This window comes from Eublepharis macularius, chromosome 3 (genome assembly GCF_028583425.1).
Source record: "Eublepharis macularius isolate TG4126 chromosome 3, MPM_Emac_v1.0, whole genome shotgun sequence".
NCBI lineage: Eukaryota > Metazoa > Chordata > Lepidosauria > Squamata > Eublepharidae > Eublepharis > Eublepharis macularius.
In genome coordinates this window covers 64,783,618-65,025,471 of record NC_072792.1, presented here as the reverse complement: position 1 = coordinate 65,025,471, position 241,854 = coordinate 64,783,618, and the positions used below count along the sequence as shown (strand labels likewise).

Below are 241,854 nucleotides of genomic sequence, written 5' to 3'. Positions count from 1 at the left end.
GAGCTTTGGGGTTTTTTTAACAGGTCGACTTCAGTTCGGATTTCTTGTAAAGAACACCCGGGTTTCTTCATATCTTCGTTCATGTTGATAGTGGCTAAAAGAAACCGTCTCTTTGTGGTTCCCTGACAAAGAAGCCCGTACATCTTCACACAGCCACGTGTGAAGCCTCCAAGTAGCCCGATGTTTCTGTCTTGCAGGCGCCCAGCCTGTTGCTAGGAAGTGTGGTTCTCAACCTTTTGTTTCTTCAGGCCCCGCCAATTACTTTATAAAAGAATCTGGAATACAGAAACATGAAACCCACTTTTTCCTAGAAGGACATTTATATGCTTACAGGTATTCTATTATTACAGTTATAATTTACTGTAAGTTTTAGGATACAAAAAGTTTACTTCTAGTTGAAAGGTCACCGAGGGTATAGGGTTGCCAGGTCTCACTGGTGATCAGCAGGAAGGTGACAGGAGGCCTGGTATGCGCACACTGCCATTTGTGCACAAGGACATCACTTCCAGAAGAATTAGCCCCAAACAGACCAGTTCTTAAAGAACTGGCCCTGCACAAAGCACAGAAGCATTCCTACGGTCAGTGCAATGACATCACTTCCAGAAGTAATGTTACCACACACTGACAGAGAGTGTGCACACTGCCCATTTGCCTGGGTTGCTTGCCAGTCAGTGTGAGTGATGGCCAGGTGGCTTGCTTCCTCGGCAGGCAGAGGAACAAACCACCAGGAGTCACCTGGCAAGCATACAAGAGGGATAACCCCTGGCAAGTCCTTGATGGAAGGACTGAAAAAGAGCAAATTCATAGTCATTGTTATGAAACCCCTGTGTCCAACCAGTTGAGAACTATGGCTGTTGTGGGTTTTCCGGGCTGTATTGCCGTGATCTTGGCATTGTAGTTCCTGACGTTTCGCCAGCAGCTGTGGCTGGCATCTTCAGAGGTGTAGCACACTGAGAGATCTCTGTCTTTTGGTGCTACACCTCTGAAGATGCCAGCCACAGCTGCTGCCGAAACGTCAGGAACTACAATGCCAAGACCACGGCAATACAGCCCGGAAAACCCACAACAGCCATCGTTCTCCGGCCGTGAAAGCCTCCGACAATACATCAGTTGAGAACTACTACTGTGTGACTTTCAGAAGTGGGACCTGCTTCTAAAACCATTCTACTTCTAGGGACAGCTCTTGGCAGCTTAGGCCCAACTAGGTTTGGGAGTGAGATGACATTCCAAATGTCCTAGGACCCAGGGAGCTGTGCAGGTCATGTGATTTGTTTGGACTGGGTCTGGGCAGTGTGAAGGGGACAAAGATGGAATCATCTGGTGGCTCATGCAGGTTCTTGGCAATCTTGGACCCAGCTGCTGCTGCTGAGGAGTGAACAGGCATACACTACAGAGCTGCTCTTTGGTTACCAAACTGCAGCACTTGAAAGGGGGAAGATCCCCATGAAGTTGTAGTCTAATTGTGTTCCAGTCAGCCTTTCCTCATCTTCAGTATGCCCTTTCTCAAACCTGGTTTTCACTGATCTTTTGGAGAAGAATGCAGGCCAAGCACATTGGCAGGATGGGAAGGTGCACAGTACCCAGCTCAGGCATTGAGCCACAAAATCCAATAGCTAGACAACTGTGACCCACTTTGGGGTCCTATTGCTTTAAACTAATTCAAGACCAAAAAAATGAACATAAAATCTTGATATATTATAAAGTCCTATATTTAGTAGATACTTCTCCATACAATTGTATATCTTGGTGATGTCTAACTTGCAGTACAGTCCTAAGAACACTTTCTTGGCACCAACCCTATTGTATGCCCTTGAGTTGGTGTCTGAGCAGACCTGTTGTCTTTGAAAATTTGCAACCCAGTCCTCAGTGTATTTATTTGCAAGTCAGTTTAGTGTAACTTTCTCCCAAGCAAGCGTGCATATGATGGTACTTAAAAATCAAGCTTTCTTATCCTACTTCATTAACCACAATATTTTCATGTGAAAGAAAAGATAGTTGAGTCATATTTGATCAAAGATTGGAGAAGCCACAAAATATAACCACTGTATCACTGCAGCGTCTGTGAAGAGAATGTATTTGTAAATCAAGAAAAGCAGACAATCGTGGTTAATTCACATGTTCTCTTTTACTATTTCTCCACACCAATAAAGAACAAACTCTTGGCTTTGGAGGGATGGTTTTTATGAAACCTTCCTCCCTCCAAAGCCCATTTCATGCTGAAAAGGATGCATGATCTCATTTCAAAGTTTGGCAATCTCATACAATTTCACTTTGGAGCTGGGGGAGTTTTCTGGTCTTCTATATATCCACAGTCCTTGTGGGCCTCCAGTGTATATAAGTTGTGATGGTCAGCATAGGGAAGTGAAACCACTCATGGACAAGAGAGAGGTAGCAGTATACACAGGATTTCCTTACCATGCAGGAAAAAAATTAGATTGGGGTAGGTAGACCTTGGCATGTATGTTGACCAGCAGAATGTCAGACCATTTTGGTTGACATACAAGGCCCATAACACAATGACAGCACCACCGGGGACAGCAGCGTGAAAGAAGGCAGCTGAATTCAAGGCAAACCCCCACTGGCAGAATCAACATTAATATCTTTTACTGATGGGTGATATGCTTTTTCTGGCATGTGGGTCAAAAAGATTGCCTACCCCTATATTGCATTGCATTTGTATTTAACTTGCTTAAGGCTTTGAACTCTTAGCTTTTAAGCCGGGGATCTATTAGGATCAGAGCTAATAATTCCTCAGCTCTAATAAATTATTCCCCTTTTTCGAGTGCAAAGGAGCTAATTTTAAAGTTTACATTATCATAGAATAGGATTTGAAAATGGGTCATGATATGGGGTTCACATCCCAAAATACAGACCTGCAAAAACAGTATAAGTAAAGGAGCTACAAAAAAAGTTTTCCGTTCACCTAGCTTCAAATCTTCCTGTTGTTATCAAGGAAATGCAGGATAACTTTTTTTTTAATAGAAATTTTATTGAATGGGTTAACATATTACATAATACACAATACATACTCATTTACCCTTATAATTACAGTATATGCCCCCCATCCCTTCCCCCTCCCCATTTTCCCTTTTTGACTTCCAACAGCACTAAAACCCCTTAATTTCTTATCGTTATCTTTAATTACTATGTAGCCCGTATTTAAGGTAAAGTTCGTGTTCATTCTCATGGCTCATATTACTTAATAACTATCTAGAGTCCACAGTTGTCCTCTGACATCCCATTTATTTTCCACATAGTCCTTAAACTTCTTCCAATCAGTTAAAAATTCACTCGGATTCTGCTCTCTCAATTTCCTTGTCAATTTGTCCATTTCCGCCATGTGCAACAGCTTTTGGGTCCATTCCTCGACTTCTGGTATGTCTTCTTGTTTCCAGTATTGTGCATACAAGATTCTTTCTGCAACAGTCATATAATATAACAAAGTTCTGTCCCTCATGTTAACTTCTTGCATATTCAATCCTAGCAACAGCATTTCCGGGCTCTTCAACAAATTACATTTCATAAATAACAGCATTTCTCCATAAATCTTAGACCAAAACATTTTGGCCTTTTCACAGGTCCACCACATATGGTAAAAGGAGCCCTCATGTTTTTTTACATTTCCAACATTTATTTGACATTGCACTATTTGCATTTGCTAATTTTTTCGGTGTTAAATACCATCTATAAATCATCTTATATTCATTCTCTTTCAAGTTGTTACATGTGGATATCTTCAAAGTATTCTTCCATAGAAATTCCCAGCTTTCCATTGTCACTTCTTTGTTAAAATTTATTGCCCATTTCACCATCTGTATTTTAACAGCCTCATCCTGTGTATACCATGTCAGCAAAATTTTATATATTTTAGAAATCATTTTCACTTCTTCTCCAAACAAAATCTCTTCTAGTTCTGTATTTTTTATTCTAAAACCTACATTTCTTTTGTCAGTTTTAAATATATCCTTAATTTGCCTATATTGTAACCAACCATACTCAAATGGTAACTCATCTTTACCTTTTATCTTGAGGGTGTCTTTCTCTCCGCTCAATAATTCCTTATAGGTTAACCAATCTTCCCCTCTATAATACATATTTGGGTTCACCACTTCCGCTGGTACAATCCACATAGGTCTTTTTTCACCCAGAAACCTCTTATATTTTTGCCAAATCATGAAAATATTCCTTCTCACAAAATGATGCTGAAACATACCATCCATTTTATATTTCTCATACCATAAATACGCATGCCAACCAAACAAGTTATTGAACCCTTCCAAAGCTAATAATTTTAGATTAGATAATTTCACCCATTCTTTCAGCCAGACCAAGCAAATTGCTTCATAATACAATCTCAAATTTGGTAACTGCAAGCCTCCCCTTTCTTTTGCATCACACAGTACCTTCATCTTAATTCTCGGTTTTCTCCCAGCCCAAATAAAATCTAAGATTCTTCTTTGCCATTTATCAAAATGCTTCATTTCTTTAACAATTGGAATCGTTTGCAACAGAAACATCATTCTTGGTAATACATTCATTTTAACAACTGAGGCACGTCCTAACAATGACAGATTCAATTTGTTCCATTTCAACAGATCTCTCTCTATCTGCGACCACAATTTTTCATAATTATTTTTAAATAGATCTATATTCTTAGCTGATACTTCTATCCCCAGGTATTTTGTTTTCTGAACCACTTCACACTTTGAAACATTCATTAATTGTTCTTGTTTCTTTTTTGCCATATTTTTACAGAGCAATTTCGACTTCGATCTATTAATAAAAAATCCTGCCAGATCTCCGAACTCTTTAATTTTATCTAAAAATATTAGTAATGTCTGGATTGGATCTTCTACTATAAACATTACATAGTCTGCAAATGCTCTGAACGTATAAGAAAACCCTTTGAGTTTTATACCTTTGATATTGTCATCATCTCTTAATTTGCCTCAAAAGTATTTCCAACACCATAACAAATAGTAACGGTGAAAGTGGACATCCTTGTCTTGTACTTTTTCTTACTTCAAATTTTTCTGTCAAATCACTATTTACCACTAATGACGCATTTTGTTCAAAATATATAGCTTTCACTGCATTAATGAAATCTTGCCCCATATCCATCTTTTCCATCGTCAAAAACATAAAATCCCAATTCAAATTGTCAAAGGCTTTCTCAGCATCAGCAAAAAACAGGCCTACTTCCTTTTCTGGATGCTTATCATAATATTCAATGGCTTCCAATCCCACTCTCAGATTATCCCTAATTTCCCATTAGGGAAATGCAGGATAACTTGATTGACACACAAGAGACACTGGCCCAGATAGATAGTCCTCTCTCCTTGGAATGAAGCTATTAGGTCCTCAGATTTCAAGATGAGAGGAGATTATTACCTTTTATGGAGACTAATGGACAGGATGCCCATTTGCCAGGAAGAAGCAAGATCTCTTTTGGGATATCCTGAGTCAGGGCCATAAAAGTTGAGGACGTGAACCTTAGTATGGTTTGATAAAGGTGCAGGGGAGCAAATGTGGGAATTTAAACCCCAATAATACAGTTGCTAACATCTACTGTGTTGAAGGCAACATGTAAATTATGTGGGAGCAACAAAGAGGCATGACATTTGTCTAAATTCAGATGGAGATCATCAATGAAAGCCACCAGTGTTGTCTCTATCTCATAGCTTAGCCTGAAGCCAGACTGAAAAGGGTACAGAATTCATGAGTTCTCTCCAAAGGCCTGGAGTTAATCCACCATTGCTCCCTCAATTACTTTTCCCAGAAAGGGAAAATTAGATACATGGTGATAACTGGTCACATTGCTTTTCTATATAGAGATGTTTTTAAAGTAGGGGACAGATGACCACCTCTATGAAATGCCTAGGGAAGATGCCCTAAGTTAGTGATTGATTTATGATAGACATAAATGACTTATGTGATCCTTACATGACCTCACCAACAAGTATGGACAAGGATCAAGAGCACAAGTGGTAGCCTTCACAAATCCTAGGATCCTGTCAACATCTATTATGGTAGCTGTGTCAAGATAATCCATAAACAGGCCAGACAATGTGTTAGATATTTCTTCTCTCTGATCCATGTTACAACTGGCATCCAAGTCAGTGTATTCAGGAGATTTTGTCAGCAAAAAACCTAGCTAAAGTACTACAACTAATTTCTTCTTCCCAAGACACTCTGTTAGATTCCGTATGAGTCTTCCGTTAGCATCATTCTAGAGATCTCCTGGCCCTCTTTAGGTTGCCCATCTCCATGGTAAACCAGGAGGCTAGGTTCTGCACCAAGGACAGGAGAAATTGACGAGGGCAACCTTGTCAATGACATCGGAGAGCTTCATGTTCCAAACTCCCATTGCAGCCTCAACAGAGCATTTGTTTAGAATCCTAAAATCCCCCAGAGCATTATTAAATCCAATAAGATCCATGAGCCTTTGTGAACAGACCATTTTAGTGGGCCCCCTCTCTTTCAGGATGTCTGAGCCACATTCACCTTTGTTTTGAGTAGATAGTGGTCAGACCATGGTTCAGGCTGAATCTCCAGTCCCAAAATGAAACCTTCCTTCAAGGCTCAATACAAAGTATTAAATCCAGGGTGTGATCTCTTGTATGTGTGAGACTTGTCACAATTTGAGAGAGGCCTAGGGCAGCTGAAGAAGCTACCATATAATAAACTAGGCCTCAGCATAAGTGTTGAAGTCCCCCAGAAAAGTTAGTCTATGTGTCTCCAGCATCACGCCCAAGAGCATCTCTGCTAACTCAGACAAGGTGCCCATTGAGGAACTAGGTGGCTGATAAACAAGCAGTATGCCAAACTTATCCTTAGAATCCAATGTGATGAACAGTGATATTTTGCACCAGGAGTCTGTGAAAAAGGAAAGGACCGTGGAGGATGGTATCCATCCCTCCTCTCTGCCCTTCCATCTGGGATTGATGAAGGACCACATAACCAAGTGAAATTAAGTGGGACAGACTTGTTTCTTGTCAGACTGATGTTCAGGAAGAAAAGGTAAAAATCTTGCCTTGTATCACTCAGGTTCAGAATTAGATGAGCAGGAAGGGTACATTCCTTCATTTTTCTGAGTTCTTCCTATATGAGGAAACAGCAAACATTGACCTATGCTGAGAGGAATATTAGCTCAGGTTTATGAGCAGAACAGTCCCCTTGTTAGTACTGTCTGCTTGTTAGTACAGCTGGTATATAAGCTGGTTTCCAGGATCCCCACCTTTACAATCAGATGTGAGTTGTGGGTTCTTTTCTGTTCCCGTGCACATGCTGCCCACACACATTTTGGATCATAACTGCGGCATCTGGGGAGGCTGAATCTGCTTCTCTACATGTGCCAGTCACAACCCAAATCAAGCACACTATACCGGTGTACTCCATAATGTGTAAATCAACAGTCACATGCCATGCTCCAGTGCAGAAAATCAGCTGGGTTAAGAGGTGTGGGAGGGTATATAGGAATGCTTCAACATATCATGGAGGATAATTCTTTTTTTTTTAACATATGCTCGAAGATTAATCCAGTTTGTGAAGTGATGGGGCTTTATTAAGACACTTCAGATATAGATTGTGGATGAAATACATTCACCGTTACATGTTAAAACGATGCCATTTTATGCAGAATCTGTAGTACATTCTTTAAAATCTCTTGCGTTGAGTCTTTACCTCAGGTACTTAAGGTCAAATCAGACATGGCATGGGTAGGGTTGCCAGGTCCCTGTCCCCTCCCGCCAAGATGGTAGGGAACTTGGCACTTACCTCATATCAGGCACGAGGTCCTTCTTTGCATGCACTCGCCCCAGGGAAATTTAAAAAACAATAAGCCTCTAGGTCCTGATGGCATACAGCAGAGGCAAGAATGATTGAATGCTGCCAATGTCATTCCATATCATTTTCAGAATATGTCTTCATAATGAAATGCAGTGTAGCAAAGGCTCTGAATGTACACTATCTGAAAAGTTACCCCACAGATAATATAGCTGAAACATCAGTCTGACAAGAAACAACAGCAAGTCCTCTCTCAAGGGTTTCTTTAACAAAATAATTTAACATGAGAAAATTATTTCATTATGTATAATATTTTCTATGAGATAAATGTAGCTTAAACCCTTATCAGTCATTGAAAGTCAATTACAAACTTACCTCATCAATCATTGTTAACACTGATTCTGCTAAGAGAGAGATTACCATCACACACAAATGCATCCTTTTTAAATATAGTTTCAGTTTTTTCTATTTAAATCCATGCTTCCTCCAGACTGTTTAAAATACTTGCTTTTCTCCCCAAGGATTACTTAAGATATATTTTTGTCCTGATAAGAGGTTTTCACACCCTATTTCACTCCCATAGCATAAAGAAGGTACGTTTTACATCAGGCGTTGTTCAAGATCAGAGCTTGTCATAACATGTCAAATAACAACATTGCAATATCTATTTATTCAGATTTCTAAAACATAACAATAGAAATCTAGTATGTGGATGAACCAGTCTAGTCAGTAAAACCACTACTGTGGCTCCTTAGGAACTTGGGAGTGTAGGAATTTAGCATCTGGCTATTTCTGCTGCTTGCTCCCTTCATTTCTCATCTTTTTAAAAGGTTTGTGAAGATTTTTTTAAAACTTGAGTGAACCTAATACATATAATTCTCTGAGGATTTTGTTGTTGTTGAGAAAAAACGGCCACTAAAAATAATAACTGATAGGAAAACCAGTACGATGTGTTAGATGAACTTAGACTGGGAAGATGGAAGATTAATCTGCCCTCAGTTATGGTATTGAACGGCCACAGGCAAGTTACTGTGCCTCAGCCTGGCCTTCTTTACGTTATTATTGTTTGGGTAAAATTGGGTGAAGTCCACACTCCAACATCTGGGAAGATGCACAAAGTAGAGAGCAGCAGCAGCAGCCCCACAGGTGCAGCTAGCGACCAGCTGATGCAAGACCTTCTGTCGAGGAAGCGCTCTGCCTTGAGGTGATTTTACCTTTAAGGGAGAAAGTCAACAGGTAGTTACAAACACCCAGTCAAGAGTAGTTTTCTGGGCAACTGTCTTTGGAGTAGACAGGGGCTGCTGCCACCATCCCCTTCCCTGCCGAATCTCACCTGAAGAGGATAGCTTTCAGGCGAGTTCAGATGATGGGGCATCCAGCACAAATCAGCGAACTGGGTTAGCTGCCACCTCATCTCCTTCTTACCCGTAAGTGCTCCCTCATTCCTTACCAAGCTGGAACTTCAGAGTCAGATAACCTGCAAGGAGGCTAGAGTGGTTACTGTTAGTTAGCCAGACATTCTGGACTTTGCCCTTCTTCCCTTGAGCGAGTGCAGAGTTCTCCCAGTTTTCCTGCTAAGTCCGCCAGTGCTCTCAGTGCCCGCCACCGTGAGCACCCTCTCTCCCGCCTTGTGCACAAAGTACCCACAGCAGAAGGCAGACGGGCAGAGCCTTCAGCCATGTGCTCACCTACCTGAGGTCATGAGCAGTGCAGCCTGACATTTTGTAGGGTGTGTGAGAAGATGATTGGGTGCAGGGAGGGTGGCTAGCCCACCCTGGAAGCGCACGCAGATTGGCCCCCATGGTAGTTCCCATCCTATGCTCCTTCAGGCCTATGCTCCTTCAGGCCTTCAGGCTCCTTCATGGCGGGGCACCAAGAGAGGGGCTCAAGTTTTCCCGTTCAATGGGCATCTATGGGCTACGCCACCTTTTTTCCTGGCATAACTTTCTGCTTCTGCAGGGGGCATTCCCAGGGCTGGAGTGGCTTTGGAAGTGGACTAACTTGCGCCCCGCCCCCTTCCATGCCAGCAAGGGGACTTGTGCCAGACCTGCGCCTCTGCATGTCCGCCAAGCATGACCGCTGGCGGTGACCCATCTACTGTACTGTGCCTCGGGCAGGCGCCAGCGGAGAGGGGTTTATTTCGACATAAATGCCATTTACACCTGTGCAAAACTGACTAATTGTTTGAACTTTGAATGAGAGACTGCACTTCCATCACTGAGAAACTTGGTAGAGGGAATGCAGTCTGGTGTGGACATAATGATGTATCACCTTTCACTGTATGAATTTATTTATTGAACTATTCATTGTTGTATGCTATTTACATTGTTTATGTGGGCATTGACTGTATTGTGCATTTAACACATTTAAAGTTGTACAAATTGAACTATTCAGTTGATTTTGTAGGTTTCCTTGCTGTTTCAGCTCCTTTCGTCCTCCAAGTAAATTTCATGGCAAGTGGGGGTTTGAACCTGGGTTTCCCAGTTTCAAATAGTCCCAGTTTTGTCCAGAAGCCATCACTAAACTAGAATAGCTAAGAAATGTTCCTGTCACAACATAATTCCAGTAAATACTAAGTTTCAAATTTTGGACATGGTGTATAGATAAATATGGTACCTACTTTGATTAATAAAATATAATTACTAGAATATAATTTATTACAGCAGTATGTTATGCATTCTATGTATAAATAGTAAGATAAATGTAATAGATAAATAAAGTGTATAAATATGTTACTTCATTTGATTATTAGCTAATGCTAAATAATTTTTTTATCTAAGTCAGATATCTTTATTACGGTCATAGACCACACAATAATAGCATACCACCTACAGTCAGGGTAAGTCATATTATTTACAAATCTATTCACTAAAATTTCAGGGTACATTTATCTAAGTCAATTTGACTTACATAGTTTACTAATTATTGGTTCATTTAATAATAAGATTTTGTTTGTGTTGTATATCTGAAAACTATATTTTAAATGTTATATGGTCATTGAATTATGATAAGTCCTTGTAATACATAATCTTCAACTTTCTTTTTTTAATTTTTGTTTCCCATTCTCTGTTTCTTTCTGAACCTTGGTCTAATAATAAAAATAATAATTCCAGTGAACATTTCTGTGCACAGTTTCCACTTTCTACCAGTTATCATTTATTTATTAAAACAATTATATGCTGCCTTTCTACCCAAATAAGGTCCTCAGGGCGGTGAACAGTCGTGAGAGAATATTTAAAACATTAAAACAGTATTTAATGTATGTGCATTTTATTCTCTCTCTCTCTCTCTCTCTCTCTGTATGTATGTATGTGTGTGTGTGTATGTGTGTGTATATATATACACACATACATATATATACACATATATACACACACACATATGTGTATATATATATATAAAAGAAAGACATATCTGGACTAACTCATCATCACTCAGCCCAAACCTCTGGACCTAGAAATTTGGGGAAATTTGGGGAGAGCATTCCTTTCATGATATAAACACCAACTAAGAAGGGATTTTAAGAAATTTGCCCCCTAAGGGGGTAAAAAGGGGTAAAATGTGTTTTCCCATAGCGATACAGCTTCCCTGTGTGTCTGGCAGGCTATTGCCTGCTCCCCCCCCCCCGCCCACTTCCAGCTTGGCCATTCTTCCTTGATTGGGCCAGCCTTTCAAGGTCATTTGCATATGCAGCCTAACTGGTCCTCACCCCAACATTCTAAAGAGTATGCAGTTGCTGTTGGGAGTCATTGAACGTGTCCGGAGGTAAAATGCACCTCCCAGTCTTCCCCTAAAAGTTCATTAGGGCCTCCAATCTCCCTGTGGGCCTGGCTTTCCTGTGTGGCTGGCAGGCTGCTGCCTGCTTGCACCCCCCTCTCTCTGATTGGTCAGCTGTGGAACTCTGTGTTCTAAGGTAAAAATCAGGTAAAGGAAACTGTAGACAGTTGAAGAAAGATGGTACAAGACTCCTGAATCGAGATTTTATATAAAAGTCAGTATGGCAACTGAATTTTTAAATGTTCATGGGGAGATGGTGCACGACCTTTCTAGGGACCATTTCAATGCAAACCTCTCACATGAACCTGCCAAAGTGTCCACCACACCACCCCTCCCTCAGTCCAACTCCACCTCACACCTCTCACAGCCATCACCTCTTACTGCCTCCAAGAAGCCTCCTGGCAGATGTCGTACAAGATACACCAACACTCAAAGGATGAAGCAACTTAGAGATGCAGCAAAAAAATATGCACATCCTGTTCCTGCGGTGCACCAAGCAGCAGTGGCCAAGTACCAGCAAGATCACCCCGAGGTGCACAGAGTGGCAGAGTCTCTCTATGAGCAAAGCAATCCTGGAAGACAAGTAGGTGCTCACTTCCATGGAAAGTCAAGGCTCACTCAGGCATGAGTATGTTTAGATATGTATGTTTTGGTCATAATTTGTTTTTAATGATGTATTTTATAGTGTTTGTTAGCCACCTTGAGGACCCTGATGGTCAGAAAGGTAAGGGTGAATTTTGTAAATAAATATTAGCTCTCCCTGATCAAAACTATCTATCCTAGAGAAACTAGATGGATGTAGAGCTTGTCTAAAGCATATATGCTTGGTCAGGATACTGGATTACTTAAAGAAAGTAAGATTTTACTTCCTGCAATTTATCTTTTAGATTATTATTTCTCTTCAGTCAAATAAACTCTCAGTGGTCTTTAAAAGGGTTGTTTTACTATTTATTTAGCGTACAAGTAGTTACAAATGAGAAACTACTATATAAGATCAGACTTACTTATTAACAGTTTCTCAGTATGGGACATAATGAAACAATCCATGTGTTTATTTTCTAATTGGAAAAAATCTGTGCACATTGACAACCATCTTATTTTTATGTGGAGAGAAATCTGCCAGAAAAAACCCTCATATAAAAATATCCAGAATGACCACATCACAGAAAAGCCCTTCAAAACTACCAGGGCTTGTGGTAATTTTAGCCTTTTGTACAGGGATTAGCACTTTCAAAGAAACATCTCCTGATGTGAAAACGAAGTTGTAAATTCATCATACGCCAACTTTATCAATTTTAAATAATGTTTGACTGGAACTTCAGGTCTCATTCTCACATATCTGCAACATAATCACTACTTGAAAATGCAACTGTGTGGAGATGTTTCAAATGCAAGTAGTTTTGCCAATATCATGCTATCATAAATCTTTTTTTAAGGTGCATGGTTGTATAGTGCAAATTGCTTGAGAGGTACTAATGAACCTTTTCTGCAGTCAGTGCAAAGCCCAACTGTAGCTCCTATTTATCGATTTTATTTTTATCCATCCTCTAAGAAATTTGAGAATGGAGGAGTTCCTTGCATTAATATTGTGAAGGGGGTTATTGGTCCAAATTCCAAAGTCACCTAGTAGTGTCTATGGTTAAACAGGTGTTTGAACCTGTCTCTCTGTGATGAGAAGGTTTCTTTGCACCCATTTCAATATGACTTCTGACCTACTTTTGGGATGGCAACTGCTTTGGTTGCCCTAGTGGAAAACTTCCACTGGGAAATAGACAGGAGATATGCAGCTCTGATGCTTCTCCTGAACCTCCAACCGGCTGTGGTGGTACTATTTGATGATGTACCCAATCAATGATGTGTCTGTTCTAGATGGTGTTGCAGTCTCCCTTGTTCACAGCTGGTGGATACTACTGGATTTCCAAGGGAAGACACAAATCTCAGTCTACCCTGAGGCATGCAGCCCCTTCTGGTTTGTCCACCAAGCACAGCCTTTCTTTGAGAAACTAGATGAGGCCACAGCACTCTGTGCTCTGATCAGAACCATGTTAAATTATTGTAATATGCACTACATGGAATTGCATTTGTTCAGAAGGTACAAAATGAGGGGGTGAGAGTGATAAGTGGTGAAATTTATATAAAAATTCTAATTTAAAACAACTGACATTGATAGCCAGTTCATTTCTGGATATAATTCAAGGTGCTGGTCCTTAACTTTAAAGCCCTAAATAGTCTCAGATCAGATACACAATGCATTACCTACTTCTGTATGAGCCTGCCAGCAAGATCAGCATAAGAGGTGAAGTATGTGTATAGTGGTATCTTGGCTGCAGAATGCCCTTCCACTGTGGTTTTTCAATCCACCTGCCTTATTTATACATGGATGAAAACTTTTTTATTCATCCAAACACTTGATTAATTTGTTCTATATGCCTGTTCACTAACTGTTTTTATTGCTTTTTTTAGTTTTGATGTTGCTTTGTAAGCATTTCAAATACTGTTTTACGTTCTTTTATCATGGGTATTGGAGGGTTTTTTTATAAATAATTTTATTTGTTCTTGAGCCACCTCGAACCTTTTAATGGAGAAGTAACCACTATATCATTTAAATCAAGAAATGATTATTTAAATAAATAAAACATTCCAGCTCAAACAGCTTCAATCTCAACATTCTAACCCCTAAATCAAAATGGCTGATGTGCTGATTCTCTACAATCTTCACTATAAAGGACAATCAATTCAGTAACAGCACTAGCAGTGAATGCTGTATTACTGACTTTCTGCCACAAACAAGAGAAAAATGATACCTTCTTTAATGGACTCTTTTCATACTTCTGGCTGAATGTAAGCGCTGTCAGCAGAAGAAACCTTAGGATGAAGCTTTTCTCTTTGCCTGGTGCAAAGATGTCCAACTTTGGTGTTCTTCTTAGGAGGGAGGCACTTTGTTTTGAAGACAGTGATCCAGGAGATGGAAGACAGAGTGCCACAACAATAAACACCTTCATGAGTGGCTCAACTCCATGACAAACTTGGTGTCATCTAGTTGGTGTTCAAAGTTGTGGGACACATGCCCAGATATGTCACTGCATAATATGTATACTTTCAATATTACATGATGCTAAGTGCAAAATCCAGAACAAAGATAAGATTAAGTGTAAAACATTCTATTTCCTATTAGATAGAAACAGTTTTTCTTTCTTTCACAAGTGAAAGCATTAGCAACTCTTTTATCATGTCACAGAAGGGTCACTGGTGCTGTCCAATGCATTTAGTGGAACGTTATTTTTCTGGTAGTGTCTATTTTCTTCCTCTTCCAAAATTTTGACCTTTTTATACTGCTCATATGATGGTGAAACAATTGTCCTATTAGACCCCCACCAAATGTACACATTTTGGGGGAAATGGTAATGCTATGTCTTACAGATAGAGTGGCAGGTTTTAGTATTTGGCAGGAAGATTTTATCTGATCACAGATCTGTCAAAATCAATTCTGGAATAAGAAAATATTTTCCTGTCACGTGAGATATTTTTATATGACAGGATATGCACAAATTAAAGAAATACTATCTAAATTGCCTATACTCGTCATTACTCTATTGGGAATATCATTTTACTTCATGTATAACAAATTGATGTGTTTTTTCCATTTCTTTAGTATTGCTCCACAGAGTAGGAGTCATCATTTATGTTTTGTTTTTTAAAAAATATCCTATTGAGCATCTGGAAATAATTTTGGGGCATAGGAAATCAAGAAGCCCCAACATGAAATTCAGTCTTTGTCAACTATATTTGCTCTTCTGCCAAAGAACAGCTTGCTAAATAGGGATGGAATTTTAATGTGTCTAAAACATATTTTAAAAGTAACACGTTAGGGGAAATGTATGGAGAAAATGTTAAAAGGATTATAGGGATAAATAGTATCTTTGCAACAATTGTTTCTAGAAACTGCAGGGATAAAAACATATACAAATGTAATCTTCTGTTACCAATACTTGCCAACTTGTATTACAACTTCTCCTGATACAGTGAAAAAATTCTCTGTCCCATTCTTCGTTGTTCCTTAGATTAAAACTCACATTCATGCTCTGATCTTATTTACTTTAACTATTGCACTCTTCCTTGCTCGAGCCTTCCTCTTTCACAATTTATTAATCTCACATATCGATTCTCTTGAGCTGATTTTATACATTTTGACTGACATCTCACATATCAGATGCTTGCTGGAACCCAATTACTATGTATGTGTGTCTTAAGGAGGAACAGGAATAACACCACACAGTCCTAGTTGATGTTTGATGCGCTGCTCATGTATTCGGTATGCAGGTATTTACATCCAGCTGAGAGCATTGTGTAGTGGTTAGAATGTTAGACTAGTGCCTGTGACAACTAGGTTTGAATTCCCACTCTATCATGGATACCTGTTGAGTGCGCTTAGGCCTGTTACAGTCTCTAAGCCTAATCTACCTCACAAGGTTCCTATTTGGGGATAGAGGAGGAAACCATGTAATGCACAACTTTGGATCCACACAATGGAGAAAATCAGGATATAAGTAAAAAAAAAATAAGCACATTCAGGGACAAACAGTCATGTAAGATCTGGGCCTGACCATGTGAGGAAATAAAACGAAGCTTACCCAGGGGCACTTGGTGGTTCTGGGGCTCCAGAATCACTGGGAGGAGATGTTTCCTCACTGCTGCATAGCCTTGCAAATGGGGTGGGGGCTGCATTCACAGGGGCTATTTCCTCACCCTGCTCCACCCAAGGACCCCTAATAGCACACTCAGTCTATCTGTTCCCTGTCTCTTCAGCTTGGGTTGCATCTCTCTAGTGCAACTATGGTTGGCTAAGCAGTATTGGCTGGACTTTGAACCATGAAATGAGCTCAAAAAGATGGCTGATAGCACAGTCCTAAGCACCCTTCTGAGTCCATTGACTTCAGTGAAGGGTGTAATACCATTTAAAATGACAGTTTCAGGTTCTTCAGATTGTTGTGATCTGTATTTATTTCCCTTCTACCCTTCCCACAAAAGAACGTGGAGTGGCACTAAGTGTGAGACACTAGTTGTGGATCATTTTAAAAAAATCATCTGTGCTTCCTCATTGCAGGTTAATATTTCAGCTCTTTGTTACACTTTTCATTTGCGCTCTTCATTTCAGCATAGAGCGGAGAGGAGTGAGTTGTTAAAGTTTTAGCTTTACACACTAGCAAGTGGATATGATTCTTGGAACGTTATCTCCAAGTTAAGGAAAACATATGTACTGACTAATAAATATATATTATATAGTTTATATAGTTAAGGAGTGTTAACTGCACAAGAAAACAACTGGAAAATCCTTGGAAATGAATTGCAAAAAACGATAAGAATAGTTGAATATTTAAAAGCATTACTCATCTTATCTCACTAAGTCAGTAGGTCACATTAATGGATGGCCTGGCTGCTTCTTCAGAAAATGTGTTTGAACAGTTACATATCACGTTAGTTTGACAGATAGATTTTTTTTACATAGGTTTAACTCTGATTGGTCCCACAGCTTTCATCTGATTTATCATACAGATAATGAAAACTCCACTTATGAAGAATAAGATAGCTGACATAAATCCCACTGTGATTGCACCTCCATTTTTTTGTGCAATTGGCCCTGCAGGCAAACGGAAAGAAGCAGGAAAAGGGATGCTTTTATTGTGCGCTACTGAGTAAACATTCCAGCTAACAGGAATAAGGACACAGGCACTGGAGATCACAAGAAGGAATCCTCCCGTGAAAAGCAGTGCTGCCCCTTTTAAGGAAAGATTTCCCAAATAAAATTTCCAGGGAGTAAAGAATGCAAAAAGTAATCCAAAAAACCCAAAGATGGTGGTAACAGCCAGGAGGACTTGCCCAAGCTTCATTTCCACTGGGAAGAACTCCTCTTGAAATGAAAAACGATGACAACAAAATAGGCTATAGTTATCAGCCAAGTTTAAGGTTGGAGGAAAGCAGATCTTCCATATGCCCACTCGGGTGACGCCGAGCATATCTGTATCTATAAGCCACAACCTCCAGTCAGGATTCCTCATGATGACAAGCATTAGAAGCCAGCCTGTACATCCCATTGATAATCCAAGTAGGTGCATAAAAGAGGCTGTCTGCTGGTTGAGCATCTGTTCAAAATTTTCAGCCTTTGACCGATGTATAGAATACTGAAACAAAAATGATTAATTATTATCAGTTGTCATTGTTTCTGCCATCGCCTTCCTAATCAAGTGTATGTGGTTCTTGCTATCCCGCCAGTGGCAACCAAGGATATGGAGTGGGGTCAAAAAATATACAGTGATGTAACCTCAGGACATAAGAAGGTCTTACTGAATCTTGCAGAGATATAGAGTAGATATGCAACTGCTGTCATTAACTGCAGCCATAGGTTTAGTTCTGGTCTCAGGTGACTAGGCCAATCTCATGATTAAGTCTCAGATAACCTGCCCCACTTATACATACAAGGAATCAATACAGAGAAAAATAAGCAGTTTATCCATATTTATTTGAAATGTATTTATTTGTTTGAAATGTATTTATTTGAAATTGTTTGTTTGTTTATTCACTGTATAAACCTTGGGTGCAGCCGCCACACCCAAGGTTTATATGGCCAGAGGCTGTTTAGCAGGAAGGGGGAAGAACATAAGAAGAGCCCTGCTGGATCTGCCCTGCTGCATAATTTTATAAATCTTTATGATGTCTCCCCTTAATCATCTCTTTTATAAGCCGCTGTGTTCCAGACTCTTTGACCTTTCCTCATAGGAAAGGTGCTCCAGCCCTCTTAATTGTCTTAGTTGCCCTCTTCTGTAGTTTTTTTACAGCTCTGCAATGTCCTTTTTGAGACATAGTGACCAGAACTGAATACAGCATTCCAAATGAAACTCGCCATAAATCTATACAGGGACATTAAACATTGGGGTATTATATACTAATAGCAAAGTGGCCCTGATCTGTGAATACTTAAATCTGCAGACTGGAATCATGAAAGTACAAGACTTTCCTATATACATCTTCCTATACACATGAAAAATGCCCCGGGGTTTGCAGAAAAATCTGAAATCTAAAAAAAAATAAAGAATTTTTAAAAATCCAAAATAATGAAAGGAGTTCCTGTAACTTTAACCAGAAGCCCTCAGTGGCTGTTGCTAGACAACCAAGTAACAGGTCAGTATTCCAGGCTTGGTTTCTGTAAGAAAAAGCAGGTGGAGGGGGCAGGGCCCTTTCCAGGGCTGCTTTGACCTATGAGGGAGGGATCTTTGGGGCCAGACCCAGCAGCAACCACTTGATGCCGCGTGACTTGCATGTCTCACCCAGACCTGACTGGTTGCTACTGTTCAACAGCAGACCTCCCCACCCCACCACTGAAATATAGTGGTTAGAGTTTCAGAGTAGGTTGTGGAAGATCCGGGTTCAAACCACCACTCTGCTGTGGAAGATCAATTGGTTAATTTGATCCAGTCACACACTCTTGAGTTTAACCTACCTTTCAAGGGAATGTGAGAATAATATGGAAGATAATATGGAGGCAAGAAGCATGATTTGGGTCCCCACGGTGGAGAAAGGCGGTATATAAATGAAGTAAGTTAGTAAATATAGATGAAGACGGAGAACAGATAAAAGGCAAGTTGTTGAATGCGTTTGAAGAGGGAAGGACATAGGAAAGGTGCGAGCATACAGAGACTGCCAGGAGGAGAGAAAGAGGAAATAGTGTGCGGAAGGGGATACTCCCCCTTGTTTTGTTTACTTGTACTGTATTGTTTACTTGGGTACTTGCTTTGTTTTTGTTTGATGTGCATTGGTCTATTTATGTATGCTTCTTGTAAACTGTTTTGGGTCCTTTTTGGAGAAAAATGGTATATATATATATAAATAAGAAAAAGATTATATATAAAAGTTTTTTTTAAAATTATTGTTTATTTTTCATTACCATAACTTGTATTTCGGTCTAAGCTGTTCCCCTCTTTTTCTTGATTGCAAATGTGAAAAAAATAGTCTTCCTTTCATGTAAACTGGGTATACATTTTTAAATAGAAAAAAGAAATCAATTTCTGTCCCTTGAAGTTTTGCTCCTTAATGACTGCCTAGTTTGTCTACTGGGTTAAGGCTGCAGGCACGTCCTGTGTCTGGCTGGCTTCATCTGCCATTAGAAATAGCATGTGGAGCTAGTCTAGTTTACACCTGATCCTGTAGCCTGTTACTGAGTTGAGTACTCGCTTATTATCAGGGCTTTTTTTCTGGGAAAAGAGGTGGTGGAACTCAGTGGGTAGCCTTTGACGAAAATGATCACATGGCTGGTGGCACCGCCCCCTGATCTCCAGACAGAGGGGAGTTTAGATTGCCTTCCATGCAATGGAAGCGGCGTGGAGGGCAATCTAAACTCCCCTCTGTCTGGAGATCAGGGGGCAGGGCCACAGGCCATATGACCATTTTCAAGAGGTTCCGGAACTCCGTTCCACCGCATTCCAGCTGGAAAAAAACCCTGCTTATTATTATTACTATTATTTACTTCATTTAGAGTTTGCTTTTCTTGTTGAGACTCAAGGCAGATTACAGAATTTGAAAATACATACAACAAACACTGGATCACAAAACAAGAGAACATTGAAATAAAAACTGTAAAATATATCCAATAAACAATACAAAGGAGAACTGTTTTATTTTTCATATGTTAAAACTACAATATTATTCCTTCTATTAAAAAAGACCTCTTGAACATTTTAACAAACATTTCTCTTTTGACTATATCCTATTCCCTTTACAGAAATGTGCCCCTGAAAATCCCCCTTCTACACTTTTTGCTGAACAATAAATGGACAAGACTTTCCTAAAATGATAATTCTATTCTTTTTATAAAAACAGCTGTCTTGATCATTTCCATTTTACTACCACCTTATTCCCTTTATTAAAAAAGCCCTTCTGAATAATAAGGATTCCCCCCCTTTTTTTTCAGAACAATAAAAGTGTAAACTATCTGACCTTGTTAGGCAGGCCATGCTACAAGGTAGGGGAATAATATACATGAACAGTCCCTACTTCCTTTATATTGAAGTTAGTACCCCATTAAAACAGGACTGACTTTCCTAATTTTTATATCTTAAAATTTCATAATCCAACTACCTGCCCTGCCCTTTTCCTTATTAAGGAGTGATATATCTCAATTTTGAGCAAAATGCCTCTTCATTCATTGCTTCGCCATCCATCTGATTAATTTCTTCAATCAACCTGTGTCTCTTTGCACAGACACCACATCAAAACAAGCTGCATGTGTAGGGTTGAACAGTTATAATTCTACAAATTTCTCTTACATGCATAAGAAACGTACAGATTAGCAATGGAATAACATTGGGATAGCCTGAAATGGATGAAAAGCAACATATAATATCATATATATGCATGCTAGGGCATGCTGAAGGGCAAGAGAGCATCTTGGAATTTGCTAACATTATCTGAGATCCTCAGTAGTGAGAACATACATAATCATTCCACATTTAATGTGAATAATTATAATCTTACCTCTGGCAGCAAGCCAGTGAATGTGTCCAGGAACATAGATCAGCCTGCTACTACGTCCTGGACTGATTTTGTTATATATCTAATTCTCAACATGGTTCATCTGTGGATACTTAAATACAGAGTTTAGAACCATGAACCGACAATGCAAATCTTTCTACAAACTTGAGGAAAGCCTCAGGTTTGCAGAAAAATCTGAAATCTTAAAAAAAAAAGGGGGGGGGGGAGGTTAAGTCTCCAAAATAAGAAAAGCAACCCTTCTGAAATTTCAGTGGCTATTGTGTGGATTGCTAGAAACCCACAATAACACCAGCCTTTAAACCTTGGTTTCTCTCAGTAAAAGCCAGGGAGGAGGGCCCTTTCCAAAACAGCCTCTCAGTCCACCTCTGGAGGTGCCCTGGAGGGAAGACAGACCAGGACCAAGCCAAGCAACTTGTTACCATGCAAGTTGTGCACCTCACCCAGGTGCAGCCAGGGTGAGGGAAGGCAGGAACACTGAGAACCACTGTGGTGTAGTGATTAGAGAGTCAGACTACAATTTGGAGACCCAAATACAAATCCATCTGCCATGGAAGAATGCTAGGTGACCTTGGGCTAGTCTCTCTCTCTCTCTGCCTAATCTACCTGACAATATTGTTATGAGATAAAAAAGAGAAGAGAATTATGTAAGTGGCTTCGGGTTCCCAGTGGGGAGAAAGGTGAGATATAAATGAAATTTTTTAAAAAGCCAAAGATTGTAAAGGTGATAAATGAAAGGTTGCTTGGTGAATGGAAAGAAAAAGAAGCAGAGGAGGAAAGGATATGAGGTCTGCCTGGAGGAGGGAAAAGAATATAGTGTGGGAGGGGGGATAAAGAGGAAAATTAAGTGACCCCTGCATGTCCTTGTGGGTTCCTGCTTGTACATCATATCTTTATGTTTTTCTTGCAAAACTTCTGTCAATATCTTCCAACAAAAAATATAGGTACAGGATCCCAAAAGGGAGGCAGAAATTCTGGCTTGATATCAGATTGTGATGCTGCACTAGCATAGCAATTGTTTGTGACTCATTATTTCAAACACTGGCATATCTTATGACTGCAACAGTAAGATGAATTTTGCAACATACAGGGTGATCACCATGCTCAGCTAGCAGATGAGGACTAACATCCTGCTCCAGTGATCTGTTGTGACCATGAAACTGCAGCAATACACATAGTTCACAGATCGCAATAACTTGTAATTAGACAGAGATCACAGCTGGTTGCTGTGCTCACCTGTTTCCCTTGCTCCTCCCACCTTCCTCTCTTCACACATGGAGCTTGATTTGACACTTCTTTGGTTTCTCAAACTCCAACTTTCATGATATCCAAGCCTTAGCAAATTGGGGTTTGTTTACACTCTACACATAGGGATTCAAAACTGAGGACTGGATCTGCTAATAGAAGAGGGGCAATTTTTGCCATCTCTCCCTCCCACTGCAGATCTCTGACTCCCCCATATTATTTTCCTAGTGCCCCATTCCCAAGAAACAATATTTTGGGGATAATTTTGGGCTGTAGGAGGGACCAAGAGGTAAGGGAGTCTCATTCCACTGACAACCCCCCTTTAACCCATACAGATTTACTGTGTAATCCAAAACTCTGATTTAAACTTTTATTCACAATGTCGTTTGTGGGAGTAAACCCCACAGAGCCTCCCTAACACAATCAGACCATTAGATTCCTACTACCTAATCTAAATATAGAAATTTCAACTCCAGTTGGCCTTTGGGTTCTGTGTATGAAGACATTAAAATAACAGGAAAAATTATACATGAAAGAAAGCAATAATACCTTTTAAAATTAAACAGTTTCTACCTGATCAAGGTTCAGCCAAAGCAGTTATTCTGAAATGATGGATTCTTTAATAGAACCAGAGGCTTTGTTCTACGGCAAGTTCAGAAATGCAGATTCTGGACAGTTCGCTTTTAAATAAAACATTCTCAAACAATTGAGACTCTGTAGCTACCGTTGCTGTCCCTGATTGGCTGTTTGTTTGTTCTATAACAGAAGGTTCTTGGGGAAATGTCACAAGGCATTGTCAGAGATCCTTCTTTTGGGTTTAGTTGGGGGAAATCCTACTACCTTAGTTTCACTGCAAAAATGTTTAGACCATTCATTTTAAAAAGTTAAAAGAAATTTTAGAAACACGTTTGTGTTAGTATTTGTAATATTAATACCAGAGGAGTTCCAACTTGGTCCCAAGTACTTTTGCAAACCTTACTGTCACACAGCTCTATGAGGTACATAACAACTTCAGACGAGCCCTGCTGGATCAGACCAATGGTCCATCTAGTCCTGCATCCTATTTCATACAATGGCCAACCAGTTATTACTCTGGAAGTCCAACAACAGGGCAAAGGGGCCAAGGCCTTCCCCTGATGGTGCCTCCTGGTCCTGATATTCAGAGGTGCACTGCCTCTGAATGTGGAGGTTCCCCTTTAGTCACCATGGCTAGGAGCCACTGAGAGACCTATACTTCATTAGGTAGATTTTATTTATTTCAATTTTTATGTTTCGATATAGTTGTCAATACGATATTATTGTAAGAACTAAAGACTATAAATAGCAATAATTTTCTCTCTTTCATTACGTAATGTGCATCATATTTAGATTAGGGGCAACATCATATTTAGATACGGGTCAAAAACAACTGCCCCAAAGAGCCTGGAAGCCTTCATGGGGCCGAAACACACGATAATGAACAGAACACAAAAGGACCAGTAACGCTTCCCCTGGGGAAAAAACAGTAATATTACAAAGTTAGTTCAGGAACCCAAGATTTGAAACTGAAATGGAATTTTTTCCCCCAGAGCATACCTCTGGTGGTGATATGGAAATGCTTTCCAAGAGAGAAAGTCATACTTTCCACTATTAAAAATGAAGATAGTTGGAATTTTGTTATTAATATGTATATGGAGGGTTTAATAGTATACCACATGAATATGAATAGAAAGAGGGGATTGGGGATAAGGTAAAGGATCAGATAGGACAGGGCCAATACAAGCTTAGTTGGTAGCAAATAGTGTAAGTTGTACAATATTCCATGCCCCACAGGCCTTGCTTAATTTAAAATATGATCCCTATTGAAAATTAATTGCCAAACTGTGATTTGGTGGAACTAGTTTCTCTAAATAGGTTCAGTGCATGTACTCCTAAAGCTAATAGTAGGGTTGCCAGGTGTCTGGTTTTCACCTGGACAGTCTGGTATATTTGTGGACAGTCTGGGGGAAATGTGAAAATACCAAAAATAGAAATGTCTTGTATTTTTGTGTTGGGGAGGAACTGCTGGCCACTGGTGTACATGAACGAGCAGCAGCTCCAGCAGGCCTTCGCTTCCTCACCTGCCAGGGCTGGCCATCCAGCCTCCTGTGCAGCACTGGCCAGGAGTGGCTGGCCGGCCAGCCTAGCCTCCAGAGCGGCACCAACCTGGAGCGGGCAGCCTGCTCAGCCACCCAGAAGTGGGGTAACACAATGATGCCATTTCTGGTAGTGACATCATCATGCCAGGCCTGGGAGGGTGTGCACTCGAAGGTCATTGTTCAGGTGAGTGCTGGTCCCCACCCCTGCTCTCAGGATTCCATCTGGCAAACCTAGCTAAAGTTCATTAGACAAACTGTGGAAAAGATGGAACAGCAGGATTTAAGTCCAGTGGCACATTAGAGATGAATAAGATTTCCATGGTATTATCTTTTGATAGTCAAAGCTCCCTTCTTGTTGATCTCTAAGGTGTCTCTGGATTCAAAAGCTGCTTTTCCACTGCAGACCAACCTGACCACCTACCTGCGACTGTGGAAAAGGTGCCATCATATCCAATCAGAATTGGATATGGAATCTATTGTGTATTTAATGCTTTTTCAAAGTGTTTAGATTTATTATATATGCCATCTCTTCACTCAACTTATGATCCTGAAGGTGGCAAACAAAACCATTAGAACAGCTTTTAAAAATACATGTTATAAACGAATTAAAAATAACACAAACAAAACTCATAAACAGATTTGGTATCTAGCTGGTAATACAAATACATAATGAATCCTATATAGAATACTCATGGGGGCAGACCACAGATTTTTGCTTTGAAAATATATACATGTAGTGCTTGGAAAGGATCTGCTTGGTATATTTTAAGATACAAAGCTGTGATTTATTCAAGTGTGCACTTTTTGTATCTGCCGTGATAGGTATTTAGATGTTAGAACCTGAATACAAAATCAAATCATGGGTTTTCTATTCCATTTCAGATTGTAATTAAGAGCTAAATGATGACATTTTAACAGGTACTACACATTCTAGGGGCAACTGTTGTTTCTGGGGTGGGGGTGGCTAGAAGGAAGGGCAGGGAAGTGAAATTGCTTGGAAGATGGAGGTAAAGGAGAGTCTACTGAAGGGTGGGATTATAGCAAGAAGCAGTTGTTGAGGAGGATCAGAGTCCAGCAGTGGATTCAAATTCAGCAGTTGGGGAGAAATTCCCTTCACTTCCCCTGAACTCACTGCCAGACCACTGGAAAATGTAAAATGAATGGAATTCATTGATTGGTTATTCCCATTCTTATTATTATTTTATTAATGAATGCCTACTGACTGGCCTTGTGATCATTTTACTTTGAGGAGGGTATTTGAATCTTTGTAACAGGAATATAATGAAATACAGAGAAGGATTAATGGTTTCAGGTGCTTTACTCATAAGAATATTGGGATATAGGAGCTAGAAAGAACCTTCCGTCAGAGAGCTGCTTTTAGGACAAGGGTCCTCTCATTCCTCACCTTATGTGCAAACTGCTGACAGCAGTGGCAGGCTGCAACATTGTGGGTCTTGTCTAGACACTACAGACATGGGTCCTGTTAGTCTGTATGTGTTATCTTCATCCCACACTGGGAACATTTCTTGAACAAAAGACTCAGAGATATGCTGGACACAGAGAAAACTTTGGAGGAAAAAAATCCTCTCTGATAATGCATAAAGTCTCACAGAAAAATGACTTCAACTGACTGTCTAAAGTGCTATAGAAGAAAGTTCCTCTTGTCATGATGGCTAAGACAGAACTGAAGGAGCAGAGCTGAGGAGAGGCTGCTGCAGACGGAGGGATCCTTCATCCATGAGGAGTGAGTCAGCTTGAAGCCAGTCACCAAAAGACAGCTAGGAACAGCCTAAACGCGTTAAGGTGTTTTATTTTGTTTGTTCGCCAACCTTTACTATTCTCTTTATTCTACAAAGTTTTGAATACCTACTAAACCTATTAAATAAAGTTATTTATTACACTGTCAGGGTCCTCAAGCCTCATTCAGTCACATATAAATAAAACCTTCTGGGAAAGAAAGGACAAAAGGGCTCAGTTGGATGCTCTGGGCCCTTCCAAGGAAACCTGTACCAGAGTGGTGGCACCCTTAGAGAGCTTCCCTGGCCCCCTGCCTGCTGCCACAACAGGTGCATAGCCTTCAACAGGGATGAAGAGCTTCTGCAGTCTTGGAAGTCACTCTATTATCTAGACACTGTCCGTGGGCTTGAAGAAGCCAACCTCTCAGGCTATCTGTAGCAATAAGGATGTCTCAGATACACAGCTGATGTATCTGAATAGTATGAAATGATTGGTTGAGGAAGGATGGGGGTTGAGGAACAAATATGCTTTGTGAACAATCCTGTCATGTTATGCTGCAACGTCTCTCCAGTTTCAATTCCAACAGTTGCTATATTAATCTCTTTTCTATCATCCTATACATCACAACAGTTTTCACTTCTTCTCTTTGGTATTCCCCTTCCTATTCCAGTACAGCTTCTTGCTATGTTTCAGCACATGCTTTAATCCTCTTCCCATCATGGACAGAGTGCAATAAAAATCTTTCTGATTTGGGAAGCCTTCAGTTAAGTTCTAATTTGACTTCCAACTGTGGGTGGTTGGGTAAACTAAAATACCCCGCTCATACACACAATCTGGGACTTGAAACCTGGTTTCTGAGCATTTGAGTCCAGTGGCACCCTAGAGACCAACAAGATTTTTGAGGTGTAAGCTTTCAAGAGTGTCTGAAGAAGGGAGCTCTGACTCTCAAAAGCTCATACCCTGAAAATCGCGTTGGTCTCTGAGATGCCACTAGACTCAAATCCTGTTGTTCTACTGCAGATCAATACTGCTACCCATCGAAAACTGGTTTCTGGGGGGGAAAGAATTCCAGTTTGCCTAGGTGCCTGCATTCAGATGTACTGGGCAAATGGTAGTTTTATTCAAGGTATCCCAAACAAAGATGTCTTCAATTGCTTGCCATGTGCAAAGACAAAAACCATCTATGTTTTTGCCCTGCCTGGACAAACTTTTGTCTTGTCATCTGATTGCAATCACAATAATCTTTGCACTGATCTCATTAAAAGAGGAAATGCAAGCAACATTTTTTACCATGATTTTATTAAAAAAATAGCTGGATACCACTACTGGCTAGGGAAAAAAAGATGTTGCATGGCCAATGTAGTTTCGTGGATGGAATGCCAGACTAGGAGCGGAACTACAAGTGACAAAAGGCACAGGTTGGACACTTGTCAGCTTCCCTCAAGTTTTGATGGGAAATGTAGGCAGCTTGGCGGAATGTTGGACAAGTGACAGTTGAAAAGTCCATTGGACAGCAGTTGGAGAGCCAAGCTGCAAGAAAAGAACGCCTACATTTCTCATCAAAACTTGAGGGAAGCTGACAAGTGTCCAACCTGTGACTTTTGTCACTTGTAGTTCCGCTGTAGGATCTGGGGGAACCATGGTCATGGTCAACTGTCCCGTCAAATGGAAACTTGCTGAGTGATACCCTCTCTGACCTCACAGCATTGTTATGGAGGAAGGGAGGATAACGTAGATTGCCCTGAGTTCCTCAGAGAACAGGATTAAAAAAAAAAAAGCTAATAAAGAACTGCCTGCAGGAATCAGATGGCCATCTCTGAGCTAATCGTTCCATTTATTTGGCATTATAGTGTTGTCAGCTTGCGACTGATTCACATATTCCTTTGGCTTTAAAAGCCGAACAGACACATATTAAGCATAATTTTCCAGGTATCCAGTAACATAACCAATCAGTAGCTTATTTTCTTATTTCTTTCCTAAAATAATCTACCACTAAATTATTTCATGACAACCAGTGGTTAACCTACAGACAGAAGAAAAAGCTAAGGCTCCTCCTATCTGACACAAACAAAAATGCTGGGGGAGAACTGTTTATTATTGTCAGTCATTGCTCAATAGTACCAACATTTATACCTTTTAATAACAATTTTTATGAACAGGCATTATCATTTACTTGATTCGTACTCCCTCTAGTGTTTCTTCAACAGCACAACAAAAAATACGACAGTTCCAAAGGAAGATCCCCCCCTCCCCCAGTCAGTGGATATATAAAACATTTCTATCATTTAAAAATAATCTCTGAACGGTTCAATCAGACAGACCATTTGTGACGTTGAATAACTTGTTTCCTGCATTAGAGTGGAATTGAAATGAAGGTTACACATGGCAGTATATTCCCCTTACAAATCTGAAATTTGCCTTCAGAGGTAAGATTCTGCTATAGTTAATTTAGAAATAAATTTCCGGCAAAGTTACTGCACCCTTTGCATTTTAGTTTTTGTTCCTTTGATTTTAGCTAGGCTGTTGTAAACAACTACATATTTTGTTATCTTCATCTCCTATTAGGGTTGCCAGTAGGCTTACAATCTCCCACTGAAGCCACAACCCAAAAGTGACAATGGGTAGTTCTAAGAATCCTTGCAACTCTTATTGTAAATTCTTAAAGCTACCCATGGTCACTAAACAATAAAGTTGGTTAGTCTTAAAGGTGCTACTGGACTTTTTACTATTTTGTGACTACAGATTAACACGGCTAACTCTTCTGGATCATTGTCACTTCTGCGTTCTACATGGAAGTGATGTTTCAAGTTGTTGGGGTGATTGCCACTGTCACATGCCCCCCATGTCTTCACCCCCACTCTTCCTGCTGATTGTCAGGCCACAGCCAGCAACCGCTGGAGGAATTAAGGATTGGGCCTGGAATCCCAGCATTGCATGGGGACTCTAACATCACTTCTGATACCTTAGAGATTTTGTAAAATGCTAGTGTGTCCACATTTTACTTCCATTTTTATGCTGGAAGTGATATAAGTGTGCTGGCCCAAAAGTGGCTGTCCTCAAACAGAGAAGCTTCAAGGGGATAAGATTGCTGAACTTGAGCTCATTTACCAGTGGAGATGTTGCAGGCTACCCCTGCCCCCACGCCCATTGCCCCCACGCAGCCAACTGTCAACGGCCAAGGACCAATAGGCATCTTGCAGGGTTGGGATGGGAAGGGTGAACTGAACTGCACTGTTGTTTATCTGGTTCCAATGCACAGCTTGCTCCCCCTCTTGAAAGTCTTTTAAGGGCCTCTTGCTCCTACAGACAGCTGCCACCCGCCCACTAGTGCAGCTTCCATACCTCCTCACAGAGGTCCGGCTTCCTCCATTGGTGGAGTTCCTAATTATGGAATGCAATCCCGATGTGCAATGGAGACCTGCTGATGCCTGGCTGTCCACATCTGCCGTCGCCCAATTTTGGTCTGTTCCCCACAAAATCCTCACTTTCATCTTCCTTTCCACATCTGTCCCCTTAAGATGTCTGCCCCCCATGAATCCTTCTGTCTTTTAGTCTCCTCATGTCCAGGTCTGCCTCCTCATGATGATTGTTCTTCCTCCCACAGATGGCACTTCCAGCCTTCCCTTGGACAGCCTGATGGAGAGATTTCTATTCCCCCAAGGAGATTCTCCTTCCCCCCAGGAATGCTTCTGTCCTTTCCTGTACAGGGATATTCCTGTCTCCCCAAAGAACATCCACTCCCTCCCCCCAAATTTAACCTCTTCTCATAGATTGTCTCTGTCCTCGTGTCCTTTAAAAGAATATTCCTCCTGTCTCCCCAAAACATCTCGATTGTCCCTTCAATGAGTACCTCTTTCTCTCCCCATTCCAGCCCCAGAGCAGGTTTTCTGCTCCCAGGAACCGTCATTCCACTCTGGGGGCTGCCATTCTGTTCTCAGAAAAAGATACTCCAACTCCATCCCACGTTTTCATTGCAACTTTTTTGTCCAGCAAGCCAATGCAAGTTAATTGGCATTTGTGGCTCCTATTCTATCTACTGGAAGTTTCCTGGTGGTGGGGGCTCTGGGGGTCTGTAACTCAGACCTCCAAAATGCAATCTTGGCCAAACTTGGAGGGTGGTTGGATGAAAGCCTGCTGACGATTTGCTGTGAGTTTGGCATCTGTGAGTGCAAAGGGGGCAGTCCTAAGGCCCCCAGAAGTGACGGACCATGGACCGATGAACTGGTCCATGAACCAGGGTGGGTCCATGAATAGTCTCTGGTCCATGAAACATGACAGACCACAGATCAATGGTCCATGTTTTTTTCCTGGCCCATGTCCATGTCTAATTAAATAAAAATTAAAGAAGACACATTCAAGTATGAGAGACTATAATAGTAAATAGGTAAAGAATAAATAGTCATTTATACTATTTCATACATTTACTAGAAATACTGAACATCTTCTGAGAGATCCTAAAAGCTTAAGAACACATACGCATCTCATAGTATCAAACCCTTTATTTCATTATTTCTGTTTCAAATACTAGATGCTTATGTTCATAACAAGCAGATCTTACAGCCACTGAATCTGCCAAAGGTACAGACTTTTCCACCCAAAGTGCATCCCAGTTAAAGTACTGTGATTTAAGCATTTCTGTGCAATACAAATTGCTTCTATTTATTTTCAGCCTATCTGGTGCTTCCTCTGGTGGAAGCAAAACATAGGAAAGGCTTGAACATATTTGTTCTCAAGTTTACAGGTTCCTGTGCGTGTGTGTGTGTATGTACACACACACACACACACACACACAGAGGAACCTGTAAACTTGGGAACAAATGTCTTTAAAATATATTCCCTATCAGCTGTATTTATCTTGTTTTGATCCAAATCTGATTCAGGCTAGTGTAAATTTAAATTGGCATCTGTCCTCTTTAAAAATAAGCAGCTTCCTCAGTGGCCCTTGAGGTCTTGGTGTCAGTATGTGCAATTCTCTGATCTGGAATAGGTCCCATAGGGATTTGAAATTTTACTTCTGATTTTGCACATAATTTCTTATTTTTGCTGGATTCACAAAATCTCATGGAAGTAACATTTAGGGAAGAACCACAGTGTGGACAGTTTTCAGAGTCTTTTCTGTTGGAAAGTTCATGTCGTTTTTCGGAACCTAAAGGGTATGTTTTTTTGTGTATCAACAAGCATTTATTGTTAAGAAAAAGCAATCCACTCAGTATCTGTAAAATGGCAGAAGCAAATCCAAGGTGAATAGCAGCTCCGATGTGCTGTTTCTTTGGATGCGAAGGCATACCAAATGATGCTGGGAAGTTAATATTCTGGTTGTTCATGACAGAAAGCATATTCCAAGTAACAGGAATTAAGATCACTATTCCTGAGGTTAAGCTCAGTAAGCCTCCAATAGTAAAAAAAGTAAAACTAATATTCTTTTCATTTTCATTCTTGATAATATTCCAGTAGGCAAAGAAGAAAAAACCCAAAGCCAGTGTCTCCACAACAGCACATAATGACATCAAGTCTTGAGCAATAAAAATTTCCGTGGGGAGGAAGATGTGTTCTGCATCAAATGACATACAGGGACTTCCTTCTTCATCATCACTATTAACAGGGATGTCAGGCTTGTAACAGACTGCCCAGATTCCAACCCACATAACACCAGACTGAAATTGGGTGCTGTTGTCAACTTCCCATTGCCTCCATTGTCCAACCAATGTGGCAGAAATGCACAAGCACCAGCCTGTAAATGCAAGCAAAGATGCGCATAACTGGAAGGAAGAAGTTTGGGCCAGGAAGCTTGAAAACTGGGAATCTTCATCACTTATGCCCATGTAGCCAATTGCAAGTTTACTGAAAGACAAAACATATTTATGTACTTACGCATATGCATTCATGTACGAATATCCATCATAGCTTGGACAAGTAGTGACTAGAGGGGCAAAATTTCAGGGCACAGGCCTGTCTAGATTTTTGTTTATATATATAAAGACAGCTTGTATATATACATTTACTATATACATTTACTAGCCATTCAAACGGCATGTTTGTTTTCTAAGGACTCACACCCATGTTTTAAGATATGTTAAAACATTGTCAGAAGAGATGTAGAAACTATGTTCAGCATTTTGCCCTATATGTCTATGAAACAAATATGGACAAATTAATTTGACTGGTTGAAACATTCTTTTAGTGGCTCCTGGTTAGACATGGGCACGAACAGAAAAAAAACCCAAACATGGTGTTCGTTGATCATTGCCATCCACGAACAACGAACACTGACGGACATGATCCTGTCATGAACATGTTCATTGTTCATGGGGGGCAGCAGGCTCTCCTCCAGCCATCAAGATCCCTATTGCACCACTCCCAAAAACCCTACCTGAGTAGGCAGCAGGAAATGTACCAGTAATAAATAATAGCTTGGCCCCAGAGCCTGGCAGCAGCCCTGGAACCTGAAGGGGTAGATCCCTATCCCACCACACACAAAGAAAATTCAAGCTCTAGTGCACTCACCCTGTCTCTCTAACAGCAGCTGTCTCTCCCTGAAAGCCACAGCTGGGAGCCCCCCTCCCCCCTTGTCTTTTCCTCTTGTAACAAATTTGGAGCTCCAGTCTACACTTGGAAGGAAGACCTGCCTATCAAGCTAAATTGGTCTTAGATTAGGGTTTCCAGGGCAACAGCAGGAGTTCAGACAGAGTTCAGACAATCCCTGCCTGAGTTGCCATGGGAATTGATTGCAGTTGCCAGACTGTTTGGCTTGACAAACAGGAACGAACAGCAATGAATGAGGTTTGCAATGAACACGTTCGTTTAGAATAGGGCCTCATGAACAGCTTGTTCGCGAACAGTAGATTGGGCTGTTTGCAGGTTTTTTTAGTTCGTATTGCTGTTTGTGCCCATCTCTACTCCTGGTCAAGTCTTCACATAGCTGAGAAATGCCTGCATAGCCTTTCCAATGGGTGTGCTTCACTGCATGGACATGGTTTTAATAGCTTGTTTTTAGTATTGTGGCGATTTTAATTGTAAACTGTATTGAATAGGACTGTGAAGAAGATGCTCAGAAATATCCTAAATAATTTGGTTAAATAATTAAATATTCTACCTGCAACCTACCTCCCCAAGTGCTAGCAAAACTACCAAGGGAAGTTTTCATGCCACCTGACAGATTCAGATGGCATCCAAGCATTCCTATAGGTAAATGGATTCCAAACCTTGCAGAAATTTCAGAGACAGCCACGGGATTAATAGAATGTTTGAATCTTATTCTTCCAGCATTATATTTTCACATATTTTATATCAGTGAGACTCAAAAGAGTGCAGTCATATCTTTCAAAAGACATAGTAAACAGTACTTAGGAAGACTTTTTCATAGACGTGAGAAGGTCCTCATCCTCTTTTTGAGGTCTTATTATATCCCAGTCATTAAGCTGTCCTAAAGCTTTATGGCTCACTTAAAAGACTCTGTCAATTCTCTGTTGCTATCCCTATCCTGGTACTCCATCCTAGAACAACAACAAAGCATTATTATCTGTTTTTTATTCAAAGCTCTCCTTTTTTTAAATAAAAAAGCTCTTTCCTACAAGTTTGACTTACACTATAGGTCTTCATCCCCCAAAATACAAAATATAAGCCACTGCAATGACTTACATTACGTCTCCTCCCTAGCTACCCTGTTAATTCCCCTCTTCATTTGCTACATCTTTTCCCACCTTCTCTCCTCACTGGCAAAATGTTAAGACATGATCCAGCCAAAGTTAAGCACTTTCAAATCCGATTGATTTCAGTGCAAGCTTTCTTGCTGGTCTCCTGTGGGCGGAGTATAGTGTAATCACCACCCTGGTTTTTCCACTGGTTGGACTACTGCTGCTCTTTCATAGAATGTTCTGATTGGGGTTGAGTAATATGGGCTGCCATCTAGAGTTTTTATTACTGAATTGTATGTTTATCTATGGTTTTAATGCAAAATTTAATGTAAATTATAATACTGATGTTATCCACTCTGAGCCTGTACACAGGGAGAGCAGATTATAAATCCAATCAATCTATTAAAGTTAAGCAAGTAACTGAACTGAAGAACATGCTTTTATCTTCCCCAGTGAAACTGAAAACAGTTTACCTTTGGGCCTTTAAAAGTTTCTCAGGAAAGGGACCTTTTTTTTTTGCTTATGTCATTCTTGTAGCGTGCTACATACATAGATGGTACAATGAATGAACAAATGAACCAAACAGCAATAGGGAAACAGAAGAGTTGGATCTTCTAAACTACAACACCGAGTGGGCAGCGAATTCAAAATAAAATCGCGGTATTTCCGCAGGAAGAAACGTCGGAGAAAACACACACCTGCTGCGGAACGGTGTCCCATGACTACCCTTGTAATGTGAAAAGTCTGCAAGCATGGGATGCGAGTCAGGTGCGGATATGCTGTAAAAAGCGAGTGTGAAATGTCTCTGAATCTTGCATGCATGTTTAGAAATTCCCTGGCTAGGAAATCTGGTAAGGCACTATCACAAAACCTCACTGACTGAAATCATTTTCCCCAGGTCTGTAGCAATTACGAAGGATCTGGAAAAAGATTTAACTATTAGGGGATATAAAAACCCTTAGCAGAAATTGTAACAGGCTATTACCACCAGAAAACTGTCCATGATTACTAAAGATGAAGCCTGATTAAAAATGCCTTTATTAAATGTGTTTTAACAATAACATTGTAAATAAGATATTGCCTTCTTTTTGTTAAAATATGGCTGTTTAACTGAAACTCAGCAGTGCTGATTAAGGAATATATTTGGAAGGCCCAGGTTCTGCCATAGAAGCTCAGTGGGTGTCCTTGGATATATCACTCTTTGGGAGAATGGGGAGAACTTACTAATATATACTTACAAATAATAGATTACCAACCAGAATACAGCAGACAAAGGCTATCATATGAAAGAACAGGCGTAGATGATCTGAGATGGTGCCATGGCAACTACTCCACAAAGTTCTGAGCCAGTTAGAAACCTGCCAACATCAAACGAAAATGCCTGGAAACCTCTTTGGTGGATTCTAGACTTTCCACAATATCTAGAAGAGATTTCATGGTAAACATTGAAAAGGAAGTGGTAAAAAAATAAGTGATCAGGACTGAGCCCCATTTAAGTACAGTAAGTAAATTATTCATTTTCTTAGACCATGCTCTGAAAAATAATTTCTATAGTGCAAGTTGTTCCTTTTCATTTACTCATGTTGCTTTTTTCTCTTATAGGGAAAGGTTGTTAAGCTCAGAGACATTGAAAGCGTCAGTGCTTTTACTAGTCAGTCAGCTGGTAGGTAGCAACCTGAAACTCCTTTTCCCCCTGTTCCATTCAAGAGCCTTTGAGTTTTATGCCCAAGACTGAAGGAAGCAAATATGTTTCAGGAATCTCATAGGCAGTCAACCATGGTGTCCTCTGGTGTCACGCTGGTAATTACTTATGTAATGTCTACATACTTACGGGATACTTTCATTTTTTTAAAAAAAGGAAAATACAAAACCTACTCCAAATACAGGAATACTAAATGCCTGCATACTACCACCGAACTCTGGCAGTATGTGGGGCAAAGCACACACTAAAGTGGTCAGTAAGTACGACAGCCATTAGACTGAAGAAACGGGAGGCAGCTGACAACTATCTGCTATCAGCCTAGGGTCTAAAGGATAAAGGCAAATTGGGATGGATCATGCACATCCAATCCCAGTTTCCTGGATTCCTTAAACTGGCATATGGATCCTCTGCAATTTAAAAGGCCTTTTTAGAATGGTAAATGGGATTAAAGTGAAAAGCATATCCTACACTCTAAATTAAATTAATGATGTGAAAGCGCAGACCTCTCTCACCCCAACAGCTGAAATGATTAGATGCAAAAATCTGACTATTAGACATGTAATAGCCAACTCCAAATTTACCCTAATTCCCCTATAGAATGTGGGGCGGGCATTATATTTGTCTAGAGCACCTCAAACTGTGTGGAAAGAGGAAAGCTTCAAATCAGGAATTCTTAATTGCTTTTATCCCAAGGAGAGGGGTCAGGCGGGCATAAGAAACAAGCCCGTTTTACCCATCATAGTAAACTGTAATTTAGCACGATGTCTCAATGCAGCTTATTTGCTGTTGTGGAAAAAAACGTATTTCGTTCCTCTAAGACTACAACTACCAAACAAAGAGGCATCACAGTTTACTAACAGAAGTCCTGAATTGTTTGCTATTTTAACACAATTATATTTTAATTTAAAAGATTTTTCATATATTTAAATGTTTGCATTGCGATGCATATTCAAAACACCAAGTCTTGGATCCTTTGAACTGTCACAAAAATATGCAGCTCCCATAACACTGGGGAGGTGGCGGGGGGGGGGGGAACAGATGATGACAATTTGCTGACCCTCAATAAGGAACTAGCTTTTTAAAAACTTTCTATTCCTAATACGTATGGATGGAAATGGGGTGAAATTGACCAGCCTGCCCTTCTTAGCTAGGTGAAATTGATGAATGTCAGTCAATTTCAGTTGTATGGTCTCTCTGCAAAAAGAATGCTTTCAAACCAGTGATTCATCAATCCTGCGCTGGACTTGACATTAAAAAAAAAGAGAAAACAGAGGATGGGAAAGGAGATGGAAAGGAGAAGAGAGGGAGTGGATGGATAGATGAGAGTAGCCAATCATAGTGGGCTGGCAGGGGATGGGAGAGGGGGGAAGAGGGTGGAACACTCAAAAATGGAATAGTGTGCACAGGGAAACAGCATATTACAAAGTGTTTTTTTTTAAAAGTTGTGATATAAGTCCTCTCAGGAAAGCCATGGAAAAACCATATAATGACTGGAATGACTATTTATGGTGGCAAATCTGGTGCAGACAATCAGGAAAAAAACTGCTGCAGTATGGGAACTGAACTGGCGAAACAGACCTGTGCAGACTCAGTTTGAGTTAACAGAAAAACAAGACTGCACTTACTAGTAACTGTTGTTTGTTGACTGGTCTTTTGTGCAGGCACACACTGGAACTCACATGCGTAGGCCAGTCAGGGAAAGATTTTCAGAGCTTTCTAGTAGACTATGAGTGCTCCTTCTCCCTTTGGCACTTTCCCACCAAAATCATTACATGACCACATGGAGTGCTACTCCCTCAGTTCTCTCCATGCTAGGGATCCCCCAGAAACTAAGGTTCTTGAGGGTTCACAGTGGGGCAGAAGGGAGGGATGTACGCCTGAATAGAAGACCTCTCGATGAACAACAGTTACAGGTAAATGCAAGCCTATTTTCATTGTGATTTCTGTGCAGTCCCACATAGGGACAGTAGTAAGCTCACTTAGTGAAGGAGGTGGGTGTGAAGCTCTCAAAGTAAGAGACTGTGGAAGGCCACCTTTGCAACAGTTGCTAAGCATCCCATATTGGCATTCACCCAGATGTGTTTATAAAGGAGTAGGGAGCTCTCTACAACAATACTTGCAAAAGAGTGGCAAGGAAAAACAGTGCACTGATGGAGAGTCATGCTAAAAAAAGGACATTGAACAGTCACACATTCAAGACAGAGTGTGATAACCTCTACCAACCCACAAGGATAGACTGTGAGGATACTGTCTGATCCTTCTTGGGGCCTGGAAGACTAAACAAAAGTAGTATTGGGTTCCTAGTAGACAAAAAGAATCCAGGAAAACTCGTATCCAAAGAATCAAAAGACTGCCATGGGACAAATACAGCGCTGAGAGTGTGAGAATGGTACACATAAGCTCCATCTAGAAAAAAAGAAAACAAATCTAGGATCTCTTGAAGTGTGAAAACGAAGACCAAGTTCTGCCAAGGTCTCACATATAAGTATGTAAGAGCACAGAAACGGCAATTGTGAAAATTTAAAAGCTCCACAATCTTAGAAAAATGTGGATCAACTAAGAATGAAAAGGCACAGGAAAACACTTTTTCAACTAGTATAACAAAAAAGGCGTTGCCCTGGAATGGGTCAATAACCAACCATCTACAGAACAGGAAAAAAATGATATTGTAGCCTCATGTGGGATGTGTTTATAAAGGAGCAGGGAGCTACAGCTAACTCCAAACAAAAAGGGGGCATTATAATTCTGCCACTAGAAGTTTGCACCTCCAACAGCAGAGGGGCTCTATGCGGGAAGGGTAGAGAGATGTATGAATAAGGCGGCCAAGCAAAACTATAAAGACAATGCACAAAATTAAATGACCTGGACCTAAAATAAGCTTTTTCATCTGTTCTCCTTAACAAGGAAGGAACACTCAAAATAACACCCTGTTTTCTATCTCAGGGGTTCAATTAATGGGAGGACAGGTGATCTCCCTGAGAGGTGAGGAAGACCTTGGGTCTTCTGAGCCGACAAAGCAACACAGATGTGTAAAAGAATTATTGAAAACCTGTGTGTGGTGGATAAAGCAGCGAGTCACTGGATTTTTTACTTGTAGAGTATAGACAAATGAATTTAAAGAAATTTCACCAATCAGCTACTAGAGATTCTTAAAGTAAGAGATGCTGGAGACAGACTACCCCAAGCCACCAAATTATTTGGAGGAAGGGAAGAAAAGGTGGCTCTTAAGGATTCAACAGTCAGCCTGTTCCTCCCCAAAGAGCAATCTGTTTGTGCTGAAGAATTCAGTCTGTGTGTGGAGCTGTAGTAATAACAGCTTTCTTAAATTAAAAAAAACCCACTAAGTCCTAGCATGGACTAGGGCAGTCAAACATTGGCTCAGGTTAAAGGAACAGACTTGTCACATATAGTACAATTGCAGGCTGTAAAACACAGATATCTGAAGAAATAAGCTGAAGTTACAAAAGCTAATATAGATTAAGAAGTCTTATAGAGTAGTCATATAGAGTAGGGTAGTCTTACTATACCCAGAGACTATCTGTCATTGGAGATAGAGCATTTCAAGCAGAATGGCATTTGAACCTGAATTTTCCAGATCCCAGCCCAATGCTCCAACCATTATACTGAGACGGGCTGAAGTGAAATAAAAATTCTCTCCCAGCAGTAGCAGTTGTAATGCTGAGGAGTCTGTTTTATGTTTGTTCCAGGATACTAGAATCTGGAGTAGTTCCAGCCCAGATTTTACACATGTCTCAGTAAGCTGGCAGAAGAACTGCTAGGGAAGGACTCTGTTGGGCTTTGTGTTCTTTTCTTTCTTTATGCTGAATAAAGTTACTCATGTTGGCTAAAAGAGACCCTCTGCATTTTCCTGAATCACTGCAGAATCTTACAGCTACGAGACTGAGAATTCTGGGGAGTGTCAGTGCCATTCTCTGGTAGGAAGAATGGAGTGTGGGCATACCTAACACCAACAGGAAAAACTTATTTCAAAAGGATTGGCCCTTAAGAGGTGCAGGTTTATCATCGCTATTAAAAACAGAAGCAGCCAAGAAGCCCCAATCATTACATTAATGGTCTGAAGATTACCATTGGAACTGAAGCCAGCATGTCACTCTGTTAGTGCTTAGAATTAGGCTTCAGCAAGAGGACTTGGAGCCAAGATCAAGAATCAGTTTTGACCTTGGAGCTGAGTGATTAACGCCTTTCACAAGGAGCCACCTGGAATTGCAAGGTCCTACTAATCCATGTCACCTCAGATCAGAAGACAGCCTGGGAGAAGGAAGGATTCCTTGAATCAGGAAGGCATATAGCCAAAACTTTTGAGAAAGAAATTTCTCAGCTCAAGCCACACTTCCAGGTATCTCTCCCCTTGGAGCTGGCACAGCCAAGGAGAGGGAGGATGCCTTTATTCAGAGTAGCATGCAGTCAAAGTCTTTTTTTGGGGGGGGGGAATGTCTGAGCTCCACACCCAGGGCTCCTGGTTTCTTACCTCAGAACTGAGGGGGGCTGGGTGGGGATTTTAATCAAACCGGTGCATACAGCCTTTGCAAAAGAGTTCTATCAGGCCACACCTCCAAACTTCTTCCCTTTGGAACAAAGAGGGTGAAGGAAAGCGCTGGTACATTCAGCCAGGCTGGTATAAGTCAAAGCCTTTGTAAAACCAGCCATTTGTGAATCGAAAGCTCTATTTTATCATGCCTTCAGGGTAAACTGGTGACAGAAAGAACAGACAGTTCTGTTGTGTGCTCCTCCAGGCAGAAAAGGCACAGAGAATGGGTATTTTATCTCTGCCATTTTAAAGCCTCAGATGGCACAATCCTGAAGAGGTCCCTAATGAGCCATAATGACAAAGTGGAAAACCAGAAACTTTTCTTCTTTAAATGTAGTTTATTCCTCACTAGAATAACTGGTGATGCCAAAACAAAACAAAACAACCCAACCCTTTAAGAGAAACAAGTCTTCTTAAGTTTCAAGAATGAAGAGAAAAATGTGTATGCCATTAAAGGTATTTGAATTGAAAAAACTGAAGAGAAAAATGGAGAACAGCAATAAAGATCCTCTTTTTGCATTAGCATTAGCAAAAAGAGTTCAGTTCTCTAGTAGTGCTCTCTTCCTGGCCACCTGATAATTTTTGGTAGGAAAGCATCAAAGGGTGGAGGAGCACTCCTACTAAAAAGCTCTGGAAATCCAATGTGGGAGTGCACAGAAGCCGTGATGATGAACCACAATGAAGCGGTTAATCCTTACCATATGTACAAAATTATGTAACCTTTTAACAATGGTGTTGTAAAACTTGCACCAATGCACATCATTTAACCAGGCAGTGTGTGTCAGATTTGATTTACACAGAACTTTAAGGGAGGTAACGTTCTATTTTAAGACGACTGCTTCATACATTCTGGTTTGTAAGAGAAACAATATAATCCCAAAACATGAAGGTATATAGTCTTTGCCATTCAATTAGCCCATGTCCCCATCATACTTTCAATTTACTGAATATATTTACAAAACCTTTTCCAAAGCAGCACAATGTCTTGACGTTCACACAAAAGGTGCCTTGAGGAAGATACAAAAATCAGTTATTTTTTATTTAAACTCTGTACTTACGGGACTTCTCAGTTAGATAATGTTATCTTTGTCTCTTTACCCATACACTGCAGGTATTCGCTTTCTCAGAAAACTGTAGAAACATTAACAAATATACCTCAAAGGGGTTTCCTGTCACTGGCTTCCATTCTAAACAGATATTCAAAAGAATCAAATAATTTAGACCCTACAGATCTCATATGTACAGTCAGAAGAACCTCTTCCACCAAGTGACTTTGTGCTTTTCTTACTTTAGTTCTGTAGCAGAATTTGATAATGAATCTAAATGTATTTGACAGTATGCTCTTTTTTCTCTAAAATCAATGTAGATTATTCCTTGTGTGTAGGAAGATTATGCAGGTCATGATACACAAGAAAGAAAATTAACTATCACTCAGAACATTGAAACACAATACTCAGTTTATTTCCCTTGGCCAAGCAAGGTAGTTTTATCAGTAGGTAAGTACTTAAGCAACAAGCAAGAAGCGAATATATGCTTTTCCTCAACGTTGCAAATTCCAAAGATACAACTGGGGGGGGGGAATCTGAAAGTTATTTTTCACTATACAAAAAGAGTCTAAAAATTGCAATGACACATAAAAGAGAATAAGAAATAAGCCACTGCCTATGGATGCCAAAGGCAAGAAGTTAGCACCAGAGTCTCTCTCTTGCAAAGCAACAATGGAACTATTTATAGAATTATGTACAGGAAGAGGAGGAATCCATATGATGGTCCCTCCAGTGAACCAACTGACAAATTAATGTTTTAAAAGGGAAAGTCAGAGAGGCAGGCAGGCAGGCAAAGGTAGTGACTAATATCACATTGTGAAAAGGATAATATATAATTATATATCAATCCCATATTGCTATCTTCATAAGAATTGTATGTCTTAACTCAAAGCAATGTGTACACACATACTGAAATTATATTTGGAGTCCACATACACAATCAGAATCACTAAAACAATCATTTGTTTTAAAAAAAATGGAAAAAGCTTACTGACAGAAATTAAAATAAGCACTTATTTTAGCTTGGCCATACTTAAAGATCAGTAAAAGAATTCCCAAACAAAGTGAGCATCAGTTCAGAGAGACACAGCAGCATCTGGTAATGGCAAGAATCTTCTGAGATGATAAAAAACCAAACTAGAACTGGGATATGAACATTTGAAAGAATGCCATTCACGTAGGTGAGTGGAGGAGGCTAGGATGCATCAATAAACACTGATCACTAGGGGAGAAAGCCCCACTGAGGACTGGTCTGCTGCTTGTGAAATATTTAATTAGAGAAGCAATTAATGCAGGAAAGTGCACAGCAAACAGATTTTTTTTATTGGAATGAGAGGAATTGAATGCAAAACCTTTGCCCACTCTCAAGTCACAAGGCAAGAGTTACTAGAGAAAGGTTTTTCACTTTTCTGTAACGTTTAAATTTATCTCATTTCTGAAAGAAAAGATTATGGCAGCTGGGTCCAGAAGTGAAGTGCAGAGTAAATTAATTCCTAAGAACTTAAAACAGCCTCTAGGATTTCCATCTATCCAATGGGTACATAAGACAACAGCACTTATGTATAGAACACTTCATTAGCATTTGCTATCATGTCCTCCTTATTTTCTATGGGAGAGTTTAATCGGACTTCTTATTGATACAGTGTTATCAGATGGTATGGTTAATAATATGTTCCATATGATCTGAGATACGAAACAAAGTCCCTTTAAAGATATAGTTGGTAGTATGCAAAACGGAAATACATTACATTCCCTGTAATGTAAGAGGTATGCAACTGTGAAGTAATTAAGTAAAAGACAGCATAATGCTTATTGGGGTGGACAGAGAAATATGGTGAAAACAGTACTGGAGCAGCAAAGACATGGACACAAAAAAATATGAGCGTTGTATAAATGAGGGGGGGAAGGAAGATGTGCAGCAAATTTTGCGGATAAATTAAAGTACAGACCATTGAGTCTCTGGCAGACAGTACCTAGTGTGGCCTAGCAGTTCTGCCTCACAGTATAGATTCGGCATATGTCAAATACACGGGACCTCAATTTCAAACCAATTTCAAACAAGTCAGCTAAAACGAATGAAATATTCCCCTTCTCTCTCCTAGCTATCCCCTCTACACACACACTAGTAAAGCAGTTAATGCAATGGTGACAATGTTTCTCTCCTCATCAGGGCATTAAAAAACAACAGCCACACAAATATAACATTCCTCAAAATGTTTGGAGGTAACTATGACAAATGGCTAAGCTTTACTTGTACAAATGGTTTTGATAATTTTTTGAAAGACGTTCCTTATGACATACTTTAACATATCATCAAATGTACAAGAATGAAAATGTCACTACATCTCACCAATCTGAATGCAATACTAGTGTGCAGAAAGTTATGTTCTCTGCCTGATATGGCTGTATTAAAAGAAAGTCTCTAAATTCAACAGCGCTGAATATTGCTTATTTTGGAGGTTTGCAATTATCTGTATGGCATCTGAAGAGAACAGAAACCATCCATGTATTTCTAAAAAACAAATCCAAAAATTGCTTTCATGCATAACTGCAGGAGAAGATTCCTCAATGTACAAAACCTGAAGCGCAGAATCTAATGTCTACAGAATTTTTAAAAAATGACTGTATGATAAGAACAACCGGAGAAGATTAAATATGATCCCAGAAATGTAAATACATCCAACACAGAAACAAACTTCCGACATTATTGCTATAATGACATTTTCTTGCCTTTTCAATGGCTCCCCCTAGAGATCAGAGGTGCTGCATACATGGAATGCGATCCAAATTACCCTAAGTTTATGTCATTTGGGCCTTTCGGGCTGAAGGCTGTCAGTCAGACACTTGAGCTGCTCTTCCCCAAGTTTGATTTTGTCCTCTAGCTCTCGCTGCTCAATAATGAGGGCGGATTTCATTTTGACAAAGTGCTCATAATCTGCAAGGCTTTCGTCACTCAGGTAGTTGGCCAGAATGTCAAAGACGATGCGTTCCCTTCGGTCCAGGTTTTCCTTCAGCTCCTTTGCATCTTCATGCTGTTGCGTGAGTAGCTTCTGCTTCTCCACCAGAACTCTCTTGAAAGGAAGAAACAAAAACCATTTGTTTTGACAGGGAAGACTACCACTTAGGAGACTATTCTAATCTTTATGTGGACATGCATTCAGCAATGTGTTTGATTACTGAAAAACTACTGAAGATTACAAACTTTAAATCCAATTGAGAATTCTTTAGCTGAGCAGACTTCCGGTTCGGGGTAATGGAGAGACTGATGTGATTCGGAGCTCCGGATCATCCAAGGTGCTCTTTTTTGGGCTGGTGGGGCTTTCAGATCACCCACAGACCCCGGATTTTAGTCAGAAATCCGGCAAGAACGCTTTTAGCCCTGAGAGTGAAGGGTCTTGGCGGGTGGGAGGTTCTGAATTAAGGGCTTCTCCCCCAAGCCTTGAGATCCTCCTCGGAGAAGGGCGGCCAAAATCTCTGCAGCAGCTTTGGGAGTCATTAAATTGACATAGGCTCTTTGTTCCCTGAGCCTCGGGAACGGATTTGAACAGATTTGGACGTTTGAAGCAGTGAGTACATCCCAAGAAGTCTGTATTAAGTTAAGATTACTATCTCCCCCAACGGACCGTTTTACTGAATAAAGACTTAAATTTTAAAAGAATTAAAGACAGAGTTACCAAGCTGAAAAAGCATATTAAAAGACTGAGCAATTTAATTTGAGTTTTGAGAACGAGAAAAAGTTAAAAAGAGCTAAGAAGAATATTGTTTTGCATACCTGTGGTTGGGGAGATAGCGACGCGGTGGGCGGATCGTGGGAACTGGAAGGCGTGCCGCGAGACAGGAAGTGGAGAACAATAGACGGAGAGGAGATAGAGAGAAAGAGCGGCGAGGGAGGTCAGGAAGAGGAGGACCCAGAAGAAAAACAAAGCTGGAAGAGGAAGTGAAGTACCCACCATTGAAACTAAGGGAAAGGAAACGGAAGTAGAGGATTCACCATTGAAAGTAAGGGAAGATCATCGGTGTGACTGTATTACCACAGAGAAAGATCGCCCGACATTTTGAACCATATAAAAACATCGCCCGACATTTTAAGGGTAAGGGAAGCCTCAATTGCCATTTTAACTGAGGGCAAACGTCAAAATTTTTTGATATATAAAAATAGAGATTTGAATTAAAAAGAAGACGGAGCTAAGAAAGAGAGCTGATTCGTGGGGACCTAAGGCAAGTCCGATGGCCTCCAAAAAAGAAAAGGACTGGCAGGCTGCCATTGAAAATTTGGATAAGAAAATAACAGATGGACATAAAGAGATTCGGGAGATGATACAAAAATTACAGCAAAATTTAATGACGGAAATGAAAAAAGCAATCAAATCGGAAATTATGGAAGTTAAAAAGGAGATGGAGGCAATAAAAACAGATTTACAGAATACCCAACAAAAGGTGCAAGAAATGCAGCAGTTGGTGCAGGATGGGGAGAAAAAAACAGAGGCTATACAGAATGAGACTATGGGTATGGGCGAAAGAATAGTGATGATGGAATGCAAAGCAATGGACAGACAGATTCGCATGAGGGCAGTTCCGGAAAAAATGGATGGATCTGCCCTTAAACAAGTAGCTGAAATATTGGCAAAATTTTGGGGGCAAACAGAGGAGGAAATGATGACCCATTTGGATATCGCGTATAGAGTCAATTCAAAATATGCGGAACAAAAGAACTTACCAAGAGATATTATTGTCCAATTGACCACAAGGAGAATGAAGGAGGAAATTATTAGAAGACATTTTGAAACTCCACTGGAGGTATCTGGGACACGGATTCGAATTATGAAAGAAGTACCACGTAAAGTACTCCAGGATCGGAAAAAGTACAGAGACTTAACACAAAAGCTAAGGGCAGTGGAAATTAGATATAGATGGGAGCTACCGCAAGGAGTGACTTTTGAATTTCAATCAGGGAGACAAGTGATCAAATCGAAATATGCAATGGATGTCTTTCTGATGGAAAATGGAAAAGACTTTCCTAGCTCATCCAGATTACAACTATGGAGTACAAATTAATTTCATGGAATGTTAATGGACTTAACGTAATGGCTCTAAACGTAAAGCTGTGTTACATTGGTTAGCTAAACAAAGAAGTAATTTGATTTGTCTACAAGAAACTCATATTAGGGATCAAGATGTTAAATATCTGATTAACAAAAAGTTAGGAAAACAATTTGTTTCGGCAACAAAGCAAAAAAAGAGGGGAATTGTTATATATATAAAAGAAGAAGTACAACCTAAATTAATTGTGTCTGATAAAAGTGGAAGATACCTGGCTGTGGAATGTTTATGTAATGCAAAGAAAACTATGGTACTTGGACTATATGCGGCAAATGGCTCCAAAGATATATTTTTCAAGGATTTACGAGAACAAATGGAGCAGTGGACTTATGACCAGGTAATTATAGCTGGAGACTTTAATGGAGTGGTAGATTTGCAATTGGATAAAAGTCTATCAACAAGTAAAGTAAGGACGGGGAAATTACCGAAGTCTTTTTTTGAAATTCAGGAACAAGAAAATTTAGAAGATGTTTGGAGAAAATATAATCCTAAATTGAAGCAGTATACTTTTTTTTCATCTAGTCACCAATCTTTTTCGAGAATAGGTATGATCTGGGCGTCTAAAGAACTGGTAGTGTTTACAAAAGAGACTGATATATTACCAAAAGTTAGCTCAGATCATAATCCAGTGATGTGGAGATTTGGAATGAAACACAAGAAATGGAGATGGAGAATTAATGAGGATCTTTTGAGTGACCCAGAATATGTTGAGGTGTTGAGAAGAGAAACGAAGTTTTTTATTCAGTCTAACGTGGATAAAGAGGTGCCAACGCACATGGTCTGGGACACATATAAAGCCGTAATTAGAGGTGTTTTGATGGACTTAAATGGCAGAGAGAGGAGGAAAAAAGCAGCAAAATTAAAAGAGATACAGGAAAAAATTATTCAAGTTGAACAGCAATTGAAAAAGAGACCAGGTAAAAAGAAATTGCTGTATGAAATAAAGTTACTGCAAGATCAGATTAGAGCCATGGAAAATAAAGAACTAGAGTGGGAGCTGAAGAAAATGAAGCAAAGATCATTTGAAGGAGCTAATAAACCAGGGAGATATTTGGCGTGGCAATTAAAGAAAGAGAGAGAGAAAGGAGTAATAAGTAAGATTACAGAAGAGGGAAAGGAATTATATGATCAAGGATTGATTGAGAGAGCATTCTACAAATATTATGCCAAGTTATATCAGAAAAAAATAGTGGATCATGAAAAGATAAAGAGACTACTTTGACAGGATTGACTTACCAAAGGTACCGGAGAAGTTGAAAGAGAAGCTTAGTGCTGAGATACCAATAATGGAAGTGTTACAAGCAATACAAGCTACTACAGTTGGTAAAGCTCCGGGACCAGATGGAATTACTGCAAAATTTTACAAAGTGATGGCAGAGGACTTGAAACAACTGATGCAAAAAATGATGAATGGAATATTGGAAGGGGTCGAGATGCCAGATACATGGAATGAGGCTAATATTACATTGATACCGAAGGAGACATTAGACTTAAGTAATGTTAAGAATTATAGACCAATATCTCTAACTAATAATGACTATAAAATATTTGCAAAGATACTAGCGGAAAGACTTAAGACTTGGCTAGTGGAATTTATTGATGAAGATCAAGCCGGCTTTTTACTGGAAAGACAAATAAAAGATAACTTACGAGTGTTGTTGAATGCTATTGAGTACTATGATAAAAATCCAGGGAAGCAGGTTGGTTTCTTCTTTGTGGATGCGGAGAAAGCGTTTGACAATTTGAACTGGGATTTTATGTTTGCAACAATGGAGAAGATGCAGTTGGGAGAGAAATTTATACAAGCAATAAAGGCAATATATAAAAACCAATCTTCAAATATAATTGTTAACTCGGATGTAACCAAAAAGTTGGAAATAAGAAAAGGAACAAGACAAGGGTGTCCGCTTTCCCCACTTCTGTTTGTAATGGTACTGGAGATTTTACTTAGGCAAATAAGAGAAGACAATTCAATAAGAGGATTGAGGACTAAAGGATTTGAATACAAAGTAAGAGCTTTTGCTGATGACATAATGGTGATAGTGGAAGATCCAATAGAGGGCATGCCAAAATTGATGAAGAAAATGAAGGATTTTGGAGACGTAGCGGGTTTTGTAATTAATAAGGTGAAGTCCAAAATATTGTGCAAAAATATGACTAAACAACAACAAAAGGAGTTGATGGACAAGGTGGAATGTGAAGTAGTGAACAAGGTTAAGTATTTGGGAGTGGAAGTGACAGTGAAGAATATTGACTTATATAAGAATAACTATGACAAGTTATGGCAACAAATAGATAAAGATATGATTAGATGGAATAAAATGAACTTGTCATGGTTAGGTCGTATTGCAGTAATTAAGATTAATGTTCTTCCAAGAATGATGTTTCTACTACAGACAATACCTATTGTTAAAGACAGTAAACAATTTGAGAAGTGGCAGAGAACGATGTTAAACTTTGTTTGGGCTGGAAAGAAACCCAGAGTTAAAATGAAAGTACTCTACGATGCGAAAGATAGAGGAGGACTACAATTACCAAATTTTAAATTATACCATGAAGCGATATGTCTGGACTGGATAAAGGAATGGATGACATTGAAGAATTTGAAGTTGTTAGCACTGGAAGGATATAATAAACTCTTTGGATGGCATGCATATCTATGGTATGACAAAGTAAAAGCAGACTCTTTGTTTTTACATCATTATGTAAGAAGAAGCTTGTTTGCTGTATGGACTAAATATAAGAAATATATAGAAGAGACTATACCAATGTGGATTATCCCTGCGGAAGTAGTAAATCCAAGAACAGAATATGCAGGGGAAGACTGGTTGACATATAAAGAAATTCTTGAGATACAACAGAATAACTATATGCTTAAAGGTAATGAAGAATTGCCATTCCAATATGGATGGTTTCAATATATGCAGATAAAAGACCTATATGAGAAAGACAAAAGGAAAAATGGTTTTAGACTACAAAACTCTGAGATTGAGAATTGTTTGCTTCAGGGGGGGAAGAAAATAATTTCTAAAATATATAAGATATTACTGAAATGGTTTACACAGGAGGAAGTTGTTAAAGTTCAGATGGTCAAATGGGCAATAAACTGTAATAAGGAAATTTCAATGGAAGCTTGGGAAAAGGTATGGAAAAATGTAGTTAAGATTTCAGCATGTACCACTGTGCGTGAAAATGTATACAAAATGTTGTATAGATGGTATTTAACACCGAAGAAGTTGGCCAATGGTAATAGCCAGATGTCTGATAAATGTTGGAAATGTAAACCGCATGAAGGTTCATTCTATCATATGTGGTGGACTTGTGATAAGGCTAAGCAGTTCTGGGGGGATATAGTTAAAGTTATGTCAGATATTTTACAAAGGAATATAAATAAAACCCCGGAATTGCTGTTATTATGTATGAACTTAGAAGATTTTGATAAAATGGACAGAGTTATGGTGTTTTATATGATTACGGCGGCCAGAATGTGTTATGCACAGATGTGGAAGACTCAGGAGATACCATCTATGGAAGACTGGATTCTGAAAGTCTTGAATATGGCAGAAATGGACAAATTAACAAGGAAATTGAAAGAACAAGAAGAATTGGACTATACATTAAGCTGGGAAAAATTTAAGAAATATGTGGAGAAAAAGTGGGACATGAAGGGGAAACTGTGGTCTTTGGAGAAGTAGGGGAGATAGAAACTTACTTAAGGTTAAAAAGGGGTATATTTTACTGTATTTTATTGGATTAGTATAGTATATTTACAGGGGAGTATAATTATGAGTAATAAGGTTATAGGGAGTATATGTGAAATATAGATAATATAGTTAATTGGTATGTAAGGAATAGTATGTTACATATATATATGTAGGGTTTTTTTAGTTAGTATATGTACCTATTATTACATATAATTTTTATATTTTTAACTAAGATAAGCAATATAGTTAGTGTAGATTGTTAAGATAATTAAAGAGATTTGATAGGTATAATATAGATATATATTATATTATTATTATAGACTTTAAGAATTTATATGATATACTTTTTAGATTAAGTTGGGTATGGAAAACTGCGGGGAGTCACCAGAAAAGGGGGAGGGGGAAGGATGGGGAAAATGCAGTGGGGTGAATAATGATAATGATTTCTATATGTATCTTTGTAAACCCATCCAATAAAAAATTCTTTAAAAAAAAAAGAGAGAATTCTTTAGTTGAGCATGATCTCACTCATCTACAGTTTGGTTCAAGAGAAAGCGTATTTATTATATTAACTGAGCAAAGTAATCTGTAAAGAAGGTTTTCTTTTGTGATTTCAGCTATGAATATTGATATGATTACAGGTTCAAATGTGTGAAGAAGATCCAGCCAAAGTAGGATCCCATTGGAAACCAAAGCAGTTTACATCATTCTGCTGTCCTCCACTTTATCCTCACAAGCCTGTGAGGTAGGTTAAACTGAGAGTGTGTGGCGAGCCCAAAGTTACCCAGTGAGCTTCCATGTCAGAGTAAGGATTTGCATCTGGGTCTCCTTGATCCTATTTTGTAACTGTAACCACTACATTACACTGGCTTTCATAGGGTGGCTGCTGTTGAACAGACTGGCCTGCGTAAGTCATGCAAGTTGCCTTGTGGTTGCTGCTGGGCCTGACCCTGATGAGTCTCCCCTCAAAAGACAAAATAACCCTGGAAAGAGCCTGAGCCCTATTCCTGCCTTTAACTAACAGAAGCCAAGGCTGGAGGGCTGATGTGGTTACCTAGCAATGGCCAATGAGGGTATTCATTTCTTAAAACTATAGGAGCGGCTTATACCACTTTGGTGGAGTCTTAACTCCCATTTTTTAAAGATTTCAGATTTTTTGCAACCCTGGGGCTTTTCGAAAGCTTGTAGGAAGATCTGTCTTGTCTGTCCATGGCCCCAATCTGTGAATTTAAGTATCTACAGATGAAGCCACATTGAGAATTAGATATATTGACAGAAGTGAACTGTTTCTAGTAATCCATGCACAGATTTATGCCAGTGCACTAAAACAAATAATCATACAGGGTGCTTCTGTGTATTTTTATTATTTATTGTGAGACTTTGTGTGTGCACTTCCTAATAAAGGCTCTGCAACAACCAATGGTTTGATCTGTGGAAACAATTATGGATTACTGATCAATGTGTCAATTATCAGTAAAGTTGTATCTCTTCAGTTACGCCCTTTGTTGATCTCTTGCTCTGAATTTTGACATCATTTGGCTCTTTAATTGTAAAAGGTTGCTGGCCCCTGATCTAGCTTTTCTTTAGGCTAATTCTCAGAACGTTCTCTTTATTGTTCCTGAAAACTTTTGATCAACTATATTGTTGGGGAAATAAAGGGTAAAAACCAGATGGTGGCTTTTCAAAACAGAACTAACACAGCATGCTGCCTTACTTGTTCTTCAGGAGAAGCATTTTCATCCAAATTGTTTAAGGCATTTTCCACCCGGGCCAGACGACCAGAAAGTGACAGCAGGAGGTTGACCACTTTGTCTAAGTCTCCGATGAACATCCGGAACTTGTCAAACTCATTTGGTTTGCAGACCTCTTTCACAATAGCTTCCACTTCATCTCCAAGCAGATTGTTCGCCTGAATGTCTTCCAAGAGAGTCTCCCGAGCTTCTCGCAGCACCTGCAGTTTTCGACTTATGCTATCTATAAGCTCTTGCTAATTTTTTTTAAAAGGGAGGAAGGGAGGACAAATTATTACAAATGATACAACCACAACATAATAACACCTCTCCCTGCACATATTTTCAAAATATTCTACAATTTAGATAGGGAAGGGGATAAGCACTCTGTCACAACTACGGATGTGCATACGGGAGTGTTTCCCAGGGAACTGTCCATGGCTTGCCACATTCAATTCCAAAGTGCCATCCTAAGCAGAGTTTCACCCTACTAAGCTAACTGACTTCAATTGAGCTAGAAGCAGGGCTTTTTTTCAGCAGGAACGCAGTGGAACCGAGTTCCAGAACCTCTTGAAAATAGTCACGAGTTTGACATGTGACCATTTTCTCCGAGTGCAACCCACTGAGTTCCACCACCTCTTTTCCCAGAAAAAAATCTTTGGCTAGAAGGATGTAGTACTGCTGAAGATGGCACCGTAAGAGTGTCATGGCTGTAAGAAGGAACAGAGAGACGAGGAAAGGCTGGGCAGAGCCCAACTGATAGGGTTTTTCAATGCAGGTCTGTCATTTTTATTTGTAACTCTACTTAATATCATTTGCAAATATAGATAAAACAATCACAAATTTTATTCACGGAGAGAACTAATCATGACTGCTTACAATTCCATTCTGTTCCATTTGTATATGGTGAGTGAAGACTTCTCAGTAAGGAGCAAATTATGGTTTGTTACGTTATTTCCAAATCAGATAAAATGACACTTTAATCCTGGTTAAGAATCCTCATTTGTAAGCAAAAGGACAAGCCATAGTTCCCCGTGTTGCCCAATTCCAGTGTCACAGCAAAGCACACTTTGTTCCAAATCAGGGAATTTCAATCTTCTCGTCACACGTGAGAGAAAGAGACGACTTCCTGGCTTGGACCCAGGGACTTCTTAGGTTGCTCTTGTGATATTTAATTAAATGCAACCATAGTAACAAATCTGTTAGTTTGTTACTGGAAACAAACAAATGGATGAGGTGAAAATATGGAGGAAAGGAAAAGGAAGGATAAGAGGACTCCTCCCTCACTCCAACCCCCCTACAACTGTTTTGTAGTGTCTTCTATATTACTGATAATCATGTCACAATGTCAGAATTATTTATTTATGTTATTTACAATCCGCCTTTCTCAGTGAGGCTCAAGGCAGAGTACATAGCATTATGAACATTGTCTGGGGTGTTCTATAAACAATACAATAGAGTAGGATAGCAGAAGTTTGAAAACAAGTAGAAATCCAATACAGAGAGGAAGAACAAACAACAAAATATGCTGAAACAAGACATAATACAGGGCTGTTGAACCTTAGCCAGCCCTTGTGTATCTTGAGTGAGGGGGAGGACTTATGACACAAAACAGTGTGCAAGCTTTCAAGGTTGCAAGAAGTCTTTGTTAGGCTGCATGTTAAAAGATAAATACATCCTTATGTCAAACATTTCTTTGAAACTGAACTCAAAGGTTACAAAGAGGATACTATGTGGGAACTGCCTGTAAACCACAACCCCCACTAGGCAATAGCCTTTGCCCGCTTTCCTGGAACACTGGGTTGATGCCACATTGAGGAATGGTACTCAGAAGTGCCACAGGTAGCATGTCGAAGAGGCACATGTGGCTCCTGAGCCACTGAGTATCATTATTCTACATGTTTTGTATTTAAGGGGTCCTATGGAACAATCTCAGAACCTCTGGTTCCTATAGTGAGAAAGTTATTTATTTCTACATCCAGAGAGTTCCTATCACATATGTACACAGAACTGGAATGCTGAATAAAAGCTAAAGTTCCAGAATGCAAAGATACAACAATGTACTAGGCACAGTAAAAGTCAGAGATAAACTGAATATATTTTCTTGCCAGTAAAGACTGTGAACCATATTTCTGCTATTTGAGGATAAAATGGTCGTTGTCTGATTTATTAAAGACCAAATGAACCAGTTCTTCAGTTTCATGGCCACATTCAAAGTATAGAATAGCACAGGATGAACTTCTGAGTCTCTCTCAAGCCCCCTTTATATGAAGCTGCAGCTATGCAGAAATAGTTTTTCCTCAAGGCCGTCCTGCATAGCTGAATGATCAACCAAACGAGTGGATGTAGTAGCTCCACGCCACATGGGATTACCTTATGGGACAAAATGGCTTCCACATGGCACAACAACATCAAAAAGATCCCTCTGTTCATCATGTTATCTCTGAGCAAAACTGAGCAAAGACAGTTGACACTTGTGCCACATCTCCAGGTTACTCTTTATCAGGTTAAAAGGGTATAACAGCCAAACTGTGTTAAGAACAGGACCACAGATTTGTTTGACAAACTTAGCTTTTGGACCTATGTATCTAAATAAACGTTAGTTTACACAAATCAGTTATTCCGGGACAACAATCCCTGAAGTCACTTCTATGGCTAATTTATTATTTATGTCATTTATAGTCCTCCTTTCTCACTGAGACTCAAGGCAGATTACATAGTGTGAGATTAGTACAATCAGAAGCAAGGATAAGGGCAGGCATTTCCATAGAGTGTCAAGGACATTTCCATAAACAATGTCATAGGGTATATAAATACAAGTTTACGAAGATATAGCATTAGCAAGGATCCAGTATGGGGTTGAGGAATTGCTGAAACAGAACATAATCAATTCTAGGACTTACACTGAACAACATAAAGCACAGGTAGGATATAGGAGTACATATTTAAAGCAACAGCTAATATGTAAGGCAACATAATGGTGAAATCTATGGTTTCTAACTCATTAGTGAAACATCTGGGATCCCTTTCCTACAATACCACCCTCTTGCATTCAAAGTTTTGCATTGTTTGTGGAAAACCAGGAGGGTAAGGGCTCTCCTGACCTCCTCAGGCAGGCCGTTCCATAGGGTAGGGGCCACCACAGAGAAAGCCCTTGTACGGGCTGCTGCTGATTTCGCCCATGTGCAGGCTGGCACCTGCAAGAGACCCTGTTCGGATGAGCAAAGCTGCCGTGGAATGACATAGAGAGGGAGGCCTTCCTGTAGGTATGCTGGGCCACGACCATGAAGAGCTTTGTATGTAATAACCATACAATAATTTGGCTATGTGTTGAAATGCTGAATCACAGATGGAAGGGAACCGAGATTAAGTCAACAAATCCTGGGGGAAAAAAATCAGGATTCTGATTCATTTCTAGAATCAGTGATTGTGTGAACAGAAAGCTGGCTTGTTAGGCATTCAATAAGTATATCGTGCCTGAAACACCACAGTTGATCCCCAGGCAACAAACAGACTGAGTTTTCCGCAGCACTCAAAATGCTTAGTAAATAAACTGAGTAGTCAAAGTTTACATTTCAAAATCTTGGTTAAAAGCTGGTTAGGTAGAGATTTTCCAGATCAAAAGATAAAAGTCAGCTTCAGATGACAAACTGCTAGTTCAACAACAGACAACACTCAGAGTCCTGTCCCACCTTTACTTTGGGCCAGGAAGAATGGGGCTCTTCATCATTGTCTGGTGTTTCTTTGGCCAAATGCTGAAGCCCTACCAAGATCCCGGAAGCCTATGTGTTGCCTGCTCAAAAAGGCATTCCTTCTGGCAAGTGGAATAGGTATTTTCTGACCCTGTTCACTCCCCTGTGCTCCCCCCGTCCCTTGTCCTGGCTCTGCTTCCCCTGGGTGCACAGTTGCAGGCACTGGCAGTGTATGGCTGTACTGGGAATGTGGCACAGCCAAAGGTACAGAAAGACAAAGACCTCATTGCGTGTTTTTTGGTACCCATCAAAATCCGGCACCCTCAGTGACCACCTAAGTCATCTATAGTGTTATTCTGGCCCTGTATGCTACAAGCCTGGCTGTGGCTAACACAGCTGTCACCAACACAGCCCCTCCAGTAGATTTTTAAAAACTGCAAATGTAAAGGTATGCTTACCTTTTTCTCAGACAAATCATGGTCTAGCTCATCCTCAGAATCCTCTTCACTTTGCTGCTGAAGTTGCTGCTGCTGCATGTCCTTCATTTTGATCAGGAGTTCTGCTTTGGGTGCTGATGTGCTGTAGTAAGTGGAATTGGTCGTCAGGGGGATGGCCACAGGCAGAGTCTGCTCCTCTTTCCTAAGAGAATTTTTTTAGAGAAAACACAGCCACATTCAATTACGTTTGTGACACCTGTCTACACTGTAGTAGTTAACAGCATTTGTAACAAGTCTGCTCTGAAATACTGTTTGCAGCCAGTAAATTGTAGGCTTGGAAGAAACGTGCTTAACTATGGAGACTTTGCAAGCCCTGGTGTCTTGAATGAAACAGCTATGCCACTTGGAACTCAGCACGGAGGTGAGCTATTAAAAGACTCTACCCAAATGTCCACTTAAAAGTGCTGGTTTTGCTTCTTAATTGTTATTCTGTCAGTAAGTTGATCACCACATGCTATCCTTGATTATAAAGGTGTCAGGCAAAAGGCAATGCTTAGGCTTTGGGGGGAGCTTTCATCAGCTTTGACTATATAATCCCATAAACACACCTGTGAGTGAAAATATAGTTGCTTGTGTTTCATTATCCACAGAGTGAAGGCTTACAAGCTCTTATTACTGAAGTCAACCTTCACTCAATCTCTGGAAAAGCCATTAGACTGAAATGTTAAAAACTGATATGGAAGACATATAATAAAAGCAAAAGTACTATCAATTATTTGATGCTACCACACCTGTGGTATTAACGTTTGCTACATGCCTATTGAGATAAGGTGAGTTTCTCCCGCTTTTCCTCAAAAGGCATGTGTGTAAAATAGCCCCAAATGGCAGGCCAAGAGTTGCTACTGTCCAAGAAAAGATTGAATCATATTCAGCAAAACCATTACAACCAATATCAGATAAACGACTATGTTGCCTGGTCACACCACCTTAACAAAGCCATTCACCAGTGGATGAAGCATGAGGTGAGCAAGGAGACACCTCCTCTCTTTCTAGAAAACGTAAGATATCCAGAAATACCTACTTAAAAATTAATTTCAAGGTTTGGTTAGAATCCCATGCCCCCATGGGCCATTGTTTAAACAGGAAATGTCTGGGCAACATAGCTGCATCTTGATTTCTCATAAATTCTAATACAGTGTTTCTAAATTCAAGTAGTGTTCTCATCTAACTCTTCTAAAAAGATTAATATAAAAATTGTTTCCAAGTGAATCTCATCACATTGCTACAATCAAAATACTGGACAAACTGAAATACATGGTTGTTGTGGGTTTTCCGGGCTGTATTGCCGTGGTCTTGGCACTGTAGTTCCTGATGTTCCGCCAGCAGCTGTGGCTGGCATCTTCAGAGGTGTAGCACCAAAAGAGAGTTCTCTCTTTTGGTGCTACACCTCTGAAGATGCCAGCCACAGCTGCTGGCGAAACGTCAGGAACTACAATGCCAAGACCACGGCAATACAGCCCGGAAAACCCACAACAACCATTGTTCTCCGGCCGTGAAAGCCTTCGACAATACATCAAACTGAAATACACTTTCCCTACATACTCCCTTACTTCATGTAGGGGAGTGAGGGCACGCTTGCAATCTCCACTCATAATGATGAGCATACCCTAACTCTGAACATCCTCTTGAAGTCAGAACACTCAAATAAAACATACCATTGACTGCATAGAACACAGCATTGATTCCTGGATTTTATTTAAGAGATCAACCATAACCATAATTTGGGCATACGTACTTTACAGCATATGCCTAATTTGACAAGCAAGGAAAACAGGCAGGCAGAGCAGGCCTGTTTATGCAAGCAATCAAGGAATGTATTGCCATCCAGCAGAGTATGTGAATATAACAAAAATTCCCAGTAATTATAATTGTTTATTATTTTTGTTATATTTTAAAGAAAGATTTCACACAGGCTTTTAAATTTGCTGATGGAATATCAACTTAATAGATAGTTATTACCAGATGCGTTATTTCCTATATTTTCATATGACAAAACAACCATGTGAATTGGCCAAGAGGTTCTCAATAAGGACAGTGGTGACATGACTTTTTTTCCTCACATAGCTGACCATGGAGTTTTCTATCTGCGTGAAACTCAGAGCAAAATTTCATCATGTGAAAAAGTTTTCATACATAAAAAGTGTTCTGAGTCATCTCTGTCTCTGTGAGTCACTGACAAACAAGCTAGTGCATACTGTTGATTTATTTTGTAACTAAATAACAATACAAAGAACATTAATTTGAACATATTAAGATACATTTAAATAAATGTGTGTTTTGGTAAAATAAAACTACTGATGAAGAATCCATGGAGTTGAACATTTTTCACTCTCCTGAGCAGTAGAAAAAGCTACCAGTTCTCTTTGGACTTGCTATTCCTCAGGAAACATAACTGCCACACTTGAACACTTTCAAAATCATGTCCTACTTGCTTGAATGACTATATCTACACTTCGGTTAGGGCTAAGGGCCAGCTGTACAGATCCCACATTACTGTTAAGAAAGTGTTTTTGGAGTTGAAGTCACAAACATGAGTGCATGATAAATCTTTCATTAAAACTGAGTGTCCACATGCATTCTTCAGAGAAGAGGTCAAGCTCTTATCAGTTTCAGTGAAAGAAAGAAGCCAACTGCCATAAAAAGTTCCTCATGTAACTGCTGTCACTAACACACTAACTTCTATGTCATACTGACAGACTGTTCCACATTGATCTACGATTTTTATACATATGCCTCCAAAAGAAAAGGGTAGCACCATCAGGGGTGAGGTACATTGTTCAGTGTATGCCACAATAATGAATGAGTACCAAGACGTCACTATTTCCAGATACATAGGTTCCAATCACTTTTTCAAAGTACCCAATCCTCAGAACATAGAATCCAGAACGTAACAAATGAAATGACTCAATTACTTGTGTGCAGCATCTCATCATCATGCTTTTATGAGTGAAGTTAATATTTCAAGAGCAAAATCCATGTAACTTTGGATGGATCTACGAACATCTGGTTTTGTTTTCTGTTCTCTATACATTCTCTCCTATGCAACTTATAGTTAAACTGAATCACTACTTTAACCTCCATGAACGTTGAGTTACAAAAATGTGTTTTGCTTTTTCTGAGATAGCTTGCAAATATTTTCCAAGGTAATAACTTTGCATATTGTCTAAGTTTCTGATTTGGTTGAATAGTACTCTTTTTCATTTATGACTGTGTGTGTTCTAGACTTTTTTTTTAAAGAAAAATTCAAAGACGACAGATGGCTTATAGTAAATGGAACTTCCATGTTCAGGAAGAGTATCTTTCTCAACAGCAGATGCTGGGCAAAGAGCCCTTCATGCCTAAGGTTAGGTTTTCTGGAGACATGTGGCTGGACACTTAGAAATATTGTGTGGGACTGGATTCACAGGCTATCCGATGTTCTTTTACTACAAGATCTCTTCAACAGAAAAAGTTGAACATAAATAGATTTGTGCATGGGAGGGACAAAATAAGGGGGATTACCACTGGTTTGCAGGAAAGAACTCTCTACTTACTTGTCTTCAGTGGCTTTTGGTGAAGGAACTTTTAAAAGAAGCTTCCTGCGTTGTTGAGCTTCTTCCAAGAGATGTTCATCTTTAGGAAAGATTCCCACCATCAGGTCCATTGTTGTTCTGATTTTCACATTAGGATCCAAAATATCTGCTAATGATTTATCCTTGCCCACAATCTCTCTGGCTAACTCCTCTGACTTCCAGTCATCGATTGTCTTTTCTTTGGCCCTCACATAGCTAACTGCATGGGCAGGAACATCACTGTCCTTCAAGTTGGTCCCAAGCCCTTCAGTAGGCTGCAAATAAGGCAATCTGGTTTTTTTCTCCGGCTCTGATTCCACACTCTGCCTTGTATAAGCACAGAAACGTGAGTAGGACTGTTCAGAAGTGCTGAGTGTCTTTAGCTGATCTTTTTCCAACCCACTTGGCAAAGCAGGAGGATCTATTGTGCTTGCTAGATTCTGCCTGCTTTCCTTCTCCGCATGGCTCTCGGAATGTACTATCTTGATAGGAACCATTTTTACCATTGTGTTGTTATCCATCACTCTTTCGATTCTTGAGGGGAAAAAACAACAATTACTACATGAGTGCAAATATTACATTAGATGTTTATGGAAGAAAAGCAACTCAATTTGTCCAAGTCCAGCAAATGAGAATTTGAAGGAACTCTTTCCAAAACTGGAAGCTTTCAGTCATAGTCTTAATGGGATGTAAGGACAGAGGACAATATGGGAGCATTATGACAAACTACATTATGCCAGTTACAAATAGAGGTTTGACATGGTGTCTGCGTGCAACCTATCTCTTTACTCAGAATCAACCACACTTTGTTCAAAGGGACTTATATCCAAATAACAAGATTTGTGATGCAAAAGTTAACCTTTGATAAGTTACAGCCACCTTTGCTTAACAGAGGTGCATTCCTGTCATGTATAACAAAAACTGAAATGCAGTGCAGATCAAGATGGGTAGCCGTGTTAGTTTGTCTGTAGCATTAGAAAAGAGCGAGAGTTCAGTAGCACCTATAAGTCTAACAACATTTGTGGTAGGGTATGAGCTTTCGTGAGCCACAGCTCACTTCAAATACATACCCTATCACAAAAGCTCACACCCTACCACAAATTTTGTTAGTCTTATAGGTGCAACTGGACCCTTGTCTTTTCTACTGAAATACAATGTAGTACATTTACTTTCTTACATTGATAGATTGGAGTATCTAATATAAATAGGCCACAGTTGCCTACTTGCTTATATGTTACAATGAATGCCCGACATACATCAACAACATGTGAAAACTAACAGCCCTAAACAAATCTGTGAATGTCTAAGAACTCAGAAATGTGCCACTGAAGGCTGACAGTCATCTAAATGATCACTCACATTTGTTGATTTATAACTGAAAAATAAGAAAGTTAATTTGGCTCACAAAATCCACTTAGAATGCTAATGTTTACTAGGATACTCCCTGTACCATATAAATGTGGCTTACTTCTATTTTGTGTTTTATTTCTTTAATGCATTTACATGGTATAAAAAGCCAGGAATGGAAAAATACGTTTTCTAGTACTTCTGGAAAACTGAAAACATGCTTTGTTGCAAGCCTTCTCTATATCTTTTCCCGCACAGAAAACCCCAGCTGAAAAAAAAAATCAGTGGATCTGCCTGGCTGTCTGTCTTTCGGAGCACACTGGCACAAGTCCACTGATTTTATTGGCATTCTGCTGACACAGGCGTGCCTAATGTCATAGAACTTGCGTGCCACAGAGTCCAGTTATGCAGCACGCATGTTGCAACATGAAGTGGATTCAGTGAAATCAATGATGGGAAAGCTGCTAAGAGGGCCTCCAGAAATTCCAGTGTCTGGCATATTGGCACACATTTCCCTCATCAAATTGCACTCAGCCTGGGAAGCAGTTTGGAGACTGAATCAGGGTATTTTGACTGTGGACCAAGCTACAAGTGACGAATGACACTTGAACGGCAAGTGGATTGAGTGGAGCGCAAGTGAACAGGGAGAAATACACTTGCCATTCAAGTGTCATTTGTCACTTGTAGCTTCGCCCTGTGTATGCAGAACTCTGGGAGAAATTAATGAAGTATGGGACCAGAATCAATGAAAAAGCCTTGAGTGGAAAAGACCCTAGTCTGAGTCCTATAAGACAACAAATATTATGTACCTTTACATGCCTGTGTATCCTACATGTATATCATTATATATAACATAATGTAAAATTAGCAACATTTCATTAGCATAAACTGAGAATTGTACAACTGAATTTGTATCATGGGAAACTGAAAATGAGAGCCAGTTTGGTGTAGTAGTTAAGAGCATGGGACTCTAATGTGGAGAACCAGGTTTGATTTCCCACTCCTCCACTTGGAAGCCAGCTGGGTGACATTGTGCCAGCCACAGCTTCTAGGAGCTCTCTCAGCCCTACTCACCTCACAGGGTGATTATTGTTGTGGGAATAATAATGACATACTTTGTAAACTGCTCTGAGTGGGCGTTAAGTTGTCCTAAAGGGCAGTATATAAATCAAATGTTATTATTATCTGGGAACAGAAATGTAATAGTCTGGTGGCTTGGACACATTCAAATATTTGGATAATTGTATATTTGCCATTGGATAAATAAGAGCTCTGTTCTAGTGTTTTAAGTAACACTTAGCTATCTATACATGGGAAAGGAACACAACTAATTCTAACTTGAGATTAGTAAGATTTGAATCCAGTAGCACCTTAAAGACTAATGTAATTTTCAAGCTATAAGCTTTTGAAAGACCAACTCCTTTTATCAGATGATACACATTTTTAACTAAGAGATAAAAGCACTACAACAAAATAAGAGGGCAAAATATGTACAAAAAGAAACAAAAAGGTTCAAACATAATATCTACACAGGAGAAAAAATTCTTTGGGGGTGTTTGGTTTAATTTCATCATGTATTACCCTTGCACTCATAGAAGATGGTTTTCCACTATAAGGGAACACAAAGTTCTGCTATGTTTCTGCTTTAACATGTTTCTAAGATTAACTGTAAAACAAAAGCATAAAAGAAAGTATTTCCCAGTGCAGCTGGCATAATGATGATTATTTCTATCTGGCATCCACAATTATAATGTCAAAAGAAGAGTTTAATCAAAACTACCAATAGAAGCCTCAGAAATACATCCTATGATTCAATATAAATATAGATACACAATTGCATACGAACATAAAACTATGTATTTATATGCATACTGAAGCACATCATTTTGTTTGCCATTTTCTATATAATTTCCAATTATACATTCTTTTTGAGACACATTGACCAACATTTTATACAGTATTCCAAATGCAATCACATCACAGATTCATTTAAAGGCATTGTAACTGCTATAATTTTATCGTCAATCCTTTTTCTAATAATCCCATACATATTTTTCACTGTCATTACAGAGATGATGATTTTGGAGTTATCCTGAGACCTCTTGTCTAGTCACTGCCAATCTAGATAGTCAATTTACATGAAAAGATAGGATTTTTAAAATCTTAATTTGGATCACTCTGGACTTACGCATACTGAACTTAATTTGCTATGTTGTTACCTGTTCACAATTGTTTTTAGAACTCTTTGGATACTGCTTGGATTTTGATCATTCTGAATAAATTAGTGTCATCTATAAACTTGTCTATCTGAACTACTCACCTTCGCGACCAGAGGATTTCAGAGCAAATTAAATAGCACTGATCCTAATACTTACTATTGGGATATCCCAATGCTTTACTCCTTCCATTGTAAAAACTGTTTATTTACACCTACCCTCTACTTTCTTTTCTTTGACAAGTTATTGATCTAAAATATAACCCATCCATGACCACTAAGTTGGAAAGAACTCTGTCAAACAGCTATTTAAAAACTGAGGAAATTATGCTGAAGGCTTTGATTAAAAAAAAACCCTAAATTGTTTAAAAGAAACAACAACTAAGTGGTTCAGAATTTACAGTCAGACAAATGATGTTCTTCTGTAATGAGAAGGATTAAAAGAATCTTATCTTCACATATAACTGATGATCTAACTATATAAAACATTCACCTTGAGGATCCTGTTTGGGTGGAAAGGCAGCATACAAATGTTTTAAATAAATAAATTTTAAAGTGGAATTCCAGCATTCATTTTTAGTTCTGTTTCACGCAAAAGCTAATTTTCAACTATTGCTTTTTAATAAAATATAGGAAGAAATGAGCAAGAACTTTTATGGACTCATGGAACTGGCTGGATCCATCACTGTTACCAAATTCCTTATTGTAGAGGAGTAAAAAAATGAGACTAGCCTATGAAATGTGCCCCACCATTTCTAAATCACACCGGAAAATATATTAGACAGACTGGTGGGTGGGGGAAGATCATTAATCTAGCTTTAGAAATGCGAAGACCTGGGAGAAAACTTTGGGAAAAACTTTTTCTGGAGGTTTTTTGAGGGGAATTTAGGGGGGCACTGGGGAAAAAAAGCTCCTATGAAACATTCTCTCTTTTTGAGTGAGATAAAGCTTGTCTTAAAAGCATGGAACGTATAGCATGAAACAGTCTTAGGAAAAATTGACGACATTTGAGAAATTTTGGGGAACACTGAAAAAAACTCTTTTTGGTTGTTTTTGGAATCAGTGAAATGAAAAGTAAGCAACTTTTACTCAAAATGTGCAGTATGAAAAATTATAAGTAAGTCTGTCTGCAGCATTAGATATTAATTCTTAAGTACACTGCATATGAAAAAATGAAATCCTGCCCTCAAGTCGTAGTTGACTTATGGCGACCCCAGGCAGGGTTTTCATGGCAAGAGACTAACAGAGGTGGTTTGCCATTGCCTGCCTCTGCAACCCTGGTCTTCATTGATATGTTGTGATCGAAATAACCCAGGCAAGACTGATCTCTCAGAACCTAAGCAGTGTTGGCCTTGGTTAGAAACTGGATGGGTGACTACCAAAGAAGTCCAGGATTGTTACGCAGAGGCAGGCAGTGGTAAATCACCTCTGTTAGTATCTTGCCTTGAGAAATCCAGCAGAGGTCACCAAAAACTGGCTACGACTTGACAGCACTTTCAACCACCATACTGCACATACCACATTTTCAAGAATACATTTTTGTTTCAATGTTTGGCAACAATTAATATGCTATATGATGTTTAACTTGGTATCTAAATATGCTGGTTGTCATACCTATTTTGACTATTTGAGAGTGTTTCTATCCAAATAATATAAATAATATATATTCTTTTGTTTACTATAGAATTGGTTTTCTTCCTTCAACTCTTTTCTAAGATGGCAAAAATTAAGATCCATGTAGTATGGTAGCATAATGTGCAACAGTTTGCAACTCTTTCTCATGTATTAGGTATACTTGCAATTTTACTGACAGAAAATGAAGACATTTATATTTTTAAATTTAAAAAATGCCAAATAATACACTTTCATATACTGACTAGGTTATAAATGATGCATTTTATGTTAAATCAGTAAAAGGAGTTTTGGTTTGATTTCAGTTTTCCGCCCAATATATTTCCCCTTATGTCTTTGGAATTTTACTTCTCTACTTAATATAGAAAAAGGTTAGTGATTTGAATAATGCTACAATACCTTGTGGGATTCTCATCCTGGACAGCTACGGGAGGTTTGTCAGTTAACTTCTGTGGAGCAAACTGTGGAGAAGGGGACCTTGACGTCTCCATTCCAGGTTTTTGTAGGTAGCGAAATGCTGAAGATAGTACAGGTTCAGATTTGAGATGTGTTTTTTCTTCTAAGTGCTGACAAACTTTCTCTATGGATACCAGCTGTGGAGCCTCTGGCAGCTCAGTGCTTGCTAATTTTCCAGAAACCTTCGCTGTGTGAGGAGAGAAGTAATCAGCAACCACACTGGAAGAAATGGGAGGCACTGACTGAACTGACTGACTGGCTGCTGTCAGTAAAGACTCTGAGGAGGCAGAAAGTGATGCTGAAGAATTGTCCTGCTGTCTGTGTTTATTATCTCGCTTCGGTGGGGGAGGCCTTTGAGGTAGAGGACCATGTTTCTTATTCAGAAGCCCCTGTTCCGCTTGTAGGCTCTCCTCTCCTTTGACTTGTGATTGACATAAGTGGTTTTCATCTGTTATTTGTAGCTCAGAAACAGTCAGAGGCAGCACACTGTACTCTTTGCTTTTTTCGCTCACATTTTCCTGGGAATATCTGTAGTCGCTGGGCAATGTCCCAGATCTACTTCGGCTTCCCTGAGGTAAACCAGAGAGCCTGCTTGATGCCTTCCACTTATTCCCTACACCATAATCTGGCTGAGATGCTGGTCCTCCAGGATGGCCTTCTGGGTATCCTATATCAAGTGGCCTAGAAAAAGAAGGAAAATCACTACATCATTAGGAAACTCTGAGACTGATAATACTGTATATCCAACTAGTGTGAGCAGCATCAAGTACTCACCCAATAGCAACAGGAAAGATGCCTTGTATGTCTCATGAAATGTGATTAAATTAAAACAGTATCAATAGATTAAGATTATACAGTGCTATATACTGTGACATTACATTTAATTAAGTAAGGTAGTACGCAACAAATAAAAACAGTGTTATTGGCCTGCATCCTCTGGCTAAAGAGCCTCCCTTCCCCCAATTTAAAGTGGCTCTTCCATTGTAGGAACAGCTACATAAATTGAATGACAGCTTCATAGGTTGAAGGAACTTCATGCAGCCTGAGGTAGGACACCACCCTATGACTCTTGTGTGCAAATTAAGAGTGGACTGATTGAACTGAGTTCTTTACAAACTCACTCTATGTAATTATAAACATTACCAAAATATGCACAGATAATTCACACAAATTATCCCTTTGTCTTTCCTTAAGCACTACATAATATCACTTAATATATATTTATTTAGATGTAGATAACAAGATTAGGTTTAATTTTGAGGTGCAAGACAGCTACAGTGTAATATCAATAAACATCCAGATTTTTGTGCAGTCAAGACGAATGGATAGATGAGGTTAGATGAAAAGAAGATATTTTGCAGGAAAAAAGGCAAGATACGGCAACATTTAGGACTGACGCTTCTTTTACCCTGAACTGAATACTACTAACCAAGAGATCAAAGCTGATCCAGCAACTCCAGGGTGCACTCTGGGCTCTAATGCATACATCAGAGGAGGAAGTTCTGTAACCGCAGGAAGTGGCCAACCCATGACAGAACATTTTGCTACACTGAAGCAAATGTGCCAGCCCCCATGGGTTATTAGATGGCAGTGCTCATGCTAGCCATGCGCTTACCTTCATTTCCCCCTACTCCAAGTATATCCTTCAGAAATTCCTTTTTCGAATAAATGTGCAGGAAACAGATCACACAAACTTTCCTATGAAAGTAATTCTATCGCAAACCATAAGCAGGGGTTATGTGCACATTTTGTACTTAAAACAAACATTAAATAACATACATAAATTCCATAGCACAAAAGGTAATTCTGTGAACTGAATGAATTCTGCAAATTTTCATAGTGGTCTGATTTTGCATAATTTATTCAGGGCTTGCTAATGATAGAGAGAAGCAAGAAACTATCAGCTAAGAACCACTAGAAACCTCAGATAGTCACACTCTAGCTCCTGAATTTCTGCTAATAACATTCAAGCATATTGCACACATTCAAGCATATTGCAAATGTAATGGCAGGAACTCTTAAAGATGAAAGCTATGCCCTATATGGTGTTTTGTATTGCCCTAAAACTGCACTGCACAGTACAGCCCAACCATGGATCAAACTGCACTCTTTAGGCAAAACTTCTGCAACTAGCATCACTTTTTAGAAAACAAATTAGCAGCTTGGCACCTGTTTGAAGACTTTAGGGATGAGTTGCTGTTGGGAAGGGGGATTAGACCATTTCATCTCATTCCTTTTCCATTGTTTATATAGCCCCTTTAAAGCTAAAGTTAGCTATTCAGGCAAAAGAGACCAGTTAAAATGCCCAACATCATGGCACCTCTACATGCCCACGTGGGCTCTGTCACTGTACTCAGGAGCATTAGAAAGGCAGCGTTCCCCATCACAGGGATGGAATCTACATGTGTACAAGTACACAAAGGTGTGCAAAGTAGGGAAGGGGCCTAGTACTCTTGTTTCTGCCCTCTCTGTACCCATCTTGGTCTAGTACACAATATCACACGGACACGGCTTATTAAAGAAACAGTAGATGTTTAAAAGGACTTCTGGATAAGCTGATATGAAATAAATGTAGTACTATCAGCTGAAGTGGAATCCTAACTTAACAGAGCTAGAAAGAAACAGGAGAGGGAGGAGGGCCGAGATGGATGTGTAATTTTAAAAGTTGAAGGAAGGGATTTGAGGACTTAAATATATTCAAGGACTAGTAGAATTATTTGTGAGTTTTTCATCTTTTCATTAAAAATATCAATATTTAGTACATTTTCAAAGTATGTAAAAAACCAACATAGAAATTATTCCTTTAAAAAATAATTCCAGAAGAAAGAAGACGCAACACACAATATGGTCAAATGGTATATTCGTAAGAAAAGAATTAAAAGCAAGTAGAAGTACCTCTGAGACTCAGAAAGAAGGCAGGTTTGCTCTCTGCTTAGAGGAGGCTGGAGAGACACCGTGAACTTAGAAAAAAAGCTGAAATGGAAAAGCAAGAGTCATAGAAATTCTGCTTGATCCTCAATTACTGATGGGGCAAATGTCATAGACTAGACACTTTTTAAAACTAACTTCATTTGATGAATGAAGCAGAGATGTTAAAATCCTAGCTCCAAGCATGCCACAATTTATATTCTGGTCAAAGTCAAGGACGCTATCACGCCAATTAAATCTGCCAACTATTAATAAGATACACATTATATGTATACAGAACTCAATGTATAATCTGATAGCACCCTGACTGAAATGGTGTTGTAACTATTACTGTGATAAGGGAATTAGCACCAAGAACACGTGGATAAGCGAGCACTTACCAAGAACAAGATGGGAGGAAGAAAAAGGAGGGAATGAAGGACAGGATGAAGGAAATTAATTTGAAGCTTCCCATTCACTGGTCTCTCCTGTTGTTTCTTCACTCTTCTCCTGGTGGCTCCCTTTCACTTTCTCCATCCATTGCATTTGGGCTGGGCAGCAAAAAGTGCCCCAACCATTTGAACCGTTTCCGCAGCAGGAAATCTGACTGGAATGACTCATCACAGTGAGCTAGGTGCCAGGCAACAGGGTGCCGAACAGGTTGCTATGCTTTCCAAAAACTCTCTGGAAGCAGCACCTTCCTCCCTAGTAGGCAATAGTTCCGAGAAACTGTCCGCGAATGCTGGGGAATCAGAACTTGAAAGGCTTGTTCTTCCCTCTCCAAGATCCTTTATTCTGCTAGGGTGGGAAGAGTTCCTTCAGTGGAAAATATTTATGAAAGGAAAGCATTTTCTCTACCTACCTGACCCCTTACAGTTTGAACAGACAGGCCCTCGATCCCCTTACAAGATTTTGGAAACCCTTTTAGGATGCTTTGGGCCTTTGAGGGAGGACTCATTGGGCCCAAACCTGACAGCAACCACTGGGTGACTTGCTACCACATTACTTCCATGGCTCACTCAAGCCTGGCATGAAAGATAGTGTGGTGTACTAATCAGAGTTTCTGACTAAGAACTGGAGACCCATGTTCAAACCCCCACGCTGCCATGGAAACTCACTGGGTGCCCTTTGGCCAGTTACATACTCCCAGCCTAAGCTACCTCACAGGGTTGTTGAGGATAAAATGGAAGAGTGGAGAATTATGTCATTTATTTTGAGTCCCCACTGTGGAGAAAGCTGAGGTATAAATGAAGCAATGAAGTAAAGCTGAGGTAATAAATATCGCTGAAAATGGGACACAGATAAAAGATAAGTTGGTTGGTGAATGAGGAAAGAGGCAAGCAGGGAAAGGGGAGAAGATATGACGGTTGCCAGGAGAAGAGAAAGAGGACATAGTGTAGGGAAAGGGATATGTGGAAAGTGAGGTGCCATTGTGGGTGTCACCAAACAACTGGGCCCAGCAGCTGGCACCACACAATGCATCAGTTTTCCCAGGGAGAGGCTGCCAGGGGTAGAGAAGAATGGAAAATGGAAAACGAGGCAGATAAAGGTAGGCTGGCTGGTGGCTGAGAAGGAGACAGGAAAAAGAGACTATGAGAACTTTCAGGGAAGGGAAAAAGAAAATAGAGGGAAAGTAGAAAATTTGCTGCTTGCTCACAAGTGCTTGCAGAACCCCTACTTAGATCCATCTATTACATGAGTAATTTTCATCAGTCTTAAGAGTTAGGTTGGATGAAATTAATCAGTTTAAATATTGCACTATATAGGTCGGACTGTACAGTATATATTTCAGGTTTTGGGGTCCTGTGAGCAGACAGCTCTCATGGCCCTTCTGCCGATCACCATCCCTACTCAAGATTACCTTGCATCTCCTCCCACCTGACTGAGCATCCGTCCCCCACTCACAAGCCCTTCCCACTGCATATGCTCACAGCTCTCTTCACCATGTCCTTTCCCTAACAGCACTGGGCTGGTGTGTTCAGTTAGTAGAGTTGTGGTGCAGCTGTCAGGAGAGCTGCCACTCTGCATCACCTGCATGCACTTCCCCATCAATACTGGGAGGTGGAAGCATTGCTGGTTGAGCACTTGCAAATGAATGGGCAGGGGGCAGGGGAGCACATGGGTGGGGGGAAAGTGCAGAGGTGGGTGGGGGGAATTAATGACAGTGGGCAGTGCCAGCAATTCTGTGCCCTGACACTGCTTCATCTCATGGTATGCTGACTCCAGCCCTTTTCTTTCATGTCTGCTGAAATGAATGTATAATTTTGTTTAACTTCAGATGGTTACACCATTTATCCATCAAAGTATCTTACCTTTAACACAGAGAGTGGTATTCCTTCAGCCTAAGGAGACTTCCCTGAACTTAAATCACTTATGTTGAAAGGAAGACTTCTTCAGTTGCAGAAAGGCTTCAAACTTTACTTAGTGGACTGGCAAGATACAGACCATGCTTTTTTCATGCAGTCTCTCTCAAAAACTTGCCACTAGCAAATATAAAACCATATTCTCCTAAGACTTTTCTTGAGCAGGATGCTGAACCAAAGTTTCTTTTGCCCCATGGAAATGAATGAAACTCCTTGTGGCGCAACCAATCTGGTGCATGCCGAGTGGCCTTTCGCAGAAGTCAGAAGAGCCCTCACTCTCCTGGCTTTTCATAAACTATGCAAAATCGAACTATTCAAAAAGGGTTTTTACTCAAATGGGAGGGCTGTATTGTAGGGATGGAGTCTCAGATGCTTTGCTAGTGAGATAGGGACCATAGACTTCATAACTATATTGCCTTACATATTATCTGCTGCTTTAAATATGTACTCCTATGTACCACCACTGCTCCATATTGTCTAATATTAGTCCTAGAATTGAGTATGTTCTGCTTCAGTATTTTTTCTACTCTGTATTGGATTCTTGCTATTACTATGTCTTTTAAACTTGTATCTATTTACCCTATGGCATTGTTTATGGAAATGTTCTTGATACTGTACTGAAATGTACTTGATACTGATTGTACTAATCTCATACTGTGTAATCCGCCTTGACTCTAAGTGAGAAAGGGGGACCATAAATGGCATACATACATACATACATACATACATACATACATACATACATACATACATACATACATACATACATACATACATACATAAGTGAGTTTCCCACTCCGCATGCACCTCCTCCATCCCACCACAGTCTATTACATCCTCAATCATGAACAGACCCACACGGCACTCAGCAGTGGGAAATCAGTGAAATCAGTGGGGGAAATCAACAAAAACGGAACTCTCTTTCCTACTGAGCAGCATCTTCCATCAGTATAAAATATAAAACTGATGTCTCAGAAGTCTAATTGTATTGGTTTTTCAGGTAGCGTGAAAGCAGCACCTCAGTAGGCAAGGCACCCTTCCCCATTGTTATCAACAGCTGTAGATGCTGTTTTAACAGAAAGACATCATTTTCAGAACTAAAACCCACATATCTATCCACTCAGATAGGGCATTTTTATCCTGCCCTCCTTCTAAGGAATTCTGGGTGGTGCATATAGTTTAACCGTCCCCATTTTATTATCACAACAACCCTGTGAAGTAAGTGAGGCTGAGATAGAAGAAACTGCCCAAGGACACCCAGTGAAAAAAAAGAGTGGGATTACTAGCCTCAGCAGGTGTCACAATGCCAAGCTAATACTGCAGGTAATATGGGCTGGTTTAACAAGATGCTGGGCCATACAAAGTCACATGGGCAAGTTAGCAGGTAGTGTCATATTTAATCCAAGTCTCCATCTCACTGTGGTGTAATGGAACACTGGAACTGGCTATTATTATACATTAGCTCCTGGCAGGGAAAAAATGTGTCTCAGAGTTTCTTTGGTTGGTTACATTAAAGACTGCCAAACATTAGTTTGCATGAGCAAAGGGTCTTGGAATTTTTTGGTAGCATCCTGTACATACTATCTTGAGGTATTCTCATGCCTACATGATCTCCACATCCTGTTGCATCAAAGGACTAACAGTATCATACTACTGTTCATTCACCAATCACATCCTGGTTTTAGCAGAAGTGAGGCCAAATCTCTTAATGAATCTCTTGCTTTCAAGCTTGCTGAACCAATCCATAACTGGGCAAACAGAAAACTGCATTGCAAACAAGCTTGCTCTTCAACTGCCCATGTTATGTCTACATTTTAAAATGCAGTGTGAGTGGGACATTGAAGAAAATAACAAAAGTGGGACTGGTGAGAATTTCTTTTCTATTGTAATGAATTAGTTTTAAAAGTTGTTAAAAAGCAACAGTATACATTTCTTTAAAAGACCTGAAGACAAACAGATTCTAAGAATTTCTGATGCACATTCAGATGTGTGCTCATGCAAGGAAAATGGGAACAGGGAATCTGAGAAACATTTCAAACAATTGAAAACGGAAATATTTGGGAGCTGAATTTGGCATGCAAATTTGAGAAGGGCCTGTAAAGCAGCCAAAAGTACAAAGTGTACTTTCAACAATGCATGCTTGAACAAGTGCTTCCCTCTCACCATCTCAAATACAATCTTGTTAAACAGCCTTCAATCACAAAAACAAATGCAATAATGTTACAATTCGGATAGTTTAGGTATCCTCTGCTTGGTAGCAGAAGGATATATATTCAGGAGAATTCGTAGTACCAAATTCCTTCAACAAAAACCTGATTACACTGATACACAAGATGGTTATTAGGAAATATGGCTGAATTTGACACTGAAGGTGTTTACATTCCAGGTGGTGATTTCTCATGCAACACATGCCAGTCATATTACCCCTGAAGAGACTGGATCTTACTGTTCAGAAAGGAGAAAAGAAAGCAAGCTTCAAGCACCAGAAGAACCCAGAGGCAAAACCTGTAAAGTGTTACAGCAGTGTTAAGTACCACAAAGTCCACTTTGAGGCCAGCTATTTGACTTTGTAGAATAAAGTCATGCATTAAATATAGTTCAGAAAGGTTTATTTTGAGGTCACATCCCCCCCAAAAGCCAATTCCCACAAAAGAACATCCAGTTCTACATATATTTTAAACAAGAGACTGCCTTATTGTAATGAGAAAATAAAATACAGACTTGGAGGAATGCTGCAATTTCATCTATCGTTACTATGACAACTGAATGTATCATAAATGATCGTGTTTTAGTGGCATTACTATTTCTTGTATATATTTGAACAACAGTACTTTAACTGCTTTCATCCTACATACAAATTTGCCCTAAATACAAAGCCACCTGTATTTTGATGTGCAGTAAATTCTGAGTCGCTCTCTAGGGCAGGCAGGCTTTTCCTTGCAAGTAAAGCTGGAACTATATGTTATGGCTCTGCATCTTCTTCTTTCAGTAAAGTGCTGTAATGCAAAACATGTGATCTAACACCATCAAATAGTGAGTTTCACTATTTGCTTGCTACTGCTGGGTGCTGGAAAACTTTTGACAGTTTCATGACACACATTTTGCTAAGGACAACTTCAGAGATGCAGGATTTACCTTTAGTTCTGAAGTGTCTTCCTGAAAATGTCCACTGCCTTTCTGCTAACTCACACATCCAACCAAAACCAAACAGCAGAATTCATATTGCTTTCATTTAAGCTTCTTCCCATACTTCCAGTACTGGAAAAACACATTTTGGTACATGGCTTAGAAACTGTGGCACACCCTTATTTGTACTGTTGTAAAATACAACTTCAAAGATGCTTTGAAAGATGCTATACAGTTGTGTCCCATGCAGTAACAGACAGCCTTTATATGCCTGCATCTATATTGTGCATTGTTTTCTCGCCTGTCCCCTTCTCCCATTTTATTTCATTGCTGGGAAAGCTCGTCAGAATTCCATCTGGCACCAACTCTTTTCTTTTTAATATTATTGTTTGGTCACAACTACAGGCTCAACCTATTTCATTTATTTGTGTTAATTATTTCTAATAATAGGTAGACAAAGTTAAACTATTTAATGTTTCATATTGAGTAGTGATAACTTATTTTTCGGGGCCCAGTTTTCAAAACTTTTTTGTGTTTCCTCTGGTGTTCCCTCACTGACTCCTCCTTCTTGCCCTCTGTTTCAGGTGCCATATCTGTATCTTTACATATGTATCTTAGTTTTAGTCTTTTTTTAAAAAAATTATTTAGTTAATATAATTGAATAACAGTTAACATTTCAACTTTCAAACAATGTAAAACAAATCAACAAACCAACATAATACATGTAATTCTCAGGTATTAGAACAATGTCTGAACATTAACTTAGGGCAACCAAAAAAAAGATAAATGTTTAGGAGGATGTATATCATTGATAATTAGAAATTCAAAGAACGGAAACCATTTAGTTACAAAGTTAGATTCTTTTGAATGGAGTTGTGATTGACTAGTAAGGTTCGCAATTTTTTCTTGGATAAAGAAATCCCATAACTTAATTAACCAATTCTCAATAGAGGGGATTTTAGATTATTAGTTTTAGTCTTATGATCTATTTTATAATGCTCTGCTGTAATTGTTAGTCACCTTGGTGGCCTTGACTGGGTAGAAAGGAAAGATATAGATTTTGTAAATAAACCAACATCTTTAAACCGTTCTCTGCAGCAAACCATGTGTGCGTGCACATATACGCACATGCACAATGGCTTGCCATGCATATCAGAGGGTCTCTTCTCCCTGTCCATGGCATAAGGGGAGAGGAAGGAGCATGGAAAGCTGCACATTGAAATAGTCATGTTTGTACTAGCTTTGCTACACAAACATAGCTCTATCTCTACGTCTGTAGTATAAATGAAACATGAGAGTTAATGTAACCATTAGAAAATTGTTCCAAGGGAAATGAAATGATGGCGAACAGCTCACAGTCTGAATCTGGTAAAGATGAGTACTCATTAACAGGACATTCACTGATGAAAATAGATCAGGATTGCAATCTGAATGTCTCCACACGTGATTTTTGTTTTACAATCTGCACAATGTTTTTTTTATAGCAAAATCAAAAAACTGAGCTCGAAGCAGCAGTTTACATTATAATTATGACAGCTAATGACCAGATTTTGTTTAAACTTGTTTGAATAATGGCTGCAGCCACACAGAGAAACAGAAGCAGCACAGATACCCAGCCTCAGAGTTGTCTTTGAATTCTGTGTCTGTATCATTGTTTCAGCACGTCAATGGTCCCAGGGACGATCTATCTACGTTCTTTTACATTTACCAGTTTTAACCATAATAGATTTCAAAGGAATTCCGATAGCCAATATCCAGTCATCTGAATTATCTGTAAATTCACCATGGTGAGAATAGATGCAATAGAAAAAGAAGGATTTCAGCACATTCTTCAGCTGCGCTGAAAGCCCAATTAGACAACTAAACTGACAAATTACCACAGACACAAATAAAATACTGGTTCAAGCAGTTAGTCTGGTTTCTCCCTACCTATTCCCTTCCTTGCTGCTGTGACTCAGGTGGGGGGAAATTAACACTCCATCCTGGAGTTGGGTGCCCGAGGGAGAAGCTTGCCATTTAAGGCACCAGCCTGGGCATTCAAGCTGCACAGGATCTGAAAAGGTCTCTGTGCAATTACACCATGTACCTAGGGTTGATCCCTACACATCCAATTAAAGAATCTCAGAGGCAAACTGGATGAAAGACTGGGGGTTCTATCTTTAGAGTTTCCAAACATTTATTCTTTATAAACAGCAGTTTCATGAGGAGTTCATATCAGGATGGAAGCGTATTGGGGAAGGAGGGGGTTCAACCCTGACCCTTTCTCCTGACTGCAATGTGCCCTTGTTGGGGCAAATATACAGATGCTCTTTATCTTGCTTGTTTCTTTGCACAAAGAGGGCAAATAGCATTTCCCTGGAGCTGTTTCAGGTTGGCTAACCAATGGAACAGGGAAGTTAATCTCCTTTTCTATGCAACTTTGTTCCATGCAGGGGCCGTACATGGCTACTGTTCACAAAGAAAAAATATGTGGGTGCTCCCAGTATGTCATCTAACTTGACCCTTAGAAAGCAAGGTCTGTTGCCTTGGAGATGCTAGTAGAATAGGTACTCCTCAACTGTATAGCCCAAAGGTCTGATCCAGTATAAAGCAGCTTCATGTATGTTTATATGCAATGGACATATCTATTCTTCACACATTGTATGATCTCTGTGAGGAATCTTGGGATATTCTATTAATAGTTAATATTTTTTCACATATTGGAAACAAAAATGCAAGAAATAGGAAACTAAGCAAGCACACATCTGATTATTGCACAGTAGCACAGTTGTAATAACCCAGGGTTGTGGGTTCAATTTCTATTTTCCCTCATTTTTTGAACACATGCTCACTGTAAGGCAGATGCATAAAATCCCAGTTTGTTCTCCAGCAATTTCAGTCAAAGGATCTCAGGTAGTAAAGCTGGGAAATACCCTTGGCTCAGACCATGGAGATTCACAGCCAGAGAAAACAATGCTGGGATAGAGATGACATGTGAGCCATTATAAAGTAGTTCATATGTTCATATCTACACCTGGTGAGAGTACACATTTTAGGCTAGGGAAAATATTAATAAAACAGACATGTGGTCCTTTTTATCTGGAAGTAATGGGAGGAAACAAGCGTGATGCTTCTGTTCATGTCTAGACACACAAAGATCTACTCTCCCTGTAAAATTCACTGAACCTCACTCTGCTCACGTTCTTTGAAAATCCTATCCATAGAAATAAGAAGTGCAATACTGCACTTCTAAATGACAAAATATAAATGGAAAGTGCACTTTGTCCCCAAGTCTGAGGTTTCCCATTTCTGCTATTAAATTTGAGGCAAAACAACGCGAACCTAAATTGCCTTTAGTTCATGCTGTAATGATGCCTTTACTTACACCACACGATAATCAGAACAGTAGACTGTAATCAGACTTTTCCTATCTTGGGAGATGTCATTTCTCTTAGACAGGAACTGATGTAAATCACTTTGAGTCCCATTGATCAGCAGAAAAGTAAGATATAAATCTTTCAAATAAATCATAAACAGCCTGGAAAACAACTTTACAGGCTCTAGTCCACTCTCCCAAAGCCACTGAACCATGTTGTGCATTTTTTTTGTTCTCAAAGCTTCAACTATGGAATCATCAATCCAGCTTCCTTTGTGCTGAGTTTTAAAGTCTGATCCACAGAATGTGGAGCACAGAAAATGTACAACCATTGAAAAAAGCAGGGAGGCACATCGTGTAGCTCTTTGTTGGCATGTACTATCTCAGAAGAGCAGGGGAAAGAAGAGAGGAGTTGTATTTAAAAGCAGCCCCATGTCATCACTGCCCTCCATAAGGAACACTGATATGGTAGCTAACACCCATTTCCTTAGTATGTTAGCTTTCCACATGAAAATTGAGTTAAACGTGGTTCTTCAAACAAATAAGAGCCTGTTTGAATCAAGCCATCTGCACATAGCTTTAAGTGGCACAAAAACTGGTGATGCTACCAAACCATATGCAAAGGAGACTGTAAAGATATGCAGGCAAGTTTATTCAATAAAGCAATCAAAGATTCAAATAAGTTTCTGGTTTCAGAGCCTTTTTGCTCCAGAACACCCTGACCGGAGCTTTGCTGGAATGAGATGTAAAAACTGCCTCTAGTCCTGAACAACATCATGGCCAAACAGAATGTTCACATCCGCCTTGCTTAAGAGACATGCAAGTTGTCTCCATGTCAAAATCTTGCACGTACCCTGGGTGGAAAAGACCAAAGATCATTGGGCCTTAATGCATTTACCATTGTCACTGGTGTCAAAGCTTTCATCCCTATCTAACAAAGCAGCTCCCCACCCAATCAAGCAAGGTTTATATCTGGTTGCAACATCAGGGCAGAGGGCTCTCTTCAGTCACATAGCTCCAAGCACTACCACACCCAAATAATATGTCCATGGGGGGAATTTGTTCAGGACACGTTTGCACATTCTCTTAACAAGTCTAATTGACCTCACCTGCAATGATAAGTCAGTTGACATTAAAACCTAGGAAGTAGGTGTGATTATGAAGATTTGCTTAAATCAACACAAAGCTGAATGTGGATCTACAAAATACTATTTGAGGTGCACTCATACTCACCCACACACAACAAAGAAACCACACAAATGAATTTCACAGCCACACTACTTCATACTGATTATTTGAGGAGGCATGCCTTAATGAATGACATATTCACTTCAGTAGAAGTGACAGATCTTTCTCCCCTTCCCTTATAAGCAGTGCCCTGAAGTCATGGATTTCAGACATGCATAAACAAACACAAAGCATGTAGAATAAAGCATGTGCTTCAAATCAAGAAAAAAAAGCATTTTAGTAAATAAGGAATGTCTGAAAAAAGTATCAAAGTACTTCTTAAGACAGGTATGTAAAATACTAGTCAACACAACAGTGCAATCCTAAGCAGAGTTATGTTCTTGGCCCATTGTCTTCAATAGGCTTAGAAGGGTTTAGGATTTCACTGAGACTTATGGGCTTTCTACAGCATTAGACATGCCTATTCAGACTTATATGAAGAAAAGGGGTCAAAAATGCCATAAATAAAATAAAATATATACAGAATACCACTAAAAATCCAAGAAACAGACATCATGCCATCAAAAATGGTTTCTCAGCCATGCAGTATTTAATGTACTAAAAAAAATTACGATACTTCAATATGCCTTATTTAAAACAATGAGTTTATTCTCACTGTGCATGGTAATGGGTTACAATATTATCAAGCATACAGCTGATGTCTGTCCCATCAAGTTCAGTAGGATTTATACTCAAATAAGTGTGCGTAAACTGCAAACAAGTTGACCTGGAAGTATGTCTCAGTAAACTCAATGAGATTACTTCCAAATAAATGGTTGCTGGTCAAGCCTCTTTCATTAAAGTCTCTCATCAGTGATTCACTTGCATGCCACCATGCACAGCTAGCTATTATGTCAATACCTGAAAACAATTAAAAGTACTCCTTTTTTTTTGCAGAAGTAGGTCCTTGGATTCTTAAAAAAAAAGTAACTAAAACCAAGTACCATCTACAAACCAGACAATCTTTTTGTGTGTTACTCAATGATAAAATCCAGCAATTATGACAAATAGCTTGTTCGCCTTTCTTTATGACATTTCTGCTTAAGGGGATTCTCCTACATGCATGGGTGCCAAAGGGTTTTATGCAAGTGAGGAAAAAATGCTCACTTAAATGGGTACAGTCGCACACTATAAATGGCAACTGCTATGAGGACAAATGGAACGCCACTTATAAGGAAAGGCTGGCCAGAACTGTCAATTGCACTCCCACCTCCTACTGCTTGTGTGTTAATCTCCAAGCCCCAAGATTAAAGACTGAATGCCCTGTTTATTAGTCCCCCATTTTCACTGAATCCAAAAGCACAGTACACAAGCATGTAACCATTACACATTAAAAAAACAACAACAAAACACAAGTAAATAATGCAAGACAAAAAAGGGGGAAAGTATTTTTATTGGAAGCTTATCCCCCCCCCCCGGAGGCTATCAATCAAGAAACAAAAAAAAATGTTCCATTTCCCTCTACCCCATGACCTATTTTCATCAAACAAAAACAACCACACCTTTCAATATCAATTTTTCATTCAGATTTGGCTTTTCACTCACCATTTGATTCCAGCAACCTCAGCCAAGGCTTTGGCATTCTAATCCTTGCATCTCCCATTGCTTCAGAAAAATAAATACAAATCTCCACCTGAACCTATACCCGCAGTAACAATTGTGCTTGGAAAAGCTGCAGGTATGGAAATCGCGCATCACCCAACTGCTATAAACAGGCTTATAGTCACGTAAAAGAAGAGGAAAAACACACTGCAGACTTCACGCCAGCAAACAAACGTTTTTGGAAAGCGCTGCTTCTAATTCAGTGTGCATTATGCTAACTGCGAAAACAAAAGCAGCTAAAAGCAGCGCAGGCAGTCTGATGTGTCTAACTGGAATGAGAGAGAGATCACCAGGCATTGTGTTTGTTCAACCCCTCCCCCCCCCAAAAAAACCCCAGGAACCAAAAGATCTATTTAAAATAAAGTGCTATATCATATAATGCCTCACCCACTGTAATATTTTATAGCAACTTTCACAGGCAGGGACGTGCTAACACACCTTGCACGTACAGACAAGGGCTGCAATCCTGCCCACAGTTAGCTAAAGATAAGTCCTATTGGTTTCAGCAGGATTTACCTGCATATAATTGCAGGCAGGACTGCAGTATAGGAGAACAAAAGAAATGTTGTATGAATGAGTACTGCCCCCTCCCCATCAACTATGACTTTACAGGAATTAATGGGCTACGTCAGGACTCCTACAAAACTAAGTCAAGGTTTTAAACTTACCAGGATTTGCTCATATCCACTTGGGTTCAGGAAAGCTGCATCTTTGCAAATGCACTGCAGGGAGTCAGAGAGAACAGACTCTGCTCCAGCCTCTGTTTCATTTACTGTCATACGGATGGCTTTGAAAACCATGCCTCACAACAGCTGGCTTGTTTTGGCCTTCTCATGTGACTGGCAAGTTCATACAAGCGCTGTCAACTTTAACCTCAGTGACAGAAGGCCCAGCTTGTACTATATATTATGTCATCAGAGATTCTTGACCTTGGGGAGAAAAGGTTGCAGACTTCAAAGATTCGGCTTCTTTGCTAACCTCCTCAAAAACGAATTTTGTAAATGCATTGTTCAGTGCTTCAAAAGAAGCATCACGTGCCTCCTATTTTAAGGAAACGGACTACATATCTAATCTAAAACTGGATCAAGAAACTGTAGGGTTTGCTCTTCTGTTAGCTGATTTGAGTTTGTGGGAGACACAGCAGAGTATAAAAATGTTTTAAAGAATGTACATTTATAGTTACCTCAAGATCTTAAAGGCTAACATGTGATTCCCCCTCCACACATACATGCGTGTACAAACACATGTGGGTTCTGTCAAGGATGGCTATCTTCTTCATAGTCTGGCTTGGATCCAATGATACACAAGCAGAAACAGACATAGTAGAGTTCTGCTTGTGCAAGATCTTATGCAACACTTCCATCCTTTATATATATTACAGTGCCCAGAAATTGGTTGCACAAGAACATGCACAAGCAAAAACATAAGTGGCAATACAAGTCTGATTTAATGCAAGTGGCTACCAAAGTCTTTTCCTTGCATTTCTGCTTGCACTCGATCTAGCCCACATTCTACACTATCACAGTATGACAGAACACCCCTTCTTCAATATATGTATTGCAGGGAATAATGGTTGCACCTTGCTATCTTTATATGCCTGGAAACATTATCACTTCCAGATGCTTGCCTGTATCCTACCACTCTACTGAGTAAAGCCATCCTCCAGTCTAAGGAGAATTCTTCCTACTTAAGTGGCTAATCTTCCAACAGAAGAGCTAGAGGAGGGCTCCTTTGGTTGCAGGAACTTCCTCCAGCCTTGGGTAGGATACTGTTTATTCCACATTAATTCTTCCAACTCTGAAGGCTTAAAAGCGTTGACATCCTTGGTGGTGGTGGAGACTGTGATGAAGTCAGAGTTGACTTACGGCGACCTCTGGTGGAGTTTTCATGGCAAGAGACTAACAAAGGTGGTTTGCCATCGCTTGCCCCTGCAACCCTGGTCTTCTTTGGAGCCCCCCCCCCATCTAATTACTAACTAAGGGTGACCATGCTTACCTTCTGAGATCTGACAAAATCGGGCTTGCCTGGGGTTGGCATCTTTACAGGTATTTAAATATTTATTTATGTTTGTGTTTAGGGATTCAAACCAGTTTTAGCTGTTATCTGGAGGGAAATCATCATAGTAGCCAAGAAAATTAGCTGTAATACAGGATGTCCTTGGTTAAATATCTAGGTGGCAGTATTAAGCAAACCATGCTCAGCTAAAGCCCCCCTCCATGGGCGGGGGTAATAATAACCCTTACAGAGTATTGTTACAACAACACATGTGAACTGTTCTGTACATGGAATCATGCACTATATAAATCTTATTGCAATGTTATTACATCAAGTGACACCATACCAAGTGATACATGATAAAAATGTAACGTGTGAAGGAGGACAGCTATCACATGCAACAACAGATACAGTGTGCCAACTATTCCGGGAGCAGTATAGTAAATGGCTTTACTGAAGCCTAGTTTATATATTACTATAATTTTCAGTTTCATGATTCAGAGTGTTCATTTATACATAATATGTTTGGCCAATGTTTTGACATTGTAGAAACCTCCGATTATCATAAGTTCTCTGTTCTGCCACATTCACTCTGCCCGGCTCTGACTCCCTAGGCTGCCATGCTATCCAGTGTCCTTTTGAGGTGGACCATAGGAAATGCCTCAATCACTGGTGAAGGAGAAAGGTTTTGATCCAACGCCTACACTTCTTTCCTGCCTGTGAGGTAGAGGACCCCCCAAACACAATATTTGCCCAGATGGGCACATACATTACTGTTTGGCCAAGCATAAACTGATGGGAAGAGAAAACTGATGGAGGCACTCTCCAGTAAGACTCTCCTGGAAGAGAGATACGTGGTAGTTACACTTTAGTTGGATGCAAGAGAGTAGCCAGATATCCCAATTTAAGTAGCAGTTACATATAGTATGGCAACAGCAGTATTCGTAAACTTTTCTCACATGAAAAATACAAGTTACCAAATTTTCTTGCCGGGGAGTTTTTGAAATATACCAAGAGTAATTAAAAATGTTTCATTGGCTGTTGGCAAGACAAAGCAATGGTTTGTTGAAATTGATAACTCTGCATCCAATCAACCTGGCTGATCAAGAACATTAAAAACATCACATATATTTGAAAGAACATTTATTATGTAATCTGCAGTATTTATTCAGGTCTTGTCTTTAGACTTGGCAAAAACAGGTGCTATGTGAGCCACTGTCCCATTTGTCACATGCTTGGATGACTCAAAGCCTGTGCATCCACACTTTATTCAAAAAAGCTACCATAGGAGCATTTGCTGCTAAAACAACCTAATGGAGTATCGACATGTGATTGTAATTCTGAAACCTTAGAAAACTTGGGTAGTCAGGGCCACACTGACATGCTGAGATATGCCAAGTTTGAGGCCTCATAGTATTACCAAATATGATATTTTTTAAACTTAGCTTGTGTATGAGTCCAGCTGTGTGGGTAGTTCACATTCTGTCTCTGAAGAGAATACATGCACTAGATAAATTAGTCTACCAAGTTTATTTGCCACAATGAAAATGATGTACATTGGTGATGTGAGGAGATGGCTGTTCACAAAGAAATAACTTCAAAACAAGACTAAGCTTCTATGAAGACTGAAATCCTAAGGAATGCACCAGAAGCAATTCAATGATATCAACGTATTTACCAATGTAACAAATTCCTATCAGCTTCAGATTTTGGATTCAAATTTATTGTATACACATTTACTTTATTTTTTGAACCAAAAAAAAATCCTTACATAACACGGCACTCTGATGTAACAGTATCTTTCATCTGATACCATGCAAACTATATTGGGTGTGACTAGTATAATAAAACATGTCATTTAACTGAATCACTGGTTGCCATTTTTAACAAACAAACAGCTCTTGGCCAAGAACATGAGCGATCCACAATCAAAAGTTGTAATCTGCATGCTCTAATTAACAAATTGACAGCCCTCCCATGCTTGTATCAGTAATGGTCTTACAAGACACATCTTTTTCTACACTTGCTAACAACGCCAGAAGCAACAACTTATAAAAATAATGTTGCAGTCAAGAATACCGGGTTAGAGGGGGGCTTCCGGCGTCGTGCAAAGATGGCGGACGCTTAGTTTTCTCACTCCGAACCCCGACTAGCTACCACGGCCTACTACAAGCGCTTATGCCGGGGTAAGCAGACCAAAATATGGGTGAAACTGGAGGAGGGAAAATCAAGCCTTCTGAACAAAGCAGCTCTACTCTAAAAGCTTTTTTGGAGCAAGCAGAAGCAAAACAAGCCCCGTCGAGAAGCAGACAAGCGCCGTCCAAAATGGCGGCAGCAAAGCTTGTAAAAGAACCTGAGGGAGCACAAGCTTTAGAAAGCGAAATACAACTTGCACTTGAAAAATTAGAAAACAAGATAGTCACAAGACTGGAAGGTATAATTAAGAACCAAACTTGCGAACTTAAGGAATCAATCAATCAGGCAGCACAGATTGCAGAAAGTGCCAAACACCTAGCTACTGATAATCAAAGAGAAATCCGAGCACTACAGGATAAGGACAAGCAGCTCCAAGAAAAAATGATGGACCTGGACAACAAAATAAAATCCAATAACATAAAGATTACGGGTTTTGATGAATATGATGAAAACAATACTGAACTGGGGGCATTCATTGCAGAGTGGCTAAGGAAAGAATTGAAACTCGAAGATGGCATCACCCCTATAATTAGCCATGCATACACAATCGGACCATATAATAAAACAAGAGCAAGACAGCAACCAAGGGACATTATAATAAACCTTCCTGACTACAGGTCAAAAGAGAAAATCATGAGAGAAGCTAAAGCAAGAGGCCACTTCTCATACTTGAATAAAAAAATATACATATTCCAAGACCTCTCCAATGAGACATTAGCAAGAAGAAGAGATCTAAAACCAATCATCATTAAATTAAACGAGGCTGATATAAGGTACTGCTGGGTCTCATCAGCAAGAATAATGGTGCATCGGCAAGGGAAAACCTATCAAGCCCATGGCACAGAGTCAGGCATCATGATGCTTAAAGATCTTTAGCTAGACAGCCAAGACATCTCTACAAGCAAAACTAGCCTATTTAGAGCAAGATCGTCCCTAAATAACTGGAGCAAGATACCAATAAAAAAAGACGACAAAGGACTACAAAGGGAATCACCATGATTTATTCTGGAGAAGGCAACAAAGGAGAACTAAATTTTCCAGACACTGACTCTTCCAGTGAAGAAGCAGTAGGAAGAAGTTACTTGAAAGATATCTGTAGTTTAATACTTAATGTAACCCAATGCTTTATTTTTTCTTACCCATACTGTGTTAAGCATAAATCAAAGGCTACATCAGGCCGGGGTGGTGGTGGTGGTTGTGAGGTCTAATTAGCTCTCTAGTTCATTTTAAACCCCAGATACTGGGCTTCTTTACTTTAAGTTCAAGCCCAGTAATAGAGTATTGTCTAATTAATACACTGTTTAAAATTCATTCTTTCCCATTAGGAAAGGATTCTGGTGGTTTCCTCCTTGGTGGTACTAAAGGAGGATTGTGATTTTGTATATAGTTAAGTGTTTTTCTATATAGCTCTATAAATATAGGTATATTTAAATATCTATATAAATATTAAAAATACAAGTTATATACTTATTTTACTTTTTTCTCCCTTTTTCTCTTTTCCCCTTTTTACCCCTTATTCTATTTTTCTTTACTTTCAACCCTCCGCTAGTAGCCAACGGAGTTTTCTAGGCATATAGTTATATCTATTAAAAATAAATAAATAAATAAAAATAATAAAATACAAAAATATTAAAAATATATATATATATACATACACACACATCAAAATAGTAACAAAAAAAGAAACAAAAAATAGGAAAGTTTGGTATAAATTACAGATATAAGTATAAGTATACAAGAGTGTATGTGTATGTATGATAACTATTATTGAACAACTGAGAAATCAAGATTGTACTGAAAGTTCTGTTAACGATACACAAAATTTGGTATTTCAACTTATCTTTTTATTTCACAGGAAATGGAGTTTAAAGTACTTTCTTTGAACTGTAGAGGTCTTAATAATGTTATCAAAAGAGTCCAGACAATGCTGATGAAACAACGTCCAGATTTTCTGTTCTTGCAAGAAACACACCTATCCACAACGGTGGAACAGGTATTTAAAACTAAATGGTGGGATCACCAATATTTAGCACATGGAAACTCAAAATCCAGAGGGGTGGCAGTTCTCATTTCAAAGAAGGTTAGATCTGAAGGAATAGTTACAGAAAAAAGAGAAGGATGGCAGATTTGTATTTGGAATCACCTTTGATTCCAAAAAACTGACACTAGCGTCAGTTTACGCCCCAAACAATAATCAAAACTGGGTTTTGAAAGAAACTTTGTCCAAATTAAAAACTTTCCAAGAAGGGGATGTCTTATTTTGGGGGGGGGGGGAGACCTGAATTTAATAGTTAACTCAAAATTAGACCATTCTAAACCCAAACAAAAGAATTCCAAATTAAAAGGGGCCAACCCTACAAGAATTGGGCAACTTGACAATATCTTAAAACAATTTGATTTAATTGATGTTTGGGGAACTCATCATCCAAACGAAAACCTAGTGCAAAGAATTTCAAATTCAAAAATTGGCCCAATATTGTGGTCTGACCATGCGTAGGTCGAATGTTTTCTAAACCTCTCAGAACAAACAACCAGGACACCAAATTGGAGTCTAAACAAATTCCTTTAATTCGATCTGGCAGCTCAAAAGAGTATATCAGAAGAAATATAAAACTATTTCAAGCAAAACTCAAACTGTGAGGTCTCTGATGAAATAGTTTGGGATGCAATGAAAGCAGTAGTGCGGGGTAAATGCATTGCTATTGCCTCAGCCTATAAAAAAAGAAAGATCAAAATTGGAACTATTGGAAAAAATAAAGCATTTAGAACAGGTCCACAAAAAAACATGCAGTAAGAAAATTTATAAAAAACTCTCCATTGAAAGGAAAAAATTGGAAGCCCTGGAAACTACTGGCATTCAGACAAAATTACTTTTTTTAAAACAAAAATTCTGGCAAAATAACCCTAAAAGCTTGAAAATGCTATCATGGAAGGTGGGAAAAAAGAAGGCTACAAGGTTAATAAATCACATCAGAGATGAGAATGGACAACTCCAGGTGAAACCAGAACCCATCCTTAGTGTTTTTCATAACTTTTATAAAAAATTATACAAATCAGATTCCCCAAACTTGAAAACAATTAATACCTACCTAGGACAGGGAGGGATTTATAAACGAATATCTGAAGCTCATAAACAATTAATAGACCGACAAATTACGGTTCAGGAAATTCAAGAAACAATTGAAAATTTAAAAAACAACAAATCCCCAGGAAATGATGGATTTCCTGCGGAATATTAAAAGAAATTTTCATATCAGCTGGCCCCCCACCTTACTAACGTTTGTAATGAAGTTCTAGAGCATGGGAAAATGCCCCCTTCCTGGACTGAATCGAACATGGTGATTCTTTTAAAGATGCTACTAACCCTTCTTCATACCGACCAATAACATTGTTAAATCAGGACATGAAAATTTTCACAGCCACTCTGACAGCCAGATTTAATAAAATTATTTCTAATTACATAGATATTGATCAATCAGGATTCATAACAAATAGACAGTTAACTGACAATATAAGGAAAACCCTGAATATCATCAATTTTGGAAAACTGAATCAATTCACTTATTTTGGCATTAGATGTGGGAAAAGCCTTTGATCGTGTGGAAATCCCCTACCTCAAAGAGCTTTTAAGGAAGATGGATTTTGGGGACAAATTTATAAGGGCAATTCAAAAGCTATACGATAACCCCACCACCCAAATTAAAATTAATGGATACAAATCAGAGAAAATTAATTTACTTCAAGGAACTAGACAGGGATGTCCGCTTTCCCCACTTCTTTTTGCGCTGGCAATCGAAGCATTTGCAAATCATATTCGAAAATCTCCCCATATAAAAGGCATCAACATCAACAATAAGGAATTCAAACTCTCATTGTTTGCTGATGACATGGCACTATATATTTCTGACCCTATCTCTTCGATTAATGAACTAGAAAAAATCACGACGGAATTCACAAATGCCTCAGGCCTCACTATTAATAGCAATAAGAGTGAAATCTACCCAATACAACTACAACCAGACCTAACTAAGCTACTTAAAAGTAACTATAACTATAAATGGGTTAAAAAAAGCTGGAAATATTTAGGAATCAGGATTCCTGTTAATTTAAATGACTTGCTGACCACTAATTCCTTTGAAATCAACCAGTCCATTAACTCCTTATTGGTGGAATGGGAAAAACAGGACTAATTGAAAGGATCAATGTAATTAAATCTTTTATTTTCCCAAAATTTCTTTTTCTGTTTAGAGCAATCCCCATTACCATACCAGAAAAAATCTTGGACCAGTGGCAATCCAAGATTAGCAAATTCATATGGAACAACAAAAAGGCTAGACTATCCATGGGAACATTAAAAAGGACAACTAACAGAGGTGGATTAAACTTACCAGACCTTAAAACGTACTATGAGGCTTCCCATCTTAAGAACATCGTAGTGATAGCTAATAATAAGTCAGAGCCTGATTGGAAAATCATAGAACAAAACTACCTACAAGGAAGACCCATAAATAAGTGTATATGGAACAGGAATACTGAGCGCCCGCCCACTTTAAGAAGCAATCCCTTCTTACTCAGTGATATAAAAATATGGGATAAAATTTAGAAGCAAGATAACGCAAACATGTTCCCTAGTATCGCCCTTTGTGGGGCAACACTGGTTCTTACCAGCCCTTAATACTCACTCATACAAATGGTGGAGGCTCAACAATAAAACCCGATTAATAGACATACTTGAGAAAGGGAAACTTCAAGACAAGATAAATCTGGAAAGCAGCGCTACGTCACGCATTCCGTGGCTCGAATACCTACAGGTCAAACACCTTATTGAATCGCCAAGCATTAAAGAATCATTGACTAAGCCGATAACATATTTTGAAAGGATACTAAAAGAAAGCCCAGGGAAACAGAGGGGCATATTGTCAAAAATTTACTCAATTTTGTTAGAAAGTAAACAGAAGCACAAAACTTTGTCTTATCAAAAAATGTGGTACAAAGACTGTAACTTTGACCTTTCAAACAATAGTTGGAACAAGATATGGAAATTGTATACTTTTAGAACAAATATTGTAAATATAAAAATGCAAACCCTGAAATTGATTTCCCACTGGTATACAACCCACTGGTATTCTTTCTAAATTTGGATTACAAGTAAACAAAGAACTTCATATTGGCATTAAGCTTACTCCAGCAATATTCATTATATTGACATATATCTTAAACTTAGCCCTGTGGTTCAACTCTTTTTTTTAAAAAAAAAAATAATTCTGCAATTGAATTGGAACCTAAAATTTCTCTATTATCTGGATGGGCATTAAATAGAATGCTATAGAATCACCACAGCAAAAGTGGGCATTTTGTGATGTGGAACACAAATGCGCTTCACATGTGTAAAACAGGAATACAAGGTCAGGATCTTTCAGCAGTTAAGGCAGAACTACACTGTATTAAGTGACCTTAAGTGTTTTCTCTTGCTTATGAACGTAAAAATTACCTTGCTGGATAAGATTCAAGAACCACCTAGACAAGTTTTTTTCTTCTTTTTTGTAAACGTTCCAGAAACAAAGTGGTCTCCAAAAAATTGAACAGTAATTCACAGAAGGACTGCTATCTACTTTCTGCCTTTATCTGCATCGTATGCTGACAACGCCGCCAGCAAAGAATGCTTTCCCTACAATTATTTTTCTTAATGGCAAAGTTTCAAAACTGTATTAATTAAACAATTATTATTAAAAGTTGTAAATTTTGTTGGTTTAAAAAAATGGAAGGGACACCCCTGTTGCAGCCAAAAATTCTGGAGGACAGTCACTTTTCTAGACACATCTTTCACTAATAATAGTAACATGCACATTGAATTACTTCTCTTCTGTTGCTATTAAGGGCATAATTACATTTGGAGCTGAAGTCTGGAAAACTCGTTGCTCTTAATCTCACACAGATAACATATACGCAAGAATATTTCAGAAGAGTTTTACTGTGTTCCAGAAAACCACACTTTGGTAGCATTTATATATTCTAGAAACATGAGTTCCATGTTTAATATTTGAAGTTTTCTTTGAAAAACAAATTTCCCATGAAGAATGTTAAAGCAAACTAGTTTAAAAGCTATTTTTATGCAGAGTTTATCCCAACCATTGTTCTGCTGAACAATCGAAACAGTTGAAAATGAACAACTGAAAAGGGAAGAGCACAAATTTTCTGCAAGTTGAATGTAATCATCATTACTCTTGTTGGACAAAATATTAGACTAATCTTTAGCTAAAGAATATGCGGGGAAGCCAAGAGCAAGATTGTTTACCTCGAGCTGCAGCTCCTTTCATCAGTTCTCGCTGGAGAAGAATTATGTTCTTCAGTTTCCCTTGGATTTTCTGTTTGCCTCCTTACTTCAGTGGATACTTCCTGCAAAAGGTTTTATAACATGGTAAAGTACCAAATCATCAAATTTCAGTCTCCAGAAAAAATATATTATTACACACCCCCTCATTTGTGGGTTTGTTTAAAGTCCATAATGTATCTGGTCTTATGCTGATTTGGCTTAAAGCACTGTAGTATTCCATGCGGCCCTGATGGCTTTGCAATTCTTGTGCTCAAGTTACTAATTCGTCTGACTGGTCTAGGAGGAAAGAACTACAAGCCCTGGCAATTTCTGTTTGGCAATAACCTAAGTTACTTGCAAGCAATTTAGGACACTCAAGAACTGACTGACTATGGGTGTGGGTGGGTGGGAAAGCTTTCAAAAACAGTTAAGAGGAAGAACCAAGTAGAACTTAAGATTTTTAAAAAAGTTCTACTTGGTTCTTCCTCTTAACGGTTTTTGATTTTAAGATTTTAAAAAAATCAACTACACCCCAAACCATGGGAATGTTAGCAGTGCAATCCTAAACAGAATTACTCCAGTCTAAATCCATTTATTTCAGTGGGTCTAGATTGGAGCAACTCAGTTTAGGATTGCACTGTAAATCCCTTAACTGAAGTCAAGGAAATACATCCAGTAAAAGGGAATGACTTTTGAAGCTATGTTGCAGTTATCGCAAAACTAAGGCCCTAGATGTACGTGCAGAAAGGAAATAGAAAACTGATCCAAGAAGGAAATGGCTTCAAGTAGCACAATGTAACTGGGACATACTCTTTTAAAACTTGCTATATATTATTTAACTTTTGAGAAAGGCTCCTCAAAAGAACACTGCCAGATCAGCGTTCAATTGCTGTCAGCTCATCTGGTCCAGCATCTCATTTCCAGCAGTGGTCAGCTACATATTTACAGAAAGCCCATAAGCAAATCTTGAAATGTGCCTTCTGCAATGTCAGTTCATAGCAACTGGCATATAGTACTGAACGGCCCTTCACGTGGATCAAAAATCCAAAAGGGGGCAGTCACACAGGGCTAAATGCAAGAGGGAACAGAATTCTCCCTCTTCACAGAATGCAAAGGTGGGAATAGTCATCTTAAGATATCCTTTGTAACATTGGGGGGCTGTGTGTGTTATGTGCTGTCAAGTTGCCTCTGACCTATGGCGACCCTATGAAGGAAAGATCTCCAAAAGTCCTATTATTAACCGACTTGCTCAGATCCTGCAAACGGAAGGATGTGGCTTCCTTTATTGAGTCAAGCCAGTTCGTTTTAAGTCTTTCTCTTTTCCTCCTGCCTTTCACTTTCCCCAGCATTATTGACTTTTCCAGAGAATCTTGTCTTCTTATGATGTGACCAAAGTACGATAGCCTTAGTTTTGTCATTTTAGCTTCTAGGGAGAATTTGGGGCTGGTCCTCACATAATTGAATAGCCACATACACCACTCCCCTGCAGATCAAAATTTATGTGAGGGGAGTACATGGGATTAAATTATATTTCTGAAACCCGAGGGGAAAATCATGTCTGTAGAAAAATATGAAACGTTTAAGAAATGTTGGCAACTAAATATCCCCCAAGCAATAGCAAAACATGTGTGGCATTTGATAACACCTGACCATGAAAAGAAATGAGACAGGAGGAAAGCAAGCGTAGGAGTAGAAAGAGAAGTAAAATATAGAAGGAATAGATCTGAGTCTGGCAAAAACTGTAAACATCTGAAACAATATCTGAAACTGGCAAAGACTATAAATATCTGTAAACATCTGAAACAACCATTGTGAATTTAGATATGGAACTGGAAAAAGGGACAGGATGTGGGGAGACGAAGCACTGTGAGAAGAGGGCAGGAGAGAAGGAGAAATGGAGGCCATTTTATTTCCACCACTTTCTTAATAATTCGTACCACAAAATTCATATTCCTCCCTTCTGCCATACATTGGGTTACCACTGCCATTGAGAAATCCTGCCAACATTTCTTTGTGGAGAGTAATAACTAATTAAGGTTAGAGATGGGCATGAACTGGGAAAATTCTGAACTGTGCAGTTCGTGGTTCGCTGCATTTCACGAACCACAAACTTTCACGAACTTGCCCTGGTTTTGTTCAGTTTGTGAAAACATCATTTCCAGGTCAGCAGAAGGTCTGGAGAGAGCAGACCTAGGAAACTGATTGATTGGTGAACTGAACTGCAGCTATGAACTGAAATACGAACCAAACCGGGCTAAAATTTGCCATGGTTCGTGAGAAATAAGCTCCCATGAACCAGCAGTTCATGAACCACGAACTGGCCTGGTTTGTGACGAACGTTGGTTTGTATTTTGGTTCATGCCCGCCTCTAGTTAAGACCTAACTGGCGTATATGTAAAATAAGGGTGGGTGTTAAAACCATTTTTGTGTGGCAATGGTAGCCAGAGGTGCTTTTTACCAGCTTCAGCTGGTAAGCCTGATGCAACTTTTCCTGGGCAAAAAAGATCCTGCCCTGGTTACATCTAAATTAGACTACAGAAATGCTATCTATATGGGGGGGTGCCCTTGAGGAGTGTTTGGAAACTAAAACTGTTACCTAATCCCGTATGAACCTACTTAACCCCACAGGGGTTCTTTTTTGGATGCCCTTACCATCTGATGGTAAATGGGTCACAAAAAGTCTTCTTGGTTGTTGTGACAACAAAATTAAGGAATTCCATCTGCAGGAATATTCATCTGTTTCAACGGGTGAAGATTTATCTGTTTCATTTGGCAATCCCTCACTGATACTACTTTCTGTTTATGTGTTCAATATTTTTAATTGTTTGTAAAAGCTTATTTTAATAGTTTTGATTGTTTGTCACCTTGGCATTCTGAGCTGAGTGGAAAGATGGCATAAATATGTTTTAAATAAATAAAATAAAAAATTGTTTCCCATTCACCTACCTTGCAATAGGTCCTTTTACAGGTCTTTGGTTTTCACCATTCAAATAATCCACAATCATTACTTAATTGTTTACCCCTAAATCCAGATTCTTTATGAATAAACAGCTGTGATCCCAAAACTTATCTTTGGAGGACATCACTGTTTGATTCTGTTCATTTACTGGATTCCTATTCTTTCCACTCTGTAAGAAGACCATCATATTTCTCCCAAGATTAACTCCTTTATTCAGGAGCTTTTGTTGAAGGAGCATTGTCAAAAGGTATTTGGAACTCCATATACGTAATGGATAATTTCTATCTACATTCTTATTGACCCTCTCAATGAATTCAAATAGATCCATGAAGCAAGAGACATCGAATCATCACTTCCAAATAGTAACTAAACATCTGTATTTATGTTGCTGAAAAACTAAAATGAATAACCTATTGAAATTGAAAAAGGAAGCATGGCTACACTGATTTTCAAAGAGTACAAGATCAAAAGGAAATTTCATTATGACCACAACATTGCTATTCTGCCCAAACCATCTCACAATTACAACAGCTTTGAGGTAGTATGGCAAAAGTGGGGTGAACAGCAGATTGTGCCTATGGTGGACTAGTTTAGTACCCCAAATGAATTCACAAATGCATATTCATTAGTCTACAACTGCATTATCATGTGATGACTTTTGTACGTGAAAGTCGTCACAGACCAAATATTACAAACAGGTTTCATATCACCTCAAAACACTATATTATCTAATTGAGGCAGTTCTCACATCTTGTAATAAGTTATAGAATTCTGCATATGTGAATCAGCTCTCCATTCAAATCAACCTGTCTTCTTACTTACTGCACAAAACTGAATGCTAGATGGAGTACATCTTTGATATGGTATTCACTTCTCAGTAACAAAAGTGCAAACTGCACCACTAATCCAGGCCTTTTAGGAAGTATACTAGGAACAGACTTGATGGTAGAGAAACTACTGAGGGCACAAAAGAAATTGGGAATTTGGAAGGGCTGGACAGTGACACTCAGGAGGACTGAGAAAAGGCTTAGGATGAACGATAGTGGCTGTCAGTCAAGTAAAAATATTTGCATTTTGTCCTTTGGCCTGTACTTTTTACATATGTTTTCTAAGGTTAATAGAGTTAGGAACAAAAATAGCTCCTACCTGTTTATGGAAATCAGTAGAAGGGGATGACCTAGACCGCTCATGTGCATACTGCGGTTTCTCAAGCTGTTCATGGCCAGCATCAAGGATGTTGTCAGCTGAATGGTATCTTCCTGAACTCCGAGTCTCTAAAGGTTTCCTCTGTTCTTTCCATGACGCTTGATACTCTGCAAAAGTTTCTAACCTCTGAGGCTGTCCAGATTTTGTTTTGTGGCCAATGTAAGAGACACTGTCTTTGGATTTGTTATGAGCACCAAGCGTACTTTCAATTCCAAAAGAAGCTGCCCGCATTCTTCTTACATACCACGACCCCTCAGTCTCGCCCTCATGAGAATTTCTGCGATGATTACCAGGCTGTCCTTCAGGTCGACCATAGGGTATATTTGTTTGTGAAGATTTTTGATAGGCAGGCTTACTTGTTTCTTCAAAGAACTTCCACCTATCTGCAAAAGAACCTAAGGCTTCCTCAGACGTAGTTGGACGACGGTGTGGGTGGTAGTCATTGTCAGATACCCCCACTTCATTTATCTTTTCAGGCTCAGAATAAGATTTCAACTTCTGTTCTGCTGTGAACCTCTTTCTACCGCCAATGCGAGAAATGTGGTGGTTGCTAGCAGGTGAACTCTGTTTAGAAGACTGCATACCTGCATGGAAGCCAGATTCATCCTCAGAAACTAGAGCCAACAACGTAGAGTTATAATTATTTGTCTTCCGGTCTGGAAAATAATCTGTAGAATTGGGTTCCAAGTCTCTGCGCTGGAAAGAGGTTGCCTTCAATACTCTGGCCTGGGCCTCTTTAAGATTATCCTTGTACTCATTAGTAAAAGTATTTTCTGATGAAGGGTGCACCTTCTCTGCAGAATCAGGTTTCCAGTTCTCGATGAACTCTTCTGCCTCAGTTGATTCTGCTAAGGTTGCTGTGCTTTTACTTTTCTGCAATTTTGCTCTCCTCATCTGGATCTCATTTCTCAGTGTGGTAGCAAAACGATCACTCCTTCGTGCATTTTTATTCAGATGAGCATCAAATGCAGGCTGTCTATTAATTCCAGTTTCAGCACCTTTATCAGGCTGTTTTTTTCCTTCCTGAGCTAAGGAATGCAACATTGGGGTCTTCTGAGGAGAAATTTTGTTCTTCTCTTCCTGACTGCATTTGAAATCTTTTGGGCCAGTTTTATTCTCTGACATTAGAGGACATGCCTGAGCATATTCTTGCTCATTGTAGCTATTGTGGTTCTCAAAATTCTTAGTCTGTCCTGATTTGTCAGGGTAGCTAAACTTTTTGGAATCTTCCATCACACCAGTTCTAACATCTTCTCCTTTATTCCCCACATAATGACTGCTTTTTTCACATACATCCAGAGAAGGCTCAACAAGTTGTAGAGGTAGATAATATTTTGGGCTTTGGGTCATCATAGCTACAGCAGGAGTCTCATGTGGTCTAGCAGAGACATAAGCACCTGTTCCAGAATTCCAACATTCATCTTTGAGCTGTAGTGGTCTTGAGTTTCCCTGAGCAGGTTGTTTTATTGCCGCACAATAGTAGCGATTTAGCCCAGTGCTGTCCATTTTCTCCTCAGAACTGATGTCAGAAGAAGCAGCAGTAGTACTGAATGTCCTAACAGGGTTGGAATGGAGGTTGTGTTTGTCGGCAGGTCTTTCCTGAATGCCAACATAAGAGGAGAGGTGCCGCTGCTCTTTAGGCAATGCAGAATTTTTTGAATTGTGGAAGAAAGTGCTTTCATCACTGTACTGGCGCTGATGGTGATGGCAATTATGCCCATAAATGGACTGTGCAAATCGAACGTCAGTACTGGACAGAGACGAATGCAGTCTATTGGCATTTCCTGCGTTATTGTTGACTCTGTCACCTGCAAAAGACAAATTATAATCCAGACTGAGATCAGACCTATATATTGGATTGCCACTTTGCTTCCCATCTGAGGTCTTCTCAATTACCCTAGCAGCTCGTTTTTGCTGTTCTGCAGCTTCAGTATTCCAGTCATTCCTGGCCTGGGGTCTATGCAGGACTTCAAAGTGCTGGGTGCTTTGAATACCTTCTGAATAAAGAGAGACATGGGTTCTCTCATGACCTTTGGTGGCAGCAAAACTATCACTACGGAGAGGAGGAGGTGGTGGTGGAGGAGAGGGTGACTTTTTTTTCTCTGGGACATACCAAACAGGTCCAAAATTTGATCTTCCAGACCCAGAATACTTTGGATCAGAATGATCTTCCACTCGGGGGATCTTATTGTTGTTCTCATATTGAGCTGGAGATGGAAAGCAGGCAGACTTCTCTTCAAACCCTCCATTATCACTTGGGAATGAGGCAATCTTGCCATTCCCCTGTTTCGGGCTATCCCAGTGACTCATTTTGTACTGCACATTCTCGGCCGAGGCAACATCTACACTGGACAGTGTGTGGTCGGGAGTACTGGAGCTGGTGGAAAAAGAGCCATAGGCTGAATCCCTTTTGCTGGGATTCCCCAGATGATCGATGCTGCTGTTGGATTTTGCTGATGAAATCTGTCCATATGGATACATTTGCGGTGTGTAATCCCAGCTGTCCATGCTTCCAGCAGAGCTGAATTGATCTGAAGTGCGATGGAGATTTGACTGATCCCATGAGCTTGATAGGTCATGGGAAGAGGAGCTGTAGCAAAAGAATAAAAACTTTTATACTACACCCATGCAAGAATTCTATTCATTCAACAACCATATTAAGTCAAATCGGTAATATAAAACTTGCAATATTGCAAAATCAATTATAATTTGCTTATACTACCAATTGTACAGGTACTAGAGAAGAATGTACATAGGAGCACTGTGGAAAGCACACTATCAGCTGAGCTAATAGTGGTAGTTTCCTCAGCTGTCTGCTTGACTGAAGAGATTAAAAAAATTTCCAGGGAGGGCTTCATTGTCTACAATCCATGTGCCCAATATCCTTTGGTGCTCCTCTTTTTCAGAGGAAGTTCTTCTGTACTTCCAGATTATCACTTAGCCAAAAGGGAAGAAACTTCCACGCCGGGGGTGGAGGGTGGGGGACATTGACAGGTTTTCCTTTTTAAAATCCATGTCCATGAAGGCATTAGCTGACTGAATAGGAAAATGATTGACAATGATAAAACAAGCAAAAAAAAGAGAGTAGTTTCTGGAGGAGGAGAGGATAACGGATTGGTCTATTAATAATGGTCTAAACCAATAAAATGTTTATGAGAGCATGGAGGAAAGGGTTCAAAATGACACACAGAGAAGAGCTTAATTTTAAAGCTCAGTATTCTACTAAAGATAACGGTAACAGGCTAAACATGTTTTTATTTTAATAAGCATAGCATGAAGCATCTAATATTGTCTTACCTAATAGTGTCAAAAAACTAAATAATCCTTTAATGCTATGGATAGGAAATATAAAATGATTATGCTACATGCTTTGTAAATTGGGAGTTGTTGCACATTTTAAAATATATTCAACATGCAACAGAAATACAGATAATTTCAGAAAAGCTGTTGATAAAGCAACAGTTTTTGAGAGACTTACAACTAGATCATGGTATCCTTGAATGAGGCCAAAATTTTTTTTTACGGCCTGAACAAAGGTGCAATGTTTTTCTTTTTTAAAGTCCTGAAGGAGTTCTCACACAAGTAGTAATTACTGAGGAAGCTTCAATGATTGAAATGGTAATTACATGCCCTACCCATATCTTATTAATTGCTACACAGCAAGCACAGATAAAATTAATTAAAAGTAATTGTATGACAGTTCCTCTGATGTACACAGGACAGTGCATGCATGTATTACTGATAAGAACCTGCCTTGAAATAGGTGCTGCCTTTATGTTACTGAAGAAGAAGGTATATTTGGTTGAAACATCCCCTTGACTTCAAAAAGATTTTACACTTGAAATCTGATACCTACAGACAGGTCTAGGAGAGGAAAGGAGAAATACCTGCCAGCAGAATCTACAGAGATAATCCTATTTGCATAATAAAGAATGCTGCATACTAAGGACTGCCAAGCACATGATATACTGATTGCTCATTATTACACACAGATTACCTCACACACAAAAAACCCAAAACATATTGTACGCTGTTGGCAGTTTAAAGATAAGAACAAAACAAGGCAAATTGTTTTCTTACCACTGCAGCACTCAACAGGAACTCACCTTGCATGATACCGGGAGTGCCATGAAGCACAGATGTTGGTCGAAGACAGCCGTGCTGTGGCTGTGTCAGGATGATTCTCAGTAAATTTGGTCGCATGCCAGGAGTGGGGCCTGCAGGCTAGGTCATTTTTTCTGTAATGAGAAAAGCAAACCATAAACATTTTTGTCCATAACATTCTAACTGATACGAAGCAAAAACAAATCAACCTCTGATCTAATTCACAGTTGCAAGAAGAATACAGGTCTATGCCACTCTTACAAATCACCTTTGGAGTGAAAAAAAAATACAATTTTTAAAAAGGGTTTGAAATACAGACAATTAACTGACATAACCAGACAAGGCCTGGAGTCCCTTTAAAACTTAAAATAAATAATAAAAAACACAGGATGACTTTTCTGAAGTTCCTGAAATATACTGAACATTTCATTAAACAAAATAAGGTATAAATACATGCACGGAGGCACGGAAATTCAAAACTTTGTATTTGTAGAGATATTATGACTAATCTGATTTTCAAACTCCAATGATGTAGATATAGTTTGGTGGTTAACATATGACATTCTGACTCACCTCACATTCTTCAGCTGAACCAATAACCTAATTTGCCAACTAAAAGATAAAGCAAGCCAAAGAGACATTAGCCCAAGCCTATTACTCTTGGTCATCCCGTGACTGCCTGCTTATTCACAACCACTACCTCCTTCACCCTTGGCTGTGGCAAGATAACAAATTTCCCCACAGACAGGTGTCTCGGATACAGCACAGCCTCCTCTTATCCCAGCAGGTACATGGCTAGGACTATATTGAGAATCTCCACAATTGGAAAACAAGTAGGCGGAGGCAGCAGTTGAAAACAAGCGACTGAGAAGGGTAGCAGGGAGGACAAAACTGTTGGGCTGTTATGATTGTTCAACAGTTTGTTTGTAAAATGGGGTTCAGAGCATTGTGAATCTTGCTTTTATTCATCTTCAGCCTAGCTAACGTTCTGCCTGCTATACGCTAAAACAAGAGTCTTCAATATTTTCCGGACACAAGATTCAGCTATAACTCCATAACAGAAACTTGAGAACCATTTTTAATTATTTACCACAATATCAGCAGTCCCTTCTCCATTTTATTCTTTTAGCCTTTTCTCTTTTAGCAGCTTTGTTTGAAAAGAGAATGGTGTTAGTACCACTGAAGTGCTATGCCCTTCATAAGTAAAGCTATTATCTTCCTGGCATCCTATTTGTATTGCTTTTATATGGTTTTAGATACAGTATGTACATGGTTTTTAATGTTTAATGTATGTTGTTAGCCACTCTGAGCCAGTTTGTGGGGAGAGCAGGGTATAAATTTGATAAAATAAAATAAAACAGTTGAAGACCAATATGTTACAATGTGGTTTTCTTCACTGGTACTTCCTAATTTCTTTGTAAGACCTGAGTCAATATGAAGACCAAAAGCTCTTCAGTGAGTTAATGTAAGGCTTGGAAGAAAAGATTTCTGCAAACCAATTATGTTTACAACTTCCAAATAGAAAAAAATAAGAAGACCTTTCAATTCTGTCCACTACTACTCTCTTGGACAGGTTCCAGCAGTAGTTTTATTGTACAAACCTAGAGAAGTACTATTTCTAATACCTTTTCTCTCTCATTGGAGAAACAAAGCACTGAGCCTGCTGGTGCGGGGAGGGCAGAATAGAAATTGAAGATAAATAACAAATAAATAAATAAATACTGGTAGCTCGTTGTGGTAAGTTTTTCACAGCCCAGAGTGTAGAATGATAGCTAGAATACTGTAGACTACCGCATAAAATGTATGAAATTAAATAGTGGTATTGGTAGATTACTTTACAAGATCATACCCACTTCCCTCCAAGTCCCAAAGCCATCATAAATCATCTTTTGTGATGCTACTCTCTTCATGTTACAACAGACTTCTTCACATGCAAATTTAATTTACACAGATTTGCAGCTGTCTCCACAATCATCAGGTGGACAAAATGATTGTCTCGCAGTAAAAGTGGATGGTACAAACCATAACATTAATCTGGTTTTACCACCATTTTGTATGGTATAGTCAACTGGTCTTAGTAAGTATACATGATACAAGCAGAGAAAACTACTGAATTCATGAATACTACTACTGAAATACAAGACTAAGGGAACTTCAGGATGGAAGACATTCATCACAAAAAAAAATGAAGATGGAAAGGACAAATTCCTGGCTTATTGACAAGAGGTATGAAGTTTTTATTTCAAAGGAAAAGTATAGGGAACTGTAAAACCAATTCCATACCTCATGGAGCTTCTCAAGATCTTCGTAAGATAGCTCCTGGCCACATGAACATCATTTTCAGACGGCATTTCCTGTGTTACAACATCCACCACCAAATTCATCTTCCTGAGCAGTCAAGCAAGCAGAGGAACAGAGTAGACCAGGGTTCTTAGAATGTGCTATAACAAGTCCCCAAGTCAGGAAAAAGAGCGATATATGAATCCTCGACTGCAGATAGGATTACCAAAGCGAAAGGCAGGAAACAAGATTTTGTCAATTTTATAGGAACGCTGGTAGCTTAAAGCCCACTAAAAAGAAGAAATTACCAAAACATATTGGGAAGAAATGATTGTATCAAATCCAATCAAACACAATTCCGTTTGAGGATAACATATTGGGGATCCTCTTCTAGCCGTACTCCTATTTCTCTCTAGGGAGTCTTTGACAATCAGAGATTAGACAAAAGGCCAAACACATATTATGTGTTTGCTTCTATCTATGGATAAATTTGGATAATTTGGATAGATATCTATGGATAAAAATGTCTCAAATAATACTTAAATATAAAATACATTCCATTTTTGAATAACAATATTATGGGTCATTTTGTGGAAGAAGCCTGGCTTGGTTTTTGTTGCATCATGTAAACAATGAATATGATTGTTAGGCACAAAGAATCCAAAAGAGGTTTTTCTGTTTGGATAGGAGGCTGGAAATAATAAAAGCCTCTGTGGTCATTATTTCCTGTTTCTCATACTTTAGGTTATTATAGATTAACTGCACATAAATAAATCCAAAATCTCTTGAACATAGAAAAAAGTCTGAAAAGAAAATAATAAAGCAAGAGGTTAAAATTTTCAGTGCAAGATGGAAATATTTTACAGGCAGCCCAAGTTGTTAGTACTTAGCAGTAGTTAGCTGTATTAATTGTGAGTGACAGAAGACAACCACTAGAACCTACAACATCTTTGTCATTACTGTGTTTCACTTACTGTGAAAACAGTAAGTACACAATCTAAACAAAGCCTACTATTCTTTTTTTCCCCAAACTTTATTTTCCATTTTTTCTCTTTAGTTTTTTCATAAACACCCCACCCTTAACAGTACAGAGTAACATTCACAACTGTATTATAATATATGACAACGCTAATAATTAACAACAGGGTATTAAGGGTGTATACTAAACAAAAGAACCTACTACAGCAATATATAATAGATAACAACTGCAGGCATAGACAAGTCAAAGAGTGGACAAAATCGTATAAATCATGGTTTTGGGGATCTGCGATTGGTCTGTGACAGTGATGTAGCCAAGGTATGGGAGCCACATATTGGCAAAAGTAGATTGAAAACGCGGGTTATCTAACGTTTGAAGATGGTCAGCAAGCTTTTCCATTATGAAAAGGTCCCATACTTTATCGTACCATTTAGTTAGAGAGGGTAAAATAGCTTTGTTCCAGGAGGATGCTATAGACAATTTGGCAGCTACTGGCATAAACAAAATCAAATCCCTTCTAATTTTGGGAATACTGTCATCCTCCCATAGGCCTAAGAGAACTAGCTCAGGTGAAGGTGGGATTGTATATCCTGTGATTTTCTTAATGTGAAAGAAAATCTTCCCCCAATAAGTTTGGACAACTGGGCAACACCAACAATGGATAAAGCTACCCGGTTGACCACATCGTCTCCAGCACAGTGGACTGTATCTTCGGTTGATCTTATGAAGTTGGCACGGGTAAGTATACTATCTAGCTAGTATTTTATAAGAGAGGGTTTGGACCCTAAGAGCTCTAGAATTCAGTGTTTTAGTTTTCCAAAAGCCTACTATTCTTGACAGAGCAAACAGAGCTTCTAACATCTATTAAGTTTACTGGAAATGGAAAAGGTAAGAATCAAAATATCAGGATCCAAACAAATATATTTCTGCATATTTATTACACTGAGCAGACTACAACACCAACATCACACAGAAACATGTTATCTTAGCTAAGTGAAATCAACTTTGTTAACGTTAAACAAAATTGTAAACAGAAAAGAAAGTTAAAACTGCAGAAATGTTGGGTACCCTTAAAATGACTTTAGTGGGTTCTATACAGATCAAATGCACACAGATCACCATCTGGCATGACCTCTTACTTAAAACCCGCAGCTAAAATTTGCAGATAGTAGAATTCTACAAGTTCCACTATCTGGAGAAAGAACTGTGTTTTTTCTCAGCAACGATATATTGTGGTTTGAATTCAAGTGCGTCCTTTAGCAAAGGATTCTGGATGACAAGCAAACCAATGAGCAAGAACTGTGAATCTGGTATAGAGGTGGGCACGAACAGCAATACGAACAAAAAAAAGCCACGAACAGCCCAATCAGCTGTTCACGAGCAAGCTGTTTGTGAGGCCCCGTTCCAGGCCCCGTTCCTGACGAACATGTATTTGTTCCAAGCCCTGTTCGAGGTGTTCATCAGCCGTTCGTCAAGCCAGATATTCTGGCGCCTTTCAATGAATCCCCTTGGCAACAGTAGCCACGGACTTTCTGAACTCTGTCTGAACTCCTGTTGCCCTGGAAACCCCAATCTAAGCCCAGGGGCACTTCACCCCTGACTCAGCTGCTTGACAGGGAAACCTCTGACAAGCGGCCGACTGCAGCCTACCGGGGTGAAATGTCCTTCTCCCTGCTGCTGCAGGGAGAGGGGCACTTCACTCCCGACTCAGCCGCTTGTCAGGGGTTTCCTGACAAAGTCTCCCCCCTCCCTCCAGTTGGCTGGAAGGAGGGAGACTTTGAAAGGAAGGAGGTTCCCTACACCATTTGCAAACGGCATGGGGAACCTTCTTCCCTTCAGAGTCTCCCCTCTCTTCCTCCAGCCGGCTGGAAGGAGGGAGACTTTGAAGGGAAGGAGGTTCTCCACGCCATTTGCAAACAGCACAAGGAACTTTCTTCCCTTCCAAGTCTCCCCCCTCCCTCCCATGAACAGCCAACCATGAACATGTTCGTGAACAGGGTCATGTTCGTGGTTGTTCGTGATTTCCTGTTCGTGGATGGCAATGAACAACAAACATCTTGTTCGGTTTTGCCCACCTCTAATCTAGTAAGATAAAACTCTTCACCTGAAAAATTTCTGAACCAGTGAAGCATCAACTGAAAACCTAAACAAGGTTTCACAGTAGGAGAGATTTCACAAATGAACACAAGTGTGTATATTTTTCTTAGTCATGGCAAAAGATATAACAACTCCAAAACATTTTACTTACAGTATCTATTTTAAAAATGCTTGGTTATTGTTGTAATTGTGTGTGTGTGTGTATGTGGTGTGTGTCCACTAGGAATGAGATGGCTGTATATAATAAATCCTCCTTGCTTTCAATGAGACTTTGCTACTGAAATATGGCAGCTGACATTTACACTTTTTGGTAGATTATTTAATGATACTTCAATGGAACTTATCAGCCTTACAGCCCATATTTACTAACACAACATTAAAGTGATATATTAGACATACAATTTTCAGTGGGAAATCTTATCAAATTAGAAAACCAAGAGCTGACAAATGTTAGGCAAGAGGAATATTCAGCAATTTATTCCTTAAAAACACTACCATTTTCTTTTTAAAGACAGCACTTGCTTGTCATCAGCATTTGAAGTGAAATTTCTCCCTCTACTGGCCAATTCAAAAATTATTTTCACTGTTTTCTAAGAAATAAGTGAAAGTAAATTATACGCTTAAAAAAAGGAATGGCTGTTCTTTGAATAATTAACAGACAGCATTCTGAAGAGTACTGTATATACACATAGTGCACTGCAGCCACAAAATGGATAAACTCCAGTTAAGCCAGATACAAAAATGGTAATATGATGAGAACAGATCAGCAGAAATTTTTCAACATTCAATTTTAATGCATTTGGGCTGTTCTCAGAACAGCAGCATCTTTTTTCCTAAAGCTATGTTCAAATTTTGCAGCCTCATCTTGTTTATTTTTGCTTCAGCCTCCTTGACCCAACCTTTATATCTCCAATATTTTTCTTTTCCTTGCAGTGCCCCTCTTAAGCAATACTTCTGCAAGATCAGGAGAGATACCACAGCCTGGTCTGGATAACTACACCTAGGGGCACAAGTACTATGTCTCAGAATAAACAAAACAAGTTAAAAATGATTCCAGATGAACTAACCAGGCTGTTTTAAGCACTGAAGTCCATGGAGAGAGGAGCCCCCCTAAAACATCAAGTTTCTTCTAAAGCTGGAGATGATGCATTAAGAGCCTTTGGCAAACATTGTTGCCACAGATTTGGCTAGTTTGTTAAATAATGAATACCGTTGCTATGGTTCAACAAGTTATCATCATAAACTTTACTGCATTCGCTCATAGCCTTAGCAAACAACACCAGGAAAAAACTGCAATACAAACAATCTCAATACCAATTAAAACCCTTAAAATGTTCGTTTAAAATTAAAATACATAATAATTGAAATCATAGCAATAAAAAATAAAGTAAGAGACTTAGTGTTCCTATGTTAACACATCAAATCCAGCATAGCACTTACATTATCCATCAACCATCTTAGCAAGAGATGGTTTTGACAGTCTTTATCACCCATGAGATAAATTTCTTAATCAGCAAGCAATACTATGTGTCTGTTCTCGTCCAATCTCCCAGGATATCCTGATATTTCCAAGATATTGTTCACATTCTATTACAAATCAAAAAACCACATGGACTAAATCCTCAATAGATTTCTGGTCACAGGGGAAGACCTGTTCATTATATGGGGTCCCATTATAACAACCTCTTAACATGGCCAGTTGTAAAATATCCAGGCGTGCTTTGGTTAATGCTTCCTATGTTCAAAATTTAATTGATCAGTAAAGTAAGATGGAAGGATTAAAGGAGAGAATGCAAGCTGCCTACAGAGAAGCAGTTCTCAGGGTACCTAATAATGTAGCATCCATCTGAACACTTATATCCAACGGTCTTTATTTTATTAATTGTTTTGCCTCAAAAAAGTCAAGTCTCCTTAAATAATTTTCTGAAAATTTAAGTTTGGTTACTCGATTTAGTATATGACTCCGCCATGAGTTAGTTTTCACTTTCTCATAAGCCAAAGTTAAGAAACCTGAACTTGGACCAAACAGAATTTTTAACGAAAAGTTAATAGCTATATGAACTGAGGACAATATTGGAAGCAAAGCCAGCTCAGATCTAGCTATAACTGCTGGTCTTGAGTTAGGAACTGTAATAACATGCAAGCAAATTTATTTTGAATAACTTCTAATGTTTGTATATTTCCAAACCTCCAAATCGGGGCTTCATATAATATATGTGGTAATATCTTTGTCTATAAATTTCTAGTACTGGAGGCACCAAACAGCCTCCCCTTGTTCTGTAAAATCTAAGGATGCCAAACACAACCTTTTCAAAATTCTGCTTTGCATGTTCAAAATGTGCTGACCAGGAACCAGAATTATGAAAGACTACCCCAAGATATTTAAAAGAAGTCACTTGCTCTAATGAATACCCATCCATTGTTCACTTATGAGTGCGTGGGTCCTTTTACTGAAAACTATAATCTTTGTTTTACCATACTTAATGTTTAGTAAATTATTTTTACAATAAAAACTAAACTATTTTAAAAGCCTTCGAAGGGCAGCTTGTGTATGGGATATAAGTAATGTATCATCAGCACTAGGAAGTATTGGGATGGCCTTCCCTCCCAGCCTAACTGGAAAAAATTGTGCTCCTGACAAATATTCAGCCATATTGTTTATATGCAGGTTGAAAAGCAAAGGAGGCAAAATACAACCCTGACACACACTTTTTGAAGTTGCAGCTGGGTTGGACAATTGACCATAAATACTTAGTCTAACCTTAAGAGTGGTATTAGTATAAAGAGCTTTAAATTCGATCCAATAGCCTACTATTAATATTCAATTAATTTATCCATAGGTGCTGCCTTAGGATAGTGTCAAAAGCAGCTTTAAGATTGATGAATGCAACATACAATTGCCTAGATAACCCGTTCAGATATTTATTAATAAAATGCTGTAATAAGAAGCAGAGATCTAAAGTTGAATGACCTGACCTAAATCTAATTTGTTCTGGGAGCTGCAAATCATTTTCAAACACCCACTCTTGGGGGTGCCATTACCCTGCCCGGGGCAGGAGATCCCCTGCTCCCACCCTTCCCCCCTGTACCCACTTACTTGGCCTGTGGGGGAGCATGCTCCCTGGGGCGCTCCCCGGGTGGCATGGCGTGCCCTTGGGCACACCCCCACACCCACAGCAGCCCGCAGTGGGCCTTGGTGAGCGGGGGAGCGCTCCCAGCCGCCCTTTGACCCGCATGATGATGTCATTTCCCAGAAGTGGCATCATCACGCAAGCCAGGAGTGTGCACTCACACACAGTGAGGTAGCTGCCAGGCTCCCAATCTCCCACCAGAGGAGTCAAGGGACCTGGCTACCCTACTCACTCTTCTAACTTCAATAAAAGGTGTCTTGCATACAAGTTTACAGACTTATTGGTCTGTAACTGGAGGGATCTTTTTGTTTCCTATTTCTGTAAATAGGTACAACAATGGAAGAAGGCCACTCCTGGGGAATTTACCAGTTCTATCTATATGAGTGAATGGCTAGAACTGGTGCTCAGTTCTTTCGGGGGAGGGGGAAGATAAAATTTTCATCAAGGGCCTTGTTATTCTTAATTACAGATATTAAGGATGCTGTTTCACAAGAAGTCACAGGAGACCAAAGACAGGATAAAGCTTGACGGGTTTGTTATAATAGTTCCAACTATATTTGTCCTTTGTTCAGGATCACTGAATAACTGGGAACAGTGCTCTTCTCAGCTGTCCTAAATATATAGGAGTCTAAATAGCAACAAATTCTTCCATCCAAATTTGCGAGGAAGTGCCAAAACTTTGACATATCATTCAGAGCCAATGCCAAGGCAAGTTCCTGCTTTTTCCTCCTAAGAAGTTGTTTATAATTATTCCAAAGTTTAAAAAAGATTTTGTTAAACAATTATTTGGAGCCTGCTTATACATTCTAAGAATGCGCCTAAGCTCCTTTTTCTTATTTAGGCATTTATTGCTGAACCATGTATTGTAAGTTTGTCGCCTTTCATTTAATATTCTTATATTCTTAACCAAGAAAGGCTTCAAGAATCTAACCAAGTTATTATATAAGCCTAAGGCAGTATTGATACCTTCAGCTGCAAGGATTCCATCCCTAAGTATGACAAATAATTCACTATTCAGCACCTGTTGTATTTCAGATCGGAGAATGGGAGACCATTTCAATCAGATATCTGCAGTGATTTCAATTTGAGATATTGGAAGGATACCAGTTATCCTGCCATTCAAAATAATTTTCACAAATGCAGATATGAAACATGAGCGGCTGATGGTTCCTTTCTGGGAGACAACCCACTGAAAACTGACATACCATCCAAAAGAGCATGTGATACTGGTAAGTAATCAATCACACTTGAATCTCAGACTAAAATAAGTGAATTCACCATACTTACCTCCTTCCATATTACCATTTACTATTACTAAGTCAAATTTATTAATCAATAAATTTCCCCCCAGTTTTATTAATCTTTTGTTCTTCTTTTCTCATTATAAAGATCCATGGCATAAAAATCAACCTTATCTCTTGAAGTGCTATACATGAATTAAAATCTCCCCGTAACATAATCTTTGCCTTAGGAAATTTAGTCTCGAATTCCAAGTCCAGCCAACAGTGTTCCTAGTAAAAAGGAAAGGAATAGGGAGGACTATAAACATCAATTACTAAAATTGCCTGGTTTGTAAATATCAGAAGGCAGGCCATTGCCAAGGACCCTAGAGGTGGCAACAAAGTTACAGTACATTTAACAGATGTGAATATCAAACATTCCAATCTACTAGTAGGGCATCCTCTATTATTTGAAGGAATTGTATTAAGAGTACTAGATATCCATTTAACACCAAATCTGTTGTTAGTCGATTCCTGAGTACAAATTATATCATATCTAATGAATTGTATGAATGAGGGAAATCTGAGCTATATTTTGCAGAGATTCACAGCATATTGCCCTCAGCTGCTGTAGCACAGTGGTTAAGTGGTTTGGCTGCAAATCAGCACTCTACTGGTTTGAATTCCACTACTGCCATGAGCTCAATAGGTGGCCTTGGGTAAGCCACTCCCCTCAGCCCCAGCTCCCCAGCTGTATTGTAGGGATAATAACAACACTAACTTATTCACCGCTCTGGGTGAGGCAATCTGTTTAGCAGAGCGGTATATAAGCGCAGTTATTATTATATCTACCAGAATTATGATTAACATTAATAGCATTAGTTTTTACAGAAGGAAAGCTTTCTTGGTCTGACTGTAAAACAAAGTTTGTTCTCATATCTGTTTCATTAGTTTCAAAGGGTTGGTATATCTCAGCAAGAACCACAGTATTTGATTTACCAGCAGTTAATTTAACTGAAAACAGACGGGTGGTATCAAACTTGCAGCTACCGGACTCAAAATGATTAGGTAAATTAAGTAAATCATCAACTTGAGTTGAAGTAGACTGAGGAAAGAGAGTTGTTAGTCAATTCAGAATAATCTAAATTTATATTTGCCCTATCTACACCATTATTGGTCTGTTCAGAGGCAAATTTATATCATTCATTATAATTAAATCAGCACTCAGCTCGTCCCCATGTTTCTCATCAACCTGGTACTGTGTCCTATTCTTACTATGTAAATCAATATTTACATTACTATCTACCTGTTTATCATTAAATCTATAGCTCTTTACACCCAATAAAGGGGTTGTATTTAAATCAGCAGACTCTCCAGTAACAGTTTGCAACTTTTTGTTCCTGTTCAAATCACAAACATCATAACCATATGACTGACTCCATGAAAATCTATTAATTTTATCTATAGTATACCCTTTGCAGTGCTTTCTGTTTTGAAGCAGTTGTAAGTATATCCTGTATAACAGTCATTTTAGATTTAATCTCATCCAAAATTACATTAATCTCTGATAAACTCTGAAATAACATTGCAGCCAGTTTATTAGTTAGCAAACACTGTGCGCCCACAAAGTCAAGATCAATGAGGTTTTTTCACTGACACATTGAGGCAATCTAAAAGAAGAACTGTGACCATTACCTATGAGGAGTTCCTCTACAAAAGATAAGTCGCTGATGCTTTGCTGTGGTGATTTTAAATTATCTTCCTCAATAAGAGGTGCATAAGGGTTTGAAGTTGGATTAGAGCTACAAAGCCCTCAACATCCACTTTGTGTGCAATATGCTGATGCAGATAATTATCCAACTTAGACTGCTTTAGAGGAGGACAGCTGCCATTAGGAGGGTCATTAAATGATCTAGATCTCTTCTTCAGTTTGTGAGGAATATTGGTAACCAATTATACAAACATAAATCAATTACAAGATGTCTTGTTAACAGAGTTTTATCTCGCACAACTCTCCAAACCAGTTGCTTCTTCACTATATAAAGCTCAAGTATGGTAGAATTCAGATGTTCCAGTGTGTATCAGTTGCAATTCCAAAAACTCCTCAAAGGTTACTCTTGAGCTCATGAATAGCAAGACCAGCCCAAGGAATTCTTCATTATATAGTTCCTGTCTCATTTCTTTCTTGAATAGAGGAGTCAAGGAAACAGCAAGTTGTACACAATTCAGTCTACACAACAATCCTTCAGAATGAAGCAAGTTATTAAACTTATTTTGTTTGGCTAAACCAACAGTTGTTTCAGTTGCTCACACTGAAGAGAGCTTTGTAGTATGCCAAAGTTCCAATAGATAAGATAGATTTGCTTTTTCAGCTGAGGCACCTCCAGCTGACACTTATCTTTTAGCTGTATCTTTTTCTCATTCAACAGTTGGTTCTGCAGACTTAATTATTCCTGAAAGAAGAAATCTAAGCTTAAGCACTCGCCATCTTCAAGACAGAACCCAAAATTCCCAGCAATGGCAGCAATAATGCTCTTAAATTCTTCAGTGTATTCTGCAAAATTCAGTTAAGGCTTCCTCACAGCAAGCAGGCAGGTAAAGTTTAGGCAAGTATCTTTATGTGTTACCAGATATCCAATCCTACATAACATTCAGTTCAATTAAATTTCCACAGAAGCTCCAGAGATAAGAAGTTAAAAACAAAGCATAATAAATTAAAAACAGAGCATAAAAACCCTACTGACTTCCAGACACTGGCTCTTGCTTGTTCAGGGAGGAAACTTATTGTTCTAACAGATTTAAAAGAAACAAATTAAAACAAATAAAAAGAAGCAAGGTTACAAAGCATCTGCAGCAGTCGACGTCTTGGACTCTTACCAACAAGCTGTATTACAGATCAGTCTAGAAATATTTCTAGCATGAAATGATTGAAATATATTGATTCCGCCGTAATCTAAATCTGTATTTATGATCAGAAGCAGGCACAACATTTCATAAATGCTTAGGTGACAGACAGGATTATGTTATAACATCTATTCCTCTCTGATAAATTTCACATTGACAGATATTTGCATGCTACATCCATACTATCACTTTATGCTCTTCTCACTATGAGAAACACGTATTTCTCAAAATCAGAAAAACAACATCAGGCATACTGACAATACTATTCTTCTTTGTCATGTTTTACGAGCCCAATTGTTCTAAGAAAAAAACACAACACTGTTTCCAAACTAATCAAAAGAAAACAGTGATACCTAAGCCACGCACAGATGCATAAACAAAGTACGTATGAAATGACTTATTCCAGATACTTCTGATGTATTATAAACACTGCAGATTTAAATACATTATGGGGGAGTAGGGAGATGGCAAACAAGGATTGTTGGAATTAATAAGAGTGTATGGATATAAATAACTTTGTGTTTGCGGCAGCTAATCAGTGTGAAAACAGGGTTGTGCTTACTTGTAACAGTTGTCCATTGAGGTCTTCTGTGCAGGCACACATGGGACTGCACATGCGCAGGCTGGCCGATTGGTAGGTTCTATAACTAAAATTCTTCTAGGGGGCGTCTGCTCCTTCTCAGATCACAGGATTATTTCCCACCAAAACACTCCGCTCTCTGGAAGGAGCGACGCCCCCAGCACTCAGTTTCTCCTTAGCTACTGGACTATTTAAGTAAGTCTTGAAGAGCTAGGGTTACCAGCCTCCAGGTAGTAGCTAGAGATCCCCCAGAATTACAACTGGTCTCCAGGCCACAGAGATCAGTTCACCTGGAGAAAAAGGCTACTTTGGGGGATGAACTCTATAGAATTATGCCATGCCAAGGTCCTTTCCCTCCCCAAACCCCTCTTTCTCCAGGTTTCTCCAGGTTTCATCCCCTAGATCTCCAGGAATTTCCCAACTTGGAGCTGGCAACCCTATGAAGAGCACACAGTAGGGAAGGAGGAAGTGTATGTGTGGACTGGAGCCATGCATGCCTCTGAAAAACTATTGCTGATGCTAGAGCCCTAGTGGAGGAACATACCACATGCCTTCTGGCATTTATCTGATGCTTTGAAAGCCTGATCACCTCCTCTTGGATCACTTTGACTAGAAACTTCTGGTCCTTTGGCAGATGCTCGTTATATGAACTGAAAAGCAGTTATATGCCACCACCTTATTCCAAAAGAATATTTGGTGACCTCCCATAATAGCAGCGTAATTTTTATGTTGAGGGCTGCAGATGTATAGACCTTTCTTCCCAGGCTATCCAGCTTCTTTCCCCTCTCTGTCACCAGACAAAGAATGGTGACCTTGCCTGTGTCTTGATGGGTAAACAAAAGAGGGTGGGTAAACAGAAGGGGGCATTTGTCTTCCTTGGTCTTATAAAGCCCTTCAACCTTCTTAGATGAAGGGGGAATAGAACTTGGCTTCTGGCATAGTGTACACATCATATTTATGAACCCCTTGATGATGGTGAATGCAATGTTGGCCGGGTTCCCAGAATAGAGGAGTTGCAGTATTTTGTCCTTGGATCTTAGCTCAGAAGAGGCCACATCTATATCTAAAGATTTTGTCATTTGGAGCATCTGCTTGGCATAGAGTCAAAAGTAATCCATGGGAGAAACCTCACCCTTCCCCGACTCTCTACCTCCCATCCTCCTGCTGCTCTGACATGCCTTCCCACCCTCCCATCCCCAAGCTCCCCTGAACAGATCCTGAGCAGATCCACTCTGCTTGGCTTTTCCTTCAAGAACTTGGAGGTGGGGGGAGATGTCAAAGCAGCAGGAGGACAGGAAGGAAAAGTCAGCAAAGAGAACCTGAAGAGAGGAAAACCCAAGCAGATCTGCTCCGCTTGACTTTTCTTCCAGCAATGGCAGAAAGCAGGAGGACAGGAGGACAGGAGAGAAAAGTCAGCAGAGAGAGCCTGAAGAGAGCTACTTGGAGGGTGGCTGGAGGAGAGCCTGCTGAAGTCTCCCTGTGAGTTTAGCATCTCTGGGTATAAAGGGGGCCATTGTAGGGCCCCAGGATCTGACGAATCACAAACCTAATGTATTGTTTCGTGAAATGGGACAATTTCGTGAAAGTTCGTGTTTTGTGGAATGCAACAAACCACGCAACTCAGGGCTCATTTTTTCCCCATTTCATGTCCATCTCTAGACAGCAGTATCACTTATCATATTATTAACGGGTAGGGTATGTGCACCTGAAGAAGTGAGCTGTAACTTATGAAAGCTCATACCCTACCACAAATTTGCTTAGTCTTATAGGTATTACTGGACTCTTGCTCTTTTCTACTGCTGCAGACAGACTAACACAGCTACCCATCTTGTTTTATCTCAATGGGTAGGATATAAGCTGACAAACAATGGTTTGCTTCTGACTGTACTGTGAGTTTAATCATAAGACTTCCAGGGGAAAACTCATGCAATACAAAAGCAGTTTTTCATTCACGTTAAAATAAAAATGTTGTATTATAAAGCTACATGAATTCAGGTAACCTAAAATACAGCGATTGATTGAAATAAAAAAAAAATTGTGTGCCTTCTTAACTTGATTTTCTCTTCTGGAGAAGGATCCATCAATCAGGACATATTGATCCCCAACCTAGTTCTAGAAAAAGCATAACCATACATCAACAAAAATACTAGTCATAGGTTTTAACACTTTTATCTGCTAAACACTATTACAATATAGAGGGGGCTCTGACAAAATAGAACTCTTAGGATAGCTCAAAACATATCCTTTCCTTGACTGATGGAAGCTGGGGGGAAAATCAAGCATTTAATTCAGTGAAACTCAGCTGCAAACAATTATTTTAACTAATTTAATGTTAGATACTTGATCTGCAACTGCTCAGAGTTTCTTTCCTTCTTTGCTTAATTGAGTGCAAGGGCAAAATGCAGTCAACCTGTTATTGGTCTCCAAGGTGCTTTTAACAGCAACGGAGCTATACCCTTACTGCACAATGTCTTTATAAGGTAATAAAACACCTTGACAGATGGGCAGCCTATTAGTGCCTCATGTTTATCTTCATGTGATACAGAAAATGAGATTCATGGTTCTGTTCAGCAGAGCAGGCACAACCTTTTAGCCATCATCAAGTGTGGAAGAATATGCCAGTATTTTTATAGTCAATTTTTCTTCCTATAAACTATTCAATCTGTCAGTCATTCAAATGGTTTAAATCCATGCTATTTTTTGAAGCTCTCCTCAGAAAGTGGGGCTCAACTTTTCACAGATCCCTTAGCTTCTGCCTAAATGAGAGGGAATCCAAAGCATCATGACAAAAGCTACTGCTCTGAGATGACTGGCTCTTTGAGCCTCCTGTGGGGCTTGCATTTCAGCAAGGTACTAACTTTTACAAGAAAAAAATCCCATGAAGTGCTAAAACATATCACAGGCCCATAGTCTCTTCTCAAGCTCTAACCAATTAAATAATTTGGTTAAACTTCCCTGCCCCAACCAAGTATAGTACAGACATGTGTGTGTGTGTGTGTGGTGCCCTGAAGTCATAGCTGACTTATGGTGACCCCTAGTAGGGTTTTCATGGCAACAGACTATCAGAGGTGGTTTGCCATTGCCTGCCTCTGTAGTCTTGGTCTTCACTGAAGGTCTCCCATCCAGTTACTAGCCAAGGCCAACCCTGCTTAGCTTCTGAGATCTGACAAGTTCAGGCTCACCTGGGCTGTCCAAGTCAGGGCATAGTACAGGCATAAAATTGAGTTTTGGGTTTATTTCAGTTGCTCTAAGACTAAAATTTCATTACATCAGTGCTGCAAATAAAGTAATCAGACCATTTTGTGCCAGTTAATTTGCAAGTCCAGAACTAAAGTGCAGTGTTTCTCTTCCAACTGATGTGATTAGGGATTAGCACCACATATTAAGATGAAGTAGGTGGTGGGAGCAGGAGAGTGATTTCATCTTTCAAAAATGAATGTGTGAAGCAACTGGGAAGAAAGCTGTGGCTTTCGTTATGGGAAAGCAGTACTCCAACAGACAGTTCAAATTAAGGGAAATATGACTGGGAAATAGACATACAAACATTCTGTACTCAGAATGTAGAACAGGAAAATGCAGGTAGGTAAAAGCACAAAAGGAGGAACATGCCAGCGGATTAACAGCAACTATCAATATACATTCCCGATACATAGCAATTAGGGGACACTTCTGTATTAACACGAAACCATGAAGCATGTTGTCAAGAACTTTGTCACATGTGATAAGACCACATGTATGTATATTTCTGAGCATGTCCTCACACCAGGAGACCATGTCTACTCATGATTTTCCAGCACAGATATGACATGGGTGCATATAGTGAAACAGATATGTGAAATTACAACGTTTTTCTTAACACCAAAGCTTGCAATATCTGAAGTAGCCCACATATATTAGGCCCTAACATAAAATGTAATAGTAGTAATTTATATTTTTTACAATCATAACTTGCTGTTTGCTGCTCTATACTATAGCGATTTCTCACAGCTGCAGGTCTTTAGATATAAAATTAAGAGAGAGACAGACTTTTAAAAACCCCTTTAATTCCTGGTTTAAATTACTCTGGTAAAGTAGCAATTAGCAGTAACCTCCTGCTAGCTTCCCAGCTTATTGTTTTGTTTTAATCCCCCGGAGTCATTGTATAACACTTGGATCTACAAGGATCACGTCAATGAATCATTTGCCATACAAAAACACTCCTTTCTTAAACAACCTGCTATCAAGATAGCAGTGAGAGTGGCTTGTTTCAGGGACTTTGGCGTTTGGACTTCATAACTTAATCATTCTTCTCTTTTTCACATGAAGCTTCTGAAACATCATGTATAACGCACACCACACAAAGAGAATGGCAGCAGGCATCCTAGAAAGCCAACTAGCGGGAGTTTCTTCTGAACTCAGCATGCTTCAATCCCATCAAGTGCTCGTTCCCTTTGGCTACAAGAGTTGCAACAGCCCACATGCACGTAAACTGAGAAGCATTTTTGTAGGCAAGTAAAAAAGTCTTCACTTCTGCTGTGGATTATTTTGGAAAGTAAATATCTAATGTTGCTGTAGACATTAAACAAAAGGCATTAAATCAAATAGGACAACTCTGAAAACTGTTTTTAAAAATAAATTTAGGAATACATACCATTCGCTTAGAAACTACTGCACAATTTATAACAGTTTCATCTCTTCCTTAGCTCTTAATATTTCCCACAATAAAAACTTCCATAGATATCATGTATATATACATACCCTTCATCAGTATCAGGATCAGCTCATCTAAAGGTGTTTAAATGAAAATAGATGCCATATTAGAGGCATTTCCCTTAAGTTACTGACAAAAATATGAAACACTTTGATTAAAGATTTAACTGAGCTCTCTCAAACATCTGCACTAATCATTGTCGTCGGCTTGGTGACTACCTTGTCAATGGACTATTCCAAAAGAGACTGCTCTGGAGGGGAGCAGGTGTATAGCAGCCCGATGCTTAAACAAACGGCATTCACTTTTGAAACAAGGGAGACTGAAAAAAATTCAAATATATATTGTTTTCATAGCTTGAATCATAATGGCCAATTGTGCAGTGATACTAAACCTTGTTTTGTGCAGCAGCAAAAAGAGGCTGCAACCCAGCAAGAGAGAACACAATCCTTGCAGCCCCCATTTAATCTGTGTTCTGCCTGCAAGTGAGCTTAGAGGATATAATTAGATTCACACAGAAGTCTTATGGCTGCATTACGAGAAAGGGGCAGCAATGACATTAGATGTCATTAGATGGCAGTAGATGTTTCTGCTGAGCAAGCACTTGGTAAATAATGCCAGCTGTACTCAGTCAAGAAAACTGGTGGGCCTGGAAAACAGGATTCAAAATATTTCTACGGTCAGGAGGGCTTCCACACACCTTTATCATTATGCAGACCATGCAAATAGGCTAGAACTGTAACAATATGGAATAGCCCAGGGGGATCCCTTTACAACAGAACAAGCAGGAACCCCAGGAGACTTGAGGGGAGGGGGAGAATCCCATCTTTTTATCATGCTTCTCCTGCCCCCCCCCAGCAGGCACTGTCCCCTCCCTTCCCCGCTTTTCTTCCCCCCACTGCCACCTCCTTTCCCTCCTGAGCTCATGTCTCTTCTGTCACTCTCTCACTGCCTTGCCCCCCTGCTTACTAGCTGGCTGGACCATCTGCTCTCCAGGCTGCCCTCCTGCTTATTCTCTGGACAGCCAGCCTACCTGCAGTGCCACGGCCACTGCCTGCCTGGCTCACAAAGCTGCAGCTCCTCCTTTACTGATCCACACAAGGGCCAGGGCCAGAATTAGATATAATGATAAGTTTGTAGTCTATTGCTATTGTTATTTGATGTATCATCTTGCTCCTACTGTCTTTGTAACACCCTCTGCATTGTTTAGAGTACACCCTGACTTAGGCAGTTGGTAGTTTGTGTTGTCTTCTAATTTTGAAATCCATGCCCTATTGCAATGGATGTCTTATGATGTATTACTGAATTGTGCTTTTTCTTTTCTTATTTTGTAATCTGCATTGTCTTCTAGTTCTGCAATCCTGGTCCTAAAGCATTATGCACTGGATGGCTTATGCTGAGTGATTGCATTTTTTGAATTCTGTAACTCACTGAGTCTCAGTAAAAAAACTAGGCTATAACAAATAACTAAAATATAATAAAATATGAAAGTATACCTCACTAAAAATGACATCTGCATAGATGTGCAGCGCCAACTCCTCCTACCGCCTTGTAAACTAAGCACATGTTAGAAATAGTTTACTTCTTCCCTACTTCATTCCTTTCTCTGTACTGCTAACCTAGTCAAAACATCATATAATGGCAGATGAGAAATCTTTATTTCTTAGGCTGATTGTCTGGTAACAGTTGCAGGGTCAGTTGTTTTGCTTCACAACTGCAATGGGACCTTTCTGGATGAATACAAAAGAATTCTGGCATGCTATAGAAGCTCTCTTAATTCATGCAGTTCAAAGGCTTTTAAAATTACAAGCCCATTTGTTACATGGCTCTTTCAAGCCCATTTTCTCTCTCTTTCTTTTGGGATGTAATGGCATATTTTTACAATTTTTTTCTGTTTAGAAGTTCTCACATAGGAAGTTCAAAGAGCAGGACTGCGGTGATATCTTTAAAGAGCTGGACTGTGGTGATCGCTTTAAAATAGTGACTGAACTTCTCCTTTTCAAGAGTTCTTCTATTGTGCTTCCCTTTCCCACTATGAACATTTCATTTAAAAAATTATAACTGATAGAAGGCTACACAAATCTTCTTTGGAAATGAACTTTTTTTTCATGTGGTGGATTCACATAAAGCAATAAAAATGGCAGAATCCACAATACATTGTTCATTTGATGCTAGTCACAGAACATAAGGGAAAGGTGCTAACAGGAAAAATGTTCTATTGGTCTCAGTACTTTCCCCCTCCCCAACCCTGCCCAATTGCCTGCAGCCAACCCACAGTTTTTTGCACGGTGCTATTCAGTGTGGATTCACTGCAAAGCATAGGAGATACACTAAGTATGGCAGGTCAAACTGTATTGTATTGCATGTAAATTACATTTGGGAAAGTTTGGAAGACCTTATTGGAACAACAGTGGGAGAAGAATAAAAAAGGCCATCAGGTCAATGGCATGATGTCACTTCCAGGGATAATGCAGGAGTCAAAACTCTACAGTAAAACTCTACAGTAAATCTACAGCAATTCTGGCAATTCCTAGAAGGGGATACGGTCACTTCCAGTTTATGCCAAGAGTGGCATTACACTGTTGCTGCTGGCCCAGTGCCACCCCCATCTCCTCCTGGTTGCTACTCTGATAAGGAGCAGGGAAATGTAGGGAAAATGCAAAGACAGAAGAGACAACAGTGGGCTGCTGGTGACTGTGAAGTACTGCCAGAACTTGCCTTTAGAACCAGCTCAGAACATCTGAATGTAGCCTTGGAACTTTTCACACTGAAGTAGGAGTGTGCAATCTGGATCCAGGAGAAAAAGCCAGTTTTTTGCCAATCTGGCTATATCCAGCTTTCCTGAATCAAATAAGAGAATCTGGGATCTCTCTCTCTCTCTCTCTCTCTGAGCAGAACCACAAGTGACAAAAGGCACAGATTGGACACTTGTCAGCTTCCCTCAAGTTTTGATGGGAAATGTAGGCAGCTTGGCGGAATGTTGGACAAGTGACAGTTGAAAAGTCCATTGGACAGCAGTCAGAGAGCGAAGCTGCAAGACCAGGATGCCTACATTTCCCATCAAAACTTGAGGGAAGCTGACAAGTGTCCAATCTGTGCCTTTTGTCACTTGTGGTTCTGCTCTCTCTCTCTCTCTCTCTCTCACACACACACACACAAACGCGCGCGCGCACGCGCGCGCGCGCACACACACACACACACACACACACACACACACACACAGGTAAAGCTGGGAAACATGGCCTTAGCCTTTGGCTCCTTCCTGGGCTTCTCCTGGTTTTTTTTAAGAGGGGAGGGGGGGAGGAGTGAGGGGCAGTGCCAATCCATGCAGGAGCTCTTCTTGCCTGCTGGGCTTCTGTGAGTGAAACTTGATCAGTTGGGCTAAATTGCAACAGTGTCCCTTGCTTCAGTTTGGTTTGGGTGGAATTCTGTTTTCAAATGATTCTCTGGTCTGAAGTTTGTCCCCTTGATTCACTTTTGGTTTGGGTGGAATTCTTTGTTTTGACAAGATTCTATGGTTTGATATTGGTCTCCTTGATACACTTTGGTTCTGTTGGGCTTCCTCTTGGATTTGGGACTGTGCCTTTGGCCACTCACAGCCTTGTCCCTGTGTGTTTCTGCCAGAGAGCCTGCTTGGAAATGTTTCCCCCATAGGAAACAATGGAAAGGGGCTAGGGGAGTTTTTCTTCAGGGGCCCCTAGAATTGGATCCTGGGTCAGATCTTTCTGAAGCTTGGGGAGTCTTGAGGACAGTCAAGAGTAGGTTCTCTGCAAATTGGGTGGAGTTTACTTGAAAAATGCCACCTAGCCCTCCAGATAGTTTTCTCCGTAATCGCTAAATCAATCTGGGATTCTCTGATCTGTCTTACCTGTATGAGAGAATCTTTCCTGGATTTCAGGAATCCTGGATTGTTTGAGGATCCCTGAACATAAATCCAGATTCCCCAGATTTTTTGTGTGCGGTGTTTATCCCTATACTGAAGAGTAGACCACTTGCCTTGTCTTTCTGATGGAGAAGTAAGATTGCCTTGTCTAAACAGAGTCAGGAGTGATAGATTCCTATAAATCAACTGAGATGATCCTCACAGCCTCTTAAGATTTTGGGGAATCAGGTTCTTTTAAAATAAAAGCTTCCTGCAGTTATATGGTATAGCTGGGAAAGTGAATATAAAGGCTACTGGTTTGCTGCTGCGTGGTAAGTCTTGTGATGAGTAAGAAGGACATGGAGATCACTAAGGCAGGAGTTGTATAAAAATGACACAGAAGATTTATCTGTGTCAAGGTAGTTTGAATGAACAGAATAGCAGCCCAGGTTTCCAGATAATCACAGGAGAAGCCTGGCTGAGGTACTTAAACTTAAGCCAGTTATGGCATAAGGTTGTGATTTAAATTCCTTTCAATGTTACAGTTACAAACAGGTTTTCACTTCCTAACCCCGAACCTGGATCGTCTCACACACAGGACTCCACATAAACCAGCATGCCCTTTCTGATTAAAAGGGTACCAGGTGTGCTCATCACCAGAGGAAGGTCTCACGGCTGGTATTCTGTCCCCTCCTAGAAGTAGAGCTAAACCACCCTGCTGCAGAGCTACCCTAACACTGTCCGCTCTTTTGCTGAGGCAGACACCAACTAACTCCCACTGTGTTGCCCTCCAACATATCCATCACTCTCTGAAAGATGCCTGGATGCAGAGGCAGCACTCCTAGGCTTGGGGATGAAACAGCTGAGCAGCTGTTTTACCTTTCAGAGGCAGGATAGCCTTCTGTCTGTCACATCAAGCCTTGGGGGTAGTTCACTGCCTGTACAAATATCCCTGTTCTTATCTAGTTCTCTAGGAAAAAACGCTACCATGAATTTTTCTGATGAACTACGGTGAATTCAGTCTTGATGTAATTTTTTTGTCAAATGTGGCACATAATTTAAACAAAAAGTATCATCAGCTAGGTCAGCAGAAAACTCATTCACTGGACAGCACTTGGATTGTGCTTTCAGAGGCAGGATTTAACAGTCCATCTCTATACAACAGACTTATTACAACTGAAAGACATTAAACCTTGGCCAAGCAGGTATGCTTTACTAATTCTGTGTGGAGTTGAATAGATAATTTAGTTGGTCTTAGAAATCATTACCAACAACCACCTTGGAGGACTGCATTGACCAGGATATCAGCTACAAAGATGAAAAAGGTAACCTTTTACTGTTTTCCCTGTTAATAGTAAAGGAGTAGGATAGGAGCAAAGACAACCAGGAGAAAATATAATTTGTAAATTACACTGATAGATTAGGTTTCCCTTCCAATGCAATTTGGGTAAAAATTACTACTAAACTGGAATATATATTGTAATTTACCAAAAAAAGAAAAGAAACCCAACAAAATGGAGCAGATAAAATACCACAAGTCAACCAGCCTAATCATGGCTGATGAAATCAAGAAGTGTAGAGATGATATTTCTCTCTTAGTCAATTTAACTCCAATATTTGGTTAATGGCTATGAATATTCTTTGCACATCACTTGGCAATTTGGTCTGTGTGGTTTACATCGAATGGAAAACCTTTAATATTAAACAAATGCAGAAAATGGGAGGAGGATACAAACTGTATAAATCAGAAGCAAATGTGGATATGAAATCTTTCCTACATCAGGATTATAACCATAATTATTATTTGAGGGATGATACTAGTGAACAAAAACTGCAATATAAAAACAATATTTAATCAGAGAAGCTTTTAGAATCATCCAGAAACTGGATCCCCGAGAGTTTCCTTAGACAGACAGAGGAACCCTTTCTTACACAAATTGTTATCTGTGCAGGGGCGATAACATACAAAGCATCCTTTATCCATGCAAGCCCAAACATGCATCATCAACTGGGCAACTAATGCTGGAGTCTTTTGCCTATGTATACCAGGGTCCAAAAGAATGAGGAAGAAAATAGCTCTTAAATAGTAAGAAACATCTTTATTCGCCTAACAAGATACAGTATGGGAATATGGAATGATAAGAATAGCAAAACAAGACAGTAAAACAGCTGTATACAATAAACAAATGCAAAACCTTTGTATCAATCTACCTGCCTATGAGCTATTGTCTACTGCAGAAAAACCTGGGGGAAAAGAGACTGGTTAACAATAAAGCAAGGGGGGGAATAAAGAAGAGGAAAAAAATTTAACAAGTCTGATGTTGAAGAGAAACATGGTGTAAAGGATAAGTGTAGGGATCTAGGAAGTGGACCAACTGTAAAGTTGGGGAAGCAGGCTTGGGTCCAAAACCAGCAAGCAATGGTCCTTTCCGCATGCAAACTGACACCAGGGTTTCTGGGGATTCAATTCGTGACGATTGGATCCACTTTGGGCCTCCCTAATTCTGCAGTTGGGGAAGTCAAACCTAAGTGATGTCTGGGGTTTTTTTTCCTCCCCTGCACTAAAAAAAATCCTGTTTCTGCTGCAGGCTTTCTGGGGAAAGAGGACATGCCAGTTTCGTCAGCTGATTGGCTGAGGACACATCTTTAAAAAGTATCAATATTGCAATGTTATTTAACTAAATAAATAATTAAAAAGCAAAAAGCAAAAAAGAAAGGACTAAAAAGTACAAGAAACGGAGAGACTTCTGTACAAAATATCATCCTGTATATCTTGTTTTGGTCAGAAGACAATTTACTTCTTAATGCAGAGGTTAGTAGGCACACACAACACATAATAAACAATAATGATATTTCTGTGTGTTGATTGGCTGAGGTGTTTTGGAGGGAAACTTTAAAATATTAAGGATTCAGGGCACTGTGCAGAGCTTTTGATGTTAGTCATATTGAAGTCCTCAAATTAGTGACAGCAGTCTGAGAGCGGAACTACAAGCTGCCTACAAGCGGAACTACAAGTGACAAAAGGCACAGGTTGGACACCTGTCAGCTTCCCTCAAGTTTTGATGGGAAATGTAGGCAGCTTGGCGGAATGTTGGACAAGTGATTTGATTTCCCATCAAAACTTGAGGGAAGCTGACAAGTGTCCAATCTGTGCCTTTTGTCACTTGTGGTTCTGCTCTCTCTCTCTCTCTCTCTCTCTCTCTCTCTTTTAGAAAGATGTATCCACATATGTAACTCAGAGTCACCGCAAACCAAGAAAGGCTTCTGAAAGGAAGCATATTGATGGATTCTGAAAGATCACAACAGCTAGGAAGATGTAACTCCAGCAAAAGAGCGACCTTAAATGCAAGACAGAGAGAATGAACATGTGTGGATGCCCATAACGCCGGGAATACGCAGCACCAGTCTTGTTCTCTCCTATTGGAAGGCCATCCAAGACAAAAGCACCACAATAGGTATTTGCAACAGGCAATAGCGGCATGTATCAAGGAAGGCCAAAGTGTTCATTGTGTAGCAATGTTTCCATTATCTGCAATATTTTGTTCTTCTCAAAAGAACAACTACAACTTCTAAGTAGCTTGATAGTCAAACAGTTGGTAGTCCCTGAGTAGTCACAGGCAAGCTTCATTGACACACCACCAATCCACTATTAACAATTCTGATCCACCTTACATGTTTAAGGATTAGTGATGTAATGTAGATGAAGTAATTTGAGCTCCAAGGAAAACAGCTAGCTAAAAGTTTTCAAATAGCAGTAATTGCACATCAGATTAAGCTCACTGCATCAGCTCCTTCATGTCCATCCCAATTGTTTCTTGACATCTTTTGACGCATAATTCTGAACTTTTACTGGTAGGGGTGTGCACCAAGCAAGTTTCCATTTCAGTTCCATGATGTGTATGTTTGGAATAATTCTGTTCCATTAACAATAATAATAACAACATTCGATTTATATACTGCCCTTCAGAGTGGTTTACAAAGTATGCTATCATTATCCCCACAACAAACAACACCCTGTGAGGTGGGTGGGGCTGAGAGAGTTCCTATATGCTGTGACTGACTTAAGGTCACCCAGCTGGCTTCAAGTGGAGGAGTGGGGAATCAAACCCAGTTCTCCAGATCAGAGTCCTGTGCTCTTAATCACTACACCAAACTGGCTCTCAGCCAGTGCTAGCTTGGAACTGATCTGTTGGGGTTTTTTTTTCCATTTTGGTCCACTGCGCACACCTTGGCTGCACATGCACAAACACACAATGTTCTTTTCAAGAGGGGGTGGAGAAACCAGGCTCTAGGGCAGCTGTTTCCCTACTTAACCAAAAACAGCATCAACCATTACTCCCCCTCCTAGTCTAAAACATGGATCCACTGAATTTTCCCTCAAGCACAATTATACACACACACAACCACAGATCTGTAGAAGGTGAGTGTTGGTGGATGGAGTAGTGGAGCATTCCCAAGTAGGAGAGCACTCCAATAATCCTGCTTCATGTTCACTTTTTTCTCAAATTTAGGTACGTTTGGCATTTAACTCCGAAAGAGAGAGCCCTGAAAGGCTATGGAAGCATGTCTACTCAGATGCAAGTCCAATGTTATTCAATAGTGCTTACTCTGAGGGAAGTGTCTTTCAAATTGCAGCCTATAATTGAAGACTTCCTTCTAAACATTTCCAAAGCTGATGGAGGGGAGAAGGGGTCTCCCTTTCTGAGGACTGGAATGGCAGGGAGGGAAAGAATGCCATTTCCAAGGTAGTTACGGGATGGGAAGATACACTCACGCTGTGCGCATTGGTCTCTTTCCCCCTTTCTGCCAACAGAATTAATAATGTAAGGTCTCTCTCTCCTTTGGATCTGACTGGCACTGCCCTGTGAGCTACAATCTTTTTGGTAGGAGGGACTCGTTACAATTTAGTTTTCTGGATTTAGTTCAGCTTTAACAAGCTGAACCAGTGAGTACTGTGTGTAATTTTGGCTTGTTTTTTCCATTATGCACACTTCCATTCACGGGCTCAAAGACAATTAACTGTGATACTTTAGCCAATTATTGCCCAGTCACTAATCTGCCCTTTCTGGGCAAAATGGTTGAAAGAACAGTAGCTGACCAACTCCAGGCATTCCTGGACAACTCTGGTGGTTTGAATCCTATTCAGTCTGGTTTCAGACCAGGCTATGGGATGGAGATGGCTCTAGTTGGTCACTATGATTTCAGCAAATACCTCAGACGTGATTACTTCATACCAAGGTATTATCCACAGTTGGACAGCATTTGGAAAAATCATTCATAGCTATCTAAATGGATGCCATCAATATACAGATGATACCCAGCTCCCTATCTCGCTATCCAAATACCGTGGTGATGCAGAAGAGGTACTGAGTTGCTGCTTGACAGCTACTGTCAAATAGCTGAAAGTATACAAATAGAAATTGAACTAAAACAAGATGGAAGTGATGCTGGTGGAAAAACAGACATCTTGAAGGACACTGTGCTTCTGACTTTTGATGGGTTCAGTTGACCCGGGCTGACTCAGTTAAGACCCTAGGGGTTATACTGGATCCAGTACTGCTGCTAGAGAAGCAAGTAAATGCAGCTACAATAAAGGCCTTTTCCCAATTCAGACGGCCCCCTAGCTTGACATGGCTGATCTGGCCACTTGGATTCATGCCACAGTAACATCATGAGTAGATCTCTCCTCAGTCAACACAGAGACTCCAGCTGGTGCAGAACACCACAGCTCATTTACTTTCAGAAGCTAGGAGGAGTATGCACCTCTCTCCCATTCTGCAGACACTCCAATGGCTTCCCATCAATTACTGGGCTCAATTCAAGGTCATTGCTATCACATTTAAAGCCGTTCATGGCCCTGGCCCGTCAAACCAGAGAAACTTCCTCTCTTCCTATGTTTTCCCATGGCAGCTTTGCTCACCTGACGATATCATCATGCAGTTGGGCAAAATCAACAGCTGCCTATAAACACGCTTTCTCTGTGGTAGCCCCATCTTATGGAATGGCCTGCCTGAGGGGGTCAGGAAAGCTCTCGTTTTCCTGGATTTCTGCAAACTGGGCAAAACAAAATTATTCAGGAGGGTTTTTCAGTTAGATTATAGGGCTGTGTTGTAAGAAACAGCTCAAAGAGATGTCTTATAAGGGACAGGAACTACTGACTATGCTATTGGGTACTTTCTGCTGATGAAGATATGTTCCTACCGACTACTTTCCAAATTGTTAAAAATGTCATGTTAATTAGTTTTATCTCTGTGTTCAGATTTATGCTTGTTTTGAAATGTTCTGCAACCATAGCCTATTGTATCTGTTCACTGAATGTTCTAACTGCTGACCATATTGTATTTTGCTCAGTGAATGTCCAAGCTCTTGGTTATATTGTGATTATATTGTATTGACATGCACAGTGTAATCCACCCTAGGTCTCAGTGAGAAAGACAGACTATAAATAAATAATGAATAATAATAAATAATTGCACAAACTAAGAATGTAGTCTTCCTAAGTATAGTTACTAGAAAGAATTTTTCCACTCAATTGCTTGATAAGAATGCTTACATAATAGCTGCCAGATGTATTATAATTGACCAAAGGAAGAAAGACCACTGCTGCTATTTCTCTGCCAGTTAAATTTGCTGGTTTGGACTTATCTGAGCTCAGTTGGAAATGAATCTGAAGTTGCTACTAAAATGTTTATTGCATAAGTTCAACACTCTTTAAATCATCCAGATTCTTCAACAAAGAAATTTCTACTAAATTTTTCATTCACAAAGGGATTAATTTGGTTTTTTAAAAAATAAAAAAATTAGTCACAATGTTTGCAAATTAAAAATGTTTTATTCTTTTTAGAAAGACAAAGGGTTAAACTTTGGATGAAAACCATCAGCTTTCTTCCTTTTTTTCCATTAGTGCTCAAGGTAGCATTTTAATGCGTGTGAAACCACAGAATTCTCTTTCTATGGAAATACATAGATACTATGTATGGAAATACATACATGATTAAGCACAGACTTTTGTCTGCTTTTCATTATCTAGTTTTAAGTGGGAAAATCAGAGGAGAAGACTGGGACACTTTTAAAAGTCTTAAAAGGCTTTCACTACATTGAAAGGAGACAAAAATATAAAAAGATTCTAATTCTAAACCAGTGAAACAGTATTCCTGAAATAAAGCAGAATGATGATACTGGGATTGCATAAACAAACAAATCAATGGATAGAGAAGACAACACAGATCAATTCTGATATAATGCACAATAGATCTTTTGGACTGTGCCACTGAGGTGGGAAGACATGACATTGGTTCTCTCAGGATATTCTAGGCCCCTATGTAGACTTCTAAGAAAAAAGAACTTTGGACTTATGGTGAAGGTTCATTCTATTTGCCGTAGAGGAGGACATCCTGGTGTGTCGGTACTCCTACTCCCATAAACCCTGGAGGCAGAATAGGAGGCCATTTTCTTCCCACCTCTGGTAGAGGGAGTACCCCTCCTTTCTTCAGTTCAGAGGCTACCAGAGCTGTCCGTAGAAAACCACCAAGTGTGCCATTGTTCATTGCTGATAACCTGTAGATTAAAACAACCAAGTGGCAAAGCCAAAGGGCTAACCTCATTTCAGCAGAATTTTTTAAAACAGTAACAGTAACAGCAGAGGGAAGGGTTAAGACAAGTGAGAAAAGAGGGCTATTATCCCACAAGAGTGATCAGAATCCCCTAAACAATAGCGAGTCCAGGATATCTTCCTCTACCTTAAACAAAAAGAACCTTCATGGTAAGTCTAAAGTTCCTTTCTCATTTGAAGAGAGGAGGACATCCTGATGTGTGGGATGTTACAAAGCTTCCCCCCAAGATGGGTGGGCAGTGGCTGAGATACTTACAGTACAGCTCTTCTATCTGAGTAAAAAATCCTCTTGAATAATTCTGTTTTGCATAGTTTGTGGAAAGCCAGGAAAAAAGGAGCTTTCCCAACCTCTTCAGGTAGGCTGTTCCATAAGAGGGGGGCCACCAGAAAGAATGCATGTGTATGGGCAACTGTTGATTTTGCCCATATACAAGGTGGCACCTACAGAAGGCCCTGTTCAGATGAGCAGAGCTGCCATGGTGGAACAGAGAGAGAGAGGTGATCCCATAAATATGACGGACCAAGGCCATGAAGTGCTTTGTATGTGACAGTCAATACCTTGAATTGAGCCCAGTAACTGACAGATAGCCAATGGAGCGTCTGCAGAACAAGAGTAATATTCATGTTCCTCCTAGCTCCTGATAATAACTGAGCTGCAGCATTCTGAATCAACTGGAGTCTCCAAATTAACTTAGAGGGGAGACCTACATGTACTAGTCAAGTATCAACATTACCATGACAGCCTCTTAATATTTTGTTCCTTTAAAATAATACCTGTGAAGGCTACTTAAAGCCTGCAATGCTCATAGAAGCCTAATATATCTGTTTTGTGTTAATGCCATCTTTTGATTTATGATGTTATATCTGCTTTTTGATTTATAAATATAAAACTAGCTAACATTTGTGGATACTTTTTATCATTACAATATGACAAGCCATCAAATAAGGTGATGTAATGCAAAATGCATTCCATGTGTATTAGCCAGATAGTAGGACTTAATTAGTTCTGGTAAAAGCTCATCTTATCCGGGTAAAGTACTACATTTTTACCACCAGGAGACACTCTGGATATTAAAGCAGATGATTTTGCTCCTCTTTCCCCTGCTTCAAAGTCAGAACAGACAAAACAGTGCAGTCCTAAAGTTGCACTAATCCAAGTCCACTGAAGTCAACAGACTAAGAAGGGTGTATCTTGTCTTAGAATTGCACCAAAAAAAGCCCAATAAGGTTAGGAATATTGGGCACTTTCTGTTCCATATGATTTTGACATCTGTTGTTAGGAGCCATTGTACCCTACTGTACTAGAACTTCAATAAGTACAAACAATTCCCAATATCACAAATATGGATGAGGGATTCAGAACATACCACAAGATTGCATTCTGAGAGTTTGTACAGAGCAATGTAATAATGCTTAATGCTAACACTCTCTTCCATTGTACCCAGCGGCTGAGAAGAAATAAAGAGCTAGGGGGAAAGGGCATGATCATAAAGACTGTGTTAAGCCTGGCATTGTGTAATCAAATACTTCGAAGCAGCATTTCTGCATAGATCGGGGAAGCATGTTCACAGCTCAAAAATGCTGTTTGGGAAAAGACAAAAATATGTTAGTTTCTTATAACCCTGTGAAGCAGTATGCTTTCAATCATATAAGCCTTGACATCAGTGGATGGAGCATTCCTGAGGAAATCTGCATTTTCTGAGTGAGGCTGGCGGGTACTCACAGGAGAGACTTCTCAACTGCTGTCCCCCGATTTATAGAAATTCTTTCCTCAAGCGGTGAGACACTATGTATTCAAGTCTTCCAGAGAAAGACCATTTTTATTCTGGAAGGTGATGTTTCATAATTACTTTTCTCTCAGTCAGCATCTCTTTATAGATGTGATTTTACTTCTGCTTTTAGGATTTGTTTTTGCAATTAATTTTTAAATTAATATGTCATTTTATCAGGTTTGATTGTTGATCAACTTAATTTTCTCCAGTGAGCAGAAATGGAGTCACATAAATGATCTATGTGAATACTCTATAATTACAAATACATCTCACAAATGGAAAATGAACAAATAAGGATTTAAGTCAGCTTTCTCTCTAGCATGCTAATTTTCCCAATGCCAGAGGAACAGTGAAACATCACAAGTAGCGACAGAATTGTGGATTGTTGTAGCTTAGTGAAGAGAACTGCAAGAAGAAAACTACAACTCAGCATCTGGGAACTTTCAAATAACATCTGGTTGCTAAGAAAATCCTAACATTCATCATGAGCCAACAGGTTCAGGGGAACATCTTCAATACGGTATGGATAGAGATCTATCACCCCTATAACATGTTGTTTCACCAAACAAAATGAAGAAAATAGTGTTTTGGTTGTAGAAATTTTACACTGACTTACCGTATAAACTTATGTTTGCAGGCAAACTTAACTGCTGCTTTGCCAAATACTAGTTCAAAACTTGTAGTCGGTTTTATAAATCATTAGTTCCCTAAGCTACAGCATTTCTCAGAAGCACATGGGAATGTTTTATAAAATCTGTAATATGTAGGAATGTATCATATATATTTAAAGTCTGGCAGTGATTTTTAAGACTCTGGGAATTTAACCTAAATTGTCCAGGGTGGAAAAAAGTTTTACTACAGCTGACCGACAATATTTTCCCAAGGCTACATGAGAACTGTTAACACCACATCATTAAGTGCCCATTATGATGCAGAACATCCCATACTTCTAACTTCACTTCATTACATGTAGTAAAGTTAGGTTCACTTGTAAATTTTTAGAATGCAGTATCAATTAATGCCTTGGGAAAGCAGTTATCACAAATAAAACACCACAAAGTTGTTCTGTCACTCTCCAAAACACAGATAATGCAAAATTTCAAGGAATTATCTTGTGGAGTTCCACAAAGCACAATCTTATCCTCAATGTTATTTAACCTCTATATAGAGCCTTTAGGAGAAATCATTTGTACCTATGGAATCGGATGACATCAATATGCGGTTGCCACCCAGCTCTACATTTCACTATCCAAATTCCCTGGCAGAGAGGTACTGAGTTGCTGCTTGACAGCTGTTGTCAAATGGCTGAAAGCAAACAAAATGAAATTGAACCCAGATAAGAAGTGTGCTTCCAACCTTTGTTAGGGTCCAACTGACCCTGGCTGATTTAGTGAAAAGCCTAGGGATTATAGTGCTGCTAGAGAAACAAGTAAATGCAGCAGCAAAAAAGGCCTCCTCCTAACTCAGACTAGCCTAGAAGATGGCCTCCTATCTCTACACAGCTGATCTAGCAAGCTGGATTCATGTCATAGTAATTTCAAGACTAGACTACTATAATTCACTCTCAACAGATCTCCTTTCAAAGTCAACTCAGAGACTTGGTGCAAAATGCTGCAGCTCGTTTACTTTCAGAAACTAGATGGAACATGCATATATCTCCCATTTTGCAGTCAATCTATTTGTTACCCATCAGTTACCGGGCTCAATTCAAAGTCATGACTATTACATTCAAAGCCCTTCATGGCCTTGGCCCCCTCATATCTGCAAAGCACCTCTCTTCCTAAGTTCCGCCATGGCAGTGTCCCTCATCGGAACAGGGCCTTCTGCAGACACTATCCTGGAATTGGGAAAAATCAACAGTGTTCTCACCTTGTGGAATGGCCTGCCCGAGGAGGTCAGGAAAGCCTCCATTCTCATGGCTTTCCCCGACCTATGCAAGACTGAATTATTCAGGAGAGCTTTCGACTCAGATTATATGGCTATGTCATAAGAAATAGCACAAAGAGATTCCCTGGTGAGGTTAATGGACTGTAGACTAGGCTGCTGGGTGCTGTCTGCTGATGTAGATAAGCTCCTACTGGGTAGTTCGATGTTGCTACAGATGTCATGTTAATTACTTTATTTCAGAAAGGTTTCATCTATGTATTTGACTTTATGCTAGTTATTAAATTTGGGGCTACCATACCCTATTGTATCTGTTTTCACTGAATGTTCCAACTGTTGATCATATTGTATTTTTGCTCTGTGAATGTCCTAGCTATTGATTATGATATATTCACTTGCAGTATGTAATCCACCTTGGAGCTCAGTGAGAAAGGCAGAGTACAAATAACAATATAGAAGTACATACATGATTTGGCCTAAGACATATTGGGCTGGATTGTGCATGGATTCACACAGAGTAGTAATTTTCACTGACCCTCCCTGCCCGCAGCAGTCCAAATCACCCCCCCACACACACACACAAATAGTGGGATTTATCCAATTGTCACTAACGCAATGTTCCAGCTTTTCTATTGATGAAAAAGGGAAGAAGGGTCCCTTTTTTGACCACTCAAAAAAATTGTGCTGGGGATCATGGGGCCTCAATGGATAAAAGCCACAGGGGACAAGGGCTGTACTAAGGGGAGAATTGGGAAAGACTATGTGAAAAAGTTGGCGGGATCCACCTCACTATTTCTGGGGGACAGGAGAACCCCAGGAATGGCTTGGGGGCAATTGGAGGGGAATAGACAAAAATTGTCCTCCTCCTTGAACTCACAAACATCTAATGATGTTTGAAATCTAATGAGATCTAAGCCAATAGCAAGCAGGAATTTGCTGTAGTAGCAAATGAAGAAAACTACAGTTTCAATATGAAGACTATACAGGATTTTCTTCAAATATGAACAGCAATCTACTGAGACCTAAACAACAATCTACTGAAACCTAAAGTTTTTATCCAAAACAATTAAAGCAAAAGCAGCAAACTATTTTTTTTGGTGTCCATTTATTTTTCCCAGAAGCCTGACACCCACAGACAGACCCCACATGTCATTCAGTGCGTATATAGATTTGAACTCAGGTCTCCCAGAACCAAGTCCAAAATGCTAACCATTACGCAAGAACTAAATGTACTTTATTGGGAACTTTTAATAGAAAAACAATGGCCCCTTCCAACAGTCACACACAAATGGAGGTGAGAAATCCACGAGGGTGCCCAACTTTGCAAACTCCTTGCTGTGACATCTTGTTCTGGTTCTGAAGTCCTCATAGCTGTCTTTAGTGTCTTTGTTCCACAAAGGTGTACTCTGCAGCAATGTACTCTGTACATTCTGAAGGTATATTTGGAGGTTACCTTCACCCTGTTTTTGCACATCTATAATTTCAAATCTATTTAAGCTCTAGGATGTACAAAGTTGTCTATTATAGCTAGTTAGTCTGATTCTAAACCAGTTGTGTGTACAGAGGCATGCAGTATCCTTTTAAATTTAAAAACCATTAAGATAATCAATTCAGCCTGCAGGCTTACATATATCAAAGCACTGAAGTATTTTGGTGAAATCATGAAAAACTGTCAGTGGAGATGGGGCCTAGAATACTTTCCTACTGAGAAATTTCTACAAATACCAAATGCGATTTGATGTAAATGTCTAAATGTGATTAATATTCATACTGTGTGTGTCTAGATTCTTAAGGAAAGCTTACCTTGAAACAAAAGGTTACACAGCAATGAGTTATGATGTTATGTCTAAATTTAAAGGGCTGTAAATAAGCAGGTCAAGAAGACTTCTCCGTTATTTAGAACGTTGCTGGATGCATTAAGTCTTTTTTTTTCCTAAGCAGAAGCCAGAACAGGATCAAACTGATATGAATTATAATACAGCCCAGATGTGTTTTTGTTATAATTTATTGGTTCTTCTGCCCTATAACTCTTGGTAAAACTCACTGAAGCTATTAATAATATGTTTTTAGTGCCGTCTGTTTGGGTAATCAGCTTTTTTTCCACTGATCCTCCTATTTACACAAAACAATTTTTTAAACTTTGTTTAAAAGTTGCTTCGGTACATTTTCTCTAAAAATAAAAGGAGGCTAGCATCTTCAGTACTTTGAAATAAACATGCCACACCAACTAAGCAGAACTGATATGTTTTTGGAACAAAATCCACCTCATTACCAAGTAACTCACAATCTGTACACCCAACCAGCTTTCAAACACTCTTGTGGATAATGTAAAGGGACCTCACTTAAATTATAAACAAGTCAGCTCCACACTCTTAAACTAATATTCAGTTGGAAATTTTAGAACCCACAGTCCAGTGGTCCTCTTGCTGCTTCCGTTGGCATCTTGCAATTTTTCAACGGCCTCTTAACTGAGCCTCATCTTTACAGCCTGTATTTGTAGCAAACTGGACTACAGTGGAAGAAGCCCAGGCAAACATGGAGACTGTTACATGTTCATTCAGGCCTGTGGCACACTGAGACAAAACCAGCCTTTGCTGACCTCCAGATAAATCACACAGCAAAGTAAGTTGTGAGAAATCCTACATAATATTCAGGACTGAGATGCTATACACCTCTGCACTTAAAACACATTTGGAGGGTGGAGGTATGACCAAATTGGATGCATGCATAAGGCATGAGGGGCCTGCCACAAGACAGGGGAAAGGGTGGAGATCATTCCTCCTCTTTTCGAGCCAGCAGAAAGCTTACCAGGCTTGCTCTATCAGCAGAAGAAGGAGCAGTGATTTTGTCCCATTTCCTCTCTTCACTGCAGCCTTCTATGCTTCATGGATTTTTTTTTTCCTGTGAGGTTTCCCTGACTTTTTGGGAAGTCCTGGGGACCAGTGAAGGGGATGGCAAGGAAAAAGCAGAACTCCGTGAGCATCTTTTACTCATGCTTGTAGGACCCAAAACAATGTTACCATTGAAAATCTCCAAGTAACACTGATTAACTTTGCTAAAAGATCTTAGAACTCTTCCAAGAAATAAAACAAATCAGTAAAGGAAGGAAAGGAAGAGACAGCTTGCGACTCAACTATATATAGTATCTCAACCAGACCGCCCTATTTCAGTTTTGTTCGTTGTGATTCATATGACCATACCTTTTCACGACAAGCTTTAGTGTCTTGTGCGAACCTTTCACCAGACAGATCGCCTCTTGTCTGAACCCAGAGAGACCCACGTCGTTAATGCTGATGATTTCATCACCAGCTAACAACTTGTCAACAGCTGCAGCTTTGCTGCCTTCTTCAATCTATGAAACAAAAATAAAATTGTAAAGGTCATTACCTTATTCTGTTATATACTTGTCCCAATATGGCAGTTAACTGAGATATGAGAGGTAAGTTTTTAGGCATACTCCTAGGATTTTTTCAGAGTTACGGATGTTTTCTCATCCAAGTTTTGGACAGCCAAGAAGATGCAAGCAGTGATTAATATCTCTTTGAAAGACATTCAGGGTAATACCGTAAGCTGTGAGTTGCTATAGCAAGAACGAACCATACGTTATTAAAGACTGAAAAGGGGAATATTTATTTCTTCAAACTAATATTTCAATGCATCTGGATAACCTCTGAAAAGACCTGAAGCAGAGGGCTGCAATCTATAATAAAAACACAAACAACATTAATGAAAAGCAGCCCTTACATACAGTTGTAGTGAGTAACAGCTTCCAACCATTTTAAAAATACAAAGAGGATTTTATACCCCACATTTCTTCCCTGCTGGGGATGTAAAGCAGCTCACAACATCATTCTTCTTTCTTCTGTTTTATCCTCATAACAACAACCCAATGAGGTAGGTTAGGCTGAGAGAGATCCAAGGTCACCCTGCAAGCTTCCAGGGCAGAGAAGCAATCCAAACCTGAGTGTCCCAGATCCAATATGACCCTCTAAAACATACCCCATAGACTGACTGTCTTATCAAAGCCTCAGTATTCAACACACATACGTGTGCTGATTTGCAATGCAGCTGTAAAGTCTGGACAAATATATTAGCAGGCTATCATTACTATAGAAAGCAAAGACTTCAAAAACTTTGGACACTGTTAGTTTAAGAAATAGACCTTCTCATCGGATTTCAAAGAATGTTCATTGTTACCCATGAGATTACTTGTTTTGTTTTTTCTTTCATGTTGGAAATGTGGTGGCCACAGAGCAGAGAGCGTTCAGTGACCCCCTTTGAGTGTTTTACTTTCACAGGGGGCATGGCACATTCCACGCAGCGCTCACTTCCCAAAGAGACTGATTACAGGCATCCAAAACACTTCTCAGCACAACTGAAGGAAATGGCCAAGCCTGCTGGAAACCAAGAGCACTTGTTTTTATTTTGATTTTTATTTAAAAAGGACTGCAATAGATGCTGGAAAATCCAAATCCAGCTGGGTAGAAAAAAACACAATCCCCTTTTAACTACAAAAGTATTCTCTCAGGATTCAGGAAATATTCACAGCAAGGAAAGAATGCAAGAAAGATAATAGATTTATTACATGTTTGTACTGAGTCTACAGATATATATACATACCCTCTGCCATGTCAGATTACTGTTTATAAGTACACACTTTGCCCCAGAGAAAGAGGGGGGAGGGAAACATAAATCTTGCTTTCTGTTGACAAATACCATTATTGCAACAACTGCTTTAGGGGTACTGAAAGAAAAAAATATCTCCAAAGAAGAAAAATATTTTTCTCATATCTTAGTATTTACTAAAAACATAGTCTGAAAGGGGGAAAGTTGGGGGAGGGGGAGGACAGCAAGTTCAGAACAGAACCTGCTTTTGATTTATCGCATAGAACAGAATGTGGAGTTACTGTTAGAAAGCTTAATAGTTACAGGTGAACTAGTCATGTTACCATTAGACCAAATCCATCATGCAGAAATCCATTTTTTTCTTTCATATTAGCTGTTCCATCAGAATTTCCCCAAAGCACGAACGCCCGACTTACCGGGCGGGGAAGTTTGCTGCCGATGGGGAAAGGAGAGCCGGCATGGCTGGCTGCCTGCGAGGCCGGCTGGCCCAGCATGCAACGGGCCGGCCGGCAGCCAATAGTTTTAAACCCAGGTGGCCAATCAGGGGGCCGCCTGGGGGGGGCGGGGCCTCTGCCGGACCTGGAGGAGGTAGGCTTCTCTCAGGTCCGGCAGTGGGGCATAAATATCGGCGCCGCCCCCTCACCCCCGCATTCGGGCTCGGCGACGACAAGGAGAGGATCGACGGCCGGCAAGTCGGAGGAGCGGAGCACGTGGCGCAGAAGACCGGAGGAACGCGAAGAGGGAGAGGTTTAGCTGAGCCTCTCCCTTGCGTCCTCCGCAGCGCGGCTCCCCGGCCCGTTTCGGACTGAGCCGGGTGGGAGCGAGGAACGCCGGCGCGTCGAGGGACTCCCACGGGGGGGGCAAGGTTCAGCCCCCGGGCTCCTGCTCGCGCGTGACTGCTGCGCCTTCCCCACACACACGAAAAGGGGGCAGGTGGCTTGTTCCCTGAGGGAAGGAGGGCAGGAGCCGTTTTTTCCTATCCCCCCCCCACGGGTCGGCAGGGGCAGATGGCTCCCAAAAAGGGGCCGCAGCGGGCCTCCTCGGCAGCCAAAAAGGCCGCGTCCGCCACCACGGGGCCGGCGCGGGGGCCCAAAACACCAGGCGCCGGTAGGCGCAAGACACCGCAACCCCCCAAGGGAGGGCAGCCAAAGGCCAGCAAGGCCACCCAGGGAAGGCGTGGGCCGGGCCAGAGCGGCAAGGGCACGAGGCACCCTGCCTCAGCAAGGGGGGGCAAGGGCCAGCCAGCAGCCCCTGTGCCAACCACCGGAGGAGTCAAGGCAGCGGGGGGAAGGAGGCGGGCCCGCTCTGCTTCCAGGGAGAGGGGCGCTAGGAGCAGGCAGCCCAGCAGGGGCCGGGAGGCCTCCCCCAGCTCCCTCCACAGCATCGCCAGAGCACTAGAAGTGCTGACGGCCCGGGTGGATCGCCTGGGGAACTCCGGGTCCGGGGGGTCACCGCCTTCCTTGGAGGCTGTAGAGGTCCCCAGGCAATCCCGCGCCCAGAGGAGGGGCGCTAAGGCACCCAGAAGACAGCGGGGCACGCGGTCCCCGTCCTCCAGCAGCTCCAGCGAGGAGAGGCGGCCCAAGCGCAGGAGGACCTCGCGGAGGAAGGGTCGGCGGCACCGAAGGGATGAGGATTCAAGCAGCGAAGGATCCTCAGGTGAGTCCTCGTCAGAGGATGGGGACCCTTGTGAGGACTATTGGGGGGCGGCGGCCCACGTTCCAGGCATCCCAGGGTGGGCCCAGAGGCGCAGGGGGGCCCAGGCCAGGAAAGGGGACCCCCGGGGCGTGTGGGACTCAGATCTGGGGGAGGGCCCCCCTCCAATGGAGGACCCTAGGGACAACGAGGACCCCCCGGGGATCCACCTGGCCCGTAAGGTTCGGGAACGGATTTTAGATGGGTTCTATGTCGACATCTTCACCCTACTCAGGCCGGAGGCGGAGGATGGCAGGTGCGCCCCCCCCCAGGAAGGATAAAAAGGGGAGCAAGAAAGATGTTGCTGACCGCTCCTTCAGCAACTGGCTGGAGGGTTTCACCGTCTACATGGGGGTGGTCCAGATAGCCTATCCTGATAGGGGGTGGCACCTCTCCAACCACTTGAGCAACGTGCTGAGGGCCAGGGCGCTGGCGGGGGAAGGGGCTGCGTTAGATTATGACGAGGCCTTCCGTAAAAGGGCCTCCCACAGCCCCAAGGTTCGGTGGGACCTTATTAGCCAGAAACTCTGGCTGCTCCTGGTTGGCCCTCACATGCGCAGCAAGGGGGAAACCCCCAGAGCGGGGCGCTGGCTGGGCCGTCGCGATAAAGCACGCGGCCTGTGCTGGGAATTCAACCTGGGCAGGTGTCAGCGCCCCAAGTGCCGTTACGAGCACAACTGTGATGTGTGCGGGGGCCCCCATCCCCGCCAGTCATGCACCCGCGGGACGCAGGCCACGGCGCCCTTTCGGGGGGGCCGGGCCTCCAACAGCGGGGCGCACAAAGATGGGGGGTCCGGTCCCAGTACTGCCCCATCTGCCGCCGGCGGGAAGTAGCGCGGATAGCACGCGGTTGGGCCTCGCCTACACCCCGGTGCGGGTCCCCGGTCTCCGCCCCCTTCTCGCCAAATACCCCAATAAGCTTGCTGCGGCCTTCCTACTGGAGGGGTTCACCAAGGGCTTCCGCATCCCTTTCACCGGCCCGCGGGTGCCCACCTCCGCTGGGAACCTTAAGTCCACAAAAGAGTTGCCGCACGTAGTCTCAGCCAAAATAGCCAAGGAGGTCGCACTGGGCCGGGTGGCGGGCCCCTTTCCCTCTCCCCCTATTCCCAACTTGAGGGTATCCCCACTGGGCATTGTCCCCAAGAAGGCCCCGGGGGAATACAGGCTAATTCACCATCTCTCTTACCCCCGGGGGTTGTCGGTTAATGACTTCATTCCCCACGAGCTATGCACCGTGAAGTATGCCTCATTCGACCAGGCAGTCCGCCTGGTGCGGTCCTGCGGGCCCGGGGCCCTTATGGCCAAATGTGACGTGGAGTCCGCCTTTAGATTACTGCCGGTTTACCCGGCAGACTTCTGCTTACTGGGGTTTAAATTCGAGGGACAATGGTATGTGGACCGGGCCATGCCTATGGGGTGCTCCGTGGCATGCGCCGCCTTTGAAACATTTAGTACTTTCATCGAATGGGCAGCCAAGGGCCGCATGGGGTCCCCACACATTAGCCACTACCTTGATGATTTCTTGATAATGGCGCCCCCTGGTGGCGATGTTTGCGCGTCCCGGCTGCAGGCATTCCAGTCCCTGGCCGCCGAACTGGGGGTTCCCCTCGCGCAGGAAAAGACAGAGGGTCCCACCACACGGCTCACCTACCTCGGCATCGAGCTGGACTCCGAGGCAGGGCTTTCCCGCCTTCCCCTTGACAAGCTGGGCCGCTTACAAGACGTTATCTCAGGCGCCCTGACCCGGGAGAAGTGCACTCTAAGGGAGCTTCAGGCCATCATTGGGCACCTTAATTTCGCCTGCAGGGTGGTCGCCCCGGGGCGCGCCTTCTGCGCCCGCCTTTCCAGGGCTTGCAGGGGGGCGTCTGCGCCCTATCATCATATCCGCTTAACGGCCGGAATCAAAGAGGACCTCAGGGTGTGGCTCGATTTTTTGTCCCAATACAACGGGGTTTCCCTGTGGCAGACCTCCCTATCCCCGGGTCCTGGCCTGCAGGTTCAATCTGACGCGGCCGGCAGCCTGGGGTTTGGCGTTTATTTCGAGGGGAGGTGGTGTGCCCAGCATTGGCCGCCCTCCTGGGCTGGCTCGGGATCCTCAGGGACCTCACCTTCTTGGAATTCTTTCCTATTCTGGTGGCAGTGACCATCTGGCGGGAGCAGTTTAGAGACAAGCGCGTTCTCTTTTGGTGCGACAATCAGGCCACGGTCCACGTTGTCAACAAGCAGTCCTCTCGCTCTGAGCGGGTCATGCGTCTTGTCCGCCGGTTCGTCCTATGCTGCCTGGCATTTAACATTTCCTTTTCCGCCCGCCATGTAGCAGGTCTGGATAACGGCATCGCGGATGCACTATCTCGCTTCCAGATGGAGAGGTTCTTCAGCCTGGCTTCCGAGGCCAGCCGCACACCCGACCCTTTTCCAGCAGCTCTGTGGGCAACTGGCGAAGCACCGTGATGGAGGGGATCCTGAATTCAGTGGCACCATCAACCCGGCAAGCTTACACCAAGGCCGTGACGCGCTTCCTGGCCTTCGCCGTGGGCAACAGCAGGCGGGCCCCCTGGCCAGCATCTCAAACGTCGGTGCTGCGGTACCTCGCACACATGCGGGACCAGGGTCTCGCGCCCAGGACCATGCGGGCGGCCCTGGCAGGCATCTCCTTCTTTAGCAAGGCGGAAGGGCTCCCAGACCCCTGCGATTGTTTCGAGGCCCGCAGGGCCATAGAGGGGTGGGGGCGACTTTCCCCCCGCCCCCCGACCAGCGGAGGCCTATTACCCTCCCCATCCTGGGGGCAATCCTCAGGGCGGTCCCCAGCATGTGCTGGTCCACCTATGAGGCCCTGCTCTTCAGGGCGGCCTTCACGATGGCCTTCTTCGGGGCCTTCCGGGTCAGCGAGCTGGTGGCAGGTTCTCGCTGGGACACCTCGGGTCGGGCAGTTGCCCTCAGGGACGTTTCTGCTTCCAGGCACATGGTGGCCATCACCGTGCGGAGGTCAAAGACGGATCAACAGGGCCGGGGGGTTACGGTTCGCCTACGGGCCCTGCGAGGCCAGGCCCTGTGCCCCGTGGCGGCGGTCCGGGCCTACTTGGCAGTCCGCCCCCCCGTCCCCGGCCCATTCCTGGTTCACAGCGACAGTGCCCCGGTCACCCGGTTCCAGTTCGTCTCCATCCTGCGCGCAGGACTCCAGGCCTCTGGCTTTCCCCCCGCAGAATTCGCCTCTCACTCCTTCCGGATTGGGGCCGCCACGGCAGCGGCGGGCCTGGGTCTCCCTGATCAGATTGTCCGGCGGCTCGGGCGCTGGAGGTCGAGGGCCTTCCTTTCCTACATCCGCCCCGCGCGGGTCCTTACTTGCTGACCTTATTTTCGTGTTCCTCCCGTCTCCAGGTCACCGAAGGAAGGTGTGGATTTGCGGCCACAGCATCGTTCACTGGGCCGGGAAGTACGCGGCGACGTCCGGATGGGGGGCCCACCTTGGGCTGGACGATGCCGTTGAGATCCGCTGGATGGGAGCCCGCGGCATGCGGTGGGAGGCACTGGTACCCACCTTGGTTCACCAGGCCCGCCGCCTGGGGCCACCTGACGCACTCATCATCCAGTTGGGCGAAAATGACCTCGGACGGCGGGAAGGACCAGAGCTCCAGCGGGCGATGTGCAGAGACTTGGACTACTTGCGGGGCCTGCTCCCGGGGACTTTCTTCCTCTGGTCGGACTTGCTCCAGAGGCGGGTGTGGCGCTTCGCACAGCATCCAGAGAAGGTCGACGGAATCTGCCAGAGGGTGGCCCGCGCCATGACGCGATACATCACGGAGGGGCAGGGCCTGCTGATCGGGCACCCGGACATTTCTTTTCGGTTGGAGGCGCTCTTTCGCCCAGATGGGGTTCACTTGTCTTCCTGGGGGCAGGACATTTGGCTTCAGGACCTGAGGGATGGCCTGTTGGAATGGTTGAGGTTATAGGAGCGTTGGCGGGAGCCCCTGGGGCGGCTCTGGTGGCGATGGTCATAGGATCGGATCTCTTTGCGGGGATCAGGGCATGCCCTGGTCCCCTGGAAGGGGATCCCCTTATGGGATCTTGGGAGTGGGCCGGTGGTGCATGCCCAGCTCGGGGGCTGTCAGGGCGGCCCCACTCCCAGGTGGCAGGGGGGATCATACAGGGGTGTACACCCAGATGATCTCCCCTCCGAATGCCACTCCTGGTTTACCCCCCCTTCAGCACGGGTCTGAAGGGGGGAGGGGTCATCGGCTGGCAGGCGGGCCAGCCGATGCTTTTGCGGGATCCGATCCTCATGACTGCCAATGCTCCTGTGTGCTGTTTTGTTTCCTGTCAATAAAGTTTGGCCATTTTTTCCCCATATGTACGGTGTCTGGGGTGGTTCTTGCCGCGCCGCGGCACTCCTTGAACCCTTGCAATAGGCTGCAAATGCTTTTCAGCTTACTAGACAGTAGGCCAACTCACCCATTATGAAACTTATTGTCTTTGCCTGTATATGTAGGAACATGGAAGAACACTCACAGAAGATCAAAGACTGAGCTGAGGGTAGCCATTCGCATCACATAATTAAAATATGCAGGTTTCAGTCAGGTCAATATATTGACAGGAGACACAAATAACCCACTGCAGGTTTCATGAAGGATGACAGTGATACATTACTGTATAAATAAAACCAAATGACAACTTCCATGAGCAGGACATGCTGGAGATGTGGAAATTTCTGATGTGCATATAAGACCTTAGTTGGAGAAGATATTTTAATGCAACAAACTAAAGTGGTTTGAAGGAAAGGTGGTGGTGGGGGGAATCCTTTCAATGCTTGTTCAGAAGTTCATATTGGCATTCACATCTTAAATTTGCTTCTATGCCCACCTTTTAAAGGTGTTTATTAGCACTCTCTGGATGACTATATGTGTGCGTGCGTGCGCGTGTGTGTGTGTGTGAGAGAGAGAATCTTTGCATATACTTATACACAAACACAGCTAAAAATCTGAATCATGATACTTGATTGTCTTTAAGAACTGGACAGCACTGGAATTAGAAAAGGTCAAGTTTATATGCACCATTATTGCAAAAATGTTAATTGGAGAAGTCAATAAGCTGAGGTTCTTACAAAAATTTACTTCACTTACCACAACAATCACTTTCTGATCCTTATTAAGTTCCCTCTATTGCCATGTAGCATCAGAGATGACACTCCAATGAGCCATTGGTTCAGCAGCACTGAACACAAGACCAAGGGCTGTTCAGAGGTTCATCAATGGTCCAGAACACCCATCATACGCTACATAAATTATTAATCCACAGAATTAGAAAGCTAATGACGTTTTCCCCTAATGGGGAAAAGCGGGCTGTTATTACTGTCTCTCTTCCCCTGCTCCCTACATTAGCAGTAGAGCTGACAATAACAGTGTGATCCTATAGACAGTTATTACAGCCTTAGCTCACTGATTTCTACTCTTAAGACTGCAGTACTCTTCCTAGGACTGAACGGGAATACTATAAATAAAACCAGATTGCATCAGGGATTCAGAAATGAACTTCCAATTTTTCATACTTTAGTATTTAATGGCAGTGGAATTAAAGATCTGGTATTCAATTTCAAATTTGGGTGAAAGTTATGGAGTAATTGCTGAGTGTAATTATGGTTTAATTTGCTCTCCAACACATTTGACATTTGGTAATTGGTTTAACCTGGGGTTTTTTTCTGCAAAAAGAGGTGGTGGAACTCTCAAAAGGAAAATGAGGAAGAAACACATGGGATTCATTGAAATCATATTATTTTCAAGCACTATTGCCGAGTATTTTCAAGAGGTGCCAGAACTCTGTTCCCCCACGTTCCCCCTGAAAAAAAGCCCTGGGTTTAACCATTTTTCCACATGCAGTACATAATGCACTTCCAACATAGAATAAACCTACTCAGCCTATGGGAAACAGGATAGTTCCCTAAAAACTTCTGTTCCAATTTCTACTTTTTAACAGCACAAAAGTTCCTCCTGTTAAACCCAAACCTGTTTCCCATGTTTTAATTACTACATTATCTTCTGACCTCAATGGACAGGCTTAACAATTGTTTTTATCTCATCTATTATATATATATATATATATATATATATATATATATATATATATATATATATATATTAATTGTCAGCTATTCCCCCTAATATTGTCAGCGATTCCCTCTAATAAACAATTGAGCGTATCTCAATTCCTAACTCATTTTAAACTCATTCTTTTATTTTAAAAACTGTCAGATTTATATAATTGAATATAAAACTGTCAAATTATATATTTCTTGTGTTAAAGAGGCTTTTGTTTCTGAAAGTCACTGAGTTAAACACTGTTTTCATCATGGGCTGAACTCAGTCTATTAAATATTGTAGCAAGCATAGATATTAGGCTTCAAAGTTACCATTATAATTAAGTAGAAGTGAAATTTTTCATTAATCTATAGATTACTGTGGATGTAGTCTGGCTTGAAAGCTTCATCTCTTGCATGTCATACCACACTAAATATTTTATATGGTCAAAGGAAAAGGCTGCTCACCATAAAAGGGAGAATAGCTTAATCCAAAAGTGGTAGCATTCCAAGAATAGTTACAAACGTATTTTCTAGCACTGATAACACACAGGGGACTGGGGTAAAGGGGATCATATCTGCAGATTTAAAGAGATGGAGGCCGATAGAGCAGCATCCAAAAAAAGAGAAAGAGAGAGCCATTAGCTTATCAGCTTTCATTGGGTAAGCCCAAACGCCAGCATTCTTCTATAGACACCTGTATAAACAACCAGGGGGCGGGGAGGGGGGGCTAGATGCGGAAGAGCAATGTCACAGAATATCTGGTTTCATGATGACTTTGTATCAGGTTCTTGTCCTTGGAGTTTTTTACTTGTTTCTTTAACTTACGCAGGAAAAAATAGTTTCAGTTATCAGCAGTTCTTTGTTATCAGCTATGACCTCACACAAAACAAAGCAGAATCTTTCAGCAGCCAAAAATAGATTTGGGACATCTGGCCTGCACATTTTTTTTTGTACATGCAAAACCATTTGATGATCACAAGTTTGTATTTTTATTCAGTATTTGCTTGAATGGGTAGCTTACACACTTTACTGCCCACTTTACTTAGACTTAACACATCTCTCTGCCAAGGTCGGCAGCACAGAATTACTGTATCCAACTTGTTACCTTTCTAGATGCTGTTTTGTAATCAAGAGGGGCACAACAGAACCCCAACATTGTGGGTGATGCTAGCAAGGATGGCTCTGCTAAGGCCTCATTATAGGATGAGGACATCACAGTGGCTGATTCCTTGGAGATCAAAATTGAAACTCTGGCAGACCCTGCAGTCCTCCTGTCCTTAGCCCTCTGACTCCCAGGGGCTGTCAAAGGAAACGCAACTGAATGTAGCTGCCAGGCTGAAGCCCAAGTGGACCATGAGCAGAAATCGGAGGCAGAGTCTGGGACTGCTAAAGATCCCACAGAAAGGGGTTGCCTGTTGCCAGGATCACCACTGGAGCTCTAAGAATGGAGGAGGAGGAGGAGGAACTTGGGCAGGTGTCCAGTTTAGACAGCAAAATGCACAAAGTGCAAAGGAGTCTCCTCTTCAGTGCAGCTGCATGGCTTTTCATCTCAAAGGCTGCTACCAATGTTACTTTTTTGTTGTTGGAAGAAAGAAGACATGAAAAATCTGTCTCTCTTCAGAATCCTCTGTCGGTTTTGCAGAGAAATCCAGTCTCTAAAATCTGGCAGCTACTTGAAAGAATCTCTGTGACTGAGACAAAAAAATGTAGTAAAATAAAATCTAGAACTAAGCTTTGGTTAATGGACTAGAAGTATGGACATAAGAAATTATATCCCAATTAGCTGAAAACAAAATATGTGTGAACTGAGCAACATTAGCTGTAACAGCTTGGCATAACAGTGCCTCAAAACGTTTTGCTTCACAGTTCCTGTGAAGGCCGATATCCAGTTTGGTTTCTGAAACTAGGATGATGGTGAAGTTGGCAAACAACAGTTCTGAAGTGTTCTTTACTCCTCTTTTTATTTAAACTTGGGTTTCCTTACTCTATGGAGGTATTGTTCCATTCATAAGCAATATATAAGCATCCGAAAATATCTTACATAGATTCAGACTAGAACAGCACTGACTACTTTGACAAGCAGTGACCTCTGGCAGAGAAATGTGTTTCTCTGACACCTATTATCTGAGATTTTTATTGTCAAGGATGATTAAACCAGGAACCTTCTGCATGTAAAGGATGTGTTCTACCCTACTACTGAGGGTCAAGCTAGAAGTGACAAGTTACACTTGAATGGCAAGTGAACAGACTCACATGTATTCCTCCCTGTTCACTTGCACTCCACTTGATCACTTCTAGCTTGGCCCTTAGTCACAGGTCGTCCAATGAGGCTATTTCATTGATGGTCTGCTTTTTGTATCTTCCTGTTGGCATTAATTAGACCAGATAGACAAAACTGGTAGCTGCTAGTGGTGCGGGACTTGGCCTTCATAAGAAACATGTGCAATAATAAATCAATTCAGAGCTGAAAAATGCAGTCTTTTTTCAAATCATTTCTAAAGAAGCATGTAATTAGCAATTCAAATTAGAAGCATATACGGGAGAGACTTGCCCATCACTTGATATATACAACACGGTGCTTCTATGCACACCATAGCTAACTAGGGTTGCTAGGTCTTCTTACTCTCCCATTGGGAGGGTAGGGTGGTGCTCACCTTGTCTTGGATCCTCACAGGAGCAGGAGCAAGCGCGCTTTGCAGTGGGCCAATTTGAGCCCCAAATGGGCCTTATTTGGGGCTCAAATCGGCCCACTGAGAAGTGCAGGAGCACTCTGATGACGTTACTCCTGGGGAGTGATGTTGTCATGCTGCCCTGAGTGTGCCCGGGAGGCTCATTCCTGCACTCTTTCCCCCACTGGTCAGATGAGTGGGGGGGGGCCGCCAAAGGTGAGAATGGGAGATCCCCTGCCCCCACTGGAGAACCTAGGATCCTTACAGCTGACCCTGCCTTGAAATTAGTTAAATTATATTGCAATATATTTTATGGGGATGAACATTGTTTTCACTTTGCAGAGATCTTTAGGAGGGGCAGGTTACTCTTGGGGGAACAGCTATGCTTACTTTCTTCCTGTGTATACAAACTTGGACACAGGATCCAAATTTAGAGACAAATATATTCAAATTCTACTTTTATGAAAATCATATCCATAAGAAGAGTAGGGTAGGTCTGGGCAAATGAAGCTGTGAAAAAATGAATTCTTGGTATTAAAAAAATGTAATAGGCCTCAAGGGAAAGAAAAATGAAAAACTGATTACTTCCTAGGGCTGGAACCAGCAGCTCCATTCTGTTAACAGCAGCACTCTCCTCCAGTGGGAGAGCCCTCTGCTGATGAAAGAAGCTTGGGAGTGGCAGACCGACTCCGGGCTCCAATTCCTAGCTTTGACGATAAGCAGTAGCCTAACTCTGTGCTATGAGATAATGCATCAAAATAGTAAGACAGTTATAAAGGATCTCAATACCAGTTTCCATAATCTGGTCACAAACTGCACACCATAAATAAGATTAAAATTGTGAATCATTAACATCTGTAAATAACGTCATAGTAGAGAGCCAATTGTTTCCTTTCTATATTAGCTGCTTGAATTTTAGTACAAGCTATGTTTTTATCACCCTTCCATGTGACTGTTGTTCAGCTTGCTTTCTAAACTTGCTTAATCTTTCAGAATCTCTGTGTTTCAAATGCATGGCTAAGTATCATATTAAAGATATAGCTATCGAGGGAAAACAACAACCTATTTTGTTATTTCCTTTCTTTCCTACATTTAAAATATCATAACCATCAACCTACTCGGTGCTTAAGGCATTTTTGGCTGCTGACTTTGTGTTTTGAAATATCTAGCATTAGTGACACAAGCATGCCAATAAAGTTAATTATTTCCAGACAATATATGCTAATAAATAAGTAGTGATATATGACATTGGATAATATTGTCCGTTGCCTCTAGGAGCAGACCAAATGAGCCTGCTCCACCATACCCTCCTTCATGGGAACAGGTCAGGCTTAGGTGAGTTGCACATGGTGCCCAGCTTGGTTGTAGTTGTGCTGCAGTGGGCACTTTGCCTGGGCAAGCTGCATGGCAATACTGCAGCTGGGTGTTGCTATGCAAGTCATTTGGCCAAGCAGGTACGGCAGCCGTTGTTGAGTGGCCAAGCCAGGCAGGTATGGTGCCACTCATCCAGAACACACAGTCCCTTCAAACGGAGGCACAGTGCTGATGAAGCAGCAATGAAGAGGCACAAGTCAGAAGAGTGTGCACATGTCACTATGGGGAGGCATCAGGTGCTCAAAGTAGACTTGCCAGGTCCAGAATGGGAAATTCCTGGAGATTTGGCCTCAGTGGGGTATAATGCCATAAAGTCTACCCTCCAAAGCAGCCATTTTCTCCAGGGGAACTGATCTCTGTGGCCTGGAGATCGATTGTAATTCCAGGAGATCTCCAGACACCACCTGGAGGCTGGCAACCCTAGCTCAAAGCTAGCCAAATTACATGGTTGGGCCTTGAACCACAAATGTGAAATGGTGAAACACAAATCTGTGGATGTTGAGGATCTACTATATTCAGGCATTCCTTCAAGTGAATCTCAAAGACTGAGGCGGCAACACACAAACCTCTCATCTTCTGTGTCCCCTATGTCCTACCATGGAACCAGAACAAAAGACTGGCTGTAATAGGAAGTTAGCAAGCAAGCAGCCTTGATGTTCAGCCTCCTCAGGGCTCAAGATGAGCTAAAGATCTTCTGTTAAAAAAAAAATCGTCTGTTTTTAGTTATTCCTATGCCCCTCTCTTATTCCAGGAGCTTACATTTGAGCTGCTTGGGGACATGTATTGTTTAGGAACCAGTTTACCTACTGAGGCTGTGTATTGTTAAAATCAATTTTTTAAAAAACTTTTAATCGGGTTACTTTAAAAAAATATAGAGTATGAATCCAACTATGACCATTAGATCATTAATATAGTTATGCACTAAGAATGCTGTTGTCATTTCTCTTAAAATGTTCTCCAAAAAAGCTGCCTTCCACAATCTGCAACTCAAAACAACAGAATTCCTAAGTGGGCTACTGAGTTTTACACAAGCAAATTATGAAATCATTCAACTCTGTAGTAGCCATGTAGTAATATTCTGGAACAATATTAAGATACTGCAAATGTAATATTTAATGTTAGATGATTTTAATAACTACTCAGTAATACTAAACTTTGTTTCTCTTGGAATCTACCTAACATACACCTACTGTTATATGCCGAACTTCAAGCAAGGCTCACAATTTTGTTTTTTCTAACTTTCAGGCTACCATAATTCATTACCTTTATGAGGCTGGCTAGATAAAGAAGCCATTACAATATCAGCTATACTTCCACATGTTGACTGTTATGAGTGCAACTTTCCTTCTAAGACAGACTAAGCACTCATTCTTCAGCCATTTATGGCTTGATTGCACCTTCTCAGAAATCACCATTGCCTCTTCTGAACTGACCATTTTTCAGACCCTCCCATGTTTTAAAGAATGTTCATCAACTTTACTTCCAAGTAACATTAAAATCCTTCTGGTTAGAGATCAAGTTTGCCACCCAGGTTGTAAAAACCCACAGCTTTTGATTATCCATTTATGATGTCCAGTATTTAGTTCATCTTCTGAGCTGAAAAGCACTGAGCCAAACACAGTTTTTATTGCGGTTATTTCTGAGATCTGTATTTTAACCACAACATTTTAACTTGTACTAAGTTTGTATATCATGGAGATTTGTGTTCCTTTCAATCCACTGTAAGAAAACCACCGTTACCTTATAACAAAAGTTAAATAAAGTTACGAGATTCTACTACTGATAAAAATGTATTATAAATAGATGAAGTGGTTTGGCTCACATGGACTAGATTTCAACAGAAATTTGTTAAAGAGTTGGAAAAAGAAGTGAACCAAACAAAGTTATTAAAAAAGGGCTGCCAAGCTACATGCTTCTGTAAAAGGTCCCAGAGAGCCCCAGTCTCTGTGGTATGTTACTTGCTGTCAAATCATTTCCAACTTATTGGTGACCCTTAAAAGTTAATGACCTCCAAAATGTCCTGTCACGGACAGCCTTGCTCTCAGGTCTTGCAAACTGAAAGCTGTGGTCTTCTTTATTGAGTCAATCCATCTCATATTAGGGCTTTCTCTGTTCTTATTGCCTCTTTTCCTACCACTACTAAAGGAACACATGTAGAAAGCACCGGAAAAAAAAAAGAATGTGCATCTATTATACAAAAAATCTTTTACCATAGTCCTGAACTCACTAACTTGGAAGTGTTTCATCTAAATCAATGGGGGCTCTTTCTAAGAAAAACAAACAGAACAAGCAGTTTGACTGTGACAAAACAAAAAGTGATGAATCACATTTGGGATTCTAAAAAATAAAAGCTGTCTTTGATTTTTGGTAAGTTTTGCTTCAATTCCTTGTTTAAAAATACTGTTTTAAGAACTAAATCTAATTCTCCAGACTGAACTGATTAAAAAGCAACTGTTTGGGCTTCTTCCAGTTTAGAAACCAAACCTACTCCAGAACACACACGTACATACACACAGAGACACACAAACAACCGAAACATAACCACATGTTCCTTGAACTGAATACAAAAGAAAAGTGAAGTAAAACTGCTACCACAAATTATGCTTAGCGTACTTTCTTTGGGGGAGTGCATGAGAAGACCCAAAAGCTTGCAAAACCTTGTATAAATTCTCTACTGACAAGCAACAGACAGCTTCTTCAGAACTTCAGCAACAGAATGCTATGCCTGATAAATTAGTTTAGACAAATTTATAATCCTGTTTGCAAAGCCAATACTTCTAACTGGACTTCTGCAAATATTGTTGTTGCTGCTATTTCTTAAGCTTTAGCTGATCTCACTAAACTGATTTTCTACATTCTGCTACAATATGAGATAATTTTATGTCCCAATCCTATTTTTAAAGGTGTTTTAAAACTTTATCTTAACTGAGATTGTTTTGAGGAGCTATACTCCTAGTCATTTCAACTATCTCCTTCCTCATAAAGCCATTGTACAAATATGATTTACATTTTACTGGGGTATTCAACATTGCAAGAATTAATGATTGAATTTACAAGTGCAATCCTAAAGAGAGTTTCAGACTTCTAAATCCAGTGAAGTCATTAGGCTTAGAACAGTGTAGCTCTGCATTGTTGGAAGGGAGGCTATACTTAATGTTATTTGTATATTTTTATATCATCTAACAAGTTTTGAAACCATTTTCTATTTATGTCTTTAACTTCAAGTAAAACAAAACAAGAGAATAACTTTTTCAAGAGTCGTTTTTTAAAGAGGTGTGTGAGTGTGTGCGTTGTGAATTCCAAAAGCCAATCTACCCATAACATATTACTGTCATAAATATGGCAAAAACACTCACATACTTGTGCTTTTCTTAAGTATTTAAATTTTTTTTAAAAAATCAGGAAGGTTGTTCTGGAATCTTTCAGTTGCTATTAGAACTTTAAAACGTTATCCATTTTTGACAAGTGATCGATATTTTTTTTAAACTATTGGGCAAACATGATTGAAGCTGAACAGGTTTGGGGGTTCATTTTAAAACGGTAGTTTTTATATGTGATTCTTCCTTGAATTACCACGACAGTGTCCAGACTTAAAAACACTAGATCCAAAAGCGTCAGGCCATAGGCCAAATGATAGCCTTGCAATTGGTGGAAGAAATCACAACTGCTCATAGTCAAGAACTACAAGTGTGACCACCTTGTTCTAGGCTTGGGCAGAGACAACATGTGGACTATTGACTATCCTGCAGCCCACATGTACATAGAATTTACGGGAGACTTGCTGTACACCTGGCAGAGAGAAGTAGCTGCTTACAACTCACATCTCAAACTCTAGTTCTCTCAATGATATGAACACATGCAGCATTCTGTAGCTACTTACTCTCTTGATGACATTTTTTGCACATGTAGCTAAAATAAACAGCTAGAATCCAAGTTATTACCCAAAACTCAACTTCCATACAACGGTTACAAGTGCTGTGTGTAGTAGTTCAGTTTAACAGTAAGTGCCATACCTGTTCAGTTGAGATAACCAGATATATTGTCGAAGGCTTTCACGGCCGGAGAACGATGGTTGTTGTGGGTTTTCCGGGCTGTATTGCCGTGGTCTTGGCATTGTAGTTCCTGACGTTTCGCCAGCAGCTGTGGCTGGCATCTTCAGAGGTGTAGCACCAAAAGTCAGAGATCTCTCACTGAGAGATCTCTGACTTTTGGTGCTACACCTCTGAAGATGCCAGCCACAGCTGCTGGCGAAACGTCAGGAACTACAATGCCAAGACCACGGCAATACAGCCCGGAAAACCCACAACAACCATCTAACCAGATATACTCAGAATTTGCATCCAATAAAGGAAAATGGTTCAAATGAATAAAGAGTATTGCTGGTATATATGCTGTGTCATGCTATTACAGGGATGGGAGGTCTGTGTTTCCCCCACAATATTCTATGCCCTCTCTGCCCAGAGAAGGAATTCATATGAGTCCATCTGCACAACAAAACAAGAAGTGGGAAAAACAGGACTCTGACAGTCAAGAACTACAAGTGGAGAAGCATCTCAAATTTGTGCTGTGCTCACATTGGACTAGATCATGTAATATATTTGCATGCTGAATTTACAGGCCCTTAACCCACAGCAGGGAACTTCCCTTCTTCAAATCAAGGAGTAGTTATTCAGTTAAATAAATTATTAGGACTGGCGAAGTGCAAGAAAGGTAAGATTACTTTTTAAAACTTAAACATAACTGCATTGCATTGTGTTGATTAGAGATTTTTTTTAAAAAAAAAGCAAGAAGGAAAGGATTTTATACTCTTCAAAGGCAGCATAAAATCACAAACATAGCTCTGGACTTACTTTTTATGTGACCTGAGAAATATCTTTTATTTATGTGTAGTCATAGATGTCCAAGTTTCTCTCATTATTTAGGAAATAAATTGTTATCATGGGCAGGAAGTGTGTTGAGTCTTCCAGATAAGTCTCATACCATTTTCAACACCATCTTCTGTTTCTGAACTGGCAGAGATATATGTATTATTGTATACTCTAAGACAACACTTGTAAACCCCTGGGTAAAACTACCCTGTTTCTTCAGCAACAGCTTACATGACCGTTTTTATCTGGCCCTCTTTTTATCTGACCCTCTTCAAACCAAATCCCTCTACATACTTTTGTCTAATTTTTCCAAGGTAAAACAAGGCTGTCTATTTTGTTCTTTTATATTTTGTATTTGTTACTTATTATGAGCAGAATTTTGCCCAACAAAAATTTCTAGCCTCCACAAGCAATGAGCTTTCAATTGCTTTGGAACATTTACATTTGGAACATGTAATGGGATGGGAAGTGTAACACTGCAATTTCTCTGCACTTTCCCCACTGCAATCTAGTTCCCAAGAGATCCTGGAGTAGATTAATAGCTGCCTGGAAAAACTGGCACAATGCCATTTTGCCTCTGGGACACCAATAGAGAGGAACCCCTAGTTTCCTTTCCATCTTTTTTCTCCCTCCAAATTTTCCGTTGCATGTGTTCTGCACCCTGAGCAAGCGGGAAGACCAGAAGCAAGAGATGATGTATGCTGTGCTGGCCTTTGTGCATAAAATTTAATTCGTCTGCTGCCCCATCCAGCCTTTAGTTGGCTTCCTTATTTACTCCCACAACAGTGAAATTGTACAGAAAAGGTGGTGGTGATAGAGGAGGAGGAAGCTTGGTGAGAACTGGCTGACTGGCTCATTCAAGGCTGTCTTGCAGTAGCCTAGCCCTGCTGTAGATGACTCAGCTCACATGCTGCCAGCAGGTAGTCCTGCTGTAATATCCATGTATTGCATATAGGAAACATAATTAAATCTTTGACATGTTTCCTACATGCCTAATTTCTTATCCAAATAATGTCTATGAGTAATATGCAGCTTTCTTGAATTTTCTGCTCTGTGTGAAGACTATTTATTTCCTGTTTTCTGATTATGGTGTATTTGTCATTTGAACTGCATTGTTATCTGCAGTAGCCTGATTGCATATGTGGAAAATGGGAATGGACTTATGAAGCATAATAGCTGAACATCTTAGCAAAACGGAGCTACTTCCTATCCTACAAGACTCTGCCTTTAAACACCATTCAGGAGTCAGAATTTTTGTGAAGAACTGATAGCTGCACTTTGAAGGGGCTTGTTAGGCAGCACAGATTAGTGTTAATGGGGGGAGGGGCAGAGACCTCTGAAGCCCTACTTTGCACATGTGGGGAACAACAAGAACAAAATGGGGGAGGGGATCAGTGTCGACCTGGCACCATAACGTCTCTTTTCAAAAGTTTTGGGTGAATCTTAGAGTGTCTACCCAATGCAGTGATGTCATTCGTACGACTCTGAACATCTAGACTCTGCCCCCATGTTTCCCAGGGGTTGCTAGCACTTGGCTGGCAACTCTGATACGCACACAGCCTTCCAGCGTAGTGCTCCGAATCTCTGCCAAAGTAAGACTAAATGGTTTTTAATTATTTGCAGGAGGCAAGAAGGGTGACTTTAAACTTAAGTATGTAAGAAAATAAAATTTCACATTAAGAAGCTTTTCTAGTTGAGATGCTCTTTTGGGAACAATTTTTTGTCATGTTCTACAAAGCATGTGATTCAGACTTTCAGTTGTACCGCCCAATACCAACACAAGCTTGTTTCTATTGCTGTGTTATTAACAGGTAACATTAATCCTTGATGCTAGCATAGGGTTACATTTGAACCTTTTATTCTTCTCCTGCAGGAAACTGGATACTTTTTTCATTAGAACAATTGACTAGATTAGACAAATGGATGAAGCACTTCAATTATACATGAAGTTAAGAGAGCATTAATTTGGTCTACTGGTGGATTTGTCTAATACTTAGTCAGAAGACTTACTGATTCAACTAACAATACGCATCTTCCCTCAAAAAGACTACCCCACCCCAAAGTCTACACCCTGTCTGATGAAAAGCAGTAATATTTCCTCAATATCTCCACACAACATTTCTGCCCACCCTTTTCAAAACCGTACGGATTCAAGAAGTGCATCCCCTACTTGATTTACAAAACTACTCTCTTCTCCCCCACCACAGGATTCTGTACAAAATATGCAGTTTGTATAACTCTCCACTATATTTTGTTAACAACACACTCTAACAACCCATAGTATATTATATTTAAAAATCTGATCACTTGAGAGCAGCTTCACCCATATACTTAATATGCCAAAAGCATGCTGTTGTCCCCCACCACTTACAATGTTTGTGTGTGTGTGCGTGTGTGTGCGCCATCAACTCACAGCTAACTCATGGTGACCCCCACTGAGTTTTCAAGGCAAGAGACGTTCAGAGGTGGCTTACCATTGCCTGCCTCTGTGTGGCAATCCTGGCCTTCCTTGGTAGTCTCCCATCTAAATACTGACAATGGCTGACCCTGCTTAGCTTCCAAGATCTGATAAGTAGACATGGGCACAAAACAGAAAAAGCCCGAAACAAGAGTTTCGTGTTTCATCATGATCCACAAATCACAAATCACGAAACTTCACGAAATTGATATGTTTGCTGAAATGATTCATTAGTTTTATGATTCGTCAGAAACCAGGGCATTTCAATGCCCCCCCCCCCGCTTCATACTCGGAGATGCAAACTCGCAGGGAGGGGTGAGATTGGTGTGCCCATGGCTACAGAAGGCCCACCTCCTTGTTGCCTAGGGGATTGAACCCCCCAGCTCCTGGCTGCATAGGGCAGAATGGAAGCTCTCCAGATGGCTAGGAGAGCTGTCAATCAAGGGTAAGTAGGCTATGACTGGGGTTTCTAATGGCAACAAAAGTTCTGGGCCCATTGTTGCCTAGGGAATTAATGAATTGGCACCAGCCTGTCCGCAATTACGAATCATTCATATAGCTAACAAAACAGGCCAAAAAGTCATGAATTTCGTGATAATTTTGTAATAACCGCGCCCCTACCAAATGGTCTTTCACGACACATGAAACAGCCCATTTCGTGATAAAATTTGTTTCATATTTCGATTCATGCCCATGTCTACTAATAAGATCAGGCTAGCTAGATCATCCTGGTCAGAGTTAATGTGTTTATACGAAGTTGGGTGTTTTTGGGGGGGGGGAATTCTTCAGAAGAACACACTAATGAAAAGCCATCCTATGATAAATAGACCATGTGTGTACCAAAAAGAATTGATTTCAATGTGCTGTTTGAGGCATGTTTTGAAGGTTGCTTTCCCAGAATTCATACAGCTGCACTCATATGGAAAACCTTTTTAAACTGCTATGGAAGATGGAACACACAGATGAAGAGAATGCACACAAATAAAATATTTATTCCCAAACACAACTTGCACTGCTTGAGGAAGACTATAACCTGCCAACACAAACTATGCCTTTTCTTTTTAAATAAAAACAGGTCCATTTGATGAAGCTTCTTACTCCAAAGTGCACTAAATATGGGGTGGGGGTGGGGAATGGGCACCACAGGAATACGTAGGATGAATTGGAGCAGGAAAATAGTATTATGCAGATTTCTTCAAAATAAAAGACAAACAAAGTAACATTAAAGCAATAGTGAAGAGGGTTTTATACCAAAGACTAATGTAATGCAAATATTTGGTTTGGCATGGCTGCTATAAAGCATTTCTTTAATGCACTAAAACATTCTCCCACCCATATTGGCTTTAAAACAAGTAATTTTTACAATATATAAAAGCAACAGCAGACTATTTTTCATTAGAAACAGCTGAAAGTTAATTACACGTCAGGCATCTGCTTATGAAAACAAACTTGTCAAAATCAAGGAGCGGCTGGAGTAAATGTAGCTCACTTGACAGAAATGACCTTTCACATGTAATAACAGCATACTGAAGCTGGTTAAGGAATGTCCTCTGCTCACCAGAGCTGCAGGCTTGATTGGAAATGTCAGTACCAGACATCATTATAGTCGTAAGTTCACAAATTGTGATGGGGAATGCCAAGCCAATTAGGTTTTTGTTATGACTGCTCCCAATATTGGTTAGATAAACTGTAGGTTAAAACCAGAGTGTGAATTATATAGCAGAGGGGAAAATCCAGCAATGCCAATAGCTTACTTTCTTAAATTCATATCATATATAATACATACGAACCTACCTGAATTTGTATCATGACTCAGAAAGGCAGTATTCATGACATTTTGTATCCCACCCTTTCTGTAAGGTACATTACATAGCATGTGAGTGCTTTGCTTAGAAAACTGGCTTCCAAGGTTTCTAACTTCAGATAATTTCGCCACCGGTTTGCCAGCCAAGGACCCCTGTGTATTGCTAAGGATTCTGGCAATGACAAAGTATATTCCAGGACTGATAACTACATGCAGAGCTGACCTTCTGAGACTTATATTCACCATCACGTACTGAGTGTATGCCCTAGAGGTAGACACTGTGAGAGGAGACCAGAGAGGTTGGACAGGGTGACTTTCAGAGATGCTTAGCAGAATTCCTTATCTCATGGTGAAACCTATACAGAATCACAAGATTGTCTGGAGTACAGTTTTAAAACCACTGGCTTAAGGCTGTTTTGAAAGTTGTTGAGGGATCCTGAATCCAGCACTGTATCAACAATACACTACAATAGTTCTTACTAAATTCATGTCTGGTGGCAATAGAAAAATGCACTCCAAGAGTCCATTTAGTTGACCACACAGTTTCTGACACTGCCACCCAGAAGTTCCCAAGCAGACCATTAATGCAACCAGCTTTCCCTCAACACACGGCCTTCAGAGGTATACTGCCGTTAAACAAGGAAGATCGACTTAGTTACCACAACTAACAGCTGATGATAGACTTATCTTTCAAGAATTTATCTAATCCTTTTTAAAGCAAACAATGTCATCTTATAACATCTACATTTGTATTTAAGTATGTATTATGTTGAAGAACCACAAAGAGGACAATTCAAATACAACATCAAGGCTGGGCGAGAACAGAGTCCGCAAAATGACTGCCAACATCTAAATAATCAACTTGGCTACCATCAAACAATGGAGCTGCACCATTTGGTAACAGTCCTCTATGTGCTGATGTTCTCACTTCTTGGTAAATGCATGCAAAATATCTTAGAAACAGATACAGTATAAAAGCTGAGGATACTATGCTGAAGAAGTATAGAAACTGCTGATATTTTTCTTTATAACTGCTTTTTGTGTTTTATTGTAAGGCTCTTTAAATGAAAAAAAGAAGCAGGACACACACTTTTCAAATAAAAAAATAAGTTCATGGCATGCAGACTGGGATGCTTGTCTGTGCTATGCTCATGCTGTAATGAACTTCTGTGACAGCTGAGTGGCTGCCATACAACCAAACTACCATATCATGAATACTTCCTTCAAATTATTACAATATATTTACTGTATAAATATGGTCTATGAATATGGGCCTAAGTCAAATTTGTGACTGCAGCCTGAACCATGGCTGTTTCCACACGTCTTTCCCTTGCGGAAAATCGCGCAAAAAATGACGTGATGGCGTGATTTCTCATCATGACTCCATTTTGTGGAGTGATTTATGACATCATCTCACTAGGAAACGGAGTCATGACGGGAAATCGCACCCGGAAGACGCCATCGTTCCGTAAGTTTTGCATGATTTTCCATGAGGGGGAAAGACGTGTGGAAATGGCCCATCACACTGAACATACTACAGGCAACAAACTACAAGCCCTCTGTTATAAAATACTTTATATAAAATAAAGAAACTTCCTATTTCAGACTCTGCTTACAAAAAAAAAGGTCAGTAATTTACAGACACCCTATATATGGCAACAAATGACAAACTTATATTAGACAGATTGCAAGAAATTTAAACTTGCCTTTATTTCCTTGACAGGTTCTGTGGATATTCATGGCCAAGACTATGACCTAATGAAATTGTCTGGAATTTATCTAGAAAATCACCTTAACTTCAAGGTCACTGTTCACTAATGGGCACATATGAAGTTACTTGAACACATTCCAAGCCTATGCAGTAAGTTATTGCATTTCGTGCTCTATGAGTGGTTAGCTTTTTTGCAACTCAAGGCCTTTTTTCAGATCAAAAGCACCAATAAAGGTGGATAGAATCCAATTACAATTTTTACACACTGATTAAAGCCAGTTGCTTGAGCTTCAGTGGATTTCACCTAATAATGCAGACATGGTGTTTGAAGAATTCCATACTATAATATGTTCCCTTGATCCCAGGCCTTCTGGGCTTATAATTTCTTGCTGAGTAAGACTGGTTAAATCCTTACAGAGCAATCGAATAGATTTGAGCATCTACTCAGATCTATTCAACACCCAGCAACTGTTAATATATTGTACTGTTAATATATATTTTACCATCTGCTTTGAATGAGATTATCCAATCTGGGTTTTTTAGGGGGGAAGGGGAGAACCTACATCACACTGCCCTGGGTAACTATAGCTCAGTCATAAGTGTAGAACAGGGTGATCAAATGGGTAGTGGCTGGATAAGTTCAGTTTCCAAACCATACTCAAAGGCAGTTCAATATATAGAACATTATAGTAGTCCAATCTGAAGGTCACCAAAGAATGAAAAATAGTGGCCAGTTCTTTAATCTTGCATCAGGACCTTTCTAGGCAAAGCCACCTCAGCAGGGGGAAGTTCGCTTGGATTTTTGCCCAACTAGGGCACTGCCAGGTTGACTTTCATGATTGGGCCCCCATGGCATGGCTGAAACAAGAAAATCCCAGTCTTAAAATGGCAGCATGGCACTTCAGCAGACACAGGGATTCCATCAGGTCTAGTTGAGCCCTAGCACTCAACTGCTTTATTTATTTAGAACACTTTTATGCCACCTCTTCAGAGTCCTGCTCAAGGCAGCTTATAATTATAGAAGACAGTATTAAAAATAAGTCATTCGACATAAGCAGCATGAAAAATATCCATAAAATAGAAGAAGACCATTAAAAAGCTGATAAGATTTTTAAAAACCCTTCTTAAAAGCCTGGGTAAAAAGATGTGTTTTAGTAGGCACTAGGTGAACCTCGAGGAAGAGGTGCCACAAGGGCTTTTTTTCTGGGAAACTTTTTTTCTGGGAAAAGAGGTGGTGGAACTCTCTATTACCTTACACTTCCAGGAAGTGACATCACTTAGGGAAGTGACACCACTCCCGGAAGTGGTGTCATCATGCAGGGTGCAGCCACCTCCAGAGCGCTCCCTTGATTCAGGCCCGCCCCTTACCTGGCAGCAATGTTTACTCTAAGCAGTGCAGTGTTGTGAGCCAGAAATCTACTTTGTGAGAAGCAACTTGCAAGTTTTGAGCACGCCTTTTCCAAAACCAGAATCCATTTGATTAAAAGACTTTTGAATTTGATTGTCTGAGGCATTGGTATCTGGTGCCACCAATATGATGTTGACACCCACTTATTCATGTGGTTCTCAAAAGCTTATGCCTCGATAAAGTTGGTTAGTCTTAAAGGTGCTAGTGGACTTTTTACTATTTTGCAACTATGGACTAACATGGTTAATTCCTCCGGATATTAAAGCATACATCTGTAATATATGTTCACTGCAACATGAAGTGGCAACAGCTAGAGGGCATTAGGGGCTTTAAAAATGATTAGAGAAATGTGTGGAAGAAAGATCTATTCACAGTTATTTTAGCATAAGAGTTAACTGGGGCAGTATAACCACCTGAGCCCAGACCAGGACAACCCAGGCTAGCCTGATCTTGGATCTCGGAAGCTAAGTAGGTGAACCCTCCAGGGTTTTTTTCGCAGAGACAGGCAATGGCAAACCACTTCTGCACATCTCTTCCTTTAAAAATCTTGCAGGGTTGCTATTTATTTTTTTTTGTTTGCTTTTTAAAGATAAGATATTAAGATGTACCATCTCCAGTTTCCTTCCATGAAAAACTAAAAGTGATTTTAGCAAGAGAATGATCTTGAACCAGTCTTGTCTGTTGCTGCCTGGGGAGATTTTTTTTTAAAAAAGTAAACAGGCTTGGCAAAGCTGAAAAAAATTAGCAACAGTGCACTGGCAGAAGGTACAACCCTGCTACTATGACTTTTTAGAAGGTCATTGGGCTATAACATGTTTTGCTCAGCAAATTGTGGCCAGAAAGCTTGGTGTGTAATGTTGCCCAAGGAGAATTTCCCATTGACTTTCCTCTGAAATTGCTCCAGTGACAACGAACTCACAGTATACCAGGCAGTGGAAAATCATTCCCACAGTGTAACTTCCACATGGCAAAGCAGAAAACTCTCTCTGCTATTCATCCATAAATAAATACTACGGATGGAATTCACTGTAGGGACTGTAGACTACACTACTGCGTACTGTCTATGATCACAGTAGGGATTGTAGACTACTCTACTGTGAACTATCTATGATCCTACTGGGTAGTTTGTGCATTGTTTAATATGTCTTAAAAACAACAACACAACTTAACAACAACAACACAGACATATTGCTATAGTGTATACAGCTGAGTTTCCTATTTGCCGTTTTTACGTTGGATTAAAGTAAAACATTTTGGCAACACATCTAAAAAAAAAATGAGTCACCAAGGATATTTTAGACTTGAAAACAAACCAAGCCCCAGGAGGTGATACTGCAAAGTAAACTTTACACACTCCCCAAACAGCAGGGGCTGACATTGCACAGGAAATTATGCACACACACAACAATCAACAACTAACAATGCACAGAGCAATTTACCCCTGCCGACACGTATACTTAGGCTGCAGGCTGCAGCAGGACAAAGGACATTACAGATGCAAATAAAGTCTACTAAACTTTGTCAAAAGCTATTTTAACTTTGTTAAAAGCAAACAGGCAAATACACTTGGATACTGCGAATCACATACTCATGTATGTACCTCAAGAACTGATGTTGCATGGGAATTACATATACACACATGACACTTAAAAGTGCACAGGAAGTTTACACATGTGTAGGAATGAGTAAAGCAGAGAAGTCTCTGAGTCATCAGAAGTTATTTCACTCACACTGCAGTCAAGCTATCCAAGACATTACTTGCACAAACAGAGAAGAGAAACCTGCCTTGGAGGGAAGTGTTAGATCCCGAAAGGCTAACAAGGCCGCTTTTTCACATATATAAACAAGGCAAACATCCCTGCATGTACAATGGCCTAATGCTGTATACTGGGGAGGCTAGCATGAATGGAGCTTACTTCTTCAGAGGAAGTCTACCTTAAAGTAACTTATACCAGGGGAATTTCAGGATTCGACCCTCGAAAGCTGAAAATCTCGCCACTCTCTACCTTCCAGCAAAGGGGGATTTTCAGCAGCCCACCCTACCTTCAAGGCACTCCTCCCCACCCTACCTTCAAGGCCCTTTCCCTCACCCTACCTTCAAGGCACTCCCCCTCAACCCTACTTTCAAGGCACTCCCCCCAACCCTTCCTACAAGGCACTCCCCCTCAACCCTACTTTTAAGGCACTCCCCCCACCCTACCTTCAAGGCATTCCCCCTCACCCTACCTTCAACACATGTCCAGCAGCCCTCCTGGGCAGTGTGGAAAAGGAGGCCAGCCAGGCGCCGGGGCTGCGAACAGTGGATCAGCTGGCCCGGGCATGCAGCTGTAGCTGCAGGAAAGGTGATGGAAGGAAAGACATGGAAAAAGGAGGGAAAGAAAGAGGGATGCAAGGAGAGAAAGAGAAAGAGAAAGAGAAAGGGAGGGAAAGAAAGAGGGAACAAGGAAAGGAAACAAAGAGAAAGACAAAGGGAGGCAAGGAGGGGAAGGCTGGGGAAGAGGCAGGGGAAGCAGAAGGCCTGGGAGTAGCCCCCCCCCCGACCTCAAACAGCTGAAAGGCTCAGCGATGTTGCAGGAAGAAAGGGAAGGAAAAAAGACATGAAAAGAGAAAGGGAAGGAGGGAGGGAAAGAAAGCAGGAAGCAAGGAAAGAAGGAAAGAAAGAGAAAGGGAGGGAAAGAAAGAGGGAACAAGGAAAGGAAAGAAAGAGAAAGACAAAGGGAGGCAGGGAGCGAAAGGCTGGGGAAGAGGCAGGGGAAGCAGGAGGCCTGAGAGTAGCCACCCCCCCACTGCCGCTGCTGAGCCCACCAAACAGCTGGAAGAAAGGGAATGGAAAAAGACATGGAAGGAAAAAGTGAGGGATGTTAGGAGGGAAAGAAGCAAGAAAAAAAGGAGAAAGAGAAAGAGAAAGGGAGGGAGGTAAATGCCAGGGAAGAGGCCAGGGAAGCAGGCGGCCTGGAGTAGCCCCCGATGCCGCTGAGCCATGAGTTGCGGCAGAGCAGCAGCCGACACCAGCGCTCTCTCCAACCCTGCTGGAGGCAGCCAGGCGCCCGGCACAGCCAGGCCAAGCAGGCTACAGCCAGAGTGGAAGCTCCACCCGGGGAGGCGGGCCCACAGGTCTTTAGGCAACGGGGTTGGGGCCACAAGTCACGTGGGTGATGGCCAGAGGTGCCGGAACAATGTTCCGGCGCATTCTGGCTCAAAAAAAGCCCTGGGTGCCACCACAGAAAACAAACAACAGAAAAGAAAATTAGTTGTGCATTTAGAACACATAGAAGATGCAATGCAGACAGAAATAAGGTTTTTTTCCAGATTTTGTTTAAATTAATGGCCCTCCATACTTACTGAATAACTGCTAAATATCTTTGAATGCTGACAGCCCCCGATGCCGCTGAGCCATGAGTTGCGGCAGAGCAGCAGCCGACACCAGCGCTCTCTCCAACCCTGCTGGAGGCAGCCAGGCGCCCGGCACAGCCAGGCCGAGCAGGCTACAGCCAGGGTGGAAGCTCCACACGGGGAGGCGGGCCCACAGGTCTTTGGGCAACGGGGGTAGGGCCACAAGTCACGTGGGTGATGGCCAGAGGTGCCGGAACAATGTTCCGGCGCATTCTGGCTCAAAAAAAGCCCTGGGTGCCACCACAGAAAACAAACAACAGAAAAGAAAATTAGTTGTGCATTTAGAACACACAGAAGATACAATGCAGACAGAAATAAGTTTTTTTCCAGATTTTGTTTAAATTAATGGCCCTCCATACTTACTGAATAACTGCTAAATATCTTTGAATGATAGTGCAAAAATGTGAAGTGAACACTAAAAGCCCAAGAAAGAAAAATATTTGGACAAAAATTCAAGCAAATCAAACAGAACAACAGAACAGAACAGAGACACATTTCAAACCACCACAAGATCTCTCTCATTATACAGTTATATACTTTACTGATTTAAAAGGCAGAGACCCGTTCATGTTTTTAGGATCAGATATATAGTATACCTTTTTTAAAAAAGTTCTCCATTTGGGTAGTTATCTTCTACATACGAATGTTAAGAGGAAACATTTGTTATTTTTAGCTAGTTTCTATTAGTTAGAGGAGTTTAGTTGAGAAAAAAAATTATTTGTCTATGACCAGTCTCCCTTTAAACCTACTACCATGTTTCAGTCAATACAAAATTTTGTATTTCTTGATACACACCCTCAGAGTCAACTACCACAGATGCCACTAATTCCATAGTGGTACAGTGAAATTCACCAGTGAGACTGACAAGCTACTGTTGGGATTGCCTATTTTGCACATAAGAGAGAGGAAGGCTTTGTTGGCATTCTATTTTTCAATGTGTTGTCATGTTCATCTTGCCCATAGGAATTCCTGCTAAATCAGATTGTATTTAATCCCTTCTTGTCCTGATCCATTGATTCATATCTTCCACACAGATCCAAGGCACTGAGAGTATGAATCCCCACACACACCACTGAGAAATAATGATTTACACAACACAGAGAATAGGGAATGTCCAGAAAGTGCAGTTAGTAACTTTTAGGTACCAGAGAGACACCTTTCCAATTCAAAAAGTATGAGAAAGAGTGCTGCTGTAACAAAGCAGCTCTAAGTTACTGCTGAATATAAAAACCTACAATAGCTGCTGCAGATTGTCCAAAACAAAAATTATAAATCCTATGACATTCTCAAATTTACAAATAACTGAGTTTCAGTATTTCTCACCCAACAAGACTATAAAAAGTATTAAAAGGTGCTTACAAATCTACTCTCAAATTCCACTTTTTCACAAGCATCAAGACAACTGGAACTAGATAGCTGAGGGGGGTGGTGGTGGAGAGACTAGATGTATTTTAATTAAGTCCAAAGTGAAGCCATATGGCACAGGCTGCTTGTCCAATAGATTGAATGGTTTCACAAGATACTTGGCTTCAAAAACATTCTGTAATTTCCAGAACTGCTGTTTATAAAACCCCAGAATTATACCCCATTGCTCCACCACCTATACATTTAAAAAGTCAAAGAGAAAACATTCCTCAGTGATAAAAATGGCTCTGCACGTGGAATGCAGGCGGAACATCCCTGTATAAACTCAAAGGTTTGATTTACTTTGCTGTAGTAGCCTGAAGCTTCAGGGCAAGTGGGTGTGGGGGGAGTCCTTGAAAACTAGTCTTTGCCTCAGAATCCTCCGTGCCCCCTTCCCCATCTGTCGTTGTCTTCAGCAGAAGGAGAAAAAAGCTTCTTTATGACCTGGCACAAAGACAAAATTCATTACAGTTCTATGAAAAGAAGAAAATAACCAAATGCTGAATGAAATGTTATATATGTGTATACACGTAGTCCTATGCCCTTGTTAAAGGAAAAGCCACATACCATTCTGGAAAGAGAGAGACCGAATCTTTGCAAAACAAAACAATTTATTTAAGGTCTCCTTAATTATCTCAATATCATTGCCAAAAGAGGATATTGTGCAATTTTTTAAAAGTCTGAAGCCATAACTCTTATGTGCTTCCATATAAGATGAAGTTTTTATTATTTTAAAAAGCCAAAAAATCATTGAATACCACAAGCTGCCTCAGAAAAATCTATTAGCTCAGTGCAGGCAGAAAACAAGATCACAAATTCCTAGTGTGCCTGTCCTATGTGCAAATATATCCATGTAGACTTCAATAATTTTAAAAAAAAGGTTAATCAACATGTGATTTGAGGCTTTTAAAAAAACCCCAAGAATTAAATGTTCAAACTTTAGAAAGTTTTATTTCTTTTAAATCTCAATATTCTAGACTGTTATGGTCCCTTAATTGTTGTTTGAAACTTAAATAGTTGTTTTTCTATGTATCTCCCCACTTCCAAAGGGCCAAACAGCAGATTCCAGAAGATACTGCACCAATTGTAGCACAGCAGCATAATCTACTCTTCTAATGTGGCCATCTTCTACAATCTTGCTGTATTTCTAATTATTTGCATGAAAATAGGTGAACCAAAATCTGTTCAGAAAGCTCAATTACAAAAAGCATTCCTGTAGGTCATGAGCAGCGTAATCCTGAGGCCCGCCAAGGTGCTGGCATCTGCGCACCAATGAAACTGTGGCGCCACCAGTCCGCTCCCTAAGGACTTTGGCAGGAGAGCTATGCCTGGTGCTGAGCCTGGCGCAGCCTGGAGAGGATGATCCATAATTGCCCTGGCAACATGGCTGAATCCACCAATTGCAGGGAACAGTGTAGCCAGTCCATGGGCTGAGCCGCATTTCCTGTCACCAGCTGCCAATGCTCCTTCCCTGCCATGCAGAAAGCAGGTTCAAAGGGCAGAAAGACCCCTGTGATCAGGCTTGCCACATGGCAACAAATGTGCCTGCCTTGAGAGGATTCCTGAGAGGAGTCACATTGAAGGACCAGACAGGGTGCCTGCTCACCTGCTCGCCCAACCCCCATTCCTAAAAAGGGCTAGACTGGCAGCTGAAGCATCGCTCACTTGCAAACACCACCCCTTACCACTCCAAGAAACATACACCCCCGCCGTGAAAAGTGAGACCAGGAAGGCAGCAGGATCCAGCAAGGATCACATCCACAGCCCCCACCACTCAGGATCAGCATTCCAAATTTTGGAGGGACAGCTCTGTAGAGGTGAGTGGGGGCGGGTTCTGAAACAATTGATGGGAATGCCCACTGGAGAGCATGGGAAAACCTGGAAAGTCCATTAGATGTGATGGGAGCCACAAAGCCTTGCAGTGGCTCCAGTGAAACAACACATCACTGTATCAGAAAGATGCAAGGAGAATGTGGGGTGGACTTCAAGATCCATGCTCTGGTGCTGGGATGATGGCCCCCAGAGTAGAATAATGGCCTGTGGGTTCAGAGAAATTGTTCTGTGGGCTGGTATTCCATCTCCAGTGCAAGATTCCCAAAGTCCATCCTCATCTCTGCAAACAGCAAAAGAGAGAGTGATCTGGCCTTGTGGGGGAGGGGCTCCAGAGGTATAGGAATCTCGCTCTACACTCACTAGCATCAATCTCATTCCACACATGCAGCAGTCTTTCTCCTGGCTTATCAGACACCAGCAGAACAGAGCCCTCCATGACACACATACCCCACCAGACACATACGGGCAACACGCCAAGTCCCACTCTGTTGCCTGCAGTGGATCTGAGGAGGGGAAGGGGAGAGGGAAGCTGGGCACCTCCAAGGTGCCACCAGACACCTGCTCCTTTTGGCAGCAGAACTGCACAAAGACATGGAGATACCAGGAGCCCCTTCGGGGCCACGCCATTCGTCCCAGGCCAGAGCCAGAATCCAGACACTGGGATGTGTGAAAGGGCAGCCCTATGGGAAATGGAGGGGGACTACTGTCATTCACAAGCAAGCAGACAGACAGGATGGGAGCTATTGTTCAACACAGACTTTATTGAACTGCCCAAAGTGAACAGGATGGCCAGCCACCTGTTGCCAGGAAGGGAGTTACACCTGTTTGCATAGTGCTCGGGGCCAGGAGAGGCATTCCACGAGCTGCTTTCTCAGGAGTGGGGCCAAGTTACAGACTGGCCAGGGAATGGCTCAGTTGGCAGGGCTTGGATGGCAGCCAGAGAGAATCACTGGAACGGCCATACTTCCTGGCTTCCCTGACAGAAATGAAAACAGACACACGTGTTGAGGAGCTGGGCCTCATGCAGGCCACAGCAGGGTCTAGCATGCCCAGAGAGGGTGTCCAATCTATAATTACTCACTACTATACTTGCTGGCTACTATAACCACCTGAACCATGCAAGTTGTGACCTTGCCACTAAGTTGTCAGGGAAGTATAACTGGAATAGCAGGTAAGTTGTGACATTTCTAGGAAGAATAACATGTCAAAATAATTAGTCCCCTCCCACACTCCCCACTGAGTTAGAGCACAGAGTTAGGAAAGTTATAACTGAAGCTGTAGCCTGATAGTCCTTCCTAATTAGAAAACTGTGTCATGCCGAACGTTAGGTAAATCTTTCTGTTAAATGAATGAAAATGCACTAAGCCACACTCATAATACAAATACTTCATGCAACAAAAAGATTCCATGGCCTAGTGGAACTATTTCCACTTGAGAAAAGATTATGCAAACCATGCATCATTCACCTCAACGCATGGAACAGCCAGCTTGTATCAACCAGATATATGGAGTGTAAAATGTGTAACTAATATTGTACAGAAATTAAAATGTTTGCACAGAAGGGCTTGAAGGATTGGAGAGTCAGAAAGTGCTTTGGGTTTTCATGGAAACAGCACTCTCCTCTTTGAGCTAGATATCAAACATCTTCATGCCTAGTGAACTAGTTTCTACAGAGTTTAACTGAGCTTTTATAAAGATTCAAAATATATTCCAGGTAACAACAAAAAAGCCTTGTTCATTATGAGAGTAGACAACATTAAGCTGACATATGGTTTTCAAACTTTTTATGACACAATTCAGAGTTTATTCAGGTTACTGTTTTACTTTACTGCTGGATTTTTATAGCATAATTTGTCTTGGTGTATAATATGCTAAGCAATGGATTATGATACCTCCAAAATGAAGAAAAGATTCATCTGCTGAAAGGCACATTTAACAACCTCAGAAACATTATCCCGGTTACTTTAAGCTCCATTAATCTTAATGCAGCCCTGCAAAACAAAACAGTTTCCTTTAACAGCCAGATTCTTGACCTTCTGCTGTTCCGGTGTCAAAATGGGGGCTGGGGTGGATGGAATACCGACCAATCACAACCAAGAACTGCAGTATTAAAAACACACACGTGCCACAAAATAGCCAGGAGAAAAGAAAAACCCTTTCCCCTGCTGCAGCACCGCCATGGCAACGGGGCCAGTTTGCACTCCTTCAGTTTCATGCTCTTGGAACATTAGTAATTCAAATGCACGGAAAGTGTTCTCCCTCCCCCCCCCCCCGCTTTTACAGTATTGATCTGTAACAAAGGCTATCCGAAATGTATGCACGTTACTTGCACACAGAGGCCAACATCAAATTTGAAAATGAGAAATTAAATGCAAATAGGTTTTAAAAAAATAAGTGACAGTAATTAAAAGTTGTGCTAATTTCTTCTCTGCTTTGATGTAAGTCCATATGCTCCTTTTCCCCTTACGCTTGCTTCTAAAAAACAGTAGTCATGTACTTGTCTTACTTCAGGCAACAATTTATTGGATGTTGTATATTTCAGAAACAGTAAATGTCACTCAAAATTCAGAATACGGAAATGAGCTGTTCATTATCAAATTGTATCAAAATGGTGAGACTCCAAAAATAGTCACTTTTTATTACTGGGAGCTTCTGCCTTAATTTTGGTTATGATATGAATACCCTTTAAATTTTTTACTGTGGGTAGTCCTAATATAGATGTATACACTCATAAATCTTTAAACGAACCCTATATAACAGTTGTCATCGGACAAGGCAGACCAGATGAAGGATAGTTTTCAAAAATCTATACAAGAAATATAGATCTCAGGAAATAAAGCTAATTCATTTTAAGAGGGCTTTCGTCAATTACCATTTCTATTTTTTTTTAAAAAAAAATTGTTTGCAGTTGATTAAAACCTGGGGGTAAGAGAATTAGTTCCTTTCGTGTGGGGACCTGCAAAGACTTGCAGGGAACATTTCCCCTCCCCCACCATGTCCTCTTTTCCTCCTCCTGCCCCCAGCATCTTCTCCTTTTCCTACTTCCTTCTCTCCTTCCTACCTACGTTCCTCTGCCCCCATCTTCAACTTTCCCCCTTCACTCCCCACTGGCAGCCTCTCTTCTATGGCCCAACTGCACAGTGCCAACTGAGCTGGGCTCAGGTTCATGGTAGGGAACCTACAAGGACTTTCTGGGGGGGCTTCACTTTCCCTTGTATCCCCTTCCTCACACCATTTCCTCTTTCTTTTCCCTCAGCAGCCTCCATATGCTCATCATTCCCTATGTCCTTCTCTTCCTTTAAACACACTTTTACCTGCCCTCCTTCACCTATATTTATTAATTTACTTCATTTATATACTGCCTTTCTCCACAATGGGGACCCAAAGCAGCTTACTTCATTCTCCTTGCCTCCATATTGAGAGGTAGATTAGGATGAAAGTGTATAATTGGATAAGTCACCCCAGTGAGCTTCCACAGCAGAGTGGTGATTTGAACCTGGAGTCCCCTAGATCCAACTCTGAAATTCTAACCACAACACTACATTGGCTTTAGTGTAGGAGGGCTGCTGTTGAACAGTAACAAGCAGCCAGGCCTGTGTGTCAGGCAAGTTGCCTGTTATCAAGACTGGTAGTTGCTTCTGGGCCTAGCCCCAATGAGTGTTCCCTCAATGGCCGAAACAGTCCTAGAACTGGCTCTGTTCCCTCCTCCTGCTTTTTACTGACAGAAACCAAGCCTGGAATACTGGCTTAACTGTTGTGGTTGTTTAGCAACAGCTATTGCAGACATATGGTTAAAGCTACAGCTGCTCCTTTTATTAATTTGAGATTTTTTTAAACTTCCCAATGTAATCATTTTTTTAAAGATTTCAGCCTTTTCTGCAAATCTGGGACATTTTTCAGGTGTGTAGGAAGATCTGTCTTGTCCATTTATGGCTCCGCTCTCTGGATTTAAGTATCCTCAGATCAGGGCCACTTAAGAACATAAGAACATAAGCAAAGCCATGTTGGATCAGGCCAGTGGCCCATCCAGTCCAACATTCTGTCACACACAGTGGCTAGAAATCCAGTGCCATCTAAAGGACTGTCAGTGAGGCCAGGACACCAGAAGCCCTCCCACTGCCTTCCTTCCAGCACCAAGACAACAGAGCACCACCTCCCCACAAAGAGAATACCATCTATCTCCTGTGGCTAATAGCCACTGATGGACCTCTGCTCCATATATTTGTCCAGTCCCCTCTTGAAGCTGGCAATGCTTGTAGCTGCCACCACCTCCTGTGGCAACGAATTCCATGTGTTTATCACCCTTTGTGTAAAGTAGTATTTTCTTCTATCTGTTTTAACCCGACTGCTCGACCCGACCCGACTTGACTATTAGTACATGAGATTGTATGATATAACACAAAATTGTACATGTTAACTGTAACACAAGACTCCAGAGTCCTTTTAATATTCAGCATCCCAAAGTTTAGAAAACACAAACTCTACAGAATTTCTCTTACTGCCTTCTACAATAATAAGCAGTAATAGCATCATCCATTGCCTATATAACCTCTATTGCACATATTCAGACAGGGACAAGTAACCACCATTGGCTCCTTCTTGATGCAGTCAAGTGGATCAAACTTGGATTTGGTAAAGCAAAGGAGCTAGACCTTTCCACTACCAGTATTTTGTGATATTTGAGTTCCAAAACAGTCACCAACAGGGGAACGGTCGCCAAATAAGGAAGAAAACAAAGGCAAAGCCACACAGACCGTTGTGCTGCAAAATATAATCTTTTTTACTTGATGTCTTTTTTCTTTTTCAGGCACAATCACAAGAAACCGCAGTTGTAAACATGCTGGAACCAAACAGGAGGAATTATTCTATGTTATTGAAGCATATGTATTAATTGAATGAAAGAAAGGATTTAGTTTGTTCCTGTTCAGCGGCTATTACAATTCACCGGCAAACTCGCGAAGGCTTTTGAAGAAGCGTGTTTACAGCGAAACGGGGCACCTAGCCTGGCAAACCCGTTGCCATTCTCCCGTCGGGAGCAGTCCCAAACGGTTTGGGCACTCCTTGACTATGTAATTGGCTCCAGCATGTTTACAACTGCGGTTTCTTGTGATTGTGCCTAAAAAAGATTATATTTTGCAGCACAATGGTCTGTGTGGCTTTGCCTTTGTTTTCTTCCATATTTGAGGTCCACCAACTACAGTTATTATTTCAAAATATGAATTAAATGTTATCTGTGTTTAACACTCCTATAAGAATGTTGAAAAAATGTTTTTTAAAAAGGACTTTTTAGCTATTATTAGGAAAAACCAAAATATCACAAAATAGTGTGCAAAATTCTTGAGTTCTCCAGAACTATTTATCAGGCCAAATTTCTTTTTTTTGGGGGGGGGGGGGGGTAGAGGGAGGAATTGAAAATGATCTTTCATATCAAAGATATGTTACACAGTTGAACAGATTCTGTAGCCCTGATATCAAGTTGTACCTTAGCCTTCTGGAACGGAGATGAAAAGAATGCCAGCCTTCACCTGAAAGTATAAATAGCCAATCAAATGCCTCTCTTGAATATCTCTTGATCTAGACAGTTAATTCAATATACTAGAAAGAAAGAGACTATTTTTAATTAACCAGAAAATGGTGCTTTATCAAGCCTTGAAAGTGTATCGTTCAAAAGTACAATCCTTTAATAACTCCATTTTTACTTTAAAAAGATTATGTGTAACTGAAACAAATCTTCTATAAATAGCAACATTCGGTTTATATACCACCCTTCAGGACAGTAGGCTCTCTCTCTCTCAGGAGAAGACACCATGCTGCCTCTCCTGGTGCATGCAGGGAAGAAGAGAGAGAGGAGGGAGAGAGAAGGGAAGGAAGTTCCCCTGGCAGGAAGGAGACTGATAGCAGACTATCTATCTAACTGATTCTACGGTTGTTGCCTTCCTTCTTCTCTGCTGGCAGTCCTAAAGGCCTGAGCAAGAAACATCGCCAGTCCCTTCTTCTAACAAACACCAACTAAAAAGGGATTTAAAGAAATTTACCCCCTAAGGAGGTAAAAATGGGTAAAATGTGTTTTCCCATAGGGATACAGCTTCTCCATGTGGCTGGCAGGCTGCTGCCTGCTTCCCCCTCCCCCCCACTAACTGCCAACTCGGCCACTCTTCCCTGATTGGGCCAGCCTTTCAAGGTCATTTGCATATGCGGCCTGATTGGTCCTCACCCCAACATTCTAATCAGTATGCAGTTGCTACTGGGAGTCATTGCATGTGTCCTGAGGTAAAATACACCTCCCAATCTTCCCTTCTAGGGTTGCCAATCTCCCTGTGGGGCCTGGCTTTCCTGTGCGTCTGGCAGGCTCCTGCCTACTCGCACCCCCTCTCCCTGATTGGTCAGCTGTGGAATTCTGTGTTCTGAGGTAAAAATTAGGTAAAGGGAACTGCAGACAGTTGAAGAAAGACAGTACAAGACTCCTGAATAGGGATTGTATATAAAAGTCAGTATGGCAACTGAACTTTTAAATGTTCATGGGGAGATGGTGCACAACCATTCTAGGGGCCATTTCAATGTGAACCTCTCATATGAACCTGCAGAAGTGCCCACCATGCCACCCCTCCCTCAGTCCAACTCTACCTTACACCTCTCACAGTCATCACCTCTTACTGCCCCCAAGAAGCCTCCTGGCAGACATTGTGCAAGATACACTGACGCTAAAAGGAGGAAGCAACTTAGAGATGCAGCAAAGAAATATGCACATCATACTCCTGTGGTGCACTGAGCAGCAGTGGCCAAATACCAGCAAGATCACCCCAAGGTACACAGAGCGGCAGAGTCTCTCTATGAGCAAAGCAATCCTGGAAGACAAAGAGAGAGGAGCTCACGTACATGGAAGGACAAGGCTCACTCAGGCATGGCAGATGATCCTTTGCTAAGTTCAAGCTGCCTCTTAACCTCATCCATGCAGAAACACCCATGTTCAGCATCTCAAAACAAAGCAATATGGCCTAAGTGCCGCAGAACTGTAAGCTCATTGTTTGGGATGAGAACACCATGGCGCATAAGGGGTGTTTTGAGACACTGAGCATAATCCTCAAAGATGTCAGGAGCAACGAGAGAGTGATGGGGGAATCACCGTGCTGTTGGTTGGAGACTTCCGGCAGACTCTGCCAGTAGTCCCAAGGGGAACTCGAGCTGACGAGGTTACCATGTGTGTTAAGGCGTCGTATTTGTGGCCCCTTATCAGGAAACTCTGACTAAGAAAGAACATGGGGGTCCACTTGAGAGGCATGGTACCTGCTGGGGAATTCTCTGAAGTCCTACTAAAAATAGGGGATGGAGAGTATCCCAAGTTCAAGGGAAAGGTGACCATCTCTGTAGGCCTGGGCACAGTAGTGACGACCCTAGCAGATCTATCAGCCATGCTATACCCTGATATCACCACTATCATGAAGAAGTCCATGGACTGGCTGTGCAAGCGTGCCATTCTGACCTCCAAGAACAACAAGGCTGCCATCATTAATGAAACACAACTCCCTTGAAGGGGCAGAAACGGAGTACAGATCTGTGGACTCAGTGGTGCAAATGGATGATGTAGTCCACTACCCTGTGGAGTTCCTCAACACACTCAACCCTCCTGGCTTCCCAGCCCACAAGCTTCTCCTCAAAGTGGGGGCTCCAGTGATGCTGCTCCAGAACCTCAGCCCACCTTAAATTTGCAATGGCACCAGACTGCGAGTGAAAGCCCTCCACAGGAACGTAATCAGGGCCACACTGTTCAACAGCAGTGCTCGGGGGGGGGGGGGGTCAGTGTTCATACCACACATACCACTCATACCATCAAAGAACCCCTTCAAATTCAAGAGACTGCCATTCCCCCTCAAGGCATGCTTTGCTATGACGATCAACAAGTCCCAGGGGCAGACACTGAATGTGGCAGGAATTGACTTGAGGGAGGACTGCTTCTCACATGGGCAGTTCTACGTGGCCTGCTCCAGAGTGAGCTCACCTAGCAGCCTGGTGATTGTAGCAGGGGAAAACCAATGTGGTCTACAAAGAGATTCTTCAGTAGAAAAAAAACAGTTGTACATATTTTTCACTTTATTTACTGCACTATAATCTTTTCCTTTTAAAATCTCTTCAATAAATGTTACATTTCGAAATTCACTTCAGTTTTCGGCATCAACATGCTTCACTTTATTCAAACACCTCTGTGAAGCTCGGGTACTATGCTATTATACTACAAAACCAACTAAAAAAACCCTTCACAAACCAAAGAAGTTATATATCCATAAGTACTATAACTGGATTTAAAGTAGTTAAATACCATAGTGAAGCATGGGTATCAAACCAGTATCTTATAAGTCAAAATTTCCTTTTCTAATTTCATATGAGCATGAAATTGGAAAAGATATTCACACATATGTATTTGGAAATAACTTGTGAGGAAGCCATAGCTTTGCAAGCACAAAGGAGCTAAAGAGACAAAAGTATCTTATAAAAGATAAAGGAGACAGGTGATAAAAGCACCTGTGTGAAGTCAGGAACAGGGTAAGGAAGCTAAGGGACCCTAAGGGAAAAATGCAACATGGCAAAGGAGACTGCAGAATGGAAAAAGAAACCAAGTAAAATGGCTTCTTTTTGCACTAGCAGAGGAAGTGTAGTGCAGCAAGTTTGCCACTATGGAAGAGAGAGGTTCAATGATTTTGCAGTCTCTGTGTTACATAGCATTTGATTCAGGAGATTACTGACCCCAAACTTTTCCAAGGAATACTAGGAATGCTTAGGGAAGGGGAAGGAGGTGGTAATCCCCTCCAAATACAATTACCGTCCAAGGTCTACTGGATCCAAACTGCGTTCAAATTAATACTAATTCTATAAGTTCCTATGAAAGGACCCCCTCCCTTTTCAATATATTTAGAAATTTTGTGTATTACCTTTCTGCTTAATCAAGCCCTCCAAGGTAATTAACAGTTAAAACAAAACATTATAAAAATTTATCATAAAACAATTGAAACTAAAACACATATTAAAAGCATAAAAAACAGTAATTAAAACGTAGGGCAGGAAGGAGGGATTATTGAGAAAATACCAGACAAAACAAGTCTTTGCCTGCTAGCAGAAGACAGTGACAGAAGAGAACAGAAGAATATCCCTGAGGAAAGACTGCTAAAGTTCCATTTACAACGCTCTTTTTTCCCTGCATTAATTTTATTCTCACACATCAACCTTCTGAGGTAGGTTAGACTGAGACTGTTTGGCCCAAGGTCACCTAGCAAGCTTTCATTTCAGAGTGGGAATTCAAACCTGGGTCTCCCAGATCCTAGTTCGACACTCTAACCATTATACCTCTATGGTATTGATAAGCAGCGGTAAGCTCTCTTTCAATTTCATGATAGATGTTCATGCAACTACCAAAACAAAGACACCAGACATAACAAGTATTCAGAAAAAAGGTGAAACGTTAAACAGGTACCTTTTTGATATGAAAGGAGTATTTATTTTGATTGTTTTTGATTGATTCCTGTTTTAGGACCGCTCACACCTTCTATTTTGCATATTTTTAACTAATGTAAAATACAAGATTTAAATAAGCATTATTTGTGATCAGCTAATAGCAAACATAAAATACTTTTAAAATCTAGATAGCCAAGCCCAGATCAGGTTTCACACAAGCATCCAGCCCATTAAGAAAGTATTACAATTACTTAAGCTTTTAACAGTCTAATTATTGATACACATTGCCAAACAGAACAATGCTTTAAACATTAATGAACTACTGAACTTGATACTGGCATCTGACATGCAGGGATAGTTTTACTCTTCCATACGATTCACAACACCAAAGGAAAAGATCCTCTGTGCGCTTAATTGCAAGTTGTAAGATGTTGACATGATCCCATATATTTACAATAAATAACCCAATGGAATTTTTTCTATTATTCAGCTTCAGCAATAAGCAAACTGGTTTGTATTCAAAACAAAGAAAACAACTAAAGCATCTCAAAGGTCAATGAAAGCCATTCCAGAGTTTAAAAGAAGAGTTACTTTATTTCATAGTAAATTATTTGCTTCACGTCTTCTTCTGGCCTTTTCAGATTTCTTTTACTGCCCAGAGGTATCCCTCTGCCACCATCTTCAGATATTCTTTTGGACAGCAGCAGGTAAAACAGTGGGGGTGACAATCTCCAGAAATGGTGGTGTTACAAGCCAGCATAGCATATGAGAGGGAGCACTATGGAGTAGTTCGAATCCCCAGTCTGCCATTAAAACTTGCTGGATAACCTTCAGCCATCACTCTCTCTTAGCCTAACCTACCTTACAGGGTTATTGTTGTGAAGATAAAATGGAGAAGAGTAAGATGAAAGCCACCTTGGGACCCCATTGTGGAGAAAAGTGGAGTATAAGTATCTAAATAAAGGCCTGCCTTAGACTCACCCACATGTTGGGCCCAAACACTTCAGCACATTCCAGTTGATGACAATTAATAAAACCTGCTGTGCGAACTAGACTTCATAGTTCCTTAAGAATCTTCCACTCAATTATTTATCTATCTTACATTAGGTGAACAAATTATTTTTAGTGATACGACGCAGCCCTAGCTCTTGAAGACAGGATGGAGAAGCTGACATGGAAACTGTTTCACATGTATATGTGGTGGACTTGTGAGGTAGCTAGGCAGTACTGGGGAGATATTTTAGAAATGATAAATGAGATGTTGCAGACTTCAATAATAAAGAACCCAGAATTCCTGCTACTGAACTTAAATATGGAAGACGTTCCTATACAACATAGAACATTGCTATTTTACATGACAACAGCGGCAAGAATACTATATGCGCAGAAATGGAAAGTGCAAGAAATACCATCTATTGGAGATTGGATACAAAAGTTGCTGTACATGGCAGAAATGGACAAAATGACAAGAAGGCTGAGAGACCAGAATGCTGAAGAATTTTTTAAGGATTGGGGTAGATTGAAGGAGTATTTGGAAAAAAAGTGGGACATGAAGGGGAAACTGTGGAAATTTGAAAGTTATTAGGGGAATTTAGTGGGGACAGTAATCTTTACCATTTAAAGAAAAGTTTTAATTATTGTAAAGTTTAAATTTTAAATAGATTGGAGTTTAATGGAAATTATTTAGTTTATTAATGCAATAAGAGTTAATTATATAGAGAGAGAATAGAAAAATAAGTTATAGAATAAAATATGGGTTGGAAAACTGTTGGAAGTCACCAGAAAAGGGGGGAGGGAAAGGGTGGGGGAAAAATGATATCTAGGTTTAATAATTGAAATAATGTTTGTAAATTTGCACTCACCTAATAAAAATTTCTTAAAAAAAAAAAAAGAAACTGTTTCACATGCCCCAACACCAGGCCAGGGCTGTAGTGACTCGGATGCTTCGACTTTCTACAGGCGTTTAACTTCTTTCTAGAGAAGGAATCACGCTGCCATAAAACATCACCGTGCAAAATACCTGAGTCATAGTGGCCACAATATAGTTCTAGTGTGGTAAGGATGCTGAAAGATCAGCATAAAAATACAGTATCTGATCATGACAAAATAAAGATGGAATAACTATACAAAAGAGATGTAAGGATGACAGATACTTTCAACAAAGAATCTTTTGATGAAGAACCAGGAATCCTAGAAAGTGAAGTAAAGCTGCATTCAAAGCAATTGAGAGAAACAAAGCACCTGGAGTAGATGAAATACCAACTGAACTACTTCAAGCTACAGAAATGAAGTCCATTAGAATCTTAATGAGAATCTGTCAACAAATATGGAAAACATAACAATGGCTCACAGACTGGAAACGCTCAGTCTATATTCCAATTCAAAAAAGAAGGGATGCCAAAGAGTGCAGCAACTATCAGACTATTTTGTTAATTTCCCATGCAAGCGAAGTGACGCTCAAAATTCTACAGCAAAGAAATGCCAGATGTTCAAGCTGGATTCAGAAAAGGAAGAGGCACCAGAGATCACATTGCAAATTTATGATGGCTAATGGCATACCGGGGAATTTCAGAAGAAAATCAGCCTGTATTTTATAGATTACAATAAAGCTTTTGACTGTGTGGATCATGAAAAGCTATGGAGAGCCTCAAAAGAAATGGGGTGCCACAACATCTGATTGTTTTGATGCGCAACCTGTACTCTGAAGAAGAGGCTACTGTCAGGACAGAATGCGGGGAAATAGAATGGTTTCCAATTGGCAAGGGTGTCAGACAAGGATGCATATTATCTCCCTATCCGTTCAACCACTATGCAGAACATATTATAAGGAAAGCTGGATTAGATCTAGAAGAAGGTGGAGTGAAAATTGGTGGAAGGAACATTAACAATCTGAGATATGCAGATGACACCACATTATTAGCAGAAAATAGTGAAGACTTGAAACGATTACTAATGAAGGTTAAAGAATAAAGTGCCAAAGCAGGATTATAGCTGAGCATCAAAAGTAATGACTACTGAGGAATTACACAAATTTAAAGCTGACAATGAGGAAACTGAAATTGTTCAAGATTTTCTATACCTTGTCTCAGTCACCAACCAAAAAGGAGACTGCAATGAAGAAATCAGAAGAAGATTGAGACTCCGAAGAGCAGCTGTGAGGGGGCTAGATAAGATCCTTAAAGATAAAGAGGTCTCTCTGGGAACTAAGAACAAGATAATCCAAACTATGGTATTTTCCATTACTACGTATGGATGTGAAAGTTGGAAAGTGAAGAAAGTTGATAGAAAGAAAATTTATTCATTTGGAATGTGGTACTATGGACAGCCAAAAAGACAAATAAGTAGGTACTAGATCAAATCAAACCTGCATTCTCCCTAGAAGCTAAAATGACAAAAGTAAGGCTATTGTACTTTGGTCACATCATGAGAAGACAAGACTCTCTGGAAAAGTCAATAATGCTAGGAAAAGTGGAAGGCAGTAGGAAAAGAAGAAGACCTAAAATAAAATAAAAGAAGCCATGCCCTCCAGTTTGCAGGATCTGAACAAGTCTGTTAATGATAGGATGTTTTGGAGGTCTTTCATTCATAGGGTCACCACAGTCGGAGGCAACGGGATGGCACATAACACACAAACACACAAAACTAAATAACTGCAGTGGTTAAGACCCTGAAGTATAAAGCCATGTCACCCTTTCAAATACAGGAAAATCTCATACAAAAGTGACTTCTTATACAGCTGTTTTGTTCTTCATCCTGGGTCTTTTCCCAGCACAATGGAGGAGCCACAGGGCATACTGAAGCCTCCAATCAAGTGGTTTTTGACTGAGCTTGGCTTCAGCACGCCCTCTGGCTCCCTTGTTTTGCTGGAATATGACATCTCCCTTCCCCCCTGGCTTCCTCCCACCAGCCAGATAAGAGGAGGCCAAGGATGACAGATAGGGTATGGCCAGGGCCGGCACGTCCATGGAGGCAATTCCGGCAACTGCCACGAGCACAGAGGTGCTGCAGGGGGCGCTGGTGGCGGGGACGTGCACCATGGAGCAACTGAGAAGGAGGCCTGGGAGGACGCACACTTGCCAAGCATTCCCCCTTATTTCCTGCCTGTTGCCTCACAAACTGGGAAAGAGCGGAGGAGGAAAAGTGATAAGTTTCTTTTGGGGGACTGGGGGGGATGGGATGGAATAATGACAGAAGAAAGCAAAGGAGAAGGGAAAGGAGAAAACGGGAAGGACCTAGAGAAACAGCTGTGCCTCAGGGTGTGCACTTTGAATGAGCTGCTGAAGATGCAAATCCTTCTTCCAAGCACAAGCCTGCTGGACGCCAGGGCACCCAAAGACCATTCCAGGGTGGGCTGCTGCTGCTCTCTCCCAGGATGCCCTCGTGTCAGAGGTGAGGAGGGAGGCTTGTGCCTGGAAGAAGGATTTGCGTCTTTAGCAGCTCATTCAAAGCGCACACCCTGAGGTCCAGTTGTTTCTCTATGTCCTTCCCGCTTTCTCCTTTCCCTTCCCCTTTGCTTTCTTCTGTCATTATTCTGTCCAATCCCCCCCCCAGTCCCCCAAAAGAAACTTATCACTTTTCCTCCGCTCCTTTCCAGTTTGTGAGGTGACAGGCAGGAGATAGGGGGGAAATGCTTTGGGGCTCCACCCCCACACACAAACATATATGTTCAGAGAGGGCAGTGAGCAGCAGCAGAGAGAAGAAGGTGTCTCCTACATTTCCCACGAAAACTTGCGCGACCCTCGTCTTGTTTGGCCCGGCTCTAAGTTGCCCTGTGCTGCTGCTGCCGCTAACACACAGCTGCGGGCCAGGCATGGCAGGTGGCCAGGGCGGTGTGGGGCAACTGAGCAATCTGGGCATACGTGCGCATGCGCACACGGAGGCGGCAACAGCCCTGAAGCTGCCCCCCAGCCTCAGGCGCCAGAAACTCTGGCACCAGCCCTGGGTATGGCAAGCTTACTGGACCTGGGCTCATAGCCCTGCATCCGGGCCCATTAAAGGCAGCAGCAGAAGACCTGGGCCAAGGTGGCCCAAAGGAGGCAAACTGCCAAACTGGCTGCATACTTATTTGCAGGATCCTGGTCAAAGTACAGCATGGCCTCAGGAGCCTTACCACTTGCCAGCAAGTACAGCTGAGCCAGATTAACTCCCAGCTAACTTAGGCTGAGGCTTGAGATGGCTGTCTTGCTGGCTCAGGAATAGCAATTTCTGAATTTATGAAGCCTGTATATTATATGTATATATCATAAATATAGCTATACAAGAGGGGAAATTGTAAGGCATTGTGGGGGTCACTTCATTTCCCCCTTATCTACTTCCTTTTCCTCTCCTTCTGGCAGCTCCATTATTACATCATTCTCCTCTCCTCCATTTTATCCTCACTGCTAGTCTGACGCAGTAGTCACTATGACACACTGGCTTTCAGCTTTCCCTTCTTTTTTCTTCCTGGCAGCTTCTTCCTGGGAAAAGTCCAATTAAGCTACAAGTTGTTCAAGTGAGTGGTATTGTTGCCACTGCCAGGCTCAGCCAAACTAAGTATGAAGGCTGCAGCCAGGCCCAGATATGTTGTGTAGTTTAAAGTCATTTGGTAGCCACTGCCACATCTGTGTGAGTCACACAAATTGCATAGTAGCAAGTTGTTGGGTGGTTGCTGCTGGGCCCAGCTCCAATGGGACCTCTTCTCAGGATAGCAGAGATGGACTGGAAGGTCAAAATATCTCTTGGCCCTGTGTTTTATTAACAAAAACTAAGGTTTGAAGGCTGGCAATATTGCAGTGGTTGCCTAGCAACCTCCACAGTAGCCAATGATATCTCTTTTCATAAAGGCACAACTGCTGCTTATGTTATTTGGGAAGGTTAATCCCCCAATGTATTTGGGTGGGGTTTTTTCTCCTGGAAACCTGGGGCTTTTCTCATGTTTGTAGGACGATCTGTTTTGTCTGTTCATGGCTCTAATCACTGGACTGAAACATCAACAGACAGGGGCATGTGGAGAATTTTAGATACTGATAGTCAAGTGGCCCTGATTTGTGGATGCTTAAATTCGGAGACTGAAGCCATGAATGGACAAGTAGGATCTTCCTACACACCTGAAAAATTCCTTAGGTTTGCAAAAGGAGCCCCTGTGGCTTTAAGAATCAGATACCCTCAGTGGCTGTTGCTAAGCAACCATAACAGTATTCCAGGCTTGGTTTTCGTCAATAAAATGCAGGGTTGAGGGCTGGGTCCTTTCCTGTGTTAATTAGGCCTTTGAGGGAGAACTTATTGGGGTCAGGACGCAAAATGACCATTTGATATCACATGACTTGCATGACACAACCAGGACCAGCTGCTTGCCATTGTTCAACAGTACCCCTCACCCAAAAGCAACTGTAGCATAGAGGTGAGAGTTTCAGAGTAGAATGTGAAAGACCCAGGAAGGAATTACCACTCTTGCTATGGAAGTTCACTGGGTGACTTTGATCCAGTCACATACAAGTTGAGTATATGGAAGCTTCAACGAGAAGGGAAACAGGGAATAGTGTGGGGAAAGGGAACGAAGTACCTCCCACAAGTCCTTGCAGATTCTCCACCATGCAACTGAGCCTGGCTCAGCCAGTACTACGCAACTGGGCCAAAGGAGAGAGGACAAAGATGGGGACAGACAAAAGTGGGCGGGAAGGAGAAAAGGAAGCAGGAAAAAGGCTATGGGGTCAGGGAAGCGACAGAGGACATGGGGAGGAAGAATGAAATGCCGCCCCCCGCAAGTCCTTGTGGGTCTCCACTTTTCATATATCTAATCCCCAAGTGCCCTTGACATGAGGATACTTATAATCACACACTGGAGGTACCTGAGAACAAAACATAATTTTCTGTCACCTTCAGGGTCTCCCCAAAGTTGCAGAAAAATCCAGTACTCAAAAACTAAAATATTGGGGGCTTAACAACCCCCCCCCCCAAGCTTACTTCATGCTCAGAGAAAAGCAGGCAGGGAGGCAGTCCAACAGGCAAGTGAGGCCATGAATGCAGCACTGCTGGAGACCTCCTCACCCCTGAAAATAACCCACAACTCATCAACAACATTTTATTGCAGGTCCCGACTTATTCGATATATTGATAAATAAATTTGAGGTGTCTGGAGTGCTGTTTTTATCTTTTAATTTTTACTTGTATATTTTGATGATAATGTTGCATACTTGATAGGCAGTAATGAATTAAAAGTTATTTGTGTTATTTGTGGGAGATAGTTCTCTCTACAGAAATATATTTAATATAATTCACTTCCTAGGGTTGGCCCTGGACAGTATTTGGATGAGAAACCACCATGGAGGTACAGGATTGCTATGCAGGAACAGGCAATGGCAAACCACCTCTGAACATCTCTTGCCTTGAAAATCCTCTGGGTCACCGTAAGTCAGCTGTGACTTAACAGCATAAAAAAGAGGGGAAGGATAATCACCTTTGGGGAAAATGGTAATGGTTACTTTGAAATGGCCCAATTTGACTAATATTGTATCCATTCCGTGTTACACTCATGAAATCATGCATTTTTAGAACTGGAGAAGAATAACGTGCCAACAGAAACAACCTTCTGGGATAGGGGGCCTAAACAAGCCATTGAGGTGGTGGCTGTACCGCTACAGGCTACAAGTAAGTTTAACAGTATAGAATATTTCCCCATTAAAGGAATATAGTAAGCTAACATATCTGATAAAAACACAAGACCACACCAGTGGTCTACCTAGTCCAGCATCCTGTTTCATATGCATGCTCTACCGGACACAGAGGACCTTCTCCTGATGTATCCTCCTGGCACTTGTATTCAGAATTTTACCTCTGAATGTGGAGGTTGCCTTTACCATGTCTAGTAGCCACTGATGGACCTATCCACCATGAATCTGTTTAATCTCTTTCTAAAGCCATCTATGCCTGTGGCCACTGTCTAAATTAAATTTATCCTTTCTATACACAGGAATATTCAACTATGTAAGCTCACACCTTCAGTACAGATCATATAAAAGTTTACTCGTGTAGTATACTAAAGCAGTATGGTACACTGGACCAGAAAGAGAGAGAGCAGAGATCAAATATTCACTTGTTACATAGCTCACTGACTCACCTTGGGCTATTACGTCTCAATTTCTCCTACTTCAAAATGGAGCAGTAGGGGCGGCATGTACACCACCCTCTGCTCCTTGGAGAAAGGACAACAAGGAATGAGGACCTGATATTTCTGAGAACTAGACTGTAATTGAGATCAGAATATTTACCTCTTAAAAAGGCCATATATTACAAATTGATCTAAGAAATTCTCCCCAGAATTTATTTTTGTTTTATGAGTTTTAAGTCCTTCAAAGAGTTTCTGTATATTACCTATACATACATTTAGTGTGCACAATTCTGTACTTCTCTATACTTTTCTATATTATTTATATATCTTTATACCCTTTTTATCCTAAGAGACTTTTTTGAATCATAATAGAACTTGTCTTTAATCTTGGAAAACCAACAGAAGAAATAGGTCAATTTTTAATCATTCATTTAGGTGCTAATAAAATCATTGAAGCGAGATTAGATATTACAACTTCAGCTCCTCTACCTGCTACAAAAATACATGTTTTAAGATCGACATTCTACTCCAAGATAGGAATTCCACTATAGATCTTTGTAAGAAAGAACTTCTATTTCTAGCATTTTATCAGTTTCAAAGAAGGGTGTATGCACAAAGGAACCACAGACTTTAATGTTTATCTAAAGATCTCAGAGCAGATAGAACTAGAGCACAACTTAATAGTGTAAATAAGCCAACAAGGCACTTGAGATTCTCAGATTTAAAGAGAACAGTCACTAATACAAAGTACTGTTATATGCTTCAGGTTAGACAGTGTTCTTCATTTAAATCTTTTCACAAACATCAAAAGGAGAAGAAACATTTCTAAAAACATTTTAAGCTTTCAAGAAAAACATCAAAAACTTTAAAGATATAAACAAATTTCCTGCTTTCATTATTTTTTAGAAATTTTTAAGAGAGAGCAGGGGTTGATATTTCATGAGGCAGATGAAGCAACTCCTGTCCTGTTGTATGCTTAAAGAAAGACCATTTCAAAAACATTTGTATAGAAAGTGGCATCTGATTTGAATTTACACCATTAAGGGCAAATGATATACATGTGTCTCTTGGTTAAATTCATGTGTTATTTTACATACTTGTGCAATGATCGCACAAGAAACTTCCAACTAACAACAGTGGAACTAAATTTACCCCAGGTAAAAACGGATGGTTTCTGTGCTGTATACTGTTCTGATTAACACCATGGTTATCTACAAATAGTATATATGGTTAAAAATACAAGGCTACTCTTTGTTTGTGTGGCTGGATTGTTACTCTTCTGCAGAATAGTTTAGGAGCTTACTTTGCCTATACTAGACCAAATCTGCCTCCCAGAACACTCGCAACATGTCATCTCTCTCACTTCCTTAGAACCCCTCGCACAGAGAGCCAGTTTGGTGTAGTGATTAAGCGTGTGGGATTCTGATCTGGAGAGCTGGGTTTGATTCCCCACTCTTCCACTTGAAGCCAGCTGGGTGGCCTTGGGTCAGTCACAGCTTCTAAGAGCTCTCTCAGCCCCACCCACCCCACAGGGTGTTTGTTGTTGTGGGGATAATAATGACATACTTTGTAAACCGCTCTGAGTGGGTCTTAAGTTATCCTGAAGGGCGGTATATAAATTGAATGTTCTTGTTTTGTTGTTGTTGTTATTGTTATTATAAAACCCTTCTTCTCCACGTCTTAATCACAACTCTGTAGTTATCCTGAAACTGAGCCCAAGTACAGGAAACAAAAATGAATTCATATTCTTCCAGTCCCTAATCGCACCTCCCTCTCCTGCTCACTGTCCCTCTTGCATCGAATTTTAGATTGAGTCTGTCTGTATGTCTGTCCACCTACCTGCCAACATGGATGGTGTTTTTGTAAAATACACATTGATGGAACACTGACAGAAAAACCTAATTGAGAGTTAACTGATTTCTACAGCGTATTATACAAAGCAGGATAGAACTGTAAATAACTGAGATTCAAAGAGCTGTTTTAGGCTCATTAAGAGCTAGCTTAGTAGAATTTTATTTAAAAATTCTTTTGATGTGCTATATAACACACTTTTGGAAACTCTTCATTTTAAAAGAAGTTTGCCAGATGAAAAGGAGGACACTTTTGACTGGGCAAGATCTAATGACTTTTGGGGTTCACAAATTCAAGTGCATGATTTCAGGAGGAATACACTTGCTTTGAATAGGATCCAAACTAAGCTACCACCTACACACCAAAAATCTCTTCATGCACTATATGTACATGTAAAAAGTAACTGAACAGCATAGCTAATGTTATGGAAGCATATTGCCTCTCCCATCAGGCACTGAAGTCCAATAAAGTATGCTGGGATAATGAAAAGTCATAGGTCATCATTATGTACTCAAGAGCTAGCGTTAAAGGTATCTACAGGGTCTGGTAAAGGCTATGCTTAGTACTACAAGGCTGAAATGATACACCTGGTCACTAAAAGACCCTGCATTTACAACAAACTTGTTTAACTTGCTTCTGATGAAATATAACACAGACAAGGACGTTAAGAGACTGGAATGAATCTTCAAGATTCAGATTTTGCAATACGTCTACCTTAAGGTCAAAGCATTACATCATTGGTATTTCACTTGATTAGTAACAACAACCTGTCTGTCTGCCTCCCACAAAAATCCCTTCCTTTTATTAGGATGACTAAACATGTGCATAAGTTCAAATAGTTCCTTATGTCTATGGGGAAGAGGTTTTCATTGCTCAATCAGATTTTCAAATTAGCTAATGTTTAATGTAGTACACAAGGAGAGCAACAAAGATTTTAAAAGGTTGGAATACCAAAACTGTGTGTTTCAAATTATACTCAGAATTACAAGCAAAAGTACAAATAATTAAGATGAAAACTGATAAAAACTGTTAACCGAGTACCTCCCTCCCTACCTCATGCATGTACGCAGCAGTAAGCATGCCTTTTTCAAAGCTCCTTAGATGATATAATTGGAGTACACATACTCTTTGCTGTAAATCAGCAATAGCCAGCCAATGTATAAAGAAATGATGGTCTTGTTTGGATGGAGAGAAGGTACAGGAGAAGAACTAAGTGGAAATAAAACCATGACCCAGAAAACACAAACCCCATTGGACTGCACTAGCAGGATACCTCAAGTTCGCAACATTTCGTGATCTTTAGGCACACTGAGCTTTACATAGCTATAGCTTAGGACTGCAGGTGGAAGCTACATGAGTTAATATTTATGTATACCAAAAAATAATACTCTTCATGATTTAAAAAAAACAGGCATGTTTGTTCTCTTTCTGGGTAAACTGTTCTTTGGGGAGCTTGAATGGAGGCACTTTCAATCATACAATCCCTCCACCAGAAATTTGGAATGGTATACAGGTTTCTGATCTCATTTGCTCATTGTGAGAACTAAACATATGTAAAACTCCTAACATTTAAGGAACAGCTGTAACTATAGACAGTAGCATGTAGGTGTCTAATAGTTTGCAAGCACTGCTCTTATGTATGGGATTTCCAATTATCTGGGACTGCTATAAACTCTTTTTTATAAACCTTTGACAGGCAACCATTTCCACATTCCAATGCCCTCTTCCAAGTTAAGAAGTTTGCATTTAGAGCTCAGAGCAATGAACAGCATGTATATAAAGTATCTGTCAACAAGTTCAGGTTTACTTGAGCAAAACTCGGGGCAGAGTGGGGGGAGAGAAATGTCTGAAAACAAGATATGCCTTGGTAAGGTCTCCTATATTTCCAAATATTCACAAAACAAAATACACCACCATTACTTTTGTTCCAACCTGTTTGATTTTCTCGCTTGTCAGAGATTTTTGTTTTTACAATGATCTCATCAAAACATCAGCAAACTTTGAACAACAAATAGTGCAATCCTAAATTTTATTTATTTTTATTTATTTATATTTTCAATTTATATTCTGCCCTCCCTGCACAAGCAGGCTCAGGGTGGATTAGTTTAATAAGAAGCATTTACAATATAAATTATATTAAAAGAATTTAAATAACAATATAAACAGTATAGTATAAAAGTAGTATAAAAATAGTAGTATAAAAATAGATAGCTGCACTCTGTAACAGGGCTCACCACTTGAACTACCATTTAAAAGGTTTAAAAAGCTAGATGGTGGATGCGTCCAATCAGGAGGGATCCAATCTCCTCTATTTGGCCGGTGGAGGCCAAACCCCACACCTCAACCATACGCCTGGTGGAACAACGAAAGGGCCCTGGCTCTGGTCAAGGCTCGGCAGGCCTCCCTGTGGCCAGGGACCACCAACAGTTGTTTATTTCCTGATTGCAACATCCTCTGGGGCACATACAGGGAGACACGGTTCCACAGATATGCTGGTCCCAGTCTAAATAGGGCTTTATAGGTTAATACCAAAACCTTGAATCTGATTTGGTACTCCACTAGTAGCCAATGCAGCTGGCACAATACTGGTGTTATATGTGCACCATTTGGCACTCTGGTGATGACACATGCCGCTGCATTTTGAACCAGCTGTAATCTGGTTGGACATGCTCTGAGTCAGGCCGTCCGTCCATCAACATACTGATGACACCCAAGTCCGAAACTTCACACCAGCTGGGCGAGGGGGCACATATAGATATTAAACAATAATGGGGAGAGTATTGTCCCTCAAGGCACGCCACACACCAGTGGGTGGCAATATGACAACTCCTCCCCCAGTGCCACCCTCTGTCCCCGGTCATGGAGAAAAGAGACAAGCCATTGTAGAGCCATCCCTCAAACCCCCACATTGGCGAGGCGGTGGGTCAAAAGATCAAAGAGAGTTATATCCCACCAAGACTTAGAAAGGTGTAACTCTACTTAGGGTGGCACATGCCTCTTTATGCTCCACCCAAAGGCAATTTGAAGAATACAGGAAATAGAGCTCCAGCTTTTTTACATGATGAATAGGGCAATCTGTCTTGTCACATAAAAATACAGCTTTTTCTTGTATTGCTCAATTTGTTTTTGGGTGGAGTATAAAGGGGCAAGTGTCTACATTAAATGCCATCCTAGGCAAAGTTACACCCTCTCCACGCCTTTGTGAATTCATGTTTCTGCCCTTTGAGAAGTGATTAACACCACTTTTTCCAGGAATTTGGAATAGATGGTATCTTACTTCAGACAACACATCTGTGTACACACACTCACAGAGTAATGTAGTGCACTGGGCTTCAAGTATTTTAGACCCAGGATAACACCCAGGCATTGGGACCCAATGAGCTGCGACCACATAACATTAGTCATGTTACAGGAAACAGTTCACTGTTTCTAAGTGGTGTCAAGGCCAAGGCCAAGATATTTGGGGACAGAAAACACAAGCCAACACTATGTGGTGCACTGTAGTCAGAAGTAATCAGCACAGCTTGGTTTATGGATCTGCTGCCGGCAAAACTGTCTTTTGACTTCTCTCTCTTCTTATGTAGCACAGCCCAACATGGTTACCTCAACCAGTTGCTCAATGCTCCTAGCTTTTGTTTGTGGCATTTGTTTTATCCAAGAAAGAAAAGCTTGGGGGGAGGGGGGTGGGGCACCATGCTACAAGCAAATATGCAGGAGTAATAACAAACAGGGCCAGGGTGTGACCAAACTGACAAATTAGGCAAGGGAGGGGGCATCTCTAAATCTGTCTTTGCTAAAAAAGAAATTCTTTAATCTACTCTATCTTGGGTGGTTTGAGGATAAGGGGACTTTATAAGCAACTGCGCTCCTTTCGCAAAATATGTAAAATAGAATTGTTTAGGAGGACATTCTTGTCAAGGAAATAGAGGTGTGGAATAATGGAGGCAACTTCAATTGAGTATAAAGTTTCCCTATATTGACTGTTTTGTTGCCTTAGACAACTGTTAGCTTGCGTTTTTTTTTCCAGTTCTTCAATCTCACCTCCACCACATTATTTGGTTTTACTAGGTATCTTTACTGTTAGATTTAAATGTTATCATATCCTGCTTGCTTGCTGACTGACTGGCTTTTAATCATATTTGCAATCCACCTTGAGTCCCAGTGAAAAAGGCAGACTACAAACGAAAATAACAAGAATATTATTATTACGAATTAACTGATCCAATAAAATGCTGTCAGAGTCCCTTTCTGTTTGACCTGTTACCTTCCCACAAAACTTTTATTTACTGCTTTAAAAGCATGTCTAAATTTTGCAGACTGAAAATATTATTTAACATCTTAATAACTGAAGGTTGATCCAAACCCTTGACATTTCATTCCCGTCTTTGTGTGCGCTGCCCTCCCTCGCTCACACTGGTTCTTTTCCGATACACAAGGATCTGTGCACATGCATGGCACAGATCAGACTGTGCCCTAACTATTGGTTATTAATGTATAGATGCCCTTATCAACCATGCTGATTGTGAACACATGAACATAGCTGGTGCTACAGCTTTCAAACATGCTTTATGCATTTCAATACCATCTTTGCTGGAATAGAAGGTACTACTATATTTACAGAAAATGTTTACCTGGAAGCATTTTTCAAGATAGACTTTTGCTCATCCAGCTAATATTAGCAGAAAAATAGATATAATGTAACTAGTGTTCTTTTAAGTAAAATGTCGTAATTTATTTTATTTATTTATTTATTTATTTTATTTTTAACCCGCCCTCCCTGCAAGCGGGCTCAGGGTGAGGTACAACATCGGTTAAAATACAACTTAAAATCAATTAAAAAACAGAAAAATACTGTGCCCCTTTTGGGGCAACCAGTGGGAATGGACTCTCCATGCCCTTTGTAGAGGGAGACCAGTGGAAGGCTCGGCAATGATGGGCTAAAAATTAGCCTCCACCATAATTGGTTTTCCATCATTTCTAAACCATGAAAAACTGAATTCCAGACATCATAAGGGGATTGATAGAACAGGCAAACTGCCATATGAAAGATAAGACAAAGCATTTGTGGTTTTACAACTCTTAAAATAACATAAGATTATGAGAGGGAAGATATTACATCTCTTAGATAAAATACCTGTTTAATCTAAAGCAGCAAACCCCACAAAATCATAGCCTCATTAACCATTCCATTAATTTCACTCCTCATCCATAAAACTCTGTCCTACAGAGAATTTCAGAATCAATTCCAAATATTCTGGCAATGCAACATTTACACATCAGATTTTGAAATGACTCATGCTTTTGAACCTAGTTTTCAAGGTAGTGACACAAGATTGAATTTTAAATGTTTTATTGGTTTTACAGAACATGTGATATTTATTATGGTTTTAAATGTGATCCACCCTGAGCCTGCTCGCGGGGAGGGTGGAATAAAAGTCCAAAATAAATAAATAAGATATCCTTGTGGACAGAGCATGTCCAATTTGTTCTTGAAGAAGATTCTATAGTCATCTATGCAGTTTATTTTAGCACTAACCCCAAACTTATTTTCTCATAAAGGGTAGTGAGAGTACAGTTAACGACTTGGGATGTAACTCAATAATATGCCCCTTCCCTGGAGAAAATTATATCTTCTCCCATAATGGCAGGTGAACAGGGTTCTGAAACGTGAACAGGGTTCTGAAACCTGTGTTGCATCTGAAACCATGTTAACATCACTGCCAACAGACTGCTTAGGAAGACTGTGTGCTTAGCAGGTCAAGAACTGTGGAAAGGAAGTAAGCCTCCGGCGCGGAACTTACCCGCGCCGGCGTTTGCGGGGCTGCAAAGCAGGAAGAAAGGCAGGACGGCTTTTCTGCCGGCCCAGCCCGGGCGCGCGGCTCCGCAGCAGGCTGTGCTGGGTGAGTTTGATTAGCACAGCCTGCCAATCGGGGTTGCCGCCTGAGAGCCAATGGGGAGAAGGCAGTCAGCCGACCTGAAAGGGGAAGTTTTCCCTCAGGTCCTCCCCAAGGGTTTATAGGGCTGGGCCGGCGTCCATAGCTCAGTCGGCTTCGGAGCAGCGATCAGTAGGGTTGCACTGGATCGTAGCTCCGAAGGCGGCCTTGGCATTGCTCGGCCCTTCAGGACGGCCCGCGGCTCCGGGGCGGCGTCCGCTGCCGGCTTGCGCGTTACGACGCGCTTCCCCTCGCGGCGCGCTTCCCTGAGGACGGGAGGGCGCCGACGGCCTTAGGTAGGCCACGTTGAGGAGCGGGGGAGGGGAGCCGACGGGCCGAGTGGGAGCCGACGGGCCGAGTGGGGGAGTGTTGCTGGGGGGGGGAACGGTGAGTTCTTCCCGGCCAGCGTCTTTGATTGGGCCCAGCTTGGAGCAGCCAGCCCCCCCCCTGCATAGCAGGCCTAGTTGGGCACGTTATAGCTTTCAGGCGGCCATTTCAGGGCCGGGGCCGGTGTTAGGCCATTTTAGGCCGGGCGGCCATCTTGGGCGGGCCCTGTAATAAGGCAGGGGTACTGCAGGGATTTCAATACAAATAATAACTTACAAAAAAAAAAAAAAAAAAAAAAAAACCTGCAGCATGCCTTCTAAACATAAGAAGGCCGTTCAGGCGGCAAAGGCCCACTCTAAAAAGGCTGTTGGGCGAGGGGCGCAGGCCCATTCTAGCAGGCGAGGGGCGGCCAGGAATACGGCGCACAGGGCCGGGGGAGAGGCCCGGGGTAATTCCCGCAGGGCAACGATCACTGAGCCGCGGGATGCCAGCCTGGTCCCTGGTCAGGGTGGTGCTCCGGCGGCCATGGGACAGAGGAGTAGGCCGGCCACGAGGCTGGCATCTGGGGCTTTGCGGCGTGCCATCACCCCTGGCGCCGAACCAAGGCATGGGGGTCGGGGCAGGGTCCGTGGATCCCCTGATGAGGCACAACCTGCCCTTGAGGGTTCTCCTGCTGGGTCAGCCAGCGGGGGAGTGAGGCCCAGGCAAGCCCCTTCCTTGCAGGGCCTGTCCAGGGCCCTGGAGAGGCTCTCCAGACGGGTGGATAAGATAGGACCCTCGGGGGTTGGCCCAGATGACGGTGTTTCGACGCCGGAAGGTGATGTGTTGTCAGACGACACGGCAGGCGGGCAGGCAGGGCGGAGGGGTGCCAGCGGGAAGCGGCGCCGCCGTCGCTCTCCATCCGGTGGGGACTCCTCCAGCCCGGAGGCTAGACGACGCCCAGCAACACGGAGAAGGCATAGGAGGCGTCGGGCGCGGCGAGCAACACGGCGCAGGGACGACTCTGAGACTAGCACATCAAGTGAGTCTTCCTCCGGGGAGGAAGGGCGGGGTTCTGATGGGGATTACTGGGAGGCGACAGCTCTAGTGCCTCCTATACCGGCTTGGGCCGCCAGGCGGCGCTCCAGGAGAGGCGCCGGGGTGTCGGGACCAGTGGCTGTGTGGGGACAAGGGGCGGCGGAGAAAGCAGACCAGCCAGTGGTGAGCGGTGGGGATGATGAGGATACCCCAGGGGCGCATCTGTCACGAAAACTGAGGAGACGTATATTAGATGGCTATTATGTAGATGTATTCGCTTTACTCCGCCCTGAGGCCGAGGAGGGCCTCTCACGTCCTCCATCGCGAAGGCGTAAGGAAAAGGACAGGAAAGCAGAGGTAGAGAGGACTTTTGCTAATTGGATGGAAGGTTATACAGTTTTCATGGGGGTGGTTCAGCTGGCGTACCCAGACAGGGGATGGCACATTTCTAACCATTTGGCCAACGTCCTCAGGGCTCGATCTTTGGCAGGGGAGGCAGCTGCCATTGATTATGATGAGGCTTTTAGAAAGCGGGTGTCTCACAGCGCTAGGAGGAGATGGGATCTCATAAGTCAGAAATTGTGGTTGTGGCTGGTCGGCCCCCATATGCGGGGGCGGAGCGACTTCACCCGTCAAGGGCGGTGGGCCTCTAGGAAGGATAGGAAAATGGTGTGCTGGGAGTATAACCAAGGCAGATGCCAGCGGGCCCGGTGCAAGTTTGAACACTTCTGTGAGTCGTGCTCAGGCCCGCACCCTCGAGTGTCTTGTCCTCGGTATGGGGCCTCTCAGCAGCCCTTTCGTGGGGGCCGGCCCTCCAATGCAGGTGCACGCAAGGACGGAGGCGCTGCTGGCTCCGGCCAGCCTGCATCGGGTGGAAAACAGTGAGATTCCTTTTAGCATGGCCCTTGCTCCTTCCCCCATTAAAAAAGACGTTCTCCGGCGCCTCTTGGATAATTATCCCAATCGGTCTGCTGCCGACTACCTTTGGAAGGGGTTTTCTTTAGGTTTTCGGATCCCTTATACGGGCCCCAGAGTCCCTACAATATCGGGTAATCTCAAGTCAGCTAGGGACATGCCTGAAGTGGTTGCCAGGAAGTTGGACAGGGAGATTGGGGCCGGGCGGGTTGCAGGGCCTTTCACTTTGCCCCCGCTGCCCAATCTTCGTGTATCTCCTTTGGGGGTCGTCCCGAAGAAGACGGCTGGTGAATACCGCCTTATTCATCATCTGTCTTATCCCAGGGGCTCTTCGGTTAATGATTCCATACCTCCGGAATTGTGCTCGGTTCGATATGCTTCACTTGACCATGCTGTAAGTTTGGTACGTTCCTGTGGCACAGGGGCCCTTATGGCCAAGTGCGATGTTCAGGCGGCTTTCAGGCTTTTGCCTGTGCACCCTGATGATTTCTGCCTCCTAGGTTTCAAGTTCAGGGGGGCCTGGTATGTCGACAAGGCCATGCCTATGGGTTGCTCGGTGGCTTGTGCAGCATTCGAGGCATTCAGCACATTTTTGGAATGGGCCGCTAAGGACCGCCTGGCATGCCCTCAGGTCACGCACTACCTGGACGATTTCCTCCTCGTTGGGCCCCCGGGGGGGGCCGCTTGTGCGCAGAGGCTGGCAACCTTTCAGGCTTTAGCAGAAGAACTGGGGGTACCCCTAGCAGAAGAAAAGACAGAGGGACCAGCGGCTCAGCTTACTTATTTAGGGATTGAATTGAATTCCGTTTTGGGGTGTTCCAGGCTTCCCCAGAATAAGCTTCAAGCTTTACAGGATTTGATTCAGGCCATGCTGGGCCGCCGAAAGGTCACTTTAAGGGAGATGCAGTCCTTATTGGGGCATCTTAACTTTGCCTGCAGGGTGGTCTCCCCGGGTCGCCCCTTCTGCGCACGGGTGGCTCGCGCCATGTCTGGGGTTGCCTTGCCGAGTCATCACATCAGACTTACCAAGGGTATAAAGGAGGACCTCAGGGTTTGGCAGACGTTTCTGTCACGGTATAATGGGGTGTCATTCTGGCAAGGCAGTTGGGAACCAGCCGCTGAGCTGCAAGTACATTCTGATGCTGCAGGCAGCGCTGGCTTTGGAGTTTATCTCAGGGGCCGGTGGTGTGCTCAACCATGGCCCAGCAACTGGACCGGGTTGGGTTTGTTACGGGACCTTACTTTCCTGGAACTGTTCCCAATACTAGTGGCGGTCATCATTTGGGTAGAACACTTCAGGAATCAGAAAGTGTTATTCTGGTGTGACAACATGGCAGTGGTCAAAGTTCTGAATAGGCAGTCATCGCGCTCTGAGCGGGTAATGCGTTTAGTGCGACGGTTTGTTTTGGAGTGCCTGGTCAATAACATCTCTTTCTCTGTGAAGCATGTAGCAGGTGCAGATAACAGCATCGCGGACGCATTATCTCGCTTCCAGACGGAGCGGTTCTTGGCCTTGGCACCGGAAGCACGCCGGGACCCAGACCCCTTCCCGGAGGACCTCTGGAACCTTGGGAACGCTCCATAGTTCAGGGAGTATTATCATCAATTGCTCCTTCTTCTTTACAGGCATATCGCAGGGCTCTGACCAATTTTTTGTCTGTCTCACGGTGCTGGGGTGGTTCTGGTTGCCTGCCGACTTCCGAGGGGCTGGTGCTTCGTTACTTAGCTCATCTCAGGGAGTTGGGTTTGGCTCCCAGAACCATGAAGTGCCACTTGGCGGCCATCTCCTTTTTCAGTAAGGCACGGGGGTTTCCCGACCCCTGTGTATTGTTTGCTGCCAGAAAGGCCATTGAAGGTTGGAAGCGTTTGTCCCCTCCGTCACCAGACTGGCGACGCCCAATAACGTATCGGGTGCTGGTTCCGCTCATTGAACGCCTGCGCACGGTCTGCTATTCAGCTTTTGAAGCACGACTGTTTGAGGCCGCATTTACCTTAGCCTTTTTCGGGGCCTTCCGGGTGGGGGAGTTAGTTGCCAATTCAAAGAGAGAGGTTGACAGCAGGGCTTTGAGGTTCAGGGATGTGACACTTTCCAGTTCTGGCGTGGTCGTTCACCTCCGTAGGTCCAAGACGGACCAGCATGGGCGGGGGGTTCAGATTCAATTGGGCGCTTCGGGTTCCGGCCCCTGCCCAGTCAAAGCCCTTTCCATTTATTTGGCTGAGCGGCCGGCGGGCGAGGGCTTCCTATTTGTTCATCAAGATGGGACCCCACTTTCGCGTTACCAGTTTGTCAGAGTGCTTAGGGCCGCCCTAACAGCAGGAGGGCTCCCAGCGCAAGATTTTGGGGCCCATTCCTTTAGAATCGGGGCCGCCACCGTGGCATCACAGCTGGGCCTTCCAGCGAGCAGGGTCAAAAAGATTGGTCGTTGGAGATCGTGCAGTTTCAGATCATATGTGCGCCCAGGGCGGGTAATTAATCCTCCTTCTTTATAGTTTTTTCAGGCCAGCGAACGCAGGTGTGGATCATGGGCCACAGCATCGTGCATTGGGCAGTGCAGTATGCGAAGGTGTCTGGCTGGGGACGTGACCTGGGCCTTGGGGAATCAGTTGCAGTTTCGTGGTTCGGTTCCCGGGGAATGACCTGGAAGGAGTTGCTGCCTCTTTTTCTACGGCTAGCGCGGCGCGTGGGTCCACCTGATGCGGTTGTTTTGCAGCTCGGGGAAAACGACCTTCCCAAAAGGACTAAATTGGATGTGCAGCAGGACGTTTTGAGAGACTTGGGGGTGTTGCTTGAAAGTTATCCTAATATGTTCGTATTTTGGTCTGCTCTGCTACAACGGAGGGTATGGAGAGGGGCGCGGTCCCCTGAGAAGGTAGACCTAGCTAGGCGGCGGCTATCTAAAACGGTTGGGAGATTTGTATTGGCGGCTGGTGGTATGGTAATTGATCACCCGGAGATATCCTTTCGGACGACGGCATTGTATCAACCTGATGGAGTGCACCTGTCCAGCTGGGGTCAGGATTTATGGTTGCAGGATATCCGGGATGCCTTGCTTTGTTGGTTGCAGCATTAGGAGCTGTGGCGGGGAGCCATTTCATGCCTCCAGTGGCGGTTTGGGCGTGGGGCACCGATCCCGTAGGGAAGAACAGTGCCGGCCGGCACTGTGTTCCCATAGATGGGGATCCCCATAAGGGATCTTGGACCAGGCTTGGCAGTGGTAAGCCCAGCTCGGGAGGCTGACAGACCAGGCCTGTGTTCAGGTGACGGGGGAGCCACACAGAGGCTACCGCCCAGTGTGACTCCCTTAACTGTCATCCCGTGGTTTCCCCCTGCAGCGGGCCGGCTGGAGGGGTGAGGGGTCATCGCCTGGCAGGCGGGTCAGCCGATGCTGGGATCCGTGCCCCTACGCAGCCATAGCTCCATGATTCTGTAACCAATAAAGTTGTGGCCAATTTTCTCCAAAGAAGCGTCAGCGTGTTCTTTCCTGCCTGGTGAATTCCTGCGATTCAGGCTGGTCCCGCAAGCCTCCGGCGCGGAACTTACCCGCGCCGGCGTTTGCGGGGCTGCAAAGCAGGAAGAAAGGCAGGACGGCTTTTCTGCCGGCCCAGCCCGGGCGCGCGGCTCCGCAGCAGGCTGTGCTGGGTGAGTTTGATTAGCACAGCCTGCCAATCGGGGTTGCCGCCTGAGAGCCAATGGGGAGAAGGCAGTCAGCCGACCTGAAAGGGGAAGTTTTCCCTCAGGTCCTCCCCAAGGGTTTATAGGGCTGGGCCGGCGTCCATAGCTCAGTCGGCTTCGGAGCAGCGATCCCCGCCCACCCTCCGCTTGAGGACAGTTAGAAGTTAATGTAATAGTTAGGATGAAATTACTGCAGGATTACGTCTGTATGAGTATTGAGGTTGCGCATTTGTTAGCATTTATTGTCACAACTTGTTGGCGGTTTGGGCGTGGGGCACCGATCCCGTAGGGAAGAACAGTGCCGGCCGGCACTGTGTTCCCATAGATGGGGATCCCCATAAGGGATCTTGGACCAGGCTTGGCAGTGGTAAGCCCAGCTCGGGAGGCTGACAGACCAGGCCTGTGTTCAGGTGACGGGGGAGCCACACAGAGGCTACCGCCCAGTGTGACTCCCTTAACTGTCATCCCGTGGTTTCCCCCTGCAGCGGGCCGGCTGGAGGGGTGAGGGGTCATCGCCTGGCAGGCGGGTCAGCCGATGCTGGGATCCGTGCCCCTACGCAGCCATAGCTCCATGATTCTGTAACCAATAAAGTTGTGGCCAATTTTCTCCAAAGAAGCGTCAGCGTGTTCTTTCCTGCCTGGTGAATTCCTGCGATTCAGGCTGGTCCCGCAAACCTGGCTCACATTTCCTTAATTGCAGCAAACAACGTGCCAACAGCACCTCTATACTAGCCAAAAAGAACTTAAGCAACTTTCAGGCTCCACTAACTTATCACTTCCCCCCACAGGTTGAAGCTGCACTGCTGAAATTCACATTCTCCTGCTAGACCCGGCCTTGTTTACAAATACCTATTCTGTGTTTCCTTTCTATTTACCTACCAAGTATCTATCAAGCTCTAAACTTCATTTTGCCTCTCCACCTGACCACTCCTTATCTGCATCCTTCTGTCTTCACTCATAACTAGATTATTTGTTTTGCACACCATCAGGTTGTCTCAACCCCATGAATTTTTGTGGGACATACTAAAAACCTAGAAATACTAATTACAATCATAAACCCAGTACTAAGTACAAAAATAAACTATTCAGTAGTATGTTTTATTGCAATTTAAACGGGATTCCAAATATTTTGCAAGTTGCATTATTTACTTCATGTAGAATAAGGAAGGAAAAACATTTGTATACTGCATATATTTTATATGTAAATATCACAGCTGTGTATAATCTTAGCGACATGTTTTTCTTGGTACATTAAAACTTTTCAACATTTTGGAATTTAGTGAACATTATCACAGTAACAAAACTATTTCTGAAGCCAGACTATCAAGCATCCCAAATACACACAACTGAAGTAAATTAGAGACACAAATTCTAGCCAAATGAACAAACAATCAATGGAGCTGAAATAAGAGAACTAGTTAAACATGCAGGGTAATTTATTAGCATTTTTATAAACATGGTAACTTTGGATTTTCTACTACATGGTCTTTTAAAAACTAACATCATGTTAGACCAAAATGCTGCAAACAGAACCAATGCAGACTGCATCCATCCTGGAAACTAAAGAAAGGCAATGCCTGGGGACCCACAAATATATGAGTGAGTCTGTGGTGGAATGGCATGAGACAACTGAAACAAATCTATATAGTATGTCCACCTGCTACGTTTTTGTCACTTCACCTTCACCTACATAACGGTACACAACCCAGAAGATGACACTCTCATGTGCCAGAAACAAATCCATTTAAATAATTCCATTAAGTTTTAATACTGAAATATGTGGATATTATGTAGATATGGGCACTGAGTCACCATTTTGCAGTATGGTAATGCTGCCAAACTACATTTACATGTTTACATCATGTAGAGTTCCCAAGAAATATCCCTAATGACTTCAGCTATGGAAACACGGTGATGCATGAGTTACTATCAGAATGCAGAACAAGCAATTGCCTTATTTCTACTAAAAAGTGGATGACTAGCCTCAGTTCTCAATAACCAGCCCTGGTCCACAGCTACAGTTTATCTGCAGCGGCCCACACGCAACAGCCTCACAGATACACAAAGCAATGATTACCTCAGTGAAATACCATGGAGATGCTATGTGTTCACAACTCACATGCTTTCATTTATGGAGACACTATCTATGCACAAAAGACTACCACTCTTTCCCCAATGTTAGACTAGAGATGGTAACATAGATGCAGCTATTTGTGCATGAAAAGTAGACAGTCCATTTTCCTGCAATCTTTTTCATCCTGCTGTCACCATGCACACCAGTAGGCTGCAAGCGGGTGGGGCTAAACTCGCAGAAGAGGAAGAAGAGCAATTTAATCCCTTTTCAAAATTCCTCTCTCCAGCCTTCTCCCCCAACCCGTAAGGGTTTTCTCCACACAGGTCCTACAACCCTGGGAAAGATTATTCATCATTTCAACAAATCAGCATGAGCATGTTAGCTCTGCCTTAATTTTTGCTTGCTAGATTATTGCATTATGATTAAATTTATTCATATTATAACTTTCTTTGATCACAGAACTCACTATAACATAGGATGGAAGTCACCATCCATCACTGACTGGCCCTAGACCTGCTGAATTTCAACAACACACACATGCCCTCTAATCATATTCCAAGATATGCACTGAAACCAATTCCACACGTACAACTCATATTAAATCTTAATTGGGAGTTATGAAGTTATGTCAGCCAGTTCAAGGACATAGTTACTCATATAGCAAGCACCCTGTGAAGGGAGTATTTTCTTTTAAAAAAACCTTTTTTGGAACCAAATTTCATGTTGGCATTTGGTTGTAACTTTATTTCCGCCCTGCCCCTGCCCATCTACTTACACAAATTAATTATAGAGCACATTATTGACTAGATCTTTGTTGTATATTCTGCTTTTGTAATAACTCAGCTCTTGGATTTTTCTGTCTGAGAGGTGGATAAATATAACAGCATAACATCCAATTTGTGTATTCCTCCCATTATAATTTTCCTATTATAAGTGCATTTTCATCAGACTTTTGCCACCTGACAGCAAAACCAATGTACATAGATAAAAATAGATAAAAGCAGGTATGCAAATAAAAAAGAAATATCCACTAGCTACTGAAAATGGTTTAGCTTTTGCCAAGAAGAATCTTACAGGTACACTGCTGGGTTTTGTAGAAACATTCAAGCTTTGAGAATAGTCAGGCTTTAGTGTATTGCTGAATATGTACAGTGTAAAAAAAGAGATCAAAGTCAACCAGACGTTTCTTGAAATACATACAAGTAAAAATATTTTGACATCTATTTAGTATCAACATTGGACCAGACACACTAAAGAACACAGGAGAACATGCTCACTCACAGAGCTTACAATCCATGTATACAGACAAGGGTTCTAGGCTGGCTCTACAGAGTGAAGGTCAATATTAACAAAGCACTGGTGACCAAAGGCATCTTTATCCAGTTTATTTAGAATGTTTCTATTCTGCCTTTCATCTGAAAATACAGGTGCAAAGTTGCTTACAAAAATTAACACAAACACAATATTTAAAAAATTGAATATTAAAATTTGATTAGCAAAAATCTTGCAATGTCGATTGAAATTCAGCACTAGATACTAAGGGCACTCCTTGCTTTTCTAGCTATTTGAAAGAACTGGAGTGATGATAAGAGAATGTCCTTAACTGTTCAGAAGATATACATGACTGCAAGTTGGTACAACAAGCAAAGAGAGGAGGAAAGCACTAAAGACTAAAATCACCACATGCATTTTAAACCATAGGTATGTTGGAATGCCAAATCAACCTTTCTGCAAGGTAAGAATCTGCTGTAAAAAAACCCAGCTCAAACACATTATAAACTGTCTTTCAGAAATCCAATACTTGCACATTTAGAACTCATACATACTGAACGATAGCAGGAAAGAAAGAAAAGCAAGCTCCATATGGAAATGTGGCCTCTTTTTCTAAGATTTCTTTTTCTTAATCATATAATTTTAAAAATTGGGTTGTATTTTACCAGCTTTCCCCCTTATCATAGAAGAAGGGCACCCTTTTGACCCCCCTCCCCCAAGCTTTGCTGGGAATCATAGAACCCATGTGGACAAAAAGACATACGGGGCAGGCCATAATGAAGACGGAAATCATGAGAGATGGCGCCTTCTTCACATTTACACCAGTGAAAAACCTGGTAGGATACCATCAGACATTAAGCTCAAGTATGCTTCATGTATGTTATCAAAGTAACATTCAAAGCTGCCCATAAAGTAGGCCATACTGAAGATGGGGGTGGCCAACATAAAGAATTACGGAGATTATGTAAGAGTTTGTGAACACAGAGAAGGTGCTATATAAATGCTTAATATTAGTGTTCCTGTAACAAGATCTCCCTGGAGTTACATTATACCCTTATGTTCTTAAAACATGCATTTGTACAAAAGGCATGCTATTCTGAAAAAGCCCTTAAACTGCTGCAAATGCAGCAGGCTGCATCACTAAGCGCCAGCCTTCTTCGCATGGGTTATACCTGAGCACACTGCTGTCACTAAACTGATACGCACCACGTAAGTCAGATCTAACCTGCCTCCTACAGTTACAATACTGCTTGAATAACTAAGGCAAGTGTTACTACTATCACCGCAGTAACACTTGCTTTAGTTAATCAAGATATTCACCACCCTGCAGTAGGTCCAGGTGCACTGCCCACAACTTTGCATTGAAACGTATCAACTCCACCTAAATTTGACAAACAACTGGTTCTCTCTCAAATAGAACGTGACAGTGGAAAAACTAGAAATTGACACTATAGCTCTGGCAAGTACTCCCTTATTAAACATTTATAAATGACTAAGATAACCAAAAGATATAATGGAACAAATATTTGCCTTGTTGGCACTTACAGCCCCTGGGGAATACATCCCCATTCCCCAAAAGTCAGGTATCAAAATTTTGTTACTGTTGCAGCTAAGATTCAGTCAGCCCCTTGCTAAAAGGAAGCAGCAGCTTCTTAGCCTCCAAGTTAACAACTTGTGTAGAGGTTTATTAAACAGCCTGAGGTTTTACATACCAATTCTAGCATCTCTCTTTCTGGAAGTCTGCAACAGACAATACGGTAAAATATATCACTCCTCGCTATTAGGAGGAGCTTTATGATCCAATGCCTACCAGCCGGACAACAAAATAGGGTCATTTTGCAAACTCTGAAGACTCCAGGTATGTAAAAAATATTACATTCAAGCATTTTTTAAAAAGGAAAAATCCAAGCATGCACACTCAATAAAATAGCCTTAACATTAGTTAAAGAGCCTATGAATATCATTGTCACTGACCCACCACACACTGTTATTTCAACAGATTCAACTCTGTCAAAAAAAGATGCCCCATTACCAGACCTGTAATACTCCACAGCACGCATCTTCATACTCAGGACATGCCATATAAAGTGATTTTCAGTCCTTCTCTTCTGTTAGTGCATATATGTGAAAAACAGAAAAGTGGCTTTAAGTGCACTTTTACCAGGCTTCTGATGGCCATGTGTATGTGTCCTCAGTTCCAGGAATCCAATACCAGGGTCTATGAATTTTAGGAGATTACTTTTTTCTCTTGTGGCTAAAGCTGAACAGAAAGAGCCAGTTTGGTGTAGTGGTTAAGAGCGCGAGACTCTAGTCTGGAGAGCCGGGTTTGGTTCCCCACTCCTCCACTTGAAGCCAGCTGGGTGACCTTGGGCTGGTCACAGCTCTCTGGAGCTCTCTCAGCCCCACCCACCTCACAGGGTGTTTGTTGTGGGGATAATAATGACATACTTTGTAAACCACTCTGAGTGGGCATTAAGTTGTCCTGAAGGGTGGTATATATAAATCGAATGATGTTGTTGTTGTTGTTGTTGTTAAAGTATTTATCAAGGTTACATAAGTTTAGTTTTACTCTCATATCAAATAATTATTTATATGTTGAAAACTTTTCTATCCCTCTTTTCCTCTTTAGACAAAGGTGGCTGGGAGCATCTCATAAGACCTGGTTCACATGGGTTCTCTAGATGAGTCAGCAAACCCACTTCCTGCAACAAATCTAGTTTCACCTGGAAGCTCCTCACCCCAAGTGCTGCACCATGACCAGACCCAACTTGACTCATCGGCACAGTTTATCGCTGCAGGCAGTTTCACTATAGGGTTCCGCACAAAGGAATCTATTTAACAATGCACCCAAACTCTCCAAATATGCACTGTGAATGTTTTACATTGTGTTACCAGGCCAGTTATCAATGCAATCTTGTTGCTTGCAACTTAGTTGGTCCACTGATCCAAATTCCACTAAGATAGTCTCCTATCCACCTCAAAATAGAATTGGGAGTAAATAAGTGAATTATTGTCATAGAACTTAGTGTGATTTTTAGTATGAAATAGAACTGAATGACTTCAGAAGCTCTAAAGGACTGGGTTTGTTAATTCTGTTACTTCAGGAAGGGACCAAGAACAAAGTTATCAAGTTAAAGATTTATAAGCTCCTTTTTACTCATAGACCTTCCAAGAGTAAATCATAACACTATTTCTATTTCTAGGTGGAGCAGCCAATCAGAATTAATTGATAAAATAACAATATTCAGAAAGAACAAGACACAAAACAAGAGGCACACATTTTTAAATCTTTTAAATCACTGCTTACTATATGGACATGACACATGTAAGAAAAGCGGCTATGTATTTATTTGTTTAAAATATTCATATCCTGCCTTACTTCCTTAAAGTCAAGGCAGCTAACAGGGCAACAATAATTTTTGAACACATTTTTAGAAGTCCATCTAGATAAAAACACAAGTTCCTCTGAAATAAGGCCATTTTACATGCCTTCCTGAATGCAGAAGTGCCATCTGCACTCATTCTGTAAACTGTTCTAATGGGCTTGACTTAACTGTCACCAGACATACAATCCCAAGGGAAGACAATACAAGGAGAAGGCTGTCTGAAGAATGCAACTGGCATGTGGCAGTATACCAGAAATAAAAACGTCTTACAGAGCTCACACACCATACTCCAACATTCAAATAAATTGTTTGCTTATGTTTCTTAAGGGAGGCTTTGCTGCAGGATAAAAAGAAAAAGCAACTGTAAGCTATTGGCCTGTTTCTATTCCTCAGGAAGATACCAACAGGCAAAACAACTCAGAAATTAGTGGAAGCCAGAGGGAGACAAGGGGGAGACACTGAATGTTCCCCCCAAATTATCCTTCTCCTGCACTCACATTCTATGTTCCAATATGCAGTCGGAGGTCAAATAACTGATAGACGGACAATAGGAGGGACCCTCTGTCATCTTTCTTGCTAACACAACGTTCTTCAACTCTTCAGCACTTCGAGGGTCAGAGGAGGATATGGAGAGATGAAACTACGGGGTGCCAAGATATTGCAGCACATTACTATACAGAACTACCACACTGACCAGGGAACCAATACGGTAGGCCATTTTCCTAAAATAGTTTCTTTATTTCTCCTTTTACCTACAGTAGAAAGCTAATTCGATTTTCCAACATTTGCTTGGGATATTACATTTTTTCATTTTAATTTGCACTTGCCATTTAGTATTTTTTGTCAAAATAAAACACAATTAAACTGACTTAAACTGCAGCTTATCTGTGTATTTGCTGTAAAAAGATTTCTTACAGTTATTATGTATATTTAAAAAGTCAGTTGTAGAACAGTGTTTCAAAATTCTATGTAAATCCTAAATCTCAAGGTTGCACATTTAAAAAGAATTTTAACATATAGATGGTATTTTCCTGCTATATCATATAAGAAAGGTTTTATTAAACTGTACACATCCTATAGGCTTTACAGCACAAACTAGATTTTTTCAGGTCACTTCATTATTCCACAGCCTAAAACTGGTAACTGCAATGATAAAAAGGGGAAACTTCTATATTTTCACTGACATTTTTTGAAGCAGAGTAGTTTCATTTTTCTAAGGTCAACTATTTTGAAATTGTGTGCATACCCAATCTCAGTGGTATAAACTACTGCATGTTTTTTTAGCTACTGAAAAAACTGTGTAATCCACCTTCCGTCTCAGTGTAGCAGGTGGACTACAGATAAAGTAAATGAATAATCTTTTGCACTAACAAATAATTAAAATGTGAGGGAAAGCCTTTCAATTCATATCTGTATTTTCTGTTGCTTTGTATCCACTTAAACCGGGTAGAAAGATTCTATGCTGTATGTTTAAATTCCCAAATCCCAACTTATTTATACAAGCTGTGAATCACGAGTCCTGTGAAACTTTAAAGACAGCAGTGTAAATTTCTGAGCTATTGGGAGGAGGTAGGAACTAGATAAAGCGAACAGGTAACAAGTGAGGATTTTATGCACTTAGAAGCAGATTGTTTGGAAAGGCTGTCAGTGTCCACAGACACAACAGAAATGGTCTAAGCTTAGTCATTCTGCTTTGGGTCCTACTGCCCTCTTATTATTTGGATTCAACAGAGTGAATCTCTGCATCCAAGATTCCCACCCAACATTCCAATGTCAAAACATGGTCTTCTTTCTTCTAAAAATTAAAAACTGCAAACTCTTCCTGTGCATGGCTGTCACACTATACTTGCTGATTGTTTCTTAACTCTGAATTTTTTGTAAACTAACACCAGTTTGGTGTAGTGGTTAAAAGCAACAGGACTCTAATCTGGAGAACCAGGTTTGATTCCCCACTCCTCCACTTATGAAGTCAGCTGGGTAACCTTGGGTCAGTCACAGCTGTTCCAGAGCTCTCTCAGCCCCACCCACATCACAGGGTGATTGTTGTGAGGATAATAATGACATACTTTGTAAACTGCTCTGAGTGGGGGTTAAGTTGCCCTGAAGGGTGAAATATAAATTGAATGTTGTTGTTATTGTTATTATTCCTTGCCACCTAAATGAAAGGAAAACTTTTAAACTTGATTGCACTCCACATTATTAAATATACAACATAAATTAAAACCTTTTCCTTCATATCTTCTATTACAAAGCAATGCTAGGTGTTCTAAAAAGAATGCTGGGTTATCCTCTCAACTGACAACACGTATAATACTTCTTAAGCCATTACTAGGAAGAGCAAGAGAGTTAAAAAAAAGAAAAGGGTACAAACTTCTCTGTACATAACATTCTGCCCACTGGTTTTCAGAGAATGCAGGAAGTTTTGACGAATGTTGTGCTTCAGGCCCTGGTCAATAATGAAAGTGGACTGCAAGCTTTGCCTGTATCATGTACCTGTCTATTTCTGTCTGCTTTCACCGATGACCCAAATCCTGATCATGTGAATGTTAGCAAGAGCATTGCTGCAAGAAAGGGGTGGCTAAACTTGCATCACCTTTAAAAATATAAAATTAATTGAAAGGGGAAAGTGCACTTTAAAGAATGTTATGGCTGCCTTCAACAAAAAACATGCACATATACCATGCTATGGCCATATTTAGGTAGCAGTTGTGGGAACTGATCTGTCTCCCATGATTCATATTAAATATATAACAATCACAAAGGAGAATCTGCGACAAAGTGCACTATGGGCAAACAATAGGCACTTAATAAAATCTAAGCATCTATAAACGTAACAGTAAATACATGTCTACTCATATCTACCAAAAAATCTTTTTAGTCCCTCAAGTAATATATTGTACTTGGCCACTTTCCACAACAGCTTCCTTACATTTTGAATAGCAAAAACCTGACCGACTGAAAAAGCAGTCACAGCAGTTTGATTTTGCCCTTGAATTCCCCATCTAATGCCATATACTTAATACAACATAGGAATTCACCCCAACATTTCCTGTGTTTTTCATTTCAACTTTATTTTCCAAAGGGGAATACAGACATGCACCTTACAAAGCAGTTTATTGCCACCCAAATGCAACTGGTAATCCCATCCTGCTAAATGATTTACAGGGCCAACACCTGGAGGGAACAGGAACCAACAGCCTCATTCTGCCCTTGCCCAGCTGTTAGCCCATCTGCATCTTCATCCTAAGGTAAGCACAGCACCCATGCATGTAGTTTGCATGCATGCATTCCCAACCACAAGACCAGCACCTTTGGCTTGTACACATGCAGGTGGCATTTTTCTCAGAGGTGAACCCATGTAGGTGGGGGAGAAGGCCAACAGTTCAGCTGCAAATGGGGCTAGCACTTTTGGTCCTGCTTTCCTTCCCCCTTGCTCATATATGTCATACATACTTCTACACCTAATCAGGATTCCTGGAATTGTAAAATTCTTGATAGGATGAAAGATATGACCAGCATTTAAATACACTGTGGTAGGTTAAGTATGTAAATTATCTGCTCTCAGCATGAGAGAGTACCAGGCACTGGGGCAAGTGGGGAGGTAGTTAAATGTATCTAGGCCATGTTTCTTCATGCACTACCTTATGTTGCAAGTAATGCAGTAAGGCCTGAGATGGTATGTGCCTGAGCTGTTCCACAGTGGGGGGGGGAGGGGTGACTGGATGTTCCTCTCTACTGAATTCCATGTAGAAAAGTGGCTCTAGCCACTCTAGAGTATTTAGTCATGTGACCTACTCTCCAGTTGTAGTGCGGGTTTACTGCCACAGCAACAGGTAGGTCTAAAGTTATCATTTGGTTCATGCAGAAAACTCTTCTATCAGACACTAAGTCCTATTAGTTCTTAAAAAGGAAGACAGACAATTAAACATGGACATTCCAGTAATATATTTTACAGCAAAGCAAACACAACAAGGCACATACACTTGAAGCACTTGAGAGGCAGGAAAACGTGAGAAATAACCATACTTTGAAAGTCTAACATTTTTCTATATTAACGGTCACTGTAGCCCACCAACATGGACTCGGACTGCCACAGCTACATGTGTAGCCCAACCTACCCTGTTACCTCAGAAGGATGTCCCACTACATGCTGTGGGTCTTACACCTAGGAAAACACGCATAAGATTGCTGCCTTAGTCTTTGGAAAGGGGGGAGGAAAACACTCTCTAACCAAACACAAACTATCTAATTCAGCATTCATTAAGCAACAATGAAATGAACACCACATAGAATCAACAGAGAGAACATTTAAAAGCTCATCTTTCCCTAGCTTCACTTTCCCTATTAGGCCACAACTTCTAAAAGTCAGGAAATTATCTTGAAATGGGCAGTTTTAGATGAAATGTTGATAATCCATCAATGAAATGTTGTCTGCCTAGCAGGTGCAGGACAAAGACAGAAGACAAGTGACAGTGAAAAATACTGTTCTGTGAGGCGAGAGGGAGGTGGGGAACACAGCAGAGTTCCCACAAGAAACAACTGACCATTTTTAACTGACCACTTTTGTGCGACAATTCAGGCAAATAAGATCCCGTACCATAGATTTATATTCTTTGACACATTGTAATTCCTATTTCACGCTCAAGAAGTGGTTAAAAGGCAAATATTTCCTCAATTTGGTCACTGCAATACAGAATTTATGATTACAGATAAATTAACCAGGAAAGTCATTCCAGATTAACAAACAGGTGTGTTTTTGTGTACACACTCTCTCTGCTCCATGACTGGAAGTTATCTTAAAATCTGTGGGACTTATTCCAAGTTCGTGCTGGATTTGGAAGTATAAAGCTGGAAGCATTACCAGACAGAAACAGAAATCCACAATCGTTTTTTGATCCTCAATAAAGCTAATCTATAACATACAGTTTGAGGAATGAGGCCAATGTATTAGTACTTCTCTTTTTTTATTTACACTGCTTTGTTTACACTCCCCTCCTCAACTTGAAGCAACCGATGGAGCATTTCCTCAAGAATAACACTGGAAGGTTTGTCAGCAACCCTCGAGTCAAGACTCCTATGCAACTAGTCCATAGTTAAAAGGCAGTCAGCTAGTGTCCAGAATTCCATGTGTTCATCGTTCGATCGATCCAAGTCGCCACTATCGACCGGTTTCCAGAAAAAAAAACAATTTGCACGTTCAGTAAACTGGTTAACCAGCGTCAAAGTGTGCAGCCCTTGGTGGCAATGCAGGATTTGTTCACCAGCCTGATCACAGAAACAAAAGCAGAGATTTCGCTCCCTTGCCCAGAGCGCAGCGCACAAACTCCTCCCTACATACACACGAACAAGCGCACGCATCGACATATGCGCGGCGCATCTTACCTTCGTGATGATGAGCGGCTCCCCATGTTCTCTCCCTCCTTTAAGTGTGAATCCCCACGGAGCTCCGCCCGTCAAATGTACTTCCACCAATTTGTACGGATCAACTCCTCTTTGCTCCCCCATCACCAACAGCTGCTGGTGAGTTTGTTGTTCCTGATCCAAAACTACGGGATTCAACCTCGGCTCTTTGTCCGGAAACCTCTCGTGGCCACCTCGGAACTCCACGTTCTCCATGACGGTCCGAAAATGTCCCCAGCCTTCTTCCTAGTTCGATCCAGCGTGCCGCTGACCCGCGAACCACAGACCTAACAACAGTTTCCAGCCTGCTCCCATATGGGAAGGAGGGAGGCGTGGAGCAGAGGGGGAGGGGGTGGCAGCCCCTAGCACTCCCTGGCTCCTCCTCCCGGTCCCGTTTTGTTCTTTCAACGGGCAGCCAAAAAAAAAAAAAACGAACAGAAAACCGGAGGAGGTCCAGGAGAAAGCCCCCCTCCAGATCTGCGCGACCGAACTAGGCGCAGATCCCGCATAGGCGACGCACTCGAGCTTGACGCATTTGCGTTCAGATCCCCATTCAGCGAGGCGGGCGACGGCACTTCGCTGTACCCCCGAGGAAGGAGAAAATTCCAGAGCCACAGGAAAGGAACACGCAGTCACTCGAGCGTTTACAACTTTCCCCGAAGGTGATCCGAGTTTCGTTCTGGAGCTGTGGGCGGGGGGAAGAGCCGGAGAGAGAGGCTGGGTCGAAAGCGACGTGTGCTTGAATGGGAATGACGCTCTGAACAAAGGAAGCGGGAAGAGGCTCCCGAAGGCTCCCCAAGCTGGGCTGGAGGGAACGCTGTGGGACGCGGCCCTCCTCGCCCCAGCGAACAAGCAACTATCCGCCTCGCCGGCAAGGAGCGCGACGCGTTCCCACTCGGACCGGGCGCGTTGCCTTGTTGAAACGCTGGGCGGGGGGGAAGCAACGTGTCGTAGCCCAGTCCCGGGCAGGTTTACTCGGAAGCAAGTCCGAGCGAGGCTAGCGGGGGTCGTCAGCCCACACTGAACGCGCGCCGAATCACCCCCGTTATTGCTTTCGGGGGGCCAGGGAACCCGGCGCGCCAGGCCGCAGAGAGTTCTTGGAAAGCGCGGCTTCGCTTCCAAGAGTCTCGCCAGAGCCTGGCAAAGCGACCCAAAGGCCATGCGGCGGCGGCGGCGGCGGCGAGCCATTTCCGCCTCCTTCCTTCCCTCACTCGGGAGAAAAAGGCGGAGCTCGCTTGGACCCCGCCGCGCGTTTCCCCATGGCTGCATCCCAGAGGAGCCCTGCTTCTGGCCAGCCAACTCTGACACCTCAGAGGCGCCCTCTCCGCCCTGCGCGCGAAGGGGTGGGTGCCTTGCGAGCGGGCCGGCTGCAGCCTACGAAGCGTTTAGTGCCTCGAAAGCCGGCGAAGGTTGGCCAAGAACCCCCCGGCAGCGCTTCCGCCGCGCCTTGCTTGAGGCTTGGCAGTGGCCGTGCGTAGTGCACGAATCCGGCGTGGGCGGTGTTTGTGCGTCAGCTCCCCTTCGGAGCTACCTGCGCCGAGGCGCGCTCGGCAGAACTGAACCTGCCTGGACAGCAGAGACCCTCTAGCGGCGGCTGGGGAGCGGAGCAAGCGAGTGCTCGCCTTGGCTCCGAAGGGGGCACGCTACCGTGATTATCTAAGGCCTGGTTTGTATGCAGGTCGGTTTACCGGCGGAGAGCGAGGCTGTGAAGCAGACGGCGCCACCTTCTCGTCTGACTGCGAGGTGGAGGGATCGCGCTTAGGAAAGCTCCTTTACGGAACCCCCACAGCAAGTGCAGTGTTGTGGGAGATTTCTCCGGGCTGCTTTTCTGTTCAGGAGGAGGGTTTTTAAAATGCGAAACAACAGCTGGAATTCATGAACCCTAAAAATGCATTACGTTCTATGGCCTCATTTTCTGATATGTGTAAAAACTGACCTAATATTATATTTTCAGGGACAGCTCTGGTCTGTGTTACCGACTCCATCGGTTGTCAATAGGAACATTAAATGTCAATCTGCAAACCCTATATTTTGCATGAGGCCTGGAAGGAGAAAGAAAACACAAAAAGCTTATCTCAAGTGACCTTTGTGTGATATAAGCAGCATATAGCTCAGTTTGCAGACAGTCTTCACTAGAATCCCATTGTGCCATAAAAGAATCCATTAGCACCTTGAAAATAATATTGTGGTGTAACCTTTTGTGAACCAGAGATAACTCAAATGCATCTGATCCACAAAAGCTGATTTTTTTCCTGAAATGACTAGCCATGGTACAACAAAGTTTTAAGTGTCACAATCTGTTTTGCAGTTTTACAACCCAAAATTTAGAAACACACATTAGAAACAATAAAGAGAAATCAAAGGGAGAAAGTTAAGTTGATGTCTTAAAGAGACTTGAGATGGTAAACACATTAAAAAGCTGTCAGGTGGTGGGACATTCCATTGGTAGGGAGCGTAAAGGGAAAGGAATGTAGGTGGGGAATAAAGAGGGTTATCTCGGGTGTAACTAGAAGATCAGCAAGTGATGTGCAAAGGGCTGGAAGAATGGTCGGCCCAAGATTATCAGGTGAGTTTTGTGGTAGGATGTAGATTTGAACTCTGGTCTCCCAGGTGAAAGAGGATTTAATTTTAGTACTCTGACTTTTAATTTTGTATCCGATTTCAGCCAATGACTTTACACAGAATCAAGACATCACAGCAGTGGTCTTTAATGAAATACGGGTTTATTGCTTTTAGAATAGCCCCAGACATGTTCTCCATTTTAAGGAGACGTGTGTAAGGTCCAGTAACATTTGAGGGCTTTAAACACTCTTCAACCCTAATTGTTTACAGAATAAAAAATAAAAGGTTAGAATAAATCTCTGACATAATGACACACACACACCTGTCAAAAGACACAGAATGATGCACCTTCCCAGACAAGCTTGAGTGACAAATAAGTTATCCAAACATTTGAGAAGCTGAGCCATATATCTGATATTTTCTAGAGTAAAGAATGTAATCAAAGTTGTTGTTTTACTTACCTAATTAAAATAACCAAAACAAGAAAAATGTTTATTCTTTGCTCAGTGACCTGTCTCACCCACTAACAAACAGGATATCTCAGAGGTTGGAATTTAACACTGTAGCAAGGCCTAACCTTGCTTATTTACATATTTTTGTGTGCTGGTGCTTGAATGTATGCTCAGAATAAGATTTTATGAAATGGGGCCTAAAAATTCTTTAACACCAGACCAGTCTGAAACTCAACTTTACACCACACTGGTCCACAAATGCAGACTTCTCCCTGGCTGTTGCTGAAGTTACCAGAATGGAGCTGTTGCTAGAACAATATATCCCATGACAAACGTTTTTCCTTTGCCAGACAAATACTCTTGTGCTCTGATACATTTATCTGAGCATTTATTACAGTGTTTATTTTTATAGGTTTCATCATTGCTGATGGGATTTGACTCTCCCATCTCTCTCTTACAACTTCCTTTTAATGGCTCCTTAGAATTTTATAAGAAGTTTCCTTTTTTAACTTGACTATGCATACAATTGGGAATAAGTCCTCTTGAATTCAGTGGGATCTAAACTTAAGAGGCTTAAGTTTCAGACTTGTGACCTGGTTGGACTTTCTGTGACTTTCCAGTTCCTCATACATTGAATTTGATAGTGTTTTGGCCATTGTTCCCAAACAATTTAACTATGTTTTCCTTCTTGTATCAGTTCTCTGGGTGCCATTCAGGATACAGCTCTCTCTTGTGAACTCTGTGAATAAAGCTACAAGCCTGGGCTCACTTACAGGAGTCTGCCTCATTTGCATTACATGCATGGGACTGAACTGTGCCTGTTCTAAGGTGCTATTATTTCCCTTACCAAGAAAATATCATTATCTAAATGGACAATTTGCATAAAATAAAAAAATATTTTTCTCCCTGCCTCCTTTTTTTGTCTCACATCAGCACTACTAACATCACAAAAAAGTAACAGTTCTATTAGATAATTTTTGTAGTTGCATATTAGAGTACTGAAAATTTCTGTAGAGTGTTATTTGCTTGATATTGTAACTGATTCAATCTATTCATTGGATATGTACTGTGTATAGAGAACTTGCTACTCAGCAACACAAAGAGCAGTTTCTCAGCTAATCCTCTAACCAAGTTGATTCTTTTTCTTGTCCATCAAGAAAAAGGTGTTGGAAATTTCCTGGTCAACTTCAGTTCAGGTTCACTAATATAACTTTGTGAATCAGTAACTCTGTTTCATAAGACCTTTCGATTTCAGACAGAGACTTTGAAGCTTAGGACATAAAAATCTATGAGTCTGCATGCAGCCTTATGTATTAGAATATACCTGTGCTTTTCTTCTTAGGTGAATCTGGACTTGAATATTCATCAGGAACTGCATAGCCACATCCTAAGATATGATACATATTCCTGTGGTTTCAAAAAAGTATAATAAAACAAGCACCCTTAAAGCTAATTGTAGTTTAGTCCCAGTGAATCAGTGATAATTAAGATAAAAACAGATTGTTTAATTCTTTTGGTTTACTGTGCTGGGTGTGTACACTAAAAGAGCTAGCTGAAAGTAGACTGCATTGTGTACAACTTCATGATCAGCAGAAAATCAACAGGTTCCTTTTTTTCTGGAACAAAAATGTATGGTGGGAGAAGCTGCCCCTATCTCATTCTGCCAGTCCCAAACCTGTTAAAGACCAAACACCCCTGCCAAGGAAAAGGGTAGCAACCTTACCCCTCCAAAGACATTAGTGAAAAGGGCTACTACTTGAGCTTCTTGGTTCCAAGAAGAAAAAGGTCAACAAATGCAGTGTGAAAGAGGCACAATGTATATGTCCATGCTTTGTGAAGGAGCGTGATGCAAGCGTAGTGAAACGGAGCCTGGCTTCTGGTTCTCCTCCCTCTAATAATCTCAGCAATGGCAGTGGGAGGTTTTAGGGTTCTCTGCTACAAATGGTTACAGGCTGCTGCCTTTGCTTCCTCCGATGGCAAGAGATAAATGAGGAAAGCCAGACAAAAAGTTTTGGAAACCTGAATGAATTACTTATTCTGGAAGAAAATAGCATTTCTGACATTTGGAAATCATTGTCCTGAATAGCAAGTCATAAGAAATTGAACAAATTACTCTTCACCTTGCATTAATTAGCCCTAAGCAGCAAACAATGTCACGTAAAAGCTATTCAGAGTAAAAAAGAATGGAAATTGCACTTTGCTCCGCACCACCAGCATAGTTACAAAGCACTTTGGACCCTTTAAAATTTCATTAAAACATTTACAGCCAAGCACTGCACTATCCCCCGTACATGAATTTCAAACTAATAGTTCTTTGAATTTGGGAATAGGAAGATGCCTCTTTCCATTAAATGATGAAAGCGTACCAATAAACTAATTTTTCTTCAAAAGAAGCAATTCTGAATAATGCAGGTCTGGAAAAATACAATTGCAGTGAAGATGCTTTCATGGCCATTTAACATTGCTTTTAATGTGTAACGTACCCCAACATTCTTTGTTTTTCTTAAGCTTTCGACCAGCTTTTAAAAGTTGAAGTGTGATGGTCCATCCTACCAGCCCAACAAAGAGAGAATTTTACCATCCCCAGTAATCAAACGAAACCATATGCTCAGTCCTGGAGTGAGCACCACTGGAATTTATTGAGTAAACAAGTAGGGTGGGACATAATCCTTCAAAAGTCAGTGCAATCCTATGCAGAATTGCTCTAGCCTTAGCATGGAGAAACCTTGCTTAGGATTGCAGTATAAGTTGCATTATTTATTTTGATGCCAGTCTCAGAGAGTTCATATTTCAAAGAGTTTGCATTGGATTGCAACCTTTGCCATAGTTGATTTAAGTGTCATTGGCTGAGTCACAGCTACTTTATCAGTTGTGCCCAATAATTCCCCCCCCCCAACAATGTGAGTTCTCTTTGTTGTGTTTTAATCTCTAACAAAATGCATGTGAAGAAGCCAGGGGTAGGCATATAGAGGTTTTCTAAACGCTAAAATTCTACCAATCCCTCAGTTGTGTGGGAAGGGGACTGAATCCAGTCCTAGTTAACAATGACAATTGTTTAGTATTTTTGAAAAGGACAGCATGCAGCCATGGATTTTTGATTAGATGTGATGCTCTCGCATTTTCAATCATAACTTCTTACCTTCTGGGATTCACACAGAGAAGTCTGCTTCTACTTTTTTAATTACTTTTATATCTTGCTTTACTTCCCTAACACATCTCAGTGAGTCCCAGGTGGTCTAAGCATGGACTAGGAGTGCTTCATTTTAACAAGATTGCAAAATGTAATTCATAATTGTCTGGAGATTCCCATAAGAGAATACTTCCAAAATAGAGTAAATCTATGTTACTATTACATTTTGTAAACAGCCTTATATCCCTACGCAATGCCGGTACTCATGATGATGTTCTCCCTGTCAGCCTAAGTCCACAGTGCCCAAGGGGTGCTAGGACACTGTACCAGTGCATTCCCCCTGAAAAACGCTCCCTGTCCCCTTCTGTTCAGCATAATTCTGGATACTTCAAAATGCTTTGGAGTAAAGAGGCAACAGGTGTTAAAGTTACAGAAAATCTGCCATGGAATAGAATCAAAATGAAACTCATCTTTTTAATATGTCTATAATGAGTCTGCAGATGACTCTTTTGTCAATATAAAAATCTCGCAGGGAAAATCAGACTTGCTGACTCTGTGGGTGCTCTTGGGATTTTGAGAATAGATGGTGGGTTCTGGAACAGATGGCTTCCGGGGTGGGGGTATCAATCACACAGTGGCTGCCATGTCAGCTGTGTCCAGTCACAAAATGTTGACATAAAGGTGATGCCTCCTGGGTTCTCCAATGATGGGCAGAAAAGCCAGAATTGGATCTTTGAGGAGGAAGCCACTGAAAACACGCTGATGATCAGGCCATCATGGTGATCACTGCTTGCCAGAAAACTTACTGAGTGACGCACCAGTTATTCTCTCTCGGTCTAACCTACTTCTCAAGGTTGTTACGAAGATAAAATGAAAGAGAGGAGAACCAGGTTGTCATGAGTCAGCCCCAGCCCCGACTGGCTACCTTACCTAGTGCCTCAGAGTCCTCCTCAGAAGATGAGCAGGAAGGGCCAGCAGGATCTCCTCTAGAGTCAGAAGCCCCTGCAGAAGCTATGGGAGAGGAGAAGCAGTCAGAAACCACTGCTGCTGCTCCAGAGGGAATTCAGCAAAAACAGCCTGGAGCTTCTGCAGAGACTGTCAGGGACGAGGAACAGCCAGAAACCTCCACAGAGGCTGTAAGAGACAAAGACTCCCCCAAGGCAAGCGCGAAATCCGAGCCTCTGGGGCCAGCTGAAAGGAGGAAACTTAGAGATAAGGCAGCGCTTCTGGAGAGGCGTAGGAGTGGCCGTCTGCAAGCACAACGCCGAGCTGAGCTGTTTAAGGGAGAGGCAACAGCTGTCCCTCATTAGGACAGCAATAAAGGAAGACGCTGAGGAAACCAAGCATGGAAGCAACTCAGCTCGCCACTCCCTGCTACCTGGACGTTCGTGTACCCTGCTCTACTGCTTGCTTGGACTTTGACCTTGGCCTGCCTACTGACTACTCTTCTGCCTGCCCCTCTCTCTCTGACTGATAGCCTGACCCTGACACCTGGCCTGACTCCTGGACCCTGGTTTGCTGTCTTCTGTAATACTGAACTCCTGCCTGCTGTGTTCAGCCCTGCAGTACCAGTGAGCCTCCTGCCTGCTGTGCCCAGCCCTGTGAGCGACACAGGTATGCTTTCTTGAGCTTCTTGAAGGAAGGGCAAACAAGGAAAAAAGGAGAAATAGTGCAGCCTCTTTGTAACTTTTGCTTGGTCAGGGCTCATTTCGAGGGGGAACGTGCCAGAACGCAGTTCCGGCAGTTCCCCAAAGAGGTCACATGTCAGGTGTCCCCGCCCACCTGTCTCTCGGCCATTTTGGGCTTGTTTCCACCTGGATTGGGGCCAAAGTGGCCCGGATCAGGCCTCTGATGGGTGCTGGATCACTCTTCCACTCAGCAGTGGCCCGATCCTGACCATTTTGGGCCCCCTTTTGGCCATTTTCAGCCCCTTTTCACCATTTTCAGCCCCCTTTTGCCATTTTGGGCCCAATTTCGGCCCTGAATGGCCAGGATTGGGTCCAAAACAGCCAGGATAGGAGATGTCAGGGGCGGGGCATATGCAAATGTTATGCTAATGAACCACTTCCGGTGATGGCATGGGGGCATGGCATATGCTAATGAGTCATGCTAATGAGTTCCTCCAGCTCTTTTTCTACAGAATGACCCCTGTGCTTGGTTATATTCTCACTTCATTGTAGTAGCATATTTAACCAAGAACCAAGTGGGCAGGGGCAGATTATCAAGTCCTAGCAGCAAGTGGCACCCAACAAAATGGCACTGGCATGGAAAACAGTTAAATCACCCACAGACATGATTTCCAGTTACAGGTGTTTCTGCTGCGGCTCAGCTACGTGGAAGCAGCATCCATGCCATAGCAGTTTATATTAGTCAAAACATGCAAAATCAGTGGTGAAATTGTGATTTACTCTGCCTAGTGCGCATGATTAAGAGGCTAGGTAGTTTTGTACATAGAACAAGGGTATGGTAGTTCCAAGATTATTACTCCAAATATAAAAAATTATCACAGTTGTCACCTAGCATTTCTTCCTGCATTTCTTCCTAACCTTAGTTAACAGAAGTTAAATCATGGCTTTCACAGTCTGAAACAACATTGGTTATTCCTTAATGCAAATCCAACTGTTCTTGGCTAATCTCTAGTTAATTTGTAGTCAATTAAAGCATGATTTGTAGAGCAAGCTTTAAATAGGGGTTGAAAAGTAACCTTCAGAGGATTCCTTCTGTCAGCTTGCACTGTGTCCAGAGCTTGGATGGGTTTCCCTTTTCATACATCTGTTGTGCAACCGGCAAGTTTTGAGTGAATGACTGCCAATGCCCTGGGAGCAAGGGAACAGAAGAAACATGGTTAGGATTAGGCTCTGTGTTGCTGCTCTGCTTTCTCTGTCTCTATTTGAGCAAAGGCTCAAAGCCCAAGCTTGGCAGCTCCAGGGGATTTAGCACTAGCAGCACCACCACCACATGACCCAGTCATCCCGTGACTCTCATCACTGTAAGCTAAAGGGAAACATGAAGAGTCTCAGCTCCCTCCTCAAAACCAGAGGAGCTGCTGCTTCATTCTGTTGCTGGCCTTCTGCTCTTAGCCACACTTTCCATGGCCTCCCCCCGATTAGAGACCTTCTGTTGCCCAAACCGGGATGCAGCCACACGGCTGGTCCTGACTTTCCAACCGGAGGTCTTCTGTGGGGTTTGCATTGGCAGTGCATCGGCCAATTTGCTGCTCAGCATCCTGCAACTCCTCCCCAAGAAGGGACAAGGCCCCCGGAAGATGCCTAAAGCCTCCTCTTCCACCACCATCCTCCTCCTCATCTCTGCCTGTGACATGCTTGGCTCTCTAGGTAAGCATGATTCATTTGCCACACTTGGCCATCAGCTGCAAGTGGGATTAGCTGAAGAAATCTAGTGGACTTTTCTCTTTGATTGGCTCTTGGTTTAACAATTTTTGCATTCTGGGTAGACTAGAGACTATTAGGAAATAACCAACCGTTCTGATACTACATTTGTATCACTGCTATTCAGAATTAAGTCCTGCTAAAATCCATGTTTTACTTCTGTACTAATATGTTATTGATATCAATAACAGCTCAAAACTATTTGTAACAAGTTTTCATGGGCATCTGATTCTCTCCCCTGACTCAAAGACCTAAAATCCAATCCCTCTCGAAAGTAAAATGTTTAAATAGATACTTCTACAATTACAGCATTTTAATATTCCCCTCCCCTTTCCTGATTCTTCTCAGTCATTCCTTAGTATTTCTGTGGTCTCTGAAAGGTATTAGTACAACCTGTTGGCATGAATGGAATTCTTAAGTCCTTTTATAGCTTCCCAGCCTAAAAGAATGTTTTTGATTCTGATGAGATATATGCATATTTATACAAGAGATAGATGCATTAATTCTAAAATTAATTCAAAAATAAGTATTTTTGAGAACATGGTGTAAGTATATTTGAAAATTCAAAAGATTTTTAGATATTTTAAATGTTATAATGTTTAAGGGATCAAGACAAATGTTTGTTTATTATTACATTTATTACATTTTAATCGTTTCAGGCAAATTTTGTCTCCCCAAAGCAATTAATCAAAAGAGCAACTAAAATACTATAGAATGAAAATATATCATAAAGGTACATGTCTTGGGAAGCTGTGATCAGAGGCAGCTCCTGTTGAATGCACTCTGGTCTGTTTCACACATGCAAGAGACTGAATTGGTATAATTAAGATACAGTAGAAGAAGCTGCAGGTAGAGAATAATGAAATATTTTGGGTTCCCCCCGTTGAAAACTGCCTGAAAACAGAAACTAACACAGCAATCAAAGCAAGTAGTAGGACTGTTCTCCCTGTTCTACTAACGCCCCCCCCCCCCCAGGGACATCCCATGTGCGGTCTGAATTTTTGCAGTCTGTTCTACCTCTGCAGCATTCTGTCAGCTAATTCCTGCCTCATTATGCATGTGTAAACTAGGTCTGGGTATCAAACTCAAGTTTATCCTGCATAATGTATGGAATGACTTTTTATTAAGTCATAGGGGAAACAAACATATTCTTTGAAGGTTAGAGTAGACCTCTCTAAAAGGATGAAAAGTACTGAGCAGAGTGTCAAAGACTGTGAGGACTGTGTGGATTGACTAGCCGCAATCAATACAGAAGTTTGTCTGTCAATATTTTGCCTGGATGCCATTTTTGCCTTCCAGTATCAGATTGACCAGTACCTTGTTATGTTGGAAGCTGAATACAAAAGCATTTTTATTGGCCAGATATTGTACCAGGTAAGAAGAGCCCTGCTGAATCCAACCAGTGGTCTATCTAGTCCAACATCCTGTCTGCATAGTGACCAACCAGTTACTCAGCATTTTGTCAGTGCTAACAAAAATGTAAACAAAAAGTCAGTTACGTATTTATATGGTGGTGTCCTAGTTTTAACCACAAAGGGAGTGTCAGACAGTTGTCCTCCATAATTTAAAACTTCTTGCACATTCAAAATGAAGAAAACATGTTACATCTATCTAGATAGGATTTGTTGCTTCACTGTAAGGATGCTCAGATCAGCTTTTGCATTTCCTGTCTGCAGAACATAAAATTTTATTGTCTAGCATGTATATTGGCTTTGAACAGTGCTCTATTCAGCTTCCTGACAGACATAACTTCGCACAGAGAACACAAGAGAGGTTTGACAATAATGACAAACTGAATCTAGACAAGGGGCAACATGTGAGGCCGTAGTGGCTTCAACTTCCAGTGCCATACTTATATGTTGAATGTGGTTGAAAGTCTTGAGCGTTTAATCCCCAATTTATCTCAATTCATGAACAAAATTTATAGTTTCCCTTCTGGTCACTCATATGACCATGACTGCAGCTTGAAATGAGGGCTTGAAAGCAAGCATATGACTCCTGAGCTGTAGGAACCGTATGCCCTCACTTTGACTCCTCTTGGTGGATGTGGTGAGCAGAAGCTGGAGCAAACATGTAATTCTCTCATGAGAGGTGGCTCTGCTCCTTTCAAGCAAAAGGAGCTATTACGTTTACTCAGAGCACTGATGGGTTTTAACATTTCACAGTACAACCCACCCAAAGCTGATACAACTCTATTTTCCCTTAAAATATTTGTGGAGACTTTCGTACAGTATCCTGCTGATGGAAGGGCTTGCGACATTTTGACCTGCCCCTGGGTGCTGCAGCCACGAAGTCCTGCTTTTGTGTGAAAGGGACACACACCCCCTCCCAGAACAGCATGAAGGGGGAATTGGAGATCTGCTGCAGGAGACGGGGGGCGGGGGGGTTGGTGGAAATCTCTTGTTCTCTCTGTGGAAATCTTCCATAGGATCCACTCGGTGTCAAAACAGAATTAGCCAGTCATAGCACACTCATATTGACTTTCCCTCCCATAGGTATAATCTTCAGATCAACCGTCTGGTTAGGGTTTCCAGGCTTTGTTGCAAACATATCTGTGGCGAATGGCACTGATGTATGGCCTGCTGCCTTCTGTGTGGGAAGTGCGGTAGGTATAAAATATCACCGTGTGTCAAACAAATGAAATGCTACTATGTGGTTCTAAATTATCATGTTTAGGTCCTGATATTTATCCTGCAAATTCAGGCAGTGTGTGTTAGAACAGTGTTTCTCAACCTTTTTCTGACCGTGGCCCCTTTCTGACCTTGTTTCCTTCCTGTGACCCCCCTGTCCTACCGGCAGGGCTGGATCTAGGGTTGCCGGCACCCGGGACAACCCTAGTCCGACCTTGAGTGCGCGCGCACTCCCAGCGTGGCGTGATGATGTCATTTTGGTGATGTCATCATGCAGGGCGGCGGAAGCAGTGTGCGGGGCTGGGAATCCGCCCGCACCATTCGCCTCCCCGCAGGCGAATGGCGGGGGGCGGCTTTGCAGCCCCCCACGCTGCCTTTCGCCTGCCCTGCAGGACAGGGGGCGGCCAGCTTGCCACACACCCTGTCCTGCAGGGCAGGGAAAAGGCAGCGGGGGGGGGGGCTGCGAGGCTGCCTGCTCTATGCACCTGCCCTGCAGGACAGAGGGTGGCCGGCTGCCCCCTCTCCTGCGGGGCAGGTGAATGGCATGGGCGGCCGCGCTGCCCTTTGCCTGCCCTGCAGGACAGGGGGTGCGCGGCAAGCCAGCCGCCCCCTGTCCTGCAGGGCAGACGAAAGGCAGCGCGGGGGGCTGCGAGGCTGCCCGCGCTGCTGCCCGCGCACTCCGGCAGCTGCTCCCGGTGCCCCCTCCCTGGTGGCGCCGGGGGCAGACTGCCCCCCCTCGATCCGGCCCTGCCTACCGGTATAAAGGTAGCTATTTTATATGCCAGTAAATTACGCTTTTTCTTCCTTATATGGAATACCCCTGCTCTTTAGCTCCCCCTAATGGACTCAGGGTTACACTTGCATGAAGAAACAGCACCCCACACACTGTCTTTTCTGTTTTCTTTTCTCAGTCACTTCTCTGTTTTCTTCACTTCTCACTTCCCTCTGTGGCCCCCTAGTCTTGTGCCGTGGCCCCCCATTTATGCACTTTTTACCTGTGGCCCCCTTGGAATATCCTGGGGCCCCCTGGGGGGCCATATGGCCCCAGGTTGAGAACCACTGCATTAGAACCATCAAGTAGATATGTTGGGAACAGTTGACTTGAAAATACAGTTAAAATCCAGTGTACATAAATCATCCCAAATAAAAAATTCTGAGCTTTATGCTAAAACCTCTTCCTGTATCAGGACATGACTGAAGGATAAACTGCCAGAGTCAACATCAAAGTAGAAATTTGAAAGAATCAGAGGGCCAAACTACCTGTCACAGAAGATGTTTATGCTCTGATCTCTTGGTAGAAGGGAAAGCAGAACCACAGGGCACTGCTGAGTCCATAAAGACCCTCTCTATACAGCCGTACAGTATACAGGCGAGAATGTATCTTGCATAGGGTTGCCAACCTCCAGGTGGGGCCTGAAATCAGTTCCCCTGGAGATAATGGCAGCTTTGCAGTATGAACTCTGGAATTGTATGCTGCTTCCCTTCCCAAAACCTGCCCTTCCCAGGCTCCAGCCCCAAAATCTTCAAGAATTTCCCAACTTGGAGTTGGCAACCCTAATTCTCTTAAATTGATGAATTAATGGGAAATGTTTAAACAATCGGCTGTGAATTACAAATACATATGTTTATTTTTATGACTTACAAAAGAGAAAATAGTAAAGGAGGTCTTGTTGTCAGCAATGACTTTGAGATTTTTGTAAAACGGGAAAAAATGCATACAATTAATAAATTGGTTAGATGACCAATCAACGAACATTTCTTTAATCAGTTGGCAGCCTTACTTTGCATTCATCCAGTGAATAATCTTTTGAGAAACAACACTGACTTTTTGAGATTAGGGATCAACAAGAAAATAGATTTTTAGGGTGATTAAATTGTGGCATGCCAATAAATGGTCATTTGCTACCAAGGTAATAATGACAAAGAAGTAAGGCAAAATATAACATCATATAAAATAGAGATCTCAACTAAAGAGCCAGTTTGGTATAGTAGTTAAGAGTGGCGGGACTCTAATCTAGAGAACCGGATTTGATTCCCCACTCCTCTGCTTGAAGCCAACTGGGTGGCCTTGGGTCAGTCACAACTCTCTCAGAGCGCTCTCAGCCCCATCCACCTCACAGGGTGATTGTTGTGAGGATAATAATAACACAATTTGTAAACCACTCTGAGTGTGGCATTAAGTAGGCCTGAAGGGCGGTATATAATGTTATTATTAAAGAGAAAGCTGGAGTGGAAAAAAAGGTTGCAGGCCAGTGCAAAAGGGGAAGTATGCAACAAAATTCAGCCCTTTCTGAAAAAAAATGTTATAAATATAGACAGGAAAGATCAATTATCTAAGGTCTACTTGTAGGAGAAAATGTGCATTATCCACAGAGAAATGCCATAGAATTCAGCTTCTTTGAAACCTTTACATGCCAGTTTCAGTCTCTTTTTAGGCAAATACACTGCAGAGTTATATAAACAGTGTGATGGTTGCTGTTTGCTTTTTTAGAAAAATCAAGGAATACCATTTTCTTAGATGTAATAGTAATTTTTCTTTTATACAAATGCATTGATCCAAATAGGCAAGTTCTGTTTGGGTATCACGTGGGCACATGGTCCAGTTACTAGAGCTAGTTTGTACATAGTCCAAGGTTTGGTTGTCATTTTCATGCCCTGATACAAACTTGTAACACCCAATCTTATGAGTTATGCAGCAAAAAAGTTTTGTTTTATTTCTGAAATGACAAACAGACCATCTCCAGGACCCAGTCTATTCATTGTCTTCTCCATGCATAGGTCCTCCTGATACAGGCTTGGTGCTTTTGAAAGGAATTCCTCATACTTTGCTTGTGAACCTGCTAACTGGCCCAGTTGCAGATGATTGAATAAAATAATGCTTGCAGTCCTGGCTATTTTATTCAGTTATATTAATGTAAAGGGCTACTGTCCATGCACTAAAGCAGAGTTTACACAGTTACAGTTCAGTCCTAAGCAGCTATACTCAAGTCTACTCCATGGGTCTATCTACCTGGAAAGCATTCTTGGGATTGTACAGTTGATTGTCTTATATGTTAGCAGCCCTGGTAATGCACTGGACTAGGAACGTGCAACTCTGAACGTTCAGGCAGCCCTTTCTGCAGCTTTCCTAGCCATTGCAATAATAGGTATATATTTATTATTAAATCATTTCTATCCCATGTCTTCCATCACCCAAGATGACTTACAATTTTAAAATAAAACAATCCAATACTTGAAACTACTAAACCCAACACAATAACAGCAAATTAAACCCATTCTTTAGCAACAGAAATAAAATTAAAACCATAATCTAAATTCCAACAACTTGCCTGTCAAGGTGTGCCTTGCAATAAAAAAAGACTAAAAAGGGAAGCTCATTCCAAACTAACTGGATTTGTCCCTTGCCCACTTTAATCTACCAAACTGAGAACAGCAGTGATTATATGTACTTACAATCTGGTTTGCATTGACATTTCCCTTACAATTGTAGGCATGCACGTAGCAATGGCCAAGGAAAGGCAGTGACACCAAAATTCACCGTATGGATCAGACTTTAAAAGCTTGCTTTAGTAGCAATACTGCATAATATTTTTATGCTTAACATTTTTAAAAAATCTGATCTTTTGGCAACATCTGCAGTCAAACATTTTTTTACAAATATCTACATCTGAAATGTTTATAGAAGTAGCAGCTCAATGAATTAAATACATAGATGAAACCAGGGCTTTTTTTCAGCTGGAACACAGTGGAATGGAGTTCTGGAACCTGTTGAAAATGGTCACATGGCTGGTGGCCCCACCCCCTGATCTCCAGACAGAGGGCAATCTAAACTCCCCTCTGTCTGGAGATCAGGGGGTGGGGCCACCAGCCATGTGACCATTTTCTCCTAGGGCAACCCTCTGAGTTCCACCACCTCTTTTCCCAGAAAAAAAGCCCTGGATGAAACCCTAGTATACCCATTTACACATCAGACCTGGCCGACTGACGAATAACATAAGAACTTCAGTGGCACTCATGACTTTGATGTACAACTTGAGAGAGTGTGTTAAATATACTTGAACAGCCATTTTGGGGTTAAAAGTAATAATGATGTCATTTCCAGCAGTTGTGTGACATGTAGGATATTTTCCATTTCTCAGATGTGGATACAGCTCTTGTACAGTGCTGGCTTTTGGTGGCTGTTTTGCTATGCTGTAGACTCCTACTTGGTAGTTAGAAGATCAGCAGGACTGAGGTACAAAATTTAAGTAATATAACGTTTTAGAATAATTGGTTAGATCGGAACACTTTTGCCACTGGTGCAAGAGGGAGAAGTGTCACGTTTTAACCTCTCAAAAGGCTATGCTAGAGATCATGGGACCCAAGCAGACAAAAAGCCACATGGGATGGGTCTGCAGTGAAGAGGGCATTTGGATTAGATCACCATCTTAACCTAATACTTCCAATATGACACAAGACTAGGGTTTGGAAATTCCTGGAGATTTGGGAGGCAGAGATTTGGGAGGCAGAGCAGAGTTGGGTTTGGGAGGAGTCTACCCTCCAAAGCAGCCATATGCTCCAGAGGAACTAATCTGCATAGTCTGTAGATCAGTTTTTATTCTGGGAGATCACCTGGAGCTTGGCAGCATGCACAAGCCCATTTTAGTTTAAACAGATCAGACATGCCAAATTTATTTTTTTGGATGTCTAGTAGGTCTCAATTAAGTTCAACTATTTCTTCCTACAATTTTTTTAATCTTCTCTATGTGAGGAAGGAACAACCATTTAGTTGGTTTTTGCTCTGCTTAGTTTTAATTGAAAGAGTTTGGTTCTTGAAGTTTCCCAAATGACATTATTGGCAATAATTTAAATAAGAACAGCTTTGTATGACATGAGTTGCAAGATTAAATAGGGTCTCCTTACAAAAACCTATCTCCCCATAAACTATACATCTTTTTTAAGATAAGAGAGTTCTCTAATTTTGAAGAGACTTCAAATGTGTATGACATAATATCCTCAGCATTTTGTTTTCTGTGTTATGTATTTCCAGTACAATTGTGTTGTATCACATGATGACATGGGGCTTGGCAATCCTATTGTGCGTGGAGGGAATTGCTATGCTATACTACCCTTCAGTTTCTAGGTAAGCATGAGTTTGTCTAGCTTTTAAGTTCTATAATTGGTTTAATATTATAATGAATTAATAAATTTCGTTTCTTTCAGGGTTGGGCAGTTGTTTGGGTCCAGAAAGTGGTACCTCAACAAAGGCCCTTCTGCCCTTTGTTACCCACGCTATTGCTTCCCTGTGTCCTTGACGAGGAGCCTGTCACAAGAGATCAGGAAGCCCTGTCGAATATCCCCAGTTTGCACTTCTGCAGAACTGGGAGGGAAGGAGCATCAATGGTTTTAGCCAGGGGCGGGGCGGGGAGGGTCTAATCCAGCAGCACTGATAACTATTATGATAGGTGGTGGTGGAAGAAGCTTGCTGGTCTTCAAATCCACCACAGCCATCATCTCACCTCTCGTCATTTTACAGTTGCTCATCATGGCTTCTGACTTATTGAAGAGTCAGCAATCAAGAGTTGGCTCCACTGTCTTGGCTCTTGGTTGGTGTGGAAGCTATTGATAAAAACAAGGGTACATATAAGAACACCTGAACTTCTTTGTTTAAAATGCATTTGAATCCTCTAGTTAGATTCCTAAGGGCTAAACTACACACTGTAAGGGAAAAGGAAAGTTCAAATAATGTGGTGATGTGAGAAGTACTTAACCCTTTTCCTAGCTGTTGGTTCTCCCCTATAAGTGTCCTGGGCAGCTTTCCTCAAACTAGAAGTGTGGTCAACTTGGGGAGAGGAGAAAAAGCTTTGGGGAGTTTGCAGGGGACAATCAGAAGACATGAGAAGGGTGAAGGCAACTGTTACTTCTGTCCACTGTTCTTCCCCTATACATTCCCTCTTTACCTGTGAATCCTCTGTAAATGTCAGAATGAAGACATGCATTGGCCAAGATCATTTCTAGTTTTGTCAGAAATAACATCTTTTATGTCTGTGAAGCTTATTATTTTGCCACAGGTGTTCATTTTAAGTCATTTCTACAGCTTTCTTCAGACATGTGTCTGCATGTTCTCTGAATAGTATTCACTGATCCCACTCCTGACAGCCATACGTTCAATCAAAATGTCTGCAGTGAGGAGTATGCAATACAATTAGTTGCTTTCACATAATCAGGATCCCGCTTTTTGCTGTTTTCCTGGTGGTGTGGAGGAGGCCACGCTTGTCCACATACAGGGCTTGCTGTTGATATTCAGGTAAATGCATAGACATTCGGAAGTGGAGCCAGCAAGAGAGATCCCACTTCCCTCTACTTGCTTTTGTTGAACACAGAGACAAAAGCTGGAAATGTTTCTCATATCCATTCATTTTGTTAGCTATAGAGACACACACTGAGTAAACAATTTGGCTCTGTAAATAGAAAATGAAACAAAATATAATTTTGTTAGCAGTTATTTTTCTTTGATTTGTAAAATTTTCATTTTTGGATATTAAGTCTTTTCCAAAAAATATTTCAATCTCTTTAGTCATATTTTAGTTTGGAGAGGGCATAAAAAGACATTTCAAGGGCTGGTTCATTCATAGGCTAGGTCGCATCATGTGATCTCTTTCAGAGCCACACCTCTACCAGGAACAGGAGTGGCCCTGAATGTACTATCCAGGTTACAGGCATCAGCAATCTTGTATGTTTCCAAAGTAGTTGTATAGAAACTGCTGAGCTGATAAGCATTGAGGTATGGTGGAAGAAATTAAAGAAAATTCAAAGCTGGTCATTATTCCTTTCTTTCCTCAGTTGTGAAAATGGTTTGGAACACGCAATTCCTCATTACGTCACTACATACGTTCCATTGGTACTTGTGTTGTTGGCCAACCCAATGCTTTTCAGCAGAACAGTGACAGCAGGTAAGATTCCTTAAGACAGCTGGATTTTACACATATCAAAAACAAGCATTAAAAATGGATCACAGTTCCTTTTTGAGTTATGTTTGCAAAGCAATATAGATAATTGGAAGAATGAGATGCACTAGAAAATGAGGAATATAAATCTGATGTGGTTCATGGATTATAATCCATTCCCAGGCTTTTTAGAATGGTTAAAGAAAACAAGTGAATCCTCGATGCTCTTCTCTTAACAGATGGAACAGAAAGAGATGAAGTGGCAGAAAGAGCACTGTCTTTTGTGGGAGGCCAGATTAGAGGGAGCTGCTAGAGATTACGTGCCAGGCTGGGGTGGACTAAGCAAACTCTATGATAAAAACTGAATAAACGCTTGGGCAAGAGATGGTGGTGAGGCCTGAGAGGGGCCGAGACAGAAGAGACAGGCAGGGTGGAATTTGATATCAGTGGTGAGACAGAAGCATCCGGGGCTCCTTGAGGAGAAGAAGCAGCAATAGTGATGAGGTGCATTATGGGTACAGGTTTTGGGCTGACTGTAAAGATTCAGAGATCACAGCTATGATCTCATCTCTTTGTTTGCCATCTTTTTTTTGGTCAACTGCTGTATTTTTGAAAGGGCATTCATGCTTGGTGGTTTGGATCCAGGATTCAAATGCATATTATTTAGCAACCCACAGAGATTCATTGGAGTCTTTTTAGTAGGATTAAATAAAATAAATTTGGGATGTTGAGCTTAAATATGTTTCTTACAGGTTACAGATCCGCTCTAACCTTTTGCTTGTTTGAGTTTTTTTGTTATATAATAACAATAGAAATTGACACACTGCTGATTACGAATGGAGCAAAGAAAAAACGAAAGAGGGAGGATTCCCCCCTTGCTATCAATGCAAAAAGCAAAACGTTGCTATCAATGCAAAAAGCAAAATGTCAGTATAATTTGGCATAAGTATCTTTCCTTTGTGTGAAAGTTATTGAACAAATGTACGTGTACCTATACACATAGTGATGTATATACGATATAGATAGTTTACAAATGACCAGATACTTTCATAATATACATGTCAACAAATGTGTTTTGGCCTTGTGGCCTTTCTCAGCTCAATTCACACCCTGTAATATATTTCTAAACTACAAAATGTATGGAACATGCTGAAATCCAGTAAGAACATTAGGCAAAATCTCTGAGGAAGCCCTGCTGTGATTAGGAAATGCAGCCTACCTTGATAAACACTCATGAGATATTGGCCTCCAGAAAATTCACCCTCTTCCCTCGGATCAAAGCAATAAACTCCTGGGATTTCAGGCTGAGAGGCGATAGTTTCTCTTTAAGGAGACAAATGGGCAGGATGGAGGTGACCATTTGCTCACCTCCAGGAAGAAGCAAGATAGATCTCTTTTGGGATATCCTGAGTCAGTGCCAGCGAGACATGGTCTGAAGACTGCCTTGATGAGCTTCTGTTTCATAGTTCCATCTTTATTTGTGTCCGTTCCTCAAAAAGGAATGTCTGGGTGAAACCAGTGACTAGTACAACCTGGTTAGCTTCTTGGTTTTGTTTCTTTTAATTAGTTTCTGCAATATGCTAATGTTATGATACTAGTTTCCTATGCTCCTCTGTGCCTAGAAAAATACAGATGTATGTTAGCAAGTAACGATATTTTCTCTTTTTTAAAAGATCTCTAAAGATTCTTACCAAAAGTGCTTGGCCATTCATCCATGCATACACCAAAACTGCAGACCAAGCTAGAGATAGTTAGCCGGTAGGGGGAAAAGGTAAATATGTGTGACTGTTAACACACACACACACAATCATTTCTTTCAGTGTCTGAGATCACAGATAGCAAGGAAAGGGTGGAGTAGTGGCAACCTATCCTGTAGAACAGGAGGGAAGAGGCAAATGGGCATCCCCTCTCATACACATGGATCCCCCGTTGGCTCTTGAGTACTCTCGTGCAAGCAGAATGGAGGAGGAGGTCAATTATCACAAGCATTTCTGCACAAAAGCTGAGCAAGATCAGTTCAATGGGGCTCATGTGGAAGAACATCCCAGTGGACTGTGGAGACTAGGTTCAAATCCTGCTCAACCATGAGGCTGCATGACCTTTGGCCAGTCATTCTCTCAGACCGCAGTCCTAATGAAACTTTCCAAGGAGTAAGCCCCATTGAATAATATGAGACTTACTTTCAACCAGACATGCTTAGGATCGCTTCCTCAGTCTTTCGAATAGTGTTGCTGCAACGTTAAAATGCCCTCCATGTACACTTCCCTTAGCTCCTTGAAGTCTGGATGGAATAAAATAAGACAGAAACTTGCACAAATCGAAAACCTCTGTGCCTATTCCAAACCTAACATGGCCACTGTATTTTCCTTCTCTTTGCCAGTTGCTTCTTTACTGAAGGGAAGACAAGGCATCTACACAGAGAATGAGAGACGCCTGGGGACAGAGATCAAAGTCCGCTTTTTCAAAATCATGCTAGTCTTTGTTATTTGGTAAGACAAATCTTTGCATGTTTCTTAAGTAGATCTTGCAGAATCTCCAATCCATCCCTTGGTTTTGCATTAACACCACACTTAAAGGTGAACAGATGTTGCAGTATTATATTTTTTTCCTTTTGCCTAAATTTTCTCCCACATGGAGCCTATAGCAAGGAATTCACCCTCCCCCATAACTATATCACAATATGGTTTGAATACAAATGAATACATTTTTGATTCCACTGACTTGCTAAAGAACAGTAGAAGATGCAAAGGCCATTTCAGAATGTTTTCCCCCCTTGGGCCATGCAAAGGGATTCTAAGACAAAGTTATCTTGTATTTGAAGAGATGAGTTTTATAATGCTAGCCATGAAATTTAACATTAAAGGAAATGCAATCATTGTCTTTTGACCAGGAAGTAAAATTATGCATTAAAAACATAAAACGATTTATCTTCTTACCTTTATACCCATAACAGCTGGTCATCAAACATTATCAATGAGAGCCTTCTGTTTTACCTGGAAATGCAACCTGATATCAATGGAAGTCCCTTGAAAAGTGTCCGAAATGCTGTACTGATCACATGGATTATAATGGTAAATGCAATCTGATTTTTAGAAGTGCTATGTGAACTTTTGACATTGGTAATATTATCCACCAACAACATGCTTAAGTCCTCGTTCATGTGATAGCTAGGTGATGTCAATCTTTGATGGTTCAAAGGAGAAACGTTAAGAATCTGTTTGATACCCTATGGGATTCAGCAGTCAAAAGGATACTTCTGGCAGTGAATGGCTGAACTGCCCCAATGTCATAGAGATGTAGGGCAGGCACAAGAGTCCTTTGCTGCTATTGGCTGAGTTGTTCTCATTATAGAGAGCATTTGGAAAGAACTAGGATAGCAGGATGATAGAATTAGAACTGTCTCACCCAATACGTCTCTGTGCACCAACAACAGTTCTCATGTTACCACCTACTGGCCATTTCCACATGTAAGATAGTTCACTTGGCATCTTCCACAGCAAATGATTTTTCTGTAGTAGCTCCCAATGTATGTAATGGGCTGTCTGAGGAGGTGATGGGGGTGCCATTTTTTGATGTTTTAGAATGTTCTGCAAGGCCATTTTATTCACTAAGGCTTTTAACATGGTATAGGCTGTGGGCATTTTGGGTGGAAGGGGATGATTTGGGCTTTTAGTGTACTTTGTATGTTTTAAATTTAGAATCATAAACAGCCTTGAGGCACATAGGAAAAGTGGGGTGTAAATATGTTAATAAATAAAATTAATGTAGATGCACTGTGTGTGCTGTACTATGATGTTTTTAATATAATGAATTGTCACCATTGTTTTTATTTTTTATGTATATTATTATATTGTGCTCCGGTCTGGACCCACTTGCAGGGAGAGCGGACTCAAAATAGAATTAGATAGATAGATAGATAGATAGATAGATAGATAGATAGATAGATAGATAGATAGATAGATAGATAGATAGATAGATAGATAGATAGATAGATAGATAGATAGATAGATAGATAGATAACAGGAGCGGAGGAGGTAGGATCTAAGAAGGCATCAGGCCAAGGGAAATATTTGTAGAAAGGTATAAGACATTCCAAAAAATGAAGGGAAAGAGGACGAGAACACAGGGAAGAATGGGAAGGGAAAGAGAGAATTGTCAGAGAGGTGTACAACAGTCATCTGCAGAGAGGAGGAAAGAGAAAGCTCACCTCATGATCTGCAATAATTGTCCCAATATTGGCAGCTGGCCACTATGGCTTACTGTCAGAAACCTGTTTAAATTATGTACGTGATTTGCAGTCTTGCTGCTGTTTAATTCATCAGTACCCACATACTGAGTCACCGCTGATTTTGATTCTCATCAGCCCCATCTATCACTTTCCATGGAGCAATTATCTCTAATGTATTGTAGCGTCATCCTTATCGCCTCCAATGCTGCTTTCCTGGTATTTGCTTCCTACTCTTTCTTCCACTATCTATTCCTTCTTACTGCACAATAGATGTTCTATTACTTTCTTTGCATCACACATTATCTGCAGTCTGTGTCACTAGTTTCCTTCCACTGTTACTGGTTATCTCTACCCAACACTCTCATCTGTTCTCTCACATTTCTTGTTGGTCCGCCACCTATTGTCCTGTTTTCAAGTTGTCTTCTCTTGCGCTCCCCCCTCCCTCAACACAGTAGTGTGCCTCTGCTGGAAAACTCTGTCACCATCCTTCTACTATCCTATAGCTAGCCGTTACACTTCCTCAAAATGTGGACAATTCTAGGAGTCAGCTTTGGCTGCTTCACCAACTTAAATATTTCTGCTTGTATTTATTCTGTAATCTGTAAGATCTATCATGACCACAATTATCACACACCCCATCCCACCTTCTCTGTCATTCTTGCATGCTTAGGCTTATATCTGCTGTCCTCTGCTGATCTTTCACTTGGTTCAGGTATTTACATCTGTTATCACAACCCTGTTCTCTTTCCTTTATGATTTCTCATAACTTTCAGTTTTCTCTGTAAAATACTCATTTCTGAGACAGCCCAATTTATGATGCTGCTCTCTCCTGTACTGATTGCTAGGGCTCAGGGACAGCTTTGGGCATTATTTGCTGGTTAACAAACAAATTAAAACTGTGTGTCTAAAAGCAAATCAGGTATTCTTATGCCTCCACTTGTTATGATCTTCACTTTCTTTAGGGTGGATTCTGCTTTAATCTTTCCCTTCACACTCTCTGGGTAGTTAGCTGCCACCAGGAATATTAAATTCCAATATATTTTATTTAAGTTTTCCCTTTGGTAACGTGTTTGAGCGTCAGGCTCCTTCGTGGTTCTATGTGGCCCTGAGGATAGGAATGGGAGATAACAATGACTGCTACTCTGGGATATAACAAAACAAAAGTTTATTTTTTTTTAGAAGCGTATTGGTTACATAAAAGTAGTTCTTAGTTCTTCTAGTTGCTTCATCCAAACTCATTCACACAGATCTCTTGTAAGGCTTCACACACAGTTAGCCTCTTTCTCTAGGCTCTATATTTCTCTCACAGAGAACTCCTCAGACACACAGTTTGCCTGCTTCAAATAGAATGAATATATAGTCTCACAGACACACTCAGTTCAGGCTTCCACTCAGGTTGCCTTTCCCTCACAAATACATGAACACACTCAGGCTGCACACAGCTCGCCTCTCTTGCCCTAACTGAATCTTTTTCTCTCCCTCAGCAACTGAAAACTGCCTTCACTCCGCCCACTCTCTGTCATCAACCAATCATATCACTCACTCATCTCTCTCTTTCACCCCCACTCTTCACCTATCTCACCAAACATTTAAAGACACATGCACCCATTTCTTGAAATCATTACAGGGCCCATGATCTCTCCTAAGTTTTTCCTGTCAGAGCTTGATTTCCTTATTTATCTTGGCGGCCAGTACATCAAATAGCATCTCCTCTATGTAACTGATTTCCCACATTGCCTATACAGGAATTAATTTTACCTCTGATATAGTACTTTAGTCCAAAAGTAATTTCCAGAAAATCCTGCATGGAGCCAAGGAGGAGACAAGATTGTGCAGTATCATACATACTAATAGCCAAATGGCCCTGATCTGCAGATACTTAATTGTGAAGATTGAAGATATAAGCAGACAAAACAGATCTTCCTATACACCTGAAAAATGCCCCAAGTTTGTCGAAAAATCTAAAAACTAAAAAAAAATACATTGGAGAGTTTGTTTTTAAAAAGGAGCGCTTGTAGCTTTAACCAGATGCTCTCAGTGGCTGTTGCTAAGTATCCATAACACAGCTTAGCCAGTATTTCAGGCTTGATTTTCTGTCAGTAAAAGGCAAAGGGACAGGTCAGGGCCCTTTCCAGAGCTGTTTTGGCCTTTGAGGGAGGACTCATTGGGACCAGTCCCAGAAGCAACTATTGGGCCACTTGATACCACATGACTTGCATGGCTTACAAAGGCCTGGCTGCTTCAAAAGCAGCCTCCCCCTCCCCCCCAAAAACAGTATAGTGGTTACAATTTCATAGTAGGATGTAGGAGACCCAAGTTCAAATCACCACTCTGCTGTGGAAGCTCACTGTGTGACTTTGATCCAGTCAGACACGCTCAGTCTAACCCACTTCTCAGCATTGTGGTAAGGATAATATGAAGGCAAGGAGAACGATGTCAGCTGCTTTATGTCTCAATTGTGGAGAAAGGCAGTATTTAAATAAAGGTGAAGATAGGAGGGGGGCAGATTAAATGTTAGTTGTTTAGTGGGTTTGAAGGAAAGAAGGGCATAGAGAAGGGTGAGCTTGTGAAGGCTGCCAGGAGGAGGGGAAGAGGAAATATTGTTATGGAAGGGGATACTGGAAAAGATGAAATACTTCCCACATATTCTTGCAGGTTCCCCACCACACAACTGGGCCCAGCTTAGCCAGCACCACACAACTGAACCATAGGGGAGAGCCTGTCTGGGGAGGGGGAAAGGTGAAGACAGGGGGGCAGACAAAGCTGGGTTGGAAGGAGAGAAGGAAGCAGGAAGAGGGGAAGAGGCTACTGGGGACAGGGAAGGAAAAGAGGACCTATTGAGGAATTATAGATTTTTCTGCAATCCTGGGACATTTTTCGGGTTCGTAGGAAGATCTGTCTTATCTGTTCCTGGCTCCAATCTCTACATTTAAGTATTCTCAGATTAAGTCCACTTGGCTATTGGTATAAGATGCTGCAAAGGCAGAAAATGCTAGAGCTCAACCACCACATAATCACAGAACTCTCACAGCACTGTAACAACTTGGCCTATAGTCTTGTATATTTTATAAGGATACAAATGTGAATTGTTTCTTGAGGAATATAGTTACTAGAGACGGGCATGAACTGAAATACGAACCAAAGTTCATCATGAACCGGGCTGGTTCATGGTTCACACGAACCAACTGGCAGTTCGTGGGAGCTCATTTCTCATGAATCGTGACAAATTTTAGGCCAGTTTGTTTGGTTCGTATTTCAGTTTGTCACTGCAGACAGCCTGGTGCTGATCAATTTCCTAGGCAACGGGGGGGATGGGCTCTCTGCAGACATACTGACCAAGAAATGACGTTTTCACGAACTGAATGAACCAGTTCACGAACTGGGGCAAATTTGTGAAAGTTTGTGGTTCATGAAATGCTACAAACCACGAATCGCAAGGTTCGGAATTTTCCTGGTTCCTTCCCATCTCTATTAGTTACTGCCAAAATTTCCCCTGAAATTTGCAACCCATATTGATTTTGCCTTCCCTACCTTTGAGATAATATCTCCCTTTTATCTGTCATCTAGGGAGTACTGAATCCAATGCAAGGTTTCCTTTTCACCCTGGCTTTTTATGGATGGACTGGGTGGAAGGTGGCCCTGCCATGGCAAAAGAGTGAAATACCTTGGGAGTCCCTGTCAACATCCAATGCTGCTGAAAATGCCTATGCCTTGCCAGGTGGGAACTCAGTGAATTTCCATGATTCCAAGACAGCAACTGTTGCACCTAACCATCAGACGGATGAAACCTTAAGCATGCTGTCTGAAGGAAATCTTGCCAGTGATGAGAGACTAACCAGGAACTCTCCTGTCTACCAGGGCTGGTAGTTGGAACAACCACAGGCCTGGTTCACACATGCATGTGCCTCACATGATGAGATCCGGCCATCAGAGATAGGAAGGTACTTTCTATAGTACTATACCTGGTTAAACCCAATGTTTTTCAATATTCAGGTCAGTCGCCCTTCGTCAAGTGTCTAGTACCCTAGCAAAGAGAAGAAAGTAAATATGTGATACAAGCTATTCCTGTTCCTTCACTCAGAGCGGAACTACAAGTGACAAAAGGCACAAGTTGGACACTTGTCAGCTTCCCTCAAGTTTTGATGAGAAATGTAGGCGTTCTTGTCTTGCAGCTTGGCTCTCCGACTGCTGTCCAATGGACTTTTCAACCGTCATTGTCTAACATTCCGCCAAGCTGCCTACATTTCCCATCAAAACTTGAGGGAAGCTGACAAGTGTCCAACCTGTGCCTTTTGTCACTTGTAGTTCCGCTCTCACTCACCATCTACATCACTATTTTGGTAGGACTCTTATTTCTAGCCCTTTGTCCTTCCCTCTTGATTTTCTTCTTGGAGAGGGATAAAAAATGTAAACAATGTCAGAGGAAGCAAAAATAAAACATTATGTTAACTTTCAGAAGGAAGTCACAGTGTTCTTGGATGTCACTGGAAGGTTCTTGTGGTATATAGAATTTATTAGCATCTACTTTGGTTTAATTTCTAGTGTAACCTGTACATCTAGTAGTTTTTTTAGTGCACCCAGAGGTATAAAATCATCTAATTCTAATGATTTCTGATTAGGTGGCAAGAAAGCCCTAAAAAGTCATTGCCTTTGATTAGAAATTTACTTTGATTTGCAATTTACTAGTTATAGCCTCCCCCTTGTGATCTATAGAAGAGGTTTGCTTTGTTAGAGCAATCTTTTACCTCCCTCTGGGCTGTGGTTTGTTCCTAACTCATATTTCCTGCATTTTGCATGCTGTGGGCTCCTTCTGGTAAACAGGATGAGTTGTGTAGAGGAATACACTTAAGAAAGCTTAGATAAAATTCACAGCTAATACATCTATCAAATCCTGTTAGGTACAAAAGCCAGAAAAGGAACCTTCAGTGTTACAGAGGTAGAACTGCTCCAGCTTCCAGTCATTTGGGGCAAACACAAGGTGAGGGACATCATAGAATCAGAGTTGGAAGGTACCTCCAGAGTCATCTAGTCCAACCCCCTGCACTATGCAGGATATTTAACACACACAGTGACCCTTGCTCCATGCCCAGAAGATGGCAAAAAACCTCCAGGATTCCGGGCCAAACTAGCCTGGAGAAAATTACTTCCTGACCTCGAAGTGGCAATCGGCATTACCCTGGGCGTGTAAGAAAGGGTCACATGGACTAAGCACTGATGTAACCCTTCCTGCCCTCCCTCTTATGATCTGCCTAGTTTCACAGAATCAACATTGCTGCAGATGGCCATCTAGCCTCTGCTTAAAAAACCTCCAAAGAATGAGAGCCTTCCTTCATTATTGGGCCGTGCTTGCAAATTCTGTTTAGTAATTGTTGGAGGTAAAGCGGACTTCTTAAAGTATGATATGACACAACAAGGGAAGTTTTACATTGCATTGGAATTAATTAGACATCTGGATTCTTCAAAAAGAATGTGATCAGAAGCCTGCTGGTATGGAGTATTCTCCTTCTATAGTTCTTTCACGGATTGCCGCTTGTTTTCCACCTCCTGAATTGAAAAGGCAGCACAACTGGGAAAGGGCTATATAAAGAAGAGTAATTCATAATGTAAAATCCCCCCCACCACCACAAGACAGTGTGCTTATTTTAATAAAATGTTTTCAAACCACCTTTGAGATGTTCTTCTGTGTTGTTTCACTCTTCATTCTGCCTTACAGCATCCCTCAGGCACTCTGCAACAGAGAATACTGTTCAGTCCAACAGGAATAGTTCCATTGGCCTGGATTATGTTAGCCTTTAATGTAATAAGTATACATATATAGTTAATTGTGCAATTTTTGTTTAGTATGTTATTTCAAAAGTACTTTTGTACCCCTATGCTTTTGCCAAGGAGCTGAGAGCAGCATATGTAGGAATTTGTCTTATTTTACCCTCACAACAACCATGTGAGGTAAGTTTTAGGTGGGTAGTCATGTTGGTTTGCAGTCAAAAAGCAAGAGCTGGGTCCAGTCGCACCTTAAAGAGATTTCTAAAGTATGAACTTTTGTGAGTCAAAGCTCCCTTCTACAGTTACTACTCATGCAAGGTAAGTTAGTATGACTATCTATAATCTAACCCAAGATCACCCAGTATAGTTGTATGATTGAGCAGGCACCTGAAAGTTCGAGTCTGACACTGACTACTCCAACAGACAAAATCAAAAAGAGTCCAGTAGCACCTTTAAGACTAACCAATTTTATTTTAGCATAAGCTTTCGAGAATCAAGTTCTCTTCGTCAGATGCCTGATACAGAGACTGGTCCACTTTAAGTCTCTTTAAGTCTCAAGGAATTAGCCTTTGAAAATTTCCTCAACACCAAGTCTTAGTTGTCATTCATTTGAGGGAATAACAACAAAGTGAGAATGAGTTGGTATAGCATGGCAAATGACAGACTGATACTGGAAGTTGTGATTCAGATCCTATATACAAAATTTACCAAATGGCCTTATACTTTTTTTAGATACGTCACTTGCCCTCAGTCTCAGCTCACTATCTGCAATATGGAGATGATAATACTGGCCTACCTTATAGGGCTGTTGTAAGAGATATACAGGAAGAAAATGCATGTCAAGCACTTTCAATTATTAAAACTTTTTTTTTTGCTGTTAAGTTGGTGATCCCATAGGGCTTTCAATCAAGAGACATTTGTTGGTGGTTTGCCATTGCCTGTCTCTGCATAACAAACCTGGACTTCTTTGGTGGTTTTCATTCTTAATATAACCCAGGGCTTACCTTGCTTAGCTTCTGATCTGACAAGATTGGGTTAACTTGGCCTATCCAGGTCAGGGCCAAAACACTATACACATGCTAAATAATGACTGAGCTGTAAGTTTGTTTTGCTTTGTTTTTAGGAGAAAGATGACCAAGGGTACATGATGTTTAAATATTGTTATGTGTATATATTTTTATCCTATTTATTAACTTACTTCATTATACCCAAAGAAGCTTACATTGTTCTTTTCTCCATTTTATCCTCCCAACTACCCCCTAAGGTAGGTTAGGCTGCGTGCATGTGACTGACCCAAGGTGATCATGTCTGGTTCCATTACAAGAAGCCCTGGTAGAACAGGGTGCTCAAATATCTTTTAGAGGGTTGTTAAGGAATCTCCTATCAAGCTTTGCTGTACAGTTAGAATTCATTTCTTTCCTTTCACTCTTAAACACGGCTAAAATAGTAATTAGATTCCAAAGTGGTATAAAATGGCATTGTTTTGACTGATATTGTTTCCTTAATTCAGGTCTTTAATCCTCTCCACAGCATACCATGTGTGAGAGTAAACAACCCAGACATTTATGGGCTGGTTCCCCTATTCACGGAGTTGAATCCTCACTGCCTTATAATGCATTCTTGGGACACAGAACAGAGAAAGCAAAAGACCATAGCTCAGTGGCAGAACGTATTTTTTTACATGTTTAAAGTCCCCAGTTAAATCCTGGCATCTCCAGTTAGTCTATTATTTAGCAGCATGGAGAAGGCTTCAGTCCAAGACCCTGCAAAGCCATTACCAGTTATGATGACCTATAGTGAGCTAGGTGGACTTGTGGTTTGACTCCATGTACAGAAATATGATATATAAGCATACTAGGGTTGCCAGCACTAAGTTGGGAAATTCCTGGAGATTTGGGAGGTGGAGCCTGGGGAGGGCAAGGTTTGGGGAGGAACTTAATGCTATAGAGCCCACCCTCCGAGGCAGCCATTTTCTCCTGTGGAACTAATCATTGTAGTCTGGACATCAGTTGTAATTCTGGGAGATCTCCATCTACCATCTGGAGGTTGGCAATCCTAAAATGTACCAAAGGGCTGTGGTAATTTGCCTTTTAGTGCTGCAGCAAAATATCTCTTAAGTCTGTAACTTTTAGAAAATAAAACTTCTCTGTGCTTCAGTGTGTTCCAGTCATTTTTCTAATCCTGCTAAATAATAAATCCAGTTGTTATTAACAAACAGTCCTGTTTCCTCATTTCTTTATGGCCTCTTGTCTGTTGGGTACCTTTCTAGGGGTGCCATTCCCACGCCCTGGGCGTGGGATCCCCTGCTCCCACCCTTCCCCTCCTGTGCCCACTTACTTGGCTAGTGGGGGGGCATGCTTCTCAGGGCACCCCCCCAGGTTGGCGTGGCATGCCCCCGTTGCCTGAATAGCGCTCCGCAGGGCACCTCCTAGGGTGGCATGGCATACCCCCTTGCCCCGTGGCCTGAATAGCGCTCCACAGTGGGCCCGTTTCGGGCTGAATTGGGCCCATCGGGGAGCACCCTTTGATATGCGGCCTGCCCTTTGACCTGTGTGATGATGTCACTTCCTGGAAGTGCAAACCTGGAGTGCATGGGCACTGTATGCACGTGCGCGAAGAGAGAATCCATGGAGGCAGCAGGGTAAGAGCCAGGCTCCCAATCTCCCACT

The 241,854-nt window shown here is 41.4% G+C and overlaps 2 protein-coding genes and 1 long non-coding RNA gene across 5 annotated transcripts; 2 read left to right on the top strand and 1 right to left on the bottom strand.

Annotated features, from left to right (window-relative positions):
• Positions 1 to 41,525: 41,525 nt before the first annotated feature.
• SHROOM2 (shroom family member 2) lies at positions 41,526 to 210,506 on the bottom strand. 3 transcript variants are annotated; one of them, XM_054973651.1, is made up of 11 exons: positions 210,088 to 210,335; positions 134,618 to 134,769; positions 98,412 to 98,543; positions 94,246 to 96,895; positions 90,123 to 90,223; positions 67,952 to 68,029; positions 65,000 to 65,737; positions 59,389 to 59,940; positions 55,817 to 55,997; positions 51,651 to 51,923; positions 41,526 to 44,203 (listed from the first exon to the last, which is right to left on the bottom strand). In XM_054973651.1, exons 1-11 carry the CDS (start codon positions 210,319 to 210,321, stop codon positions 43,937 to 43,939), a joined length of 5,358 nt encoding a protein of 1,785 aa, XP_054829626.1. In that variant the 5' UTR covers positions 210,322 to 210,335; the 3' UTR covers positions 41,526 to 43,936. The 3 variants fall into 3 exon arrangements, with proteins under 3 accessions (XP_054829626.1, XP_054829627.1, XP_054829628.1); XM_054973652.1 differs by lacking the exon at positions 67,952 to 68,029; XM_054973653.1 differs by lacking the exons at positions 67,952 to 68,029; positions 90,123 to 90,223; positions 94,246 to 96,895; positions 98,412 to 98,543 and having other exon boundaries at positions 210,088 to 210,506.
• A 184-nt stretch (positions 210,507 to 210,690) lies between these two features.
• On the top strand, positions 210,691 to 213,889 carry LOC129325769 (uncharacterized). The gene is made up of 2 exons (XR_008596672.1): positions 210,691 to 210,767; positions 211,784 to 213,889. It is a non-coding gene; the product is annotated as an uncharacterized LOC129325769 (long non-coding RNA).
• A 5,451-nt stretch (positions 213,890 to 219,340) lies between these two features.
• Positions 219,341 to 237,479, top strand: GPR143 (G protein-coupled receptor 143). Its single transcript, XM_054974760.1, has 8 exons — positions 219,341 to 219,584; positions 222,134 to 222,243; positions 226,408 to 226,502; positions 227,298 to 227,390; positions 229,091 to 229,200; positions 231,575 to 231,683; positions 232,148 to 232,265; positions 236,990 to 237,479. Exons 1-8 carry the CDS (start codon positions 219,341 to 219,343, stop codon positions 237,287 to 237,289), a joined length of 1,179 nt encoding a protein of 392 aa, XP_054830735.1. The 3' UTR covers positions 237,290 to 237,479.
• Positions 237,480 to 241,854: the final 4,375 nt, after the last annotated feature.

What these genes read in the sequence shown, in the direction of transcription:
- SHROOM2 (XM_054973651.1), bottom strand. Translation starts at nt 210,321, where the DNA reads ATGGAGAACGTGGAGTTCCGAGGTGGCCACGAGAGGTTTCCGGACAAA. An exon ending in AGCCGCTCATCATCACGAAG is followed by an intron (nt 134,770 to 210,087) that starts GTAAGATGCGCC and finishes TTTGTTTCATAG; the next exon opens with ATTGAAGAAGGCAGCAAAGC. An exon ending in CAGGATGAGAATCCCACAAG is followed by an intron (nt 59,941 to 64,999) that starts GTATTGTAGCAT and finishes TTTCCCCTCAAG; the next exon opens with AATCGAAAGAGTGATGGATA.
- GPR143 (XM_054974760.1), top strand. Translation starts at nt 219,341, where the DNA reads ATGGCCTCCCCCCGATTAGAGACCTTCTGTTGCCCAAACCGGGATGCA. An exon ending in TACTACCCTTCAGTTTCTAG is followed by an intron (nt 227,391 to 229,090) that starts GTAAGCATGAGT and finishes TTCTTTCCTCAG; the next exon opens with TTGTGAAAATGGTTTGGAAC. An exon ending in TGATCACATGGATTATAATG is followed by an intron (nt 232,266 to 236,989) that starts GTAAATGCAATC and finishes TCTGTCATCTAG; the next exon opens with GGAGTACTGAATCCAATGCA.